Below are 288,358 nucleotides of genomic sequence, written 5' to 3'. Positions count from 1 at the left end.
AAGAAATTGGGTGAGTGTGTGTGTAGACTGTATTTATGTTTTGTCTGAGTGTAGATTCCGTATTTTGACGATCCAGCGGCTGTATATTTTAAGCGGCAGTACATTGGCGTGCCGTCCACACAAATACAGCTCGACCCCAGTAAACAGCGTTATTTATTTTAGGATTGTCTGAACTCCTTGTTCACGGCCCAACACATTACAGGGCTGGTCGACACACACGCACACAAACACAGGTCCAACCCCTGACTCAGCCCCCTATCAGAGTGCGTCTATAGAGTCTCTAGCTAGCGAGAGCTCTATGGGTCTTTCTGATAGAGACGCAAAACGCAGACATGCTCCTGGGGTTTTTTAACATTGTCGATTACATATAGGCCATCCATTTTCTTTTCTTGCTCCCTTTGGTGAGGATGTGTTCACAGTGAGAGAGAACCAGTCGCCAGGGCTTGACACACACACGCTGTCACACACACGTTGTCACACACGCTGTCATGCTTCCTCACCCAGTCGACTGAATAGCTTCAATTCAACTGAAGCAGCTTAATGCTCATCCAAGACAAGATAGAGGAAAAAGAGGCCACTCCCTTTTAAAAACATGTCCTGACATAAAAACAACGTAATCTTTACATTCCAGATTCACTGCCGTTTTCTCTGTTGGTTAATGTCTGGGCTTGATGCCAAAGCAGATGCAAATTGCCTTTATGCTCTGTAAACCTAACCTACTAAAGTGGCAGGCGAAGAAACAAGAGAATACTAGAAACAGTAGTATCCTTCTATACTTTAGGAAAAGGAGTTCCTATAGCTGCAATATCAGGATTGTTGTAAGAGGACAGATTCAATTCCAATTTAGTTTAAAACAGCTCAAAATGTATATTTTATTTCAGCAGAAAGAAACAGCAAGTGAACTGACATTACCTCAGTATATTATAAGTGCATGACCACATTGCACACAGTATCTAACAATTGAAAGAAAGAAAACCCTCTACCCAAAACCCTCTGCAATAAAGCAGATAACATTCACTCTCCCTTTACAAATAAAAAAGGCCTTTCTTACGCTCCTTCTAAGAAATCGTAAGAATAAAAAAACCTAACCAAAAGGTTTTCTTTTTAATAAAAAATCAATTTGGGGTCTAACCAATACCAGCTGTGGAGGAAGAAGAGAGAGATGGAGGTTGTGATTGAATCAAAGCAGTTCCAGAATGCTCTGCAACACAAAAGGATGTGATTTTAACACCTGTCATCGCATGATTGGTAAAGAAAAGGGCTCAGGAGGCCCCTGTTCTCTCTATAGGCGTCCTTATCAGTCCCTGCAGGGAGGTCCCATTAACCTGCACCTTGGTGGCTAACCGTGTCGCTAACCACGCTTAGATTAGCACACACACAGGGACAACATACACTGAGTCTGAGAGAGACGACTTAGTAAACAACAAAGCAGAAATGCTTCAAATGAGGTCAGTGAAGCCTCTGGAATAACATGAAAATGATCTATGGATTAGGACTGATGAAGGAAAGACAAAAGGGTGAAATTAAATGGGTAAAATCTGTGTGGCTAAAAGTGAACATAAGGCTATGCACAAACGTAGACATTCAGGAACAGTAAAGGAAATACAAAATGTATAAGATCTTACCTTCATTGCAGAAGCGGCCCTTGTATTCTGTTTTGGAGCAGTCGCACATGGGTTCCCCATCCACCACGGTGCAGCTCCCACTGTTCTCGCACGGGTTCTCGGTACAGCGCCCCTCCGACTCCAGACGAACCCTCAAGCTGCTGAGGAGAACCGGTTCTGTGTTCCCGTACTTCAGATCTGAGATTGTTCCTCTGAAGGGTGGGGCATCACGTGCCGTGGGCAGCGTGAGTGCTGACGTACGGATGTCCAGCGGCACGCCACCCAGGAACAGATCGCTAACAATTTTCATGTGCTGGCGGCTACCTCCGGTGGGCCGCACCTCGTCCGCCTTGACCTGGCCGTCCAGCCCCAGCACCGTCCGCAGGCCGTAGCGGCTCAGTGTGGCAAAGTGCCAGCTGCTGTCGTTGACCCGCTTGTCGGACACCACGGCAGTCTCGGCGCAGTCGATGCTGAAGCGCAGCTGCAACTTGCCCTCCACGACCATCAGCTGCAGGAAGTCGCAGTAGCCACTGTCGTCGAAGTAGAGCAGCAGTGCCGTGGACACGTCTGTCTTGAACTGGAAGCTGAGGTCGCTACGTGTGCTGGCGTCCCAGCGGAGGTAGCGGGCCCACTGGCCGGGGGCCCCTGTGAACTCCAGGCTCAGACACACACCCAGGAAGGCCGAGAGCAGCAGCTGCAGCCTCGCAGACAAGCCCAGCACATCCATAGTCAACAAGGAGGAGGAAGAGGATGAATGAGTTTATATTCCTGAAAGCTTAGATAGCATTGGATGTGATTTAAAAGTCTTAGAGTAAGTATCCAATTCTAGAGGGAGTATCCACAGTTGTATCCAAAAGTGTACTCAGATATGTTTGACACTGCTGAGAGATTTAATACAAAATCAGCAGGGAGTTGGGTGGTAGTTGGGATAACAGTCGTAGGTAGGCTAAGTAACAGTCGTAGGCCATGCACATGAGTAAACTATCCAATCGCTGACAAGCTATGGACAGTAGATTTGCAGATGCCTTTCCTCCTAGTTAAAGAAAGGAGGAGGGAGAGAGAGGAAAAGGGGAGAAGAGTCTAAACTAGTTTCTCCTTCTGTTGCGAAGGAAAGTTTGACCTTTGTAATCCTTTAAAGTCCAAAGAGATTGCTATGGGTAATCATGGCGTAAGGTCCGATTGGACTTGCTCTTCTGGTTGTCAGGGTGATCGGGACGTCCTTCTTCATGTTGCCTGCTTGAATTTGTAGTTCACAGGGGAGCCTCTGGATCTCCTCAGTTCCATCACTGTCAGAAACAGGAAGCATAGGATTTACACACAGCACACACAACATTGATATTCAGACCATCTGAAAAAAAACGGTGGTTTTCAGACACAGATTGATATTTTACAACAGGTATTTTTTCCCCTCACTACTATTTCATCAAGAGGACCCATCTTTATTGATTCCACATTTGTCCAAAATGCTAGTGATGGTCATTCCGAGTCTTTTTGGTGAGCAGGATCATGTAGCTATGTTCAAGTAAAAAAAAAAAAAGTTTATTTGACTCCCAAACAGTTCTTCATTCAAAATGTTTGAGAATCGACCAAAAAAACATGAAGAAAATTGCAAATCTCTAATGTAAAGCCTAGTGATTAGTGCTTTTTGAGTTCGGTTCGGTTTTGGTTTGATTATAAACAAATATCAGTGTTTTTTAGACATTAAATGCACTATGCATTACAGATGTCGAATTTTAACTTGAACATTTTTTTTGTAGCAGATCATTTTCCTGATGCATCAGGAAATTCAAATGAGCCTCGGGAATGGCTAAGATTAGCAGTTAATTTTCTCTTCATGTGGGGGGCAATCGAGTCATTGGGATTAGGGCTGCTATCTTCAAATAATATTCTCTCTCGCACGCTCGCTCTCAAAAGATATAGGCCTAGGTCCCATTACTGCAACATTCAAATGTACAGAAATATCTGAAATGTAGCCATACACATCAACAACCGTCATTTTATATACCTTAATAACACAAGATAGATACTGGTCTCCACTAAGCTACGACATACAAAGGTTGAGTGTATCGTAAGGTTTACGAATGAACTGTCAAAATTGAGTTCAATCATGGCCCGGGGTGGGCTAGCGGCTAGGGTCGCTTCCTTCAGTGTGCACATAGTCCTATGGTGTCCACGTGGGTTTGATGATTTCGCCCCAAGCCCTTTTGGCACAAATAACACAGTCTCCCAAATGACTTGATGTAGTTACACATTTCAAATATGGACAGTCCAGGATTATTTAAACTCTTGATCTTGATAAGCTTAGAGGATGCATGGCTTCACCCAGGTGGGTGCTACAAGTTTGCTTCAGAGGAAGTTTACCAAGGAGTCTACAACAGAGGAGGGCAAGAGGTGACGTGACCTCGGACCATCTGACCATCATTTACCCCCTGCTCAACCCTTCAGCCGGGCTCAGTCGGACGAGATGTGGACTGCACAGGTGAGGAAGGTACGCATGGAGAGCGGATCGGACACAACGGCGTGACCTGTTGGACTTGCACCTGCCTCTGTGTATGACCGTGGAAGATTTTCCACCCATAACTGTCAATAGGCTAACAAATGTTTTGTTTTGTTGTTTTAAGGGCGTCTTTGAGATTATTACTATATTGAAAAGTGCTATAAAAATGTAATCTATTCATATTATTATTATATAACATTAATAATAAATGACCATACCAGACACTTTTGGATAACATAAATTGTGAACAAATACAATATTAACACATCAACATTAGTTTCCATTCATACAAAGTGTCAGGTAAATTGCCACAGTAGATTTGCAATGGTAAATGAGGGAATTATTTATTTATATTGTACAGAATGCGTGTTAAATAGATACATCGGACTATGTTGTTCCGATGACAATGTCAACCAGAGGGCGAACATATGGGGCGGCAGGTAGCCTGTGGTTAGAGCGATGGACTAGTAACCGAAAGGTTGCAAGATCGAATCCCTGAGCTGACAAGGTAAAAATCTGTCGTTCTGCCCCTGAACAAGGCAGTTAACCCACTGTTCCTAGGGCATCATTGAAAATAAGAATAACTGACTTGACAAGTTAAATAAAGGTTTAAAAAAATCTTGAATGACTTTGGTTACAAGCAGGACTGAGGGAGAGGTATAGTGATTGGGCTCACTCTTGCCAAAATAAGCTAAATGGGCTTAATATGCGGCAACCTTCCTGCCTGTGGGTCGACTCCCATTGTTAGGGCGGAGACATGAGCATCTTGTCATTATATACAGATCTCTGACTAAGGAAGCACAGCATAATATTTTAGGGAGCAGTATAGGTGACCAGTAATGGTTCCAATGGAGATCAGCTGTGCAGGTGAATTCAGCGCATATTAATGGTTTAACGAGACAACAATTGGCGGTAATCTAGTGCCATCATTGCAATAGGCCCCTTGTTATTTGATTATATTCCAATATTATTAACCAATATTATTAACCTATCAATAATCACATAATAATAGGTGTGAAAAACAATAATCTACTGTTTGTGTTGGCTAAATTGATGAGTTGATTTGATAACCAATCAACTTTCCTCCAGAGTCGATGATCGCCAACGTTTTATAGTTAGGCTATGTATAATTTGTAGAGGTGGGTAGAGTACTGAAAACCTGTATTTAAGTTAAAGTACTGTTACTTAGATTGTAATTTACTCAAGTTAAATTAGCCTCAAGTACACAAGTAAGAGTAACAAAGTATCCAGTAAGAAAACTACTCCAGTACTAGTTACACATTTAGTTTGTTTGTTTTTTTACAATTTATGGCAAACTGTGACAGCAAACAAAAAGGACAACAACTTGGTGTAATTGATTTGACGTGAATTTAATATTAAAGCCTGCCAGCACTATCTTGCAGATGTCCCCCAGCACAGGTACTCACCAATGAAGACTGACGTCAAACAAGGTACGTGGGCTGTACAATTTCAACTACGTTCATTCGATGTTGACTTAATATCAATGTGAACAATGTCATAAAAAGGTATATGGTACTTGAGACATTGGAAATTTTTTACAATTTCAATAGCATTAATGAAAAAGTATTTCACAATATCATATATATGCCATTTAGCAGACGCTTTTATCCAAAGCGACTTACAGTCATGTGTGCATACATTCTATGTATGGGTGGTCCCGGGGATCGAACCCACTACCCTGGCGTTACAAACGCCATGCTCTACCAACTGAGCTACAGAAGGACCACATCATTTCAAGTGCATGTGATGTTGAATGCATATTATACTGAACAAATATAAAAACGCAACATACAACAATTTCAAAGATTTTACTGAGTTAAAGTTCATATAAGGAAATCAGTCGATTTAAATAAATGCATTACACCCTAATCTATAGATTTCACGACTGGGAAAACAGATATCCATCTGCTGAACGCAAAGATACCTTAAAAAAAGGTAGGGGTGTGGATCAGAAAACCAGTCAGTATCTGGTGTGACCACTATTTGACTCATGCAGCGCGAGTTGATCAGGCTGTTGATTGTGGTCTGTGGCATGTTGTCCCACTCCTCTTAAATGGCTGTGCGAAGTTGCTGGATATTGGCGGGAACTGGAACACGCTGTTGTACACGTCAATCCAGAGCATTCCAAACATGCTCAACTGGTGACATGTCTGGTGAGTATGCATGCCATGGAAGAACTGGGACATTATCAGCTTCCAGGAATTGGGTACAGATCCTTGCGACATGGGGCCATACATTATCATGCTGAAACATGACAGCAGGTGAATGGCACGTCAATGAGCCTCAGGATCTCGTCATGGTATTTATGTGCTTTCAAATGCAATTGCGTTCATTGATAAATCTAGATAAGATAAATCTATGTAACTGAGGTGATTTGGTCAAATGTAACGGAGTAAAAAGTCAGTTACTTCCTTCAGAAATTACTTGAGTAAGAATACAAGTAAAATACTAGTTTCTCCGAAAAACTCAAAGGGCAGTAGTAGACCAGATTCAAACCCATGCCTGGTCTTGCACATGTGTGCCGTTCTCAGCGCTTGTACTGGCTGGACCACAAAGGCACTGATATAACCATGAATGTATGTCACCGATTGGTGACCTTGAACATATAATAAAACAATTGATGTAATAAATATGGATTTTCCTTAGCAAAAATGACATCTAACCCCTACAAATAGGGTCCATTTAATCCCCATAAGAATTCACACGAGACGAGCTTTAACCTGCAAGTAGCTTACACAGGCTACTTGAACTAACCCCAGTGGACCTGAAGTCTAAGTTATTGTAGCCTACAAACACCGCTTCCATTTGCCCCCTGGCGACAATTCTAATTATTTCTTGCTCACCAAGCAAGGAGTTTTTGTACGGAGTTCAATAAGAGTGTCGATTTTGGTTAACAAAAAAATGGAATGGCTTATTTGATGGAATAGATGTTTTGTAATGGTTAGGTTGTTAGGAGTATACTTGATATAACTAGAACAAGTGACATCCCGGCAACCTTTTGAAAAACGACTTTATATCGAAGTTGTGCCTGGTCGTCACTAGTTGCCATAAAGTCATAAACCTGCCTATTTCTACAATTTATCTTCTTAAAATGGGATTTTAAACCTTATCCTAAAGTTAGTTTAGAATTTGTGGCTGTGGAAAGCGTTGTGCCTGTTGTTCACATGCGTATCTGCCCTCTCGTTGGTTAGAATGGTTCAACCTGATCTTGCCTCCTCCTGACTGCCTTCCATTTTTGAAGATATGTATTTTCATTGTTATAGGGCCACTAGAGTATCTGGTCAATATAATCAAAGATTATGGATTTACTGACAAGAGACATGTCTCTCCGTACAAACAAAGGGAGTCGTTGTGTCACGCCCTAGCCATAGAGAGGTTTTTAATTCTCTATTTTGGTTAGGCTAGGGTGTGACATAGGGTGGCTCCCCAATGGTGGAACAAACTCCCTCACGACGCCAGGACAGCGGAGTCAATCACCACCTTCCGGAGACACCTGAAACCCCACCTCTTTAAGGAATACCTAGGATAGGATAAAGTAATCCTTCTCACCCCCCCCCCCTTAAAAGATTTAGATGCACTATTGTAAAGTGGCTGTTCCACTGGATGTCATAAGGTGAATGCACCAATTTGTAAGTCGCTCTGGATAAGAGCGTCTGCTAAATGACTTAAATGTAAATGTAAATGGTGGGCATTCTATGTTTATTTTCTATGTTTGGGATTTCTGTGTTTGGCCGGGTGTGGTTCTCAATCAGAGGCAACTGTCTATCGTTGTCTCTGATTGAGAACCATACTTAGGTAGCCTTTTCCCACCTGTGTGGTGTGGGTAGTTATTTTCTGTTTTGTGTGTTTTGCACCTGACAGAGCTGTTTCGGTTGTTCTTTTGTTGCTTGTTTAGTGTTCAGCTTTACCATTAAAATGATGAACACATACCACGCTGCGCTTTGGTCCTCACCTTCTTCCACCAACGGCCGTTACACGTTGTCCACACAGCAGCATGGTGGGCTGTCTGGCTGCCACCTATCTTTTATTTGGATTGGTGGATGTATCTCATTATTGTAATCCTTTTTTGAATATTCAATGAGAGTTGTTGACATCAAGCAACTGTATTAAATGGAGGGACCAGTACGAAGAAAGTATGAAAATGTATGCACTCACTACTGTAAGTGGCTCTGGATACGAGTGGCTGCTAAAGGACTAATGTTAAAAATAAAAAAAATTATATGCTACTAGCCTCATGCTATGAATATGCATGGCCAAGTGTTTTTTCTCAAAGATGCCGGGATGTCACATGTCCTACTTATATCAGTATACTCCTAACTTTAGCATTATGAAACTTCTATTTGATCCAATTAACCAAATAAACCATTCATTTTTTTTCACCATACAAAATCTCCTTTGGTGGGCGAAACAACCTGCTGAGCTGGGCCTCACTTCCTCTCTCTCTCTCTCTCTGATATAATGGATAATCTGTGGTTCTCTGTCTCCGGACAAGTAGGCACGCTAAACTATGTAGAATGTTGGCCTGTTGGAAACTACATCACACAGTTCGGACTTGATTTATGTGATTTATCTCTATAGAAACTGCAGTCAGAAAATGCGCATTGAGCTCCCTGAAAAAAAAAATGGAATTCAAATACCTGAAACGACATCCGTCAATTAGGCTAGTTGTTTGAAACCCCCAAAATAACAGACATTTCGGTTAATCGCTAAGCAAACGTAGGCTACCATGCATTATGTCCGATTTTGAAGATTGTGATATGCGTGTTCAAATAAGATATATTTTTTTACAAACTGCAAACATTTTCGTGGACCAGAATGAAACGCTCTCCTCACTTTTGTTTCCGTAGTAAGGATTCATCACCTTCAGAGAATGACTGTTACTTCTATGCAGATAATCGTTGTTTGAAGCTAAAAAAAAAAGCAGTTAAGTAGCACTATGCAAACCAGGGAGCCAAATAAACGGCTCTTTTACCGATGCAATTCTCGTTGTTCACCAAAAAGAGACTTACGTACGTTTGCAAACGAGCCATCACTAAAAACTGCTACGGACATGTGAAGACATGCCAATTTGGAAACACAGACAAATACTGTACTATTGAACCAGAACAAATAAAATAGCAGGATCTGTGTGCATAATTCATTGTATCTGATGTTAGAGATACAATTACCAGTCACCAAACCTAATTAAAAGTGGCAGGTTTTTTTCTCTCGGTAAAGGTCTAGGCCCTATCTATCATCTGCTAGGAAAATTAGCACCATTATTCTGCTGGCAGCCCCCGACTATCAATCAGGCCAGCAGAGATGGCCCTTATCTGATGGCCAGGGGAATGAACGGGGCTTTCTGCTGACTGCACCATACAGATGGACAGAGAGAAACCACAAAACAAAGGAAGGAGAGACACTAGAATACTAGAGACCTAAATACGCAGGGCCAGAGACAAGAGAGACCCCAATGCCTAAACAGGTACAATGTCTAGAGAGACCATGTGACCATGTGTTGGACAATTCTCTCCATTTCTCCCCAGTGAACTTATTCTTTGCGTCAAGATTGTTGCTAACATGTTTCCTAACCTAACTATCCGATTGTTAGTCCCATCAAACATTGAGTTTTGTAATATTAAACACAAGATTCAGGGTCTGGTTGATGTAATTTCTTTAGAAATGTTTGTGTTTCATTCTATCTCCAATCTGTTCTAGGCTAGTCTACTGAAAATGCATTTTTACGGGCCAGATTTCTGTATTTTGGGACTATATCAACAATTGACTAATTAAACAAATACCAAAACAATGGGGCGGAGTTCTCCTTTAATGAGATGTAACAGTTTATGCCAGGTCCTTTTAGGATTCATTCATGAGAGCTGTCCTCGCGGTAACAAAATACACACTAAGTTGACCCACATTTCCATCTATCTTGAGACACAGATAAGGTTCTCGATAACCATAGGCTTGCACTACTCCAAAATGCAGAGATAGAGAAACCAAAAAGACAGAGAAATTGAGATCGATGGACAGAGAGAGCAAGCGAGTGAGAGAACCACCCAGTTCAACACTGTCTCCACTGCTCCCCAACCCAAATAGAAGCCAGGGTGTACAGTGCGCCAGCGCTACTCTCAGACACACAGTCAAATCCCTGCTGACATATCAGCTTGATGTGTGTCATCGCTGGGATATACTGCTCTGTGACACTGTAGTGATGTAATGACAAGCCAGCGTCTGGCCATCAGCAGCCTGCCCCACGACCAGAGATATCTACAGTAGCCTACACTCACCAGGAACACACACATAGAAAGTTTGGCTTCTACCCAGTATGGTTTAGTATACCTATCCAGGCCAGTTAAACGCAGCTATAGTTCTCCCCCATGTTGAGAGGAACTTCAAGTATTACGATAACAATAAGCAGGGTTAAGTTCCACCGCCCCATACAGAGGGTAACCGAATAGGCATCTAACCTAATAGGCACCCTGTGTCCCTGCCAACAGTCTCAGCCCTCGGCTCGGTACCACAGGACAAAGGCCCCAGCAGTCAGCATGGGCCCACTGGACCGGAACACACTGGGCGGTGTGTGTGTGTGTGTGTGTGTGTGTGTGTGTGTGTGTGTGTGTGTGTGTGTGTGTGTGTGTGTGTGTGTGTGTGTGTGTGTGTGTGTGTGTGTGTGTGCGTGTGCGTGTGCGTGTGTGCGTGTGTGTGTTCTTTTGTTGCAGGTGGATGGGCAGGGGTTAAAAGGCTAAACTGCATGGACCATTGTTCCCATTGATAGGAGTCCGCCGCTCCTCACAGGGAAGACACACACAGGGACAAAAGCAGCCGGGGTTTGGCCTCCCATTAGAAAACAATAAGCGGAGGGATGGAAGGCAGGGGAGGGAATCTGAGAGAGCCATGTTAATAAGAGCAGTCTCTTCATTGGCCCTGACTGTCAAACAGACACACCTCACTGATGTGTCTAGTACCACTGCAGGTGCATTGAGTACACACACTGCCGTGGCTTCACACACACTCTGGATGCTGGAACAAAATGTCCTCTGTGGCAGTCAGCTGATATAACGGAAGAGGAGGATGCGTTCTCTCTCTCTATCTCACACACACACATTTTACTGTGAGACTCTCCAATTTCCCAGTCCTCCACCAAACATCTCGTCCTCCACGCAGACTTTACACACACACACCCTATAAACAGTGAGTCACCTATATCCCTGCTGCCAACCTACACACACAAATATACACACACCTTCGCTCCCCTGCAGTACACACACTTTCTCTCTCTCTCTTTGATATGGAGGGGGTACACAGTCCAGGAACGGTGTGTGGATGACATCACCACCAATACGGCAAGCCAGAACTAAACCAGTCATGTGTGTGGTATTGAGGGGGCGGGGGGGTATGAGAGAGCAAGAGAGAGACTAATAGAGGGGAGGATGTATTTTCTGGTGAACAGATACAGTCTAAATCATTATTGTCTAATGACTAATCTAAGAGCATTGGGGGAAAGCAAGGCTCCCCCTAAATTGTTCTCACCTATCCAATTTAGTTTCAGTGATGAGCAAAGGAAGGGATGGGGAGAAAGAAAGGAGGAGAGGGAGGATTTGTCTATTTGTACAGACTGGCTGGCACCGACTAAAAAACACACTTTACTCAATTGTGTCCGACATCAGCAATTACAATGAATAAGACCAGATACAGACCAAATAATACAAATACTATGTTCTGTTACATCATTATTATTAAGAAAGAATGGGATGAGAAAGTAGCGACGGAAAGAAGGGAAGGGGGAGAGAGGTAGGAAGGAAATGTATTTGTAACAGTATTTACACAGCCACACAGACAGGTACAGACAAACAGGCACAGCCTAAATAATCATTCATGCTACAGCATTGAGTGGGTGGAGGCAAAGTTCCCCACCATGTTGCTTACACCTATCCAATTTCGTCACACTTGTGATCTAACAAAATGGAGGGGGGGATCCATTTGTTAATATATCCCACCAGCTACAGACAGGCAGAGACATAGGTGCAGACTGGTGCACAGCCTGGGTAGAAGGGAAAAATTGACAGATTGGTCCATTTTAGAATATGATCAAACGGGCATGATTTCACCAGTTTCACCATAAAAAAGGGAGTATAGGGAGAAAAATACCCCCCCCCCCCCTAAGTATTCTAGTATTTCAGTGGGCACAAGTGGCCACAGCCAAACGGGCAGAGCCATGAGTCCAGCCCGGTGCCCAGCATGGGTAGAGAGAGTGGGCATTCAGCTCTCTGCAGGAAGAGAGACAGAGACACACCTCCTCTGGGTGACGGGGGACGGAAGGGAGGGGAGAGCCGTTCTGCTGCAGCACCTCTCTCCTGCATTACATCACCCCCACACTGCACACACACACACACACACACACACACACACACACACACACACACACACACACACACACACACACACACACACACATACACACACACACACACAGCTACATTCACACCCACCCACCCACCCACGCACACACAAACACTGGTAGCAATATACTGCTGCCACACACACACACACACACTGCAACGATGCTACCAACACTAAGCAATCAACCGAGGTCTGCATCCAAGAAAAACCCTGTTTGATTTATCTATCGTTCTAAACGATTAATAACACCCCGTCTCCTGCATTACATCACTCTACTGCAACACTTGCTCAGCCAAACACACACACACACACACACAGTTAATGCATATGGTGGGCCAGTCCTCACACCACAGAGAAAATCCCTGTTTAAATTAATCTAGTTGATCTTTATCTTCATTTATCTAATTCAAATAATCCTTAACCTGCATTACATCACTCTGCAGCAACACACACACACAGACACACACACACACAAACACACACACACACAACCAATACTAACCCATGTCTACATACATGTATAGACATACTATGAATAATAATGCTGGTGATATTCTTAATCATTTCACTACTCTACTTCTACCATACATCATTCTGTAGCAACATCTGCATAGTAGGGAAAGACTCAGCATGCACCCAGAAAACATATAGTAAACACCTTTAATTTGACAAAAGTAAAAACATATATTTTATATTTGTTATAAATGGTGAAATAGAAATTGTGTTTTTATTATAATTGTTAGTATGTTGCTTTACATTTACTATATAATCTCTTGCACCCTCAATTTTGTTTCGTCATTTGACACCTATGTGTAATTCGTCCTTGTGTGTGTGTGTGTGTGTGTGTGCGTGTGTGTAGTTTTACGCACACGCACACCAACAAGTATATGCACGCGCGCGCACACACACGCACACAACAAATAGGCCTATACAAAATGAATTAGATGAAATTGCAGGGCCTTTCTCAGAAGCATGAAATTACTGTGAGCTGTTGAACGTCGTTTTATTTAGGAAGACATGACGCAATTTCTACAACTGGAGATTATTTTTCCTCCCTCCGCATCTTTAATCACGCCCGTTAAATATTGTATTATTTGAACTACATTACACTTCGTGTGAAATAGGCCTACGCACTCAGACAAACATAATAGGACATTTTTCATCTGCGTCAAAAATATGTTATAATCATCATACAATTTTTTTTAAAACGTTGAAACACTGTTTTGTATTTATTTATATGGAAAATGGAGCATCCTCAATGATATTGTGAGTAGTAGCCTATTATGTGAGTAATATTGTGCCCCCTCTCCCGCCCATACGGATTAACGTTACCTTGAGAGCCCTTGGCCGTTTTCGGTTGATTTGTCAAAGCAGTTAATCGCCTGCCAACCAGCGCCCAGAAAGCAGGACAGCCAAATTAAACCACGCACCAACCACCGCCCGGCACCCCGCAGACAGTACAGCCAAATCACACAACCGCACAATAAACACATGAGCAGGGCAGGGAATGCGCATAGCACGACCGCATAGCCTACACCACTTAAATATTGAATTCATCTTTCTTGTGTCTTTCTGTGTTGGCCTAAATGGGAGAAATGTCGATTAGCCTAGGCCTACTTTCATGAAATTATTTAATAATACAAATATGTATTTTTATAGCGGCTATCATGTTTTATTTAACGAGCATCTAGGCCTAATAGTTGGGTGTAATAATATCCGTGGAAAACATTCACGTAAAACAAAAAAGTGTATATTTTGTGGGGGGGGGGGGACGGCATTTTATCTAGATAAAATATTGTTTATTTATTAAATGGTGAATCATGTTTTTTTTAATGTACAAATAAAATAATAACATTGATAGAATCTCTATTTCAACTATAATTTTATGGTAGTGCATTGGACTGCTGCTACCTTTTAGGCCTTGCTTGCTGTGTGAGAAAAGAGACGCATTTCACAGGGGTCACGCCCATTTCTGAGGCATTTCTGCCCGTTGAAAAAGCCTGATAAGGAGTTTTCCCTGCATTCTGATGTATTCACTAAGCCTATTACATTGTAAATCCCAAACATCGAACGTGTGCCACAATGATAAATTAACTTCAAACGTCACCAATTCTGCTGGCAAATTGCAGTAGATTGTATTACTATTTCATCACGACTGGCGAAGGTGCTGATCAGACCTTTATTGGAGAAAAATCATGAGGTCAAAACGTGACAATTTTAACCATTTTGTGATCTCTTACATGATTTTCCTACAGTAATTTATCTATTCCTGATTTAAGACAAAAACATGAAACTATAAATGGTGTTCAAATGCATGATTTAAAACAAAGATGCAGGGAGTTAATAGTGGCGTTATATTTCTACTGCAAAATTGTTGTCTGTTTTTGTGAGCTGTTAGATATTGATCATCTCAAATCCAACATGCATTCTTCTAAAATGTGAGAGATTGGCTGCATTACATGGTTCATTTCAAAGAAAAAAAATCCACCAGCGTGTTCATACATGTCAGATTTCATGGAGATCACCAGCACCCTAAAAACACCCCCCCTTGACGTTCTGCAGAGCTCACGAGCTCATTTGATTCCGTAGGGAACGAATTCTACCCGCCGTCTAAAAAAAACATCACGTTTCCTGCGTTATTTTTACAATCCAAATACAGACTCATATGATGATAAATATTTGACTCTAACGTGTTATATGTTTCCGGTTGTATGGTATGTTTTATCTGCTACAAATGAACAACCCATGACTGTGGGAAAAAAATGTCCATACGAAGAAAACAATGCTTTCTTCTCCACGATATTCTAAATTGAGATGGGTCTATTTCGTTAAAATGAGCATACACGAATTCATCTGTAAAATAATATAATTTTAGAGGGAAAGGGGGGGGGGTGCAAATGTCTGGTCTCCATCATGGTGTCTGCAGTGTAGGGGCAATCAATGGGAACATAGAAGGTCATGTCCCCATATCAAATTCAAAGCAGCATTCCCATGTCTGAATTGTCTTTTATCTCACAGTATCAAAACAGACAACATTGTCTGTCTTATTTTAGACATAACCCATCGGTTGTTTTCCCTGACTATGCAGAACCGGAATTTGAAATGAATTTGTTTACTCTGAACCGTCATTGACATTTAAAAATAGCCCCATGCACACTGGCGGTCGTAAGACACTGGACACCCCTGTATCCATTATTCAAAGCTACTTTTCGGGCGAGAACTAAATGCGTGGTTTGGAAGAGAGTCGTAGCCTAAGCAAGCATTTATTTAGCGTCATTTTTTCTTGTTATGATGCCTGTAATGCTCTGTGTTTTATAAAAAATTAATAATTCCGATTATAAATATTGCCTGTGGCCACGAGCTGAGCGATGTGACCGTAATTCTGGCATTCCCGCGGGGCTTGTCCATGCCTGTCACCCTGGCCTCGTTGGCCGGGGAATGGGCAGAGAATCACCCGAGCCGTCATGGCCGGAATGCCCCATTTGTAGGCCTACCCGTAAACCACCCTGCAGCAAAAGCGACCTTATTCGTCGATATCATTATGTTTCCAGTCAATTACTAGTATAGTGCAATGCTTAGTCTATGATTAGGTAGTATTGACCACATGTCGACGTTCTCAACGTCCCAACTTGTTCCAGACTGTCGACAGCCGAAACTACAAACATGTTCAAAATGTCTACTTTAACATCCCAGTTCCAATCCAAATGTGTTCCGAAGGAACGATTAGAACTATATTTTGGATGTTTGCTAGTCATGACAAGAGGAGCCCTTTGGCAAGTAGAAAATAGAGCACGACTGACCTTAGTTATGGGATAATATCCAATGCACAATAATCCGACATTAAACTCCGGTAATGTTTAAATCCAGGTTCGTAAAAAAAAAAAAAAACGATTAGAATGAATAAACACGGTGCCGATTAAAGCGAGACTTCTGACACAGTACCAGACGTTAAATCGGGGCTATTGGGCTGTTCTTTCCTCTGTCGCTCTCCAGTCGGTCTCCGCTACAGTGCATCACAAGAGCCGCGCGCTCGATCCGTGCGACTGGCGACCGATCTCGGGATGTTCACACTCACTTCGCACGGGTCCGCCCTCTCCTGGTCTCTCCTCAGCACCACCTCCGCGCGCGCCCCATTTAAAGGCGTAGTCTGGGAGAGACACAGCAGTGAAGGCATGATTTTCACAGAGCATGCCGTGGCGTGTATGTCTGGAATAGGCTATAGTTAAAAAAATCGGTAGAGACGGTAATATTTGCATAGCTGTGTTGCACAAACAGAGTAATGTGGAAAAGTTGCATAATTACTCATTTCTTCCTTAAATGACAATTATATGGTTTACAAAGTGATGCGCAAACCCAAAACGCACCTCCAGATAGGTCTACATAGCCTATTTGTATTAAAACATTGAACAATAAATGTTTTGTATAAAACTGAGACACTTGGATCAGACTGCCAGCGCCTGGCGCTGCGCTTTTTCATATTCCAGACACGTGGGTGGATCTCAATAGACTGTGGAAGATTTCTCTCCTGGCCCCTTTTTCCTTCAACTGATCTCATAGAACGGGACAGGTGAGTAAAATAATAATAGGCTACCTACCTCCATAGCCGGCCTCCGCCATATTACTTTCACCTATCCTGCCTGTATTTCAGTGCAGATCAGTGCTCTGACAATGTCTCATAAATGGATGAATGAAGTAATTCAGATTAAAATAATTGAATACATGTTAATTTCATTGAATTATATTGATGAAGTAGAGCAGAGTGAAAGCCACTTCAGACTACGGAGAGGCACGCTTTTAGCGTGAGGCAGGCCTACAACCTCAGAGCTGAACTCAAAAGAACACCACGTGGAGCAGGACCACGGAAAGCACAGGCCTTGTCACAATCGACAAGATAATAGCTATTCTAAAACGGAGAGTGACACAGACAAACATATTTTAAAAAAGGCCCAGTCACACACATTTCCAAGGCGGCAAAGGTCCGGATGGATAAGGTCATTTATCCGTTTGCGACTCCAAACGGTTCACAACCCTCTTGTTGGCGGAGAGAACATTTTGCGGTTTTAAATCGAATTTCCTGCAGTTCTATACGTTCTTCCATGTGGTATGTTTGTTTATATAATACCGGGGGTCGAAGCCTGGGTGAGTAAAAAAAAAATCTGTGGTCCAGTTGAGTATGGAGGTCATAGGCTAATACCAAGCACGAGTTCAGCATCTAGACCTACTCTTAGCCCAACCATAATATCTCGAACAACAGGTGTTAAACATGACATAGACCCATAGCCCAAATGATCCATCACAAACCTGGCGGATTATTTAATTGAACCTCGGCCCCAGCCATGGATCGAACTCTGCTGGCCGGCAGAGCAAAGCCGCTCCAAAGCTCCATGGTCATGATGGATGGATCTGCTGAGCGGCTGCGCCGGTTCACAAACACTCTCACAGTAAGCATGTTACCTTAGCAGCATCTCCCCTCTTTGGCAAATATTGTGCAGCATGGGGCCCAGGTACTGTATATTTGATTTTGTTGTCAATTAACCATTTCTTTATGGATTTTGATTAGTGCTTAATGTTATTGTCTTGGGGCCAAGAGTCAGCCTCCTGGCAGAGGGAACCAGGTTTTTGGCTAAAATGTTCATAATGGTGTTGCCCTTAAAGGTCATGAACATTCCAAATCATGTTTTTAATTCAATTGGATGATATTTGGATGAATCCAGATTTTTAAAAACTATGATGACCAAAGTATGAAAAATTACTGTTGCTTCTATATTGATCAAATTTGATCAGAAAGTTACAGGTCCCCACCCCCATGTTAAACAATTTGATTCAGGGGGCAGAATTATTAAGGGGATAGGATTGCTTCACCCTAACTCTAATGATAATATACCAATGGTAACATGATATTCTCTTACATAATTTAAATAGAGTACTGCCTTGTAACCAACATCAGAGAAGGCATGCTTGCAGAGGGATGTGGTTTATATACTGTAGTTAGATAGCTACTCTACTGGGTCCAAAATTTAACTGTAGGGCGTCAGCACATTTAATTAAAAGTTTACATCTATGGCAAAGACACTTATATGTCTACCCTTTCATCTGTGTCTGCTGTTAGCAAGTTACTGGCTAGCTTGGTCTTCAGCCAGCATGGAACAAAAGGGGGGAAAGGGTCACTCAAAACTCTGATACAGTTGTCATGTCAACACATCTATCAGTGCTGCTGTGAACTGCAAGAGTCATGCCAAAACAAGAGATTCATTTTTTTTAATTCAATGTTGTTTAGGTTGCTTTGCGTGTCACCAAATTTGCGTGACATGATTTTACTGCAACACAGCGTTTCAATGAGCTGTCAGTCAAGGCGAGCTCATGAATATAAGCTCCCCGTCCACTCAGCCTGTCTTTTCAAACTTCCTAGTATTTAGTCATGAAAGAAAAACATAATTTTTTAAAATGTTGAGCATTTCTATCACCTCAAAAATATTATGGATGATATTTTAATACCTCAAAAGGCTATTTTAAATGGGAATCAGAATGACTGGTCGAGACCACAGGACTAGTGGAAGCAACAATATTGCTCAGTATTTGCATAATTTATTTATACAGTCTTTTTTTGCTGATCTTTATCAAGGCTGCCAATAATTATGGACCTGCCTCTATATGTTTGGATATGTATTACCATATAGGCTCGGAGGGGGGTATTTGATTTGAAATTTTAGGACCCCTGTAGGTATCAAAAAAATAATAATATGATAAAATATTGAATTTGACCTTTACTTCTATAGCCCATAGAAACACATTGAATAACACATTGATAAATGGCAAAACAGTCAACAAATAAAACGAGGTATAAGGTTTTGAAGTGTCAGTCTTAATCTAGGAGATATAAGAAAGCTCAGAAAATATTTCGTTTTTTGGATTCAAATTTGACACCTTTTTTCTGTTGGCACAAAACTACCTCCATTCTTAAATATTTTTTTTCAACCAGTACCTTGTTACTTTTAGATGCTTATGGGGGTCGTAGAGCAAAACAGAGAACACCATTGTGTTCGTGTGAGAATTATCTTTCCATAGGGTAGATTTTTGTAGGCCAAACCATTCGGTCACAACAGACTTTTTAGTGACTAGACCGATTTTGGGGAATGTCTCATGGTCTGACAAACACTGCTGTAGCTCATACACCTTCCACCACAGATGCAGAAGGCCGCCTTTGGCATATGCGGTAGATTGAGACAGAGCTCATGCACCATATCTCTACTTTAAATTGATGGATTACGATGGGTATTTTTTTATTATGTTACTTAGATTGCTTGGGTGCATCAATAGACTTATTAAACAACACAATTTGGCCTACGTTTTTAAACCAAACCAATTCAATGTTCAATGATTGATAGTAATATGTTTCTTAAAATCAATTTAAAAACATCCCACGTGTCTGTGTGTGCGTGTGCATGTGTCTGGGTGGGTTAGAAGGTGGGTGGGTGTGTTCTGGCACAAAGGGACTGACCATGCCCATGCCTCCAGATTGTGTGGCCTTACTGCAGGACCCAGGGGGCGGCATGACACATTGCCCTCTACTTTTGCTTAGGGCTGTAATTTAAAAAATATATTTATTTATTTATTTAACCTTTATTTTATCAGGGAGTGATACTGAGACCAAGGTCCTTTTTACAGATGAGCCCCAAATTACATAAATTACAGAATATACACACATCAAAATATAACTACAATATACAAGTATAAATAACAAGGTGCACGAAAGCGAAAAGCTGATTTACCTAACTCAGTAGAGACCAAAGGAATTTCGAAAGTTAGCCATCCCTGAGACCGCGTGTGGTAACTTGTATGTTTAAGTTTGGCAAAGATGTTAGGTACAGTGTGACTATTTGTAAAAGTGCTTTTTAAATGAAAACATAGCAATGTATCAACCTATGTGACATCAAAGAGGGTCCACCAACTTTCTGGTAGAGATGGCAGTTATGAGTACTAAAATTGTCACCCATAATAAAGTGTAGTGTGCTATAATAAACTGCATCTAACAGCTTTAATGAAGTGGCAGCTGCGTTTAAATAGATGATGTCGCCATAGTCTAGGACTGATAGGAGCGTTGACTGAATAATCTGCATTCTACTACTTAGCTTAAAAGTATTAAATATTTTTTCCCCTCATCAATCTACACATAAGAGATTGATGTCTGCAAATAAAAAATAATAACGGAATATCACATTTACATAAGTACTCAGACCATTTACACCTTTGGCAGTGATTACAGCATCAAGTATTTTTGGGTATGACGCTACAAGCTTGGCACACCTGTAATTTGGGGAGTTTCACCCATTCTTCTCGAAAGATCCTCTCAAGCTCTGTCAGGTTGGATGGGGAGCATCGCCGCATATCTATTTTCAGGTCTCTCCAGAGATGTTCTATCGGGTTCAAGTCCGGGCTCTGGCTGGGCCACTCAAGGACATTCAGAGACTTGTCCCGGGTCGTTGTCCTGTTGGAAGGTTGAACCTTCGCTCCAGTCTGAGGTCCTGAGCAGGTTTTCATCAAGGATCTCTCTGTACTTTGCTCTGTTCATCTTTCCTTCGATCCTGACTAGTCTCCTAGTCCCTGCCACCGAAAAACATCCCCACAGCATGATGATGATGATGCCACCACTACCTTCACCATAGGGATGGTGCCAGGTTTCCTCCAGACGTGACGATTGGCATTCAGGCCTAAGAGTTCAATCTTAGTTTCATCAGACCAGAGAATCTTGTTTCTCATGGTTTGATAGTCCCTTTAGGTGCTTTTTGGCAAACTCCAAGCGGGCTGTCATGTGCCTGTCGTGGCTTCCATATGGCCACTGTACCATCAAGGCCTGATTGGTGGAGAACTGCAGAGATGGTTGTCCTTCTGAAAGGTTCTCTCATCTCCACAGAGGAACTCTAGAGCTCTGTCAGAGTGACCATCATGTTCTTGGTCACCTCCCTGACCAAGGCCCTTCTCCCTGATTGCTCAGTTTGGCAGCTCTAGGAAGAGTCTCGATGGTTCTAAACTTCTTCCATTTATTAAGAGTGATGGATGCCACTGTGTTCTTGAGGAACTTTAATGCTGCATACATTTTTTGGTACCCTTCCCCAGATCTGTGCCTCGACACAATCCTGTCTCGAAGCCCTACAGTCAATTCCTTTGACCTCGTGGCTTGGTTTTTGCTCTGACATGCACTGTAAACTGTGGGATCTTATATTGACAGGTGTGTGCCTTTCCAAATCATGTCCAATCAATTGAATTTACCACAGGTGGACTCCAATCAAGTTGTAGAAACATCTCAAGGATGATCAATGGAAACAGGACGAACCTGAGCTCAATTTCGAGTCTCATAGCAAAGTATCTGAATACTTATGTAAAAAAGGTAATTTGGTTTTGAATTTTTTTATACATTTGCTAACATTTCTAAAAACCTGTTTTTGCTTTGTATTTACTCGGTATTGTGTGTAGATTGATGAGGAAAATGTGTTATTTAATCCCTTTTAGAATAAGGCTGTAATGTATACAAAATGTCAAGGGGTCTGAATTCTTCCCGAATGCACTGTATCATTATTTTAGTTAGTTATTCGTTATTTATTTTTATGCACTTTAGAGAACAACGTACACTTAGTTTTACCTGCGTTCAATACACATTTCAGATCAACAATTGGTTGAGTGAAGCCAGGTGTGATAAGACAAAGGCAGAACAAATGGAAAATGAAAAGTGGATCGGCGGTGGCTAGAAAGCCAGTAACGTTGACTGCCGAACATCGCCCGAACAAGGAGAGGGACCGAATTCGGCAGTCAACGTTACTGGCTTTCTAGCCACCGCCGATCCACTTTTCATTTTCCATTTGTTCTGCCTTTGTCTTATCACACCTGGCTTCACTCAACCAATTACTTGTTTATTATTTAACCCTCTGTTCCCCATGTGTACGTGAGTGATTGTTTATTGTAATTCGATCCATGTTTGTGGGCTATCATTTGTTGCCTTGTATATTTGTATTTTTTTGAGTAAAGTATTTTGATTACTCATATCTGCTGTCCTACGCCTGACTCCCTACACCAGCTACACATAGGACCACTACAAATGTTTTTCTGTAATATCACAAAGGCAGACTGTAGTTTGAATAGAGGCTGGTCAACCGTGGGGGCAATAGCATACACAACAGTATCATCAGCATACAAGTTCAGGTTACAATTTTTCAATATAGGTAATTGTTACCAATTGTTACTCTAACTTCCATGACGCGCCCTCCTTTGGAAAATCTGATCATGACTCCATTTTGTTGCTCCCAGCTTATAAACAGAAACTAAAACAGGAAACGCCCGTGCTCAGGTCTGTTCAACGCTGGTCCGACCAATCTGATTCCACGCTTCAAGATTGCTTCGATCACATGGACTGGGATATGTTCAGGATAGCGTTGAACAACAACATTGATGTATACGCTGATTCGGTGAGCGAGTTTATTAGCAAGTGCATCGGTGATGTTGTACCAACAGCGACTATTAAAACCTTCCCCAACCAGAAACCGTGGATTGATGGCAGAATTCGTGCAAAACTGAAAGTGCGAAACACTGCTTTTAAATCAGGGCAAGGCGACTGGAAACATGCATGTATAGAGACAAAGTAGAGTCGCAATTCAACGGCTCAGACATGAGAGGAATGTGACAGGGTCTACAGTCAATCACGGACTACAAAAAGAAAACCAGCCCGCCGTGGACCCAGATGTCTTGCTCCCAGACAAACTAAACAACTTCTTTGCTCGCTTTGAGGACAATACAGTACCACCGACACGGCCCGTTAACAAAACCTACGGGCTCTCCTTCACTGCAGCTAACGCGAGTAAAACATTTAAACCTGTTAACCCTCGCAAGGCTGCCGGCCCAGACGGCATCACTAGCCGTGTCTTCAGAGCATGCGCAGACCAGCTGGCTGGTGTGTTTATGAACAAAATCAATCAATCCCTATCCCAGTCTGCTTTTCCCACATGCTTCAAGAGGGCCACCATTGTTCCTGTTCCCAAGAAAGCTAAGGTAACTGAGCTAAACGACTATCGCCTTGTAGCACTCACCTCTGTCATCATGAAGTGCTTAGTGAGACTAGTCAAGGATCATATCACCTCCACCCTACCTGACACCCTAGACCCACTCCAAATCGCAATCACACTGCCCTAACCCATTTGGACAAGAGGAATACCTATGTAAGAATGCTGTTCATTGGTTACAGCTCAGCATTTAACACCATAGTGCCCTCCAAACTTGTCATTAAACTCGAGACCCTGGGTCTCGACCCCGCCCTGTGCAACTGGATCCTGGACTTTCTGACAGGCCACCCCCAGGTGGTGAGGGTAGGTAACAACATCTCCACCCCGCTGATCCTCAACACTGGGGCCCCACAAGGGTGCGTTCTGAGCCCTCTCCTGTACTCCCTGTTCACCCATGACTACGTGGCCATGCACGCCTCCAACTCAATCATCAAGTTTGCAGACGACACTACAGTGGTAGGCTTGATTACAATCAACGACGAGAGGGCCTACAGTGAGAAGGTGAGAGCCCTCGGAGTGTGGTGTCAAGAAAACAACCTCACACTCAACATCAACAAAACAAAGGAGATGGTCGTGGACATTAGGAAACAGCAGAGGGAGCACCCCCCTATCCACATTGACGGGACAGTAGTGGAGAAGAGGGAAAGTTTTAAGTTCCTCGACGTACACATCATGGACAAACTGAAATGGTCCACCCACACAGACAGCGTGGTGAAGAATGCGCAACAGCGCCACTTCAACCTCAGGCGGCTGAAGAAATTTGGCTTGTCACCAAAAACACTCACAAACTTTTACAGATGTTCAATCGAGAGCATCCTGCAGGGCTGTATCACCGCCTGGTACAGAGAGTAGTGAGGTCTGCACAACGCATCACCGGGGGCAAACTACCTGCCCTTCAGGACACCGACAGCACCTGATGTCACAGGAAGGACAAAAAAGATCATCGACAACAACCACCCGAGCCACTGCCTGTTCACCCCGCTATCATCCAGAAGTCAAGGTCATTACAGGTGCATCAAAGCTGGGACCGAGAGACTGAATAACAGCTTCTATCTCAAGGTCATAAGACTGTTAAACAGCCATCACTTACATTGAGTGGCTGCTGCCAACATACTGAATACAATCTTTAGCCTCTTTAATAATAAAAAATTGGATGTAATAAATGTATCACTAGTCACTTTTAATAATGCCACTTTATGTCATATTTACGTATCCTACATTACTCATCTCATATGTATTATACTGTACTCTATACCGTCTACTGCACCCTGCCTAAGCCGTTCGGCCATGGCTCATCCATATATTTACATGTACATATTTTTATTCATTCCTTTACACTTGTGTGCAAGGTAATTGTGAAATTGTTAGATTACTAGTTAGATATTACTGTATGTTCTGAACTAGAAGCACAAGCATTTCGCTACACTCTCATTAACATCTGCTAAACATGTGTATGTGACCAATAACATTTGATTTGATTTGAGGAAACACTGAAATAGAAGTGAATTATAAACAGTATAGAAATCGTTTGACAGGTCAATGAAGAGGGCAGCACATTGTTGCCTTTTATTCGTATAGTGACGCACATCATTCATAACTAACATGCTGACCACACCGCTCGCAAAATACACTGCTCAAAAAAAAGGGAACACTAAAATAACACATCCTAGATCTGAATGAATGAAATATTCTTATTAAATACTTTTTTCTTTACATACTTGAATGTGCTGACAACAAAATCACACAAAAGTTATCAATGGAAATCAAATGTATCAACCCATGGAGGACTGGATTTGGAGTCACCCTCAAAATTAAAGTGGAAAACCACACTACAGGCTGATCCAACTTTGATGTAATGTCCTTAAAACAAGTCAAAAAGAGGCTCAGTAGTGTGTGTGGCCTCCACGTGCCTGTATGACGTCCCTACAACGCCTGGGCATGCTCCTGATGACGTGGAGGATGGTCTCCTGATGGTCTCCTCCCATTCCTGGACTAAAGCATCCGCCAACTCCTGGACAGTCTGTGGTGGATGGAGCGAGACATGATGTCCCAGATGTGCTCAATTGGATTCAGGTCTGGGGAACGGGCGGGCCAGTCCATAGCATCAATGCCTTCCTCTTGCAGAAACTGCTGACACACTTCGGCCACATGAGGTCTAGCATTGTCTTGCATTAGGAGGAACCCAGGGCCAACCGCACCAGCATATGGTCTCACAAGGGGTCTGGGGATCTCATCTCGGTACCTAATGGCAGTCAGGCTACCTCTAGTGAGCACATGGAGGGCTGTGTGCAACCCCCCCCCCCAAAGAAATGCCACCCCACACCATGACTGACCCACTGCCAAACCGGTCATGCTGGAGGATGTTGCAGGCAGCAGAACGTTCTCCACGGCGTCTCCAGACTCTGTCACGTCTGTCACGTGCTCAGTGTGAACCTGCTTTCATCTGTTAAGAGCACAGGGCGCCAGTGGCGAATTTGCCAATCTTGGTGATATCTGGCAAATGCCAAACGTCCTGCACGGTGTTGGGCTGTAAGCACAACCCTCACCTGTGGACATCGGGCCCTCATACCACCCTCATGGAGTCTTTCTGACCGTTTGAGCAGACACATGCACATGCTCTGGCAGTGCTCCTCCTGCTCCTCCTTGCACAAAGGCGGAGGTAGCGGTCCTGCTGCTGGGTTGTTGCCCTCCTACGGCCTCCTCCACGTCTCCTGATGTACTGGCCTGTCTCCTGGTAGCGCCTCCATGCTCTGGATACTACACTGACAGACACAGCAAACCTTCTTGCCACAGCTCGCATTGATGTGCCATCCGTCTCATGCTACCACTAGAGTGAAAGCACCACCAGCATTCAAAAGTGACCAAAACATCAGCCAGGAACCATAGGAACTGAGAAGTGGTCTGTGGTTACCACCTGCAGAACCACTCCTTTATTGGGGGTGTCTTGCTAATTGCCTATAATTTTCACCTGTTGTCTATTCCATTTGCACAACAGCATGTGAAATTTATTATCAATCAGTGTTGCTTCCTAAGTGGACAGTTTGATTTCACAGAAGTGTGATTGACTTGGAGTTACATTGTGTTGATTAAGTTTTCCCTTTATTTTTTGAGCAGTGTACATTTACACATACATATTATTAAATAATTGCACCCACAGTGCTTGCGTGCGTCTGCATAGACAGGCGTTAAAATATAACTTGGTTTCTGCATCTCCCATCTCCTCATTGGTTTTTAGGAGCATATACCCACGATGGTCCACACTCCTGTCCAGTCAGTTGTGGTAATGCACCTTAAAGTTGGTTGTCAACTGCCATATAAAGTCCAAAGAAGAAGAAGCCTGAAGGATGAGAGATTACTAGAAAACAAACTTTTACCCTTTTATCTGTGGATTAATTGTCATAGTAGAGGACCTTGTGCATTTCAGGTTAAATAACAACCCGATGTTTATATCACAGGGCAAATTACCTAGCAGCAGCAAGCTAGCTAGCTAAATTGCCATAAATGTTTAATGATTTTAGACCTGTCCCCAAATTAATATAGTTGGTTCAGAGTTTGTTTTGATATTTCAACCTGCGTGTCCTGATCGCGTCTGGTGTGGGGGGGACAAAATCAACATGTGTGCGATGGCAGACGCACGTGCGGTCTGGTCAGCATGTAAGGATGCAGCAGAGAAAGTGCTATGAGCTGGTATAAAACCTGACTGATTTACATTTAGAATACGTTTCATAGACAAGAAAGTTCATAGCTGAGAACTAATCAAGGATTCTAATATTTTAGTTAGGCAAGAAAGATTAGAAATAGGGCATTAATTATTTAAGTCAGGAGGGTCATTACCTTTGTGAAAGGGGAGTACATGGGCCGCCTTCCAAATCTTGGGGATAGTACCAGATATAATAATCAGGTTAAAAATATGGGTTAATGATTCAGCCATCAGGGTGGCAGAGAGCTGCAACAAAAATGGATCAAGCATATCAGCCCCAGTGGATTTTATTTACATTAATCTTAAGCAAGACATCTATCACATTATAGTAAATTGTTGAAATGAAAACAAAGTTGACAGGTCAACCGTAGAGTCATCTAGAGATTGGAAGAGGGAAGAGCAGTGTATTGACAGACCAGGGTCAATTAAATCAGTTTCTCTCAAATAAAAAGCCTGTCGAGATAAAATGATGATTAAAAGCATCACATCTCATTATTCTTTATTTTTTTAACCTTTATTTATCTAGGCAAGTCAGTTAAGAACAAATTCTTATTTACAATGACGGCCTACCCCAGCCAAACCCTAAAGACACTGGGCCAATTGTGTACCGCCCTATAGGGACTCCCAATCAAGAACAGTTGGGATGCAGCCTGGAATTGAACAAGGGTCTGTAGTAACACCTCTAGCACTTATATATGCAGTGCCTTAGACCGCTGCGCCACTCAGATGCCAATGTCAGGCAGAACTTCCTTAGGCAGGAAGATGCAGAATTTTTAAGCTTCATTGCATTTACTGTTTTCCAAAATGTAGAAGGATCACCAGCAGAGTCAGAGCTTAAAAAGTAGCTTGATTTAGCTTTCTTAAATCGAGATGGTGAATCTGTTTCTCCATGTCATGTAAAAACACTTGAGAATAAAACTTTTTTACATTTCTCTTCTTAATTAAACAAATTTAGTATGTTGCGGTTTCGTATCTCTTTACTCTATACTTTTCACATTTAGCCGTGTGGGGTTTGAGATCAATTGAGTCAGATTAAAATCAATGCATATACTCTTAAATTGATCTGAGGCCAGGGATAGCCAATCCAGATTCAAATACCCTAAAATGACCAACTCAAAGGACAGAAAAGGGATTAAACCATCAGATATAGCACCACTGACATCCACCATGGCAGGGGGGGGGGGGGGGGGGTAAATCCCAACAACAAATAAATAGGTATTCTGGTTTATGGACACATCTACAACCAGGAGCTAAAAATTCCAATAAATAAATATTTAAATATATTTTACATATATGGCCACTCCTCCCCCTTTCGGTAATCTGCCACAATTTACTTCAAAGTCTTTATCGGAGATAGAACCATTTAACCATGTTTCCAAAGGAATCAGAATGTCAGGACACAAGTCCTGTACCCACATGTCAATTGTGCCCATTTTTGAAGTCACACTTCGCACATTTAGTTAGGTGCATTAGCCCAAGCCCCTGAAGAGTTTTAAAGTCAGAGGAGGTATTCAGCTCATTCCCATAAGAGCTAACAGGCATAGGGTCATCTGCAGCTATTTGTTGAATGAGCTGAGACTTTGCCAATGTCCCTGGCTAACCACGTGACAGCAGAGCAGACAGAGCATTTGACAGACTTCCTTCAAGTTGCTGAATGCAGGAACTGGGAGAGCAGTGGTGGCAGAGCTCAGTCCACCTGGATGAAGCTCCTGCCAAAGGAGTGGAGCTGCTGCCGAGGACTGGAGTGGCTGCCATTCTGGGTGTGCACAGGAAACCTTGGTGTGGTCCTGTTGCCGGTTTGTGGCTGCCATGGGGGGAAGCAGTGTCCCAGGCCTTATCTGGGGAGGGCAGTAGGGAGGGTAACCAAAATTAGCCTGAGAGGGAGGATGTGGGGGGAATTGAATAGGATGTTGTTGAGGGCAGTGTGGCTGGCGAAACTCCAAACTCTCAGCATATGAGGGCTGATGTGATCTTTGTGGGCTATACTTGGCCTTGTCTCAGGAAGGTAAGTTGGTGGTTCAAGATATCCCTCTAGTGGTGTGGGGGCTGTCCTTTGGCAAAGTGGGTGGTGTTATATCCTTCCTGTTTGGCCCTGTCCGGGGGTATCATCGGATGGGGCCACAGTGTCTCCTGACCCCTCCTGTCTCAGCCTCCAGTATTTATGCTGCAGTAGTTTATGTGTTGGGGGGCTAGGGTCAATTTGTTATATCTGGAGTACTTCTCGGTGTCCTGTGTGAATTTAAGTATGCTCTCTCTAATTCTCTCTTTCTTTTTCTCTCTCGGAGGACCTGAGCCCTACGACCATGCCTCAGGACTACCTGACATGATGACTCCTTGCTGTCCCCAGTCCACCTGGCCGTGCTGCTGCTCCAGTTTCAACTGTTCTGCCTGCGGCTATGGAATCCTGACCTGTTCACCGGACGTGCAACCTGTCCCAGACCTATTATTTGACCATGCTGGTCATTTATGAACATTTTAACATCTTGGCCATGTTCTGCTATAATCTCCTCCCGGCACAGCCAGAAGAGGACTGGCCACCCCTCATAGCCTCGTTCCTCTCTAGGTTTTTTCCTAGGTTTTGGCCTTTCTAGGGAGTTTTTCCAAGCCAACGTGCTTCAACACCTGCATTGCTTGCTGTTTGGGGTTTTAGGCTGGGTTTCTGTACAACACTTTGAGATATCAGCTGATGTACGAAGGGCTATATAAATACATTTGATGTGGGCATTACCCTCAACAGTATTTTGTCAGACCCTATGGTAGTAGTCGGTGCTGTGTAGAGCTAGGATGAGTTGAGGTGGGCCGGGTCTGGTTGAGCTGTGCTGAGTCTGGTTGAACTGTGCTGTGATGGGTCGTGTAGAGCTGTGCTGAGGAGGGCCTGGTAACATGGGAGGGAAGTTGTAGGGGGAATTGAAGAGGGTGATGTGGAGGGCGATTCTCCAAACTCTGCGTGGGGCCTTTTTCACGGCGTACAGCTTGGGAATAGATCTCAGCCTCCAGTAAGTATGCTGCAATAGTTTGTGTGTGAGTTTTTCTCCTGTCTTATCTGGTGTCCTGTGTGAATTTAAGCTCTGTCTCTCTCCCTCTTGCCCTCCCTCCCATTTCAATTAGCTTTATTGGGATGATGTAACAATGTACATATTGCCAAATGCTTACTTTGGATATTTACAATATTAATATAATAAGAATCAAAATTGTCAACGGGATGACAATAACCTAGGGTCAAAATAAACAAACATTGAACAATAAGCATACAGTAGAGGACATGTGCAGGTTGATTGGTCTGTCAGACACTGTCCCTCATCTTATGGCAGGCAGCAATGTAGTGCGCTGCCAACCCACAGCTCTCTGCGTCCTCCCCCAACAGGACAGGTAGTCTATTCTCATCAGAGGTCTTTGAAACCTTGAATAAGGGTTTCAAATTTGGGGAAATTACACTCTCTAATTGTTTTATGTTTTTGACATTTTGTCAGGAAATGGAGCTCTGTCCCAGGTTCTGCTGTGGTGCAGTGGTTGCACAGTGTTTCCTGTGTCTACCCTTTTCGAGGTCAAGGTTGTAATCACTGAGCCTGTACTTTGTCAAAGTTTTTCTAAGGTTTTGATCAGTAACCACGGTCAAATAGTTAGCCACGGTGTACTGTCGATTTAGGACCCGATAGCACGGCATTTCGCTTTGTGCTTGTGTTTCCCAATAAGCAATGTAGTTTTGTTTTGATTGTGTTGTAATTTGTTTTATTCTGATTGATTGGATGTTCTGGTCTTGAGGCTTCAGTGTGTTATTAGAACAGGTTTGTGAACTCAGCCCCAGGACCAGCTGGATGATGGGACTATTTTCTTTGCTCAGCTCTTGGATTTGCAGGGCTTCGTAATGATATGACTGGGAGTCACTGTATCTTAGATGTTTCCAAAACTTAATTGCTCTTTTTTGAGTTTTTATTATTAGTGGATATTGACCTAATTCTGCCCTGCATGCATTGTTTGTAGTTTTCCTCTGGACATGTAGGAGAATCTTACAGAACTCTGCATGCAGGGTTTCAATGGGGTGTTTGTCCCATTTGATGAAATCTTGTTTTGACCCCACACCTCGCTGCCATAAAGTGCAATTGGTTCAATGACACATTCAATTCGTTTTAGCCAAATATGAATACGTATTTCAACTTGAATTTGTTTTTGAATGGCGTAGAATGCCTTGTGTGCTTTCTCTCTCAGTTCATTCACTGACTCATTAAGGTGTCCAGTTGAGCTTATTTTTAAACCTAAGTAATTGTGTGTGCAGTACTCTATATCTTTTGTACCAATTGAGAACTTTGGTCTAATTCTCTGAGATCTGGATCTTCTCTGGAAAATCATTATTTTAGTATTTTTGAGGTTTACTGCCGGGCCCAGGTCTGGCAGTACTGCTCTTGCAGGTCCAGGCTCAGGCTCTGCTGTAGGCCATGTGCTGTGGGTGACAGCAGGCATAGGTCATCTGCGAAGAGTAGGCCTTTAACCTCTGAATTGTGGAGACCAACACCAGGGGCTGAGGATTTTTCTAGAATAGTGGCCAATTTGTTGACGTAAATATTGAAGAGTGCATGGCTCAGATTGCAACCCTGGCAAAGGCCACGCCTCTGGTTAAAGAATTCTGTTATTTTCTTGCCAATTTTAATGCTGCACTTATTGCCAGTATACATTGATTTAATTATGTCATATGTTTTACCCCCTACGCCACTTTCAATAACTTTGTAGAACAGTCTTGTGTGCCAAATAGAATCAAATGCTTTTTGGAAGTTGATAAAGCAAGCGTATATTTTGGTATTATTTTGGGGGACATGTTTATCTATCAGGGTGTGTAGGTTGTAAATATGATCAGTCGTGTGATGTTTTGGTACAAATCCAATTTGGCTTTTACTCAAGACATTGTGCTTATTAAGGAAGTTTAGAACTCTTACATTTACAAGTGTCATGCAGGTGAAAGAGGACCCAAAAGCGACTTAACAGAAACAGAGTTTATTTAAGTCCAAACAGGGAATAACAGAAATCCTCTAGACTTGTAGAGGGGAAATAACTGGAGAAGCGGCCACAGACTGCAGGTCGCTTCGGGTAGGCGCAGGCCGTAGTCGACAGAGACACCTGCTCACACGCAGCATCTGATGAAGGCAAAAAACACGACAGGACAGGGCGATACACAATCACAGCAAAAACACGACAGGACAGGGCGAAACGCAATCACAGCATGGTGAATACAATACAAGGAACCGACGGGACAGGAACGGAACACAAAGGAATAAATAGGGACTCTAATCAGGGGAAAGGATCGGGAACAGGTGTGGGAAGACTAAATGATGATTAGGGGAATAGGAACAGCTGGGAGCAGGAACGGAACGATAGAGAGAGGAGAGAGAGGGAGGGGGAGAGAGAGGGATAGAAAAAGGGAACGAACCTAATAAGACCAGCAGGGGGAAACGAACAGAAGGAAAAGCAAAATGACAAGATGATATAAGACAAAACATGACAGAACCCCCACTCACCGAGCGCCTCCTGGCGCTCTCGAGGAGGAACACTGGCGGCAACGGAGGAAATCATAGATCAAACGGTCCAGCACGTCCCGAGAAAGAACCCAACTCCTCTCCTCAGGACCGTAACAAAAAAACGATAAAAAGGGAAACTAGGGTACTACTCTAAAAAAAAAAAATGAGAACTAGGGACAGACTGAGACACAGCAAGGGCAGGGACAAGAACAGGAGAGATGCGATGGCAGGGAACAGACTGAGACCCAGCAAGACCAGGAGCAGAAGCAGAAAAAAATTACCAGACTTCTTCTGCGCGCAGTCTGAACACGCAGCCACGAAACGGCGCGTGTCACGCTCCTGAGTCGGCCACCAAAAGCGCTGGCGAATAGACGCAAGAGTGCCTCGAACACCGGGATGACCAGCTAACTTGGCAGAGTGAGCCCACTGAAGAACAGCCAGACGAGTGGAAACAGGAACGAAAAGGAGGTTACTAGGACAAGCGCGCGGCGACGCAGTGTGCGTGAGTGCTTGCTTAACCTGTCTTTCAATTCCCCAGACTGTCAACCCGACAACACGCCCATAAGGAAGAATCCCCTCGAGATCAGTAGAAGCCACAGAAGAACTAAACAGACGGGATAAGGCATCAGGCTTGGTGTTCTTGCTACCCGGACGGTAAGAAATCACAAACTCGAAACGAGCGAAAAACAACGCCCAACGAGCTTGACGGGCATTAAGTCGTTTGGCAGAACGGATGTACTCAAGGTTCTTATGGTCTGTCCAAACGACAAAAGGAACGGTCGCCCCCTCCAACCACTGTCGCCATTCGCCTAGGGCTAAGCGGATGGCGAGCAGTTCACGGTTACCCACATCATAGTTGCGCTCAGATGGCGACAGGCGATGAGAAAAATAAGCGCAAGGATGAACCTTATCGTCAGACTGGAAGCGCTGGGATAGAATGGCTCCCACGCCTACCTCTGAAGCGTCAACCTCGACAATGAATTGTCTAGTGACGTCAGGAGTAACGAGGATAGGAGCGGACGTAAAACGTTCTTTTAGAAGATCAAAAGCTCCCTGGGCGGAACCGGACCACTTAAAACACGTCTTGACAGAAGTAAGAGCTGTGAGAGGGGCAGCAACTTGACCGAAATTACGAATGAAACGCCGATAGAAATTAGCGAAACCTAAAAAGCGCTGCAACTCGACACGTGACCTTGGAACGGGCCAATCACTGACAGCTTGGACCTTAGCGGAATCCATCTGAATGCCTTCAGCGGAAATAACGGAACCGAGAAAAGTAACGGAGGAGACATGAAAAGAGCACTTCTCAGCCTTTACGTAGAGACAATTCTCTAAAAGGCGCTGTAGAACACGTCGAACGTGCTGAACATGAATCTCGAGTGACGGAGAAAAAAATCAGGATATCGTCAAGATAGACAAAAACAAAAATGTTCAGCATGTCTCTCAGAACATCATTAACTAATGCCTGAAAAACAGCTGGCGCATTGGCGAGACCGAACGGCAGAACCCGGTACTCAAAATGCCCTAACGGAGTGTTAAACGCCGTTTTCCACTCGTCCCCCTCTCTGATGCGCACGAGATGGTAAGCGTTACGAAGGTCCAACTTAGTAAAGCACCTGGCTCCCTGCAGAATCTCGAAGGCTGATGACATAAGGGGAAGCGGATAACGATTCTTAACCGTTATGTCATTCAGCCCTCGATAATCCACGCAGGGGCGCAGAGTACCGTCCTTCTTCTTAACAAAAAGAACCCCGCCCCGGCCGGAGAAGAAGAAGGCACTATGGTACCGGCGTCAAGAGACACAGACAAATAATCCTCGAGAGCCTTACGTTCGGGAGCCGACAGAGAGTATAGTCTACCTCGAGGAGGAGTGGTCCCCGGAAGGAGATCAATACTACAATCATACGACCGGTGAGGAGGAAGGGAGTTGGCTCGGGACCGACTGAAGACCGTGCGCAGATCATGATATTCCTCCGGCACTCCTGTCAAATCGCCAGGTTCCTCCTGAGAAGTAGGGACAGAAGAAACGGGAGGGATGGCAGACATTAAACACTTCACATGACAAGAAACGTTCCAGGATAGGATAGAATTACTAGACCAATTAATAGAAGGATTATGACATACTAGCCAGGGATGACCCAAAACAACAGGTGTAAACGGTGAACGGAAAATCAAAAAAGAAATAGTCTCACTGTGGTTACCAGATACTGTGAGGGTTAAAGGTAGTGTCTCAAATTTGATACTGGGAAGATGACTACCATCTAAGGCAAACATGGGCGTAGGCTTGTCTAACGGTCTGAAAGGAATGTTATGTTTCCGAACCCATGCTTCGTCCATGAAACAACCCTCAGCCCCAGAGTCAATCAAGGCACTGCATGTAGCACCCGAACCGGTCCAGCGTAGATGGACCGACATAGTAGTACAAGATCTAGATGAAGAGACCTGAGTAGTAGCGCTCACCAGTAGCCCTCCGCTTACTGATGGGCTCTGGCCTCTTACTGGACATGAATTAACAAAATGTCCAGCAACTCCGCAATAGAGGCACAGGCGGTTGGTGATCCTCCGTTCCCTCTCCTTAGTCGAGATGCGAATCCCTCCCAGCTGCATGGGCTCAGTCTCAAAGCCAGAGGAGGGAGATGGTTGTGATGCGGAGCAGGGAAACACCGTTGATGCGAGCTCTCTTCCACGAGCCCGGTGACGAAGATCTACCCGTCGTTCTATGCGGATGGCGAGAGCAATCAAAGAGTCCACATCTGAAGGAACCTCCCGGGAGAGAATCTCATCCTTAACCACTGCGTGGAGTCCCTCCAGAAAACGAGCGAGCAGCGCCGGCTCGTTCCACTCACTAGAGGCAGCAAGAGTGCGAAACTCAATAGAATAATCCGTTATGGACCGTTCACCTTGGCATAATGAAGCCAGGGCCCTAGAAGCCTCCCTACCAAAAACTGAACGGTCAAAAACCCGAATCATCTCCTCTTTAAAGTTCTGGAACTTGTTAGAGCAATCAGCCCTTGCCTCCCAGATAGCTGTGCCCCATTCTCGAGCCCGGCCAGTAAGGAGTGAAATGACGTAAGCAACCCGAGCTCTCTCTCTAGAGTATGTGTTGGGTTGGAGAGAGAACACAATCTCACACTGCGTGAGAAAGGAGCGGCACTCAGTGGGCTGCCCGGAGTAGCAAGGTGGGTTATTAACCCTAGGTTCTGGAGACTCGGCAGGCCAGGAAGTAACAGGTGGCACGAGACGTAGACTCTGGAACTGTCCAGAGAGGTCGGAAACCTGAGCGGCCAGGTTCTCCACGGCATGGCGAGCAGCAGACAATTCCTGCTCGTGTCTGCCGAGCATAGCTCCCTGGATCTTGACGGCAGTGCAACGAGCGTCTGAAGTCGCTGGGTCCATTCCTTGGTCGGTTCCTTCTGTCATGCAGGTGAAAGAGGACCCAAAAGCGACTTAACAGAAACAGAGTTTATTTAAGTCCAAACAGGGAATAACAGAAATCCTCTAGACTTGTAGAGGGGAAATAACTGGAGAAGCGGCCACAGACTGCAGGTCGCTTCGGGTAGGCGCAGGCCGTAGTCGACAGAGACACCTGCTCACACGCAGCATCTGATGAAGGCAAAAAACACAACAGGACAGGGCGATACACAATCACAGCAAAAACACGACAGGACAGGGCGAAACGCAATCACAGCATGGTGAATACAATACAAGGAACCGACGGGACAGGAACGGAACACAAAGGAATAAATAGGGACTCTAATCAGGGGAAAGGATCGGGAACAGGTGTGGGAAGACTAAATGATGATTAGGGGAATAGGAACAGCTGGGAGCAGGAACGGAACGATAGAGAGAGGAGAGAGAGGGAGGGGGAGAGAGAGGGATAGAAAAAGGGAACGAACCTAATAAGACCAGCAGGGGGAAACGAACAGAAGGAAAAGCAAAATGACAAGATGATATAAGACAAAACATGACAACAAGACTACAGAAAACCTTCCCCAGGTTACTGTTCACACAAATGCCTATGTAATTGTTAGGGTCAAATTTGTCTCCGTTCTTAAAGAGGTTATCAGTCCTTGATTCCAGATGTCAGGGAAATAACCTACACTCAGGATAAAATTTAACAGTTTTAATATAGCCAATTGAAATTTTGCACTAGTGAGTTTGAGCATTTCATTTTGGATGCCATCTGGTCCGCATGTTTTTTTTTTAAATTTGAGGGCCTTTCTTATAGAGCTCCTGGTCAGTATTTTGGGAGTCCAATGGATTTTGATGATCCTTTACAGCTTTTTCTCATCCATTCAACTTCTCATGAATTTGGCATTGCTCTTTGTTTGTGTCAATTTGAACGGTGTTGTAGAGTGATTTAAAATGGGTTGTCCATATGTCACCATTTTGTATCGCTAATTCCTCGTTTCGATGTTTTTAGCAAAAAGAAAGAATAGCAGTCGAAATACAGTACCTACTAACTATTAAGTTCTTAAGAGTGAGATAATCAGGATAACAGCTAACATTTTTTATGTTATATATATATATATATAGACACACAGTGGGGAGAATAAGTATTTGATACAATGCCGATTTTGCAGGTTGTCCTACTTACAAAGCTTGTAGAGGTCTGTAATTTTTATCATAGAAAATTGCATTGTATGATTTTTAAGTAATTAATTTGCATTTCATTGCATGACATAAGTATTTGATACATCAGAAAAGCAGAACTTAATATTTGGTACAGAAAACTTTGTTTGCAATTACAGAGATCATACATTTCCTGTAGTTCTTGACCAGGTTTGCACACACTGCAGCAGGGATTTTGGCCCACACCTCCATACAGACCTTCTCCAGGTCCTTCAGGTTTCGATGCTGTCGCTGGGCAATACGGACTGATAAAGATTTTCTATTGGGTTCAGGCCTGGAGACTGGCTAGGCCACTCCAGGACCTTGAGATGCTTCTTACGGAGCCCCTCCTTAGTTGCCCTGGCTGTGTGTTTCGGGTCATTGTCATTTCTTGCCCCCCCCCCCCCCAGGAATACCTGGCTTGATAACTCCTTGCTGTCCCCAGTCCATCTAGTTGTGCTGCTGCTCCAGTTGCAGTTGTTCTGCCTGCCTTATAAATACATGTGGTTGATTTGATTGAAGAGATCAATGTATCTGTATGCAGCTCCTGAGAGAGAAGTGGTAGAGGGTGATGTGGGGGCCAGTGTTGCTGGCAGTTTTCCAGTCTTTGTGAGGCGTCACCGGATGCAGGTCTAAAGGAGTGTCTGATTTGTCTCAGTGTTGGTGTCTGCTGCTCCTGTGGGGTGAGGTGGACTGGCCAACAAGAGCAACATCCTTTAACGTCCTGGCGAAGGTGGGGTCTTTTGGCGGTAGATCAGCTTTAATATGGCAGATAAATTGTAGATTGCATCAATGTAATTGTCTGCATCATTTCCAATCCCCCATATATTATTTTGTAAATATATACAGTACCAGTCAAACGTTTGAACACAACTTTGGTTTTCTGAAAGTTGTATTGTGCAAAAAACAATGTTCTTTTAATTGTTCAGTTTAATACTACATATGCTGTTCGAGTAAATAGATTTCCCAATGTCGTAAATTTTACCCTCAATGCCGCTTTGGAGGGTTTTGTAATATAATCCATCATGCTTTATGGAATCAAAAGCATTCTTAAAATCCATAAAACATGCAAATACTTTCCCTCTGCTTCTCTGATGAACATGATGGTTTATTAGTGTGTGCATGTGTTCTGTTCTGTGTTTGGATAGAAAGCCAATTAATTTCTTTCTGGGAGCATTACAGTTGAAGTCAGAAGTTTACATACACTTAGGTTGGAGTCATTAAAACACATTTTTCAACCACTCCACACATTTCTTGTTAAAAACTATAGTTTTGGCAAGTCGGTTAGGACATGTAATTTGTGCATGACACAAGTAATTTCTCCAACAATTGTTTACAGACAGATTATTTCACTTATAATTCACTGTATCACAATTCCAGTGGGTCAGAAGTTTACATACACTAAGTTGACTGTGCCTTGAAACATCTTGGAAAAGTCCAGAAAATTATGTCATGGCCTTAGACACTTCAGATAGGCTAATTGACATAATTTGAGTCAATTGGAGGTGTACCTGTGGATGTATTTCAAGGCCTACCTTCAAACTCCGTGCCTCTTTGCTTGACATCATGGGAAAATCTAAATAAATCAGCCAAGACCTCAGAAAATAAATTGTATTGTAGTTCAGTCTGGTTCATCCTTAGGAGCAATTATGTGGATATATTGAAGCAACATCTCAAGACATCAGTCAGGAAGTTAAAGCTTGGTCGCAAATGGGTCATCCAAATGGACAATGACCCCAAGCATGCTTCCAAAGTTGTGGCAAAATGACTTAAGGACAACAAAGTCAAGGTATTGGAGTGGCCATCACAAAGCCCTGACCATAATTATATCCTCCTGATTCCTGCTTACAAGCAAAAATGAAAGCAGGAAGTACCAGTGACTATATCAATAAAAAAAGTGGTCAGATGTAGCAGATGCTAAACTACATGACTGTTTTGGTAGCACAAACTAGAATATGTTCCAGGATTCCTCCAATGGCATTGAGGAGTACACCATATATGCTTCAGGGGAGGAAGGTAGCCTAGTCGGTTACTGGCGTTGGACCAGTAACCTAAAGGTTGCTAGATCGAAATCCCCGAGCTGACAAGGTAAAAATGTGTCGTTCTGTCCCTGAACAAGGGAGTTAACCCACTGTTCCTAGGCCGTCATTGAAAATAAGAATTTGTTCTTGACTGGCTTGCCTAGTTAAATAAAGGTAAAATAAATAAATATCTCATTTAATTTATTCACAGACAAATTTATGTCAGGGAGGTTTTGGCTAAGTGTATTTGAAAGGAAATCATTCATTCAGTTTGTAATTTCTGGGCAGTGCAATGCTGTGTTGAAGTGTGTTGAGCTATCAGGGGCCCATCTGTATGTTTTATTTAGACTAATCAGTGTTCAGGGCTCTGTTTGTGTAGTCTTTGGGATGAGAAGTCTTTTCAACAAGACACTCATCTCGGCAGTGGTCAGAAAATGGTGTCTGTGGTGTGACATTAATGCACTAATGGAGGAGCCAAGTCTGAGATTGCATAGTTAACAACACTGGTCCCAAGAATCCTGCCATTAAAAATAATACAGGCCTAAGGCTTGTCAGAGATGCACTAACTCCTTTCCATTTTTGTTCAGGGCCATTTATATTACTAGTGATGGGACTCGGGTGTAAAGGAGGGATGTCCAAATATATGTCCATTACCCTCAGGGTTTACACACTCAGGTTCAGAACCGCTTCCATCACGTGGACTGGGACATGTTTCGTATTGCGTCAGATGGGAATATTGACGAATACGCTGATTCGGTGTGCGAGTTCATTAGAACGTGCGTCGAAGATGTCGTTCCCATAGCAACGATAAAAACATTCCCTAACCAGAAACCGTGGATTGATGGCAGCATTCGCGTGAAACTGAAAGCGCGAACCACTGCTTTTAATCAGGGCAAGGTGTCTGGCAACATGACTGAATACAAACAGTGCAGATATTCCCTCCGTAAGGCTATTAAACAAGCTAAGCGTCAGTACAGAGACAGAGTGGAATCTCAATTCAATGGCTCAGACACAAGAGGCATGTGGCAGGGTCTACAGTCAATCACGGACTACAAGATGAAATCCAGCCCAGTCACGGACCAGGATGTCTTGCTCCCAGGCAGACTAAATAACTTTTTTGCCCGCTTTGAGGACAATACAGTGCCACTGACACGGCCTGCAACGGAAACATGCGGTCTCTCCTTCACTGCAGCCGAGGTGAGTAAGACATTTAAACGTGTTAACCCTCGCAAGGCTGCAGGCCCAGACGGCATCCCCAGCCGCGCCCTCAGAGCATGCGCAGACCAGCTGGCCGGTGTGTTTACGGACATATTCAATCAATCCCTATACCAGTCTGCTGTTCCCACATGCTTCAAGAGGGCCACCATTGTTCCTGTTCCCAAGAAAGCTAAGGTAACTGAGCTAAACGACTACCGCCCCGTAGCACTCACTTCCGTCATCATGAAGTGCTTTGAGAGACTAGTCAAGGACCATATCACCTCCACCCTACCTGACACCCTAGACCCACTCCAATTTGCTTACCGCCCAAATAGGTCCACAGACGATGCAATCTCAACCACACTGCACACTGCCCTAACCCACCTGGACAAGAGGAATACCTATGTGAGAATGCTGTTCATCGACTACAGCTCGGCATTCAACACCATAGTACCCTCCAAGCTCGTCATCAAGCTCGAGACCCTGGGTCTCGACCCCGCCCTGTGCAACTGGGTACTGGACTTCCTGACAGGCCGCCCCCAGGTGGTGAGGGTAGGCAACAACATCTCCTCCCCGCTGATCCTCAACACGGGGCCCCACAAGGGTGCGTTCTGAGCCCTCTCCTGTACTCCCTGTTCACCCACGACTGCGTGGCCACGCACGCCTCCAACTCAATCATCAAGTTTGCGGACGACACAACAGTGGTAGGCTTGATTACCAACAACGACGAGACGGCCTACAGGGAGGAGGTGAGGGCCCTCGGAGTGTGGTGTCAGGAAAATAACCTCACACTCAACGTCAACAAAACTAAGGAGATGATTGTGGACTTCAGGAAACAGCAGAGGGAACACCCCCTATCCACATCGATGGAACAGTAGTGGAGAGGGTAGCTAGTTTTAAGTTCCTCGGCATACACATCACAGACAAACTGAATTGGTCCACTCACACTGACAGCGTCGTGAAGAAGGCGCAGCAGCGCCTATTCAACCTCAGGAGGCTGAAGAAATTCGGCTTGTCACCAAAAGCACTCACAAACTTCTACAGATGCACAATCGAGAGCATCCTGGCGGGCTGTATCACCGCCTGGTACGGCAACTGCTCCGCCCTCAACCGTAAGGCTCTCCAGAGGGTAGTGAGGACTGCACAACGCATCACCGGGGCAAACTACCTGCCCTCCAGGACACCTACACCACCCGTTGTTACAGGAAGGCCATAAAGATCATCAAGGACATCAACCACCCGAACCACTGCCTGTTCACCCCGCTATCATCCAGAAGGCGAGGTCAGTACAGGTGCATCAAAGCTGGGACCGAGAGACTGAAAAACAGCTTCTATCTCAAGGCCATCAGACTGTTAAACAGCCACCACTAACACTGAGTGGCTGCTGCCAACACACTGTCATTGACACTGACCCAACTCCAGCCATTTTAATAATGGGAATTGATGGGAAATGATGTAAATATATCACTAGCCACTTTAAACAATGCTACCTTATATAATGTTACTTACCCTACATTATTCATCTCATATGCATATGTATATACTGTACTCTACATCATCGACTGCATCCTTATGTAACACATGTATCACTAGCCACTTTAACTATGCCACTTTGTTTACTTTGTCTACACACTCATCTCATATGTATATACTGTACTCGATACCATCTACTGTATGCTGCTCTGTACCATCACTCATTCATATATCCTTATGTACATGTTCCTTATCCCCTTACACTGTGTATAAGACAGTAGTTTTGGAATTGTTAGTTAGATTACTTGTTGGTTATCACTGCATTGTCGGAACTAGAAGCACAAGCATTTCGCTACACTCGCATTAACATCTGCTAACCATGTGTATGTGACAAATAAAATTTGATTTGATTTGATTTGTTCTAGCATTAAACGTTAAAATCTCCATTAAAGCACATTTCCCTCAGCTTGAAACTGGTTGGTGTCTCTTTGGAGATCATCATGAAAATGATCCTCATTGTAAAATGAATCTGAGGGAGAAGCATACACCACACCTAGATATAAATAATTGTCACTAAGGACTGTGCCTTTGTTGAGTTTAAACCAAAATGTGGGTGCTACACTTTTTGATTTGGCTCAGTGAAAGGTCCTGTTTCTACCATATGATAATTCCTCCCGAGTCCCTGTCCTGTTTTATGTTTTAATGATGGAAGTAGAATTTCCCTATAGCCTGAAGGACATTGAGTACCTATATCACCACAAACACCATGTTTCTGGAAGTACTATTATGTCTTGACCTTTGGTGTTAAGAAAATCTGGGTTTGTGGCGTTAAGACCTAAGGTAAAACAACACCCGGGATGTTCCAAAAAAAAAAATAGTTCGTACATAGGAAATTAATACACAAGCAAATATAGAACAGGAGATTCCAAACATGTGCGTGTGTGTTTTCCAGCAGTTGATGTGGATGTGTGTAGTTGAAGCACCCGCACAATGGTTAGACTAAGCGTACCAACTTACTGTATGCCTATTCTAGGAGTTTGCACATCAGTTTTAGCAGTTGACGCACCTCTCAGGTGGCTGAAGGGTTTTATATGTCTCAGCCACACTGCTGCCCGTGCGTATGTGGGCTGGCAGTGAGGCTGTGATAGGTCTGGGCTGGTTTTACCATCCTCTTGGCCACTATTTTCCCTACCCCTAGAGTACATTCCAGTGCTGTGAAGTGTTGGGCTTAGCGGAGCTGTGTCTGGCACCGCTGGGCTGAGCTGGGCTGGTTCTGGCACCGCTGGGCTGGGCTGAGCTGGGTTGGTTCTGGCACAGCTGGGTTGATCTGGGCTGGGTCTAGTGCCGCTGGGCTCAGACATGTTGCTAGGGGCTGAAGATGTCTGGCTCTGCTGAGATGGGCTTCCTCTCTCCTTGAATAGCGGGAAGGTGGAGGGGCTCTGTTGCTGGGCTGGTATGATTGTGGAACTCCTTCAGGTCTTTGGCAAATATTACATACTCCCTCATGGTCCAGGTGTACATGAGCATACATGTGCTCACAATTCAGGCTCTGGTGATGAGAGTTGCTAACATTTGGTAGTGAGGCACAGTCCATGGAGATGTTTTGGTTGACATTGTGGATCATTTGCCAGAGGAGATCTTTCCTTGGTAGAAAGGCAAATATGATCATGTTTGTCCTTGGTAACAGGTTGTGTGCCTTTCTCTGCCAACTTTCTCACTTCCTCAGCCCCTCGTTCTTCTTTTGTGCGCAGTTTATTTGTCCCAGTATGTATGACAAGGTTGTCAGGATTTTCCGGTTTGGCTTGACAGCGGCAAGGTCACCCGTTATACAAGTCAGTATTAGATGTCCATCCATATCTCAGAATGTCGGGAGATGATGTGGAAACCGGCCACTAGGGGCAACTGTTACCTTCAAGTAGGCATCAGTTTTGCTAGGGCATTGTGGATGGGGATGATGGATGGGTTGTATACATCTGCCTCTGATTCTAAAGGTTCTAAGTTTGAATCCAGCGATACAAAGTTGTTGTTTTATATTTTGGTTGTAAGCCTATCCCAAACATTATCCCTTACCTCAACCATTCGGAGTTAATGCCTAAACTTAACCTTAAACACTTAAAAAAATGGACATTTGGAACAACTTCGAAATGTGACTTGAGAAACTTGGATGAATGTCTAATTTTGACATGAGACTATGAGAGCTAGTTGCTTGATAGAGCTGTTGTAGGGCACTGTCAGTAGTGCGATGCCAAAATGGAGCTGCTAATGAATAGTCCCCTACCTTCCAGATACTTTCCATTAGAGTCTATCAGAACTGCAGTTGGGAGGCAGAAGGGTTGAAGGCTGCACGGTGTTCAGGGGTATCTGGGCTTCCACCTGGTTGATGGTGCTCCTCTGTTGGTGGTATGGTCAGAAGTTGCTAACCGATGGCATTGATATCCCTCTCGCTCTGCTGCAGCTCCACCTATAACACACACAGCTCCTCTTGTTGGGCATCATTGGAGTGTGTCATTTGTTCAGTGTTCTCTATTAACTTCTGTCTTAATTGTTACTCTGAAGCACTGCTCTCCTCCTGGAAATGCCTCAACTCTTCCATCAGCATCTGGACAGTGTCACATTTTGGTTGTTTGCTCTCTCTGAATTCCATAATCTCCACTTCAAGTAGGCAGAGGCAGTTATGGATTCATTCATTTTTGGTGTGCACACAGCTGCTCCAGCTACAGGTGATGGAGGGAGTGAAGTACTGTGGACCTCCTGTTTTGATGCCCAGGTTTTGGGATGTGCATGGTGCAGTTAATCTCCACCTCATTTCCCTTCAGTCCCTTTCCTTACCCTCTCTTCTCTCCTAGTCTCTTCTCTCCTCACTGGAAATAGAAAATACTACTGTTAGCCTCTCTCTATCTCATATCGATTCCTGTGGTTAATTCATAAAGGTCTCAGCCAATGTTCTTCAATTATAGGCAGAAGCCTTCAGGCCAAGTGAATCAATCCAGAGCCCACAGGTTGGCTAGTGTAGTGTAGTGTACTGTCATGCACGTGCTCAGAGCACATTCAGTTAGACTGACTGACAGAGGCTGAATAGTGACTTTCAAACATACACGTATATACACACACATAACCTTAAAAATCATAAGATGGCTTCGGAGAAGAGGGCAGACCTTTTTCGATTGTGTTTTTTTTGTTAACTTATTTGCAACTTATTTTTTTAACCTATTTTGTACAAAATGTTAGGTCTCTTATGACCGAAAATAACTTCTAGACATCAGGACTGCGATTATTCACCACGGACTAGCCGAATACTCTTGTTCCTTTCACGACTCTGAAGAGCCCGACGCAAAGGATAAGCTGTTTCCTCGGGAACAGGCCCCGATCTCCGTGAAGAGGAGGTAGGGAAGGAACAGAATTCGCATGCGATTGAATAAACCCCCACTTCCCTCCACTCTGCTAGCAAATGTGCAATCTTTAGACAATAAAATCGACGAGTTATGCGGAAGATTAAACTACCAACAGAACATTAAAAACTGTAACATCTTATGCTTCACGGAGTCGATGCTGAACGACGACAATATCAACATACAGCTGGCTGGTTAATACGATGTATCGGCAGGATAGAACAACGGCGTCTGGTAAGACAAGGGGTGGCGGTCTATGTATTTTTGTAAACTACAGCTGTTGCACGATATCTAAGGAAGTCTCAAGCTATTGCCTGCCTGAGGTAGAGTATCTCATGATAAGCTGTAGACCACACTACCTACCGAGAGAGTTTTCATCTGTATTCTTTATAGATGTTTACATACCACCACAGTCAGAGGCTGGCATTAAGACAGCATTGAATGAGCTGTATTCCGCCATAAGCAAACAAGAAATCGCTCACCCAGAGGCAGCTCTCCTAGTAGCCGGGGACTTTAGTGCAGGGAAACTTAAATCCATTTTACCAAATGTCTATCAGCATGTTAAATGTGCAACCACAGGAAAAATAACTCAAGTTCTCTCTCGCCCTCCATTTGGCAAATCTGCCCATAATTCTATCCTTCTAATTCCTGTTTATAAGCAAAAATTAAAGCAGGAAGCACCCGTGACTAGATCAATAAAAAAGGGGTCAGATGAAGGAAATGCTAAACTACAGGAATGTTTTGCTAGCACAAACTGGAATATGTTACAGGATTCCTCCGATGGCATCGAGGAGTACACCATATCTGCTTCAGGGTTCAGTGGTTAGAGCATTGAGCCAGTAACCGAAAGGTTGCTAGATCGAATCCCCGAGCTGACAAGGTAAAAATTTGTCGTTCTGCCCCGGAACAAGGCTGTTAACCCACTGTTCTGTTTTTTATATATATTTTTAATTTACCCTTTATTTAACCAGGTAGGCTAGTTGAGAACAAGTTCTCATTTACAACTGCGACCTGGCCAAGATAAACAAAACAACAACACAGAGTTACTCATGGGATAAATCAACACAGTCGATAATACAGTAGTAAAATACTATATACAGTGTGTGAAAATGAGGTAAGAGAGGTAAGGCAATGAATAGGCCATGGAGGCGAAAGAATTACAATATACCAATTTAACACTGGAGTGATAGATGTGCAGAAGATGAATGTGCAAGTAGAGATAATGGGGTGCAAAGGAGCAAGATAAATAAATACAGTATGGGGATGAGGTAGTTGGATGGGCTATTTACAGATGGGCTATGTACAGGTGCAGTGATCTGTGAGCTGATCAGTTAGTGCTAAATACGGCTGCTAGAATCCTGACTAGAACCAAAAAATTTGATCATATTACTCCAGTGCTAGCCTCTCTACACTGGCTTCCTGTCAAAGCAAGGGCTGATTTCAAGGTTTTACTGCTAACCTACAAAGCATTACATGGGCTTGCTCCTACCTACCTCTCTGATTTGGTCCTGCCGTACATACCTACACGTACGCTACGGTCACAAGACGCAGGCCTCCTAATTGTCCCTAGAATTTCTAAGCAAACAGCTGGAGGCAGGGCTTTCTCCTATAGAGCTCCATTTTTATGGAACGGTCTGCCTACCCATGTCAGAGACGCAAACTCGGTCTCAACCTTTAAGTCTTTACTGAAGACTCATCTCTTCAGTGGTTCATATGATTGAGTGTAGTCTGGCCCAGGAGTGGGAAGGTGAACGGAAAGGCTCTGGAGCAACGAACCGCCCTTGCTGTCTCTGCCTGGCCGGTTCCCCTCTTTCCACTGGGATTCTCTGCCTCTAACCCTGTTACGGGGCTGAGTCACTGGCTTGCTGGGGCTCTCTCGTGCCGTCCCTGGGGGGGTGCGTCACCTGGGTGGGTTGATTCACTGTTGTGGTCGGCCTGTCTGGGTTCCCCCCTTGGGTTGTACCGTGTCGGAGATCTTTGTGGGCTATACTCGGCCTTGTCTCAGGATGGTAAGTTGGTGGTTGAAGATTTCCCTCTAGTGGTGTGGGGGCTGTGCTTTGGCAAAGTGGGTGGGGTTATATCCTTCCTGTTTGGCCCTGTCCGGCGGTGTCCTCGGATGGGGCCACAGTGTCTCCTGACCCCTCCTGTCTCAGCCTCCAGTATTTATGCTGCAGTAGTTTATGTGTCGGGGGGCTAGGGTCAGTTTGTTTATCTGGAGTACTTCTCCTGTCCTATTCAGGTGTCCTGTGTGAATCTAAGTGTGCGTTCTCTAATTCTCTCCTTCTCTCTTTCTTTCTCTCTCTCGGAGGACCTGAGCCCTAGGACCATGCCCCAGGACTACCTGACATGATGACTCCTTGCTGTCCCCAGTCCACCTGGCCATGCTGCTGCTCCAGTTTCAACTGGCCTGGGCCCTAGGACCATGTCCCAGGACTACCTGACATGAGGACTCCTTGCTGTCCCCAGTCCACCTGACCATGCTCCTGCTCCAGTTTCAACTGTTCTGCCTTACTATTATTCAACCATGCTGGTCATTTATGAACATTTGAACATCTTGGCCACGTTCTGTTATAATCTCCACCCGGCACAGCCAGAAGAGGACTGGCCACCCCACATATGCTCTCTCTAATTCTCTCTTTCTTTCTCTCTCTCGGAGGACCTGAGCCCTAGGACCGTGCCCCAGGACTACCTGACATGATGGCTCCTTGCTGTCCCCAGTCCACCTGACTGTGCTGCTGCTCCAGTTTCAACTGTTCTGCCTTATTATTATTTGACCATGCTGGTCATTTATGAACATTTGAACATCTTGGTCATGTTCTGTTATAATCTCTACCCGGCACAGCCAGAAGAGGACTGGCCACCCCACATAGCCCGGTTCCTCTCTAGGTTTCTTCCTAGGTTTTGGCCTTTCTAGGGAGTTTTTCCTAGCCACCGTGCTTTTACACCTGCATTGTTTGCTGTTTGGGGTTTTAGGCTGGGTTTCTGTACAGCACTTTGAGATATCAGCTGATGTACGAAGGGCTATATAAATAAATTTGATTTGATTTGATTTGATTTGATTTTGATTTGATCTGACAGCTGGTGCTTAAAGCTAGTGAGGGAGATATGAGTCTCCAGCTTCAGGGATTTTTGCAGTTCGTTCCAGTCATTGGCAGCAGAGAACTGGAAGGAGAGGCCAAAGGAGGAATTGGCTTTGGGGATGACCAGTGAGATATGCCTGCTGGAGCGTGTGCTATGGGTGGGTGCTGCTATGGTGACCAGTGAGCTGAAATAAGGTGGGGCTTTACCTAGCAAAGACTTGCAGATGACCTGGAGCCAGTGGGTTTGGCGACGAGTATGAAACGAGGGCCAGCCAACAAGAGCATACAGGTAGCATATGGTGCTTTGGTGACAAAACGGATGGCACTGTGATAGACTGCATCCAATTTGCTGAGTAGAGTGTTAGAGGCTATTTTGTAAATGACATTGCCAAAGTCGAGGATCAATAGGATGGTCAGTTTTACGAGGGTATGTTTGGCGGCATGAGTGAAGGATGCTTTGTTGCGAAATAGGTAGCCGATTCTAGATTTAATTTTGGATCGGATATGCTTAGTGTGAGTCTGGAAGGAGAGTTTACAGTCTAGCCAGACACCTAGGTAGTGTTTGTAGTTGTCCACATATTCTAAGACGGAACCGTCCAGAGTAGTGATGATGTATATCATTGATGTATACAGAGAGAGTCTGTCCTGAGAATTGAACCCCGTGGCACCCCCATAGAGACTGCCAGAGGTCCGGACAACAGGCCCTCTGATTTGACACACTGAACTCAGAAAAGTAGCTGGTGAACCAGGCGAGGTAGTCATTTGAGAAACCAAGGCTGTTGAGTCTGTTGATAAGAATGTGGTGATTGACAGAGTCGAAAGCCTTGGCCAGGTCAATGAATACGGCTGCACAGTAATGTCTCTTATCGATGGCAGTTATGATGTCATTTCAGATCTTGAGTGTGGCTGAGCTCTGAAACCAGATTGCATAGCGGAGAAGGTATGGTGGGATTCTAAATGGTCTGTAATCTGTTTGTTAACTTGGCTTTCAAAGGTCTTAGATATAAGTCTGTAGCAGTTTGGGTCTAGTGTCTCCCCATTTGAAGAGGGGGATGATCAAAGATTTCCAATCTTTGGGATTCTCAGACAATACGAAAGAGAGGTTGTACAGGCTAGTAATAGGGGTTGCAACAATTTCAGCAGATAATCTTAGAAATTGAGGGTCCAGATTGTCTAGCCTGGCTGATTTGTAGGGGTCCAGATTTTGCAGCTCTTTCAGAACATCAGCTCGCTGGATTTGGGTGAAGGAGAAATGGGGGAGGCTGGGCGAGTTAATGTGGGGGGTGCAGGGAAGTTGACTGGGGTAGGTGGTAGCCAGGTGGAAAGCATGGCCAGCCGTAGAAAAATGCTAATTGAAATTCTCAATTATAGTGGATTTATCGGTGGTGACAGTGTTTCCTAGCCTCAGAGCAGTGGGCAGCTGGGAGGAGTTTGTGCTACAGGATGCAAATTTCTGTTTGAAAAAGTTAGCCTTAGCTTTCTTAACTGCCTGTGTATATTGGTTCTTAACTTCCTTGAAAAGTATCACAGGGCTATTTGATGCTAATGCAGTAGGCCACAGGATGTTTTCGTGCTGGTCAAGAGCAGTCAGGTCTAGAGTGAACCAAGGGTTATATCTGTTCCTGGTTCTACATTTTTTGAATGGGGAATGCTTATTTAAGATGGTGAGGAACGCACTTTTAAAGAATAACCAGACATCCTCTACTGACGGGATGTTAAGGGAATTTTTATCAATAATGACTAATTATGTATACATTTCAATCAGGACTGACTAATCAGAATACTATTATGTTACTGTATATGTACTAATCTGAATACTATGTTACTGTATATGTATGAATTTTATTTCTTAATCCTAGTACTGAATATAATGTGTGTAAATATAATCAAGAATTAGAACAATGACTGTCTGTTCCTTGGTAGAAATGAATGAACTATATCTTCAGACTGGCTAGAATGCTTATCTACACAAGAAGACCTTGGCTCGGTCATAAATTATATGAAATTGGTAGGGAGACGATGTGGGAAGGCTTGAGATTCTGCCGTTGTACCAGGGTGGGAGAAGAGACGGGACAGTTTGAAAACTAATGACGTCATTTTCAGTTTATAACCTGTGGTAAACTGTATCGTGTTTAGTACTCTCGTGAATAAACTCTGCTGTTTGACTTTAAGACTGGGCTCTGTCCATTATTATAAAATAAGAGTCTTACAAATCCTTATGAATTGACAGAGTGTTTAATTTTAATTGGGTATTAAAACATAGAGCAATTTAATTCCTGCAACACGGGATGAGGTCAATATCATTCCAGGATACCTGGGCCAGGTCGATTAGAAAGGCCTGCTCGCTGAAGTGTTTTAGGGAGCGTTTGACAGTGATGAGGGGTGGTCGTTTGACCGCAGACCCATTACGGATGCAGGCAATGAGGCACTAATCCCTGAGATCTTGGTTGAAAACAGCAGAAGTGTATTTGGAGGGAAAGTTTGTTAGGATGATATCTATGAGGGTGCCCGTGTTTACGGATTTGGGATTGTACCTGGTAGGTTCCTTGATAATTTGTGTGAGATTGAGGGCATCAAACTTAGATTGTAGGATGGCCGGGGTGTTAATTAAGCATGTCCCAGTTTAGGTTGCCTAGCAGCACTAGCTCTGAAGATAGTGCTGGGGAGCAATCAATTCACATATGGTGTCCAGGGCACAGCTGGGGGCAGAAGGTGGTCTATAGCAAGCGGCAACGGTGAGAGATGGATTTTTAAAAGTTGAAGCTGGAATTGTTTGGGTAATAAGAATTTTTCTTAACTGACTTGCCTAGTTAAATAAAGGAAAAAAATTATATTTACATTTACATTTACATTTAAGTCATTTAGCAGACGCTCTTATCCAGAGCGACTTACAAATTGGTGCATTCACCTTATGACATCCAGTGGAACAACCACTTTACAATAGTGCATCTAAATATTTTAAGGGGGGAGGGGGTGAGAAGGATTACTTTATCCTATCCTAGGTATTCCTTAAAGAGGTGGGGTTTCAGGTGTCTCCGGAAGGTGGTGATTGACTCCGCTGTCCTGGCGTCGTGAGGGAGTTTGTTCCACCATTGGGGAGCCAGAGCAGCGAACAGTTTTGACTGAGCTGAGCGGGAACTGTACTTCCTCAGTGGTAGGGAGGCGAGCAGGCCAGAGGTGGATGAACGCAGTGCCCTTATTTGGGTGTAGGGCCTGATCAGAGCCTGGAGGTACTGAGGTGCCGTTCCCCTCACAGCTCCGTAGGCAAGCACCATGGTCTTGTAGCGGATGCGAGCTTCAACTGGAAGCCAGTGGAGAGAGCGGAGGAGCGGGGTGACGTGAGAGAACTTGGGAAGGTTGAACACTAGACGGGCTGCGGCGTTCTGGATGAGTTGTAGGGGTTTAATGGCACAGGCAGGGAGCCCAGCCAACAGCGAGTTGCAGTAATCCAGACGGGAGATGACAAGTGCCTGGATTAGGACCTGCGCCGCTTCCTGTGTGAGGCAGGGTCGTACTCTGCGGATGTTGTAGAGCATGAACCTACAGGAACGGGCCACCGCCTTGATGTTAGTTGAGAACGACAGTTTGTTGTCCAGGATCACGCCAAGGTTCTTAGCGCTCTGGGAGGAGGACACAATGGAGTTGTCAACCGTGATGGCGAGATCATGGAACGGGCAGTCCTTCCCCGGGAGGAAGAGCAGCTCCGTCTTGCCGAAGTTCAGCTTGAGGTGGTGATCCGTCATCCACACTGATATGTCTGCCAGACATGCAGAGATGCGATTCGCCACCTGGTCATCAGAAGGGGGAAAGGAGAAGATTAATTGTGTGTCGTCTGCATAGCAATGATAGGAGAGACCATGTGAGGTTATGACAGAGCCAAGTGACTTGGTGTATAGCGAGAATAGGAGAGGGCCTAGAACAGAGCCCTGGGGACACCAGTGGTGAGAGCGCGTGGTGAGGAGACAGATTCTCGCCACGCCACCTGGTAGGAGCGACCTGTCAGGTAGGACGCAATCCAAGCGTGGGCCGCGCCGGAGATGCCCAACTCGGAGAGGGTGGAGAGGAGGATCTGATGGTTCACAGTATCGAAGGCAGCCGATAGGTCTAGAAGGATGAGAGCAGAGGAGAGAGAGTTAGCTTTAGCGGTGCGGAGCGCCTCCGTGATACAGAGAAGAGCAGTCTCAGTTGAATGACTAGTCTTGAAACCTGACTGATTTGGATCAAGAAGGTCATTCTGAGAGAGATAGCGGGAGAGCTGACCAAGGACGGCACGTTCAAGAGTTTTGGAGAGAAAAGAAAGAAGGGATACTGGTCTGTAGTTGTTGACATCGGAGGGATCGAGTGTAGGTTTTTTCAGAAGGGGTGCAACTCTCGCTCTCTTGAAGACGGAAGGGACGTAGCCAGCGGTCAGGGATAAGTTGATGAGCGAGGTGAGGTAAGGGAGAAGGTCTCCGGAAATGGTCTGGAGAAGAGAGGAGGGGATAGGGTCGAGCGGGCAGGTTGTTGGGCGGCCGGCCGTCACAAGACGCGAGATTTCATCTGGAGAGAGAGGGGAGAAAGAGGTCAGAGCACAGGGTAGGGCAGTGTGAGCAGAACCAGCGGTGTTGTTTGACTTAGCAAACGAGGATCGGATGTCGTCGATCTTCTTTTCAAAATGGTTGACGAAGTCATCTGTAGAGAGGGAGGAGGGGGGAGGAGGATTCAGGAGGGAGGAGAATGTGGCAAAGAGCTTCCTAGGGTTAGAGGCAGATGCTTGGAATTTAGAGTGGTAGAAAGTGGCTTTAGCAGCAGAGACAGAGGAGGAAAATGTAGAGAGGAGGGAGTGAAAGGATGCCAGGTCTGCAGGGAGGCGAGTTTTCCTCCATTTCCGCTCGGCCTTCCGGAGCCCTGTTCTGTGAGCTCGCATTGAGTCGTCAAGCCACGGAGCGGGAGGGGAGGACCGAGCCGGCCTGGAAGATAGGGGACATAGAGAGTCAAAGGATGCAGAAAGGGAGGAGAGGAGGGTTGAGGAGGCAGAATCAGGAGATAGGTTGGAGAAGGTTTCAGCAGAGGGAAGAGATGATAGGATGGAAGAGGAGAGAGTAGCGGGGGAGAGAGAGCGAAGGTTGGGACGGCGCGATACCATCCGAGTAGGGGCAGTGTGGGAAGTGTTGGATGAGAGCGAGAGGGAAAAGGATACAAGGTAGTGGTCGGAGACTTGGAGGGAAGTTGCAATGAGGTTAGTGGAAGAACAGCATCTAGTAAAGATGAGGTCGAGCGTATTGCCTGCCTTGTGAGTAGGGGGGGAAGGTGAGAGGGTGAGGTCAAAAGAGGAGAGGAGTGGAAAGAAGGAGGCAGAGAGGAATGAGTCAAAGGTAGACGTGGGGAGGTTAAAGTCGCCCAGAACTGTGAGAGGTGACCCGTCCTCAGGAAAGGAGCTTATCAAGGCATCAAGCTCATTGATGAACTCTCCGAGGGGACCTGGAGGGCGATAAATGATAAGGATGTTAAGCTTGAAAGGGCTGGTAACTGTGACAGCATGAAATTCAAAGGAGGCGATAGACAGATGGGTAAGGGGAGAAAGAGAGAATGACCACATGGGAGAGATAAGGATCCCTATGCCACCACCCCGCTGACCAGAAGCTCTGAGGACCTATAAAAACATCAGTCATTGTCTTCATCAAGAAGTCCATCGTCCCCACAGTGACTGTATGTTCATACCCCAATCAGAAGCCATGGATTATAGGCAGCATCCTCACTGAGCTCAAGGCTGGAGCTACTGCTTTCAAGGAGAAGGACTTTAACCCAAAAGCTTATAAGAAATCCCGCTATGCCCTCCGAAGAACCATCAAACAGGCAAAGCGTCAATACAGGACTAAGATTGAATCATACTACACAGGCTCTGACGCTCGTCGGATGTGGCAGGGCTTGCAAACCATTAGACGACAAGGGGATGCACAGCCGAGAGCTGCCCAGTGAAACAAGCCTACCAGACGAGCTAAACTATTTCTATGCTCGCTTTGAGGCAAATAACACTGCATGAGAGCAGCTGTTTCGGACGACTGTGTGATCGCGCTCTCCGCAGCCGATGTGAGTAAAACCTTTAAACAGGTAAACATTCACAGACAGATTACCAGGACTGGTACTGCGAGCATGCACTGACCACCTGGCGAGTGTCTTCACTGACATTTCTAACCTCTCCCTGCCCGAGTCTGTAATACCAACATGTTTCAAGCAGACCACCATAGATCCTGTGCCCATGAACACATAAGGTAACCTCCCTAAACGACAACCGACCGTAGCAATCACGTCTGTAACCATGAGGTTCCTTGAAAGGCTGGTCATGGCTCACATCAACACCATCATCCCAGAAACCCTAGACCCACTCCAATTTGTATACCGCCCCAACAGATCTACAGATGACGCTATCTCAATTGCACTCCACTCTGCCCTTTCCCACCTGGAAAAAATGAACACCTCTGTGAGAATACTGATCATTGACTACAGCTCAGCGTTCAACACCATAGTGCCCTCAAAGCTCATCACTAAGCTAAGGATCCTGGGACTAAACACCTCCCTCTGCAACTGAATCTTGGACTTCCTGACGGGCCACCCCCAGGTGGTAAGGGTAGTACTTCACTGGTGCCAAGCTTCCTGCCATCCAGGATCTCTATACGAGGCGGTGTCCGAAGAAGTTCCTAAAAATTGTCAGACTCCAGCCACCCTAGTCATAGACTTTTCTCTGCTACCGCACGGCAATCGGTACCGGAGCCCCAAATTTAGGTCCAAGAGGCTTCTAAACAGCTTCTACCCCCAAGCCATAAGACTCCTGAACATTTAGTCAAATGGCTACCCAGACTATTTGCAGTGCCCCCCCCCACCCACTCTTTACACCGCTGCTACTCTCTGTTGTCAGATGTGCATAGTCACTTTAATAACTCTACCTACATGTACATACCTCCTCAAATATCTGGTACCCCTGCACATTGACTCTGTATCGGTACCCCCCTGTATATAGTCTCGCTATTGTTATTTTACTGCTGATCTTTAATTACTTGTTACTTTTATCTTTATTTTTTGAAACTGCATTGTTGGTTAGGGGCTCGTAAATAAGCATTTCACTATACGTTTGATTTGATTTGATCCCCACACACACACCTCCCCAAACTATCTCTATGACACATATGGAGTTTGATATTCCTGCCAAATTGCCCTGTGGTCCTTTTATACTGTGGCTGATTGAGTCAAAAAGACACAGAGGCTAAGGTTCTCTATCACTCACACACACACTCAGACTTCTGCACACGCTCACATACACACAAACACTTAAAGCTCACACATTACTTCCTTACAGGGAAAACTTGAGGCAGTTACTAAAAATAGCTACTCGTTTCTTCCAGTGAGACAGCGGGAATTCAGTGATGTGGTTTTGGTGCTTTTCAATTATTAGTGTAACGGCGCATTGGTAATAACAGTTGAAAGCAAAGCTCTCTGAATTCAAAGCAATTGTCATCATTCCTGTAGTTGGCATTATTATCATCATAGAGAACAAGTCCTCAGAAGAGTGCCTCAGTATGCAGGCCGCTGTGATCAAATCAAATGTATTTATATAGCCCTTCTTACAATCAGCAGATATCTCAAAGTGCTGTACAGAAACCCAGCCTAAAACCCCAAACAGCAAGCAATGCAGGTGTAGAAGCACGGTGGCTTGGGAAAACTCCCTAGAAAGGCCAAAACCTAGGAAGAAACCTAGAGAGGAACCAGGCTATGAGGGGTGGCCAGTCCTCTTCTGGCTGTGCCGGGTGGAGATCATAACAGAACATGGCCGAGATGTTCAAATGTTCATAAATGACCAGCATGGTCAAATAATAATAATCACAGTGGTTGTCGAGGGTGCAGCAAGTCAGCACCTCAGGTGTAAATGTCAGTTGGCTTTTCATAGCCGGTCATTAAGAGTATCTCTACCACTCCTGCTGTCTCTAGAGAGTTGAAAAAAGCATATCTGGGACAGGTAGCACGTCCGGTGAACAGGTCAGGATTCCATAGCCGCAGGCAGAACAGTTGAAACTGGAGCAGCAGCACGGCCAGGAGACATCATGCCAGGTTGTCCTGAGGCATGGTCCTAGGGCTCAGGTCCTCCGAGAGAAAGAGAGAATTAGAAAGAGCATACTGAAATTCACACAGGACACCGGATAAGACAGAAGAAGTACTCCAGATATAACAAACTGAACCTAGCCCCGCGACACAAACTACTGCAGCATAAATACTGGAGGCTGAGACAGGAGGGGTCAGGAGACACTGTGGCCCCATCCGATGATACCCCCAGACAGGGCCAAACAGGAAGGATATAACCCCACCCACTTTGCCAAAGCACAGCCCCCACACCACTAGAGGAATATCTTCAACCACCAATTTACCATCCTGATACAAGGCCGAGTATAGCCCACAAAGATCTCTGCCACGGCACAACCCAAGGGGGGGCGCCAACCTAGACAGGAAGATCATGTCAGTGACTCAACCCACTCAAGTGACGCACGCCTCCTAGGGAAGGCATGAAAGAGCACCAGTAAGCCAGTGACTCAGCCTCTGTAATAGGGTTATAGGCAGAGAATCCAAGTGGAGAGAGGGGAACCGTCCAGGCAGAGACAGCAAGGGCGGTTCGTTGCTCCAGAGCCTTTCCGTTCACCTTCACACTCCTGGGCCAGACTACACTCAATCATATGACCCACTGAAGTCTTCAGTAAAGACTTGAAGGTTGAGACCGAGTTTGCGTCTCTTACATGGGTAGGCAGACCATTCCATAAAAATGGAGCTCTATAGGAGAAAGCCCTGTCTCCAGTTGTTTGTTTAGAAATTCCAGGGACAATTAGAAGGCCTGCGTCTTGTGACCGTAGCGTACGTGTAGGTATGTACGGCAAGACCAAATCAGAGAGATAGGTAGGAGCAAGCCCATGTAATGCTTTGTAGGTTAGCAGTAAAACCTTGAGATCAGCCCTTGCCTTGACAGGAAGTCAGTGTAGGGAGGCAAACACTGGAGTAATATGATCATTTTTGGGGGTTCTAGGCAGGATTCTAGCAGCCGTATTTAGCACTAACTGAAGTTTATTTAGTGCTTTATCCGGGTGGCCGGAAAGTAGAGCATTGTAGTAGTCTAACCTAGAAGTAACAAAAACATGGATTCATTTTTCTGCATAATTTTTGGACAGAAAGTTTCAGATTTTTGCAATGTTAGGTAGACAAAAAAAAGCTGTCCCTTGAAACAGTCTTGATATGTTCGTCAAAAGAGAGATCAGGGTCCAGAGTAACGCCGAGGTCCTTCACAGTTTTATTTGAGACGACTGTACAAGCATCAATATTAATTGTCAGATTCAACAGAAGATCTCTTTGTTTCTTGGGACCTAGAACGAGCATCTCTGTTTTGTCCAAGTTTCAAAGTAGAAAGTTTGCAGCCATCCACTTCCTTATGTCTGAAATACAGGCTTCTAGTGAGGGCAATTTTGGGGCTTCACAATGTTTCATTGAAATGTACAGCTGTGTGTCATCCGCATAGCAGTGAAACATTATGTTTTCGAATGACATCCCCAAGAGGTAAAATATATAGTGAAAACAATAGTGGTCCTAAAATGGAACCTTGAGGAACACCAAAATGTACAGTTGATTTGTCAGAGGACAAACAATTCAAAGAGACAAACTGATATCTTTCCGACAGATAATATCTAAACCAGGCCAGAACTTGTCCATGTAGCCCAATTTGAGTTTCCAATCTCTCCAAAAGAATGTGGTGATCGATGGTATCAAAAGCAGCACTAAGGTCTAGGAGCACAAGGGCAGATGCAGAGCCTCGGTCTGATGTTATTAAAAGGTAATTTACCACCTTGACAAGTGCAGTCTCAGTGCTATGATGGGGTCTAAAACCAGACTGAAGCATTTTGTATACATTGTTCGTCTTCAGGAAGGCAGTGAGTTGATGCGCAATAGCTTTTTCAATATTCTTTTGAGAGGAATGGAAGATTCGATATAGGCCGATAGTTTTTCATATTTTCTGGGTCAAGGTTTTGCTTTTTCAAGAGACTCTTTATTTCTGCCACTTTTAGTGAGTTTGGTACACATCCGGTGGATAGAGAACCGTTTATTATGTTCAACATAGGAAGGCCAAGCACAGGAAGCAGCTCTTTCAGTAGTTTAGTTGGAATAGGGTCTAGTATGCAGCTTGACGTTTTAGAGGCCATGATTATTTTCATCATTGTGTCAAGAGATATAGTGCTAAAACACTTGGGTGTTGATCCTAGGTCCTGGCAGAATTGTGCAAACTCAGGACAACTGAGCTTTGAAGGAATACGCAGATTTAAAGAGGAGTCCGTAATTTGCTTTTTAATGATCATGATCTTTTCCTCAAAGAAGTTCATGAATTTATTACTGCTGAAGTGAAAGCCATCCTGACTTGGGGAATATTGCTTTTTAATTAGCTTTGCGACAGTATCAAAAATAAATGTTGGATTGTTCTTATTTTCCTCAATTAAGTTGGAAAAATAGGATGATCGAGCAGCAGTGAGGGCTCTTCGATACTGCACGGTACTCTCTTTCCAAGCTACTCGGAAGACTTCCAGGTTGGTGTGGTGCCATTTCCGTTCAGAGCTCGTTTCTTATGACAAATGTTTTTAGGGGTGCAACTGCATCTAGGGTATTGCGAAAGGTTAAATTGAGTTCCTCGGTTAGGTGGTTAACTGATTTTTGTCCTCTGACGTCCTTGGGTAGGCAGAGGGAGTCTGGAAGGGCATCAAGGAATCTGTGTTGTCTGGGAATTTATAGCACAACTTTTGATGCTCCCTGGTTGGGGGTCTGAGCAGATTATTTGTTGCAATTGCAAACGTGATAGTCCAGGATTATGAGGAAAAACATTAAGATCCACAACATTTATTCTATGGGACAAAACTAGGTCCAGAGTATTACTGTGACAGTGAGTAGGTCCAGAGACATGTTGGACAAAACCCACTGAGTCGATGATGGCTCCAAAAGCCTTTTGGAGTGGGTCTGTGGACTTTTCCATGTGAATATTAAAGTCACCAAAAATTTGAATATTATCTGCTACAAGGTCCGATAGGAATTCAGGGAACTTAATGATATGTGTGTGTGTAAGAAGTGTGCATGCGTACATATACGTATGTATGTTGAATTGATGTGTGTGTATTTGTGTGTGTGGTGAACAAGAAGATATGCAGAGGAAGATATGAATAAGATATGAAATGTTTATTTAGAAGGGTTAAGGAGAACGAGAAGACAATGAATTATCCTTCTAGAGGAGTGTGTGACAAACCAGGAGGTAGATTGGGAGAGATAAGGCAGACAGAAAGGAAGGAAGGCTTTTCCACAACAAGATTATAAGTAACAGTAGCTCTCACTCTCTGGCCTCCCTGTCAACCCCTCAGATAATTATTATAATTACGTGAACGCCATCTTCATAAACTCTGTGTTGCTTTATTCCTCAAAGCGGCCATTGCCTCTCTACCCAAGTGGAACCTCTTAACACTCCAGCCCGGTGCTCTCGGCTTTAAATAGCATCTGTAGCAGGACACGGAAATGACAGCAATGTACCAGGTAAAGCCATTTCTGAGGAGAACATTGAAGTGCATTGGGTTTCTAGTTGGATGTGTATGTACAATACTAACTCCCCCTCATGGCTTTCAATTCTCAAGAGACACAAGCCTCCTGGGTCCAGGTTTAAAACCCGTAAAGTTGTCATACACATTAAATCGCAAAAGAATGTCTAACTTCCACTTTAGATGTCAAAGTCATAGTTTGTTGATAGTTTGAGCACTTACAGATGATCTGTATGGGAGATTATCTCCAACAAGTGGGACAGAATATTTGGCCCATATTGTACACACAACTACAATTCAAAACACAACTGGCAGCTAGTTTCTGCTTTGATAGACGTTACTGTGACTTTGATAGACATAACTTCTGCCTTGACCTTTTTAAAGTAATTTGATGTGCATGTTCTCCAGTATCCTTTCTCATACAGTTACTGTGGTCAAGTTCCCAGCTTTCTGAAATACGAGCCACAGAAATATAAACAGAGAGAAACACCAAATGAGATAATTGTTTTTCATATTGTAGCGACCCGCACAGACAGCTGTGTGTTATGTGTTAGGCTAGGAGGTGGTTGTGTTGTACTGACCAGTACCCGGTGTTCGCGGGGTCCAACCTGTCAATCAACCTGCTATCTGCCAATCACGGGAATGCCTGGAATGTTCTGATGCCGGGCATCCTGGTGGTTGGTGGAGTGGCGTGGAGGGGGGTTGGGCAGGGGGGTGGAGCATTGGAAGTTAAGACCAGGTTCAGCTTTTGTTCTCTCTCTCTCTTACGTCTGGGCTTCACAAGAGAAGGTCACGATTGGCTTGTGTCATCTATTTGGCGTGTGCTACGGCCCAAACAGTAGCCTGTGTAAAGTTGGTGTAATAAACCGTCAATTCGTAAACTCAAGCCTCTGTCTGGACAATTGTTCCTTTATGATCTAGTCGGGTCATTACATTGGTGTCAGAAGTAAAAACGTTGATACAAGTTAGCCAGCTAGCTAGCTGACTTATGTGGCTAGCTACCGTAGGTGAGAACGGGGATGGAAAATGCTTCGAGGGAATCCGAAAGTGAAGGTGGAGGTAGGGGACGATTATGGCCAAGGAGCTGCATGTGAATGGACCTCGGGGGCTCTGTCTGAGGAGATCGCCAGGGCGTCGGAGCGCAGAGGCCGCTTGAGGGAGGACGTTAGAGCGATGGCGGCTGAAGCGGGCATGAGTGCTTCGTCGAATGTATTTCGCGCGGATTCTGGTGGGCGGACCGAAGTGGTGACGTCGACGCGGCGTGATGAGGAATCTGGGGCTCAGGATGTAAACAAACATGGCGGCGCCCAGTTCCCGGCTGCGTCCGTATCTGTTAAGACCCCGAAGTATTCCGGTAAGGCGGATTGGGAAGCTTTTCATGCTCAGTTTGAACTGTTAGCTCATTTTAGGGGTGGTCGGATGAAGAAAGGGCACTGCAGTTGGCTTTATGCCTCACGGATGAAGCTCTGGCCTGTTTGATATTGATTAGCCCTGAGGACAGGCATGATTATGGGGCTTTAGTGGGAGCACTGAGGAGGCGCTATGGACAGTGTGTACAGCCCGGGCTACTGCGCTCCGAACTGAGTAATAGACGCAGGCAGCCTGGAGAGCCTCTACGGGTGCTAGCTAATGACATTGAGAGCCTCTCTCGGCGGGCATATGCTCACATGCCCCCTCCGTGCAGAGCGAGCTAGCACGGGACCAGTTCATACAGGCGCTCTCTCCTACGGAGCTGCGCATACAGACCCAGCTGGCTCATCCTGAGTCATTGCAGACAGCCTTGGAGATGGCTTTGGAGAGGGAGCTGGTGTGGGCTGGGGCTTCAGCTGGGGCTTTGGTGGGGGTGCAGGGAGACACACCCTCTGTGCGAGCTGGGGGCAGAGCAGTCCGGAGCCGGAAAAGCCTGCTTGGGTGGCCGAAATGACAAAACTCATTCGTGCTGTGTCGCTACAGGCGGAACGAAACACACGCCCTGGTCCCAGGGTCTGCTGGGGTTGTGGCCAGCCAGGCCATCTGCGCCGAGTTTGCCCCATGTCCCCCAGAGCTCAGGGAAACGGCTCGGGGTCCGCATAGACCGGGTAGTGCGGACCCCTGGCTTTCTATCCCAACCACCATCATCTTCTGGAGGAGCCCACCGGCACAGACGGGAAGCAAGGCTCCACTTCCCCCAGAAGCAGACGAGGGCAAGCGGATGGAGCCTGTTGTTGTGGTGGGCCGGACCTGTGTTGGGGACTTTTGTCATGTCCCTGTCACTGTGGAGGGGGTGCCCTGCTCCGCCCTGGTGGACACTGGTTCCACAGTAACCCTGGTGAGGCCAGATATTGTGCCAGGTTGGACTCAGTGTGAGCCTACAACTGTGCAGCTCCGCACAGTCACAGGTGAGCTGGCACCCATGAAAGGGAAGGGAATAATGACTCTGACAGTAGGGGGCAGGACTGTGCGTCATCCTGTGTGGGTGGCGGCTGTGCAGGACCCTTGTATCCTGGGGTTGGACTTTCTTAGGAGCACAGGCTGCCAGTTAGACCTAAATAGGGGCACACTGAGCTTCCAGGGAGGGACGGAAGTCACCATGGCCCCCCTAATGTCACATTCACTCAACCCAACAAACCCTTTACTCCAACAGTTAAAGCAGCAGAGACTCATGGCTGCGCCCCCTCCCCCACAGCTGTGTGTGACTTTTCCCCAGTCCCCCTGTCACCTACAGCGGTGTGTTACATTCCCCCAGCTACCTCCATGACACAGCCCTCTGTGAGCCCGGGGTCGCATCCCCCAGCCCAGCTACCCCAGATGGGAGAGGAGAGGACACTGTCTGCAGTGAGGGAGATATGGGGGAGGAACTGTGTTGGTCTTGACCCTGAGCAGCAGGAACGGTTGTGGCAGTTGCTGTTTGAATTCAGAGACAGCTTTGCGTTGAGTGAGGAAGAGGTGGGTCAGACTCATCTGGTGCAGCATGAGATCGACACAGGTGATGCTCGACCCATCAAGATGCGTCCCCGCCGTATCCCGCTGGCACGCCAGGAGGCGGCAGACAAGGCTGTGTTGGAGATGCAGCGGGCAGACTTCATTGAGCCCTCAGACAGCCCCTGGGCGGCGCCAGTCGTCATGGTTCCGAAGAAGGGGGGCAAGCTGAGGTTCTGTGCGGACTACAGGCGGCTGAATGAGGTAACCAGGAAGGACTCATACCCCATACCACGTATCGATGAGTCGCTGGACCTGGTTAGGGGTCCTCCTGGTTCTCCTCACTAGACCTCCGCAGTGGCTACTGGCAGGTGCCCCTCTCCCCAGAGGCCAGAGCCAAAACTGCGTTCTCCACTAACAGAGGACACTGGCAGTTCAAGGTCCTGTGCTTTGGCCTGTGCAACGCTCCAGCTACTTTTGAGCGTTTGATGGACAGGGTGCTGGATGGCATCCCCCGACAGCAGTGTCTGGTATACCTCGATGACATCCTGGCCCATGGCAGCTCCTTCCAGTCAGCCCTGGGGCGCTACGGCGTGTGCTGGAGAGGGTGGCTGCCGCAGGTCTGAAGCTCCACCCCGAGAAGTGCCACTTCATGAGGAGAGAGGTGTCCTTCTTGGGCCACCGAGTGGGGAAGGAGGGGATCAGCACCATGGAGGACAAGGTAGGGGCTGTCAGAGACTGGCCCACCCCCACCGACCAGCGTCAGCTGAAGAGCTTCCTGGGCCTGGCCTCGTACTACAGGAGGTTTGTACGGGGCTTCTCAAGCGTTGCTGCTCCACTGAACCGCCTGCTGCCGAAGGACAAGGCTTTCACTTGGACAGTGGAGTGTGAGGAGGCGTTCAACACCCTCAAACGTGCACTGATCGAGGCCCCCGTGCTCGCCCCCTGACCTCACCTTGCCCTTTATCCTGGACACAGACGCGAGCAATGTGGGCATGGGTGGGGTGCTGGCCCAGGTGGGGCCAGAGGGGAGAGAGTGGTGGCGTACTTCAGCAAAACATTTGACAAACATGAGCGCCGCTACTGTGTCACCCGGCGGGAGCTCTTGGCTGTTGTGGCTTCCGTCAAACACTTCAAGTACTACCTGGGTGGTCTGCCCTTTACTGTAAGGACTGACCACTCTGCTCTCCAGTGGCTCATGTCTTTCAGAGAGCCAGAGGGGCAGGTGGCACGCTGGTTGGAGGAGCTTCAGCCGTATGACTTCACGGTGGTGCACAGGGCAGGGGCACGCCACTCCAACGCCGACGCCATGTCCCGTCGGCCCTGTACTGCAGACGGCTGCCGCCACTGTGAACGGAGAGAGGGACGGGAGAGAGAGCTGCGGGCAGAGGAGGGTGTCTGTGCCACAGTGTGTCGGGCGAGCGGGCCTGTCTGCTGTGAGCTGCAGACTGTCGACGTGGCTGAATGGCGGCAGCAGCAGGGACGGGACACAGACCTACAGCCAGTGCTACAGTGGGTAGAGGCGCAGGTGAGGCCACCATGGGAAGAGGTGACAGCGCTCTCACTCGCGACCAAAGGGTTGTGGTCGAAGTTTGAGAGACTGCGGCTGGCTGATGGCGTGCTACAGCGGGCATGGAAGGAGTCAGCTACGGGAGAGGAGAGGTGGCAGGTGGTGGTCCCAAAAGCATTGCGGGAGGCTGTGCTCCAGAGTACTCATGGGGGGGTGGGGACTGGACACTTTGGGGTCACAAAAACACTGCGCCGTCTCCGTCAGGGCTTCTACTGGGGGCAGCACAAGAGGGATGTGGAGGACTTTTGTCGCCGCTGTGACAACTGCACAGCGAGAAAGGGCCCCCCAGGCCGCTCTCATGCTCAGCTACAACAGTTCCCAGTGGGGGCTCCCATGGAGAGGGTGGGAGTGGATGTAGTTGGGCCGTTCCCCACCACAGACAGTGGAAACCGCTGGGTGCTCACGGCCATGGACTATTTCACAAAATGGCCCGAGGCCTATGCTCTGCCTGACCAGGAGGCAGAGACCATCGTCGACGCCCTGACAGCGGGGATGTTCAGCAGGTTTGGAGCTGCAGAGTCCATCCACAGCGACCAAGGCAGAAACTTTGAGTCCCGTGTGTTCGCCACCATGTGTGAGAGGCTGGGTATGCACAAGACCCGCACTACTCCTCTCCATCCTCAAAGTGATGGCCTTGTGGAGCGCTTCAACAAAACGCTTGGACAGCAGCTGGCCATCGTCTCTTCCAAACACCAGCGTGACTGGGACAAGCACCTGCCTATGGTCCTCATGGCATGCCGCTCCGCTGTCCAAGACTCCACTTCCTGCACGCCTGCCCTCCTCATGCTGGGGAGAGAGATCCGCACCCCTGCGGAGATGGCGTTTGGTCGGCCCCTGGATAGCCCTCATGTTCCTCCGGGGCCGGAGTATGCCCGGAGACTCCAGGACCGCCTGGAGACAGCCCACACCTTCGCCAGAGAGCAGCTGGTGAATGCAGGTGTGAGGCAGAAAAGGAACTATGACGTGCACACCCGGGGAAGGCACTTTGTGGCTGGGGAGCTGGTCTGGGTCTACAGCCCCCTAAGGAAAAAAGGCAGATGCCCCAAGTTGGACAGTCACTGGGTGGGACCCTGCAGTGTCCTGGAGAGGGTAGGGGAGGTTGTGTACCGGGTGCAGCTTCCTCCCAGGGGGAGAAAGGTGGCACTGCACCGGGACAGGTTAGCCCCATACAGAGGGGCCTCTTCTCCCCAAACCCCAGGAACCCCCACAATTCCCCTCTCTGGCAATGACATTCTCCAGGCACCCACCCTCAGGTGCCGCAGACAAGGCTCCAGACAGCCCACTCCCCCTGTCTCCCCCCCCCTGTGTCACCGCGTGGTTCCCCAGAGCCACGGACTGTATTACCCGTTCCCGCTTCCTTGTCACCCATATCCCTGCCTTCATCCCCTGGGTCCCAGAGGGGCACTCTGCGACCATCACGACCACGCAGGCAAAGGAGACCTCCGGGTCGCTTCAGAGACTTTGTTTGTTCCCTCGGGGACGAGGGACTTTGTGGTGGGGGGGGCTGTGTAGTGACCCGCACAGACAGCTGTGTGTTATGTGTTAGGCTAGGAGGTGGTTGTGTTGTACTGACCAGTACCCGGTGTTCGCGGGGTCCAACCTGTCAATCAACCTGCTATCTGCCAATCACGGGAATGCCTGGAATGTTCTGATGCCGGGCATCCTGGTGGTTGGTGGAGTGGCGTGGAGGGGGGTTGGGCAGGGGGGTGGAGCATTGGAAGTTAAGACCAGGTTCAGCTTTTGTTCTCTCTCTCTTACGTCTGGGCTTCACAAGAGAAGGTCACGATTGGCTTGTGTCATCTATTTGGCGTGTGCTACGGCCCAAACAGTAGCCTGTGTAAAGTTGGTGTAATAAACCGTCAATTCGTAAACTCAAGCCTCTGTCTGGACAATTGTTCCTTTATGATCTAGTCGGGTCATTACAATATAAACTTCTGCCCAGTCGGTAGCCATGCGCAAGTGAGCTCAGAGTTCGTGTCACGTGACGAAATGCCCCGTTGGCCAGAGTGCTTAAAAGGACTCGATAAGAATGAACATATCGAGCAAACAGACGGCACAAATGGTTAAAACTACAAGACCAAAATGACGTGAGGCCGCGGTCCACTCTTTGAAATGGTTAGAAACTTTGTACTGAGACCAGACGGCATGGAGCGGTGAAAATGGTTTAAACTCCACAGACCAGTCAACATACAGCGCGAGCCGAACGTTACAAAATGGTGAGACGCTCTGAAACGCTCAAAGACTAGACCAGAAGATTATCATTATTTGTTATATTATATTGTTTATTCCATGTGTAACTGTTGTTGTTTGTGTCGCACTGCTTTGCTTTATCTTGGCCAGGTCGCAGTTGTAAATGAGAACTTGTTCTCAACTAGCCTACCTGGTTAAATAAAGGTGAAATAATAAATACAAAACAAAATATTACTCATTAGCATGTCTTATTTTGCTATCATCCCCTATTTATGATTGACTTTCACTCGATTTCACTTAACTCCTTACATTCTCACATGTGAAATTCAATTTAATTGCATGAACTATGTGTATAGTGTGCTGTGATTCTACAGATTGGCATGGACCGAATTGACTATGAGATATCTGTTGCCAATCCCCATCACCTATTTCCTCCCCAAACAAATTGCTAAACACGCCCCTAAACGAAACACAAAAGGAAATGGGCATTTACCTTCAGGACGCTGTTCAATTGGGAACCTCTCCACGATGGACATCTGACTCCTCTCCGCTGATCGCCTGTGCTACGAAGACTCCGTTACACGTCTCTCACATAGCACTACTAAAGGAAATAGCTTATTTCTAACGTGTGAGTGGGACTCCAATTGTTGATCAGTATACACTAACCATTTTGTGTTGTTGTCCCCGTGTTTACAAGCCTCAAGGGACCTGCCCTTGCGGCTGTAGTCGCAGAGCGGAGAAGCTGCACCAAGATCTACGGTGAGGAGATATCAACATTACAACACAGCATCTACTCTGCGAGTGAAGTAATTGCTGCTGTTAGTTTTGCCCCAGGGCTCATAGTGATACTTGTAGTACTAACATCTAGCCTCCCTATATGTTTCTAACTGGGTAATTAGGCTAAATGTCACTCCACTCTAACGCACATTTAGACGGTAACAGAGAACATATCAACAAAAGTTTTTTAAGCAATTGTCACTTTTGTAAACTTCTAATAAATCACTTTTGATGTTACATTGCCTCTGTGGTTGTCGTTACCGTGGGATCTTGGAGCTCTGCTTTTGACAATTGCATACAAGGGCCTGGCCGTAAGAGCATTTAATGGGTGTAAAAGGGAAAGAGGCAAAAAGGAGTGCGGAAGTGAAGCCCCATTTAACTACAGTACACGGCGGCAAGCCACCGACTTTCATACTCTGCACACTCGTGTGTAGTCTTTTCACACACACACTCTTTCATCCTCGCAAATGTCAGGATTCTACAGTACACCTGGTGACACGTCAATGTCAGGATGACACGTCTCCTTGCGAAGTAGCTCTCCCTTTCTAATATCTGACAATGCTCTGTCCCTACAGCACATAGAACAGGAGGATAAATGATCTAGTACAGAACACACCATGGAGGAGATTATGTAGGGTAAGCTGATCACATAATACAGCTGGTAGATACCACTGGTCCTTAAATGTGGCTTTTCACTTGTTTATGCAAATTTGCCATGTATTCAAGTTTTCTGAGTGTGTGTGAGAGGGAAGGAGAGATTGTGAGAGTACAGTGTGTTGGTGAGGAAGAGCAAGAGAGCGCGCCAGTGCGTTGGTGTGCAAGAAAGGGTGTGTAATACAGGGTGAGGGGGAGGGAGAGGAGAACCGAACCAGAATCTCTCATGTGCTTGACTTGTAAAATTATGACAATTTTGAAAAGGTCAGACCATGTTCCAAAACGGTGCTCACAGCATGTCTTCACTTCACAGCAATAACAACTCCACGATCTTCAGCAAAAAAACAAACATCTCTGTACAAAAACAGAATAAGTTCAAACTGGGGGATCTTCCAAGAAATTTGATGCCTACTAATTATGAAAATGGTTACTACAGGTTCTTGTCTTGATCCTCGTTTGGAGTCTGCCTCGTTCTCTTTGCAGTCCGGTTTCATGTCCTTCTGAGAGAAAATATTGATTTTCCTCATCAGAAGAAACAGTAGGTAAAATGAAAGGAACTGACCCATTGTTTCCTGATGCAGAGAGAGGTCAATGTGTTACTATCCAAAGTGAGCCGGCCTTACTTTGAAGAGGATAAACACAGTAGCGGTGTATGGGTAAAATCTCTGGGGAAGCCAAGCCGGGGGAAAAAGCCATCATATTACAATCTACAGTATGTGTTGTGATAATTGCGTTGTTTGCTCTTTAACCTGTTAGTTCATGCCCTGCCACCGTGATATACTGTAAGAAGTAAGACAGTAAGAAGACAATGGCAGAATAAATTAAACCACAGCTTTGTTTCATCATAAAACTGGAGAGCAACATCTGTCCGGTGGAGTCTACAAAGCATATTGCATGTAACAAACAGTTACATGACCTACAGCTTGGTCAATCAAGTTAATGTTTTCAACATTTTCGGCGACTGAACTATTGATTTAGATCACCGGAGAGTTACTGCAAGTTGCAAAGAAAACAGGACTATTTCAACATGATCAAATCACCTATGCCAAGTCTAGTACAGTGACAAAAGAACATTTTATTCCAATCAAAATAAGTTATATCATGTGGCTGTCCATGGTACTGATTTCAGTGTGTGCATAAGTAGAACAAATATGCCGTCCGATGCCGTCCTCTCTTTCATGTTGCCGAAACGGTTTCACTCTGTCATAATTTGAGTATTTGTTGTCCTAGCATACTTGGCTAAAATACTTGCTTGCTAGCCTAACTTCCTTTCATGGGCAACAATTAGCCAGCTGGTTAACATCAACTAGGCAAGTCAGTTAAAAACAAATTCTTATTTAAAATGACAGCATATGCCGGCCAAACCCTAACCTGGGCGACGCTGGGCTAATTGTGCGCCACCCTATGGGACCATTCAGGATCTTAAAGACGAGACTTGCATCTACATACTGCTTAAAGCTAACCAGACTGAATAAATTACGTTTGTGAGTGATGTGACAACGGTGGTAACAGTTTGGTTTGTTATCAAAAATATTAAGTGTTTGTTCGTAAAGTGATTCACTTGGTTTCAGAATAGTAGCTCCTGCTTGTGACCAGCAAGTGAGGCGAAATCTCAGATGTGAGAAGATCATAGCCTGCATATATAGTTTGGCGGTCTCCAGGGGAAGGTCTTATAAACCTAAAGTTGGATAATCCAAAGTTGACCGTGTTAACCACCTTGCAAAATAAATTCCCCACCTTTTCTGGCCATGATGAGTTTATATTCCTAAAGTAGCCATGGCAACAAATGACCATGCGCATCTCTGACATAATTTAAGTTTCTACTCTATGCATCTGAAAAGGAGTGCAGTTCATAGCCTAACATACAGTAGAATTAACAAGAGAACAGACAGTTGATATTTTGCATTGATGTGTGTTGGCCACGACTGTAAGTAGGCCTACTGTAGTAACAGAAAAAAAAAAAAAAAACAAGAGTAGACAATGTTTCAGAATTTGCACGCAAAGCAGAGCATGTTTAGATTCGGGGAAAAAGTACAATGCAAAACATTATTGAATTCAAACAATCTGTTTGCAGTTCCACAACAACTGAAATGGTCAGATACAGCAAATGTCACTGCAAAAGGAAACCTTCTGCCAACACCCCCAAAGAAGTTAGTCATGGCTATTTCCTTTAGATATTGTCTTTGCCTAATTCAAAATTCTACAGCAAAAAAAGGGTGTTATTTTCACCATAAAAAGGTGAATGATGGGCATTTTTCAGGTGGAGTTATAATGCTTGTTCCCGCGTGCACATTTTTATGACAGGACTGATTTACATGCGTATGTATGGTGTGCAGCAAGCTTATAAAGCTCAATATTTTTTGTAGATATTTGGTGTGAAATTTACACAACGGTTATAAATGAGGCCCCAGATGGTTTGAAGTGGCCTACAATTTCCACTTCCATCATATGCAGTCTCATTTCATAATTTGTATGTTAAATCAAATAAAATGTATTTGTCACATACACATGGTTAGCAGATGTTAATGCGAGTGTAACGAAATGCTTGTGCTTCTAGTTCCGACAATGCAGTAATAACCAATTTCAAGTAATCTAACTAACAATTCCTAAACTACTGTCTTATAAACAGTGTAAGGGGATAAAGAATATGTACATAAGCATATATGAATGAGTGATGGTACAGAGCAGCATAGGCAAGATACAGTAGATGGTATCAAGTACAGTATATACATATAAGATGAGTATGTAAACAAAGTGGCATAGTTAAAGTGGCTAATGATACATGTATTACATAAGGATGCAGTCGATGATATAGAGTACAGTATATACGTATGCATATGAGATGAATAATGTAGGGTAAGTAACATTATATAAGGTAGCATTGTTTAAAGTGGCTAGTGATATATTTACATCATTCCCATCAATTCCCATTATTAAAGTGGCTGGAGTTGAGTCAGTGTCAGTGTGTTGGCAGCGGCCACTCAATGTTAGTGGTGGCTGTTTAACAGTCTGATGGCCTTGAGATAGAAGCTGTTTTTCAGTCTCTCGGTCCCAGCTTTGATGCACCTGTACTGACCTCGCCTTCTGGATGATAGCGGGGTGAACAGGCAGTGGCTCGGGTGGTTGATGTCCTTGATGATCTTTATGGCCTTCCTGTAACATTGGATGGTGTAGGTGTCCTGGAGGGCAGGTAGTTTGCCCCCGGTGATGCGTTGTGCAGACCTCACTACCCTCTGGAGAGCCTTACGGTTGAGGGCGGAGCAGTTGCCGTACCAGGCGGTGATACAGCCCGCCAGGATGCTCTCGATTGTGCATCTGTAGAAGTTTGTGAGTGCTTTTGGGCTTATACAGAGAAGTGCAGTGAGCTGTTACACACCATCAGGGAGAGGATTTTCGTGATTACTCACCTGCCCTCTCGCAGATACTTCGATCAGTACGGAAAAACAAGAACAAGACGTAATTCCTGAGGATAACGTTTTAAAACGGTCACAAACCCGTTCATTGAGGGCTTCATAGATCCTGCTCTCAAGAGAGACCTGCGGAAGTTAGTCAGGAAGAGGCCTCAGTCTACTCTGTTTAATGTGAGGAAGACATCAACTGATCATCAACTGTAACAATAAGGTTGTCAAGAGAAGGAAAGTGTTGTTTGACAAGACAGGGAGGGATTCTGTCATTGATGTACAGGAGAAATCAGCTGTCTCTTTGGAAGATGTTCTTATAGTGGTGGCCAAGCACAGTAAAGCCATGGAGAGCTTACAAACGCAATCTGGGGTCTTGCTCTGAACAAGGAGAAGACTGGCAATGACACAGGTTGGACACCTAGAGCCAAACCAAAGTTTACTGATAACGGTCAGCCCATTTGCTTCAAGTGTAAAGGGGTGGGACACATTTTTAAGCAGTGCACAAAGAAGAATATGTCAGTAAATGAGTCCACTACCACACAAGCTACTGGTGTGCAGGAAAACTAGCATCCGTGGTTGCAAAGAACTGGGCAATACAGGAAAAATCTGTAGGCTTACCCGACAGTACTTGTTGTCGTGACAAGTTTCTTGAGCACGCAGTGGGCAAATGTACAGTTGTAGTTCTCAAGATTTGGGGTGGGTTGCTGGTTACCAGGATCCAAGTCAGCACTATCCATGAGTCATTCTTCAGAGAACTCTTATTACGGGAACTTGAAGACATGCTTTCGGCAGCAGGATGGCTTCAGATAACTGCAGCTAATGGACATCCCTTTCCTAGGTTCCCTTGATTTAGATGTAGAGACCATGGGGACAACTTTACCCGGGTGTGGCTTCCTGGTAGTCAAAGAACATCAGCAGATGCAAACAACTAGTCCATGCCGAGTTTGAAACAACTTTATACAGAGAGTAAAGAGTCTTCAGGTCCCCGTGTGGCTGGTAAGGATACTATACATGTACCTGTGTCGTCTGTAGCCACAGTCTACGCAAGGGGACTTAAAACTCTCTCACATGAAATACAATTTTATTGTTCACATACACATATTTAGCAGATGTTAAAGTGGGTGTAGCAAAATGTTTGGGAGATGGCACTAGGATGCTGATGGAGTGAACTAACGCACCATTGCCAGGTGGTCTCGTGGTCGTTCCCACACTTGTGGGGTCAAAGAGTTACTTGTTTCCAGTTCAAGTTGTAGATTTCTGTCAGGAGGATGTGTGGTTGAACCCTAGGAGCTGACTTGGCATTCAGATTCAAATTGAGTGTGTTGACAGTGATCCATGTGAGGTGCAGTTCGAGCCTATCTCCGCCGACACAGAAGTGACTGACAGAAAAGGTCAAACATCTGACAGTGACTTTCAGTTGATATTGGACAGCCTACACATCAGTGGGACACAGGAAGAACAAGTAGCGCTATCTGACCAGTTACTCAGACGTGTTTGCTTTCCAGGATAAGGACCTGATAAAGTCAAACGTTAGATTAATTTGGTCAATGACACACCAGTAACACAGCCCTGCTGCCACATTCCTCCTACACAGTACAAAGTGGTTGGGGAGCACATCATCAAGCTTTTGAAGAAGCGTGTCATCCAGGCAAGCTCGAGCTCATACGCTTCCCCTGTGGTCCTACTCTGTAAGAGTGATGGGACTCTTCGTCTATGTGTTGACTATAGGCGACTGAACACAAAAACTAGACATGATGCTTTTCCTTTGCCACGCATCGACAAAAGTTTAGACAAGCTAAGTAACACACAATCTTGCCAATGGTTACCATCAGGTTGCAGTTCAAGAAAGTGACAGAAACAAGATAGCATTCACAACTCCTTTGGATTATGGGAGTGTCTTAGGATGTTGTTTGGGGTTTGTAAATGGGCCTGCTACGTTTCATCGACTCATTCAAGTTACTATGAGTGACCTAATCTTTCAGATACTGTTAGCATACTTGGATGTCATACTCATGTTCTCTCAGACGCTCCAGGACCACTTGGAGAGACTTGAGACAGTACTGAAGAGACAGGGTTGAAAGGAAAGCTTGAGGAGTACCATTTCCTTTAACAAGAAGTACGTTTCTTTGGGGATCAGATTTCAGCAGAGGGTATTGGAATAGACCAAAAGAAGATCACCTCCGTAAAACAGTGGCAAGTCCCCAGTATACTCAAAGATCTGAGGTCATTTCTTGGCTTCTGTAACTACTACAGGAGGCTCATTGATGGTTTTTACAAACTGGCTGGCCCTCTCCATGACCTAGTCAATATGTGTCTCAGAGAAGATATCTCTGCAAAAGCGAAAAGGTTGTTTGAAGGTTCATGGACATCTGAGTGGCAGGTTGCTTTTGAGCTGTTGAAAGAGAAAACTGACCACTTCTCCTGTGTTAGGTTACATTGATTTTACTTTACTCGTACATTTATTGCAAGTGGCCTAGGATTAGGTGCTGTTCTCTACCAGCAGCAAGGATATAGGAAGATAGTAATAGCATATGCCAGCAGGTGGCTCCGTAATGCTGAAAAGATTGACAGCACCAATTAAACCCTTCCTAGCTTCACAACCCATTAAAGTTGTTGCAGTGGATTTCACCATTCTTGAACCTGAGTCTGATGGTTGTGAGAAAGTGTCAGTGGTATCGGATGTTTTCACTTAAGTTCACTCAAGCATTTCCTACTTGTGACCAGAAAGCAGATACTACAGCCAAGGTCCTTCTTAATGAGTGGTTCATGAAGTATGGGGTGTCTAAGACAGAGAGAAATTTAGAGAATTAAGTCATCGCTGAGTTGTGCAAGCTTTATGGAGTCAACAAAACCTGCACATCCCCCATCACCCTTAATAGAACATTCCATGATCTCCTGTGCACACTGCCTCCAGAAAAGAAGCGCTGTTGGACTTAGCAATTACCAGAGTTGGTGTATGCCTACACTGTGATGCCCCATTCCACTGCTGGGTTCTCGGCGTACTACCTCTTTTACCTTCCTGTTGATGCTTTGTTAGGTCTCCACAATAAACATGACTGGTTGGTTGTTCACAAGGAGCATTTGAATGAGGCACATGCAAGAGCAAGAGAGTACACGGAACAAAAAGCAGCAGAGAGAGTTGAACCTCAAAGACAAAGTGTACTGTCCACTCATTGTGATGTGGGGCCAGCTGGTTTACTTACGCCACAGACCTTAGGGTAGAAACAAGATTCAGGATGCTTGGGGTCCCACCGTGTAGAGTTCATAGGGTTCATCTAAGGCTGTGTGTGAGACTCCATCCTGTCCCTGCTCCTAGGAGCCTTCTGCTCCTGAGTTTGTAGTTTTATAGGAAGTCTCTTATTGAAAGGAATACACACAGCCTGTGGGTAAACGTTGATAGGGAGCATGAAGATGTTACTGAGGAACAAGATGTTTCTGAGCCAGTTCATGCAGATGATTCTGTGAATGAACCAGCGGTTGAAGTGCCCGTTCCTGCACGCAGATTACCAGAGCTAATGCAAGGGGTAAATCAGCTTGTAATAATGCAGTTCCATTCAGTCCCAAAGTGTTGTACCAAGTTATAACCTGTCTGGGAACTGTGTTCTACAGAGAAACTAAGTGTAGTTAGAAACTTGTGCTAAGTCACATAGGACGGTGACTTTGTAGCAGGGGAGAATGCAGCCAGGTGGTAAAAGCATGTAGCTGTTGTCACGACTTGGCCCTTTTTGGATGTACATCGTGGCTACCCCCTCTCTCACTCTCTCTCCCACATCAGGTTTTACCACGATCATAAATACCTGGTAGAAACTGCAGTATTGAGGGAGAGTCTACGGAGAACAAAGAGCTTCTCTTGCCATTACACCTAATCCCCAAAATGGGAGAATTAAACAATATTAATATTTTTGAGAATGTGGGAGTGGGTATTTGAATAACAATCCTGTCAAAGTTGTTTAATTTGGTGACCTCATGAAAGACAGGAGACACACATTACTGTATCTCTGGTTGTGTACACTTTTCAATTATTAGATTTACATCTAGATGTTGGATAAAATAAGTAAATATGAAACTATTTGTGAAAGGATATAATGTGATGTTGGCCTTCTAAATGCACTATTGTTAAGTGACTGTCCCACTGGATGTCATAAGGTGAATGCACCAATTTGTAAGTCGCTCTGGATAAGAGCGTCTGCTAAATGACTTAAATGTAAATGTAAATGTAAATGAGATACTTATTAAGATGTAAAGTTTTATCTAGTCAGTGGCCACGCCCACGTGAGCATAGACTTGGTCAGCATCATGGAATGCCCCCTTCTTCCACAGAATATTAAACCCACTTCCTACAAAATGTACACCAGACTAGAAAACATACAGCTGACGATACAGGTGAAATGGTTATGAACTACAGCTCTATAGGCCACGGAGACCATACAGTGTGTAGCATTGGCTACACGGCTGGAAATGGTTAAACAATGACATAGGGGCGTAAATATATACATTGCAATTATTTTCGAATGAGCGGTCGTTCATGTGCAAAGGATGTGCATTTCAATTAACATAATTATCAACTGTGTGCAGTGAAACCATTTTGTCTTTCCCACTTTTTGTCTGTCCCCACCCCTTTCCATTGTCTACCAAGCCATCAAACCGGTTTAGTAACCAATAACTATATTGTTTGTTTATGTATTTCTATGATTTTAGTTAGTTAGTAAATAAATAATTAAGCAAAGTTGTATAGCTCTGATTCATTATGGAAACTAAAGGTTTGTGCAGATATCCAAGGGTTTGCGACATTCAGTAATGAGAAATGATGAGGTAATAATGATACATTAATAGAAGACTAATCGATAAGATATGAAAATATCTGAAGAGTCGATTCGGGAAATAGAGACGAAACATATTCCCGTGGTGCCCCGTCTTCATAGTTAAAGTTTACATTATTAGTTTAATCACGTAATAATAATTACACAGAGAATTGATTTGATAAAATAACAGTCTTCACATTTAATGATAGTCACACACGACACTGAATTCATTTATATACACTAGAAGGCACGGTTCCTTTAAGAGATCCATAAATAATGTGCGCAAGCGGTTATGGGATAGCGCTTATGCAGTGTGTAAGAGTGTGAGCAAGCAATTACACTGGAGAGCTGTTGAAATCCATTATGGGTCCAATGTTACTTTAGATGGATTGACATGAAGATGTTAGCTTCTTGCTAGCTGAATACCAGTGCTCTCCGAACTATGTGGAGTTGATGCTAACATTATTTGAAGCTGCTGTATGGGTGAGATGAGGATCTACTTTTCTATGTGTAGTTAGGGTATCACGTGGACAGTGTGTTTAAAGCAGAGCCACTACCGTTCATGCATTTTACTTATTGTACTCATTGTTTTTATGCACTTTACTAACATATTTAACTTGATTGTTATTTAGACTGAACTTCACTTCATGGTAACTTCACCTTGCAGTGATTTCCCTCCTACATTATCCTATTTTATATTTAAGCTTCGACAGAATAAACAGCCCCAAACTAGTTTGTGTCCCGTGCTTGGTTTACTTCGCCCGGCTACATTAATCTTTGGTAAAATATACAGGATCTTTGCTGGTGTGAGGGAGATAGATAGGGTAGACAGGATCCACTGTAGACAAACGGCTCACTTAGTCCAAACTGCTCCTTTACAAAAAACCTTATAAACACTCTTATGACTATGTAGCTGAGTGCTGTGAAGTGAAAACCTCTCACAAAAACACACACAGACTCGCTCTCCAAATGCATGCAACAATTTCAACAATTCTCCACTCGCCTCTCTCTTTAGACAATAGTCATGTGTGGATAGATATCATAAAGTGGGAGCTGTATTGATCCAGATGGAATTTCTGACACCATAGGCCTGCAGATCCCAGTAGGGCTGGTCAAAGCTATGATATGTCTGGGTGTCTGAGCCTGTGTATTTAACAGAAAGGAATACCCCACATTAATAATGGATGGAGAACGATGTGAGACAAGAATACTTAATTGAGGGCTGGATGGCGAGATGCCTGAGCTGGAGGAGGAGGGAGGAAGGAGAGTGCTCAAGTATCCTCTTTCGGTTAGTTTTCGCCCTGCAGACAGAGAGCGGGAGAGAGAGACAGAATATGGCAGACAAACAGAAAGAGAGAGAGAGAGGAGAGAGTGAGAGACACAGACAGACAGGTCCATTAGGATTTGTATTGCCCTCCACTGGCGTGTCCTCTGGGTGTAGAAACGGAGTGTGTTTGGCCACCAAAGTGCTATTGATCAGATCACAGTGTTATCTCTCCCGCTTGTGTGTATAAGTCATGGCTTCCTTGAGGGACCTATGGTATGTATGTGTGTCTGAAAAGCTGAGAGGTGCTGTGACCACCCACACACACACACCAGCAAAGTCAGTTTGACAAGCCAATGACCTGCTGTGTCAAGCCATTGAGCCTCTCTTATAATACAGAGTGCTTACTCAGCATGTTAGTTCACTCCTGTTCAAATCAATGTGTAAATACTACCAGTGTCATCCAGGACATTCAGGGAGAGTTTTCACTCAGTAGTGGAAAACGTACTAAATCGTCATACTTGATAAAAGTAAAGATATCTTAATAGAAAATGACTCCAGTGAAAAGTGAAAGTCACCCAGTAAAATACTACTTGAGTAAAAGTCTAAAAGTATTTGATTTGAAATATACTAAGGTTTCAAAAGAAAATGGAATTGCTCAAATATACTTTAGTATCAAAAGTATAAAACAATTAGAATTCCTTATATTAGGAAAACCAGACGGCACAATTATTACTTTGTTTTTATGACAGATAGCCAGGGGCACACACCAACACCCAGACAAAATTTACAAACGAAGCATTTGTGTTTGGCGAGTCTGCCAGGCAGTAGGGATGACCAGGTTGGTTTTCTTGCTAAGTGTGTAAATTGTACCATTTTCCTGTCAAAATGTAAAGAGCACTTTTGGGTGTCAGGGAAAATGTATGGAGTAAAGTACATTATTCTCTTTAGGAATGTAGTGAAGTAAAAGTTGGCAAAAATATAATTAGTAAATTAAAGTACAGATACACCCAAAAACTACTTAAAATCAAATCAAATTTTATTTGTCACATACACATGGTTAGCAGATGTTAATGCGAGTGTAGCGAAATGCTTCTAGTTCCGACAATGCAGTGATAACCAACAAGTAATCTAACTAACAATTCCAAAACTACTGTCTTATACACAGTGTAAGGGGATAAGGAATATGTACATAAGGATATATGAATGAGTGATGGTACAGAGCAGCATACAGTATATGGTATCGAGTACAGTATATACATATGAGATGAGTGTGTAGACAAAGTAAACAAAGTGGCATAGTTAAAGTGGCTAGTGATACATGTATTACATAAGGATGCAGTCGATGATGTAGAGTACAGTATATACATATGCATATGAGATGAACAATGTAGGGTAAGTAACATTATATAAGGTAGCATTGTTTAAAGTGGCTAGTGATATATTTACATCATTTCCCATCAATTCCCATTATTAAAATGGCTGGAGTTGGGTCAGTGTCAATGACAGTGTGTTGGCAGCAGCCACTCAATGTTAGTGGTGGCTGTTTAACAGTCTGATGGCCTTGAGATAGAAGCTGTTTTTCAGTCTCTCGGTCCCAGCTTTGATGCACCTGTACTGACCTCGCCTTCTGGATGATAGCGGGGTGAACAGGCAGTGGTTCGGGTGGTTGATGTCCTTGATTATCTTTATGGCCTTCCTGTAACATCGGGTGGTGTAGGTGTCCTGGAGGGCAGGTAGTTTGCCCCCGGTGATGCGTTGTGCAGTCCTCACTACCCTCTGGAGAGCCTTACGGTTGAGGGCGGAGCAGTTGCCGTACCAGGCGGTGTTACAGCCCGCCAGGATGCTCTCGATTGTGCATCTGTAGAAGTTTGTGAGTGCTTTTGGTGACAAGCCGAATTTCTTCAGCCTCCTGAGGTTGAATAGGCGCTGCTGCGCCTTCTTCACGACGCTGTCAGTGTGAGTGGACCAATTCAGTTTGTCTGTGATGTGTATGCCGAGGAACTTAAAACTAGCTACCCTCTCCACTACTGTTCCATCGATGTGGATAGGGGGGTGTACTTAAGTAGTACTTTAAATATTTTTTACTTCACACCACTGCTTTCACTGTCCATCAGATTCAGGACTCTTCAGACATTCACATTTTTTCAAGGGGAAATACAAACAAAACAACACACTGTACATTACACACATATTGTATGTACAAAAAGACAAAAAGGCTGTTGAAGAAAACATGTTGTTTAAATCTGAGCCTAGCAGAGAAGAGTTGTGAAAATGGGTGTTTATTACCAATACCTCTCTGCAAGTCAGAGTCACCCTTAAATCGATTCTGCTGTGAGTTTTGAATATACAGTATGGCATGTTTATACTGTTCATCGGTCTGTCAGATCTGAAGTGGAGTGAAGGGAAAGAGAGCTGGAAGGATCAATGAGGGATCATTTTCTCGTCTTCTCCATCAGTCACTCCCTCTGTAAGCTTTGTCTAGGCCTATTGATTGGGTATCGTGTGTCATGATCACTGCTATCCTTAATTTCCTACCAAGATAAACTGAAGGAGAGAGAGGGCGAGAGAGAGTTTGTGTATGTACAGTATGCGTGTGTGTGTGCACGTGCATGTGTCACAAAGTTCTGCGAGACTGGTGATTATATTTAGCCGTCAAATTGTTCAATAATGTGCCTAGAAGAGACAAAGACAGAATGCAACACATTACAAAGAATTTATCCTATTTTCCCACATATTTTATTTATTTTTCTACTCAAAGTCAAACGCAGCACGACGGCGTGGGGAAATGTGTCCATGTCACCAGCTAATTGCATCGTTGTCCATCCTATTAAGCAATGTGAAAGGTGAATGCAATTTGCCAGTCATTGGATCTCACAACGTTTTATGTAAGCCACTTGGGCTGTTGTTGATGCCAGTCCCACTCAAGCCAGCAGAAATACACTTACATAACCAAACGTGCCAGCACCAAGTTGTCACGCGCTAATAACTAGGCATGTCCCACTCGCTCCACATTTTTACAGAGAGGGCCCGGTTCTCTGTTATGACCTTGTTAAAAAAATATTCTAATCCTTCCTTCCTTTATCTGCAAAGTGAACAGGTGAAAGCAAATCCCCTGTAAAAGCATCAATCATACCACATTAACCTATCCTGTATGTAGGCGAGGAGAAGAGGCCTCTGTAGACTATTGAGGCACACCCCAGCAGTTTCCCCAGCAAGTCTCTCAGTGGCTTCCAGCACCAATGAAGGAGAGGAGACGACAAGTAGGGGAGGCACGCATAGACTACTGGAGACACCTCAGCTGTTTCCCCTCACTAGCCTCTCTGTGGTTTCTAGCACCGGTGAAGGAGATGAGACGACGCGTAGGTCTCTGTAGACTAATGAGACAGAGCCCAGCAGTTCCCCAGCTAGCCTTTCTGTGGCTTCCAGCTCCGGTATAGGAGACAAGGAGAGGATGTATCTGTAGACTATTGAGAGACACCCCAGCTGTACTGTTTCCATTAACTAGTGTTATGGCAGGTGGCAGCATCAACCGGATCAAGGGATGTGCTCTGCCAGGAAGCCTGGATAAGTCGACAGGTGTGAGCAATCAGGATGATTGGCATTCTGTGACCAGAGGACTCTCGACCTTCCAGTGTTTGTGGTTTTGTGTTAGCTAACCTCTTAGTTTAGGCAGTTTTATTTTTATATATATTTATTTTGGGTTCCACTTGAACAAATACTAATCTGCTTGGACTGCCCGACCATGCGAGTCATGACTGAGCTGGCCTTTAACCTTACCTGAAGGTAAGAGTGCTGTCAACACCTGGTCGAACAAGCTTACTTCTCAACTTTATGCACACATCAAACCAGGTCACAGACCATGTAGCTAGGCCTATGCACACATGACTGTAAGTCGCTTTGGATAAAAGCGTCTGCTAAATGGCATATATTATTATATTATTATTATATTACTAAGACGACTAGACATAAGTGCAGAAAAATCACTAGGCTAGTAAATGGTTTCGTAACACTAGCCTCTCTGTGGATTCCAGCACCAATGAAGAAGACAAGGAGGGGATATACAGTGCAGTCGGAAAGCATTCAGACCCTAGAGTTTTTCCAGATTGTTTCGTTACAGCCTTATTCTAAAACTGATTAAATAAAACATTTCCCTTATCAATCCACACACAAATACCACATAACAACTAAGCGAAAACAGGTATTTAGATTATTTTGCAAATCTATTACAATTAAAAAAACAGAAATACCTATTTACATAAGTATTCAGACCTTTTGCTATGAGCCTCAAAATTGAGTTCAGGTGCATCCTGCTTCCATTGATCGTCCTTGGACAAGATTTGTATAAACACCAACCTGTCTACATAAGGTCCCACAGTGCATGTCTGGGCAAAAACCAAGCCATGAGGTCGTAGGAATTGTCCGTAGAGCTCCGAGACAGGATTGTGTTGAGGCACAGATCTGGGGAAGGCTACCAAACCATTTCTGCAGCATTGAAGATCCCCAAGAACCATTCTTAAATGGAAGAAGTTTGGAACCACCAAGACTCTTCCAAGAGCTGGCCGCCCGGCCAAACTGAGCAATCGTTTTGCAGCACTCCACCAATGGCAAGACGTAAGCCACTCCTCAGTAAAAGGCACATCACAGCCTGCTTGGAGTTTGCCTAAAGGACTCAAGATTGGTGGGGTTATAGATGATCTGGTCTGATGAAACCAAGATTTAACTCTTTGGCCTGAATGCCAAGCGTCACGTCTGCAGGAAGCATTGTGGTGGCACATCACGTTGTGGGGATGTTTTTCAGCGGTAGCGAGACTAGTCAGGATCGAGGAAAAGATTAACGGAGCGAAGTACAGAGAGATCCTTGACGAAAACCTATTCCAGAGGACTCAGGATCTCAGACTGGGGTGAAGGTTCACCTTCCAACAGGACAACGACCCTAAGAACACAGCCAAGACAATGCAGCAGTGGTTTCGGGACAAATCTCTCAATGTCCTTGAGTGGCCCAGCCAGAGCTCGGACTTGAACCCAATCGAACTTCTGGAGAGACCTGAAAATAAGTGTGTAGCGAGGCTCTCAATCCAACGTAACAGAGCTTGAGAGGATCTGCACAGAATTATGGGAGAAACTCCCCAAATATAGGTACATGCCCAAGAAGATTTGAGGCTGTAATCACTGCCAAAGGTGCTTCATCAAAGTACTGAGTAAATGTGATATTTTTTTATATTTTTTTTATACATTTACAAAAATGTCTAAACCTGTTTTTGCTTTTTAATCAATTTTAGAATACGGCTATTATGTAACAACATTTTAGTCAAGGGGTCTGAATACTTTCTGAATGCACTGTAGACTGAGACACACCCCAGCTGTTTTCCTGTAGATTCCAGTTTAGATTAAGTAGAGGAGAGAGTGAGAGGATGCATCTGTAGACTATTGAGAAACACCCCTGTTTCCCCTAGCTAGCTCCCCTGTAGCCTCCGGATCCAATGAAGGAGACAAGGAAATTATGTATCTTTAAACTATTGAGACACACCCCAGCTGTTTTCCTGTAGATTCCAGTGTAGATTAAGTAGAGGAGAGAGTGAGAGGATGTATCTGTAGACTATTGAGACACACCCCAGCTGTTTTCCCTAGCTCGCCTCTCTGTGGCTTCCAGCACCGGTAAGGAGAGACTGTATCTGTAATCTATTGAGACACAACCCTGTTTCCTCTAGCTAGCTTCTCTGTGGCTTCCAGCTCGGGGGATGCTAATTACATTAAACACAGATAACGAGCCACTTTGATGATCGATTAGAGAGGAAGTAGGAGATATGGAGCAGCGGCGTGTAAAGTGAATCCTGACACCACCCACGAGAGAGAGCGAAAGCACTACTGCTGTTGCTCTGGATGTGAACTTGAGAAGAGAACATAAATATATCATTTTGATTCTATTTGATGGTGTGCAATACACAGCGGGAGTACAATAATGAGATTCTATGTGCTCTGTGGACATTCTGTGGTTATGTGAATAACCCATACCACTAACTAATAGATACATGTTTATTTATTTATTTCATTATTCCATCTGGAGGGAAAGATTGCAGAATCATGCAGATGTACAACATCTATCTGGATAATACGAAGCTGGGAATGATATTGTAGTGGAGAAGTTGGAGAGGAACACATTGAAGCTAATAATAGTGAGCAGATCACCAATTCAAAAGTGTTACATTCTCGTGTTAGTGCTGGACATTATGTCCATAGGGTCCTTTGGAAAAGTCTCTGGAGCCCTGAGGGAGAACAATATAGGTACCAGATACCTGTGTTTAATGTTTTAGACACACACACACACACACACACACACACACACACACACACACACACACACACACACACACACACACACACACACACACACACACACACACACACACACACACACACACACACACACACACACACACTGTTTCTAAGGCTACAGGAAAAACTATTTATTTTGTGATCCAGATTAAATCGTTTGACAGATATGGTTTAGCACTCTCATCCTCAATCCATCTCACTGTACAATGATGGGAATAGAAGAGTAGCCACCAGATGTCCACACTACAGAGGAAAACATTTGCTTTATCAACAGAATTGATGAGCAAGTACATGAGCTACTTATTTTATAATTTAGGATCCGTTTTCAAGTTAGGAGTGAGGTCGGGGTCAGGAGTAGGGATTTAGGAAAATAAAAATGTTTTTCCTGGATATGAAGCCTCATACTTCAGTCTTTTATATCACAGTCAGATATTGACACCCCAGAAGCGCTTGTAGGAAGTAAATGCTGTTCTGCTGCTGGCTCAAAGCAGCCATGTTGTTAATACTAATGTCATTTCATGCTATCAAATGAACTCGCTTCCAACTGATGCAGAAACACAGTACAAAAGCACCCTGATTTGTATTGCATTTCTGCCAGCTAGTAGCTGCTTTGATTTCGGTTTGGTGGTTTTGGTTTGTAATATCTCTGTCAAATGGCTTAACTGTATCACAGAGCCACCTAGTACATACAGTATACAGCAGAGCGATGTACGGTTTGTCAGAGTATTTATCGAATACATTTGTGTAGTCATTTCTGGGCAGGATAAATGGAATGATTAATTTGAGTCATTGTTTGGTCAGACCTGTGCTGACGCTACTGGGAAACACGTACACACACTCGCACAGACTTCCTCATACACACCCACTCTATCTGACCCAATGAAAAACAGACTGTCAGCTGTGAAATTGCTTAAACCAACCTCCACTTCCACGCATGCTTAGACAGGAAAGTCACTGAGGCACATTGACAGGCAGGCAGCAGTCCCCCCATCCCCCTCACACAGAGAGGTAGGGAAGGAAGGAAAACCCACTCTCTTCCTGATTGTGTTTCTCGCTCTAATCTGTGATAAGTCAATTCTGTTTGAAATTATATTTCTTGACAAGCTGCTTATAATACCACAGAATGAGATTAGATGAGGGATTGAGGCCTCGGGCCTCCAATCAGCTTGATTGCACTTTTATAATGCTTTGATATTCAGTGTAATATTATTAATTAGATCATGATTAGGGACAAGATACCCACTGGGCACAAACTGGTTGAATCAACGTTGTTTCAACGTAATCTGTCAACGTATTGTGATGTGAAATCAAGGTGGCAAATTCTTTTGAATTTGCAAAAAGTCATCAACGTGACAGTAAACTTGTTTTGAGGGTGAAATTTCAACCATAGAATTATGTCATCATGGTAAGCACTTTTCATCATAGACAAACCTTGTGTATGTTGAATTTGGACCTTTGAAACGTCAGATCTTCAATGTTATGTCCACTCTCAGAAAGAACTAATCGGTTGGAAAGCACCTCCTACTGGAGAGTTGATCTAAATCAAATCAAATTGATTTATTATAGCCCTTCGTACATCAGCTGATATCTCAAAGTGCTGTACAGAAACCCGGCCTAAAACCCCAAACAGCAAGCAATGCAGGTGTAGAAGCACGGTGGCTAGGAAAAACTCCCTAGAAAGGCCAAAACCTAGGAAGAAACCTAGAGAGGAACCAGGCTATGAGGGGTGGCCAGTCCTCTTCTGGCTGTGCCGGGTGGAGATTATAACAGAACATGGCCAAGATGTTCAAATGTTCATAAATCACCAGCATGGTCAAATAATAATAATCACAGTAGTTGTCGAGGGTGCAGCAAGTCAGCACGTCAGGAGTAAATGTCAGTTGGCTTTTCATAGCCGATCATTAAGAGTATCTCTACCACTCCTGCTGTCTCTAGAGAGTTGAAAACAGCATGTCTGGGACATGTAGCGCGTCCGGTGAACTGGTCAAGATTCCATAGCCACAGGCAGAACAGTTGAAACTGGAGCAGCAGCACGACCAGGTGGACTGGGGACAGCAAGGAGTCCTCATGCCAGGTTGTGCTGAGGAATGGTCCTAGGGCTCAGGTTCTCCGAGAGAGAGAAAGAAAGAGAGAATTAGAGAGGGCATACTTAAATTCACACAGGACACTGGATAAGACAGAAGTACTCCAGATATAACAAACACGTAAAATACTGCAGCATAAATACTGGAGGCTGAGACAGGAGGGGTCAGGAGACACTGTGGCCCCATCCGATGATACCCCCAGACAGGAAGGATATAACCCCACCCACTTTGCCAAAGGACAGCCCCCACACCACTATAGAGGGTTATCTTCAACCACCAATTTACCATCCTGATACAAGGCCGAGTATAGCCCACAAAGATCTCCGCCACGGCACAACCAAAGGGGGCGCCAACCCAGACAGTAAGATCACATCAGTGACTCAACCCACTCAAGTGACGCACCCCTCCTAGGGACGGCATGAAAGAGCACCAGTAAGCCAGTGACTCAGCCCCCGTAATAGGGTTATCTATCTACAGCTATTCATTTTGTTTCCCATCCAGGGTTTTAACCAAGCCCAGTTTAACTTTGATATTTGTCACTGACTACTACCAATGTGCTATTGTGAGAATAACTATTAAGAGATCTCTTAAGAACTAAACAGATTCACTGTTGCTATTGAAGTCATTCCAAAAGGGTAGTTTTAACAGAGCAAATGAAATGTAACCATACTATAAGTCATACATATAATCAATGGTACTGTATAGCAATTGCAAAGATATCAACAGCTATTATTTCAATTAAACCCAGAATTGAACAAAAAATACAGTATAGGCCAGCCTAAATCAGTGCCACAAAATATACACGGAGTGAACAAAACATTAAAAATATTGTGTTGCGCTTGCAACAAAGTGTCAAAAGCATTCCATAGGCATGCTGGCCCATGTTGACTCCAATGCTTCCCACAGTTGTGTCAAATTGGCATGATGTCCTTTGGGTTGTCGACCATTCTTGATACACACGGGAAACAGCTGAGCGTGACAGACCCAGCAGTGTTGCAGTTCTTGACACAAACCGGTGCACCTGGCACCTACTTCATACCCCGTTCAAAGGAACTTACTTCCACCCTCCAGCAGCAGGGCCTGCTGTGAGTATGGGGAAGTCTGTGTGTTTGTTTCTGCGTTTGTGTGCAAGTGTGTGTGGTCTCTAATGTTTCTCAGTACAGAAGGAATGAAATTGAAGCGTAAACCTAATGTGCTTTTCCATTAGCAGATTACAGGACGTCTTTCATGGTTGCCTTTTCACTTAAATCTGGGTCCGGGGCTTAAACCACTGTTACTGGTTGGATAGCCTCAAAATGTCAAAGGGTCACATAATGGCTTTCCTATAGAAACAGAGCATATAGGCCTATAGATCTAGAACGTAGAACACTTTCTTGATCTAGAACATAGGAAATACAACCTGTTCTATATTGGACAATTGGTTCAACGCGCTTCACTACACCCCAGATATAAATAAAACGTCATTGATGACTTCAGTGACTCAGAGGTCTGCATTCTCTGCAATAGGTTCTCCAATTCCCTCCACTTTATCAGAGATAATCCCAGCTACTCATTGTGTGCATCCCAAATGGCACCCTATTCCCTACATAGTGCACTACTTTTGACCAGACATATGAGCCCTGGTCCAAAGTAGTGCACTTTATAAGGCATAGGGTGCTTTTGAGATGAAACCAGTAGCTCTACGTGATTACAATGGACCACTTCCTGATACAAATCACATGCATTTGCCATCTGAATCCCCGGTAGAAAACTAGTTAACTATCAGAAATCAGCGACGTGAGGCCATCAGTCAATCAGGAGGCGAGGTCGACATCTGACACACTGACATGTAAACAGATTTCAATGATAGCTAGGGAGCAGAGTGGGCAACAACATTGAAAGGGAGAGAGAATGTGAGAGAGGGGGTAGTGGAGTGGGAGAAGAGAGGGGGATGGAGGGGGAGAAAGAAGAGAAATAAAAACATTTTTTACAGTGGTGCTCTGAGAGGGCGAGAGAATTGTACAGTGGAACTCAGAGAGAAAGGCACCATTACTGGGTAGATTAGTGTTGGCAGCACTGGGCGGGTCACAGTGACAGAGATGGATGGTTCTTGCCTGGCATCCAGACACACACACACACCCCCCCCCCCTACCTTCATGGGCCAGCATCATTAGGACAAGGGGAGAGAGATGAGGGGGTTGTCTGCCGGCTCCTACCCAGGGAGAGAGCATCCAGGCTGGGAGAGACATACAAACTGGGTGGGAAGGCTAATCAAATCAAGGCTAAGGGTGACAGACGGGTCAATACTGTGAGAGGTGTGAATTTCAGTCAAAACATACACTGCATGATGAAAAGTATGTGGACACCTGCTCGTTGAATATCTCATGCCAAAATCATGGCCATTAATATGGAGTTGGTCCCCCCCTTTTCTTCTATAACAGCCTCCACTCTTCTGGGAAGACTTTCCACTAGATGTTGGAACATTGCTGCGGGGACTTGCTTCCATTCAGCCACAAGAGCATTAGTGAGGTTGGGAACTGATGTTGGGCGATTAGGCTTGGCAAGCAGTCTGTGTTCCAAATCATCCCAAAGGTGTTTGATTGGGTTGACGTCAGGGCTCTGTGCAGGCCAGTCAAGTTCTTCTACACCGATCTTGACAAACCAGTTATTTATAGACCTCGCTTTGTGCGTGGAGGCATTGTCATGCTGAAATAGGAAAGGGCCTTCCCCAAACTGTTGCCACAAAGTTCGAATCACAGAATTGTCAAGAATGTCATTGTATATTGTAGAGTTAAGATTTCCCTTCACTGGAACTAAGGGGCTGAGCCCGAACCTTAAACAGCCCCAGACCATTATTCCTCTTCCACCAAACGTTACAGTTGGCACTATGCATTTGGGCAGGTAGCGTTCTCCTGGCATCCGCCAAACCCAGATTAATCCGTGGGACAGCCAGATGGTGAAGCGTGATTCATCATTCTAGAGAACGCCTTTACACTGCTCCAGTTCCAATGGTGGCGAGCTTTAAACCACTCCAGCTGACGCTTGGCATTGAACAGTTCTTGTGCTGATGCGCTTCTGTGAGCTTGTGTGGCCTACCACTTCCCGGCTGAGCTGTTGTTGCTCCTAGACGCTTCCACTTCACAATAACAGCACTTACAGTTGACCGGGGCAGCTCTAGCAGGGCAGACATTTGACAGACAGGTGTTACGTTTAAAGTCACCGAGCTCTTCGGTAAGGCCATTCTTCTGCCAATGTTTGTCTATGGAGATTGCATGGTTGTGTGCTCGATTTTATACACCTGTCAGCAAGGGTGTGGCAGAAATAGCTGAATCCACTAATTTGAAGGGGTGTCCACATACACTATATGTACACAAAAGTATGTTAAACATATTTCACATAACTACAGTATGCATTGTCTGCAGCAGATACTGTATTTACTAGAAATTACAGTCAGTGGTTGATAGTCAGCTAGGTCACCTGTGATACAAATCAGTATTTGTCGTCTATCCATGTCTGAGGACGTCAGGAGCTGATGTGAAAAATGGCAACTAGCTTCAAGTAGGTTTCGGTTTTGCTAGAGCATTTTGGAAAAGGATGGGTGTAAGCATCTGTCTCCAAAGATTGCAAGTTCGAATAGAGCGATAGTTGTTTTTGAGATTTTGTTTTAAGCCTATCCCAAACCTTAACTCCGAATGGTTTAGGTAAGGGTTAATGCCTAAACTTAACCCTAACATCAGAAATTCAAAGTTAATGCCTAAATTTAGCTGTAAACACTTTGATATTTGAAGTTTGAGAAACATTGGTGAAAGTCTAATTCTGACATGAGACTAATTGTGACAGTACCTAAATCCAATGGAGCAGTGATTGACTCAGTGATATAATTAAATAAAAACTATATCTCAAGTATGAATACAGTAAAGTACAAACAATAAAATAAATCAAATAAAACGTGTTTTTTAGACAACTGCAACCTTGAGGTGGGCTGATGAGTCGTCATCGGCCTCCACCCTTGCTTGTGGGAACAATGGACGAGCATTAGAGGAAAGTTTGACGATACATTTTCCATATTCCAGTCATCAACGTTTTCACTAACCCCTCAAGTGGCTGTAGGGTATAAATCCTGCACGATGTATACAAACATAACCACGACGAATTCCAACTCACCTGACTTGGCATTGAAAATCACCAGACATAGAATCTCATTAACTCCATCATAACCCTGCATTCGAAGAACAGGAAACTATTATCAATTTCTGCAAGTGCTAAATTTGTCAATTATGCAATTTGTGTGGATGTAACCCATACAGTAGTTTATAAGCACCCTTGACTCTTGCTGGGAGTGTGTGTGTTAGCAGAGATTGGTAGGCACAGGACTTGAAGCTGTAAATGAGTGTGACATGGGAATCAGCAGTTCCATTTCAGCCATGGTGGCCATAGTCACAGTGACTACACACACACGGAAGTCCGATGCACAGAGCCAACCTGTTGGAGTGATAAGTGAGTCTGGCAGGAAAGGACAGCAGGGACAAAGGATTCGGACTGTGTGTTTGCAGGCCAAAGCTAAAGGAAGTTACATTGGCTATAGCATAGTATAAGTGGCAAACAATATATAGGGCAGAGAGTGGGACAGGGAAGCGACAGCAGCGAAGTCCTGTACGGCAATACTTTAAGTTAAATGAGGTGGTGGTGAAATGCAAACTTGACGAGGCATTACAGTTGCAATGCTTAACCATCTGAAAGGGCGGCACCGTGAGACCTAAACAGTTGCTGACAGCAGTGCAGGCCCCCAACAGACAGACAGGCTCTTCACATGAAAGAAGTGTGAAAAGGGACAGAGTGAGAAAAATCACAGCGCTGATTACAGAAATAGAGGGTCGGCTTCAATACCCTGATGGCATATCTAGAACCAGGCTACAAGATGCCATGTCAAAAAACCGACTGCCTTGGATGGAGAAATTGTACAATGATTGCTCTGCAGGTACAAAAGCGCCAACTCTCAAACATGGCGCAACAGATTGATGGACGTCTATGAAAATGCTGTCATACATCACTGCAACACACCATCACATGTATTTATTTCTATTTAACCGGGCAAGTCAGTTAAGAACAAATTATTATTTACAATGACGGCCTAGGAACTGCCTTGTTCAGGGGCAGAACAACAGATTCTTACCTTGTCAGCTCAGGGATTCGATCGAGCAACCTTTCGGTTACTGGCCCAACACTCTAACCACTAGGCTACCTGCCGCCCCAATTGATGAGAAGTGGGACATGAAGTCCCATGAACTGACCACTGAACATGGAGAGGCTCACGGCAGAGAACCTAAAACTGGCATTAATTACCATCGTTGCTGAGTGGGTGGGGATCAACAGTAAGGTATATGGAACTGCAATACCATTATCTGCATTGTGAACTAACATGATTTAATTAAATCGTTTAAACAAATCAGAAAATTACAGTTGAAATGTTAAGACAATTTTGCATTGGTCATATCTCAAAAAAATGTATTTGGGGTTTCTTGGAGCCTTTGTTCAGGTTTCTTCTGTGCCCCTGCAATTGCAGAACGAGCATGAGGAAGTCTATTGCTGGTGGGTTAAGTTTCTCAAAACCAAGTGAAATCGCAAAAAAAAGTATTTGGTGACTATAACATGCCATTTACAGTGCATTCAGAATGTATTCACACCCCATTAATTTTTTCACATTTTGTTGAGTTACATCCTGAATTTAAAATTGATAAAGTTTTGTGCCACTGTCCTGCACACAATACTCCATAATTTCATGTTTTTAGATATTTTTTTAATTTTTTACAAATGAATTAAAAATGAAAAGCTGAAATGTCTTGAGTAAATAAGTATCCAAACCCTTTGTTATGGTAAGCCTAAATAAGTTCAGGAGTAATAATGTCACATATTAAATTGCATGGACTGTGTGCAATAAGTGTTAAGTAACCTCTACAGGATCGGTGTCCCTAAACCAGGACTTTCGTTGCTCAATATGCAATAATGTGACTAGAAAACATTGTATACAACAGCCAACTTTCCGGGACATAGACATGTCTTATATGGGCAGAAATCTTAGATTCTTGTTAATCTAACTGCAGTGTCCAATTTACAGTAGCAATTATAGAAAAAAATACCAGGCTATGGTTTGAGGAGAGTACACAACAACAAAACACTTACCACGGTAACTGGTTTGATACATTCACCTCTGAAGGTAAATAATGAACTTACATTCAGTAATCTTGCTCTGATTTATCATCATATAAAATGTATCATAGTTTTGTTTGATAAAATCTATTTTTATATTCAATTGTAGGAACTGGGTTCTACATTTTGACCCCATTGCTGTCTCAGGCTCTTTTACCAGGTCTAATGTGTTATATTCTCCTACATTAATTTCAAACCCAGATTCAACCACAAAGACCAGGGAGCTTTTCCAATGCCTTGCAAAGAAGTGCACCTATTGGTAGATGGGTAACAATTTTAAAAGCAGACATTGAATATCCCCTTGAGCATGGTAAAGTTATTAATAACACTTTGGATAGTGTAGCAATACACTTAGTCACTACAAAGATACAGGTGTTCTTCCTAATTCAGTTGCCGGAGAGGAAATCGCTCAGGGATTTCACCATGAGGACAACAGTGACTTTAAAAAAGTTAGACTGTCATCAGCAAGAATTAGGGAGGTTTTTAGGATAAAAAGAAACGGAATAAAGCTAAGCACAGGCAAAATCCTAGTTCAGTCTCCTTTCCAACAGATACAGAGACAAATTCACCTTTCAGCAGGAAAATAACCTAAAACACAAGGCCAAATATACACAGGAGTTGCTTACCAAGATAACATTGAATGTTCCTGAGTTGCCTGGTTATAGTTTTGACGTAAATCGGCTTGAAAATCTATGGAGACTTGTATAAATGGCTTTTTAACAATGATCAACAATCAATTTGACAGAACGTTAAGAATTGTTTCAAGCTTAATGAGCCAATATTGTACAATCAGGTGTACAAAGCTCTTAGAGACGTATCCAGAAAGACTCAGAGATGTAAGGTGATTATAACATGTATTAACTCAGTTGCTGTACAAAATACAGATTTTGTAAATATACATAACTGCCTCCCCACAGCATTGTCCAAATTGTTTAGTTGGTGTTTTTAATGACAAGAATCCCCCCAAAATACAATGCATTGCAGAACAGACAATGAAGCTAAAACAGAGAGAGAGCAGTGTGTGTGTTCAATTGGGATTATTTCCATTCCCCATGCAAACTCATTATGAGTGAACAATAACTCCTCTCTCCTCCACACCTCCAACAACAGCAACAAATAGGATAAATAAAATAATTCACAGAATAATCAACAAACTAAAACATATTCGAAGATGACAAAAAATGTAAATCCGTATAATAAAATGATAGCAATACCAATGCTAAACATACAGTCTTGGAACTGTATGTTGACAATGGTTAAGGTAAAATTAGATTACAGTAAATTTAATAATTTGCTCGAGAAACCAGTGGTTACAAAAAGCTGGACAGTAACAGTAATGTTCTGAGGAGATAGAGAGATAGAAGAGGGAGAGAGGGGTAGAAGAGAGAGTGAGGTGAAGAAAGAGGGAGAGTGGAATTGTTGCAGAATCAAGGGGGAAGAGGAGATAAACAGAGAAAATCAGAGGAAAGTAAATGTGGAAAACAGTTCATCCATTTCTGAACAAAAATATGACACTTCATTCTGCATCACTGCACATTTACAGTACATACAGTAGTGAGGTAACATGAATAAATACAAACTGTTGTTGCCATTTATGTACAGTGAGTGGCTTTGACCATATTTCACTGGGCACAGATGTCAGTTCAACATCAAATTTTGATCTTCAATTGATTGAGTTGTCACCTAATGTGAACTAAATGTGCCAATAATTAACGCCCTTTTGTGGGGGAAAACTCATTCTGATTAGCAAGGCCTGGCTCACCCATTGCTGCGCCCCTGCCCAGTTATGTGAAATCCATAGATGAGGGTCTAATGAATTCATTTCAATTGACCAATTTCCTTATATGAACTGTAACTCAGTAAAATCTTTGAAATTGTTGCATGTTGCGTTTATATTTTTGCATTTTACCTCTGTCTATCCATCGGTTTATACAGTGGTTAAACTGTCTCCGTGCATTTGGAGAGGATTGCCTGACTGTGCGTGTGTGTGTGTGTCAACTGTGTGTATGTTTGTGTGTATGCATTTGTGTCAAGTTTTGTTGGTGTCTTCATGACTCTGCATCCCAAAGGCCCTATTTGTGTACGCCGTAGTGTGATGTGTGTACACTAAGTGTGTGTGCATGCGTATGCCCATAAGTGTGTATGTGTCCGTCTGTCTGCCTGTGTGTGTGTCTTTATGCGTGTCTGTGTCGTTGCCTCTTTTTTTCTGATCAGTGTGTGTAGTGTAGACAGCTGAGCAGTGAACCGACCCAGCCTCCTAGCGTTGAGCCCTTGACCCACAGGAACAGTTCGTACAGGCTGATTTGCCAAAGGGTCAGAGACTCCGACATGGTGATCTGGAGACGCCGTGCCCTCGACTGCGCCTTGCTCCGCTTGTGCCTGACAGGAAACAAGGTGTGATGTAAACTTAGGAACCAGCAAGTTATGGGGGAGATGAAGGGGGAGATGAAGAAAGGGGGAGAGAGAGAGAGAGGGGTGGAGAGTGAGAGCGAGGGAGAGCGCAAAAGAGAGAGAATTAGAAAGAGGGAGGGATGGATAGGGACAGAAAGAAAGAGGACAAAATCGAATATGGATGGTGGTGAGATCGCTGGGAGGGGTTGAATGGAGCTGAAGGTTGGGACTACTAGCAACAAATAATAGCAAGATAACTAGTGTAAAACATACTGTGTCCGTAAAACGTATATGGGTTAAGAACATTTGTGAAAGACCACAGTTTTAAAGATATGGCAAATAGAAATCAAACTGGATGGATGGGAGAGGTTGAAGGGAGAGGAAGGACAGGAGTAAAATCAAACAAAATAGAACTATAGTAAAATAGACTTTGTCCATAAAATGAAAATAGTATGTATAAACTAGAAGTAGAGGCCTACGCATTGTTGTTCACTAGTTTATTCCAATTAGGGGAGGGGTGGTAGGGTTAGAAAGTAATAAAGGAAAATATATTTAAAAAAAAGATATGTATATACACTATCGTTCAAAAGTTGAGTCACTTAGAAATGTCCTTGTTAAGAAAAGCACATTTTGTGTCCATTAAAATAACATCAAATTGATCAGAAATACAGTGTAGATATTGTTAATGTACAACGCCGTGTATTACTCCCTTCACAGAACAGCGCAATCTGTCCCTAACCAAAATAGGAGTGGGAGGCCCCGGTGCACAACTGAGCAAGATGCTGGCAAAACAACACAGACACCGGACAGAGGAACTCTGCCTAGAAGGCCAGCATCCCGGAGTCGCATCTTCACTGTTAATGTTGAGACAGGTGTTTTGTGGGTACTATTTAATGCAGCTGCCAGTCGAGAACTTGAGGCGACTGTTTCTCAAACTAGACACTAATGAACTTGTCCTATTGCTCAGTTGTGCACCTGGGCCTCACACTCCTCTATCTATTCTGGTTCGAGCCAGTTTGCACTGTTCTGTGAAGGGAGTAGTACACAGCGTTGTACGAGATCTTCAGTTTCTTGGCAATTTCTCGCATGGAATAGCCTTCATTTCTCAGAACAAGAATAGATTTACGAATTTCAGAAGAAAGCACTTTGTTTCTAGCCATTTTGAGCCTGTAATCACACAGTTGAAGTCGGAGGTTTACATACACTTAGGTTGGAGTCATTAAAACACATTTTTCAACCACTCCACAAATTTCTTGTTAACAAACTAGTTTTAGCAAGTAGGTTAGGACATCTACTTTGTGCATGATACAAGTAATTTTTCCAACAATTTTTAACAGACAGATTACTTCACTGTATCACAATTCCAGTGGGTCAGAAGTTTAAATGCACTAAGTTTACTGTGCCTTTAAACAGCTTGGAGAATTCCAAAAACGAAAAAAATGGCTTTAGAAGTTTCTGATACGCTAATTGACATCATTTGAGTCAATTGGAGGTGTACCTGTGAATGTATTTCAAGGCCTACCTTCAAACTCAGTGCCTCTTTGCTTGACATGGGAATATCAAAATAAATCAAGCCAAGACCTCCAGTCTGGTACATCCTGAAGGTACCACGTTCATCTGTACAAACAATAGTACGCAAGTATAAACACCATGGGACCACGCAGCCGTCATACCGCTCAGGAAGGAGACGCGTTATGTCTCCTAGAGATGAAAGTACTTTGATGCGTAAAGTGCAAATCAATCCCAGAACAACAGCAAAGGACCTTGTGAAGATGCTGGAGGAAACAGGTACAAAAGTATCCATATCCACAGTAAAATTAGTCTCATATTGACATAACCTGAAAGGAAGGAAGAAGCCACTGCTCCAAAGACTACGGTTTGCAACTGCACATGGGGACAAAGGTCGTACTTTTTTGGAGAAGTGTCCTCTGGTCTGATGAAACAAAAATAGAACTGTTTGGCCATAATGACCATCATTATGTTTGGAAGAACACCATCCCAACCATGAAGCACAGGATTGGCAGTATCATGTTGTGGGGGTGCTTTGCTGCAGGATGGACTGGTGCACTTAACAAAAGAGATGGAATCATGAGGATGGAAAATGATGTGGATATATTGAAGCAACATCTCAAGACATCAGTCAGAAAGTTAAAGCTTGGTCGCAAATGGGTCTTCCAATTGGACAATGACCACAAGCATACTTCCAAAGTTATGGCTTAAGGACAACCAAATCAAGGTATACGAGTGGCCATCACAAAGCCCTGACCTCAATCCTATAGTAAAAGCATTCGCAAGCAAGGATGCCTACAAACCTGACTCAGTTACACCAGCTCTGTCAGGAGGAATGGGCCAAAATGCCCCAAACTTATTGTGGGAAGCTTGTGGAAGGCTACCTGAAATGTTTGACCCAAGTGAAACAATTGAAAGGCAAGCAAGGTTAGCTAGCCAGCTATTTGTCGTCCTTAACGTAGGTGACTCTGCTAGCTAGCCAACAGCTAGCCAACGCTAGCCAACGTCTTCTGTATAGAACTCAACTACCCGGTCGCATTCACAGGTTGTATCACTTTTTCACTTCATTTCATTACAGTACAACGGTTTGATTTGTTTGATCGTAGCTAGCTACTTAGCTAGCTACATAGCCGTCTTTGTATCAAAGATAATTGTGTAGTCTAGAGCGATTTTCTAGGTTCGCTAGCCATCTATTGTCGTTCTTTTAACGCAACGTAACGTAAACAACACTGCTAGCTAGCCTGCTAGCCCCGAATAGCAACACTGCAGAAACTATTACACTCAACGGAACGACTTGATTAGTGTAGTGTCAACAACGCACCCACTGCCAGCTGGCCTACTTCAGCAGTACTGTATCATTTTAATCATTTTAGTCAATAAGATTCTTGCTATGTAGCTTAACTTTCTGAACATTCGAGACGTGTAGTCCACTTGTCATTCCAATCTCCTTTGCATTAGCGTAGCCTCTTCTGTAGCCTGTCAACTATGTGTCTGTTTATCCCTGTTCTCTCCTCTCTGCACAGACCATACAAACGCTCCACACCGCGTGGCCGCGGCCACCCTACTCTGGTGGTCCCAGCGCGCACGACCCACGTGGAGTTCCAGGTCTCCGGTAGCCTCTGGAACTGCCAATCTGCGGTCAACAAGGCAGAGTTCATCTCAGCCTATGCCTCCCTCCAGTCCCTCGACTTCTTGGCACTGACGGAAACATGGATCACCACAGACAACACTGCTACTCCTACTGCTCTCTCTTCGTCCGCCCACGTGTTCTCGCACACCCCGAGAGCGTCTGGTCAGCGGGGTGGTGGCACCGGGATCCTCATCTCTCCCAAGTGGTCATTCTCTCTTTCTCCCCTTACCCATCTGTCTATCGCCTCCTTTGAATTCCATGCTGTCACAGTTACTAGCCCTTTCAAGCTTAACATCCTTATCATTTATCGCCCTCCAGGTTCCCTCGGAGAGTTCATCAATGAGCTTGATGCCTTGATAAGCTCCTTTCCTGAGGACGGCTCACCTCTCACAGTTCTGGGCGACTTTAACCTCCCCACGTCTACCTTTGACTCTTTCCTCTCTGCCTCCTTCTTTCCACTCCTCTCCTCTTTTGACCTCACCCTCTCACCTTCCCCCCCTACTCACAAGGCAGGCAATACGCTCGACCTCATCTTTACTAGATGCTGTTCTTCCACTAACCTCACTGCAACTCCCCTCCAAGTCTCCGACCACTGCCTTGTATCCTTTTCCCTCTCGCTCTCATCCAACACCTCCCACACTGCCCCTACTCGGATGGTATCGCGCCGTCCCAACCTTCGCTCTCTCTCCCCCGCTACTCTCTCCTCTTCCATCCTATCATCTCTTCCCTCCGCTCAAACCTTCTCCCACCTATCTCCTGATTCTGCCTCCTCAACCCTCCTCTCCTCCCTTTCTGCATCCTTTGACTCTCTATGTCCCCTATCCTCCAGGCCGGCTCGGTCCTCCCCTCCCGCCCCGTGGCTCGACGACTCATTGCGAGCTCACAGAACAGGGCTCCGGGCAGCCGAGCGGAAATGGAGGAAAACTCGCCTCCCTGCGGACCTGGCATCCTTTCACTCCCTCCTCTCTACATTTTCCTCCTCTGTCTCTGCTGCTAAAGCCACTTTCTACCACGCTAAATTCCAAGCATCTGCCTCTAACCCTAGGAAGCTCTTTGCCACCTTCTCCTCCCTCCTGAATCCTCCGCCCCCTCCCCCCTCCTCCCTCTCTGCAGATGACTTCGTCAACCATTTTGAAAAGAAGGTCGACGACATCCGATCCTCGTTTGCTAAGTCAAACGACACCGCTGGTTCTGCTCACACTGCCCTACCCTGTGCTCTGACCTCTTTCTCCCCTCTCTCTCCAGATGAAATCTCGCGTCTTGTGACGGCCGGCCGCCCAACAACCTGCCCGCTTGACCCTATCCCCTCCTCTCTTCTCCAGACCATTTCCGGAGACCTTCTCCCTTACCTCACCTCGCTCATCAACTCATCCCTGACCGTTGGCTACGTCCCTTCCGTCTTCAAGAGAGCGAGAGTTGCACCCCTTCTGAAAAAACCTACACTCGATCCCTCCGATGTCAACAATTACAGACCAGTATCCCTTCTTTCTTTTCTCTCCAAAACTCTTGAACGTGCCGTCCTTGGCCAGCTCTCCCGCTATCTCTCTCTGAATGACCTTCTTGATCCAAATCAGTCAGGTTTTAAGACTAGTCATTCAACTGAGACTGCTCTCCTCTGTATCACGGAGGCGCTCCGCACTGCTAAAGCTAACTCTCTCTCCTCTGCTCTCATCCTTCTAGATCTATCAGCTGCCTTCGATACTGTGAACCATCAGATCCTCCTCTCCACCCTCTCCGAGTTGGGCATCTCCGGCGCGGCCCACGCTTGGATTGCGTCCTACCTGACAGGTCGCTCCTACCAGGTGGCGTGGCGAGAATCTGTCTCCTCACCACGCGCTCTCACCACTGGTGTCCCCAGGGCTCTGTTCTTGGCCCTCTCCTATTCTCGCTATTCACCAAGTCACTTGGCTCTGTCATAACCTCACATGGTCTCTCTTATCATTGCTATGCAGATGACACACAATTAATCTTCTCCTTTCCCCCTTCTGATGACCAGGTGGCGAATCGCATCTCTGCATGTCTGGCAGACATATCAGTGTGGATGACGGATCACCACCTCAAGCTGAACCTCGGCAAGACGGAGCTGCTCTTCCTCCCGGGAAGGACTGCCCGTTCCATGATCTCGCCATCACGGTCGACAACTCCATTGTGTCCTCCTCCCAGAGCGCCAAGAACCTTGGCGTGATCCTGGACAACACCCTGTCGTTCTCTACTAACATCAAGGCGGTGGCCCGTTCCTGTAGGTTCATGCTCTACAACATCCGCAGAGTACGACCCTGCCTCACACAGGAAGCGGCGCAGGTCCTAATCCAGGCACTTGTCATCTCCCGTCTGGATTACTGCAACTCGCTGTTGGCTGGGCTCCCTGCCTGTGCCATTAAACCCCTTCAACTCATCCAGAACGCCGCAGCCCGTCTGGTGTTCAACCTTCCCAAGTTCTCTCACGTCACCCCGCTCCTCCGTTCTCTCCACTGGCTTCCAGTTGAAGCTCGCATCCGCTACAAGACCATGGTGCTTGCCTACGGAGCTGTGAGGGGAACGGCACCTCAGTACCTCCAGGCTCTGATCAGGCCCTACACCCAAACAAGGGCACTGCGTTCATCCACCTCTGGCCTGCTCGCCTCCCTACCACTGAGGAAGTACAGCTCCCGCTCAGCCCAGTCAAAACTGTTCGCTGCCCTGGCCCCCCAATGGTGGAACAAACTCCCTCACGACGCCAGGACAGCGGAGTCAATCACCACCTTCCGGAGACACCTGAAACCCCACCTCTTTAAGGAATACCTAGGATAGGTTAAGTAATCCCTCTCACCCCACCCCCCCTAAGTTTTAGATGCACTATTGTTAAGTGACTGTCCCACTGGATGTCATAAGGTGAATGCACCAATTTGTAAGTCGCTCTGGATAAGAGCGTCTGCTAAATGACTTAAATGTAATGATGTAATGCAATGCTACCAAATACTAATTGAATGTATGTAAAATTATGACCCACTGGGAATGTGATGAAAGAAATAAAAGCTTAAATAAATCATTCTCTCTACTAGTATTCTGCCATTTCACATTTTTAAAATAAAGTGGTGATTCTAACTGACCTAAGACAGGGAATTTTACTAGGATTAAATGTCAGGAATTGTGAAAAACTGAGTTTAAATGTAGTTGGCTGAGGAATATGTAAACTTCCGACTTCAATTGTGTATTTGAAAAATATATATATGGGGGATTGGAAGTGATGCAGACAATTACAATGTTGGAATCTACAATGTATCTGCAATATTAAAGCTGATCTACCTCCTAAAAAAGAAAAGAAATATGATGAGACAACGCAGTAACAGTGGAATACTGGGACTCACCAGGAATCCCAGTGTTGCGTTAGTCACTGCATAACACCATGGTGAGATTGTAACATGACTGACTACTGAATGCTTTAGAAGGATCATCCTCCGCCACACTGTAGTGTTGTCACAGCACAGACTGGGGAGACATCGACTTTGCTGTACCAGACAGCTCTCTCTGGTGTGTGCGGCCTGCCCTGTGGTAGGACAATGTGCTCTCCTTGAGGAAAGAGTTGAAGGGACATAGTGTCTAAGCAATCATTCCTCCTCTCCCAACAAATTACACAGCACAGTGAAAGCCATCGCAAAGTCTCTCTCGTTAGATTCGTTTTCTTTCAAATACTTTGAGTGTCCGATTGAATCTGCCTGGAGGGCCAGAGCAAATGGGCAGTTTGCACTTTCGCCACTATTTTTGAGCCAGGCAAGCTCAATTAAGCCCAATATTCCCCATATAATTCCCTGTAGATCTGCATTTTGTGTTCTACTACTGCTTAGATTTAATAGAGAGCTGCTGGAGCAAAACACTGAATTTCACATCTCACTGCCTCCCCCTCTTCTCCATTGCACCTCTTTTCCTCATCTATCCTCCCTTCTCTCCTCCTTTTTTCCACTCTCCTTGCTCCTCCTTTCCACCCTTCTCATACTTCATCTCCTCTCCTCCACCCCTCTCATCCCCTTTTTTCCCCCCGGAGGCATCCAGCACCCTCCCCTCTGTCCTAATGATTTTTCTCAGAGACAATCATGGAGTTGTTCATTACAATGGTAAGACTGAATCAATATGGCCACTGCTGACTGCCACTGAAAGTACAATATAATCACAGCATTCAGCCAGCCAATTACACACACAGACATTCAGAGAGGAGCTGTGAGGGAGGAAGGAAGAGAGTGAGGAGGGGGAAGGACCGCAAGTAAGAAATGTTTACATTTTCCTAAAGCTTAAATAATGATTACTGAAACTGATGTGATACAAATGTGTGTGTCAAAGCATGTGTCTGTGTTGCTGGTCTAAGGGGATGCACATAGATTAGTGGTGCGTGTGGTGGACAGAGCAGCAGGACTGTCACAGAGTGACTGGAACCCTCTGGTCTGCAGGGTTAGGGCTAGGGGTTAGAGGTCAGGGTCTCCCGGGCTACATCCCTGGTGCAGCATCGGGACATGGAGGAGAAGCAGGCTCTGGTCTGCAGGAATAGGGTTAGGGGTTAGAGGTCAGGGTCTACCTGGCTAGAGCCCTGGTACAGCATCGGGACATGTTGATGAAGGAGGAGGAGGCGGCTCTGGTCTGCAGAGTGGTCTCAATGCCTCTGAGAAGATCGTTGGTCTTCAGTAGCAGCAGCATCTGACGGGGCACGCGGTTCAGCAGGTCACTGATCTGGGGGAGGTAGAGAGCTGCGTTCGACCTGATCTCCACGTCCTGAGAGAGAGACGCACACAGACATGAGAAATAACAGAAAATAAAATTAACAATATTCAAAGCACATAAATTCTTGTTAAAAACAACAGATTGATAATTTGTCAGACATTGATCAGGAGATGGAATTGAAGAGGTAGAACAACCCAGACAAGAAGACCACATTAGTGACAACTCACTTGAGTTGAGTCACTGACGTGATCTTCCTGTCTGGGTTGGTGCCCCCCCTTGGGTTGTCTCGTGATGGAGATCTTTGTGGGCTATACTCGGCCTTGTCTCAGGATGGTAAATTGGTGGTTGAAGATATTCCTCGAGTGGTGTGGAGGCTGTCCTTTGGCAAATTAGGTGGGGTTATATCCTTCCTGTCTGGCCCTGTCCGGGGGTATCATCGGATGGGGCCACAGTGTCTCCTGACCCCTCCTGTCTCAGCCTCCAGTATTTATGCTGCAGTAGTTTATGTGTCAGGGGGCTAGGGTTAGTCTGTTATATCTGGAGTATTTCTCCTGTCCTATCCGGTGTCTTGTGTGAATTTAAGTATGCCCTCTCTAATTCTCTCTTTCGCTCTGTCACTCTCTGAGGACCTAGGACCATGCCTCAAGACTACCAGGCTTGATGACTCCTTGCTGTCCCCAGTCCACCTGGCCAGTTTCAACTGTTCTGCCTGTGATTATTATTATTTGACCATGCTGGTCATTTATGAACATTTGAACATCTTGGCCATGTTCTGTTATAATCTCCACCCGGCACAGATGGAAGAGGACTGGCCACCCCTCATAGCCTGGTTCCTCAAAAGGTTTCTTCCTAGGTTTTGGCCTTTCTAGGGAGTTTTGCCTAGCCACCGTGCTTCTACACCTGCATTGCTTGCTGTTTGGGGTTTTAGGCTGGGTTTCTGTACAGGACTTTGAGATATCTGCTGATGTAAGAAGGCTATATAAATACATTTGATTTGATTTGAACAAGATGTCTCTCTCTCTCTCTAAAGTGTGAAGTCAGCTGTGATTCCTTGGTCCAGCCTCTCTGTCTCTCAGAGTCAGTCAGTATGAGCAGTCAGTCAGCGTGCGTCCCAGAGGATGTGTGTTTGTTGACAGAGCTTAGAGAGATAACAGACTGACTGGCTGGTTGGAGTCTTTCTGCTGACTCATTTAATACAGTCTTCCCGTCTCTGTAACAGCAACACAGATACACCGTTCACACCGCTAGAAATGCTATTGACTTACTTCCAAAAACCTTTTTACCCAAAGTTTGCTAAGAGTCGGTAGCAAGCTGATTAGTTGGCTGTTAAAACCAGTAAAGGGTGCTCTGCCATTACTTTGGCTTCCGTCCAGGTCGAAGGAGAGGGATGGAGGGAGAGGGAGTGTTAAAGGAAAGGAAGGGTAGACAGACTGTCTGATCTGTAGACGGTTTCATTCCAGGATCAAAGCAGCCAGTCTGGTCTCTTGTCATCAGTAGTTCAGTATGCCAGACAGAAGTAGAGAACATTTAGTCTGAACCAGCTACACTTATCTCGCCTTTTAAGGGGGAAAAAAGAACTGAATATACCTGACAAAATATTTAGACTGTAGTGTTTGTCCATACAATGCGATTTCTCGGCAAACAAATGAACCCTTTCACACGTACCATCACACGGGTGTGATCATTCTACAGTCGTCCCTAAAGCGTACGATCACACCCGTGTGTTTAGAACACTCATTTGGAATGCTCATTTAGAACAGCAGTTTCGAATGATGCAACAATCAGCGTTTGAGCTGGCCACACTTTTTTTCAGAAACTATTTACACAAACACAGTCCTTACAAAGTTATGTCCAGAATGTCAGCAGTTTATTTTTGGATGCATTGTTCAGATATTCACAGAAGTAAATATAGCATAACACAATCATCCTAACCGTAAAAATGTAGGCTACATTTGTCCTAGCGCTGAGGAAAGATTGACCCAACACAAGCAGTCATATTTTCTAACTCTCGGCTGACATAAACTACAATATGAATTAGCTAATAGCAATTACTATACTATAATTAATCACATCACGGGTGAGCTCACCATTGATCGAAATAACTAGGTAAAACACTTTATAGAAATCGAAAGTAATCCGACGATTAGTTTCAGCGCGCAGCCATGCATTTTTTCCTCACAGAAACCGAAGATAATAAGAGAAGACAGATGAGTTTGGTCTGTTTGTAGTATGCATGTTGAAGGGGTGTGTCATCTAACATCGTCCACATCCCACCATTAATTTCCCGAAGTCCTCAAAAAATTTGTGAACTCTTACTCACCTCATTTTGTTATAACATCTTTGGTCAAACAGACGTGAATCCCAGAATGCATTGTATGTCAACAAACATGGCTACACAGCTGGAATTAACTTAACTCATCATAATCAGTACAACCTTCAAAAAAGTATTTTACACACATACTATGTGCCCATTACAATCTGTGCAAGAATCGGAATGCATGAGTTGTCACCTAGAATTGAAAACGTGAATAAAATCGTAAATACACAAATAATTACCACACAAAACATTTTCTGATAGTGATTTATTGATACAAGTGGCGCGTGCCGGCAGTCAACCACGTAACCTCCCACTTTGCGCCATTCAGTGTTGTTGTTTATGTATGTAGCTAGTGAGCTAAGCTGTAGCATTAACAATGTCTTTCAAAAGGAGACAACTCACAAATGTGGAAATTCTGGAGATTTTTTAAAATTCTGACAATGAGTCTGAGTATGAAAGTCAGGAATCAGATTCTGACAGTGATAGTGAGGAGCTGCCCCTCAACCTTGTAGCCATTGAGAACCCTGAATCTGAATTTCCCTTGCCAACTGAGGAAGTACCAGGTCCCTTTGAAGATGCTGGTGGTGATGGAGGCAGACCGACAGTGGATGAAGTACAGGAGTTCTGTGGTAGCTGGAAGGCCACCAGTCATTTCACCCCACCTGGCCCTGCTGTCTACTTTGACGAGTCCCAGTCTGGAGTGCAACGCCCCTTGCCATTTCCAACTGAGGCAGAGTGCTTCAAGTTGTTTCTGACAGAGGAGCTGGTGGGAGAGATAGTTGAGGAGACCAATCGCTATGCCTCAGAGCTACAGGAGAAGAGAGAGCCAGGAGGGGGAAACTCGCTAAATGGGTGACAACCACAATTAGTGAAATGTATACCTTCCTGGTGACAGTCCTTCTCATGGGAATAGTAAAGAAGAACTCCCTAAGAGAATACTGGAGCACAGATCCTGTTTGCAACTCCCTTCTTTGCCTCCCTCTTTTCCCAAGATCGCTTCCTAGTTCTGCTGCGATGCCTGCATTTTGTCAACAATGCTACTGCCATCCTAAGTGACCCGTTATACAAAATAAGAAATGTTCTTATCAGCCTGACATCAGCATTTGGTCGGGTCTTTGTGCCATACAAGGACCTATGCATTGATGAGTCCCTGATGTTATGGAAAGGTAGGCTGGCGTTCCGTCAATATATTCCTTCCAAAAGGCACAGGTTTGGAGTCAAGTTCTTTGTCATGTGCGACGTGAAGACAGGATTTGTCCAGGATATTATAGTTTACACAGGGTCCACCACTGACATCAAACATTATGAGGGGCTTGGGGTGTCAGGGTCCGTGGTGATGACCATGCTGGCTCCTCATCTCGGCAAGGGACACACTTTGTACGTGGACAATTGGTACAGCAGTCCCACACTCTTCCAGCATCTGCTCTCCAACAGCACAGGGGCCTGTGGCACAGTCAGGTCGAACCGGAAGGGGATGCCGGCATTCGGATGCGGGAAGATGCAGAGAGGGGAGGTGGAATTCCAGGAGAACAGTCAACAGCTGGCAGTAAAGTGGCATGACAAGCGAGACGTCCATGTCCTCTCCACTGTCCATACAGCAACCATGTCGGCCACAGGGAAGGTGGACCACCTGACCGGAGAGAGAACGATCAAACCAGATTGTGTGCTTGATTATAACCTCAAAATGGGGGCCGTGGATAAGGCAGACATGATAAACAGCTTTGTGGAATGCACACGGAAAACGAACAAGTGGTATAAGAAGATATTTTTCCATCTGAACGACACTGCTGTCCTCAACGGCAACATAGTTCACCGCCAACTAACAGGTGAGATGATTACTGAACAAGGTATTTTTGTAATTGGATGTACAGTTCACATACAAATCCACTGCCTCATCATCCTCTAACTTTCCTCATCCTCTCCACTCCCTCATAGGTAAAGTAATTACCTACCAAAAATACAGAGAGAACCTCATGAGAGCGCTGCTGGAGGAGCACCACACCCCTCGGCGCCCATCCACTGGGGGTCGTCCTGCTGTAGACAATCCCCTACGCCTCACTGCACGATATTTTCCCTGCAAAGTCCCTCAAACTGCTTCTCAAGGTAGTCGCACATGGAGGCATTACAAAGTCTGCCTGTCTGGCGCCAGGAGAAGTAAGCAGAGGAAGATGACAAAATACATGTATCTGGCTTGTGATACACCTCTATGTATTTCACCATGCTTTGAGGAGTATCACATGCTCAAGCATTATTTAGCACATCTGCAGCAATAGGTGACTGACTGACCTGACATGTGACTTGACAGGTGACCAGCCATGATACTATGCCTTAGAGATGGGGGTGGAAATGCAGTTGTTCAGTCACTGCATGGATATTAAATATGGGTTATGCATATTCAGTTTTTTGTCCTCTAGTAAAACAAGTTGTTGAACCAACTACCAGTACTGCAATAAAATAGATGAATATTACATATTGGCATATGTGTTTTCTTGCTGTGTTTTCATCCAGTACAACTGTTAAGGAGTGTATGTTAGCATACAAAAGCTGTCCTCATTCTTCAGCTCCAAAGATGTCCAGCTCCAGTTATGATATAGGCAAATAATGTTTCTGGTTTCTGAAAGTACAGAATAAAGAGGAATTATTAATTAGAATACAATATAAGGATATAGCAATAAAACAATACTACAAAGAAGTAACATAATAAACACTGGTATAAAAAAATTGTTTATTGCATTGACAAAATCACAGATTTGAGTTATAACAGTAAGAAACTAACTTTTGAGCTCCACAAGGGGGCAAGGCAGGGCAGAACAGAGCTATGCAGAATAGACCAAATAAACAAACCATGGTCATATTTTTTATTTATTTAACTAGGCAAGTAATTTAAGAACAAATTATTATTTACAATGATGGCCTACACCGGCCAAACTCTGACAACGCTGGGCCAATTGTGCGCTGCACTATGGGACTCCCAATCACAGCCAGTTGTGATACAGCCTGGATTTGAACCAGAGTGTCTGTAGTGCCATAGACCGCTGCGCCACTTGGGAGTCATAAGGCCAGGGTAGCTTCAAAATACAACACAAGCTAATAGTTTTCTGACGCAACTAGCATTGTTTTACAGAGCTAATAGAATAATGTAGCTAGGTAAGCATGATTGACAATAACACCATAAAGGTTATAAAATGTGTAACGTTACCTCACGTGTCCGCAGTTAAGGAATATATTATGATCTACAGCGATAGCAGAAACGGCATACAGAAACTATTATTATAACTATTATAACGTAATAAGGCACTTACTTTGATGGAAACGCAGCCTGGATTTGAACCAGGGAGTCTGAAATGACACCTCTAGTACTGATGTGCTGTGCCTTTGATCGCTGCACCACTTGAGTCATAAGGCCATGGAAGCTTCAAAATGCAACACAAGATAATACTTCTCTGACGCATTTAGCATTGTTTTACAGAGCTAATAGAATAATGTGGCTACATAAGCACGATTGACTATAACACCATAAAGTTTATAAAATGAGTAACATTACCTCACGTGTCCGCGGTGATAAAGAATATACACAAATATATTATGCTCCATACATACAGTATGCTACAATAGAAATGTGGAATAGAAAATGTGAACACGTGTGCAGATCCTGTTCTGACGGGAGATGAGCAAATGTCTGCAGACGTGAACTGCACAAACAATTGGGAAGTGCTTGGGGAATTTTGTCCGTGTCAGAAATGTCCCAAAAATGTAATTATCCGCAAAAGTAAAAATTACCATTTTTATGTGAATGAATGAGGAGGCGGGACACACCTAAATTCAAACTGTTTTTAGAAAATAAAAACTTGTTTGAAAATAATTTGAAATTGAAGTTAAAACAACCTATACATTTAAACAGGCTGCGTGCTTTAGTTTGAGGGCAGCGCGGATAAAATTGAAACAAAGATGATTGTGGGAACTGTCCTGTTAGATTTCAGTGCAGCCTTAGATTCTATTGATCATAACACACATTTTTTTTTTCAACAACAGGTTATGGCTTTTCAACCTCTGCCATATTGTGGACTCATAGCCATCTATCTAATATAACAGAGGGTTTTCTTTAATGGAGGCTTCTCTAATGTCAAACATGTTAAATGTGGTGTACCGCAGGGTAGCTCTACTGGTCCTCTACTCTTTTCTGTTTTTACCAATGACCTGCCACTGGCAATCAACAAAGCATGCGTGTCTATGTATGTTGTTGAGTCAAGCCGATATGCATCAGCAACCACAGCTAGTGAAATAACTGCAACCCTAAAGAGAGAGTTGTAGTCAGTTTTAGAATAGGTGGCTAGTAATAAACTAGTTCTGAACATCTCCAAAACTAAGAGCATTGTATTTGGTACAAGTTGTAGACCTCAGCTAAATTTGATAATGTATAATGTGGTGGTTGAGGAAGTTGAGGGCACTAAATTACTTGGTATTACCTTGGATTGAAAACTATCATAGTTAAAACATATTGATTCAATGGTTGTGAAGCGTATCTGTAAAAAAAAGAGATGCTCTGCTTTTTTGACACAACACTCAAAGTAAGTCCTGCAGGTTCTAGTTTTATATTATCTTAATTATTGGCTAGTCATATGGGCAGGTGCTGCAAATATGGACCTAGAAAAACTCTAGCTGACCCAGAACAGAGGCAGGTCTCGTTCTTCACTGTAATCGGAGGGCTAATATTCAGTCTTTGGACAATAAAGTAGACAAGCTCGGGGCGAGGATCTCCTTCAAGAAAGACATCAGGGACTGTAACATACTCTGTTTCATTGAATCATGGCTCTCTCTGGATATACCGTCCCGTCCATCCAAGAGATCCACAGACTATGAAATCGGCATCGTACTGCACACTACCCTATCCCATCTGGACAAGAGGAATATCTACAGTGCCTTCAGAAAGTATTCAAACCCCCTTTCCCACAGTTAAATTACAGCCTTATTCTAAAATGGATTTAAATGTTTTTCCCCCTCATCAATCTACACACAATACCCCATGACAAAGCAAAAACAAGTTTATAGATATTTAATACATTTGCAAAGATTAACAAATTAAATAGCACATGTACATAAGTATTCAGACACTTTACTCAGTACTTTGATGAAGCAACTTTGGCAGCGATTACAGCCTCGAGTCTTCTTAGTTATGACGCTACAAGCTTGGCACATCCGTATTTGGGGAGTTTATCCCATTCTTCACTGCAGATCTGGCCATCGAGACTTATCGCCTAAAACACTCAAACTTTTACAGATGCACAATCGAGAGCGTCCTGTCGGGCTGTATCACCGCCTGGTATTGCAACTGCTCCACCCACAACCGCAAGGCTCTCCAGAGGGTGGTGAGGTCTGCAAACTACCTGCCTTCCAGGACGCCTACAGCACCCGATATCACAGGAAGGCCAAAAAGATCATCAAGGACAACAACCATCCGAACCACTGCCTGTTCACTCCACTATCATCCAAAAGGCGAGGTCAATACAGGTGCATCAAAGCTGGGACCGAGAGGTTGAAAGACAGCTTCTACCGCAAGGCCATCAAACTGTTAAACAGCCATCACTAACAGAGTGGTTGCGTCAACATACTGACTCAACTCTCTGGCCACTAATACAATAACGGCACTTTAATAACGTTTACATATCCTACATTACTCATCGCATATGTATTTACTGTTTTCTATACCTTCTACTGCATCTTGACTATGCCACACGGCCATCGCACATCCATATATTTATATGTACATATTCTTATTCATCCCTTTACATTTGTGTGTATAAGGTAGTTGTTGTGAATTTGTTGGATTACTTTTGAGATATTACTGCACTTCCGTCTGGCCACTCTGCCATAAAGGCCTAGTTGGAGTGCTGCATAGATGGTGGTCCTTCTGGAAGGTTCTCCCATCTTCACAGAGGAATTCTGGAGCTGTCAGTAACCATTGGGTTCTTGGTCACCTCCCTGACCAAGGCCCTTCTCCCCCCGATTACTCAGTTTGGCCAGGTGGCCAGCTCTAGGAAGAGTCTTGGTGGTTCAAAACGTTTTCCATTTAAGAATGATGACCAGTGTACTTGGGGACCTTCAATGCTGCAGAAGGTTTTTGGTCCCTTTCCCAGAGCTGTGCCTTGACACAATCCTTTCTCGGAGCTCTGCAGACAATTCCTTTGACCTCATGGCTAAGTTTTGTGTGTATGTACTGACATGTAGGCCATGTGACATTTTAAATTGATGTAGTTCTGTCCTTGAGCTGTTGTTGTTTATTAATGTTCAGAATTATTTAATGGTTCATGTTTTGTGTGGACCTCAGGAAAAGTATCTGCTTCTATCACAACAGCTATTAGCGATGCTAATAAAATACCAAATACCTCTACCCTTTCATCCTTTTCCCTATGCCTTCATCCTTTTCCCTATGCCATAGCTATGCCTTCATCCTTTTCCCTATGCCATAGCTATGCCTTCATCCTTTTCCCTATGCCTTCATCCTTTTCCCTATGCCTTCATCCTTTTCCCTATGCCTTCATCCTTTTCCCTATGCCTTCATCCTTTTCCCTATGCCTTCATCCTTCTCCCTATGCCTATCCCCCCTGTTAGAAGAGCAACTCTGATCCTGCTACTGTAAGACATACCTGCTACAGTAAATCAGTCATCTTTAAGTGATACAGTATTTTGATATTTCAAAAAAGAGAAACAAAGAGGCAGAGATGGGCAGAGAGAGCTGAGACAGAGAGAGCATACTGTACCTATAAACCAAACAAACAACTGTTTTCCTCCTCAACATGGGCTACACACAAGACATACAGTGAGAATTCAAAACATGAAGAACACCTTCTCTTTCCATGACAAACACTGACCAGGTGAGTCCAGGTGAAAGCTCTGATCCCTTATTGATGTCACTTGTTAAATCCATTTCAAATCAGTGTAAATGAAGGTGGGGAGACAGTTGTTAGAAGGATTTTTAAGCCTTGAGACAATTGTGTATGTGTGCCATTCAGCAGGTGAATAGGCAAGCCCAGAAATGTAAGTGCCTTTGAATGGGGTCTGGCCAGGCGAACCAGTTTGTGTGAAGAACTGCAACACTGCTGGGTTTTTCACGCTCAATAGTACCCGTGTGTATCTTTTCACTCTGGCATTTAGGTTAGTATTGTGGAGTAACTACAATGTTGTTGATCCTTCCTCAGTTCTATCACAGCCATTAAACGATGTAACTGTTTTAAAGTCACCATTGGCCTCAAGGTGAAATCCCTGGGCGGGTTCCTTCCTCTCCGGCAACTGAGTTAGGAAGGACGCCTGTATCTTTGTAGTGACTGGTTGTATTGATACACCATCCATAACATGTAATTAATAAATACTTAAGAGTTATTTCAGCTTTAACATTTTTGGAAAAATGTCGAAAAACATAATTCCACTATGAAATTGGGTATTGTGTGCAGCACAGTTACAAAAAAATCAAAATTTAATCAATTTTAAATTCAGCCTATAACAAATAAATGTGGAAAAATTCATGGGGTGTGAAAACTTTCTGAAGGCACTGTAAATGGCATGTTACAGTCACCAGACACTTTTTTTTTGCAATTTCACTTGATTTTGAGAATCTTACCACACCAGCAATAGACTTCCTTCCTATTCCTTCCTATATATAAATATAAATATATATATAAATATATATATATATATATAAATATATAAATATATATATAAATAAATAAATATAAATAAATATATATATAAATATAAATAAATAAATAAATAAATATATATATATTTTACAGAATTGATTTGAATAATAATAAAATAAAAAACAATTGAAAACATAAGTGACAAAATCTCAAAGAAAATGTGGGCTGTAACAACAAAATGTGGAAAAAGTCGAGGGGTGCAAATACTTTCTGAAGGCACTGTGCATTTGTCAGGAAATTGCAGCACTGTAAAACAAGTATTTATTGTTTTCCTTTCAGAGACTACCATCTTCCTTTTTCATCTTTCATTCCCCCACTTAGGGTTCTGGTCAAAAGTGTACTACGAGGGAATATATAGGGTGGCATGGAGGCCATTTTCCCTCCTCTTCAACAACCTGCCATGCTAATAGCCATCCATCAACTATATGACTTAGAGAGGGAGAGCCTGGGAAACATGTCAAACCGGCGTTTATTTGACTTTGTTTATCCCCATAAGCCCCTTAAAAAGGAGGAGGAAAGGAGGAGGGGTGGAAGGCTTAAGGGCCTAAATTAAGTGGCTTCAATTCCTACTGCTACTGTCCTGTTGTGTGCGGGACTCACATAGGTTCCAGAAACAACGGCAGAATAGTCCAGATTATATAAATGCACACACATTTTAATGGAAGGAAAGTGGGCAATCAGAAATGAAAGACTGAACCCAGTCACCCCCTCATCCTTCTTCTACCCCCTAGCTAACCCACAACCTTCACGCCTGACACTAAACTGCTTTGATCCTGGCGAGAAGCGTGTCAACAACAAAGAGAGCCAAGTGATGGAAGATGCTTAAGTAGACTAAATGAGAACTTACTGGGATCCAAATAAACAGATCTATCAACCCCTGCCCATGTGCTCCTTGGCCTAGAGTTCATCCAGTGTGTGGTTGTGTATGTGTGTATGCATATACGTAACATAATCCTGTCAAGCGGAATCACGTAACAGCCTTGTAACAGTTAACGGAAATGAAAATAAACAACATTTGGTGCCATCAATAGTCTGGGCCGATGTCTTATCTGTCCTGGATGCGTAGTTTGGTGATACTCCCCATCCCTCAAACCTGTGATACGAGTCTGGCCCGACACACTAAACCACGCTCGGACTAAACACTTACTGACTCACGCATTACAACTACGCATTGGTAGATTTATATGCACACAGTCTCCTTACTGGACGATTTATATGCACGCCATCTACTTATTGGTAGATTTACAACGCGCATTACAACGTCAGTCACACAAATACAGAGCGCCTTGTGTGTGTGTGTGTGTGTGTGTGTGTGTGTGTGTGTGTGTGTGTGTGTGTGTGTGTGTGTGTGTGTGTGTGTGTGTGTGTGTGTGTGTGTGTGTGTGTGGGCATAGATCTGTTTGGTAGGGTGAAATACTGCCTGCAGCTAGCCCATTACTCCTCCAGTGTGTGTGTGTGTGTGTTTATGAGCGAGAGCGCCGTTCAGTCAGTCCCTCAGATTTATTCTTCTGTATTCCCCATTACTATTGTTGTGTTAGTGAGTATGCAGTGTATGTGTGTGCTCTGTGTGTGCTCTGTGTGTGCTCTGTGTGTGTGTGTGTGTGTGTGTGTGTGTGTGTGTGTGTGTGTGTGTGTGTGTGTGTGTGTGTGTGTGTGTGTGTGTGTGTGTGTGTGAGTAATAGCTATAGGGTGATTCTCAATTCTTCCCCCGATTCCTTGTGTTCTCTGTCCTCAAAACATCAGAGGGAAATGAAAAGAGCATTTACTGGCACGATCTAACGTGTGTAGCGCATTTTGGAATTCAGTACATGGATTAAAGCTGCAGGGTCTGGTCTTTCACTTAGCTCTGTCTGGTCTAGGAGTCACAGCTACTTTCCTATTTCACAATAAACTCAATTTCAGATAACAGACGCTGGGCAAACACCTACTGCTGATGCCACTGTGTGTGTGTAAGAGAGTTAGGCATTGGGAGGATGAGGTGTGTTTCCTCAGCTAAGCACACTCCCGCATCCCCCTCAGAAGTCAAGAGAGTGTGTCTGTCTGTCTGTCTGCCTGCGTGTGTGTCTGTCTGCCTGCGTGCGTGTCTGTCTGTCTGTCTGCCTGCGTGCGTGTCTGTCTGTCTGCCTGCCTGCGTGCGTGTCTGTCTGTCTGCCTGCGTGCCTGTCTGTCTGTCTGCCTGCGTGTCTGTCTGTCTGCCTGCCTGCGTGTCTGTCTGTCTGCCTGCCTGCGTGTCTGTCTGTCTGCCTGCCTGCGTGTCTGTCTGTCTGCCTGCCTGCGTGTCTGTCTGTCTGCCTGCCTGCGTGTCTGTCTGTCTGCCTGCCTGCGTGTCTGTCTGTCTGCCTGCCTGCGTGTCTGTCTGTCTGCCTGCCTGCGTGTCTGTCTGTCTGCCTGCCTGCGTGTCTGTCTGTCTGCCTGCCTGCGTGTCTGTCTGTCTGCCTGCCTGCGTGTCTGTCTGTCTGTCTGCCTGCCTGCGTGTCTGTCTGTCTGTCTGCCTGCGTGTCTGTCTGTCTGTCTGCCTGCGTGTCTGTCTGTCTGTCTGCCTGCGTGTCTGTCTGTCTGTCTGCCTGCGTGTCTGTCTGTCTGTCTGCCTGCGTGTCTGTCTGTCTGTCTGCCTGCGTGTCTGTCTGTCTGTCTGCCTGCCTGCCTGCGTGTCTGTCTGTCTGTCTGCCTGCCTGCGTGTCTGTCTGCCTGCCTGCGTGTCTGTCTGTCTGCCTGCCTGCGTGTCTGTCTGTCTGCCTGCCTGTCTGTCTGTCTGCCTGCCTGTCTGTCTGTCTGCCTGCCTGCGTGTCTGTCTGTCTGCCTGCCTGCCTGCGTGTCTGTCTGTCTGCCTGCCTGCCTGCCTGCGTGTCTGTCTGTCTGCCTGCCTGTCTGTCTGTCTGCCTGCCTGTCTGTCTGTCTGCCTGCCTGCGTGTCTGTCTGCCTGCCTGCGTGTCTGTCTGCCTGCCTGCGTGTCTGTCTGCCTGCGTGCGTGCCTGTCTGCCTGCGTGTCTGTCTGCCTGCGTGTCTGTCTGCGTGCGTGCGTGCCTGTCTGCGTGCGTGCGTGCCTGTCTGCCTGCGTGCGTGTCTGTCTGCGTGCGTGTCTGTCTGCCTGCGTGCGTGTCTGTCTGCCTGCGTGCGTGCCTGTCTGCCTGCGTGCGTGTCTGTCTGCCTGCGTGCCTGTCTGTCTGCCTGCGTGCCTGTCTGTCTGCCTGCGTGCCTGTCTGTCTGCCTGCGTGCCTGTCTGTCTGCCTGCGTGCCTGTCTGTCTGCCTGCGTGCCAGTCTGTCTGCCTGCGTGCCAGTCTGTCTGCCTGCGTGCCAGTCTGTCTGCCTGCGTGCCAGTCTGTCTGCCTGCGTGCCAGTCTGTCTGCCTGCGTGCCAGTCTGTCTGCCTGCGTGCCTGTCTGTCTGCCTGCGTGTCTGTCTGTCTGTCTGCCTGCGTGTCTGGCTGTCTGTCTGCCTGCGTGTCTGGCTGTCTGTCTGCCTGCGTGTCTGGCTGTCTGTCTGCCTGCGTGTCTGGCTGTCTGTCTGCCTGCGTGTCTGGCTGTCTGTCTGCCTGCGTGTCTGGCTGTCTGTCTGCCTGCGTGTCTGGCTGTCTGTCTGCCTGCGTGTCTGGCTGTCTGTCTGCCTGCGTGTCTGGCTGTCTGTCTGCCTGCGTGTCTGGCTGTCTGTCTGCCTGCGTGTCTGGCTGTCTGTCTGCCTGCGTGTCTGGCTGTCTGCCTGCCTGCGTGTCTGGCTGTCTGCCTGCCTGCGTGTCTGGCTGTCTGCCTGCCTGCGTGTCTGGCTGTCTGCCTGCCTGCGTGTCTGGCTGTCTGCCTGCCTGCGTGTCTGTCTGCGTGTCTGTCTGCCTGCGTGTCTGGCTGGCTGCCTGCGTGCGTGTCTGTCTGCGTGTCTGTCTGCCTGCCTGCGTGTCTGTCTGCCTGCCTGCGTGTCTGTCTGCCTGCCTGCGTGTCTGTCTGCCTGCCTGCGTGTCTGCCTGCCTGCCTGCGTGTCTGCCTGCCTGCCTGCGTGTCTGCCTGTCTGCCTGCGTGTCTGTCTGTCTGCCTGCGTGTCTGTCTGTCTGCCTGCGTGTCTGTCTGTCTGCCTGCGTGTCTGTCTGTCTGCCTGCGTGTCTGTCTGTCTGCCTGCGTGTCTGGCTGTCTGCCTGCCTGCGTGTCTGGCTGTCTGTCTGTCTGCCTGCGTGTCTGGCTGTCTGTCTGTCTGCCTGCGTGTCTGTCTGTCTGCGTGCGTGTCTGTCTGTCTGCCTGCGTGTCTGTCTGTCTGCCTGCGTGTCTGTCTGTCTGCCTGCGTGTCTGTCTGTCTGCGTGTCTGTCTGTCTGTCTGCCTGTCTGTCTGTCTGCCTGCGTGTCTGTCTGCCTGCGTGTCTGTCTGCCTGCGTGTCTGTCTGCGTGTCTGTCTGTCTGTCTGTCTGCCTGCGTGCCTGTCTGTCTGCCTGCGTGCCTGTCTGTCTGTCTGCCTGCGTGCCTGTCTGCCTGCGTGCCTGTCTGTCTGCCTGCGTGCCTGTCTGTCTGCCTGCGTGCCTGTCTGTCTGCCTGCGTGCCTGTCTGTCTGCCTGCGTGCCAGTCTGTCTGCCTGCGTGCCTGTCTGTCTGCCTGCGTGCCAGTCTGTCTGCCTGCGTGCCAGTCTGTCTGCCTGCGTGCCTGTCTGTCTGCCTGCGTGTCTGTCTGTCTGTCTGCGTGTCTGTCTGTCTGTCTGCCTGCGTGTCTGTCTGTCTGCCTGCGTGTCTGGCTGTCTGTCTGCCTGCGTGTCTGGCTGTCTGTCTGCCTGCGTGTCTGGCTGTCTGTCTGCCTGCGTGTCTGGCTGTCTGTCTGCCTGCGTGTCTGGCTGTCTGTCTGCCTGCGTGTCTGGCTGTCTGTCTGCCTGCGTGTCTGGCTGTCTGTCTGCCTGCGTGTCTGGCTGTCTGTCTGCCTGCGTGTCTGGCTGTCTGTCTGCCTGCGTGTCTGGCTGTCTGCCTGCCTGCGTGTCTGGCTGTCTGCCTGCCTGCGTGTCTGGCTGTCTGCCTGCCTGCGTGTCTGGCTGTCTGCCTGCCTGCGTGTCTGGCTGTCTGCCTGCCTGCGTGTCTGTCTGCGTGTCTGTCTGCCTGCGTGTCTGGCTGGCTGCCTGCGTGCGTGTCTGTCTGCGTGTCTGTCTGCCTGCCTGCGTGTCTGTCTGCCTGCCTGCGTGTCTGTCTGCCTGCCTGCGTGTCTGTCTGCCTGCCTGCGTGTCTGTCTGCCTGCGTGTCTGCCTGCCTGCGTGTCTGCCTGCCTGCCTGCGTGTCTGTCTGTCTGCCTGCGTGTCTGTCTGTCTGCCTGCGTGTCTGTCTGTCTGCCTGCGTGTCTGTCTGTCTGCCTGCGTGTCTGTCTGTCTGCCTGCGTGTCTGTCTGTCTGCCTGCGTGTCTGGCTGTCTGCCTGCCTGCGTGTCTGGCTGTCTGTCTGTCTGCCTGCGTGTCTGTCTGTCTGCCTGCGTGTCTGTCTGCCTGCCTGCGTGTCTGTCTGTCTGCCTGCGTGTCTGTCTGTCTGCCTGCGTGTCTGTCTGTCTGCCTGCGTGTCTGTCTGTCTGCCTGCGTGTCTGTCTGTCTGCCTGCGTGTCTGTCTGTCTGCCTGCGTGTCTGTCTGTCTGCCTGCGTGTCTGTCTGTCTGCCTGCGTGTCTGTCTGTCTGCCTGCGTGTCTGTCTGTCTGCCTGCGTGTCTGTCTGTCTGCCTGCGTGTCTGTCTGTCTGCCTGCGTGTCTGTCTGTCTGCCTGCGTGTCTGTCTGTCTGCCTGCGTGTCTGTCTGTCTGCCTGCGTGTCTGTCTGTCTGCCTGCGTGTCTGTCTGTCTGCCTGCGTGTCTGTCTGTCTGCCTGCGTGTCTGTCTGTCTGCCTGCGTGTCTGTCTGTCTGCCTGCGTGTCTGTCTGCCTGCGTGCGTGTCTGCCTTCGTGTCTGTCTGCCTGCGTGCGTGTCTGTCTGCCTGCGTGCGTGTCTGTCTGCCTGCGTGTCTGTCTGCCTGCGTGCGTGTCTGTCTGCCTGCGTGCGTGTCTGTCTGCCTGCGTGCGTGTCTGTCTGCCTGCGTGCGTGTCTGTCTGCCTGCGTGCGTGTCTGTCTGCCTGCGTGCGTGTCTGTCTGCCTGCGTGCGTGTCTGTCTGCCTGCGTGCGTGTCTGTCTGCCTGCGTGCGTGTCTGTCTGCCTGCGTGCGTGTCTGTCTGCCTGCGTGTCTGTCTGTCTGTCTGCCTGCGTGTCTGTCTGTCTGTCTGCCTGCGTGTCTGTCTGTCTGTCTGCCTGCGTGTCTGTCTGTCTGTCTGCCTGCGTGTCTGTCTGTCTGCCTGCGTGTCTGTCTGTCTGCCTGCGTGTCTGTCTGTCTGCCTGTCTGTCTGTCTGTCTGCCTGTCTGTCTGTCTGTCTGCCTGTCTGTCTGTCTGCCTGTCTGTCTGTCTGCCTGTCTGTCTGTCTGTCTGCCTGCGTGTCTGTCTGTCTGTCTGCCTGCGTGTCTGTCTGTCTGCCTGCGTGTCTGTCTGTCTGTCTGCGTGTCTGTCTGTCTGTCTGCCTGTCTGTCTGTCTGCGTGTCTGTCTGTCTGTCTGCCTGTCTGTCTGTCTGCCTGCGTGCGTGTCTGTCTGCCTGCGTGTCTGTCTGCCTGCGTGTCTGTCTGTCTGTCTGTCTGCGTGTCTGTCTGTCTGTCTGTCTGCGTGTCTGTCTGTCTGTCTGCCTGCGTGTCTGTCTGTCTGTCTGCCTGCGTGTCTGTCTGTCTGCCTGCGTGTCTGCCTGTCTGTCTGCCTGCGTGTCTGCCTGTCTGTCTGTCTGCCTGTCTGTCTGTCTGTCTGCCTGTCTGTCTGTCTGTCTGTCTGCCTGCGTGTCTGTCTGTCTGCCTGCGTGTCTGTCTGTCTGCCTGCGTGTCTGTCTGTCTGCCTGCGTGTCTGTCTGTCTGCCTGCGTGTCTGTCTGTCTGCCTGCGTGTCTGTCTGTCTGCCTGCGTGTCTGTCTGTCTGCCTGCGTGTCTGTCTGTCTGCCTGCGTGTCTGTCTGTCTGCCTGCGTGTCTGTCTGTCTGCCTGCGTGTCTGTCTGTCTGCCTGCGTGTCTGTCTGTCTGCCTGCGTGTCTGTCTGCCTGCGTGTCTGTCTGTCTGCGTGCGTGTCTGTCTGCCTGCGTGTCTGTCTGCCTGCGTGTCTGTCTGCCTGCGTGTCTGCCTGCGTGTCTGTCTGTCTGCCTGCGTGTCTGTCTGTCTGTCTGCGTGTCTGTCTGTCTGTCTGCGTGTCTGTCTGTCTGTCTGCGTGTCTGTCTGTCTGTCTGCGTGTCTGTCTGTCTGTCTGCGTGTCTGTCTGTCTGTCTGCGTGCCTGTCTGTCTGTCTGCGTGCCTGTCTGTCTGTCTGCGTGCCTGTCTGTCTGCCTGCGTGCCTGTCTGTCTGCCTGCGTGCCTGTCTGTCTGCCTGCGTGCCAGTCTGTCTGCCTGCGTGCCAGTCTGTCTGCCTGCGTGCCAGTCTGTCTGCCTGCGTGCCAGTCTGTCTGCCTGCGTGCCAGTCTGTCTGCCTGCGTGCCTGTCTGCGTGCCTGGCTGTCTGTCTGCCTGCGTGCCTGGCTGTCTGTCTGCCTGCGTGTCTGGCTGTCTGTCTGCCTGCGTGTCTGGCTGTCTGTCTGCCTGCGTGTCTGGCTGTCTGTCTGGCTGTCTGTCTGCCTGCGTGTCTGGCTGTCTGTCTGCCTGCGTGTCTGGCTGTCTGTCTGCCTGCGTGTCTGGCTGTCTGTCTGTCTGCCTGCGTGTCTGTCTGCCTGCGTGTCTGCCTGCCTGCGTGTCTGGCTGTCTGTCTGTCTGCCTGCGTGTCTGTCTGCCTGCGTGTCTGTCTGCCTGCGTGTCTGCCTGCCTGCGTGTCTGGCTGTCTGCCTGCCTGCGTGTCTGGCTGGCTGCCTGCGTGCGTGTCTGTCTGCGTGTCTGTCTGCCTGCCTGCGTGTCTGTCTGCCTGCCTGCGTGTCTGTCTGCCTGCGTGTCTGTCTGTCTGCCTGCGTGTCTGTCTGCCTGCGTGTCTGTCTGTCTGCCTGCGTGTCTGTCTGTCTGCCTGCGTGTCTGTCTGTCTGCCTGCGTGTCTGTCTGTCTGCCTGCGTGTCTGTCTGTCTGCCTGCGTGTCTGTCTGTCTGCCTGCGTGTCTGTCTGTCTGCCTGCGTGTCTGTCTGTCTGCCTGCGTGTCTGTCTGTCTGCCTGCGTGTCTGTCTGTCTGCCTGCGTGTCTGTCTGTCTGCCTGCGTGTCTGTCTGCCTGCGTGTCTGTCTGCCTGCGTGTCTGTCTGCCTGCGTGTCTGTCTGCCTGCGTGTCTGTCTGTCTGCCTGCGTGTCTGTCTGTCTGCCTGCGTGTCTGTCTGTCTGCCTGCGTGTCTGTCTGTCTGCCTGCGTGTCTGTCTGTCTGCCTGCGTGTCTGTCTGTCTGCCTGCGTGTCTGTCTGTCTGCGTGTCTGTCTGCCTGCCTGCGTGTCTGTCTGTCTGCCTGCCTGCGTGTCTGTCTGCCTGCCTGCGTGTCTGTCTGTCTGCCTGCGTGTCTGTCTGTCTGCCTGCGTGTCTGTCTGTCTGCCTGCGTGTCTGTCTGTCTGCCTGCGTGTCTGTCTGTCTGCCTGCGTGTCTGTCTGTCTGCCTGCGTGTCTGTCTGTCTGCCTGCGTGTCTGTCTGCCTGCGTGTCTGTCTGCCTGCGTGTCTGCCTGCGTGTCTGTCTGTCTGCCTGCGTGTCTGTCTGTCTGCCTGCGTGTCTGTCTGCCTGCCTGCGTGTCTGTCTGTCTGCCTGCGTGTCTGTCTGTCTGCCTGCGTGTCTGTCTGCCTGCCTGCGTGTCTGTCTGCCTGCCTGCGTGTCTGTCTGCCTGCCTGCGCGTCTGTCTGTATGCCTGCCTGCGTGCGCGTCTGTCTGTCTGTCTGCCTGCGTGTCTGTCTGTCTGCGTGCCTGCGTGTCTGTCTGTCTGCGTGCCTGCGTGCCTGTCTGTCTGTCTGCGTGCCTGTCTGTCTGCGTGCCTGCGTGTCTGTCTGTCTGTCTGCGTGTCTGTCTGTCTGTCTGCGTGTCTGTCTGTCTGCCTGCGTGTCTGTCTGTCTGCCTGCGTGTCTGTCTGTCTGCCTGCGTGTCTGTCTGTCTGCCTGCGTGTCTGTCTGTCTGCCTGCGTGTCTGTCTGTCTGCCTGCGTGTCTGTCTGTCTGCCTGCGTGTCTGTCTGCCTGCGTGTCTGTCTGCCTGCGTGTCTGTCTGCCTGCGCGTCTGTCTGTCTGCCTGCTGTCTGTGTCTGTCTGCCTGCGTGTCTGTCTGCCTGCGTGTCTGTCTGCCTGCGTGTCTGTCTGCCTGCGTGTCTGTCTGTCTGCCTGCGTGTCTGTCTGTCTGCCTGCGTGTCTGTCTGTCTGCCTGCGTGTCTGTCTGTCTGCCTGCGTGTCTGTCTGTCTGCCTGCGTGTCTGTCTGTCTGCCTGCGTGTCTGTCTGTCTGCCTGCGTGTCTGTCTGTCTGCCTGCGTGTCTGTCTGTCTGCCTGCGTGTCTGTCTGTCTGCCTGCGTGTCTGTCTGTCTGCCTGCGTGTCTGTCTGCCTGCGTGTCTGTCTGCCTGCGTGTCTGTCTGCCTGCGTGTCTGTCTGCCTGCGTGTCTGTCTGCCTGCGTGTCTGCCTGCCTGCGTGTCTGCCTGCCTGCGTGTCTGCCTGCCTGCGTGTCTGCCTGCCTGCGTGTCTGTCTGCCTGCGTGTCTGTCTGCCTGCGTGTCTGTCTGCCTGCGTGTCTGTCTGCCTGCGTGTCTGTCTGCCTGCGTGTCTGTCTGCCTGCGTGTCTGTCTGCCTGCGTGTCTGTCTGCCTGCGTGTCTGTCTGCCTGCGTGTCTGTCTGCCTGCGTGTCTGTCTGCCTGCGTGTCTGTCTGCCTGCGTGTCTGTCTGCCTGCGTGTCTGTCTGCCTGCGTGCGTGTCTGTCTGTCTGCGTGTCTGTCTGTCTGCCTGCGCGTCTGTCTGTCTGCCTGCGCGTCTGTCTGTCTGCCTGCGCGTCTGTCTGTCTGCCTGCGCGTCTGTCTGTCTGCCTGCCTGCGCGTCTGTCTGTCTGTCTGCCTGCGCGTCTGCCTGTCTGCCTGCCTGCGTGCGCGTCTGCCTGTCTGCGCGTCTGCCTGTCTGCCTGCCTGCGCGTCTGCCTGCCTGCGCGTCTGCCTGCCTGCGTGCGCGTCTGTCTGCCTGCCTGCGTGCGCGTCTGTCTGCCTGCCTGCCTGCGCGTCTGTCTGTCTGCCTGCGTGTCTGTCTGTCTGCCTGCGTGTCTGTCTGTCTGCCTGCGTGTCTGTCTGTCTGCCTGCGTGTCTGTCTGTCTGCCTGCGTGTCTGTCTGTCTGCCTGCGTGTCTGTCTGTCTGCCTGCGTGTCTGTCTGTCTGCCTGCGTGTCTGTCTGTCTGCCTGCGTGTCTGTCTGTCTGCGTGCCTGCGTGTCTGTCTGTCTGTCTGCGTGCCTGCGTGTCTGTCTGTCTGTCTGCGTGCCTGCGTGTCTGTCTGTCTGTCTGCGTGTCTGTCTGTCTGCGTGCCTCGTGTCTGTCTGTCTGCGTGCCTGCGTGTCTGTCTGTCTGTCTGCGTGCCTGCGTGTCTGTCTGTCTGTCTGCGTGCCTGCGTGTCTGTCTGTCTGTCTGCGTGCCTGCGTGTCTGTCTGTCTGTCTGCGTGCCTGCGTGTCTGTCTGTCTGTCTGCGTGCCTGCGTGTCTGTCTGTCTGTCTGCCTGCGTGTCTGTCTGTCTGTCTGCCTGCGTGTCTGTCTGTCTGTCTGCCTGCGTGTCTGTCTGTCTGTCTGCCTGCGTGTCTGTCTGTCTGTCTGCCTGCGTGTCTGTCTGTCTGTCTGCCTGCGTGTCTGTCTGTCTGTCTGCCTGCGTGTCTGTCTGTCTGTCTGCCTGCGTGTCTGTCTGTCTGCCTGCGTGTCTGTCTGTCTGCCTGCGTGTCTGTCTGCCTGCCTGCGTGTCTGTCTGCCTGCCTGCGTGTCTGTCTGCCTGCGTGTCTGTCTGCCTGCGTGTCTGTCTGCCTGCGTGTCTGTCTGCCTGCGTGTCTGTCTGCCTGCGTGTCTGTCTGCCTGCGTGTCTGTCTGCCTGCGTGTCTGTCTGCCTGCGTGTCTGTCTGCCTGCGTGTCTGTCTGTCTGCGTGCGTGTCTGTCTGTCTGCGTGCGTGTCTGTCTGTCTGCGTGCGTGTCTGTCTGTCTGCGTGCGTGTCTGTCTGTCTGTCTGTCTGTCTGTGTGCGTGTCTGTCTGTCTGTCTGCGTGCGTGTCTGTCTGTCTGCCTGCGTGTCTGCCTGCGTGCGTGTCTGTCTGCCTGCGTGCGTGTCTGTCTGCCTGCGCGTCTGTCTGTCTGCCTGCGCGTCTGCCTGTCTGCCTGCCTGCGCGTCTGCCTGTCTGCCTGCCTGCGTGCGCGTCTGTCTGTCTGTCTGCCTGCGCGTCTGCCTGTCTGCCTGCCTGCGCGTCTGCCTGTCTGCCTGCCTGCGCGTCTGCCTGTCTGCCTGCCTGCGCGTCTGCCTGTCTGCCTGCCTGCGCGTCTGCCTGTCTGCCTGCGTGCGCGTCTGTCTGTCTGTCTGTCTGCCTGCGCGTCTGTCTGTCTGCCTGCGCGTCTGTCTGTCTGCCTGCGCGTCTGTCTGTCTGCCTGCGCGTCTGTCTGCCTGCCTGCGCCTGTCTGTCTGTCTGCCTGCCTGCGCCTGTCTGTCTGCCTGTCTGCCTGCCTGCGCGTCTGCCTGTCTGCCTGCGTGCGCGTCTGTCTGTCTGTCTGCCTGCGCGTCTGTCTGTCTGCGCGTCTGTCTGTCTGCCTGCCTGTCTGTCTGCCTGCGCGTCTGTCTGTCTGCCTGCCTGCGCGTCTGTCTGTCTGCCTGCCTGCGCGTCTGTCTGTCTGCCTGCCTGCGCGTCTGTCTGTCTGTCTGCCTGCCTGCGCGTCTGTCTGTCTGCCTGCCTGCGTGCGCGTCTGTCTGTCTGCCTGCCTGCGCGTCTGTCTGTCTGCCTGCGTGCGCGTCTGTCTGTCTGCCTGCGTGCGCGTCTGTCTGTCTGCCTGCGTGCGCGTCTGTCTGTCTGCCTGCGTGCGCGTCTGTCTGTCTGCCTGCGTGCCTGCGCGTCTGTCTGTCTGCCTGCGTGCCTGCGCGTCTGTCTGTCTGCCTGCGTGCCTGCGCGTCTGTCTGTCTGCCTGCGTGCCTGCGCGTCTGTCTGTCTGTCTGCCTGCGTGCCTGCGCGTCTGTCTGTCTGCCTGCCTGCGCGTCTGTCTGTCTGTCTGCGCGTCTGCCTGCCTGCCTGCGCGTCTGCCTGCCTGCCTGCGCGTCTGCCTGCCTGCCTGCGCGTCTGCCTGCCTGCCTGCGCGTCTGCCTGCCTGCCTGCGCGTCTGCCTGCCTGCCTGCGCGTCTGCCTGCCTGCCTGCGCGTCTGCCTGCCTGCCTGCGCGTCTGCCTGCGCGTCTGCCTGCCTGCCTGCGCGTCTGCCTGCCTGCCTGCGCGTCTGCCTGCCTGCCTGCCTGCGCGTCTGCCTGCCTGCCTGCCTGCGCGTCTGCCTGCCTGCCTGCGCGTCTGCCTGCCTGCCTGCACGTCTGCCTGCCTGCCTGCACGTCTGTCTGTCTGCCTGCCTGCCTGCGCGTCTGCCTGCCTGCCTGCCTGCCTGCGCGTCTGCCTGCCTGCCTGCCTGCCTGCGCGCCTGCCTGCCTGCCTGCGCGTCTGCCTGCCTGCCTGCCTGCCTGCGCGTCTGCCTGCCTGCGTGCGCGTCTGCCTGCCTGCCTGCGTGCGCGTCTGCCTGCCTGCCTGCGTGCGCGTCTGCCTGCCTGCCTGCGTGCGCGTCTGCCTGCCTGCCTGCGTGCGCGTCTGCCTGCCTGCCTGCGTGCGCGTCTGCCTGCCTGCCTGCCTGCCTGCGTGCGCGTCTGCCTGCCTGCCTGCCTGCCTGCGCGTCTGCCTGCCTGCCTGCCTGCCTGCGTGCGCGTCTGCCTGCCTGCCTGCCTGCCTGCGTGCGCGTCTGCCTGCCTGCCTGCCTGCCTGCGTGCGCGTCTGCCTGCCTGCCTGCCTGCCTGCGTGCGCGTCTGCCTGCCTGCCTGCGTGCGCGTCTGCCTGCCTGCCTGCGTGCGCGTCTGCCTGCCTGCCTGCGTGCGCGTCTGCCTGCCTGCCTGCGTGCGCGTCTGCCTGCCTGCCTGCGTGCGCGTCTGCCTGCCTGCCTGCGTGCGCGTCTGCCTGCCTGCCTGCGTGCGCGTCTGCCTGCCTGCCTGCGTGCGCGTCTGCCTGCCTGCCTGCGTGCGCGTCTGCCTGCCTGCCTGCGTGCGCGTCTGCCTGCCTGCCTGCCTGCGTGCGCGTCTGCCTGCCTGCCTGCGTGCGCGTCTGCCTGCCTGCCTGCGTGCGCGTCTGCCTGCCTGCCTGCGTGCGCGTCTGTGCCTGCCTGCGTGCGCGTCTGCCTGCGTGCGCGTCTGCCTGCCTGCCTGCTGCCTGCCTGCCTGCGTGCGCGTCTGCCTGCCTGCCTGCGTGCGCGTCTGCCTGCCTGCCTGCGTGCGCGTCTGCCTGCCTGCCTGCGTGCTCGTCTGCCTGCCTGCCTGCGTGCGCGTCTGCCTGCCTGCCTGCGTGCGCGTCTGCCTGCCTGCGCGTCTGCCTGCCTGCCTGCCTGCGCGCCTGTCAGTCAGCCTGCCTGCCTGCGCGCCTGTCAGTCAGCCTGCCTGCCTGCGCGCCTGTCAGTCAGTCAGCCTGCCTGCCTGCGTCTGTCTGAGGCAGGGGAACAGACAGGTACAGGAGGGTTACACACAAAGAACAGAACATTATAAACACAGGATGACTTCGAAATGTAATCAAGTCAAGCAAGGTCTATATAATTATGGGATATTCCAAATCAAAATGCTATTGTCATGGGAACCTAAGTGGCACTCAGTAGAACGCAATCATCTCAGAACTTTTGGTGGCAACATGGATGATAATTATCATAACGCTGTATACATCTCTGGCTTTGGAACGAACACACACACACACACACACACACACACACACACACACACACACACACACACACACACACACACACACACACACACACACACACACACACACACACACACACACACACACACACACACACACACACACACACGTTCCATGGTAAGCCCGGTAGAAGATAGAAAGGACATGCTTTGTGGACTAGACAAGCAACACAGTGACATTTGAAAGGATTTGACTGACAGACCGATTTCATGTGTTCCCAACAATTACCTAACAGAATGAACGTGCTTTTCTCTTTCTTCAATCTCTGTCTGTTCTCCCTTCATCTCTCCTTTATCTCTCTTTTACTCTTTGTATTGCTGCTGTCGAGAGTCTTTCTTTCGCTTCTCTCCATTCTCTCCCTTTCATTGCTTTACTCTTACACCCCCTACTCTTTCTCTTAGTCTCTCCCTTCTGTCAGTCTCCCCCCATCTCTTACCCCCCTTCTCCCTCTCCCTCCCTCTCTCTCGCTCTCTCTCTGCTGGCAGCGGTGATTGCTGCTTCCTATTCAGACTCAAAGCTAGCATTTTTTCATGCCACAATAAATGTAAATTGCGTTCATTCCAATTCCCTGCTAACGTTCCCATTTTTGTTCTGTTTGGGAGCCTAACAAACCAACTGGAAGGCGCACTACATTGCCTCAGAGACACGTGTGTGTGTGTGTGTGTGTGTGTGTGTGTGTGTGTGTGTGTGTGTGTGTGTGTGTGTGTGTGTGTGTGTGTCATCAGCTTTCACCAAGTATTTACACAAGGATTTCTATAGAGTTCTTAGTGATTGGAAAAGAACAAGCCATACAAGGAATGACAAGGAAACGTGTAACTTTAGGAATTGCATAATGATCTTAACCAGGAGGGGATTGAATGTCTCATCTAGGCACCAGTCTTTCCATATCATTGCCAAAGAGACTGCGATTCCCGAAAGGCCAATGTTCAATATGCAGCTGGATTTACAGCGCAGTTGTTCATTGGTTGTTGGAAAAACACTAATATTTTCCATGTGGCGCCTCTAAAATAGAATTAGAATTATAACAAAGTCAAAAAATTATGTTTAGCTGTTATCTAGGCAAGTTATTGTATTTTGAGGCTTAAGATCAAAGCAGAGAGGTTTTGTGGTTGGAATTGCAGTATGCACTTACATTTAGTTTAAGAATTTAGACTTGAGCAATAAACTTTTGACAGACTGGCTTTGTCAGGACAAACAAGGATACCAACGTGTTCTGTGACGGAAAAAAACGTTTGGATAATTGTTGTGATTGGAGGATAGTGATTGGAGGATAGCTGTGAGGGTTATCGAATCAGGATCAACTCCCCTGTTCTCCATGAGGTCATTAATAATTGAATGTTCATATTTGAAGGTGGCAGAAAGGCCAGTCTCTATTGCAATGACAAGGAGTGGCAAGAAGTAGAATGTTAGCTAAAGAGACTGGCACTCAGGCTAGAATGTCTCTGCTGTCACCAAGAAGCTTGATTTTGACATCTAGCCTCTTAGCTTGCAAGTTTGCAAAGCTGGAGCCCTGCGCTGGATATCATTTATTTGACACATCTTACATTTCTTATAATTAGCACACACCCCCAACCAGAAAAAAAGTAATGTATATATACTCATATATTTATACACAAATGTATACATTTGAAGTCTGAGTCGAAGTTTACATGCACTTAAGTTGGAGTCATTAAAACTAGTTTTTCAACCACTCCACAAATTTCTTGTTAATTAACAAACTATAGTTTTTGGCAAGTCGGTCAGGACATCTAATTTGTGCATGACACAAGTCAATTTTCCAACAATTGTTTACAGACAGATTATGTAACTTCTAATTCACTGTATCACAATTCTAGGGGGTCAGAAGTTTACATACAAAGTTGGCTGTGCCTTTGAACAACTTGGAAAATTCCAAGTTGATGTCAATTAGCTTAACAGAAGCTTCTAAAGCCATGACATCATTTGAATCAATTGGAGGTGTACATGTGGATGTATTTCGAGGCCTACCTTCAAACTCAAAGCCTCTTTGTTTGACATCATGGGACATAACCTATCGACAAAACCTGAAAGGCCGCTCAGCAAGGAAGAAGCCACTGCTCCAAAACCGCAATAAAAAAAGCCAGACTACAGTTTGCAACTGCACATGGAGCAAAGATCGTACTTATATACACTGCTCAAAAAAATAAAGTTAACACTAAAATAACACATCCTGCATCTGAATGAATGAAATATTCTTATTAAATACTTTTTTCTTTACATACTTGAATGTGCTGACAACAAATCACACAAATTATCAATGGAAATCAAATTTATCAACCCATGGAAGTCTGGATTTGGAGTCAAACTCAAAATGAAAGTGGAAAACCACACTACAGGCTGATCCAACTTTGATGTAATGTCCTTAAAACAAGTCCAAATGAGGCTCAGTAGTGTGTGTGGCCTCCACGTGCCTGTATGACCTCCCTACAATGCCTGGACATGATCCTGATGAGGTGGCGGATGGTCTCCTGAGGGATCTCCTCCCAGACCTGGACAGTCTGTGGTGGCGTTGGTGGATGGAGCGAGACATGATGTCCCAGATGTGCTCAATTGGATTCAGGTCTGGGGAACGGGCGGGCCAGTCCATAGCATCAATGCCTTCCTCTTGTAGGAACTGCTGACACACTCCAGCCACATGAGGTCTAGCATTGTCTTGCATTAGGAGGAACCCAGGGCCAACCGCACCAGCATATGGTCTCCCAAGGGGTCTGAGGATCTCATCTCGGTACCTAATGGCAGTCAGGCTACCTCTAGTGAGCACATGGAGGGCTGTGCGGCCCCCCAAAGAAATGCCGCAGAACGTTCTCCACTGCGTTTCCAGACTCTGTCACGTCTGTCACGTGCTCAGTGTGAACCTGCTTTCATCTGTGAAGAGCACAGGGCGCCAGTGGTGAATTTGCCGATCTTGGTGTTCTCTGGCAAATGCCAAACGTTCTGCACGGTGTAAGCACAACCGCCACCTGTGGACATCGGGCCCTCATACCACCCTCATGGAGCGGCAGGGTAGCCTAGTGGTTAGAGCATTGGACTAGTAACCGAAAGGTTGCAAGTTCAAATCCCCGAGCTGACAAGGTACAACATCTGTCGTTCTGCCCTTGAACAGGCAGTTAACCCACTGTTCCTAGGCCGTCACTGAAAATAAGAATTTGTTCTTAACTGACTTGCCTAGTAAAATAAAGGTTAAAAAAATTAAATGGAGTCAGTTTCTGACCTTTTGAGCAGACACATGCACATGTGTGGCCTGCTGGTGGTCATTTTGCAGGGCTCTGGCAGTGCTCCTCCTGCTCCTCCTTGCACAAAGGCGGAGGTAGCGGTCCTGCGGCTGGGTTGTTGCCCTTCTACGGCCTCCTCCACGTCTCCTGATATACTGGCCTGTCTCCTGGTAGCGCCTCCATGCTCTGGACACTACGCTGACAGACACAGCAAACCTTCTTGCCACAGCTCGCATTGATGTGCCATCCTGGATGAGCTGCACTACCTGAGCCACTTGTGTGGGGGTTGTAGACTCAGTCTCATGCTACTACTGGAGTGAAAGCAGTGCCAGCATTCAAAAGTGACCAAAACATCAGCCAGGAAGCATAGGAACTGAAAAATGGTCTGTGGTCACCACCTGCAGAACCACTACTTTATTGGGGGTGTCTTGCCAATTGCCTATAATTTCCACCTGTTGTCTATTCCATTTTCACAACAGCATGTGACATTTATTGTCAATCAGTGTTGCTTCCTAAGTGGACAGCTGGATTTCACAGAAGTGTGATTGACTTGGAGTTACATTGTGTTGTTTAAGTGTTCCCTTTATTTTTTTGAGCAGTGTATATATATATATTATATTCACACACACACACACACACACACACACACACACACACACACACACACACACACACACACACACACACACACACACACACACACACACACACACACACACACACACACACACACACACACACACACACACACACACACACACACACACACACACACACACACACACACACACACACACACCTTCTTTAATCAGTACAACAACCGTGCTAACATAATTGCAAAAGCATTTTCTAATGATCAATTAGGCTTTTAAAATGATAAACTTGGAATAGCTAACACAGCGTGCCATTGGTTGCTGATAATGGGCCCCTGTACGGCTATGTAGATATTCCATTAAAAATCAGCCATTTCCAGCTACAATGGTCATTTACAGCATTAACAATGTCTACACAGTATTTCTGATAAATTTGATGTTATTGGGGTGGGGGGCGCTAGAGAGCGTGCTTTGCTTGAGCTCCACTCAATTCTGAAACAAATTCATATTTATCTGAACAGCTCACAACCTATAACTTCAAATGTTGTCTGGCAATATGACAAATGTAAAAATCCCCATTCTGTAGTTATTTATTTATCTTGCTCCTTTGCACCCCGGTATCTCTACTTGCACATTCATCTTATGCACATTCTACCATTCCAGTGTTTAATTGCTATATTGTAATTACTCCACCACAATGGCCTATTTATTGCCTTTACCTCTCTTATCCTTTTATGGATCCCTTCACGCGCCAATCCCTTTAGCGGGATTGATTTGACAACATCCAGTGAAATGGCAGCGCGCCAAATTCAAACTACAGGAATATCAATATTCAACATTCACAAAAATATATGTGTAATACATCAAAATAAAGCTTAACTTCTTGTTAATCCAGCCGCTGTGTCAGATTTCGAAAAGGCAAAAAGACAGTGCCCCACATACAAACAAATGAAAATAATTTTTCAACAAGGCAGGTGCGACACAAAAGTCAGAAATAGCCATATAATAAATGCCTTACCTTATCTTCTTTTTGCAATCTCAAATGTCTCATTGACACAATGAATGGTCGTTTTGTTCGATAAATTCCTTCTTTATATCCCCAAAAGTTATTTGGCGCGTTTGATTCAGAAATACACTGGTTCCAACTCGCCCAACATGACTACAAAGTATCTAATAAGTTACCTGTAAACTTAGTCCAAACATTTCAAACAACGTTCCTAATCCAACCTCAGGTATCCTAAAATGTAAATAATCAAATTTAAGACCGAATAAACAGTTCCTAATACCAGAAAAACAACTTCAATCGCATTCCAGTTCACACGCACTAAAACAGTAGAGTCCACCTGGAGTGACACTTACAAAGAACAGCCCTACTTCTTAATTTCTCAAAAGAAAAACGAACACTCTAAAGACTGTTGACATCTAGTGGAAGCCATAGAAACTGCAACCAGGTTCCTCATAAATAGGGCTTCCCATAGAAACCATTGGTAAACACAATGACCTCAAAAATGTTTTTCCCTGGATGGATTGTGCTCGGGGTTTCGCCTGCCAAATCAGTTCTGTTATAATCACAGACTGAACGGTTTTAGAAACTTCAGTGTTTTCTATCCAAATCTACTAATTATATGCATATCCTAGCTTCTGGGCCTGAGTAGCAGGCAGTTTACGTTGGGCAGGCTTTTCATCCGGACGTGAAAATACTGCCCCCTATCCCAGAGAGGTTATCCTACCTCATTCGCACATGCTGTATATAGATTTTTCTACTGTATTATTGATTGTATGATTGTTTATTCCATGTGTAACTCTGTTGTATGTGTCAAACTACTTTGCTTCATCTTCGCCAGGTCGCAGTTGCAAATGACAACTTGTTCTCAACTAGCCTACCTGGTTAAATACAGGTGAAAAAAATAAATACAAATTCTAGCCAGATCTTACTTTGGAGGTGAGGAACCAACGGAAAGAGTATGATGAGTTACGCAAGAAACACAGGGCGGTCAACATCTGATTTGGATTCCTCTTCCCAGGCAGGTGACAGTCGAGGGATCAACACGTACGCTTGACAACCTAAAAGAGGCCAATCTGTTCTTGTCAAGCAAGATCCCTGGCTGAGGATAAATACAGGCCAGGAATGTGTTTGAATTCCTTTTCCATTCCTTTTGTTTAACCATCTTTGATTTCCGATCCTATTGGCCGGTATATTATTGTGGTCAATTTATAGGGACCCAACTTCGATGATCCATTATTTTTTCAAAGGGTATTTAAGGCCATACCAAATATCTCGGATACAAGTGTTATTGTTGGACGTGACTTTAACTGTACGTTAGATCCTCTTTTAGATAAACAACTATCAAGGTCACTTCAACAATCAAATGCCAGTGTCTGTCTAAATACATTGATGACAAATCTTAACATTGTCGATATTTGGAGACAGACGCACCCAACAGATTGGGATTATTCTTTATTTTCGTCAGTTCATAAATCATATTCCAGAAGATTCCAAACTAATTTCAGCAACTGCATCAGTTACCCATCACCCTATTCTAATTAAGGACCACTCTCCTCTGTCCATTGTGTTGAAACTCGACAATAAGTCTACAGGTCGGCGACCGTGGCGCTTAGACGCATGCTTGTTGAAAGATGAGACTTTTTGTCAGTATTTGAAGGAGCAGATTGCCTTTTTCCTCGGCCGCTAACGACACAGCGGATGTTGATGACTCCACCCTTTGGGAATCTCTAAAGGCTGTGATTCGAGGTTAGATTTATTATACATCAGAGAGGATGAAACGCGCCAATACAAGGGTGAGAGAAATGAAAGAGAGTTAGGGGAACAGGAGAACGTTTTTAGGACAAATTCCTCGAATGCGGTCCTTGAGAAGATCACCAAGTTGAAATATGAATACAATACCATCCTTTCGAAACGGTTGGGCTCTTAAAGTTATTTTGAACTGGGTGACAAACCACAGAAATTATTAGCAAGACAGCTAAGGCATGTACAGGCATCTAGAGCTATTCACAAAATAAAAGACAAGGGTAAAATAGTAACAGATCCGCAGGAAATTAATAAATGCTTTGCGTGGTTTTACTCAGAGCTATACCAATCAAAATGCGATGCTACTGATCCACAAACTATGGAACACTTTCTCACTGAATGTGAACTTACTTCCTAAACTAGACAGGGAGGCAGCTGCTGCACTCAATAACTTTAGAGGAATTAACACAGAGACAGCACAATTTCCAAACAGCAAGGCCCCTGGGCCTGATGGATATGTAATAGAATTCTATAAGAAGTACTGTGCCAGTCTAACTCCACTTATGTTTAAACATTCCAAAGAAAATGCCAAACTCTCGCAAACACTGTATGAGGCTACAATAGCACTAATCTTGAAAAGAGATAGAGGTTCCATGGAGATGTCGTCTTACCGCCCAGTGTCATTACTCCCCATAGAAAATAAGGTGTTGACAAAGATATTGGCAAACCGATTGAAAAAATATATTTCCAACATCATACATCCTGACCAGACAGGTTTTATCCCGGGCCGACATATATACTACAATTTGAGACGCCTTTTCAACGTAATGTATCATGATCATAAAGTTGAGGCAGTGGAAATAGCTCTTGACCCAGAGAAGGCATTTGATCAGATTGAGTGAAAGTTTTTGATATCTGTTCTGGTCATTTTGGTATGGGAAGTCATTCAGGCTGTTCAAGGGCTGCCGACAGGGGTGCCCTATTTTGCCTGCACTCTTCGCTATAGCCATGGAACCTCTTGCTACTCTCATTCGTGCATGTGCCAATATAGCTCCGGTTAAAATCAAAGACATGCAGCACAAAATGTCCCTATTTGCAGACAATGTGCTTTTGTTTTTAATCCAAGCTAAAAACTTCTATTCCCCCACTTCTTGGATATAGGGGGCGCTCTTTTAATTTATGGATAAAAAACGTTCCCGCTTTAAACAAGACATTTTGTCACAAAAAGATGCTCGACTATGCATATAATTGACAGCTTTGGAAAGAAAACACTGACCTTTCCAAAACTGCAAAGATATTGTCTGCGAGTGCCACAGAACTAATGCTACAGGCGAAACCAAGATGAAATTTCATACAGGAAGTGTCCCAGATTTTGAATGTGCTGTCTTCCAATGTCTCCTTATATGGCTGTGTATGGGTCACGAATGAGCTTAGACTTTGTCGTTTCCCCAAGGCGTCGACAGCATTGTGACGTATTTGTAGGCAAATCATTGGAAGATTGACCTTAAGAGACTACATCTACCAGGTGGCCGCTTGGTGTCCTCCGTTGCAATTATTGCGTAATCTCCAGCTGCGTGTATTTTTCGTTTGCTTCGAGGAGAAACACAGCTGCCACGAATGATTTATCATCGAATAGATATGTGAAAAACACCTTGAGGATTGATTCTAAACAACGTTTGCCATGTTTGTCGATATTATGGAGTTAATTTGGTAAAAATTTTGGCGGTGTAGAGACTGCATTTTCTGATTTTCTTCTTAGCCAAACGTGATGAACAAAACGGAGCGATTTCTCCTACACAAGTAATTTTTTTGGAAAAACTGAACATTTGCTATCTAATGAGTCTCCTCATTGAAAACATCCGAAGTTCTTCAAAGGTAAATTATTTTATTTGAATGCTTTTCTTGTTTTTGTGAAAATGTTGCCTGCTGAATGCTAGGCTTAATGCTATGCTAGCTATCAATACTCTTACATAAATGCTTGTGTAGCTATGGTTGAAAAGCATATTTTGAAAATCTGAGATGACAGTGTTGTTAACAAAAGGCTAAGCTTGTGAGCCAATATATTTATTTAATTTCATTTGCGATTTTCATGAATAGTTAACGTTGCGTTATGGTAATGAGCTTGAGGCTATGATTACGCTCCCGGATACGGGATTGCTCGACGCTTGAAAAATAGATTCGGCTCCTGCTCTGGCTACAAGATGAACTGGCAGCAAAGCAAATTGATGCCAATATCACGGCCTGTGGATATGCAATTTCTGCAATCTACCCCATTTAGAACAGTGATGGACAAGTTCACAAGCCTTGGCATTGTTGTGACAAGAGAACTTGATCAGCTATTGAAAGTGAATAGGAACAAACATTTATCAGCTTAAACAAAATATAGATTTTTGGAAAACTCTGCCTCTCCTTGGTTGGTCGTATAAACACTATTAAAATGGTTGTCCTACCCAGGTTTCTTTACCTCTTCCAATGTCTACCCAATTTCATACCACAAAGCTATTTTAAGAAACTGGATTCAATAGTAATTCCATTTTTATGGGATAACAAGGCAGCCAGAATTTGAAATGAGCATTTGTGCAAGTACAAGAATAGAGGGGGGCTTTGGCCTTCCTCACTATAAACTCTATTATTGGGCTGCTAATCTGAACAGTGTGTCTTTCTGGAGGAAAAGTTTACCTGGGATACGACATAATTATATGCCTTCATGGCTTTTGATTGAGCAGGCCTCCTGTCAACGTTCCTCACTCCCTGCACTTGGTAATAGTCCAGCATATGTGGAAAAAAGCCACGTATGACTCTAATCCCGTCATTTGTCATATGCTTAGGATCTGGAAACAGATGAGGTATTTTCTTAACATACCCACTGTTTACATAGACTGCCCAATTTGCCTGAATCATTCTTTCCCCCCTGCATTGGATGAAATGGTGTTTTCACAGTGGAGGGAGAATGGGCTCACAGCAATTGGTAACTTATACATTGATGGTCAGTTAGCTTCATTTCAAATATTACAGGATAAGTTTAACATGCCAACAACAAATCTTTTCAGATACCTCCAAATCAGGAATTTCTTAAGGACACATTTCCCACAGTATGGCATTAAGCCAAATAATCCTACATAATTAGATAGCCTGATCCTTGTCAAACCCCATTCAAAAGGGTCGGTCTCTAGACTGTATGATGTGCTAGGCCCACATAGAGGTATCCACAGACACTATTAAAAGGGTTTGGGAACAAGAACTTGGTTCATATAAAGCTCAGATGAGGACTGGGTAGAGGCTTTCAGAAATATAAACCATAGTTCAGGGAATGCCAGACACAACCTTGTACAGTTTAAGGTGATACACAGGTTACATTACTCAAATGTGAAACTGCATAAAATATTTCCGGACACCTTACCACTGTGTGAGAGGTGCAATCAGGGTGAGGGGACGTTGACCCACTTATTCTGGACATGTCCTAAGTTACATGTTCTATTACTTATCTAAAGCCTTCAATAGGGTTATAGCCCCAGATCCATTGATCGCTCTGTTTGGTAGGTACATAGAGCCAGGGCCATAGGGAGAGATCAAACCGAGAGAGTCTGTCCTTATGACTGCTGGCCCTGTCCAGTCTCACAATCTCGTCACCCTGCTCTAGCCCATTTCTTCCTCTCTTTTTTCTCCCCCTTTCATTTATCCACCCTCAATCTCCACTCCTCTCCTACCTCTCCTATTATCGATCCTCCCTTTCTCTCTGCCCCTTTCTCTCTCTCCCTCCCTTCGTCTGATGAAAGCTCTCTCTCCATCAGTCTCTCCCTGCCTCTGTAATTATGCGCCCCACTCAGCCTGGTAGAAAAGCCACAGCACTGAAACCAGGCTTATTACTGACACACACACACATTTTGTGGCTATAACAGAGCTCTTATCAGTTCTCTCTCAGATAGGAAGGCTCAATTGAAGTAGTGAATAACTACTATGTCCTAACGTTCAACATGTTGCGCTTTCAGATGGGATCTGATGTTAAATGCACAACTATACACTCCAGCTAGGTAAGCGGACCTCTTCCCTCATCCTTCGCTTCCTCTTCTTCTCTCCTCATCATTGCTCTCCTTGGGGCTGCAGGTAGCCTAGTGGTTAGAGCGTTGGGCCCCTGACCAAGGCAGTTAACCCACTGTTCCTAGGCTGTCATTGTAAATCAGAATTTGTTCTTAACTGACTTGCCTAGTTAATAAATAAAGGTGAAATATATATTTTTTAATTCTCTCCTCTCTCCAGAGTGTACAGTGCGCTACACCAGGGGTTCTCAAAGTAGGTCAGAGGAAGGTACTGCAGGGTATCCGCAGCCAGATCAAAATATTATATATATGCAAAGCTGTCATCAAGTTCAAGGGTGGCTAAATATATTTGGATTTGTTTAACACTTTTTTGGTTACTACATGATTCCATGTGTTATTTCATAGTTGTGATGTCTACACTGTTATTCTACAATGTAGAAAATAGTAAAAAATAGAAAAGAAAAAACTTGAATGAGTAGGTGTCCAAACTTTTGATTGGTACTGTAATATTACATTTCACATGTTTATGAGTATTACTAACATATTAACCACATGTTGGCCAAGGAATCTGTGTAATAAGTTTAGAGGGTGTAATTTGTTCAACCTTTCTTTCAAATTAGTCTGAGATCCCCAAGGATTGGAAAGCTGCTGCAGTCATCCCCCTCTTCAAAGGGTGAGACACCCTGGACCCAAATTGTTACAGACCTACATCCATCCTGCCCTGCCTATCTAAGGTCTTCGAAAGCCAAGTCAACAAACAGGTCACTGACCATCTCGAATCCCACCGTGCCTTCTCCGCTGTGCAATCTGGTTTCCGAGCCGGTCACGGGTGCACCTCAGCCACGCTCAAGGTACTAAACGATATCATAACCACCATCGATAAAAGACAGTACTGTGTAGCAGTCTTCATCGACCTCGCCAAGGCTTTAGACTCTGTCAATCACCATATTCTTATCGGAAGACTCAGTAGCCTCGGTTTTTCTAATGACTGCCTTGCCTGGTTCACCAACTACTTTGCAGACAAAGTTCAGTGTGTCAAATCGGAGGGCATGCTGTCCGGTCCTCTGGGAGTTTTATGGGGGTGCCACAGGGTTCAATTCTCGGGCTGACTATTTTCTCTGTATATATCAATGATGTTGCTCTTGCTGCGGGCGATTCCCTGATCCACCTCTACGCAGATGACACCATTCTGTATACTTCCGGCCCGTGCTTGGACACTGTGCTATCTAACCTCCAACTGCTCTTAAACGCTAGTAAAACCAAATGCATGCTTTTCAACCGTTCGCTGCCTGCACCCGCACGCCCGACTAGCATCACCACCCTGGATGGTTCCGACCTAGAATATGTGGACATCTATAAGTACCTAGGTGTCTGGCTAGACTGTAAACTCTCCTTCCAGACTCATATCAAACATCTCCAATCTAAAATCAAATCTAGAGTCGGTTGCACAAAGTTTCTATTCCGCAACAAAGCCGCCTTCACTCACGCCGCCAAACTTACCCTATTAAAACTGACTATCCTACCGATCCTCGACTTCAGCGATGTCATATACAAAATAGCTTCCAATACTGCACTCAGCAAACTGGATGCAGTTTATCACAGTGCCATCCGTTTTGTTACTAAAGCACCTTATACCACCCACCACTGCGACCTGTATGCTCTAGTCGGCTGGCCCTCGCTACATATTCGTCACCAGACCCACTGGCTCCAGGTCATCTACAAGTCCATGCTAGGTAAAGCTCCGCCTTATCTCAGTTCACTGGTCACGATGGCAACACCCACCCGTAGCACGCGCTCCAGCAGGTGTATCTCATTGATCATCCCTAAAGCCAACACCTCATTTGGCCGCCTTTCGTTCCAGTTCTCTGCTGCCTGTGACTGGAATGAATTGCAAAAATGGCTGAAGTTGGAGACTTATCTCCCTCACCAACTTCAAACATCTGCAATCTGAGCAGCTAACCGATCGCTGCAGTTGTACATAGTCTATCGGTAAATAGCCCACCCAATTTTACCTACCTCATCCCCATTCTGTTTATATTTATTTACTTTTCTGCTCTTTTGCACACCAATTTCTCTACCTGTACATGACCATCTGATCATTTATCACTCCAGTGTTAATCTGCAAAATTGTAATTACTCGCCTACCTCCTCATGCCTTTTGCACACAATGTATATAGACTTTTTTTTCCTACTGTGTTATTGACTTGTTAATTGTTTACTCCATGTGTAACTGTTGTCTGTTCACACTGCTATGCTTTATCTTGGCCAGGTCACAGTTGCAAATGAGAACTTGTTCTCAACTAGCCTACCTGGTTAAATAAAGGTGAAAAAATACAAATAATAATATTACAATGTGATATTATTCATCTAGAATGTATGTTCTTAAACCTGGGCACCATGGGTCTGCGAAGCTCACATGGATATTGGTATCCACAGTAAACTTTTCTCCAACAGTCATCCATATTACAACTCAATACTTCTTATGCACTGTAATGTAAGCTTTAAAACTGTAAAGTTCTCTCTGCCTCGTGGCAAAACATGTAGAATTGCAGGATATTAGCTTTAAAGCTGCAAGAAACCCGACAAGAAGTTGCCCCAATCCCTCCTGCTTGATTAGGCAACTTTTGCACATTTGTTGATGTCTTGAGTGAGGGAAGTGCTGTAAATTAAGAGGACTCAATGTATTTTGAAAGATGAGTTGCTCCGGGTTATAATAAATACAGCTTTGATGTCATACAAGCCAAACTCCTGTGAGTCCAAACGTGTCACATTTCCATATTGTAAAACACGTGTCAACGTTTAGGATCACCATGTTTGATGTGGAGTTACAAGATGACATGGCGTCATAACCCGGGTTGCTCTGTACAGAATGAGCCAACGGTTGTCTATTGTGGAGCGCGCACCTGAATGCACGCATGACTCTTTTCTATGCACACCAACATTATGATCGGTTTCGAACTGCCCTATGAAAGCCTAACACTAAGATTGTATTTTATAAGTTCGCTCGTCATGTCAACCATCTTTGCCTCTCTGTCAACATACAAGGATTAGCAGATTCATTTGCTAATGTAAAAAGGCTTTTCAGTAAAATAATAGAACATTGTTGGCTAAATATTTTGCTGATACGGTATCAAAAAGCTAAACAAAGTTGATGCTAAAACCAACTGTGACCCAAAGCTAACAGACACCCTCTTAAATGTATTAATTTAAAGACAACGGGCACATTGATGGGCAGATTGATGTGAACAGCATGAATTCATCAGTATGGTAATGAGAGCACCAGACAGACAGGACAGAGAGACAGACAGGATAGAGAGAGGTGAGAGATAGAGTGACCTCTAACTGTATTTGAAACAACACTCTAGTCAACTGCCACTCAAACTCCTCCGACCCACACAAATCATCACTGATCTTTAACACGGACAACACAGACAGTGGTAGTGTTCCGGCCCCATTTAGAAAGTAGACAACTTAACCAGAGGCTGTTGGGCCATCTGACAATTCTGGCAAATGCCAGACGGGCTGGACAATTGTTTTGTTGTGTGGGCTTGTCGCAATTTGCAAAATGTTATTTTTTTTACATAAATATAAAACATTGAATAAGGTGGCCAGAGGCACATGGGCCTGTTAAGTAAAAAAAATTACATGTTTTTGCACAATTTCTTTGTTATACTAATCTTTAATGAGCCTTTGGCTGATCAGAGGACAACGGCAGGCCCTCCCAACCAAGATGGGCCGGCCCGGTATTCTGAGCTCACACAAAAACGTGGCATTAGCAGACACCTGCTCCAACGCTGTCATCAGTTAGACAGCCAAGGTCATGGATCGTAAAAAACGGAAAGGGTGCCTATAAAGGTAGAGCACATTCTACATTGTCACCTCACTCAAAACGTCCTATTTTTTGGGCGGCTAAAACCATGATTTAGTCTAACAGTAAAGTGCATTATCCTCATGATTCCTGTAATGAAAGTGTCTGCCCTGCCCTGACCTGTGCCCTTGCTGGGGCCTGCTGCTGTGATGAACGAGCCACTCTCTCTCCAGCCACTCTCTTCCCCCCCGCCCCCCCCCTCCCATCCAATCGAGAGAAGAATTGTCTGATCGTATAACATTTCAAAATGCAATTGAGGGAAAAACAAAGCTTTGGAAACGTCGCCCCTTCATTCCTGTCGAAGTATACGTTTTTTCTCAACACTCAATATTCAGCTCGAGAGCAACTATTTTACAACCAACATATTTCATATAGCTTTGAGATATGGAGGTCTATAGGTCTCATGGGTAGTAGCTTACAACTCCAACTTTTTTTTTTAGGTCTTTACATTTACTGTTGAATGCATGGACACCAGAAGTGAGTATTATAGTCAGAGTTAGCGATCTAGTTAATGTGCTTTGAGTTTTCACTTCCTCAGCTGTTGAACCCCAAATTACTTAGCCTATGATACTAGTTAGTGCACATAAAGATGTACGCAATTCATGTATTTTCAAAATAAAAAAGCTGGAGTCCTATTTTGACAGTAAAATATAGCAACTATATCGTCTAATTGACAACCCAAAACTCATGACAATCACTGGATTAGGTTGCACATCAACATATCTTGAATTGTGTATTCCTGCTTGGACGTGTTAGATAAAACAACATAATTCTTGAATACCTCAGTAGTGTGTTTATTATACTTATGAATTACTTGATAAGATTACTATTTGGGGTCGCCATATGTAAAAGTAAGTGGCACCAGTGACAACAGGGGAACATGTTAGTCTGTAGCCCTGTAATAGTAATTAACACAAGGTGTTGATTCAAGGGAAATATCTGAGTTGAGTTTGCGGCACAAGCAGTAATGTGGGCTTGTTTTGAAACTGTAAAAAGTAATGCAGTTTTCAGACAGTAGGCCCTGTAATGTGCATACTGAAAAACCACCATCAAATGGTCTCTTCCTCCCCTCTCCCTATCTCTCCCTCCTTTCTCTCCCACTCCCACTCCATAACTCCATCTCTCCCTCCCTTTCACAGGGCCTATTATCGTGTGGCTCCAATGCAATGTCCTTATCGCCTCTTTCTTATGCTAATGAGCCGGCGGCTCCCTTTCTGCCCGTGTCAGAGCTGTATGTTGCCAACCTGACTTTATAATTACACTTAATTACACCAGAGCAGACTACTGACAAACATCCCCTTGTAGTCTGACTGGAAGAGGGGCTGGAGGGTGTGTGTGAGAAAGCAAGCGAGCGAGTCAAAACAGAACACAATGTGGTGTCATAAATGTGCTCTCCTTGGAGGTTGCGATTGTACATGCTGGGTATCTGCCGGCCTAAGAGCTTCTAGTTTGTTGTGTTCTGATAAACAGTATTATAGCAAATAGCTTTGCTATCATAATTATTATGCATGTACTATTCTGGCAGTACATACTAGTGTGTTACCCGTCCCTGTGTTGCATAACAAAGTCCCCATCACTCCACAGATGGCACTCTACCACCCATAGACACACTCCTACTTGGTCCCGGTCCCACACATATGCATGCATGAACGCACACAGAAACACATACACAAAAAAATGCGTATGCGTTTACCTCTGTGTGACGAGTGTGTATGCCAGCATGTGCGTGTGTACAGAGCTTCGGACTGTGTGTGTCTACACCGCCTCGTGTGTGTGTGTGTGTGTGTGTGTGTGTGTGTGTGTGTGTGTGTGTGTGTGTGTGTGTGTGTGTGTGTGTGTGTGTGTGTGTGTGTGTGTGTGTGTGAGCGCGAGTGAGAATGGGTACCTCAGAGTGTGTGACGGGGGTGTTGCCGATGCCAGCATTGACAGAGGTCCAGGAGCGTGCAGTGAGGACACAGGCGAAGAGGGGATAGAGGTCCCCCGCACCCAGGCGTCGGCTGTACCTCTCGATCCCATTCAGGTCCCCCTTAATCAGGGACTGCCACAGACGACAATAGCTTAGCCGGAAGTCTGGCAGCAGGATCTGGAGGGAAAAGAAAGTACAGGGGCTTAAAAATGCACCAGTAGTCCAGTTCTCACTGAGTCTATCTAAAACAGTGAGACTTAAAATTCAACTCTAAAAACAGTACCTGTGAAATGAAAAGTATTCATGACTGAGTGTGTGCGCGAGCGAGCAAGAGAGTGAAAGATAAGACACAATCATTCTGATGCATTAAGGCGACTATTACTCTATTCGTGAGAGAGAATATATATATATATATATATATATATATATATATATGATAATGTGTGAGTATGTGTGTGTACGTGCATGTGTGTACAAATGCACGACAAGAGCGTCCTGATGCATTAACCAAGCTCTCCTCCTCGCTGTATTTACAGCGTAAAAAGCTCAGCCAATCCCCATCAAAGGAACACTTGCTCATTAGCATACCAATGAAGCACAGCAGCACTTTGAGACTACCACATGATTAACACACACACACACACACACACACACACACACACACACACACACACACACACACACACACACACACACACACACACACACCATTAACATGAAGGCAGCGTGTAACATGGAAAAATTGCCCCCAATAGAAATAACACACAAGCGGAGAATTAACATTCTGTCCAAAGCCAGGCTCAGATCTCAACTCATTACTGCTAAATTGGTTCCATTATGGTCAAAGGAAGGAAGAGAGGAGGAGAGTGGGTTCTCTTTCTATTTCACTCTCACGCTCTCTTTCTTGTTCATCCTTTCATAAGCCAGCATCAGAGGAGCATATTCATCACCAAATGATCTTCATGATTGCACTTACAACCACTACATCTACCATCCTGGGCTGACAGAGGCCCAGGGATTTGTATGCATGGCGCACCTGTGTGTGTGTGTGTGTGTGTGTGTGTGTGTGTGTGTGTGTGTGTGTGTGTGTGTGTGTGTGTGTGTGTGTGTGTGTGTGTGTGTGTGTGTGTGTGTGTGTGTGTGTGTGTGTGTGTGTGTGTCTGTCAAACATGCTGCTGTATTTGTCTGATGGTGAAGCACATCTTTCCAGTTTATTGAAAAGCTTTCAGTCTGCTCTAGCGTGAATGTATGTCAGTGCCGGTTGGTGCCGTTTAAGATGAGGGAGGATGTTTTTTTTTTTTTGTGAGCACGGCCTTATTTCTATTACAACATATAGGATGACTGTCATTCATATTCCATTCATCCAGCTCTCAATGTCGAAAGGTTTAGGCTACTTGCTACATGATACTCAAATTTTCCCCATAACCATCATGAAGTTGCTACAACCTAGCGTACGAATAAAAATGTACAACATAGATGCACAAATGTGCGTAATCAAGGTGTGAGACAGTGACACATTCAATGCCGCCTTGCACACTCTTGCCAGCACCTAGCTGATCTAGTGTGTAATCTTTAGTACAACAGTTGCAAACGAGAGTTTCTATTGGACAAATTCAGGTACATTCATCCCCGTTTGCTTCCGTTTCAGAAACGTTTTTCAACAGAATCAGCGGAATGAATACATCCCTATCCCAAAAACACAATTAACTCATGGCAGCCACATAAAAATGATCACTATGTTCATTACATAATTCCTTCTCGCATCTAGGCGCTCTCATCCTCTCACCTTTTCCCTTCGTACTACATTGCACAAGATAACAGCTGTCTGACCAGGTAAAAAAAAAACTTCATTGCATAAACGCTAACTGCTACACACAGCCTACATCATTGTTACCATATTAGCTAACGTTATTGTCAGCATAGCTACTGGGGCCCTGGTGGCAATAAATTAATCAAACCAAAAGCTTACCTAGACTTGGAAGACTTCCAATGTGTAATCATTGGAAAATAAAACCGAGGACCTATGATCAAGATTATCCTACCAATGGGACATTACAACAGACTGGAATATGCTCTGGGATTTTATTTATTTCACCTTTATTTAACCAGGTAGGCCAGTTGAGAACAAGTTCTCATTTACAACTGTGACCTTGCCAAAATAAAGCAAAGCAGTGCGACAAAACACAGTATTACCCATGGCATAAACAAATGTACAGTCAATAACACAATAGAACAATCTGTATACAGTATGTGCAAATGAAGCAAGGAGGTAAGGCATTGAGGAGAATACCACCTCAGTCATCGGCTTCATCAATAAGTGTATTGACGACTTCGTCCCCAGTGACCGTACGTACATATCCCAACCAGAAGCCATGGATTACAGGCAAATTCCGAAATCGAGCTAAAGGCTAGAGCTGCCGCTTTCAAGGAGCGGGACACTAATCCGGAAGCTGAAAAGAAATCCCGCTATGCCCTCAGACGAACCATCAAACATGCAAAGCGTCAATACAGGATTAAGATTAAATCCTACTACACTGGCTCTGACGCTCATCGTTTGTGGCAGGGCTTGAAAACTATTACGGACTAGAAAGGGAAACCCAGATGCGAGCTGCCAACCGACGCACGCCTACCAGATGAGCTTAATGCCTTTTATGCTCGCTTCAAGGCAAGCAACACTGAAGCATGCATGAGAGCACCAGGTGTTCTGGACAACTGTGTGATGACGCTCTTGGTAACTGATGTGAGCAAGACCTTTAAAATAGGTCAACATTCACAAAGCAGACGGATAACCAGCACGTGTACTCAACAAAACCTTTAGACAGGTCAATATTTACAAAACCACGGGGCCAGATGGATTACCAGGACGTGTACTCAAAGCATGCGTGGATCAACTGGCAAGTGTCTTCACTGACATTTTCAACCTCTCCCTGACGGAGTTTGTAATACCAACATGTTGCAAGCAGACCACCATAGTCCCGGTGCCCAAGGAAGCGAAGGTAACCTGCACTGTTGGTTAAGGGCTTGTAAGTATGCATTTCACGGTAAGGTCTACATGTTGTATTTGGCACGTGACATAGTTTGATTTGTTAGCCATAGCCAGCTAGCTAACATAATATCCCTCCCTGTTTAAGTAGGCTAAACTAGCTAGCTCCATTTGCTTTCCTCCATTTTTGAAGAGTTTCATTTGTTCAAAACTGTAACTACTCACCACATTTTATGCACTGCAATGCTAGATAGATGTAGCTTATGCTCTCAGTGCTGGATTAATTCTCTGATCCTTTGATTGGGTGGACAACATAACATGTCAGTTCATCCTGCAAGAGCTCTGACTGGTTGGAGGGCATCCGCCAGAAGTTGTCATAATTACTGTGCAAGTCTATGGAAGGGGGTGAGAACAATGAGCCTCCTAGGTTTTACATTGACTTCAATGTACCCAGAGGAGAATGGAAAATATCTGTCCTCTGGCTTCACCATGGTGATATCCCAGAGAGTATTGTTGAGACTACTGTACACCTTCATTGTAAAACAGTGTGTTTTGATGAATGATTTGGTGACGTGAATATAAATTAGTATAGTTTTATCTGAGGATAACTTTTGTTTCACTACTTTACTTTTATGAAATTCACTGAGGATGGTCCTCCCCTTCCTCCTCTGAGGAGCCTCCACTGGTCAGTGTGTGTGAGCACGATCATGACTGTGCTACTCTCTACTTGAGTGTGTGGGTAAAAATGAGGTGTAATGTGTGATTAATGCTGTTTTTCCAGGTTCCTCCATCGGCCTGGCTAGAACCTCAAATGCCTCATCTGATAGAGGGCCTGATCCTGTTACAAAATATACACCCGAACACCCCCCCCCCCATCTTACCTGATACAGGCCGTGGTCCAGTAAGACAATCTCAGTCTTCTTGGTGCTGGGACACCTCCTCACCAACACATTGCCTGGGTGGGGGTCACAGTGTACGAAGCCATGCACAAATATCATCTCACTGTACATCTTCCCCAAGTTCTGAGAAATCTGGAGAGAGGGAGGGAGAGATAAGTGTGGTGCAAGAGATGGCGTGCTTGTGTGTGTGCTTCCATTCTACAATACAGTATAGCTACCCTAAAATCATCAGCATGATCTAAAACACACTCACACATCTGTATATGTATGCTGGGCTGGTATAAATTGGGCATTTCACTTTATTTGTACTCAGCATCTTAACAGTTCTATAGTATACAAGGAGAGAACAGAATATACAAAGCCAGACAGGTTTATAAATCCTACACAATCATTCCATTCGTTTTCGGTTCAGTTGTGATATGGATCTACACACAGCAATGCAATCTTGAAAAAGCAGGGAGGACACAGCAGACTGCAGCAATGTCACTTTTACAATGAAGCTGCACAGTTTGTCCTACAACCAAATACATAGCCAAATATGCACCCACACACAGGTGTCTGTTTGAGGCAATCAGTCCAGGGGGCCGCGTGTGTGTGCGTGTTTGATGCGGAGATGAATCACAGCATGTTGAGTCACTGTGTCGTGATGTGTGTGTGACAGTCTCACAGAGGAGAAGCAGGGCACAGTGTGTGTCAATCGAAAATCACCAGACAAAACATTCAACAAGAAAAGACAATCACTTCCATCTCTGACTCAGTGTGTCAAAAGCTTTATTATTGGAGAGAAGGCGGATGAGAATGTGTTTGTGTGTGTATGTTAAACATAAAAAAGTACACAATTTCACCCACTTTACCCAGCCATAGGAACCCCATGAAGTGGTCCTTGTCTTTGGGCTGGGCTAAGTCGACTAATGTCAGAACCCCCACAAGGCCTCAAGCAGCCTGGGCATTTCCTGACCAGTTTTCGTTTGTTTGTATTGTGAATAATGACACATCTTCAGGATGCAGCTCATACGGAGTGCATTACCATCACCCTCACGCAGACATTGTGTTCTCTCTCCCCCTTTCCTAGCCACTGTGCTTCTACATCTGCATTGCTTGCTCTTCAACGTTTCAGGCTGGGTATCTGTATAGCACTTTGTAACAACTGCTGTTGTAAAATGGGCTTTAGAAACTAAATGGGCTTGATTGATTTGATGGGAACAAGGGCAGACATTGGCATTTGACACCTGCAACCCTCCAGTTGCCAGTTCACTTCGACAGATTTCTCCCATCAGACCTTCTAACTGCTAGGCTATCTGCTGCACCTACCAGAATTTTGACTTTGATACCAAGTTAAATATCACGATACTTTGTGTTGTTTTTCTATTACAAAAGTGTGATTTGAGAGTGAAAACCTGACAAAAAAAACACCATCTGAAATTAAGCCCACAACAATGCTTATACACTGAGTGTATGGAACATCTGCTCGTTCCATGACAGAGACTGATCAGGTGAATCCAGGTGAAAGCTATGATCCCTTATTGATGTCACTTGTTAAATCCACTTCAAGTCAGCGTAGATGAAGGAGGAGACAGGTTAGAGAAGGATTTTTAAGCCTTGAAACAATTGAGATATGGATTTTGTATGTGCGCCATTCAGAGGGTGAATGGACAAGACAAAATATTTAGTGCCTTTGAACTGGCCATGGTGGTAGGTGCCAGGCGCACAGGTTCGTGTCAAGAACTGCAAAGCTGCTGGGTTTTTCATACTCAATAGTTTCACCGTGTGTATCAAGAATTGTTCACCACCCAAAGGACATCCAGTCTACTTGACAACTGTGGGAAGCATTGGAGTCAACATTGGCCAGCGTCCATGTGGAACACGTTTTGACACCTTGTCGAGTCCATGCCCAATTCCTGGTACTCCCTCTACATATGGTGGCAGACGGCAGGTAGAGGTGAGGGGAGTGGTTATTGAGGGGAGATATCTTGCAGCCCGCTGGCTCCACCCCTGAGCCTTATATGGACTTCCTGCCCCACAAGGCAAGCCTGTGGATCATTAAGCCAGGGAACAGTGGAGGATAAGAGGAAGCGGCCTGCAAAAAGGGGCAGAGAATGGAGAGAAACTTGATTTATGAAGAGTGGTAGAAGAGAGAACAATATCTGTGAGATTATCCTTTGTAACCTGGATTGTCAGATTGGCTGTTTTAGGATTACCCCTGGAGAACGGAACGGACAATAATGTACAAAAATCCCTAATAAACTTCTCATTTGCATCATATTTGTGCTACTGGTGCATGTTTTGTTATTGAACTTGGTGACATGGAAACCCCACACCCTTAAGTCTGCTACAACACGTTATTGTTATTCACTGTGTATTTATTCCTTGTGTCACTTTCTTTAACTCTGCATGGTTGAAAAAGGAGTAGGCATTTCGCTGTCAGTCGACACCTGTTTACAAAGCATGTGACAAATAACATTTGATACCTCTTTCAAGGTCTGGCAAAAATCTAAACGAATGCCCACTGGTTTTTGGGAACGCCTTTCCATTAGTGGATTTCCAAAATGTGTGACACATTTGATAGAAGAACTGAACAAATTGTAATAACGGACCGTTTGTCATGTTATCGTATCAAAAAAGCACCAACGTTTTGGTACACATGCCCCTACTCATTAAAGAAAGAGGGGGAGGGAGAGAAGAGAGGCAGCAGCATCTACAAATATTTGTAATTGATTAAAGGGCATGTCCATGGAGCACAAAATGAGTTTACAGAGCAGTGCCAAGAGTCCCCTCTGTTCACCTTACTTGCCCTCTCTCCTTCTCTGTAAAACACTTATTTTCCCATCATGCCAGAGTGGGAGAGAGAGAATATGAGGTGTCTGAGCTGACAAGTGTCATGTCATTGGGCAGAATACGAAAGAGAGATAAGGGCATTCCTGTCAGCACAGTGTTATCCCTGCTCCTCTCAGCTTCAGGGAAATATGCAAAAATATTTGTTTGATCGAATCATTAAGCTTAGGCCTGCTCACCAAACAGATGTCCTGGCCATACAGTGCATTCGGGAAGTATTCAGACACCTTTACTTTTTCCTAATTTATTTACATTACAACCCAATTCTAAAATTGATTCAGGAGCATAAAAATAATATTAAAAAAAGATTTACAAACAATACCCCATAATGACAAAGCAAAAACAGTGTTAGAAACGTTTGCAAAAAACCCCCATCATATCACATTTTGAAAAGTATTCAGACCATTATTTAGAAATTTGTTGAAGAACCTTAGACAGCGATCTCTGCAGATGTCTAACAGACAAAATGAGAAGAAAAAAAATCCAGAAAATCACATTGTAGGATTTTTAATGAATTTATTTGCAAATGATGGTGGAAAATAAGTATTTAGTCAATGACCTCTCATTGCCAACAAAGGTTATATAACAAAGTATTGAGATAAACTTTTGTTATTAACCAAATACTTATTTTCCCCCATCATTTGCAAATAAATTCATTAAAAATCCTACAATGTGATTTTCTGGATTTTTTTTCCTCATTTTGTCTGTCATAGTTGAAGTATACCTATGATGAAAATTACAGGCCTCATCTTTTTAAGTGGGAGAACTTGCACAATTGGTGGCTGACTAAATACTTTTTTGCCCCACTGTATCTATTGCAATATATGAGGCAATTGAGCAATTTGGATTTGTTATCTGTAATGCTTATGATAAATTAGGCCTTGTTGCATATAGGTAAATGTGCACATTTTTTCAGTGTTCTAAAAATAGCATCCGGTTTACAGATTGTAGGCCTGCCTAAGACGAGTGCAAAGCAACTGGCAAAGTACTGCTCCATTTCAGCTATTATGGGCAAGGTAGCAGAGAAGGTGCTGCTTGTATCCAAGACCTTTGAATTGTTGAACCCATCTTAATGTTATGTAATTTGCGGATTCAAATAAAGTATTTCAAATGTGTGTGTCAAACACTTACACCATATTGACTAAGCAGCACGACACAACCCCAGGTATCTCTGTTCTTTCTCAGAGGGGGATGAAAGAAAAAAAAATTGATAAAAAGGGGGGATTCTTTCTCAGGGATCCCCCAGGACAGCTCTTTTTATCATCAGTCTAAAAATAGTAACATCACAGGAGAGAAAGACTGGGGGAAGGACGTCAGTGGCAGCCAGTGAGTCTCTCAATCGCTCTCACACAGATAGACTGTGGGTCATATCACAGCAGACCCAAGAAACAGACACACACACAGCTGTCGTCCTGCAGAGAGCTGAAAAACTACAGACACAGGACAGGTTCAGACACGCACTCAAACACACAGAGTTAAACAGTGGCCCCTGTGTGTACGTCTGTGCTGTACAAGACACCATGCTGCTAGGGTCCCTCTGATACACCATTCAACCTGTCTGGAGAGCCTTGCATATAATTAATCACACACACACACACAGTTAATAAGAACACAGACAGCAAACAAAAGAGCTGATAAGGAATAGGCATCTACTAATGGCCATTAATTAGAACTCCATTTTTCATTGGGGAGAGAGAGGGAAGTCTCACATGCACAAAGATAATCCAAATCTCATATCACAGTAGACCCAAGAAATAGACATACACGTAATGTTTTTCTATCTTCGTGGAGACTTAAATGTAACCCTATTCCTAAACCTAACCTCTACGCTTAAAATAGCCCATGTCATCATGGGGACGTAGGAAATTTTCCCATCGTGGACCATTTTCCTTGTTTTTACTATCCTTGTGGGGAATTTGGGGGATTTTAGGTCTCCACAAGGATAGAACCAACCCACCTTTTCTCGCCCCTGCCCCTCACAGTAACTCAAGTGGCTGATAATATGCTAAGAGGCTAACTAAGTCAGTAGGAGGGAACCCAGAGGGAGAATTAGCAGTGTAAAATCGCAATCATGTCCTTCTTTAAGGCTGACACACTGTAGCATGCTGGGGGAAATCCCATAGCAAATGTTAACACAGTCTATTAGATGCTAGTCATCAAGGCATTTAGCATGTTTCTGGCAATACTAATGGCAAATCAATAATTGGCATGCTTGACTCAATATTTGGGTGCTGGAGTCAATAAAAACTGGTAAAGGAAAACCTGCACCCAGAAAAACTATTTACACTTTACATGTTCTTTGGCAGCAAACTGCTGTGTTTCTGATGGTGCAACATGGATCAGAAGACTCTTTAAGCTAATGAAAGGCTAAATCAAATGGTCTTGTCCTGTTTCTAAAAACAAAATTGGAAAGCGTGTCACTTAAAGTCAACATGCATAATACATTACTACTTGTTGTAAGCATAATACTATTTTGGGGGGGGGGATTTCCTGCAATCAGCCCATACAAAAGCATTGAATAACAGATTCAATACATGGAACAACAGATAGTCCCCCCCAAAAACATCAAGGAAGTGAAGTTTGTTCTGAAGTGTCGGTGTCTTATATCTGAGATACTGAGAAAGACCCCTAGCTCTGTCACCATAGCTGCGGAAGCAGGACATCGGCGTATGCAGTGATTTGAGACACACAGAAAAATAATAATTAATTGACAGATTTTTAGATTTTTTTATTATGCTAATTAGATTTCCACGGGGCGCAGACATCGACTCTAGGGGGTTATGGTAGACTTAGCGATATGACGTAGATATAGAAAGTAAATAGCATAGTGGGTCTGTTTCCGCAACAATAAGCCAGCAGCGTGAAGCCAACCCTGAGTTAACCCATGCAGATGTGTAGATACTGTGTGACCATGCGAGAGCGCAGATACTGTGTGTGTGACCATGTGAGAGCGCAGGTACTGTGTGTGTGACCGTGTGAGAGACTCTGCTTGTTGTTCTATCCTTGTATGTAGAAATGTCACAGATATATATTTATTTTTAATTACAAAGCCTTTTCACTAAGATCTATTTTTGTGTTCATTTTTAAATGAATACTCTCGCATGTAATCAAATAATAACGTCCGTTGGAATATTCAAATAACCGTGCCCATCTCTAGTTGTAAGAGAGCTTTCAGCGTGTCCACTCGAAGGCTTGTGTGTACCAGGTGTTTGTGCGCAGGTTTGTGCGTCAGTATGTCTGCATGCATGAGTTCCCCTATACCAAAGCTGAAGAACATACGCACATCAAGGTACTTTTTTGGAGGTGCTGGTATTAGAGGTGAACTCATGAAAAATAAAAAAGGAAAACGCCACACACATTAATATCCCAGGTGGGGGTGGAAGGTCCTCTATATAGGGGCCGTAATCAGTGACATCCCCATCCTGTTTCAGGTTACAGGAAGTGATGACACTGAGCACTCCTCCTATATATAGGACCTTCCACCCACTCCTGGGATATGAATGCCTGATGAAGCAGCCAGGTCACCCGTGATACAAGTCAGTATTGGACGTCCATCCATGTATGAGGACGTCAGGAGATGACATGAAAACCGGCCTCTAGGGGCAACAATGAGTGCTGTTACCTTCAAGTAGGTTATGATTTTGCTAAAGCGTTACTGACGGGGATGGCGGATGGGTGTAAGCATCTGCCTCTGATTCCAAAGGTTACAAGTTCGAATAGGTCAGTTAGGATCACCACTTTATTTTAAGAATGTGAAATGTCAGAATAATAGTAGAGATTGATTTATTTCTGCTTTTGTTTCTTTCATCACATTTCCAGTGGGTCAGAAGTTTACATACACTGAATTAGTACTTGGTAGCATTGCCTTTCAATTGTTTCACTTGGGTCAAACATTTCAGGTAGCCTTCCACAAGCTTCCCACAATAAGTTTGGGGCATTTCTCCTGAGCTGGTGTAACTGAGTCAGGTTTGTAGGCCTCCTTGCTCACACATGCTTTTTCAGTTCTGCCCACAAATCTTCTATGGGATTGAGGTCAGGGCTGTGTGATGGCCACTCCAGTACCTTGATTTTATTGTCCTTAAGCCATTTTGCCACAACTTTGGAAGTATGCTTGGGGTCATTGTTCATTTGCGACCAAGCTTTAACTTCCAGACTGATGTATTAAAATGCTGCTTTAATATATACACATACTTTCCCTTCTTCATGATGCCATCTATTTGTGAATAGCACCAGTCCCTCCGGCAGCAAAGCACTCCCACAACATGATGCTGCCACCCCCGTGCTTCATGGTTGGGATGGTATTCTTCGGCTTGCAAGCCTCCTCCTTTTTCCTCCAAACATAACAATGGTCATTATGGCCCAACAGTTACATTATTGTTTCATCAGAACAGAGGACATTGCAAACCGTAGTCTGGATTTTTTATGGCAGTTTTGGAGCCGTGGCTTTCTTGCCGAGCAGCCTTTCAGGTTATGTTGATATAAGTCTTGTTTTACTGTGGATATACAGTGCCTTGCGAAAGTATTTGGCCCCCTTGAACTTTGCGACCTTTTGCCACATTTCAGGCTTCAAACAAAGATATAAAACTATTTCTTTGTGAAGAATCAACAAGTGGGACACAATCATGAAGTGGAACGACATTTATTGGATATTTCAAACTTTTTTAACAAATCAAAAACTGAAAAATTGGGCGTGCAAAATTATTCAGCCCCCTTAAGTTAATACTTTGTAGTGCCACCTTTTGCTGCGATTACAGCTGTAAGTCGCTTGGGGTATGTCTATCAGTTTTGCACATCGAGAGACGGACATTTTTTCCCATTCCTCCTTGCAAAACAGCTCGAGCTCAGTGAGGTTGGATGGAGAGCATTTGTAAACAGCAGTTTTCAGTTGGCTCCATCCATCTTCTCATCAATTTTAACCATCTTCCCTGTCCCTGCTGAAGAAAAGCAGGCCCAAACCATGCCGCTGCCACCACCATGTTTGACAGTGGGGATGTTGTGTTCAGGGTGATGAGCTGTGTTGCTTTTACGCCAAACATAACGTTTTGCATTGTTGCCAAAAGTTCAATTTTGGTTTCATCTGACCTGAGCACCTTCTTCCACATGTTTGGTGTGTCTCCCAGGTGGCTTGTGGCAAACTTTAAACGACACTTTTTATGGACATCTTTAAGAAATGGCTTTCTTCTTGCCACTCTTCCATAAAGGCCAGATTTGTGCAATATACGACTGATTGTTGTCCTATGGACAGAGTCTCCCACCATAGCTGTAGATCTCTGCAGTTCATCCAGAGTGATCATGGGCCTCTTGGCTGCATCTCTGATCAGTCTTCTCCTTGTATAAGCTGAAAGTTTAGAGGGACGGCCAGGTCTTGGTAGATTTGCAGTGGTCTGATACTCCCTCCATTTCAATATTATTGCTTGCACAGTGCTCCTTGGGATGTTCAAAGCTTGGGAAATCATTTTGTATCCAAATCCGGCTTTAAACTTCTTCATAACAGTATCTCGGACCTGCCTGGTGTGTTCCTTGTTCTTCATGATGCTCTCTGCGCTTTTAACGGACCTCTGAGACTATGACAGTGCAGGTGCATTTATACGGAGACTTGATTACACACAGGTGGATTGTATTTATCATCATTAGTCATTTAGGTCAACATTGGATCATTCAGAGATCCTCACTGAACTTCTGGAGAGAGTTTGCTGCACTGAAAGTAAAGGGGCTGAATAATTTTGCACGCCCAATTTTTCAGTTTTTGATTTGTTAAAAAAGTTTGAAATATCCAATAAATGTCGTTCCACTTCATGATTGTGTCCCACTTGTTGATTCTTCACAAATAAATACAGTTTCATATCTTTATGTTTGAAGCCTGAAATGTGGCAAAAGGTCGCAAAGTTCGAGGGGGGCGAATACTTTCGCAAGGCACTGTAGATACTTTTGTACCTGTTTCCGCCAGCATCTTCACAAGGTCTTTTGCTGTTGTTCTGGGATTGATATGCACTTTTCGCACCAACGTATGTTCATCTCTAGGAGAGAGAACACTTTCCTGAGCAGTATGATGGCTGTGTGGTGTTTATACTTGCGTACTATTTTTTGTACAGATGAGCGTGGTACCATCAGGCGTTTGGAAATTGCTCCCAAGGATGAACCAGACTTGTGGAGGTCTACAATTTTTTTCTGAGGTCTTGGCTGATTTCTTTTGATTTCCCCATGATGTCAAGCAAAGAGGCACTGAGTTTGAAGGTAGGCCTTGACTCAAATGATGTCAGTTAGCCTATCAGAAGCTTCTAAAGCGATGACATCATTTTCTGGAATTTTCCAAGCTGTCAACTTAGTGTGTAAACTTCTGACCCACTGGAATTGTGATACAGTGAATCATAAGTGAAATAATCTGTCTGTAAACAATTGTTGGAAAAATTACTTGTGTCATGCACAAAGTATATGTCCTTACCGACTTGCCAAAACTATAGTTTGTTAAGAAATTTGGGCAGTGGTTGAAAAACGAGTTAATGACTCCAACCTAAGTGTATGTAAACTTCCGACTTCAACTGTACATGCTCTCTCAGTCATCTCTCCCAGTGAGGGGAAACCAGCAGCTGATAAGTGAGGTGCCTGATTGAATAGCCAGCCAAAGGCTTCCAGGACGTTAAATATGAATAATGTTTGAATAGCTAAGACCCAGTATACATCCACAGGCAAACCACACGCAGAGCTCAGCTTTCACATATGAATCATATGTAATTCTAACTTTTGAATGGTGGTCAAGTTGACATGGGGCATTGTGATGTCATGACTGGTAGTCATGCGCGCATGGCATGCAGACACATTGACACACAAACCCCTGAGACTCATCGAGACTGCGAGTCGACAAGCTGAAAGAAATTAAGTGCCTCCATTGCAACTCATTGAATTACTATGGTTTAATTACTATGGTTGCATCCCAAATGGCAGCGTATCCCCTATATAGTGGACTACTTTTGACCACAGCCATTTGGGGCAGAGCCTATTGCTATGGGTACAGTGCTGTGACGTGGGTCATTTAGGTTTAATGGCGCTCTCTTAGAAGAATTCAGTAGCATACCTTTACGCCCTCTTCTCTAGGCTGGTTATCTAACGCTGTCAAAGCACCAATGACTTACCACTCCAGCAGGCATACAGTACAGCTACGCCAAAGTATCCACTTAACGTGGTGTGTCAAGGCACTGGCAATGGTTTGGGTTAGCTGAGTTTTGTAACATAGTGACCATGCTAACGCTAACACAGGCATAGTGTAGCACAGGTCTGTAGCACAGGGCTAACATACCCATAGTTTAAAATAAAATACATACTGCTTAAAGAGATAGTCAATTGAGAAGACATCCCACAGTCAGAAACACAGCCATGGCTTGACACGGTTTCCTCAAAGACAGTGTAGTGTGTCTGATGAAACAATATAGCAGATGCAAGTTGTTGTGCCTCCAGACACTCCTAATCTGTGTTGTCTGTAATCTCTACTCCTCTCATGGGATTACAAGTCTGGATTGTCATATTCTCTCTCCAAATCCCAGTTTATAAACACACAATCCCCAGTTTATTCCGTCTTAACATCTGCACTGTGCTTGTCATTTAGAAAGAGGAGACCATTGTTTCTATCAAATCATTACAAAGACTCTGCACGGCACTTGGTTGAAAATTGGAAAACTGCAGATGGCTACTGCCTCGCAAGCAACCCACATAAAGACAGTTTACTTTAAATCCGGATAGATAGAGAATTATCTGACGTCATAAAAAGTGTATATCTTTGTCTCCATGCACGCAAAGACACACTGTACGGGGCCACAGTAGCGGCGGGCCCGGCCATTAGCTGATAGTGAGCGTTATTAGACATAATAAATGAGTCTGTCCGGCCAGGTGAGAATGGATAGAATTATTAACTGGCCCTGGCATCTGTGTGTGTGTGTGTGTGTGTGTGTGTGTGTGTGTGTGTGTGTGTGTGTGTGTGTGTGTGTGTGTGTGTGTGTGTGTGTGTGTGTGTGTGTGTGTGTGTGTGTGTGTGTGTGTGTGTGTGTGTGTGGGCAGGCATGTGTGCGCGAGTCGCCGCCGTGTGTGTAATCAAAAGATTAATGATGGACCAAATAGACTTTTCTCTGGACTCGACCCCGACGTGCACGGCATGGATAAACAGATTTACCTTTTCATTTTTCCAACCACAGAGATGATTTGGGAGACAAAAGTTTGCCGAATATATCCAAGACATATATTACGCTGTTAAGAATGCTGATGATGCAGAGTTTTGCATAATCTGTGTGTACTATGTGTATTTGTGCACGCACTTCTGTTTATTGTATAATGATCTATGCAGAGGAAAGTGAACAGATGAGCAGTTCTCTCTCCTCCTCTTGTGTAGGTTAATACCACTAACAGTTGGGGAAACAGCATTTTACAGAGTTAAGTGTCCTCCTCTCAATCTCACTCACTCAGCCAGGCTCTCGGAGTTGCTAGCATAATGTAGCGTAGCCTGGCTAGCCACTGCCTGATGAACCCTCTCGACAGGGTGCTCTCTCTCATTGTCACAACTCTCTCATTTTCCATCCCCCTTTTTCCTTCTATCGCCATCTCCTTCTCGGTGTTTCGCAATTTAATTGTCTAAACTTTCTCTCTCACAACATTTCTCCCATCTAGTTCTCCTTTCTCATTATCTTGCTGTCCTCTTTTGCAACCTCTCATGGGTTCTCGCCCCAACCCTTTAAACAAGTCGTGTTACAAATAAACAACTATTTGCTCCCATTTGTGCTTATATTTAAAAGCAGCACTGAACATGAACTTCGCACAGAACCCCAATGATTCTAGATCCAAACACTACATCTGCACCCAGCCTCTTGCCCAGTCCCTACTCCAGACCCTCCTATTCTTCTTCATATCATTGGAGAGTGTGGCTGACAGCAATAGTGTTTATGTCATAGTAATAATGAGTGTGTCATCAGGCATAGAGTCACCATACACACTCATCACTCACTGTCTACACACTACGAGAGAGAGAGAATTAAATGATACAGACCTCGAGACATTAATCATACTGATCTTTCACACTGACGGTATCCCTGGGCCTCCTACACACACTATGGGGCACATTAGAACACAACATCACTGGCGTGTGTGTGTGATCAGTATGATTCATGCCTGGGAGTCTATCTTCTTTGTATGTGTGTGTTGATGATCAGTCGAATAATATTTGTGTAATCTATGCTCTCAATCATACTCTCTCCTTCCCTATCTGGCTTTTATTGATCAAACTATAAAGAGCTGGAGGAAGATACAGTCTGATAAGTGTGAGTCAATGAGCACCACTTCAGAGTTACGGGTATCTCTCCAGATGCATGCATATATGTGCACACACACACACACACACACACACACACACACACACACACACACACACACACACACACACACACACACACACACACACACACACACACACACACACACACACACACACACACACACACACACACACACACACACAGCTGTGTGACTAACAGTATTCATAAGTGCATCAATAACAACAGTAACGTGTCTGAGTGTCTACCAGATGGAGCACAGCATCACAGCAGGCAGGCAGAATCACTCCTCACCCCTCAGGAGAGCGGGGTTCTTCTATCCATGTGGAGACCTAAAATCCCCTATAGTCCCCACAAGGATAGTAAAACAAGGAAAATTCTCCCTCATTTAGGGTTAGGGTAAGTGTTAGTGGAAATAAGATTTTGAATAGAAATACATTTTTAGGGGCCAATGATGATAGAATAACAAAATGTGTGTGTCTGCATACGTGTGTGTGCGCTTTGCCTGGATTTAGAAGAGGCCTATGGCACGTCAAGGGATCTGCGGCCTACTCTTCCTGATGGGTTAAATGGAAACAGAAATCTGGACACTGACAGAAGGTCTATAACCTCACACACAGCCTCAATATTAACTCCTGAAGAATTAAGCATTTCTTGCATCTTGAGAAAACGAGAATGCACAGGAAGATACCGTCTTGTCAAGGTGCCACCTTCATCAGCATCCTAAAAGTTGATAGTATTTCAAACCACATAAAATTGTGACTCGTTTCAGGAAACTAGGCCCATGTCGCACATACCTACGTCACAGGAGAGCCGTTTGAACGTTAAATAATAATAATTTATTTTGCTAGCCATGTATACAAACGGGTAAGGTACCCGAGACCTGAAAATAGCTGTGCAATACACGTGTGCCAATCTTGTAGCGTCATACCCAAGAAGACTCGAGGCTGTAATCGGTGCCAAAGGTGGTTCATCCAAGTACTGAGTAAAGGGTCTGAATACTTATGTAAATGTGATATTTAAAAACGTGATTTGTCATTATGAGAAATTGTGTGTTGATTGATGAGATAAATAAAGAGTGTAATCCATTTTAGAATAAGGCTGTAACATAACAAAATGTGGAAAAAGTGAAGGTGTCACCATCTCTGCTCCCTCACTCTCTGTTCTTTCGCTCTACTGTAGTCTCTCCTCCTTGCAATTTCTTACCCTGTTTTCACTTGTCTCTCCCTCTCTCTTTTCTCCCCCTTTCCCCCTCCCCCTCCCCCTCGCTCCCATCCTCTCTGTTGCTGTAAAGCAAGGCATGAAATTAACTGTTATGAAGAGTAATGGCTGTATTTTGAGGCTGTAGGTGCAGCACTGAAATATACATCTGAAAGAATGTGTGCATATGGGTGTGTGAGTGCAAGTGTTTGTGTGTGTCCATGTGTACATGTTGAGGGCACATTGAGGCGTTATTGATTTGGATACATAAAAAGTAAGCAAAACGTTTCATTTTAATAGAGATGTATAAAACTAAATCAGCAGATCATCAGCCAAATAATCAGCATGTGTGAACTGGAATGGAGCTTTAACCCTGTCCACACACACCCGGAAACACACCCACCCACACACACTGAAACACACACTGAAACACACCCACACACTGAAACACATCCACACACACACACACACTGAAACACATCCACACACACACACTCACTGAAACACACCCACACACACTGAAACACACCCACACACACTGAAACACACCCACACACACTGAAACACCCCCACACACACTGAAACACCCCCCACTGAAACACACACACCCCTCGGAAACACACACACCCCTCGGAAAACACACACACCCCTCGGAAACACACACAACCCCCGCACACACTGAAACCCCCGGAAACACACCCCCCTGGAAACACACACCCCCGGAAACACACACACACACCCCCGGAAACACACACACACACACCCCGAAACACACACACACACACCCCCGGAAAACACACACACACACCCCGGAAAACACACACACACACACACCCCGGAAAAACACACACACACACACCCCCGAAACACACACACACCCCCGGAAACACACACACACACCCCGGAAACACACACACACACACCCCGGAAACACACACACACACACCCCGGAAACACACACACACACACACACACACACACACACACACACACCCCCGGAAACACACACACACACCCACACCCCCGGAAACACACACACACACCCCCGGAAACACACACACACACCCCCGGAAACACACACACACACCCACCCCGGAAACACACACACACACACCCCGGAAACACACACACACACACCCCCGGAAAACACACACACACACCCCCGAAACACACACACACACCCCCCGGAAACACACACACACACCCCCGGAAACACACACACACACCCCGGAAACACACACACACACCCCCGGAAACACACACACACACCCCCGGAAACACACACACACACCCCCGAAACACACACACACACCCCCGGAAACACACACACACACACACACACACACACACACACACACACCCCCGGAAACACACACACACACCCACACCCCCCGGAAACACACACACACACCCCGGAAACACACACACACACCCCCGGAAACACACACACACCCCCCCGGAAACACACACACACCCCCGGAAACACACACACACCCCCCCGGAAAACACACACACACACCCCCGGAAACACACACACACACCCCCCCGGAAACACACACACACACCCCCGGAAACACACACACACACCCCCGGAAACACACACACACACCCCCCGGAAACACACACACACACCCCCCCGGAAACACACACACACCCCCGGAAACACACACACCCCCGGAAACACACCCACAGCGGAACATGCTGTTGCAATGTAATATACTGGCAGGGCTCTATGCTGACTTTTTTTTTACAAGGAGCACGCGTGCGCCAAATAAATTTAGGTGCACAATATTTTAGGTAATAAAGCTTGAATCCTTAAATTTCCCCGGCACACTGGTGCTCTCAAGTTAAAATTCCAGGTCGCACACCAAAATATTTACGCGCATATGCGATTAAAATGGTTACACTCTCGAGCCCTGACTGGCAGCCGTGGCTTGGGTGAGCAGAGGGCAGCAGTCATGTACACGTCTCCTCTTTTTCCTGTCTCTTTCTTCCTCTGTCTATCATTCTTTCCCAGACATTTCAAAAAAACAAAGAGTGGGGAGAGGAAGAGAACGACCTAAAGAGAGACGGAAAGAAAGAGATGGAAGAAAGAGAGAGAGCAAGAGTGAGATGGAAATAAAGATAATTATTGTTTCCTATCAGGAAGACATCACACAGTAACAGAAAAACAATAAGAGCAGAGCGGCAATCTCCCAGCCAAATACCTCAGTGATAACGCACACTTTATTATCAATCAATAAACCATTAGTGTCTCTCTGCTGATTTTGTCAAAAGCCCACACAAGCAACATCCCTGACACACACACACGCACAGACAGGTGCGTATAAGCATGCATAACGATCAACACAAACAGACAGAGGAGTCAACACACGTTAACAGATGTCAAAAGTGCACGCACAAACCCTCCCAAGTGCATCCCTCCCCCAGACACGCACACACACACACACACACACACGTCTGACTGTACGGTATTTATCAAACCAGTCTCCTATGATTCCAGCCACGCCTCCCCAGTATTAGCCAGCTCTCCGCAGACTCCCATGGCTTTTGTGTTCCACTATTGTGCCTAGGTGTAATGATCGGTATCGCACCCCTGCCAATATGTGCTGCCCAGGCCTGAATGTAGCCGGCAGCAGAGTTAAACAGTACTCCGTCAGACACGGAGCTCCTGCCACGACAATAGGCGGCAAACGAGAATAAATGTAATCCATCTGCAGAGAACAGTCTTTTATATGAAAAAGAGATTTCTTTAATTCCCTCTTCATCTGGTGATGGGGGGGGGATAGATGGTGGGAGGGAGGAAGAAAAGGATGGCGGTATAAGACGTCAGCCTAGGAAGCTTCATTTGTTCTCTCTCCCTGCACTGTTTCTTTCTCTGAAGTAGTTTGACAACGGTATGCATTGACGATAGTAAATAGTCAAGTCTGGCCTTTTACTGTGGGCCTCACTCACGTTCCCAAAATGAGGACGAAAATGCAGGGAAATACACAGAAGTAAGGATTAGCTCACGATATGGCTCATATTCGATATGCACCAAACAGAAGAAAACAGACAAACAGGGAGGGACTACATGGATTTGCCCAATAACAAACGCTCATTTTCGCTGTTCGTCCCCCAAAAAAATGCTGCTCCGGTGTGACTTAATGAATGCGGCCATGGTGTCGTACCTCATTGACGTCGATGCTGTGTCTCCTCATATAGTCTCTGTCGTTGACCTGGCCTCCCTCGGCAAAGTCCATGGTCAGGATCCGCCTGGTAGACAGGTCCCAGTGGATCTTAGGTACCTGAGAGAGGGAGAGGGATGGAGGAAGGGAGGATGTTTCACAATTGCATGACAACATGATCGCAACTGTTAGAGGAGTTGCTATTGTTTTCCTCCACACCTCCCCAAAACACAAACACACAGTCATCATATCTCTCTGCGAACATTCACTATTACACTGATCGATAGTAGCTCCTCTTAATCAATCATGCTCTCTGGACAGTTACACCAAGCCACATTCAACCGAAGCTAAAAGAAGAATAGGGAAATAGACAGTAGACAAATAGACGACAAGGAAAAATATAGTAACAACGTGTGTGTGTGTGTGTGTGTGTGTGTACCTTGAGCCAGGGGAAGTGTGCGAGCATGACCGCCACCTTCTCAGCGTTGCGTCCCTCGTTGAGAAAGTCTAGCTCTACAGGCATGTTCTTCTTAGCCTCCTCCACCAGCCACATGAAGGCAAATTCTGGGAACAGCCAGTGGACCATGTTCAGCAGGACCTAGAGGGGGAACACGCATGTACGCACGATACATATATATGCACATAGACATGCACACACAAATACACACGAGAGACAGTATGAGAGAGACAGAGAGACAAAGAGACAGAGACAAATAGTCATATCTTGGAAAACCAAAGTTCCAACGCCAGAGAGAAAACAGAAAGAGAGAATTGCAAAAATCGCTGAAGTTGGAGACTTTTATCTCCCTCACCAACTTCAAATATCAGCTATCCGAGCAGCTAACCGATCGCTGCAGCTGTACATAGTCTATAGGAAAATAGCCCACCCATTTTCACCTACCTCATTCCCATACTGTTTTTATACTGTTTTTATTTATTTATTTTTCTGCTCTTTTGCACACCAATATCTCTACCTGTACATGACCATCTGATCATTTATCACTCCAGTGTTAATCTGCAAAATTGTGTTATTCGCCTACCTCCTCATGCCTTTTGCACACATTGTATATAGACTGCCCATTTTTTCTACTGTGTTATTGACTTGTTAATTGTTTATTCCATGTGTAACTCTGTGTTGTCTGTTCACACTGCTATGCTTTATCTTGGCCAGGTCGCAGTTGCAAATGAGAACTTGTTCTCAACTAGCCTACCTGGTTAAATAGAGGAGAAAAAAAATAAAAAATAGGGAGACCGAGAGAAAGACATTATGGAGAGACCATTGATCGAGGTAATATGTCAGAAGATACGTCGACGGTTATTGAACACAGAGAGACAGGCTTTACCTCCATGACCACGATGTCCGTGGAGCTCTGTGTCTGGACCTTGGGGTGTTGGACCTTCACAGCCACCGTCCTACCATCATGCAACACTGCCTTGTGGACCTGGGCCAGCGACGCCGCGCCCTGGGGTTTCACGTCGAAGGAGATGAACAGATCAGAGAGCTGAGGGAGGGAGAGAGAGAGCGAGAGATAGTTAGAGAGGAGCAGCGCCCCTGGGATGTGTGTTTTTGTGTGCATGCATCCATCTGTGTTTGTGTATGCGTGTCTGTGTGCACGTATGTATGTGTGTGTGTTGTGTATAGTTGAGCCCCTTATCAATCAGTGAGTCAGGGCTTTTCTGCATGACTGGCCTTTTCTAATGGAGCCGCAGGAACAACAGCCACCAGGCTGTGTTACAGGCTGTATCCCTCTCTCCCCACTTCTTATGAGCAAGAAATACAATGACATCTCTCTACAATTCTGTTCCATTACGTCCTCCATCCGCCTCTCTCACACAAGGCTGGCCTACTGGCTTCCTGATTATCCCGCTCTTTTTTCTCTCTCTCTCCATCTGTCAATTCAACTTAAGTCAAAGGGTTTTATTGGAATGGAAAACATATGTTTAAACAATAAATAGAAGTAAAACAAACAAACAATCCGAAATGAACAGTGAATCCTGCACTCTCTAAAATGGTGGCCCACTGAAAGTCAAGGAGGAGCCAAGGTGAGCCTCTGCCAAACTCTGGCCCCCCTAGGTATGTATGGAACAGGACCGTAGACAGACAGACAGAACAAACATGGGCACAGTTTCACCAAGCTGCACTGTCAATGACACCCAGCCCACATCACACCCGGCAATTCACTCACAGAGCCCTTCACATCAAAGACAGCACACTGGGCACTGCAGCAAAAAAAACACAGCCCAATGACCCCAAACTACAGACGCATACATACAATACACATATTCATACGAGCAGACACACACACCACACAAACACACACACGAACATACAAACAGCACCAATACCTTGTGACATCCAGTGAGAGTTGGATGATATATAACAAGTCTAGAGGTGTGTTGGTGTTGGGCTGGCTATCTGGGATTCTGCCCTGTGTGCCAGTCATCACAGGTGTGTGTATGTGTGTCAGTCAGGATGGCGACAGGAGTGGACACAGCCAGCCAAACATGCGGTGAGCGGGCATAAAACAGGCAGCGGAGCGGGCAGAGACAGACACGGGCGAGAGGCCAGGGTCTGTTTCTGCCCTGCGGTGCCAGGTGAGCTGTGCCACCTGTGCCAGGTGACAGGTGGCAATGCCAGGGGGAAAAAAGTGGGCACTCCTGGCACGCCTGAGTCCGACGAGTCACCTTCTCCCATACAGATGGGGGAAACCCATCGATATACACGACCGTTCAAATGTCTGGAGTCACTTAGAAATCTGCTCGTTTTTGAAAGAAAAGCAGTGTCCATTAACATAACCTAAAAGTGATCAGAAACAGAAACCTCACGTCCTCAACTGGTAGCTTCATTAAATACAGTGAGGGAAAAAAGTATTTGATCCCCTGCTGATTTTTCGTCACTGACAAAGAAATGAAGTCTATAATTTTAATAGGTTTGTTTGAACAGTGAGAGACAGAAAACCAGCAACAAATATCCTGAAAAACGCATGTAAAAAATGTTATACGTTGATTTGCATTTTAATGAGAGAAATAAGTATTTTACCCCCTCTCAATCAGAAAGATTTCTGGCTCCCACATGTCTTTCATACAGCTGAGACGAGCTGAGATTCAGAACACACTCTTAAAGGGAGTGCTCCTAATCTCATCTGGTTACCTGTATAAAAGACACCTGTCCACAGAAGCAATCAATCAATCAGATTCCAAACTCTCCACCATGGCCAAGACCAAAGAGCTCTCCAAGGATGTCAGGGACAAGATTGTAGACCTACACAAGGCTGGAATGGGCTACAAGACCCAGCTTGGTGAGAAAGCAGCTTGGTGAGAAAGTGACAACAGTTGGTGCGATTGTACGCAAATGGAAGAAACACAAAATAACTGTCAATCAAATCTAATTTTATTTGTCACACACATGGTTAGCAGATGTTAGTGCGAGTGTAGCGAAATGCTTGTGCTTCTAGTTCTGACAATGCAGTAATAACCAACAAGTAATCTAGCTAACAATTCCAAAACTACTACCTTATAGACACAAGTGTAAGGGGATAAAGAATATGTACATAAAGATATATGAATGAGTGATGGTACAGAGCGGCATAGGCAAGATACAGTAGATGGTATTGAGTGCAGTATATACATATGAGATGAGTATGTAAACAAAGGGGCATAGTTAAAGTGGCTAGTGATACATGTATTACATAAGGATGCAGTAGATGATATAGAGTACAGTATATACGTATACATATGAGATGAATAATGTAGGGAACATTATATTAGGTAGGATTGCTTAAAGTGGCTAGTGATATATTTCACATAATTTCCCATCAATTCCCATTATTAAAGTGGCTGGAGTTGAGTCAGTGTGTTGGCAGCAGCCACTCAATGTTAGTGGTGGCTGTTTAACAGTCTGATGGTCTTGAGATAGAAGCTGTTTTTCAGTCTCTCGGTCCCAGCTTTGATGCACCTGTACTGACCTCGCCTTCTGGATGATAGCGGGGTGGTTGCTGTCCTTGATGATCTTTATGGCCTTCCTGTGACATCGGGTGGTGTAGGTGTCCTGGAGGGCAGGTAGTTTGCCCCGGGTGATGCGTTGTGCAGACCTCACTACCCTCTGGAGAGCCTTATGGTTGTGGGCGGAGCAGTTGCCGTACCAGGCGGTGATACAGCCCGCCAGCATGCTCTCGATTTTGCATCTGTAGAAGTTTGTGAGTGCTTTTGGTGACAAGCCGAATTTCTTCAGCCTCCTGAGGTTGAAGAGGCGCTGCTGCGCCTTCTTCACGATGCTGTCTGTGTGAGTGGACCAATTCAGTTTGTCTGTGATGTGTACACCGAGGAACTTAAAACGTACTACCCTCTCCACTACTGTTCCATCGACGTGGATAGGGGGATGTTCCCTCTGCTGTTTCCCGAATTCCACAATCATCTCCTTAGTTTTGTTGACGTTGAGTGTGAGGTTATTTTCCTGACACCACACTCCGAGGGCCCTCACCTCCTCTCTGTAGGCCGTCTCGTCGTTGTTGGTAATCAAGCCTACCACTGTTGTGTCGTCCGCAAACTTGATGACTGAGTTGGAGGCGTGAATGGCCACGCAGTCGTGGGTAAACAGGGAGTACAGGAGGGCTCAGAACGCACCCTTGTGGGGCCCCAGTGTTGAGGATCAGCGGGGTGGAGATGTTGTTGCCTACCCTCACCACCTGGGGGCGGCCCGTCAGGAAGTCCAGTACCCAGTTGCACAGGACGGGGTCGAGACCCAGGGTCTCGAGCTTGATGACGAGCTTGGAGGGCACTATGGTGTTAAATGCCGAGCTGTAGTCGATGAACAGCATTCTCACATAGGTATTCCTCTTGTCCAGATGGGTTAGGGCAGTGTGCAGTTTGGTTGAGATTGCATCGTCTGTGGACCTATTTGGGCGGTAAGCGAATTGGAGTGAGTCTAGGGTGTCAGGTAGGGTGGAGGTGATATGGTCCTTGACTAGTCTCTCAAAGCACTTCATGATGACGGAAGTGAGTGCTACGGGGCGGTAGTCATTTAGCTCAGTTACCTTAGCTTTCTTGGTAACAGGAACAATTGTGGCCTTCTTGAAGCATGTGGGAACAACAGACTGGGATAGGGATTGATTGAATATGTCCGTAAACACACCAGCCAGCTGGTCTGCGCATGCTCTGAGGGCGCGGCTGGGGGATGCCGTCTGGGCCTGCAGCCTTGCGAGGGTTGACACGTTTAAATGTTTTCCACACGTCGGCTGCAGTGAAGGAGAGTCCGCATGTTTTAGTTGCGGGCAGTGTCAGTGGCACTGTATTATCCTCAAAGTGGTCAAAAAAGTTATTTAGTCTGCCTGGGAGCAAGACATCCTGGTCCGTGACGGTGCTGGTTCTCTTTTTGTAATCCGTGATTGACTGTAGACCCTGCCACATACCTCTTGTGTCTGAGCCCTAGAATTGAGATTCTACTTTGTCTATACTGACGCTTAGCTTGTTTGATTGCCTTGCGGAGGGAATAGTTACACTGTTTGTATTCGGTCATGTTTCCAGTCACCTTGCACTGATTAAAAGCAGTGGTTCGCGCTTTCAGTTTCACGCGAATGCTGGCATCAATCCACGGTTTCTGGTTAGGGAATGTTTTAATCGTTGCTATGGGAACGACATCTTCAACGCACGTTCTAATGAACTCGCACACCGAATCAGCGTATTTGTCAATGTTGTCGTCTGACGCAATACGGAACATATCCCAGTACTCGTGATGGAAGCAGTCTTGGAGTGTGGAATCAGATTGGTCGGACCAGCGTTGAACAGACCTCAGCACGGGAGCTTCTTGTTTTAGTTTCTGTCTGTAGGCAGGGATCAACAAAATGGAGTCGTGGTAAGCTTTTCCAAAAGGAGGGCGGGGCAGGGCCTTATATGCGTCGCGGAAGTTGGAATAGCAATGATCCAAGGTTTTTCCAGCCCTGGTTGCGCAATCGATATGCTGATAAAATTTAGGGAGTCTTGTTTTCAGATTAGCCTTGTTAAAATCCCCAGCTACAATGAATGCAGCCTCCGGATATATGGATTCCAGTTTGCAAAGAGTCAAATAAAGTTCGTTCAGAGCCATCGATGTGCCTTGGTAGATAATGCGGTCTACATTTGATTGTGAGGAATTCTAAATCAGGTGAACAGAAGGACTTGAGTTCCTGTATGTTGTTTTCGCCACACCACATCACGTTAACCATAAAGCATACGCCCCCGCCCCTCTTCTTACCAGAAAGATGTTTGTTGCTGTCGGCGCGATGCGTGGAGAAACCAGCTGGCTGCACAGTCTCCGATAGAGTCTCTCCAGTGAGCCATGTTTCTGTGAAGCAAAGAACGTTACAGTCTCTGATGTCACTCTGGAATGCTACCCTTGCTCGGATTTCATCAACCTTGTTGTCACGAGACTGGACATTGGCGAGGAGAATGCTAGGGAGTGGTGCACGATGTGCCCATCTCCAGAGTCTGACCAGAAAACCGCTTTGTTTTCCCCTTTTTCGAAGTCGTTTTTTGGGGTCACCGGCTGGGATCCATTCCGTTGTCCTGGGTGAAAGGCAGAACACAGGGTCCGCTTCACGAAAGTCATATTCTTGGTCGTACTGATGGTGAGTTGACGCTGCTCTTATGTTCAGTAGTTCTTCTCGACTGTATGTAATGAATCTTAAGATGACCTGGGGTACCAATGTCAGAAATAACACGTAAAAAAAACTGCACAGTTTCCTAGGAACGCGAAGCGAGGCGGCCATCTCTCTGTCTCCCTCAGCCTGGGGCTCCATGCAAGATGGAGTTGCAATGATCATGAGAACGGTGAGGAATCAGCCCAGAACTACACGGGAGGATCGCGTCAATGATCTCAAGGCAGCTGGGACCATAGTCACCAGGAAAACCATTGGTAACACACTTCGCCGTGAAGGACTGAAATCCTGCAGCGCCCGCAAGGTCCCCCTGCTCAAGAAAGCACATATACATGCCAGTCTGAAGTTTGCCAATGAACATCTGAATGATTCGTAGGACAACTGGATGAAAGTGTTGTGGTCAGATGAGACCAAAATGGAGCTATTTGGCATCAACTCAACGTGTTTGGAGGAGGAGGAATGCTGCCTATGACCCCAAGAACACCATCCCCAACGTCAAACATGGAGGTGGAAACATTATGCTTTGGGGGTCTTTTCTGCTAAGAGGACAGGACAACTTCACCGCATCAAAGGGATGAAGGACAGGGCCATGTACCATCAAATCTTGGGTGAGAACCTCCTTCCCTCAGCCAGGGCATCGGAAATGGGTCGTGGATGGGTATTCCAGCATGACAATGACCCAAAACACACAGCCAAGGCAACAAAGGAGTGGCTCAAGAAGAAGCACATTAAGGTCCTGGAGTGGCCTAGCCAGTCTCCAGACCTTAATCCCATAGAAAATCTGTGGAGGGAGCTGAAGTTTCGAGTTGCCAAACGCCAGCCTCGAAACCTTAATGACTTGGAGAAGATCTGCAAAGAGGAGTGGGACAAAATCCCTCCTGAGATGTGTGCAAACCTAGTGGCCAACTACAAGAAACGTCTGACCTTTGTGATTGCCAACAAGGGTTTTGCCACCAAGTACTAAGTCATGGTTTGCAGAGGGGTCAAATTCTTATTTCCTTCATTAAAATGCAAATCAATTTATAACATTTTTGAGATGCGTTTTTCTGGATTTTTTTGTTGTTATTCTGTCTCTCACTGTTCAAATAAACCTACCATTAAAATTATAGACTGATCATTTCTTCGTCAATGGGCAAACGTACAAAATCACCAGGGGATTAAATACTTTTTCCCCCTCACTGTAGTAGCCGCAAAACACCACTATCAACGTCAACAGTGAAGAGGTGACTCCGGGATGTTGGCCTTCTAGGCAGAGTTGCAAAGAAAAAGCCATATCTCAGACTGGCCAGTAAAAAGTAAAAAGATTAAGGTGGGCAAAATAACCCAGACACTTGACAGATTTGAAAAAATAACGTTTTGAGGTGTTTGGATCACAAAGAAGAGCATTCGTGAGACGCAGAAAAAATGAAAAGATGCTGGAGGAGTGCTTGACGCCACCTGTTAAACATGGTGGAGGCAATGTGATGGTCTGGGGGTGCTTTGGTGCTGGTAAAGTGGGAGATTTGTACAGATTTGTACAGGGTAAAAGGGACCTTGAAGTAGGAAGATTTATCACTCCATTTTGCAACGCCGTGCCATACCCTGTGGGCGGCGCTTAATTGGAGCCAATTTCCTCCTACAACAGGACAATGACCCAAAGCACAGCTCCAAACTATGCAATAACTATTTAGGGAAGAAGCAGTCAGCTGGTATTCTGTCTATAATGGAGTCGCCAGCATGGTAACCGGATCTCAACCCTATTGAGCTATTGTGGGAGAAGCTTGACCGTATGGTATGTAAGAAGTGCCCATCAAGCCAATCAAACTTGTGGGAGGTGCTTCAGGAAGCATGGGCATCAGATTCCCTCTTCAAATTGACAACAGAATGCTGAAGGTCTGCAAGGCTGTAACTGCTGCAAATGGAGGATTCTTTGACGAAAGGACACAATTATACACAATTATAATTATCATTATTTATAACCTTCTCAATATTTCCTACTCATGCATGTTTTCATGGAAGACAAGGACATTTCTAAGTGACCCCAACCTTTTGAAAGGTAGTTTACCACACACACGGATGAACAAGACTTGAGAAGGTCTACAATTTTTGGCCGATTTCTTTTGATTTTCCCATGATGTCAAGCAGAGGCACTGAGTTTGAAGGTAGGCATTGAAGTACATCCACAGGTACACCTCCAGTTGACGCAAATTATGTCAATTAGCCTATCAGAAGCTTATAAAGCCATGACATTTTCTGGAATTTTCCAAGCTGTTTAAAGGCACATTCAACTTAGTGTATGTATACTTCTGACCCACTGGAACTGTGATACAGTGAATTAGAAGTGAAATTATCTGTCTGTAAACAATTGTTGGAATAAATGTATTGTGCCATGCACAAAGTAGATGTCCTGACCGACTTGCCAAAACTATAGTTTGTTGACAAGAAATTTGTGGAGTGGTTCAATTTGTAAGTCGCTCTGGATAAGAGCGTCTGCTAAATGACTTAAATGTAAATGTAAATTACTTCAAATGTACCTTCTGACCTGCTTAACTGCAGTTGGGGAAAACCCATGACTAAACACAACCAATAGAAAGTGTGCGCGCACACACACACTCCACAGGAATTTGGCACACACGTGGAAACACATAGCTAGAACAAAGGACGAGCGCACACAGTACTGCTCCAGTACATGGATAAGAGCTAGGCTATATACCACGACTATTTATCAGGCATCTGGTAGCCTAACACTCCTCCCCTCGGGTAGCCGAGCCCATATTTATATTATAAATCTCTTCCAATAACAGTACTGATCTTTCCTCAAGTCTAGTAATGGGTATTCCCTCCTTCATTAATATCACTGATCACCAAACTGGGGGTTACCTGTTCTCCTCTTCCTTCCCCTCTCCCTTCCTCCTCCCTCCCTCCCTTCCCTCAGCTGCAGTAGCAGTTGGATCAGTAATTAGCGAAGGGGTTGCGAAGGTTAAGCAGCGACAGTCCTCTGGGACCGGACTCATTACAGTATGCATACAGCCTGCCTGCCTGCGTGTCACATTAAATACACTCCCCACTGAGGCACTCTATTGTGCTGTAATAGCCTGTGTGATAGCCTGTTAACATAACAAGGTGTCACAGGCAATATGCTCCCCCACCGCAACACAGCTATAGGCCTAATGATGGTCGGTGGGATAGTGTGGTAACATAACAAGGTGTCACAGGCAATATGCTTCCCCACACAAAACAATTTATGGTTGGCTATGTATGGGGGTGTATTCACATGTAATATGCTCCCCCCAGGAACAACACTGTATTGTAAAAGTTTATAGTATCATACTAGTAAAGGATACTTATTCAATAAGGTGGCATATGCAATATGGTCCCGACATATACAGGTGTACCATCTTAAATCACTCTGTTGCAAAGAATTTCCCTGCAACTGCAAACTTGTCATGTATTCAAGGTTTTAAAAAGGCTTCTAAAGTTCGCAAGTGCCACTTTATGATTTCAGACTTGACCAAATGAAAACGGCATCAACCTCTACAAAAAATGTAAATGTATTATAATCCACGAAATAATTAACATGTCCTGTTGCAGCAGGATGATTCTCCTGATTTGAGAAACTGGTCAAATTAGGAGAAAACATCTGTATGCTGCGTGCATCACAATGACTGGGACAGTTGACACATAGGAGTATGTCACGTGTCACAATCAAATGATAAGATCCCTACAAAAATATGTAATCTATCTATAAAGACCACAGCAATGTCAACACAACACCACTTATCTTCTCATTTTTTCCCTCTCCTCTCTCTCGCTCCATTCTTTTCTCCTTTTTCCGCAGCGTCCCCCACGCCTGTCTGCATAGCTGACCCGTCCTGTCCTTTTATGAAATTATCGGATAATCTGCGTATTTTTCGCGGCTGCCCTGCGGCGGGCGGCAGACAGCAGAGCAGTTTATCTAAAACCTCAGATGACTGGGAAGGCAGATCTGTGGGGCAGCTGCGATTGGCCAGATAACGCCCGCCTGACCCCTGACCCTAACCCTCAGACCGATGGCCAATGGGAAGGCCGCCGGCGGCCATGACTGTTAGCGACGCGATATCATCTCAATCAGACTGAGAAGTTAAACAATAGAGAAAAGGGAGGAGAAGTCGGATGGGAGGGAGGGTAAGAGAGAGGTAGAGAGCAGGCCTAGAGATGAATCTCTAGAGAAAGAGGCTTTGGGTCAAGACCCATAACACATACCCGAAGACCAATACAATCATTCAGCAACACAAAACACAGTAGGCCAGTCACCCACACATGCCAACCACACAACCATCATGTCTTTGAAAGCACTTCACTGACTTCACACTCTGCAGTAAATGAAATGTCCATTATCTGTAGAAGCTGCTGTCCTGCTGGGTTATAAATATGGATGCCTGAAGGTGAAGAGCTGTATCTGTTTAAGGTGTCTATACGTCTGAGTGTTCCCTCTTACACCACAGGCTCTCCCCTCTCCTTTCAACAGCTTCCTCGCTCGCTCTTCTCTCTCTCTCTGTGTATATAGTATCTCTTTGTCTCCCTCTCCCCTCTATAAGCGGCTGAATTACCCTCTGTAGGCGGATTGAACATTAACATTTTTATAGTAAAGTGTAGTTTCAATTATTATTTTAAAAAATTCTCCCCCCTATTGGCAAAACTGTCTTTTTCCCCTTCCAGGGCCACATTACTGTGGACCTCTTTTTGAAATTGGTGATGTTATCTTAATCATTGAAATAGAACAATTATAGTGTTCTACATGAAGCAGGCTGCTGTTGCTCTCTTCCACTGGAAATAGTTTTTGGTTTTCTGAGGCTATGCATTTAAATGGACACATGGCCAAATCTAATAATTCCATATTGGGGGCAAAAATAAAATAAATAAAATCACTTTATTCATTCTCAAGGCTAGAGCAAAGAAAAAAATATGGAATTAGATTTAAAAAAAATAAATAATAGTGTGCACTGGTGTTGCTTAAGAAGTCGGCCTAGCTGATAATGTGTGTCCGTTTAATTAAATTGCAGTTAGTACGGTAAACATTGTTAGTCTAGTTTCGACCAATCCAATTATTCTAATAACTAGCTGTGAATGACATCACCATTCAGAGACTGAAATTCTCTGGCTATACCGACACGACTGGTGCCCAAATTGATGACGTGATTCGCGCAGCTGAGGGTCGGGTGGAGACAAATGGTTGAGTCCTTCCCAGCTAGTTAGCTGGCAACAGCATGGCACTAGTTAAAAGGTATATAAAAAAGCCATGTTTATTTCAATGGGAGAGGGAGAAATAACTTTAAGTGTTGGTCACCATCTGGATATCACTGTGACATGCCAATTAGTTAGGGAACGGATCTTTTTATATACCTTTTAACTAGCGCCATGCTGTTGCCAGCTAACTAGCTAACTAGCTGGGAAGGATCCATCACAGGTTTAAGGGAAACAACAAAATGTCGGTACATAGGTGCCTTATATCGGATGAAAGCTTAAATTCTTGTTAGTATAACTGCACTGTCCAATTAACAGTAGCTATTACTGCAAAAAAAGCCATGCTATCGTTTGAGGAAAGCTCCTAACAACAAAACACTTTTTTCACAGTGATCGGTTTGATAAATTCACCTCTGAAGGTGAAATGTGTTCTTACATTCTGAAATCTTGCTCTGATTTATCATCAAAATGGTTCCAGAGATAACATGAAGTGTCGTTTTGTTAGATAAAATCCTTTTTCATATCCTAAAAAATGTCCATATAGCATGCACGATTGATTTTGTATTTCCACTTGCTCAATTTGAAAAGAAAGGAATCTGAAAATCTCACCCTAAACGTTGTTGTTTCAACCAGTCAAATCGCATTCATATGTATTCATCAGAGATCTTAGAACGTAACGAGACTTCACTATATCATTAGGGGTGTAGTATATCCTATAGAACACCATATTTGGTCAGAGAGCGACGCATTCATGGCACGCCGATGACACAGCGTTCTTCACTTGAACGGCTAACTTTGTCAAATAAGCATCAAATCGGGGTCAAAAAAATCTAGCTAGATAGCCAATGAGCTGGGCTTTATGCGAGTATCCGGAAACCACGTATCTGTCGTAAAATGTAGCTACTAACCTTGTAAGACAGCATGCCTTTTCATTTTGGACAAAAATTATAAGAATATTCAGTTATGAAAACTGGTTGTTTTGCAAATGTTGAACTTATAATATGGCTACTAATACTGGAGAAGCTAAAACAAAGTTCAAGTATACAGATTTTACCATTTTTTTGCAGACAAATATATAAATGTAATATGAATGCAAATGTCTCCTTCATGATTTGCCCAAATGTACCTGAGTGACTTCAAGCTAAATGTCATATATCAAGTTATCCGTCTGAAACTTTGTACACACACTGCTGCCATCTTGTGGACACCATCGGAATTACAACCAGAGTGATGGCTGGAACAGGACCTTTCTGCTGCATTTCAAAGATGGCGTAAGAGAAAAAAAGTGTATTTATTTATTTGTATTTACTTCTACCAGATCTATTGTGTTATATTCTCCTACATTCAATTCACATTTCAACAAACTTCAAAGTGTTTCCTTTCAAATGGTACCAAGAATATGCATATCCTTGCTTCAGGTCCTGAGCTACAGTCAGTTCGATTTGGGTATATCATTTAGGTGAAAATTGAAAAAAGGGGGTTGTCCCTATAAACGTTACGACAAGCCAGTGCAACGGTGTTGTATTGAGATGCTTGCCGACATGAGTTGCTTCCCACCGGGCAACAGTTGCTGTATCAAGTCGTCGGTAGTAGTTAATGAGTCCAATTTGTTCCATCCCACTTCATTTGATTTGGAGTAGGATAGCAGCCTACATGATAAATAGCTTGTAATAGTGGTAGTAACCATCTGGATGTCACTGTGATACAGCAGAACGTTACACTGCACAATTGGGAGAGTTTGCACTGCAAGCTGGCAACATGGGGCACAGTGACCCTCACTCTCTCTTGCCAAGCACTGCTGTCCAGCAGTAAGGATAAGTAGCTAGATAGTGTATCCAATATCAGGCCAAGGTGACCGCTAAAGTACAAATATTGTAAAAATGTACAATTACTCAAAAACGGAATGATTCAGAAAACTCTTCCAAGTCCCAACTTCGGCACACAAGAATAAACTAGCTAGATGGGAATGGCTCATCAGGACGACTGATTGGCTGAACCAAATCCGTTCGTCTCCACTCGACTCTCAGCTGCGCGACACGTGCGGCCTATAGGGAGTTAACCCAATAGCGTCACCTTGAAAAGCAGAACCATTTTACTGACTGGGTTTGAAAATGAAAGTGTTTGAAAACGAGGTCAGGTCAACCTCAAATTGCACATCTCTCTGTCACCGTAACCTTCCCTTTCGGTTTTTCTATTTTTTTCCCCTCCCTCCTTCCTCTCTGCAGGTGGCCAGTGTAACCACAGGCCTGGGAGAAAGAATGACAGACTGTTCTGCAGCTCCAGCCTTTTTATCCGGGACCTTTCGGCTCAGAGGATAAAACGGGGACAAAAGCACTTAGCTGCCGGCCTCGCTATCTCCTGTACTGACATTATACAGTACAGGGGTCTCTCTCTCTTCCATCCACATCCTTCTCTTTCTCTCTCTCCCTCTCTCCTTCCCCCACTATCTTCATTTCCTCTCTTCTCCCTCGCTCTCATGCTGCGCCTTATCTGAAGGAAATCTTTGGACCATGGACCCTGCAGAGCACAAATCCCAGAGGGGGGTTGCGTTGACCCCTAGGCACCTGCTGAGATCAAGCCTCAGGGTTACAGCCTACACCACACACACACACAAGTATACATACACAATGCAGAAACACATTCATTAATTCATAAGCACAGGTACACACTGAAGGATACACAGTGCCTTCAGAGAGTATTCACACAGATTTTGTTGTGTTACAAAGTGGGATTTAGAATGGATCTTTTTTTTAAATCGACGATCTACACAACATACTCATATCAAATTTTTGAGTCAATACAATCAATACAGTCAATACAATCACCTTGGCAGGTGTGATTACAGCTGTGAATCTTGGAAAGTCTAAGGGCTTTGCACACCTGGATTGGAAAATATTTGCCCATTATAATTTTTTACATTCAAGCTCTCAAGTTGGTTGTTGATCATTGCTAGACAGCCAATTTCAAATATTGCCGTAGATGTAAGTCAAAGCTCAGCCAGTCATTCAATTTCATCTTGGTAAGTAACTCGAGTATATATATTTAGACTTGCATTTTAGGTTATTGTCCTGCTGAAAGGTGGATTTTTCTTCCAGTGTCTGTTGGAAGGCAAATTGAAACAGGTTTTCCTCTTTGCCTGTGCTTAGCTGTATTCCTTTTCTTTCTATCCTGAAAAACTTGCAAAAGACAAGCATACCCAGAACATGATTCAGCCATCAGTATGCTTAAAAATATAAAGAGTAGTACTGAGAGATGTGTTGTGTTGGATTTGCTTCAAACATAATGCTTTGTATTCAGGATTATTCTTTGACACATTTTTTGCAATATTATACTGAATCAAATAGAAATTCAAAATCTTCAAAGATTTTACTGAGTTACCGTTCATAAGTGAATCAGTGAATTTAAATAAAATGAATTAGGTCCTGATCTATGGATTTCACATGACTGGGCACTGGTGCAGCCATGGCCTGGAAGGCCCACCCATGAGTTGCTGAGGGTGGACACTCACTTGGCAGCCAGGTCCAGCCAATCAGAATGAGTTTCCACAAAAAAGGGCTTTATTACCGACAGAAATACCTCCTCAGCAACTCCTTCAGACGATTCCACAGGTGAAGGTCAAAAACACATATGAATACATTAGCACCACGTTATGACCTAATGTACAGTCCAAATACAGAAAATGGTAACACATAGTTTGTGTATGTGTGAGTGTGACCATACTAGCCTGTTTACTAGACTTGGGCAGTATACCGTATATACCATATACCGGGGCACTTGGAAATAGCCACGGAATGTAGCTACTTTTTTTTGTTACACTTAAGTAAATACCTGCAGTCAACTTGTATAACACTTTAGGAGATAAAGCAGTACACACACACACAGAAGGATATACGCATGCATGGAGAAACACTGGTACACAACAACGTTAAACACCTGTCACCTGGAACATTTTCTTCCTCTCTGAACACAACGACTCGATCTGATCCTGTTTTGTACTCTCTAGTAGGTCAACCCTGTCAAATTACATCCCTAAATCATCATAATGTATAGGAAAAGAACAGTTTTTTTTGTTGCTTTGGTAGAGGAGAGGGATTAGAATGACTCCGAATTTGATCCAGAAACTCTTGGATGGGATTTCTGGAGGCAGCAACATGGCGCCCAGCTCTAAGGAAGGAAGGTAGGTCTCTCTCCATCTTATGCGGGCAGGGAGAGACTACAGAGTGTACCAGTGGCCAGAGCTATGATGACTGGTCAAAGACTAGTCCTATCCTACCAGCCTGCTGCTCCACTAGCCCCAGGCCGCGCACATACACACACGCACGCACACACACACCAGCTGTGATCCAAAGTGACATTTGAACAGGAAAATTCTTTAGGAGCAAGCGTTTCATCTGGGCATGTTTAAACAGGCAAATTAACTTCGATCCTTGCCCTCCAGGCTATGGACCCATTACATATTTTCTCTGGCTCTCCCTCCATCCTGGACATAAGTTTTTTTTTATAAGTACACATTTTTCCCAGCATTGCTGTTTGAATTTTCGTTTGTAGAGGAGGTTCCATATTAAAACAGATTGTGTTCATATCGCAAACGTTACACTAATTGAATATACATATATAAAGCTTTTTAACGCTGCAGTCCTAGGGACCATCTCAAATAAACCCGGATATGTAGACTACTCAATAAGAGTTATTTTGGGAGTGCAGGTCTGGCTACTATATGTGGGTGAAGGACAGGTTTGGGCAAGGCTGGGTCAGCGTCCCAAATGGCACCCTATTCCCCATGGGCCCTGGTAAAAAAAAAAGTGCACTAAAATAGGGAACAGCCTGCCATTTGGGACTCATCCCGAAATGATTGTTCCAGCTTTAACAGGGGCCTGTGAGTAGCTCTTTAGTGGGTCTGCTGATAGTACATCTATCAGACAGAGAGCTCTCAGGGAAACGTATTACTAAAGCTATACGCCTACCTGCCGGGGGGACAACAGGAGCAGAAAATGATGTTTCCATTCTATGCCCTGGGATTGGACACGTTTGGAATATCACACAAACACAACAATTTTGGCACTTGGCACACAAAGGAATACATTAGCACGGTGTTGTGACATGATGTACAGTCCGAATACAGGAAATGCCAACACAGCTTGTGTATGTGTGCATGTGAGGTTACTAGTCTGTGTACCACATATACAGGGGGACTTGGAAATAGCCACAGAATGGTTTTCCAATACCATCTAACTGTTTTGTCTTCTTCTATAAATTACAATATTTGTAGCTACTTTTATAAGTAAATACCTGCAGTCAACATGTGCAATACGTTAGGAGATAACGTATTTCACTGGTCACCCTTTTCATTATGAAGCTTAGCGGTAGTCCTCAGTCACGTTGTTTAGTTTACAAGCACACAACGACGAGAGACCGGAGCCTTGTGAGTCACTCACTCACTGTTGTGCAGCATGCACCAGGTGATCTAGTAACCGTATGGAATTAACAACTAAATGTTTACCAGCTAGACATCTTATAACTATCATGTTAACTGTCTGAAATGTGCCAAATGCTCTGCAGTTGTTCATTTGGTTTGCTAGCTCAGTAGCTAGCTAGCTAGCTAAGTGGTAGGCTTCTCTCAAAATCAAGCTTCCCTTGTACCAGCAGAAAATCCCCTACTGGATTAAGAGACATGCTGTATAAAATCCTTTGAGGCTCACTTGGTAGAGCAAGTGAGCCAGGTTTGAGGGTCCATTTGCTATGGGATTTTTCATATACTTGTTATCATTGCTAACATTTGTGACTCGTTTCAGGAAACTAGGCATATATCGCACGTCACTACTTCACAGGAGAGTCATTTGAACAAAAGCTTTAAAAAAAATAATCTAAATTAGGTTTTTGGGGGGCAGAAATGCCTTCTGGAACATGGGAACTTTCATGTGCCTTAATAAAAGTTGTATGCCATCTGTAAATATGAATACAATTGTTAAAATTACGACCCTAGTTGGTTTAGCCACAAACAAAGTCAGCAACCTTCACACTTGGCTGACACAATGAGTGGACTGGACATGCTGAGAGATGAGTTCAGATTGGTCTGCTATGCAAGCTTCTGTCTGTTGGAGCTGGTCATGTGTAGGTAATCCTGACTAATACTGTGTGTGTGAAATATATATATATATATAAGATAGTAATAGAACTTCATAAGTGTTGCTCTCCACTTTCTGGAGGACAGAGTTTTGAAATCAGTGGAATTAGAATGTGATAGCTAAGAATATGGAGAAAACACCTGTCTACGGATTACATCTTCAAACTATGTGCAACCATGGCATCAGTGACAGAGTGAGAAGCGTCTGTCCATGTATACGGGTAAGATAGTGTAGCTGGCTACACTTTCATATATTACACATTTCTAATTTGGTCAGAAAGTAGTTTCCATTTCAAGTTAAAAAGTACTGTTAGCTAGCTAGCTAACATTGGCTGGCTCGCTATCTAATGTTACGTGTATGATCTGTGTAGTAAAATTATTTGTATCACAGAGCCATGAGTTGGGACTATGGTTCATTGTTTAGCTACATGTCTAAACAAAAAACTCCACTATGCAAGTAACCATTTCAATAGAATGTTAACCAGCTCTGCTAGGGAGAGTATTTATGCTGTAATAGTTTGTGTTGGGGTCTAGGGTCAGTCTATTAGGATTATTTCTCTTGTCTTACCCAGTGTCCTGTGTGAATTTAAGTATGCTCCCTCTAATTACCCCCCCCCTCTCTGAGGACCTGAGCCCTGACTTCCTGCTGTCCTCAGTCCACCTGGTCGTGCTGCTGCTCCAATTTCAACTGTTCTGCATGTAGCTATAGAACCCTGATCTGTTTACCGGACGTGCTACCTTGTCCCAGACCTGCTGTTTTCTACTCTCTTTCTCTACCAAACCTGCAGCCATGGTCTCGAACTCTGAATGAACTCAATGCTCAGCTATAAAGCCAAATGACATTTAATCCTGAGGTGCTGACCTGTTGCATCCTCTACAACCACTGTGATTATTACTATTTCACCCTGCTGGTCATCACTGAACATTTGAACATCTTGGCCATGTTCTGCTATGATCTCCCCCGGCACAGCCAGAAGAGGACTGGCTACCTCTCAGAGCCTGGTTCCTCTCTAGGTTTCTTCCTAGGTTCCTGCCTTTCTAGGGAGTTTTTCCTTCTAAATCTGCAATGCTTGCGGTTTGGGCTTTTAGGCTGGGTTTCTGTATAGCACGTTGTGACATTGGCTGATGTAAAAAGGGCTTCATAAATACATTTTATTTATTGATGTCACTGCAAAAAACAGTCTCTCTTTTGAAAACTACCGTTCAAAAGTTTGGGGTCACTGAAATGTCCTTGTTTTTGAAAGAAAAGCTAATTTTTTGTACATTAAAATAACATCAAATTGATTAGAAATACAGTGTAGATATTGTTAATGTTGTAAATGGCTATCGTAGCTCGAAACAGCAGATTTTATCATGGAATATCTACATAGGCGTACAGAGGCCCATTGTCAGCAACCATCACTCCTGTGTTCCAATGGATTAGCTAACACAACGTGCCAGGTTTATCATAATTTTAAAAGGCTAATTGATCATTAGAAACCCCTTTTGCAATTATGTTAGCACAGCTGAAAACTGTTTTTCTGATTAAAGAAGCAATAAAAACTGGCCTTCAGACGAGCTGAGTATCTGGAGCATCAGCATTTGTGGGTTCGATTACAGGCTCAAAATGGCCAGAAACAAATAACTTCCTTCTGAAACTCATCCGTCTATTCTTGTTCTGAGAAGTGAAGGCTATTCCATGCGAGACATTGCCAAGAAACTGAAGATCTCGTACAATGCTGTGTACTACTCCCATCACAGAACAGCACAAACTGGCCCGAACCAGAATAGAAAGAGTGGGAGGCCACGGTGCACACCTGAGCAAGAGACAAGTACATTAGAGTGTCTAGTTTGAGAAACAGACACCTCATAAGTCCTCAAAATGGCACCTTCATTAAATAGTACCTGCAAAACACCAGTCTCAACGACAACAGTGAAGAGGCGACTCCGGGATGCTGGCCTTCTAGACAAAATTCATCTGTCCAGTGTGTGTGTTCTTTTGCCCATCTTAATATTTTCTTCTTATTGGCCAGTCTGAGATATTTTATTTTACCTTTATTTAACTAGGCAAGTCAGTTAAGAACAAATTCTTATTTTCAATGACGTCCTAGGAACAGTGGGTTAACTGCCTGTTCAAGGGCAGAACGACAGATTTGTACCTTTGTCAGCTGCGGTCATGAGGTATGCGGTCAGATGTAGGGCTGGCTCAGGGAAGAGGACGCCCCTGCCTTGCATAGTCCCGTGGGACATCTTAATTGGGCATGGGACACAAGCTAAGGCTTTATCAATCTTTAGCTGGCCACCTTTGATGAGGGTGTTTAGTGATTAAAGGCCGAAACACCCACAGACTCGAAGGCACACTACTGAGGATGTGTCCCAAAATTGACATCTTAGCCCAGACTAAGAAATACACCTCCCATGCCACTCTGTCAACATCACGGCAAATCTCATGCGAGTGCATTCCATCTGTTGTCACAATGGACAGTTTTTAACATCTCGTCCCGTGTTTTATGATTCTTTGCAACTCTGCCTAGAAGGCCAGCATCCCGGAGTCACCTCTTCACTGTTGACATTGAGACTGGTGTTTTGTGGGTACTATTTCATGAAGCTGCCTGTTGTGCTCTCCAGTGGTAGTACCAACATTTTCAAAGGCCATTTTCTCAAAAGTGAGGCTACATGTTCATCAACTTACAAAGCAGAATTACTGTTCCATTGTTCCTCAACTGTAGTGTATGATCTACCATTTTATTTTAGCTCCAAGTCTACTTTTATCCAATGTAAGAATGTAAAAAATAATAATTTCAGATTTAGCTACATAAGACAGACTCGGGCCAGTGGGTCACATTTGGATTACAGAGGCTCAGTGGGGTTTGAAAATAGCTCCTCTTGTGTTCGGTGACGGTATTACTGGATATCCCAGGATGGCATAAGGTCAGTTTGAAGGTATGACAATCTGGATACTTCCCAAGCCTACTGTGTACTGTATTGTACCAACACACTCAACAGTCACCAATTCACAGCACCCAAACATTATATACCAAAGCAATCTGTTTTCCCTACGGCATCGCCGGTTGCAATCATTGGAAGTTAAATAAGGCCTAGCAGTGTCAACACATCCAAGCAGTGGAATATTTCTCTTATAGTGGCCTGACTGCTGTAGCCTGGTGGCTTTGTCACTTTAACATGGCCGATAGAGGTAATGACTAGTTTTAGCAACAAAACACACAGACAAAACAGCACAACCAAACAGCAGAGTGTGTTTCACAGCCACTGATGCAATGTCCTGTTCGCTGCTGCTGACACTAATAGTGGTGAACATTGTTGCTTATTTCACAAGGTGTAATTTAAAAAATGCTGTAATCTTATTTCTCTCTCTTCCCTTCTTTCTCATTCTCGTCAGCATTTACAGATGAGCGGAGTACCAGGCCACTTTGGGAACGGATGCTACATGAGCTGGAGTCTCTCTCTCGATCTGTCAGCATGTGTTTTAAAGGGGATACGAAATCCGATTCTAAGGGGTAATGAAAGGGTGTATGTTGTAATTTAGAAACTTCCGGATGAAATTGCAGTGCTGTACAGAACACAGCAGGCAGACAATCAGTTTTTTTTCACTCTCTGAGAGGCAGAGATCCATGCCGGGTGCATGTTATGCAGATAGCCATCTGAGAACAATGTCTTTGATTGGTAAACAATGTCTTTGATTGGTAGAATTTGAACACACATTCCTGTTAAATATACTGTCGTGTTGAATGACACTGAATAAAGCACTGTGAGGTCTCTAGCCTATAGTAAGAACCCTACATTCATTCATAAATTATTCAACCAACTATAAAATAATGAATAACAGTCAACGTACAACATACAATTGTGTGTTGCATACGCCATAAGTCGATTGATAAATTTAGCATTTTTATCACTAAAACGTTGAAGGGTGAGTGTAGTCTTCAGAGTCACCTTTAACCTCCATATTCCCATTCAGGATGTTTAACACAAGAACCTCTGGGCCTCAATGGAACCCTTCAAGCTAAAGAGCAGTTATTCTGACAGCAACATTCTAACAGTAATTGATACATTTCATATACGTTATGGCAAAAATAATAATTTGGTTGTGTTTATGAAGGCCTTGGGTAACAGAAAACAATTTTGTATTTCATTTCCAATAAACGAATGAAAATGCTATTGTGTTATGATACAGTAGGCGATATGTAAAAACAAAACGCGCCAAAAATGCAAGTGTTCAATAAATGTTATTTGTGGAGTGTCTTTGTTACAACTATGAAACAGCAAGCACATGCGTCAGAACACAGTAACAGCTTATTTTTATAACGACAAAAAAAAATGTTTAAAAAATAAAAATACTCCAACCACCAAGCCAGTGAGAAGACATGCAGTCAAATGATGAAAACATCAGTAGCCTAAACATCATAAGTGCCAAGTGGCCTTGATAAACAGGGAAACTCTGTGCAAAAGCAATAAAAGCCTTAAAATTAATGCAAGTCATCAGTTGGATATAATTGAACTGTTATCCTTGTCCTAACAGTTGACACAATTTGACATACAGCATTGTGTCTATGGTGACATTGCTCCCCATGCCAATGTAAGGTTCCACAAGCCTCATCACCACATTCTTGCGCCTACTGCCCGATGTGGATATTTTCCCAGATACTAAAAGCCGTTATGTACAATTACCCACGCTCTCCCTGTGTAGCCGACTCCATGTATACCAGAGTAGACAGACAAGAACGCTTAGATTCGGTGAACTGATATAGGGTACCTACCATTTTAAGATTAGAACTATGATTAGAATGGATCAATAGAATGGCCCGCCCTGTTCTTCATTCACAGTTGGTGATTACATAATTATGCATAGTTTGCTTCCCCTAGCTCATGAACTCACCCCTTCTCCCCATCATACTTTCCTTCATTTATTTTATATGTTGTGTGTGAATTTAGTTTCGGTGTAGTTTAGGTTCAGTTGTCGGGGTGATTATGAGCTGGGCACTGCACTTTCAACTGTCTGAAGTAGAGGTCGACCGATTATGATTTTTTAACTCCGATACCAATTATTGGAGGATCAAAAAAAGCCGATACCGGTTAAATCGGCCAATTTTTTAAAATGTATTTGTAATAATGACAAATACAAAAATATTGACTTAACACTTATTTTAACTTAATATAATACATCAATAAAAATCAATTTAGCCTCAAATAAATAATGAAACATGTTCAATTTGGTTTAAATAATGCAAAAACAAAGTGTTGGAGAAGAAAATAAAAGTGCAATATGTGCCATGTAAAAAAGCTAACGTTTAAGTTCCTTGCTCAGAACATGAGAACATATGAAAGCTGGTGGTTCCTTTTAACACGAGACTTCAATATTCCAAGGTAAGAGGTTTTAGGTTGTAGTTATTATAGGAATTATGGGACTATTTCCCTCTATACCATTTGTATTGGTATATACTGTTGGGAGGGGCAACGAGGAAAACCATTCAATAAAATTACATGACTTCCTAAAACTGATTATAACCCTAGTTCTGTTTGGCAGTATTATATAGCCTTAAAAAAATGACAAAAATGTCGGAGTAATACATTTTTTAAAATTATGAGCAGTCAAAATGGCCGGTTTTCGTGTTAAGCCGGAAGGCAGAGACAGTGGCAGAGAGGGATGGCAGACAGAGAGAGGAGTCCGAGTCCCAGGCCCCACCATACATCATGATCACAGACCTGTCAAAACTTACTGGGACCTGTAATGATCGCTACTAGCGCCACTCCACTCTGACCTAAAACTCCATTCACAACTTCTATTGTCTGACCTGCTTAGAAAGTTAAGACAAGAGAGACGGTCCATCAGAACAATAATGGTGGATGGTTGCTCTAGGAGGCATTTGGGTTCAAATAAATCAATAACTAACCATATTGGTTCATTCAAAACAGTGACCTACTGTCAAGATATCATGCTGAACATTTAAACATTGTGAACAATGAACATGTAAAAGCAAAAAGGTCTTCACCCTCCTAGGCCAGGGGTGAGCAAACATTTGGCTCGAGGGCCACATCAGAATTTCGAAATTCAACAGAGGGCCACGTTTTTTTTTTTACCGAATTGTTTGTCAAAATTCATTTCTACATACTACAATTTCTCCAGCCCACTGGACGTAGCTTGCCCAGCCCTGCCGTGAACTATACAGTGAATTCGGAAAGTAATCAGACCCCTTGACTTTTCCACATTTTGTTACGTTAGAGCCTTATTCTAAAACATATTAAACTGTTTTTCCCCTTATCAATCTACACACAATACTCAATGGCAAAGCGAGAACAGGTTTAGACATTTTAGCAAACTTATTAAAAAATGTAAAACAGAAATACCTAGTTTACGTAGGTATTCAAGACCCTTTGCCATGAGACACGAAATTGAGCTCAAGTGCATCCTTTTTCCATGGATCATCCTTGAGATGTTTCTACAACTTGATTAGAGTCAACCTGTGGTAAATTCAATTGATTGGATATGATGTGGAAAGGCACACACTTGTCTATACAATGTCCTACCGTTGACAGTGCATGTCAGAGCAAAAACCAAGCCATGAAGTCAACAGAATTGTCTGTAGAGCTCCGAGACAGGATTGTTTCGAGGCACAGATCTGAGGAAGGGTACCAAAACATTTCTGTAGCATTGAAGGTCCCTAAGAACACAGTGGCCTGAATAATTCTTAAATGGAAGAAGTTTGGAACCACCAAGACTCTTCCTAGAGCTAGCCGTCTGGCCAAACTGAGAAATCGGGGGAGAAGGGCCTTGGTCGGGGAGGTGACCAAGAACCCGATGGTCACTCTGACAGAGGTACAGAGTTCTTCAGTGGAGATGGGAGAACCTTCCAGAAGGACAACCATCTCTACAGCACTCCAATCATTTATGGTAGAGTGGCCAGACTGAAGCCAAAGATGAACACAGCAAAGAGAGATACCCTTGATGAAAACCTGCTCAAGCGCACTCAGGATCTCAGACTGGGGTGAAGGTTCACTATCCAATAGACCAACGATCCTAAACTCACAGCCAATACAACACAGGAGTGGCTTCGGGACAAGTCTATGAATTTTCTTGAGTGGCACAGCCAGAGCCCTGACTCGCACCCGATCTAACCTTTTTGGAGAGACCTGAAAATAGCTGTGCAGCGACGCTTCCCATCCAACCTGACAGAGCTTGAGGGGATCTGCAGAAAAGAATGGGAGAAACTCCCTAAATACAGGTGTGCCAAGCATGTAGCGTTATACCCAAGAAGACTCAAGAATGTAGTCGCTGCCTGTACAGAGTAAAGGGCCTGATTACTTATGTAAATGTAATATCAGTTTAAATTTGTAATGCATTTGCAGAAATGTCCAAAAACCTTGCTTTGTCATTATGGGGTATTGTGTGTAGATTGATGAGGGAAAACATTTTTAAAACCCTTTTAAAAATAGGTCTGTAACGTAACAAAATGTGGAAAAAGTCAAGGGGTCTGAACACTTTCCGAATGAACTGTACATCATATAGCTCGATAGAATCAAAAGCTTCACTACATATTCACATACTTGCTACTGTTCCCTATACATTCATTCCTGTCATTTACAGTCCATTAGTTCCTGGCTACAGTCCTCCAGACTTAATGATGTTCCTATTCTGTAGTGGGGGAACCCAGTGAGCCTGAGTAGAACAGCATGGTAATGTGAATGTGAGTCTCATAAGCGTGAGCACTGTGCAGATGGAGAGATACAAGTCTGCCGCAGGGAATAGAGGAATGATGATGATGATGATGGAGGGGAGAGCGAGAGAGCGAGAGACAGACAGAGAGATCGACAGAAAGAGAGAGAGATAGATAGATAAGAGTTATGGGGAGGAGAAGAGAAAGAGCAAAAGAGAGAAAGTGACAGTGTCTTTATGGTACTACTATGTTAATCTCTTAATATGGAGAGAACAGAGCCAAGAAGCACCCCCTCTGCTTTTCAATCCCCTCTCTACATGTGCCTCAGCGGTACCGTTCTGAAAGCAGTTCGAAAAAACATTCCAGAGCTATTATCGGAACAATCTAACGCAGTCACGTTCTCAAACGGTTACCTGAAAATTCTCAAGCTGCTAAATTCCTATCCAGTCATATTCTAAAAATCTGTTACCGGTATATTCTAAAGCAGTCACGTTCTAAAAGCTGTTACAATCTCAAACAGCTGGATTCTTGACAACCCCATAGTGCTTGCTGATAGGCCGAGGAGTGTCTGAGCCATACCAGCGCCACCATAAAAATCATCTCTGCCTTGTACCTCAGGCATAGAGTACCATATGCACAATATCATGGCCTCAGAAGCTGTATTGCTTTATCGACACAGAGGGAGATTGTAAAGCACTTATTCCACAGTAGTAACGGGTACATTGGAAAGCAGCTACATTCTCAAGCTCTCCCTGTGCATTGGAGAGGCCTGTTCAACGTGACAGAGGCTACACCCAACAGCAGACAGGAACTCTGCACGTTCAACGGTCTCTCTACGATCAACTCTAAAATAGTTCCAACACAATGGCGCTGAGATCACTCCGGAGATGAATTTTCTCCTATATGAATGTATTTTTTTGTATAACATTAACAAGTCTTGTAGCGCTATTGTCCCGCCAACCCCTCTTTTACACTACTGCTACTCTCTGTTCATCATATATGCATAGTCACTTTAACCATATCTACATGTACATACTACCTCAATCAGCCCGACTAACCGGTGCCTGTATGTAGACGCGCTACTGTATATAGCCTGTCTTTTTACTATTGTTTTATTTCTTTACTTAACCGTTGTTCACCTAACACCTTTTTTTGCACTATTGGTTAGGGGCTGTAAGTAAGCATTTCACTGTAAGGTATTCGGCACACGTGACAAATAAACTTTAATTTGATGTCCTTTGTCAGGCCAAACATGTTTATCACTAAAAAGCTCGCATCGGTTCCCAAGCTTCCTATATATTTGTTCAGAGTGATGAACGAGACTGGAGAGTATTATAACGCAACGTGAGACGAGCAGGCTACCTTTAAACATAGGGTGAATAATGACAATAAAGTATTGACTTTTCGGGTGCTCAGATTGCTTTGAAATCAGACATGAATGCTGTCGGTGCCTTGGAGTGTTCTATTCCTGTACTGCCTCAGAAAAAGATGTGTGAAGGGCTAACGTTCATGTTTGAGTGTTAGGTCAGGAGTGAGACTATCAGGTTCAAACTAATCATTAAATCATGCGATTATGAATTATATAACTACATACAGTATGTGGGACTGATACAATGATTATGGGGACTACACATGAGAACAGTATCGATGGAAACGACTTAATTATGTAAATATGCCAAACTGTGATAAAGTCCTGGTAAAACCACATGTATTGCCAGAGTGGAACATCTAGGAATCCTTAATAAGTTGTAGATCTTACCCTCAACAGCCTAGGGAGCAATCTGCCCACGTGCTTGGGGCACCACACCTTGGCCATAGAATAAGGCTCACCATTTATGTTAATTTCACTGATTATCAAATATGCAAATGTAGTTTAATTTGGTGAAACGGCATATAGCAGAGCCATGCTTTTAGTTTGGCGAAACGGCATATAGCAGAGCCGTGCTTTTAGTTTGGCGAAACGGCATATAGCAGAGCCATGCTTATAGTATGGTGAAACAGCATAGCAGAGCCATGCTTTTAGTTTGGTGAAACAGCATAGCAGAGCCATGCTTTTAGTTTGGTGAAACGGCATAGCAGAGCCATGCTTTTTTAGTCTTTTCACTAGAGAGGAGAGCTGACAGCTTGTGGAGCCAACAGTAAGCACCAGTCCAGATACACACAGTGGGACTGCATATGTCACCACAAATGGTACTAGGGGGGAAAATAAACCAAATGGAAAAAGTGCAAAAACGGAAGGAAAAAAAGAACGCTCTCCTCTCAAAGAGCCAACTGGTTTACTGTATTCATCAACACTGCTTCTTCTCAAGCTGTTCCATGACACACACTGTGACAGACTGTTGAGTGTGCAGAGAGAATATTCATTTCTAAACTCTAACGAAGGACTGTTTGTTCGATTATACATTTTTTAGCATAAAACTTCAATCAAATGCAGTGTATTTGGAAAGCATTCAGACTGTGTCCCTTTTGCCACATTACAGGTTTATTCTAAAATGGATTACACACTTTAACCCCGTCAATCTATACAAAATACCCCATAATAACATAGCAAAAACAGTTTTTTAGAAATGTATGCTAATTTCTTTAAAATAAAAACAGAAATACGTTATTTACATAAGTATTCAGACACTTTGCTATGAGACTCGAAATTGAGCTAAGATGCATCCTGCTTCCATTGATCATCCTTGAGATGTTTCTACAACTTGGAGTCCACCTGTGGTAAATTCAATTGATTGGATATTATTTGTAAAAGGCACACACCTGTCTATATAAGGTCCACAGTGCATGTCAGAGCAAAAACCAAGCCCTAAGGTCAAAGGAATTATCCGTAGAGCTCCGAGGTACAGGGAAGGGTACTTAAAAATGCTTGCCGCATTGAAGGTCCCCAAGAACACAGTGGCCTAAATAATTTTTAAACGGAAGCAGTTTGGAACCACCAAGACTCTTCCTAGAGCTGGCTGCCCAGCCAAACTGAACAATCGGGGGAGAAGTACCTTGGTCAGGGAGGTGACCAAGAACCCAATGGTCACTCTGTGGAGATGGGAGAACCTTCCAGAATGACAACCATCTCTGCAGCACTCCACTAATCAAGCATTTATGGCAAAGCCAGACGGAAGCCACTCCCCAGTAAAAGGCACATGACAGCTCACTTGGAGTTTGATAAAATAAGGAACCTTAAGGACTCAGACCATGAGAAACAAGATTCTCTGGTCTACGATTGAATGCCAAGCCTCAATGCCAGGAGAAAAACTGGTACCACCCCTACAGTGAAGCATGGTGGTGGCAGAATCATGCTGTGGATATGTTTTTCAGTGGCAGGGACTGGGAGACTAGTCAGGATTGAGGGTAAGATTAACCGAGCAAAGAACAGATAAATATTTGATGAAAATCTGCTCCAGAGCACTCAGGACCTCAAGACTGGGGCAAAGGCTCTCCTTCCAACAAGACAACGACCCGAAGCACACAGCAAAGACAACGCAGGAGTGGCTTCGGGACAAGTCTCTGTATGTCCTTGAGTGGCCCAGCCAGAGCCTGGAATTGAACCCAATTGAACCGCTCTGGAGAGACCTGAAAATAGCTGTGCAGCCACGCGACCCATCCAACCTGACAGAGCTTGAGAGGATCTGCAGAGAATAATGGGAGAAACTCCTTAAATACAGGTGTGCCAAGCATATAGCGTTATACCTAAGAAGACTCAAGAATGTAGTCACTGCCAAAGATTGCTTCAACAAAGTAAAGGATCTGAATAGTTATGTAAAACGGGATTTCAGTTTATTTGTAATAAATTAGAAAATTCTAATAACCTGTTTTTTTGTCATTATGGGGTATTGTGTGTAGATTCATGAGGAAAAACGCTATTTAATCAACTTTAGAATAAGGCTGTAACATAAAAATTTCAGCCACACCCGTTGCTGACACGTGTATAAAATCGAGCACACAGCCATGGACAGATATTGGCAGTAGAATGGCCTTACTGAAGATCTCAGTGACTTTCAACGTGGCACCGTCATAGGATGCCACCTTTCCAACAAGTCAGTTCATCAAATTTCTGCCCTGCTAGAACTGCCCCGGTCAACTGTTCGTCGGGAGCTCCATAAAATGGGTTTCCATAGCCGAGCATCCGCACACAAGCCTAAGATCACCATATGCAATGCCAAGCATCGGCTGGAGTGATGTAAAGTCAGCTGCCTTTGGACTCTGGAGCAGTGGATACGTGTTCTCTGGAGTGATGAAGCACGCTTCAACATCTGGCAGTCTGATGGACGAATCTGGATTTGGCAGATGCCAGGAGAACGCTACCTGCCAAAACGCATAGTGAAAAATGTAAAGTTTGGTGGAGGAGGAATAATGGTCTGGGGCTGTTTTTCATGGTTCGGGCTAGGCCCCTTAGTTATAGAGCTGCAAAACCTGGACCCGTACAAATCAGCTGGGCTTGACAATCTGGACCCTCTATTTCTGAAACTATCTGCTGCCATTGTCGCAACCCCTATTACCAGCCTGTTCAACCTCTTTCATATCGTCTGAGATCCTCAAGGATTGGAAAGCTGCCGCAGTCATCCCCCTCTTCAAAGGGGGAGACATCCTGGACCCAACTGTTATAGACCTATATCCATCCTGCCCTGCCTATCTAAGGTCTTCGAAAGCCAAGTCAACAAACAGGTCACTGACCATCTCGAATCCCACCGTACCTTCTCCGCTGTGCAATCTGGTTTCCGAGCCGGTCACGGGTGCACCTCAGCCACACTCAAGGTACGAAACGATATCATAACCGCCATCGATAAAAGACAGTACTGTGCAGCCGTCTTCATCGACCTCGCCAAGGCTTTCGACTCTGTCAATCACCATATTCTTATCGGCAGACTCAATAGCCTCGGTTTTTCGGATGACTGCCTTGCCTGGTTCACCAATTACTTTGCAGACAGAGTTCAGTGTGTCAAATCGGAGGGCATGCTGTCCGGTCCTCTGGCAGTCTCTATGGGTTCAATTCTCAGGCCGACTCTTTTCTCTGTATATATCAATGATGTTGCTCTTGCTGCGGGCGATTCCCTGATCCACCTCTACGCAGACGACACCATTCTATATACTTTCGGCCCGTCATTGGACACTGTGCTATCTAACCTCCAAACGAGCTTCAATGCCATACAGCACTCCTTCCGTGGCCTCCAACTGCTCTTAAACGCGAGTAAAACCAAATGCATGCTTTTCAACCGATCGCTGCCTGCACCCGCATGCCCGACTAGCATCACCACCCTGGATGGTTCCGACCTTGAATATGTGGACATCTATAAGTACCTAGGTGTCTGGCTAGACTGCAAACTCTCCTTCCAGACTCACATCAAACATATATATAGATAGAGAGATATATATATATATATAGATATATAGATAGAGATATATATATATAGATATATAGATAGAGATATATATATATATAGATATATAGATAGATATATATATATATATATAGATATATAGATAGATATATATATATATATATATAGAGATAGAGATAGAGATATATATATAGATAGAGATAGAGATATATATATAGATAGAGATAGATAGATATATATATATAGATAGATATATATATAGATAGATAGATATATAGAGATAGATATATAGATATATAGAGATAGATATATATAGATATATAGAGATAGATATATATAGATATATAGAGATAGATATATATAGATAGATATAGAGATAGATATATATAGAGATATAGAGATAGATATATATAGAGATAGAGATAGAGATATATAGAGATAGAGATAGAGATATATAGAGATAGAGATAGAGATATATAGAGATAGAGATATATATAGATAGAGATAGAGATATATATAGATAGAGATAGAGATAGAGATATATATAGATAGAGATAGAGATAGAGATATATATAGATAGAGATAGAGATATATATATAGAGATAGAGATAGAGATATATATAGATAGAGATAGAGATATATATAGATAGAGATAGATATATATATAGATAGAGATAGATATATATATAGATAGAGATAGATATATAGAGATAGAGATAGATATATAGAGATAGAGATATATATAGAGATAGAGATATATATAGATAGAGATATATATAGAGATAGAGATATATATAATAGATAGAGATATATAATAGATAGAGATATATATATAGAGATATATAGAAATAGATAGAGATAGAGATATATATATAGATAGAGATAGAGATATATATAGATAGAGATAGAGATATATAGAGATATATATAGATAGAGATAGAGATATATAGATAGAGATAGAGATATAGAGATAGAGATATATAGAGATAGAGATATATAGAGATAGAGATATATAGAGATAGAGATATATAGAGATAGAGATATATAGAGATAGAGATATATAGAGATATATATAGAGATAGAGATATATAGAGATAGAGATAGAGATAGAGATATATAGAGATAGAGATAGAGATATATATATATATATATATATATATATAGTGAAGGAGAATATGAACGCTACAGCATACAATGACACTGTAGACGATTCTGTGCTTCTGACTTTGTTGCAACAGTTTTAGGGAAGGCCCTGTCCTATTTCAGCATAACAATGCCCCCGTGCACAAAGCGAGATCCACACAGAAATTGCTTGTTGAGATCGGTGTGGAGGAACTTGACTGGCCTGTACAGAGCCCTGACCTCAACCCTATCGAACACCTTCGGAATGAATTGGAACGCCGACTGAGAGCCAGGCCTAATTGCCCAACATCAGTGCCTCCCATTACTAATACTCGTGGCTGAATAGAAGCAAGTCCCCGCAGCAATGTTCCAACATCTAGTGGAAAGCCTTGTCAGAAGAGTAGAGGCTGTTATGGTAGCAAAGTGGGGGACCAACTCCATATTAATGCCCATGATTTTGGAATGAGATGCTACATGAGGTGTCTACATACTTTTGGTCATCTAGTGTATATGTTTTGTCTTTCAATAAGTGTTGTTGTTTAAAGTCTGGATAGGGAAATTTTAGTTAAGTGCTGCCCTTCTACTCAATAGCCTACTTAATCATTGCTTTGAACTGCTGAATGCTCGGTACTTGTGACTGAAGTATTGGAACATGGACTTGGACTGGTTTCAGGTCAATTCATGATAACTTTGTAATACTTGGTGGCAGTGTCTGTTGGGGGGGGGGTATTTTTCTTCACCTCTTCCAGGCAATCAGCAATTAGTGTTAGCACTTCAATCAAGCGCCGGTGTTGCCGCCCGAAACAAAGACGTTCTGCCAAGTTGGTCTGCTGAGTTATTTGAGGAAGGCTTCACACGACTCTCCTCATTTTGCTCTTTTGTAGCTTGGTCAAGTATGTGTGCGATTTCAATCTTTTTTTCACTCCTCTCCCAGTGGCTGAAACCCTTCTCATCTAGTCTACCCTGCACTTCCTCGGTCTTTGTCATCCTAAAGTCCCTAGACTTTCTGGCCCCTTCGAAGACATGGATTACCCCAGAGAACACTACACTGCTACTCCAGCTGCTCTCTCATCATGTCATCTCATAGTCCAAGAGCATATGGTTGTCGTAGTGGTGGCACAGGGCTACTCATTTCTCTTTTTTCCCCACTCTCTCACCTGTCCATCTCCTCATTTGAATTCCATGCTGTCACTGTCACTTATCCACTCAAGCTTAACATTGGTTGTCAAATATCACCCACCAGGTGCCCTTGGGGAGTTCTTCAATGAGCTTGACACCTTGATAAGCTTATTTCCCGACGATGGCAACAACTCATCTTACGGGGCGACGTCAACCTCCTTATGCCTGACTTAAACTAATTTCTTTGCCTCTTTTGACCACACCCTTTTCCCAGTCCCCTCCCACTTACAAGGCAGGCAATACACTTGACCTCATCTACACTAGAGGCTGTTCCTGTTTGCTTACTAATCTCACCGCAACACCCCCAGGTCTCTGATCACAAATGTGTTTATTTTTTTCTCACTCTCTCCTACAACCCTACCCACTAAGCCCCCACCCAGATGGTCATGTGACGTTGCAATCAGCTCTCCCTTCTGCTAAATCCTTCTCCCTCCTGTGTCCTGACTGCCTCTTTGACCCTACTCTCCTCCCTTTCCGCCTACTTTGACTTCCACTGTCCCCTTTCCTTCTACACGGCTCAAACTTCCCCTCCCGCTCCGTGGCTGAATGACTCACTGCGTGCACATAGAAAATGAAAGATAACTAAACTTCCGTTGGACATATCAACCTTCCACTCCCCATCCACATTCTCTTCTTCTGTATCTGCTGCTAAAGCCACCTCCTATCACTAAATTCCAAGCCTCTGCCTCAGACACCAGGAAAGTATTTTCCACCATCTCCTCCCTCAATTTCTGTGGACGACTTTGTCATCCACTTTGAAAAAAAGTTCCATCCACTCCTCATTCACTTAGCCTACGGAGTCCACTGGTCCCACTCACACAGAACTACCTTACGCCTTGACCACTTTCTTCCCTCTCTCTAGAGATGACTAGTGATGTCCAGCCGCCCGACAACCTGCCCACTCAACCCCATCCCCTCTTCCAGAATATCTTTGGAGACTTTCTCCCATTCCTCACCTACCTCATCAACTCATTCCTGACCCATATGATTATTATATTTTTTTGGCTGAGAAAACTACAAAGCGGTGAGGGGGAACTGCCCCTCCCTACTGTCAGACTATGCTCAACCTCTACACCTCAACCAGAGTACTCCATTCTGACACCACTGGTCTCTTGTCCGTCCCACGCCTACAGGAGGTTAGCTCCCGCTCGGCCCATTCAAAGCACTTCTCTGTCCTGGCACCCAATGGTGCCCCAGATGCTAGAAAATCTACCAAAAACGTCTAAAATCCTACCTCTTCAAAGAATATCTTAAGGACAAAACCACTATAATTGACCGTGTTAAATAACACTTACATATGATAATATGTTTTGTGAACAAGTGTTACATTTTGTCGTTATAATAAGGTTGGTAGCAACATGTGAAACTATAAAACCCACAATGCAACGCTCTCTATGGGCTTGCTGGCTCGCTAGTTATCAAATGTAGCTACACACAATAATAGCGAAGTCAATATCAGAACGTGAAATAATAGTTAGTGCAGTTTGTTTAGGTGATTTTACAGCTATCAATTTAGGATCCTACGATCTCACCCTGTTCAACCTGCAGAGTTTGACATTCGCTGCGGCACCATGCAATGGTGCATTGCATGGTGCCGCAGCGAACGGGCTAAAGAGGCAGACAAATAGGAAACGTGTTAGAAGAGTGCCTTTATCGCAGTGCTACGTCATACCAGCCAAATTTCTGTCTGCTTTAACAGCAATAGCTCAGATACACATGAAAACATGATATGACCCAGGGAATCGATAGAACATTGCTCAGAGATGCACAAAAACAGCATAACTTTCAAAATGGGTGAATCTTTACTTTAAATAAGACAGTCTTAGTCTTTTTTACGCGCATTTGTCTTTTCTTACTAGTACACTGACTTGAGGAAAATATTTATTGCTAAGACTGCGATAGCGCGTGTAGACTAAGTCGCTCTGGAAAAGAGTTACTAAAATGTAAATGTAAAATATGTAGGTAGGGGTTGTATAGGATAGTGTGTGGTGTAGGATGGGGTTGTTCTAGGCTATGGCAGGTCACTTGCTAACGCCCAGCGTTTGGCAGTGAGAAAGAGGATGATGAGTCACAAGAGGAAGAGCCCAAAGAGCCCATATGGAGACAGGAAGGACAGGGTGAGCATGCCCTCTTTGTGGCCGTGGGTAGATGGAGGCGGTGTGTGTTGGGTGGAACAGAAGCCATCTTGTCACACTCATATAGCCCTACACAACAAGACAACACACTGCTGCCAAGCACACTGACATGTGTTGGTGATATTTTGGAATCCAATCCTTATAAAGCATGTTCTTCTCTTTTATCCAAGGCTGAGGGCTGGCACCGTTCAGGCAGTGTTAAATGATGTGACCGGACACAGATGGACACAGATAGGGAGGGGGGAAGGGGGCGGGGGGGGTCCTATCTTATTAGATAGCATTGTGTGTTTATAATGGTCTTCACAGTTGATGCATCACCTCTGGATGTCCAGTCCACATAAAATCATTAAAGTGACGATAGAAGTTTTAAATATACTTCTGAAAGTAGCACTTAAGCCAAAAAGGGTCCAGGAAAATGTTGCAATTGTCTACAACGTCATCTGTTTTGTATGATATGTAACGTCCTGAGGATTGTATATATGTTTCCAATTCGTACAATATGTTACGAGTTTGTAAGTGCTTAAGATCCCGTTCAATCTCTTGAAGACTAAAACAGCAAGACACACGCCATTAGGGAGACGATGCTCAGCTGGCTGCAAGTTTCAAGTTCTGTTACATGTATGGGGAGAGTGGGGTTAGTTGAGCCACCGCTTGTTTCGAAGAAACCAGACACAAAATTAATCACATGAGCAAATATTTAGGAAGACTCCATTCATTTCATGGAGTCTGTGAAGGAAGAAACCACATGGAAAAAGTGGTAAGCAAGTTAGGTCCAAAAAAGGATTTTCACAAATTCTATTTAATTTGTGTAATAGGTTTCATGATGCTTGCATCCAAACCAAACCAAAGATTGTTTTATACATCAGTTTGGGTCTCTATAAGCTAAAATATGAAGTCGGAAACCAAGCATGAAAGTTCATCCTTAGCTGTCTTAGTGTAATATAGTCAAAATGTTTGCCATGTGGTAAGTTGAGCCAATGGTCACCATAGCACATAGAAATTATTATTAGTAGTTAGTCTTGTTGAAGGTCGAGAGCCGCGCGTCCTCCGAAACATAACCCAACAAAGCCACACTGCTTCTTGACAAAATGCCCACTTAACCCAGCCGTATCAATGTGTCGGAGGAAACACGGTACACCTGGCGACCGTGTCAGTGTGCACTGCAACTGGCCCGCTACAGGAGTCGCTAGTGAGCGATGGGACAAGGACATCCCTGCCGGCCAAAGCTTCCCCTAAACCAGACGACGCTGGGCCAATTGTGCGCCACCCCATGGGTCTTCCGGTCGCGGCCAGCTGTGACGGAGCCTGGACTTGAACCCAGAATCTCGAGTGGCACAGCTATCACTGCGATGCAGCACCTTAGACCGCTGCACCACTCGGGAGGCCCTTTGGTATTCAGTAGAGGTCGATCGATTATGATTTTTCAACGCCGATGCCGATTACTGGTGGACCAAAAAAAGCGGACGATTTTTTCTTAATTTATTTGTAATAATGACAATTACAACAATACTGAATGAACACTTATTTTAACTTAATATAATACATCAATAAAATCAATTTAGCTTCAAGTAAATAATGAAACATGTTCAATTTGGTTTAAATAATGCAAAAACAAAGTGTTGGTGAAGAAAGTAAAAGTGCAATATGTGCTATGTAAGAAAGCTATATGGAAGCTGGTGGTTCCTTTTAACATGAGTCTTCAATATTCCCAGGTAAGAAGTTTTAGGTTGAAGTTATTATAGGAATTATGGGACTATTTCCCTCTATACCATTTGTATTTCATTAACCTTTGACTATTCAATGTTGTTCTTATAGGAACGTTAGTATTGCCAGTGTAACAGTATAGCTTTCTTCCCCCTCCTCGCTCCTCCCTGGGCTCGAACCAGCAACACAACAGCCACCATCGAAGCAGCATTACCCATGCAGAGCAAGGGGATCAACTACTAGAAGGCTCAGAGCGAGTGACGTTTGAAACGCTATTAGCGCACGCTAACTAGCTAGCCATTTCACTTTGGTTACACCAGCCTCATCTCGGGAGTTGATAGGCTTGAAGTCAAACAGCGCAATGCTTGACGCACAACGTAGAGCTGCTGGCAAAATGCACGAAAGTGCTGTTTGAATGTATGTAGATAATTAGATACTTGTATGCTCAGTCATATTATATGCAACGCAGGACACGCTAGATAATATCTAGTAATAACTACACATGGTTGATGATAACTAGTGATTATGATAGATTGTTTTTTATAAGATACGTTTATTGCTAGCTAAACAACTTACCTTGGCTTACTGCATTTGCGTAACAGGCAATCTCCTTGTGGAGTGCAACGAGAGGGAGGCAGGTCGTTATTGCGTTGGACTTGTTAACTGTAAGGTTGCAAGTTTGGATCCCCAGAGCTGAAAAGGTGAAAATCTGTCGTTCTGCCCCTGAACAAGGCAGTTAACCCACCGTTCCTAGGGAGCAATTGAAAATAAGAATGTGTTCTTAACTGACTTGCCTAGTTAAAAAAGGTATAAAAAAATATATATAAAAAATATTTTTAAAAATAATAATAATTGGCGCCCAAAAATACCGATTTCCAATTGTTATGAAAACTAGAAAATCGGCCCTAATTAAATCAGCCATTCCGATTAATCGGTCAACCTCTAGTATTCAGACTTACCTTAGTAAGGCGCTCTGCAGGTGTCACTCAGAATATATTTCATTCAACCGATGAAATCCCTCCCACTTGGAGTTTTCATTCAAAGGGGGTTTCACTACATTTATCTTAAGCCAGCTCTTTAAATATGGTGAACTTTGGTTATAATTTTGTCAACAGAAAAGGTTCATAATATAGAGATCAATGAAATAAAGCCATCTATGCACATTTGTCTCCGTTTCAGCACCAATTGGTAGATAAAAAAACTGATCTTGTAGATTACTTAGGCACATTTTAGGGTTAGGAAAGTATGTATGAATCATTAAAAAAAAGTTGAGAGCTTTACTCATGACATACTGTATATTGAAGAATAATAAATAGTGGGTCGATTCATCCTGAAAGTTGCCATATTCAAGTTCAATCCATGAAATATTGGAAGATGAAAAAAAAAGGTGTACAATAGGGGTTTAACAATAGTCCTATAAATCTACCCTAATTCTCACTAATCATGGAACTGTTGACAACGGTAACATGACAACAGTAAAACATTAACTCGGCAGGGTCAGCCCTACCGACGCCTACAGCTTGGGTCTCCAAATTTCATCCAGGCAAATTATAAAAAGGGCCCACAATTACAATTCTGAATAACATGACAGCTATTTCTAGCCTATTTCACTACGCAATACATCACATTGATATTATTTTCAGTTTGCTTCCATATGGCTGGTTTCACATACAGGCATCATAAGGAAAAATGACCTTAAAACATTGGCTGTGCGCATTTACAATCCCCTTCTCCAAACGGATTACTCATTGACCTAGCTCTTATCAATAGATCTTATCAAGTTGTAAATTACAGTGCACGGACAATGGTGTTATTTCTAATCAGAAAAAAAATATGTAAATGCTTTTTCCACCTTGAAACGGGTGAGATTTGCTAGACCTTATTCATCGTTTCCTCGCACGTAAAGGTGGTGGCATTATTGGGGGGAATTAAGTCAAGGTCAGAATACGGCGTATCTGTATACACACCTCATCCACACCATTTATTTGAGCACCCATGAATAGTGGGTGAATAGCATGCTATTCTCAAGCTTAAGTTCAAGGTCAGAATACGAAGAGAGAGAAAAGCTCATAAAAAAGGAAATTATGTTCCATTTACGCACGCTCAACTCCAATCTGGACCTAGGCCAATATGCAAAGTATTTTTGTAATGTGTAATGCAATATGAACTCAAGATGGAGCATTTTTATTGTTACAGAGCAGACATCATCATGCCCCGTATATACAAACACAAAACAGGAAGGGGTCTATCCCCTCTTGAGGTTCTTGAGAGAGCAGCCAAGGACTTGAGAGAAGGGAAGAGGTCCATTCAAGCAGCAATCAAGAGATGAAAAAAAGAATGGACTGAATGACACAGAAGGGGTGACAATAAAAAAGTAAACATCTGCCTGTACAAAAGAGAGGCCATGATAGCAGGGCACACACGGGGTCTGAGCTTCCTAAACCTATCAAGAATCTCAGAGAGAAGTTTCATGGGCTTTAGTAGCCTCAAATTATGAGAACTTGCCTATGAATTGGCACATTGAAACAACATCCCTGTCCCAGACAACTGGTCAAGGAATGGAAGAATAAGAGATATTGAACAGAGATGTACACTGAGGGTACAAAACATTAGGAACACCTGCTCTGTCAATGGCATAGACAGAACAGATTAATCCAAGTGAGCGCTGTGATCCATTTGTCAGGATTTGGCCAGGGTTGTTCCGGTTTTTGGTCACTAGATGCCCCCATTGTGCCTTTTGACCTTTTGTTTTCCCTTGATCCCCATTATTATTTGCACCTGTGCCTCGTTTCCCCTGATTGTATTTAAACCCTTTGTTTTCCTCAGTCCTTTGGTCTGTGTTTGTATGTTAGCACCCAGCCCTAGTTCTCTGTGAACTCTTGTTGATCCCGGTGGACTCTCTTGTGGAATTCTGTTTTTTGTTCTTGTTTGTTTGTTTTTGAGTATTTTTTGAGGCTTTTTGTGCTATACCTTCCACCTTGTGGATTTACCTTTTTGTCTTGGAGGATTACCTTTGTTCTTGTGGAATTCCTTTTTAGGTTGTGGAGTTACATGTTTTCCTGAAGAACTTCACTTTTTACTTCATTAAATACACCGTCTCAAGTACTGCTGTGTCTGCCTCATCTTCTGGGTTTTGCCAACTATTCGTGGCTCAGTTGGTTAAGTGACTGTTTCTCACTCCGGAGACCCGGGTTCGTAACCGGGTCCTGACACCATTATTGATGAATCTTGTTAAATCCACTTCAATAGGTGTAGATGAAGGGGAGGAGACGGGGTTAAAGAAGGATGCTTAAACCTTGAGACGTGGGTTGTGGATGTGTGCTATTCAAAGGGTGAATGGGCAAGACAAAATTATTCAGTGAATTTGAACGCGGTATGGTAATAGGTGCCAGGCACACCGGTTTCAGTGTGTCGAGAACTGCAACGTTGCTGGGTTTTTCACACTCAACAGTTTCCCGCGAATATCAAGAATGGGCCCATCACCCAATGGACATTCAGACAACTTGACACAACCGTGGAAAGCATTGGAGTCAACATGGGCCAGCATCCCTGTAGAACATTTGACACCTTGTAGAATCCATGCCCCTACGAAATGAGGCTGTTCTGAGGGGAGAGGGGGGTGCAACTCAATATAAGGAAGGTATTCCTAATGTTTTCTACACTCAGTGTAAATCTGAAGGGATGCATACATTTACGATATACAATATACCACACCCCCATTCCATGAATCAACCAGCACCATCACCCACTGTCCCAAAGCCAGCTCAACTTACCCTGTCCCTATTCTCCACTTACCCCATACCCGGGAAAGTTGTGCCAAAATATGTTTTCAAAACTGTCATGTTTACATGAATTCTGATTATTTCCAGGGATACACAACATCCTGAAATATACTGAATGTGCAAGACATTAAAAACCATCTTCCTAATATCGAGTTGTGTGATTGAAGTGGATTTAACAAGTGACATAAATAAGGGGTTGATCTTATCAAGCATTCAACTGGTCAGTCGATGTCATGGAAAGAGCAGGTTTTCTTAATGTTTCGTACACAGTGCATATGTAGACATCTTTGTTGTTAGAAAGAATAGTAGATTTCCCTTGACGCAGTGATGCTGAATGTAAAATGCACAATAGAGGTAGTAATATAGATCAGAAAAAGAAACAAGTGAAATGCGAGAGAAGAGAAAGAAGAAAAGAAACACGAAAACGCCATGTCTTATATACAGGTCAGTTCAGTACCATTATTCCAATGTAGAGGGTGCTGGAGGGATTGAGGAAGGAATGTACATGTAAACGGGGTAAAAGTGGCAGAATAAATACCAAATGGTCATAATAATCGTATTAAACAATATAGCAGCAACAAATGGTAATATTAAATCACTATAATCAAACAACTATGGCAGCAGCATACAGTGCCTTCAGAAAGTATTCATACCCCTTCACATATTACACATTTTGTAGTGTTACAGCCTGAATTCAAAATTGATTCAATTGATTTGGTTTTCCCACCCATCTTACCACATTACCCCATAATGACAAAGTGAAAACATGTTTAGACATTTTTTCAAATGGATTGAAAATTAAATAAAGTAATCTAATTTACATAACTATTCACACCTGTGAGTAATACATTGTAGCAGCACCTTTGGCAGAGATTACAGCTGAGAGACTTTTTAGGTAGGTCTCATAAGAGCTTGCCACACCTGTATTGCCTAACATTTACCCATTATTCTTTTCAAAATTCTTCAAAGCTCTGTCAAATTAGTTGCTGATCATTGCTAGAGAACCATTTTCAGGTCTTGCCATAGATTTTCAACTAGATGCAAGTCAAAACTGTAGCTCAGCCACTCAGGAACATTCATTGTCTTCTTGGTAAGCAACTCCAGTGTAGATTTGGCCTTGTGTTTTAGGTTATTGTCCTGTTGAAAGGTGAATTAATCTCCCAGTGTCTGGTGGAAAGCAGACTGAACCAGGTTTTCCTCAAGGATTCTACCTGTGCTTAGCTCCATTCAGTTTATTTTTTATCCTGAAAAACTCCCCGGTCCTAAACGATTAAACATACCCATAATATGATGCAGCAACCACTATGCTTGAAAATATGGAGAGTGGTACTCCATAATGTGTCGTATTGGATTTACCCCCCAAAATGTGCCTTGTTGCAAACAGGATGCATGGTTTGGAATTTTTTTTATTCTGTACCAGCGTCTTTTTTTTCACTCTGTCAAATAGGTTAATGTTTGGGGGACAGAGATAAGGTAGTCATTTAAAAAAAATACTGTTATTGTCCATGCAAATTATGTGACCTCCTGAACTTATTTAGGATGTCATAACAAAGGGGTTGAATACTTATTGACATTACTTAAGACATTACAGCTTTTAATTAATTTGTAAAAATAAAAATAAAAATCCACTTTGACATGAGGTATTGTGTGTAGGACAATGACAAAAAAAATCTAAATGTAATCAATTTTAGATTTGACAAAAAAAAAGTCAAGGGGTGTGAATACGTTCCGAAGTCACTACGTGGTGCTCCTCCCTCTATCATACTTCACCCCTCCTTCTCCATAAGTCCCATGATGTGTGTGTGCGTGTATGTGAGAGACACTGATTAATGTGGTTCACTCAGTCAGTAAAGAGGTTGTGCATGAGGGAGCAGCGGCAAAACACAAACACACACTAAACAAACTAATCGAAAAACAAACACTCCTGCCAGCCACTGAACGCTCCCTTCCTGCCACAGCAGCCTATTTTGAGCCAACTTGAAGCCTGAACAATTCCTAATTCAAGCACACATCTTTCGTATTAATCTAAAATTCATAAAAACAAGGACTTTTACAGCCCAAATAATAAAAGTATAATTTCTCCAAGAGGCACACCTTCTTCAAGGATGCTACAGTAAAGGGTGCAGGTCTTAAAAGTCTGCTAGAGCGAGACGTGCTCTGGCTTTTAACAAAAAAGGAGGGTCAAATGTTGTATTTTGGTGGTGCATTTGGTAAATCTATAGGATTAAAAAGAAACACACAGAGAGACTGAGAGAGAAGGAGTTAAAAATTCTGCCCCAAGTCTGCTCTCAGGAAGTGATGTCTTAAGCAGTAAACCTGCATGAAACACATTGTAGGCCCTCTGAACATAATAACTTTGGCCTTGTCCACGACCATGTGACAGAGTTCAGGCCTTAGCACATCAATGGTATAGTATAATTACAAAATGTCGCTGGTATGTTTTAGTCCCTTATTGTCGTTGTGATACCTGACACTCATATTGTGTGTGGCGCAAATACCACACACAGTGCGTGTGTCGGGACTATCAGAGGCAACACATTGATAATTCCCTACCCTGTATTTAGAGAGAAGGTATTTACACATATTCAGGAGCAGGAAATGTGTGTGGATGTCACGCCTTGCTGCTCGTACAACCTTAATCTCTTTCCGAGGCACTGAATGATGATGATGTACCGGGAAACATCTAGAATAGGCCGGCCAATGAATGCCTTCTCACACAAATAGCCTACCCTGATTTGACTTCATAAACCGGCTGGAAACAAAGACAAAAGTAATATCTGCCGCAGCAGACCTGCAACACACACACACACACGAGAGTAATCTGTAAAAAGAGTTCTGAAACTTTTCTAACCATATGAGGAACAACAGACGACTGACAAAGAAATGTTGAGGTAGTTTTCTAATTACCAATAATAAAATCATTTATAATAAAGTAGACAGCTGTTGAAACTTTAAATTCACAATGAACATGTCTGGCATTTATTGACAACTGAACAAAGTTAAATCAATCAATCAAATGTATTTATAAAGCCCTTCTTACATCAGCTGACGTCAAAGTGCTATACAGAAACCCAGCCTAAAACCCCCAAAAGCAAGCAATGCAGGTTTAGAAGCACGGTGGCTAGGAAAAACTCCCTAGAAAGGCCAAAACCTAGGAAGAAACTTAGAGAGGAACCAGGCAATGAGGGGTGGCCAGTCCTCTTCTTGCTGTTCCGGGTGGAGATTATAACAGAACATGGCCAAGATGTTCAAATGTTCATAGATAATAATAATCACAGTGGTTGTCGAGGGTGCAACAGGTCAGCACCTCAGGATTAAGGAAGCAGAAATCTGTCAGACATGATAAACTTAAATTCCTCCTCTGACTCACATACTGTAGCTAATATGTGTTTAATGAAAATCTCAGGACAAATGAAGTTAAGCCTGGTACCTTTAATGTTAAGCAGAAGTCTGCTTAAGTGTTTAGTACAGTGCCTCTGGCTGGATGATTTCATCACAGGATCAATGTTAGAGCGTTGGACTAGTAACCAAAAGGTTGCAAGATCGAATCCCTGAGCTGACAAGGTACAAATATGTCGTTCTGCCCCTAAACAAGGCAGTTAACTCACTGTTCCTAGGCCGTCATTGAAAATAAGAATAAGATCAGGTCCAGGATCAGTGTTTTGCTGTAAGAGAGAAACAACCTGTCTGTCTTCCTCCAAGCTACACCTCTCTGTACTATCAATAATTCCTGATCTAAATAGAGCCGGGGGACGTGGGAAACAGCTTTGGCTTTTCAACTGAACAACTCTGTCATAAACAGAGAGAGGAGACAGAGATGGAGGAGTAGAAAAGAGAGGAGAGACTGAGGGATAATTTGGCTGCTGCAGTGAACCCAACTAACCATGACAGGACCATCTAACATGCGCACACACACTAAGATCAGAAAGTGACAGAGGGACCAAGGAAAGTCGTGCCCAAATAACAGAACAATTACCTCGTCTCAGACACAGTCTAAAAGACTGTCATAACAAAACAGACACAAGACCCATCTACAGTATAACCAAAACACTTCTGGAACCAACAGTCCTTATTTAGAACCAATGTGCTTTCAGAACCAAGGGCCTGATTTACCAAGCTTTTCACCAGACAATCTTCCCACTTGTTTAGTTCACAGTGGGATTAAATGCTCAAAAAAGCTGAAAAACTCCACTGTCCCCATATTCACAATCAATAAACATACAAACACATCTACTCCAGGATCTACCCCCCCCCCCCACCCAGGCCTACCTCCTTCCCCAGTTCTTCTCTGATGACCTGCTGAATCTCCTCCATAGAACTCTGTGGTGCTCTGCTGTGCAGGACTTTGAGGGTGGAGGTGTACTCCTCAGGTAGGAGGTAGTCAAGGGCTCCCAGGTGTTGACCCACCTTGATGAAGGTGCCTCTGTTGGCGCAGCACAGGTTACGCAGTCTCTCAGCTGACCGACGGTGCACCTGCAGGGGGGAGGGAGAACACGTCATTGTAATAATGGTTGACTACTCATCATCGTCCTCCATTTCATTGTCATCGTTGTAATCATCAACATCATGGCCATGAGTCAAGGTCATCATAGTCAACGTCGTCATTGTTAGCGGCAGTGTCATGAACGCCATCATCGTTATCAAAACAGACTCAGTTTTGTACCAACAGGGCATGAAAATAGATGGCAAATACAAAAACACACACACGTTCAGCATTCTCTCTCAAGCACATTGTTGCATCTGAAGGGCCGTTAAGTGTAATGTGATTCCATGCCGTGTGTGAACCAGCTGGTGGAGTTGATAATGTCGCTCTCCTGGGACCTGTGCAAATAAAGGGGCGTGAAATGAGCTCCCTTTAGCCCTTTACCCCTGCCAAAAACACACAGGCTCTTCCTGCAACCCCCTGTACCCCTCTGTAACCCCCTTAACCGTCAGGGGACCACTCCACATCAGCACCGTCTGGGAACAGAGGCTCACTTCATTATATGACTTCTCCTTTAGCCAGTCAGATGTGGCTATATGGATGCCAGCTAGCATTAGATATCAACCACTGTAGCACTAGCCATCAGCTAGCATCAGCTACCATTGGCAATCATCTACCATTGGCAATCATCTACTAGTCATCAATTAGCATCAGCCTTTCCATCTGCTAGCATCAGCCATCCTATTGTAACGGAGTTAAGAACATACAATAAGCTCACTCAAGTTTCCAGTTTTAATAGTCATATGCACAGGATACACATGGTATACGAAATTATCACTTGCCGGTTCCCTCTCGACATTGCAACAACGATAAGAAATTTTAAACAAAAAAACTCCAAAGCTAGCTTGCAATGTCAGATGGAGCCATCCAAGAAGTTCCTTTTGGGTAGCTCAACCCGTTGAAACGCTGTTAAGGCGTATGGTCTGGCGCCGACAGAGATGGCCGCCTCGCTTCGCGTTCCTAGGAAACTTTCTATTTCTTACATGGTTTCCCCAGGAAATCTTAGGTTTTATTACATAGTCGGAGGAACTATAAGAGCAATGGCAACTCACCAACATTACGACCAGGAATAGAACTTTCCCGAAGTGGATCCAATGTTTGGTCCACCACCCAGGACAAAGGATCGGATACCAGCCGGCAACCCAAAACAACGGCGCCGCAGAAGGGGTAGACTGAGAGGTCTTTCTTGTCAGGCCCCGTAGGCGTGCACACTGTGCACCGCTCCCGAGCATACTAATCGCCAATGCCCAGTCTCTTGACAACAAGGTAGACAAAATCAAAGCAAGGGTTGCCTTCTAGAGAGACAGAGACTAACATTCTGTTTCACGGAAACATGGCTCACTCGAGGGACGCTATCGGAGTCGGTACAGCCACCTGGTTTCTTCACGCATCGAGGCGCCAGAATCAAGTATCTCTCTGGTAAGAAGGGCGAGGGGGGGGGCTTATGATTAACGAGACGCGGTGTGATCACAACAACAAACAGGAACTCAAGTCCTTTTGTTCACCTGACATAGAATTCCTTACAATAAAATGCCAACCGCATTTTCTGCCAAGAGAATTCTCTTTGTTTATAATCACAGTTGTGTATATTCCCCCCCCAAGCAGACACCGACGGCCCTGAAAGAACTTAATTTGACTATGTAAACTGGGAACCACATATCCTGAGACTGCATTTATTGTAGCTGGGGATTTGAACAAGGCTAATCTGAAAATAAGGCTCCCTAAATTTTACCAGCATATCGATTGCGCGACCCGGGCTGGCAAAACCCTGGATCATTGTTATTCTAACTTCCGCGGCGCATATAAAGCCTTCCCCCCCATCTTTCGGAAAAGCTGACCACGACTTAATTTTATTGCTGCCAGCCTATAGACATACTAAAACAGGAAGCACCCGTGCTCAGGTCTGTGCAACGCTGGTCCAACCAATCGGATTCCACGCGTCAAGATTGCTTCTATCACGTAGACTGGGATATGTTCCGCATAGCGTCGAAACAACAACATTGATGAACACGCTGATTCGGGGAGTGAGTTCATTAGCAAGTGCATCGGTGATGTTGTACCCACAGCGTCTATTAAAACATTCTCCAACCAGAAACCGTGGATTGGTGCCAGCATTCATTCAGGGCAAGGTGACCAGAAACATGACCGAATACAAACAGTGTAGCTATTCCCTCCAAGGCAATCAAACAAGCTAAGCGTCAGTATAGAGACAAAGTAGAGTTGCAATTCAACGGCTCAGACACGAGAGGTAGGTGGCAGGGTCTACAGTGAATCACAGACTACAAAAGAAAAACCAGCCGTGTCGCGGACCAGGTCTTGCTCCCAGACAAACTAAACAATTCCTTTGCTCGTTTTGAGGAAAACACAGTGCAACTGACACGGCCCGCTACCAAAACCTGCGGGCTCTCCTTCACTGCAGCCAACTTGAGTAAAAGATTTAAACGTGTTAACCCTCGCAAGGCTGCAGGCCCAGACGGCATTCCCGGCCGCATCCTCAGAGCATGTGCAGACCAGCTGGCTGGTTATACAATCAATCCTTATCCCAGTCTGCTGTTCCCACATGCTTCAAGAGGGCCACCATTGTTCCTGTTCCCAAGAAAGTGAAGGTAACTGAGCTAAATGACTATCGCCCCGCACCGCCCTGCAGCACTCCCGTCATCATGAAGTATTTTGAGAGACTAGTCAAGGACCATATCACCTCCACCCTACCTGACACCCTAGACCCACTCCAATTTGCTTACCACCCCAATGGGTCCAGACGACACAATCACAATGATACTGCCCTAACCCATCTGGACAAGAGGAATACCCATGTAAGAATGCTGTTCATAGACTACAGCTCAGCATTTAACACCATAGCACCCTCCAAACTTGTCATTAAGCTCGAGACCCTGGGTCTCGACTTCCTGACGGGCCGCCCCCAGGTGGTCAACTGAACTCAACTGAATGACTTGATTAGTGTAGTGTTAGCTAGCTACATAGTTGTCTTTGCTGTCTTCGTATCCAAGATAATTGTGTAGTTTAGAGCGTGTAGTCTTAGAGTGATTATCTTAATTTACTGAGGTTAGCTAGCCAGCTATTTGTCGTCCTTAACGTAGGAGACACTGCTAGCTAGCCAACAGCTAGCCAACGTCTACTGAATAGAACTTCCGCACTCAACAACCCGGTCGCATTCCGCTTCGCTCCACAGGTAGTATCACATTTTTCATTTCATTTCATTACAGCACAACGGTTTGATTTGTTTGATCGTAGCTAGCTACATAGCTAGCTACATAGCCGTCTGTGTATCAAAGATAATTGTGTAGTCTAGAGCGATTTTCTAGGTTAGCTAGCCAGCTATTGTCGTTCTTTTACGCGAAGTAACATAATCAACACTGCTAGCTAGCCAGCTAGCCCCCGAATAGCAGCACTGTAGAAACTATTACACTCAACGGAACGACTTGATTAGTGTAGTGTCAACAACGCAGCCACTGCCAGCTAGCCTACAAAGTCAACGCAGCCACTGCCAGCTAGCCTACTTCAGCAGTACTATATCATTTGAATCATTTTAGTCAATAAGATTCTTGCTACGTAAGCTTAACTTTCTGAACATTCGAGACGTGTAGTCCACTTGTCATTCCAATCTCCTTGCATTAGCGTAGCCTCTTCTGTAGCCTGTCAACTATGTGTCTGTCTATCCCTGTTCTCTCCTCTCTGCACAGACCATACAAACGCTCCACACCGCGTGGCCGCGGCCACCCTAATCTGGTGGTCCCAGCGCGCATGACCCACGTGGAGTTCCAAGTCTCCGGTAGCCTCTGGAACTGCCGATCTGCGGCCAACAAGGCAGAGTTCATCTCAGCCTATGCCTCCCTCCAGTCCCTCGACTTCTTGGCACTGACAGAAACATGGATCACCACAGATAACACTGCTACTCCTACTGCTCTCTCTTCGTCCGCCCACGTGTTCTCGCACACCCCGAGAGCTTCTGGTCAGCGGGGTGGTGGCACCGGGATCCTCATCTCTCCCAAGTGGTCATTCTCTCTTTCTCCCCTTACCCATCTGTCTATCGCCTCCTTTGAATTTCATGCTGTCACAGTTACCAGCCCTTTCAAGCTTAACATCCTTATCATTTATCGCCCTCCAGGTCCCCTCGGAGAGTTCATCAATGAGCTTGATGCCTTGATAAGCTCCTTTCCTGAGGACGGCTCACCTCTCACAGTTCTGGGCGACTTTTTCCCCACGTCTACCTTTGACTCATTCCTCTCTGCCTCCTTCTTTCCACTCCTCTCCTCTTTTGACCTCACCCTCTCACCTTCCCCCCCCTACTCACAAGGCAGGCAATACGCTCGACCTCATCTTTACTAGATGCTGTTCTTCCACTAACCTCATTGCAACTCCCCTCCAAATCTCCGACCACTACCTTGTATCCTTTTCCCTCTCGCTCTCATCCAACACTTCCCACACTGCCCCTACTCGGATGGTATCGCGCCGTCCCAACCTTCGCTCTCTCTCCCCCGCTACTCTCTCCTCTTCCATCCTATCATCTCTTCCCTCTGCTCAAACCTTCTCCAACCTATCTCCTGATTCTGCCTCCTCAACCCTCCTCTCCTCCCTTTCTGCATCCTTTGACTCTCTATGTCCCCTATCTTCCAGGCCGGCTCGGTCCTCCCCTCCCGCTCCGTGGCTCGACGACTCATTGCGAGCTCACAGAACAGGGCTCCGGGCAGCCGAGCGGAAATGGAGGAAAACTCTCCTCCCTGCAGACCTGGCATCCTTTCACTCCCTCTACATTTTCCTCCTCTGTCTCTGCTGCTAAAGCCACTTTCTACCACTCTAAATTCCAAGCATCTGCCTCTAACCCTAGGAAGCTCTTTGCCACCTTCTCCTCCCTCCTGAATCCTCCTCCCCCCCCCCCCCTCCTCCCTCTCTGCAGATGACTTCGTCAACCATTTTGAAAAGAAGGTCGACGACATCCGATCCTCGTTTGCTAAGTCAAACGACACCGCTGGTTCTGCTCACACTGCCCTACCCTGTGCTCTGACCTCTTTCTCCCCTCTCTCTCCAGATGAAATCTCGCGTCTTGTGACGGCCGGCCGCCCAACAACCTGCCCGCTCGACCCTATCCCCTCCTCTCTTCTCCAGACCATTTCCGGAGACCTTCTCCCTTACCTCACCTCGCTCATCAACTTATCCCTGACCGCTGGTTACGTCCCTTCCGTCTTCAAGAGAGCGAGAGTTGCACCCCTTCTGAAAAAACCTACACTCGATCCCTCCAATGTCAACAACTACAGACCAGTATCCCTTCTTTCTTTTCTCTCCAAAACTCTTGAACGTGCCGTCCTTGGTCAGCTCTCCCGCTATCTCTCTCAGAATGACCTTCTTGATCCAAATCAGTCAGGTTTCAAGAGTAGTCATTCAGCTGAGACTGCTCTTCTCTGTATCACGGAGGCGCTCCGCACCGCTAAAGCTAACTCTCTCTCCTCTGCTCTCATCCTTCTAGACCTATCGGCTGCCTTCGATACTGTGAACCATCAGATCCTCCTCTCCACCCTCTCCGAATTGGGCATCTCCGGCGCGGCCCACGCTTGGATTGCGTCCTACCTGACAGGTCGCTCCTACCAGGTGGCGTGGCGAGAATCTGTCTCCTCACCACGCGCTCTCACCACTGGTGTCCCCCAGGGCTCTGTTCTAGGCCCTCTCCTATTCTCGCTATACACAAAGTCACTTGGCTCTGTCATAACCTCACATGGTCTCTCCTATCATTGCTATGCAGACAACACACAATTAATCTTCTCCTTTCCCCCTTCTGATGACCAGGTGGCGAATCGCATCTCTGCATGTCTGGCAGACATATCAGTGTGGATGACGGATCACCACCTCAAGCTGAACTTCGGCAAGACGGAGCTGCTCTTCCTCCCGGGGAAGGACTGCCCGTTCCATTATCTCGCCATCACGGTTGACAATTCCATTGTGTCCTCCTCCCAGAGCGCTAAGAACCTTGGCGTGATCCTGGACAACACCCTGTCGTTCTCAACTAACATCAAGGCGGTGGCCCGTTCCTGTAGGTTCATGCTCTACAACATCCGCAGAGTACGACCCTGCCTCACACAGGAAGCGGCGCAGGTCCTAATCCAGGCACTTGTCATCTCCCGTCTGGATTACTGCAACTCGCTGTTGGCTGGGCTCCCTGCCTGTGCCATTAAACCCCTACAACTCATCCAGAACGCCGCAGCCCGTCTAGTGTTCAACCTTCCCAAGTTCTCTCACGTCACCCCGCTCCTCCGCTCTCTCCACTGGCTTCCAGTTGAAGCTCGCATCCGCTACAAGACCATGGTGCTTGCCTACGGAGCTGTGAGGGGAACGGCACCTCAGTACCTCCAGGCTCTGATCAGGCCCTACACCCAAATAAGGGCACTGCGTTCATCCACCTCTGGCATGCTCGCCTCCCTACCACTGAGGAAGTACAGTTCCCGCTCAGCCCAGTCAAAACTGTTCGCTGCTCTGGCTCCCCAATGGTGGAACAAACTCCCTCACGACGCCAGGACAGCGGAGTCAATCACCACCTTCCGGAGACACCTGAAACCCTACCTCTTTAAGGAATACCTAGGATAGGATAAAGTAATCCTTCTCACCCCCCCCCTTAAAATATTTAGATGCACTATTGTAAAGTGGCTGTTCCACTGGATGTCATAAGGTGAATGCACCAATTTGTAAGTCGCTCTGGATAAGAGCGTCTGCTAAATGACTTAAATGTAATTTAATGTAAATGTGGTGAGGGTAGGTAACAACATCTCCAACCTCCTGATCCTAAACACTGGTGCCCCACAAGGGTGCGTTCTCAGCCCTCTCCTGTAATCCCTGTTCACCCATGACTGCGTGGCCATGCCTGCTTCCAACTCAATCATCAAGTTTGCAGACGACACTACGGTGGTAGGCTTGATTTCCAACGACAGCGAGACGTCCTACAGGGAGGAGGGGAGGGCCCTCGGCGTTTGTTGACACTGAATGTCAACAAAACAAAGGAGATGATAATGGACTTCAGGAAACAGCAGAGTGAGCAGCCCCCTATCCACATCGACAGGACAGTAGTGGAGAAGGTGGAAAGTTTTAAGTTCCTCAGCATACACATCACAGACAAACTGAAATGGTCCACCCACACAGAGAGTGGAGAAGGCACAGTAGCACCTCTTCAACCTCAGGAGGCTGATGAAATTTGGCTTGTCACCAAAAACACTTTTACAGATGCACAATCGAGAGCATCCTGTTGGGCTGTATCACCGCCTGGTACCGCAACTGCTCCGCCCACAACCGTAAGACTCTCCAGAGGGTAGTGAGGTCTGCACAACGCATCACCGGGGCCAAACTACCTGCCCTCCAGGACACCTACACCACCCGATGTCACAGGTAGACCAAAAAGATCAAGGACAACAAACAACCACCCGAGCCACTGCCTGTTCACCCCGCTATCATCCAGAAGGTGAGGTCAGTACAAGTGCATCAAAGCTGGGACCGAGAGACAGAAAAACAGCTTCTATCTCAAGGCCATCAGACTGTTAAACAGCCATTACTAACATTGAGTGGCTGCAGCCCACATACTGACTCAACTCCAGCCACTTTAATAATGGAAAAATGTATGTAATAAATGTATCACGAGCCACTTTAAGCAATGCCACTTTATATAATGTTTACATAACCTACATTACTCATATGTATATTCTGTACTCTATACCATTTACTGCATCTTGCCTATGCCGTTCAGGCATCGCTCATTCATATATTTCTATGTACATATTCTTATTAATTCCTTTACACTTGTGTGTGTTTATAAGGTAGTTGTGAAATTGTTAGGTTAGATTACTTAGATATTACTGCATGGTCGGAACTAGAAGCACAAGCATTTCGCTACTCGCATTAACATCTGCTAACCATGTGTATGTGACAAATACAATTTGATTTGAGAAGATCACTGGTTTGTAGCCCAGTATGGGGTGGTCGAGCAGTGGAGGAAGTTAAACTGTTAGCAGCACATTAACGTCAGTGACACTAGAACTGGCTAAAGTGGACATGTATGCAGTGTGCTCCATTTCTACATGCAGTCGAGCTTCCCTGGTTTCCAGTGTTTCAGTCGTTTGTTGAGGAATGAACATGCTCAAGGCACACGGACAAAAACACAACCACACACTTTAACCCTGCATCATTTAAGCATAATCCTCTCACAATAGGGTGGGTGGGAGATTGGATGGTTGTCCGGTGGGCATTTTAGTAAGTGAGTGAGTGAGCCGGGCCAGATCCACTATAGGCAGCAGCCTCTCCTCTCTCCAACTCCCAGATAATAATTGTTTTATTTTTTAGGGGGTAGATCCGTTTTAATATTGCAGATAGATTGTGGCTTCCATCAATGTAAGGGACACCTATTAATTGAATTGCATTCCAGGTGACTACCCTGTGAAGCTGGTTGAGAGAAAGCCAAGAGTGTGCAAAGCTGTCATCAAGGCAAAGGGTGGCTACTTTGAAGAATCTCAAATATGAAATAAACATTTTGATTTATGTAAAAAAAAAAAATTACATGTGTCAAAATAAAGAAAAATCCTTGAATGAATAAGTGTGGACAGTTTGCAGCTAAATCTGCAGAGCTGGGATGGTTGTATCCCCCATATATATAACATTATACTGGTTGCAAGAATTTTGGAAAATAATTTCAAAGTTTTTAATCTGCCGCTGTTTTGTGTATCAGTTCAAAAACCATGTGCCATGGAATCGGAACAATTAAAAACCTCTTCCACAAGAATTGTGCAATCTTTATGGCACAGCTTTCAATTTTCCGGCCCTTAAATTAAACTGGTACTTTTGATTTATCATAATTTCCTTTAATGCATGCCCGACAAACAAGTTCCTTACTTTCTCCCCCTTCCACTTACCTCGCCATTTTTGCAGTAATGCTGCAATTAGTTGTAATTTTGAGTAGAGCAGACATTTCCATATATTTTTGTTAGCTACGTGTGTGACAACTTCAACAGCCCTATTTAGGATATCATTTACAAATATTATACCTTTTTCAAAAAAATCAATATTAGTTTAACCATAATATTTGTTGTAATATTTGTTGTCTTTTCCAGGGGATTAACTTGAATTTGCAACCAACTTTATATGGCTTGCTTTAAAAATAGCAATATTTGAGAGATTATTTCATTTTAAAATACCTGAATGTGCGCTTGTAATCTGAATAAAAGGGTAAAAGGCCATTCTTGAACATCTTACTAAAGCCTTTAGTGAGAGATCTAACACTAACATTTAAACAATTTCTGCCCTATTCATTATATAAATAGGCCCATTAAATTGTGTCTGGCTTGCCAGGTGTAGGCAAGGCCATAATGTTGATCAGGGTGATTTCTCCACAAATAGACAGGTATTTTCCTTTCCATGGTGGCAATATCTTATCTTTGTTTGCTAACCTTCTATTGAAATGTGTTGGAATGAGATAATTTCTTTCTTCCAGAATATAAGTAGATATAAGTATGTTCACTTCACCGTTAGACCATTTTATTGGTCAACTCCACGGTAATGTAAAAGTTGTATATTTCTGTGATCCAATACGTAATATAGTACCATAATTTGGTTGTAATCGAGAAAGGATCTTGACCATCCATGAGGCTGTGGAGGGATTCTAATTGTGGATTTAAATGAAAAGATGAATAACGACATGTTTTTAAGCCCAGGATTTCTATGCCCTTGATACTATTGTTGGATCTGATTTTAATAGCGAATATTTCAATGGCCATAATAAATAGATATGCTGATAGTGGACAACCTTGTTTTATGCCTCTTGGCAGTTTATTACTCTCTGAGAAGTAGTCATTATTTACCAGTTTATACCTAGGGTTACTATACATAACTTTAACCCATTGTATAAGTGATTCTCCAAAATTGAAATATTCCAGGCATTTATATATAAATTCCAGTCGTACATTAAACCTTTTCAAGTCAGCTATGAATACAAGGCCTGGTTTCCCAGATTTTTGTTTCCAGTTTTCAGTAATAATGAAATCAGACCTTGTTCAGTATTGGATAATCTACCATTTTTAGAGGAGTGGTTTTAAAAAATGCCTCTGAGTACATCAAAAAAGGTTTGGTATGCCACCCAGCCCTGGAGTTTTCCTGGGACTTAAAGGCTTTCATTGCGTCAACAAGTTCCTCTGCTGTAATTTGGTCTTCGTATGAGTCTTTCTGTATAGTTCCCAAATAATTACACAGTCAGGCCATGAGGAGACCATTCACTTCCCCGTGGAGCCAAACCAAACATGGGCTGTTTCACCCCATCACACTCCACACACACTCTGAGTGAGCTACTGAGGAAACAGGGGAAGGAGAGAAGAGAAGAGAGGAGGATTTTTTTTTAAGTGTGTGAAAGGGGATGATTTGAAAAGAGGAGTTGGTGATAGTATGGAACAGGGCCTGAAGGAGAAAGGAGGGAAGGAAACATTGTCAATAAAAAGAAGGGGTACATGAGGAGGGAGATCGGATAGGGGAAGAGGGAAAATGAGATAGAGGAAGGAGGTTGAATTTTTCTCCACTGGTTTATCCTCTAGGGAAAAACCGTGCCACCTGTCAGCCCTCCAGCCTTACCCTGGCACCACACACACAAACCCCCTCTCAGTCTCTCTCTCGCCTTCTCCATCTCCCCTCTCCTATTTCAGTCACTGCAGTTAATTATCTTCCCCATTGGTGGCAGTGTAACAGAATGCCATCATCATGGCGTTGTAGATTTGTATGGGGCGTGAAGACAGCGCCGCTCAGGGAGCCAAGGCTATGGCCCACTCTCAAAACACATCCTCAACATGCTATGCAGACACACATACCCACACACAGAAAGTGTCCCCATGCTCCTGCTTCCGAGCTATACCGATCGCCAGCCCCCTCACTCCCTCTCTCCATTTATCTATCTCTTTACCCCTCTACCTCCATTTCTCTCTCCCCCCCAGCTTCTCACTCTAAGTTATGCCCAGCCCCCTCACTTCCTCTCTTCTTCCCTCCATTTTTTTCTCTAGCCCACTCCATCCATTTCAGTCTCCCTCTTTCCCTCAACTAACCCCAGCCCCCTCACTCCCTCTTTATCCCTACATTTTGCTCCCCATTTCTCTCCCCTCGCAGCCCCCCCCCTCGCAGCTATTCTCGCAGCTCTCTCTACCCTCGCAGCTCTCCCTCCCCCTCGCAGCTCTCCCTCCCCCTCGCAGCTCTCCCTCCCACCCTCGCAGCTCTCCCTCCCCCCTCGCAGCTATTCTCGCAGCTCTCCCCCCTCGCAGCTATGCTCGCAGCTGCTCGCAGCTCTCCCCCCTCGCAGCTATGCTCGCAGCTATGCTCGCAGCTCTCCCCCCCTCGCAGCTATGCTCGCAGCTCCCCCCCCTCGCAGCTATGCTCGCAGCTCCCCCCTCGCAGCTATGCTCGCAGCTCCCCCCCCCCCAGCTATGCTCGCAGCTCTCCCCCCAGCTATGCTCGCAGCTCTCCCTCCCCCTCGCAGCTCCCACCCCCCCGCAGCTATGCTCGCAGCTCTCCCTCCCCTCGCAGCTCCCTCCCCCTCGCAGCTATGCTCGCAGCTATCTCCCCCAATCGCAGCTATTCTCGCAGCTCTCTCCCTCGCCACTATTCTCGCGGCTCTCTCCCTCGCCACTATTCTCGCGGCTCTCTCCCTCGCCACTATTCTCGCGGCTCTCTCCCTCGCCACTATTCTCGCGGCTCTCTCCCTCGCAGCTATTCTCGCGGCTCTCTCCCTCGCAGCTATTCTCGCGGCTCTCTCCCTCGCAGCTATTCTCACGGCTCTCTCCCTCGCAGCTATTCTCACGGCTCTCTCCCTCGCAGCTATTCTCACGGCTCTCTCCCTCGCAGCTATTCTCACGGCTCTCTCCCTCGCAGCTATTCTCACGGCTCTCTCCCTCGCAGCTATTCTCACGGCTCTCTCCCTCGCAGCTATTCTCACGGCTCTCTCCCTCGCAGCTATTCTCACGGCTCTCTCCCTCGCAGCTATTCTCACGGCTCTCTCCCTCGCAGCTATTCTCACGGCTCTCTCCCTCGCAGCTATTCTCACGGCTCTCTCCCTCGCAGCTATTCTCACGGCTCTCTCCCTCGCAGCTATTCTCACGGCTCTCTCCCTCGCAGCTATTCTCACGGCTCTCTCCCTCGCAGCTATTCTCACGGCTCTCTCCCTCGCAGCTATTCTCACGGCTCTCTCCCCTCGCAGCTATTCTCACGGCTCTCTCCCCTCGCAGCTATTCTCGCAGCCCTGCCCCCCTCGCAGCTATTCTCGCAGCCCTCCCCCTCGCAGCTATTCTCGCAGCTCTCCCCCCCTCGCAGCTCTCCCCCTTGCAGCTCTCTCCCCCTCGCAGCTATGCTCGCAGCTCTCTCCCCCTCGCAGCTATGCTCGCAGCTCTCTCCCCCTCGTAGCTATTCTCGCAGCTCTCCCCCTTGCAGCTCTCCCCCTCGCAGCTATGCTCGCAGCTCTCCCCCTCGCAGCTCTCCCCTACCTCGCAGCTATTCTTGCAGCTCTCCCCCTCGCAGCTATTCTCGCAGCTTTCTCCCCCCCTCGCAGCTATTCTCGCAGCCCTCCCCCTCGCAGCTATGCTCGCAGCTCTCCCCTACCTCGCAGCTATTCTTGCAGCTCTCTCCCGCCTCGCAGCTATGCTCGCAGCTCTCTCTCCCCTCGCAGCTATTCTCAGCTCTCTCCCTCTCCCAATAGCAGAGCTGTGTGTGCGACAGGGATGATAACTGCAGACATTAATGACATTAGCACACACACACCTTTAGAGGAGCAGTGCAAAAACACTGTCAGGATTCTACAGGGTCATTATCAATGTTCATCACAGCCAGAGCACTAACATGAGCCACAAGGGGTTACCACAGACCCAACACACACAACTTAGACAGCCAGAGAAGTACACACGTGCACTGTGTCTACTACTAAGGCTGGATCATGTTGTTGTATTGTTCAATGTTTTAATTAAGTAAATGTTCTGATTGTTGCTGCCTTCTTGGCCAGGTCTCCCCTTGAAAGAGACTGGGTCTCAACAGGCTTTTCTTGGATAAATGAAGGTTAAATAAATGTTAAAAAATGATAAATGCTCACACCAACTGAAGAGACCCTAAACCGGGACCTGGAGTCATCTATACAGCAGTTTAAAACCCTGCTCTGTCATGTTACATTGAAGACCTCCGAGCTCTCCCTAGTCCCGCTCTGTCGTTAGCCCACCACAACACTCATCTAAAGTGATGTTTAAATCTGTCTCGCGCTGCCTGTGGCCCCCGAGGCAAGATGGCTAATCAATGATGTCTAATGCAGTCTTTCTATGTCAAACAGACCAGGAGCCAAGCCGGTGTGGATTAATGCTCCAGAGCTTCAATATAATATGTGTGTCACACAATGGGAGAATGGTGTGTGTGTAATTTGTTTAATGATTTAACCAAAACACACAAGTGCTTTTGACTCTTTTATTGATCAAACTCCCAAAGCCTTGACAAAAAAGTCCACAAATGTTTTATTTTGTGACTACTAATGTGTGGGAGCATGAGTGAACATTTAAATAGAGGCCTAGTCCACTTCCTCATTCTTTGTACTGGAGTGGCCAGTACAGAGATATAGGATATTTGATTCTGAGAAAGTGAATTCTTGGGATTTCATAACATTCATAACACCATCTCAATTTGCACTTGTCGAAGTGGAGTCCTGCAGTACTTTTTGGACAAATACTTTGACATCTTTTTATATTTTGAGAAAATAAAATGAAAGTTCTGAGTAGCTTCCCCGCAAACTGACACAGAACAGTTGCAAGTAGAAAACCAACAGGGTGGTAGTGCTCTTCAAGCTGTTGCTTTGTCCTGCTCTGGACTTCACTGAAAATGAAAAGAGCATCTCTGTGTGACTCCATTAATATAAAACAGCTAAATCTGTGACTTATTTCTGGATTCAAGAGGCAGACAGAGGAGGGACAGGGGGTCAAAGGGAGAAAGGGTGGGGGACAAGAGGGGACACCATACAGATAAGAATGGGGTCTGTGGAGAAGATTTGGGGCCCCTGGTGGAGTCACGGTATACTGCTGTCTGGTACTACAGTATAGGGCCATGAGGCCCCTGGTGGAGCCATGCCATAATGCTGTCTGGTACTACAGTATAGGGCCATGAGGCCCCTGTTGGTGCCATGCTATAATGGTGTCTGGTACTACAGTATAGGGCCATGACGCCCCTGGTGGGAGTCATGACATAATGTATGTAGTTCTGTCTTTGAGCTGTTCTTGTCTATTGATGTTCTGTATTATGTCATGTTTCATGTTTTGTGTTGACCCCAGGAAGAGTAGCTGCAGCTTTCGCAACAGCTAATGGGGATCCTAATAAAATACCAAAATAGCAATAATGCTGGGTGGTACTCCAGTATAGGGCCATGAGGCTATACAATAAGTGCATTTAAATCCGTTGGTTCTTCAAACCGCAGCCCCTTGATCCCCACAGCAACACTCAGATGGTCACTAGGAACCACTACCATACCCACGTACTCTCTGAATGAGATGCTTGCTAATCCAAGCCAGCAGTGTGTGAGTGAAGGAATGAGCGAGAGGAAGTGAAGGCTCGGCTACCTGTCGTGTGTGGCGACAGGTAGCCTAGCAGTTAAGCGTGTTGGGCCAGTAACCGAAAGGTTGCTGGTTCCAATCCCGAGCTGACTAGGTGAAAAATATGTTGGTGTGCCCTTGAGCAAGGCAATTAACCATAATTGCTCCTGTAAATCGCTCTGGATAAGAGTGTCTGCTAAATGACTCAAATGTAATGTAAATGTCTGAAGTTTAGCTGTGTTGGCTAGATGTAAGGTGTGGTCAGATAAAGAGGATAAGAGGTCAGAGGAGCCAGCACTAACAACTTGACTGGTGTTCATACACTATAACAGAGAGGAGACACACAGTCACAGACAAACACACATCTATTCATCATATCACACACAAACACAGTCAAAGACTCAGGATTTTCCCTTCGTTTGTATTGGCTTTGAAGATCAATGACCTACAATTGAAAGAGAGCGCTGAGACACAGGCCCCTCTCAGTGTTGCCATTAATTACACAACAGGCTCAATAGCCGACAAGCCGTTCCTTTCAGTTAGGGGTTTAGGTGGAGGCTGCTCCTCTATGTCTGTGTCTTGGATCCTCAAGAAATAACCAGTGGGACCAAGTGGGAACTTCAGTATCGATGACTGATGGTTTAAACAAGACAAGGAATGTGTTCTCTTGTCTTCTCATTTGGGTTTTAAAAATCACCCCTCTTACATCGTAAAGTGCTTTGAGGACCGATACATTACTATCATGAGGACTTGTAACCAGGAGGCATTGCATTGACGGCCACTGTTTGACAATTCCTTACAGGCGATGCGTCGGGTGACATTTAAACGACACATCCTATTAAAGAGACAGCGGATGAAGGATGGATGACAATACAGGATGTAGTGTATCAGTAGTGCTGCTGTCTGATGACAATGTAAGAGTGTCGACTGTACTTAATGATGTCACGTCCTCCTAATGAGGAGAGACTAATGGACTTTCTCGTCGAGTGTCTATAGGGTCTGACAGAGACGGAGACAAAGAGTGAGAGAGAGACAGGCCAGAACGAGAGGCAGAGGCAGAGACCGAGGCCAAGACCGAGATGCAGAGAGGCATTGAAAGAGAGGCATAGAAAGAGAGAGGCAGAGAGAAACAGTGAGAGGGAGAGACAGAAACAGGCATAGAAAGAGTCAGAGAGAGAGCTCAGGAAGAACTGAGAAGGTTATACCGCTCATCTGCGCTCTCCCTCTCCCTTTCTCATCCTCCCATCTCCCTCTCTACGCACTACAACCTTCGCTCTTCCTCAGTCTCGCAAAGTTGTTCTCCCTTTCTTTCCCACCGTATGTTGCTCTACCTTATCATGGCTTCTTTAGTCTAGTGAACCTGGCAGGCATTAGGACCACTCGGCCTGTACCAGGGAGGTAGACATACTTGTAGACCGTCAGCCGTGTGCAGGTGCAGAGCCTGAATACCTGTCCTCGCTCATTTAAACAGCAGGATGTCTCTGGGTCCACTTGCTATAGACGTCCTCTCTCTTTGTCTGCTGCAAGCTTAGGTAAGACTGTGTGTGTGTGTGTGTGTGTGTGTGTGTGTGTGTGTGTGTGTGTGTGTGTGTGTGTGTGTTCCCATGTGCATACATCCCCAAGTTTGTATAGGTGTAGATGGCCCTGTGGGGGCCTGTAATTAAAGGGTTGACTCTGGGGCCTGGTTCAATCTGCCTTGGGTCCAACAACCAGCCTTCAGATACCATTAGGCACTGATGGTAAATAATTTACTAGGAATCCTGCTTCTTTGTGCTGCAGACTACTAGGGTCCGGCAGCGTAACATGGGCAGATAGTAGATTAATAATGGCACAATGCCAGACCTCAACTGTATGGAGATACAGTGTAGGATAAACATGTGAATATTTAGGCTATATGTGTCTGTGCATGCACATAATATAGCCTAAATATTCACAAGGACAAAAACCTTATTTAAACATGAAACAATATGCTTAGGGCCTAGCATAGAAATTCTATGGGGAGTCCTACATAGGAGCTTGGAGGGTTGGTCTCACCCCTCCGTTCAGACAAGAGCAGCTCTGGGCTTGTATGGGTTGGGGCTAGAGCAGTAATTGATTTTTTGCTGCCACACACACACACACACGTTACATGACTGTGATTAGTATGAACAGGGCTTATTTATTATTGGACGCTGTGTGTGGTCTGTGTGTGTGTGTGTGTGTGTGTGGTGTGGTCTGTGGTGAGAGAGATTAGTGGAGAATGAACAAGGTCTATTCATTATTAGGATGCTGATGATTTGCTCGTTACTCAGCTCACAGCAGACCATCTAGTAAAATTGCCGGCCAAACTGACAAAGAAAAAAAAAACCCTTGCAAAATAATGTTTTTTATTAATTGATGGAAATACCAGTCGATGGAAATAAATATTTGACCGTCATGCTTATCGGTCTATAGGAACATTTGCATAATTTAAAATGAAATTGTCCTGGTTGTATTTTTGTTAGTCATCATGCATCTTATTTATCCAACAACTACACGTGCACAGCATACAGACTATTTGAGTGGGATTTCACCTGCTGCTCCTCAGCTGGGTGAAGCTGGAGTAAAACATGTGCATTATGAAGACCATTCATTCACTGAGCAACAATTCTAAATGCAATTGCGTGTTACAAACTGTTTTGGTGAATGACTAATAAAAAAGGAGCTATTTTTATTTCTCAACTGGTAATTGAAGTGTTCCTCCCCATTCAAGTGCAGGCAACAGGCTGTCAGCGCGTCACCCACCACTTTACAACGTGAGCTGCAGGAAGTATGCATTTTGAAAATATACTTAATTGTTTGAAACCTGTATGTTTTACCTCATATCATGAGGCATGTCTCACCTTGGTTTAAAAAATGTCTATAGACAAAATCTGACTATGGAAACGTGGAGGCAATTATTTTATAAAGATTTCATAGGTGGCACACACAATTTATCATCTTACCATTTCTACTGTTCTGGGTGCCAGTTCTGATTTTCATTTGCTCGTTTTTGTGGAACAGAACAAATGATTGTCACGTGGTTGATCATAAAAAAATCTTTATTTAAAAAAATATCACACGGTGGCTGTTTTGTCTTGTATTTACAGTTGAAGCTGGAAGCTAAAATTAAAACACGTTTTTCAACCACTCCACAAATTTTTTGTTAACAAACTATAGTTTTGGCAAGTCGGTCAAGACATCTACTTTGTGCATGACACAAGTAATTTTTCCGACAATTGTTTACAAACAAATGATTTCACTAATAATTCACTGGATCACAATTCCAGTGGGTCAGAAGTTTGTATACACTAAGTTGACTGTGCCTTTAAACAGAGTGGAAAAATCCAGAAAATGATCTCATGGCTTGTACCTGTGGATGTATTTCAAGGCCTACCTTCAAACTCAGTGCCTCTCTGCTTGACATCATGGGCAAATCAAGAGAAATCAGCCAAGACCTCAGATAATAATAAAAATAAATTGTAGACGAGTCTGGTTCATCCTTGGGAGCAATTTCCAAACCCCTGAAGGTACCACGCTCATCTGTACAAACAATAGTACGCAAGTACAAACATGGCACCAGGGCGCGTCATACCACTCAGGAAAAAGAGATGTTCTGTCTCCTAGAGATGAACGTAATTTGGTGTGAAAAGTGCAAATCAATCCCAGAACAGCAGCAAAATACCTTGTGAAGATGCTGGAGGAAACCAGTACAAAAGTATCTATATCCACAGTAAAACTAGTCCTTAATCGACATAACCTGAAAGGCCGCTCAGCAAGGAAGAAGCCACTGCTCCAAAACCGCCATAAAAAAGCCAGACTACGGTTTGCATGTGCACATGGGGACAAAGACCGTACGTTTTGGAGAAATGTCCTCTGGTCTGATGAAACAAAAATAGAACTGTTTGGCCATAATGACCATCATTATGTCTGGAGGAAAAGGGGTGGTTTGCAAGCCGAAGCACAAGGGTGGCAGCATCATGTTGTGGGGGTGCTTGCTGCAGGAGGGACTGGTGCACTTCACAAAATAGATGGCATCATGAGGAAGTAAAACTGGATATATTGAAGCAACATCAAGACATCAGTCAGGAAGTTAAAGCTTGGTCGCAAATGGGTCTTCCAAATGGACAATGGCCCCAATCATACTTCCAAAGTTGTGGCAAAATGGCTTAAGGACAACAAATTCAAGGTATTGGTGTGGCCATCACAAAGCCCTGACCTCAGTCCTATAGAAAATGTGTGAACAGAACTGAAAAAGTGTCTGCGAGCAAGGAGGCCTACAAACCTGACTCAGTGGGAAGCTTGTGGAGGGCTACCCAAAACATTTGACCCAAGTTAAACAATTTAAAGGTAATGCTACCAAATACTAATTGAGTGTATGTAAAACTTCTGACCCACTGGCAATGTGATGAACAAAATAAAATCTTAAATAAATAATTCGCTCTATTATTATTCTGATATTTCACATTCTTAAAATAGTGGTGATCCTAACTGACCTAAGACAGGGAATTTTTACCAGGATTAAATGTCAGGAATTGTGAAAAACTGAGTTTAAATGTATGACTAAGGTGTATGTAAACTTCCTATTTTAACGAACTGTTGACAGCCAGTCGCGGCACCATGTTTATATTGGAGAAGGCGACGCATTTAAGTTGATCATGTTGTGAGATGGAAGTTATTTTCTGTTGGTTGTGAGCAAACTTGTCAAACAAAAATGTAGGATATATACACTGAACAAAAATGCCACATCCAACAATTAAGGATTTTACTAAATTTACAGTTCATATAAGGAAAGCAGTCTATTTAAATAAATAAATCAATTAGGGCCTAATCTATGGATTTCACATGACTGGGCAGGAGTGCAGCCATGGGTGGGGTTATGCCCACCCACTTGGGAGCCAGGTTGACCCACTGGGGAGCCAGGCCGAGCCTATCAGAATGAGTTTTCCCCACAAAAAGGGAATTATTACAGACAGAAATACCCCGGATGTGGAGGTCCTGTGTCGGCGTAGACGTACTGACAAATTCTCTAAAGCGACATTGGGTTATGGTAGAGAAATTAACATTAAATTCTCTGGCAACAGCTCTGGTGGACATTCCTGCAGTCAGCATTCCATTTGTACGCTCCATAAAAACATCTTGTATAACAATACTACACATTTTAGAGTGGCCTTTTATTGTTCCCAGCACAAGGTCCACCTGCGTAATGATCATGCTGTTTAATCATCATCTTGATATGCCACAGGTGGATGGATTATCTTGGCAAAGGAGACATGTTCACTAACAGGGATGTAAACAAATTTGTGACAGACCGGCTCCATCTTACATAGCTAAATTGGAAATTGTGTTTTTTACATTGGATAAAAGTAAAGACTCAGCACTACAAAATGATATATCATACACTAGTTGAGGAACAATGGGAAAGCAATTCTGCTTTGAAAGTTGATAAACTTGTAACCTCACTTTTGTGAAAATGGCCTTTGAATGTTTTGGTACTACTACTGGAGAGCTCTTCTTTGTCTACACCCATTCAGTATCGTTCACACACTCGAAAAGCCTTAGCCCCACATTTTTAAGTATTCACATGTGAGGCCATGTGCTTACCAGAGTGAGTACAGTAGTGTCCTCAACAAAGATTAAGACTAAAGGCTGGTTTATACGACGTCTGTCGACATGTCTGTTTACAGTTGTCGCAGTGACATCATGAACATTCTATTGTCGTCCGACATCAAACTTGGCAGACTAATTCATTTACTATATGTCAATATAGCAAACCAGGCAATTACAAGTAATGTTGTAAACCATCAATCAAATTCATTTATAAAACCGTTTTTACATCAGCAGATGTCAACGTGCAATACAGAAACCCAGCCTAAAACCCCAAACAGCAAGCAATGCAGATGTAGATGCACGGTGGCTAGGAAAAACTCCCTAGAAAAAGGCAGGAACTTAGGAAGAAACCTAGAGAGGAACCAGGCTCTGAGGGGTGGCCAGTCCTATTCTGGCTGTATCTGGTGGAGATAAGAGTAGACTCAGATTGTTCTTCAAGATGTTCAAACGTTCATAGATGACCTGCAGAGTCAAATAATAAATCGCAGTGGTTGTAGAGGGTGCAACAGGTCAGCACCTCAGGAGTAAAGTGTCAGTTGGCTTTTCGTAACCGAGCAGTCAGAGGTCGAGACAGCAGGTGCGGTAGAGAGAAAGAGAAAAGTTATGGTTCGTTTTTAGCTAGCTGTAAAAAAAAAAAAATCAATATTTATGTTCAAATGCCTCTCCTGTGAAGTAGTGGCCCGCGACATACACCTAGTTTCCTGAAACGAGTCACATTTGTGCACAACATTTTAGAGAAATATTTTTTTTGCACGTATGAAAGAATTCTGGGATCTTTTATTTCAACTCATGAAATATGAGACCAACACTTTACATATGTTTGTTCAGTATATTTGTTGTCTTAAATGGGAAGGTGTTACAAGCTTTGGTTTTTCCATATTATACTTCAAGGTTGGACGTTAGCACGTAGGGCTCACCTTTTGGGTGTCACCTTGTTAGTCAGTCTGTATTACACTTGTGGTGGTCGGTCATCTCGTTAGATGGTGCTATTTAAGAATGGCTGGACCAGAGCTCCAGTTGTCTTGAGAGATGTAGAGGATCAATATCTTTAGTTGGCTCTCCCTATTTGAGTTCCAGACAAACAATATATTATCTTTCCCCGTTTTACTCCACTTTTTTGTTTGCTTCCGGTCTAATTTAGTGGGCCTTCATGGTGGGTGACTTATGGCCAAGTTGTTGTTGCTAGTCAACTTTCAGTGGACACACCCATGCGTCACTCCGAACTCCTCCTAAAACCCCACCTGTTTAGGCTTTGGTTGTTAGTTCTATTTGAGCAACAATTTTTGGTTTTGTTGCTGGGAACTTAATCACATTTTCAACTCTACCGATCATTTTGTCCCAAAATGTTGCATTAAATATCTAAATGTGCCTACACCCATCTTGGCTTCTGCGTTCTAGACAATAGCTGGCAGATACAGTGCAGGTAGGCTGTGCAGGCTAGTCTACATTACGAGTAGAGAATATTTTTTATTTGTCAAACGGCAGCCAAGCATCGATCACCATGTCACCAAAATAAGACCCTTGATTTATTGGAAAGGAGCATCAAGCTCATCAATGTGCACTATCACCACCCTGTGAAGTGCGTCATCATATATTTCATCTGTAGCCTAATAAACGGCATGGTTTTCCCGAGTCGTAGCGGGAGAACCACACATCATATCATCGCGTGACTTCAAGTTTGCCTCGATATGGTTATTATGTCAATACTTGCGCCTAAAGAAGTTTCCACTGTCCTTTCTCGCATTATTAATATTACCAACACAGAAAGGACCCCACCATGTCGATCGAACAAATTGTCTGTTGGCCTTTACACAATTGTAACGAAACTTACTGTTTCCTTCACAGATGTCAGGGATTTCTTTTTATACATCGACTTTACTCGTCATATGAAATGCAATGGCTTTTTTCTTACTGTGATGGGTAGAAAAATACAAATAGCTATGAATACATTACTGAATGTCAGATGTTAAAAACAAAGAGAGGAGGGAGAGAGAGAAGAAAGGAACAGTAGTGATTTTGCTGGGAGCGTCAGCTAATTTCATGCTCTGCATTTTATTGTCACGCATCAGTAATTCCAGCGTTGCTTCCAGACGCACACACTTGAACGGGTCTACCATAAGCCATTGGGTGGGGCGCGCACACACACACACACACACTGAAACAGGCCTATCATGAGCAATCGTATAGGGTCACACACACACACACACACACACACACACACACACACACAGAGAGAGAGAGAAGCCTCTAGTGTTTCAACATCCTCACTCTATCCATCACGTGTGTCTGTGTAGCCTCTGCTAGGCCTATGGCTTGATACATGCTAAAGAAAATAGCAGAAAGAGATGGAAAGATGAGATAACTGCGAGAGAGGTAAATTGCAGAAAGCTGTTAAGAGCAGTAGATTGCAGAAAGGGAGAGGGGGATACCTAGTCAGTTGTACAACTGAATGCATTCAACTGAAATGCGTCGTCCACATTTAACCCAACCCCTCTGAATCAGAGAGGTGCGGGGTGCTGCCATAATTGAAAGAGAGAGGAAAGGTCTTCTTGTCTTTCTTTCCCCCCTCAGTGACAAAGAGTCACAGGGGCCTCCTCAGTACTCTCCAAGGTCCCCTAGTGCTTAGCCTGTCACTGTGATGCGCAATGACAATCATATGGATATAGAATATAATCGTCACCATAAGGGCCATTTCACCAAGTCTAACAGCTAGTTGAAATACATCCATCTTCACTTTCTCCTCGACTCTCTTCTCCTCAACAAAAGTCAAACAAGGTAAAATATTGTAATATAGACCTATCCGTGTCATGAGTCAGAGAAATGTTGTCTCCTGTGCAAGCTCATTTAACCTACCTAGTCATGTTAGTCCAGAGGTGGTTGGCTTTAATATTTGCATTAGGTAAGGATTTCAACTTTTCCCCAGAAAGTATATTTATATTATTAGTATAAACTCTATCATATTTAAAAGGAGTTGGATATATAGACTCCAAACCATAAGAAATAACAATACACTGCATTCTTGGAGACTTTCAAAAAAAATGCAACAGAGCACATTAGTGTATAACCTAATACATTTAAGATACGAAAACACACAACCCATCAAAGTCATTAAATTTGAACAATTTTACTTTCGTTCTTTACGACGTGTATTAAACCGCTGTAAGAGTGCCGATGATATAAACGCCATTTTGCAATATGTAAATGTAAACAGAGCTGAGGTATTGTTAAGGGCTACCCCTTGGTCCTAGATAACTCTCCTATCGGAAAGATGCTTCGTCCATCATTAAATAGTGTTTACCACGAGCTACATCAATTACATCATCGATCAACAGGAAAATCTTCAGAAGGGCTGCTCACAAACACTAAATTATTGCGGGGAAATCACCTCCATTTTCCACAAGTGCACCAACAAAGGAAGTTGTCAGAACTAATTCAGCGAGCTAATGAATGTACTCTTAATGCAACCTGAAAAGCCCCTGCAAAGTCCTTACACACCTGCAATACACTTTCCTCGAAACATCCCCCATGGGACAATAAAAACATGCCATGTCATTTAGGCCTATTCATTGATGATGCCCTTACAATATCTGCCCCGAGTCTTTGCTGAAACTATCAGTAGACCATATCAGTAGACCATATCATAGACCAAGTACACACCACACTATTGTGTGTGTGTCAGTTGGACTAGAAGTCCATATATCATTGAGGAAGCTTTTCCTGTTCCTAGATATATGGCCGCCAACGTTCGTAGAGTAAACCGCAAAAAAAATATATGCAAATGAACTCACCCTGCGAGCAGAGCGAGTTCCTGCCGAATCCCTTCACTGCTGCAGGCTTCAGGCACACACACACTCACAAACACATACCCCCACACAGAACCCCTAGTCCCCACTGACAGATTAACACCACAATGGTTCCGGGAACGTTCTAAAGGAAAGTGTCAGAGCTCCGACGCTCCATTGTCTGAGGCAGTAATTAAAGCGTCCCGATTCTGACAGTTATCAAGCAGATGTCACCATCCTCCCCATTCCCATCCCCAGCCCAGGGCCAGGCAGGGAGAGAGAGAGAGAGATGAGGTAAGTCACCGTCCTCCCCATTCCCATCCCCAGCCCAGGGCCAGGCAGGGAGAGAGAGATGAGGTAAGTCACCGTCCTCCCCATTCCCATCCCCAGCCCAGGGCCAGGCAGGGAGAGAGAGAGAGAGAGAGATGAGGTAAGTCACCGTCCTCCCCATTCCCATCCCCAGCCCAGGGCCAGGCAGGGAGAGAGAGATGAGGTAAGTCACCGTCCTCCCCATTCCCATCCCCAGCCCAGGGCCAGGCAGGGAGAGAGAGATGAGGTAAGTCACCGTCCTCCCCATTCCCATCCCCAGCCCAGGGCCAGGCAGGGAGAGAGAGAGAGATTAGGTAAGTCACCGTCCTCCCCATTTCCATCCCCAGCCCAGGGCCAGGCAGGGAGAGAGAGATGAGGTAAGTCACCGTCCTCCCCATTCCCATCCCCAGCCCAGGGCCAGGCGGGGAGAGAGAGATGAGGTAAGTCACCGTCCTCCCCATTCCCATCCCCAGCCCAGGGCCAGGCAGGGAGAGAGAGATGAGGTAAGTCACCGTCCTCCCCATTTCCATCCCCAGCCCAGGGCCAGGCGGGGAGAGAGAGATGAGGTAAGTCACCGTCCTCCCCATTCCCATCCCCAGCCCAGGGCCAGGCAGGGAGAGAGAGATGAGGTAAGTCACCGTCCTCCCCATTTCCATCCCCAGCCCAGGGCCAGGCAGGGAGAGAGAGAGATGAGGTAAGTCACCGTCCTCCCCATTCCCATCCCCAGCCCAGGGCCAGGCAGGGAGAGAGAGAGATGAGGTAAGTCACCGTCCTCCCCATTTCCATCCCCAGCCCAGGGCCAGGCGGGGAGAGAGAGATGAGGTAAGTCACCGTCCTCCCCATTCCCATCCCCAGCCCAGGGCCAGGCAGGGAGAGAGAGATGAGGTAAGTCACCGTCCTCCCCATTTCCATCCCCAGCCCAGGGCCAGGCAGGGAGAGAGAGATGAGGTAAGTCACCGTCCTCCCCATTTCCATCCCCAGCCCAGGGCCAGGCAGGAGAGAGAGAGATGAGGTAAGTCACCGTCCTCCCCATTTCCATCCCCAGCCCAGGGCCAGGCAGGGAGAGAGAGAGATGAGGTAAGTCACCGTCCTCCCCATTCCCATCCCCAGCCCAGGGCCAGGCAGGGAGAGAGAGAGATGAGGTAAGTCACCGTCCTCCCCATTTCCATCCCCAGCCCAGGGCCAGGCAGGGAGAGAGAGAGATGAGGTAAGTCACCGTCCTCCCCATTCCCATCCCCAGCCCAGGGCCAGGCAGGGAGAGAGAGAGATGAGGTAAGTCACCGTCCTCCCCATTCCCATCCCCAGCCCAGGGCCAGGCAGGGAGAGAGAGAGATGAGGTAAGTCACCGTCCTCCCCATTCCCATCCCCAGCCCAGGGCCAGGCAGGGAGAGAGAGAGATGAGGTAAGTCACCGTCCTCCCCATTTCCATCCCCAGCCCAGGGCCAGGCAGGGAGAGAGAGAGATGAGGTAAGAATGATACAGTCATGATGCGTCCCAAATGGCACCCATAGGGCTCTGGTCAAAAGTAGTGCATTTTATTAAGGGTGCCATTTCAGACACAAAGTCTGGTTCCAGGAAAATATCCTCTACTCGCCATGCTAAGATCTGGACAAAAAAAGCAGTCTGATGGAAAGCACATTTAAAAATTCCTAGTTACTTAAAAAGCGTTTACAAATGTAAATTGTGTGCGCGATTCTGCAACCTTCTAAAATGCCCTACAGCTTGTTTGTTCACACATGGTTTGAATGTAATTGTATGGCAGCCTTTCATTTCTGTACCAAAACGTGCCAGAGAAGACGACAGATTCTAACTCTCGCTCTCCATTTCTCCAACAGAGACACGGGGTAGTATACTGTAGCTAGTGACAGAAGAGTTGGTTGTTAATTCTTGTTCTTTCTAATAGACTACAATGGCTGAATTTAGCTTTTAAGACTTAAAACATCTAAAAATGTGAAAAGAAATGGGTAAACTAACAGACACACACATAACACTCTTATGCCATTATAATAATAATAATAATAATAACATCCTGGGAAGGAGAACATCCCAACACCATAACTCCCGGGCAGCTCACACAGTGCTAATGTTTCCGCTTCATCTACCTCTAATGTATGGACCGATTAGCCACTATAGCCAGAGGGAGAACTGGCCTGGTTACTACAGAGCAGTGAAACACTGGAAATATATACTATAAAATATTCTTCATATATATTCATATAGAGGAAATGTTCATCCCTCTCCAATGTTGACCGACTGCGGCAGTCTTTACGTTCTATAGTGTCTGATATAGCGTCGGGTAGCAGTCAAATTTCCCCTTTGGGGAGCAATAAAATAGAATTGTGCTAGTGTAATTGGAAAAGTCATTGTCTGAACCAGGTATGTAAGCTGGATGGTTATAAAATGGCTACTCTACTACCATCTACAAGTCTCTTGTTCTCTAGTCAACACATAATGTGTACACGTGGAGAGAAGAAAAACAGCCTTCTATTACATGGCATCATTTCTATCTTCTCTCAGTTTCTCACTCAAATCCAAGGCTCCTCAGGGACAGAGGCCCAGGTCAGGGTCCCCTCCAGATGGACATGGGGCTGAGAGAGGCTCCCTGTCCCCAGAGACATGACTACTGAGTGGGCCTCTTCAACTCTGTGTGTATTCATTTTGAGACCATCTTTATCCCGTGGAAAGAATTACATCAGAATGATGTTAGACATAAAATCTCCCTCCATACAGACTCTAGTCTGGCTCCAAATGTACAGTGCTTAATTCACCACTAACTCCAATCAAACTCCTTTTATTGGCCTGTTTACGTTAATGGATCGACTCAGGGCTCTGCCATAAGTGCTGGCAAATGTAAGCGTCAGTCTTGTAATGGTTATGGTGGAAGTGGTGGCCTGGACTACATGTGCTAAAAGCATTTTAATTAGCCTTCCACTAGCCTATTAATCAACGGCGCTAGAGTTATAAAATCAATTATATATTGATAATGAAATGAACAATGTCACTCAAAAACTAGGCCTAAGACAGACACACAGACAGACTGCTTCTGTTCAGGATGCCACTGCCCGTGGTAGTGGTGGAGGGAGAAAAATAATAATAAAATAAAAACTAAAATGACAACATTTGTGTGTTGCTGGAACTGGGCTCGTCAGCGCTGCTCTGAACGGCGCCGGGATGCCAATGATAACGCTCCAATTGCCCCCCGCCTCCCCTCCCGTCCGAGGATCCCTCAACCTTGTTGGGGGAAACAGCATGGCTAAGAGGACTTGAAGGTCGTGAGTTATGTATTCCCAAATTTATATCCATCCCTCACAACAACAGTTTAGAGCTGCCTTGCCTGCTGCACAATGACAGCACAGGCTTATCAAAGCAGATGCTGAGAGCAGTCTCGCTCCTCTCTCTCAGACTGAAGGACTGTGGTCAGTGCTGCTCTCTAGTGGTGAAGGGTGCAAACAGCATGATTAATGTTGCTATACTCTAGTCTACTGCATGAGTACTCGAGTACTATTTGAGAAGGTCTAGTCACACCAATTTCCTAGCTGGCAAAGGTACAGATGACTATTGTCGTTTGTCAGTGTAGTAACAAACCACCACATCGCCACCCATTCGACCCCAAACTGTTCACAGAGAGAAACCTTTGCAGTATCAAAGCTCATTTTCAGCAGTTCTACACATTTTGCCATGGGGCAGAGAGAACATTTTGCACTTTTAAAACTAATTTCCTGTATTTCTACCAGATAAGTGTTATTATGCTGTTTCAACTACTAAAATAACCAATTTACAAATAGTCTTGTGTCGTTAGCCTGATTCTAGAGCGTGATAATGGACATTGCTTAGTGACTTTTGGGCACCTCCTTTCCACTACATCTCCCTAATGAACTGAACCGTACTGAAGCCACTTCTTCCGTCCCCAATCTCTCTCCAGCCTGAAGGAGGCGCGCACACACACAATTTTGGAGAACAGGGCCAATGCACAGTAAATGACAATTACACTTACCCTCGGAGTCTGCCAGCCTGCTCTCCCATCTAATGTTTCTCATTAATATCTGTAGCGGAAAAGCCAATAGGGCAAATAACACACTCTCCAATACTCAGAGGGCTAAGCCAATCAATTAGACTAAAGCCACTTCTTCACCCAAACGGCCTAATGAATGAACAACGTAATGCAAAGTCAATGGGATCATAGCTTTTATTTAACTAAAGGAGAAAACACCTTTCACTCAGAATAAAGTAATTGATGGTTACTTCTAGAAGGGCAGTCAACTGAACAACCTACCAGCTCAATTATTCATAAAATATTGAAATTGATGTCTGATCACCTTGAGTTTTTGTGAATCTCAGTCAATAAATTGCAGGTGCTGCCACATCAAGGATTACGGCCTTGATTGTATTGATTCAATTGTATTTAGAATGGACTAGGGCTCATATTGTTTAACGCAAGGTTTTTCATCTTTGACATCTCTTGGCGAAAAAAGAAGTTGCAAAATCAGCACTACCTTAATGGGCCAATCCAACTCACACACCTTCAAAATCAGACAGCACCTCTCCACCAATACACTGATGAACACACTACTACAGTACCTGCCTTGCACCTCTGTATAACCCACTCAATCAGGTATGACTTCCTTTGATGCTTGGAAACTCGGTCCCTTAGAGAAGTCAATGAGCTGTTTAATATGAACCCAATTGGCAACACACTACTATAGCCAAACACCTGCTTCTCTCATATAGAAAAACCCACCCAATCAGCGGTGACTTCCTTTGATTCCAGCCTCTGTCTGAGAGCACTGTGCTGAGCAAACATCCCACTGTGTGTTCATATGACTGGCGCATTTCACAGATACTCACCAACTGTGTCATTACCTCAATAGAGAAAAGGAACGGTTTACCATCGAACCATCTAAACTTGCTTTTTCCATTTCAGAACCTCACTCAAGATCGCTTTCCTTTCAGAGGCCGTGTTTGTTGTAATGGGGAGGGGGGGGTTAGAGAGTTACAGTTTTCAGCAGAGGAGGAACTGAGTGTCTGTTTGCCCTGAGGAGAGGGTGTTGTGTGTTGAATTAGCTTGAAACCCGCTGCAGATGTGTGGAGTGAACCGGGGCTTTTTGAAAAAGCTACCTTCAAAATGGCCGCCCTCAAAATAGAAAATCAGTCTTGTTTATGTGGCTGCCTTTTCGCTGCGCAGCTGAGAAAAACACAGGAATCAGCTCCGTTTGTCCCCTCTCTGTGACATCGGTTTCTGTTTTTTCTCTCCTCCCCTCTCATTCGCCGGTACGGCCCCTTTTTTAAACAGCGCTGATTTTGTAAAGACAAGCGTAACAATGAAACATCTGTGTGACTTCTGGCACGCTCGCTAGCCGCCATTTCCTGGTACCCAGGGTGCATTTCTCATCTCTCGGCATGCTAATCAAGCACTGCTTCTCTCTGCCGCTCTCCCGTCGTCTCCCATCAACATCACTCTGTCTGATAGCGTTAAAGCTACACGCACAGAGTCATTTTTACATCTGCCTAGAATGGAATGCAATAGAACAATAGACCCAAACCTCGCCATGCATATTAACCCTGGAAGACCCACAGTTGTAAAAAGACTATGTGTCCTAAAATTGCATCATGTTCCGGTCCTAAACAACAACAAAAGAAATCAAACATTAGTGCAGCTCCTTAGACCCAGATTTCTCTTACTGGTATTTGTTGTGTGTCGGTATGTTTATTGTGGTATCAGAAGCATCTGAAACATTAAAGACCTGTCCACTTGTCTGAGACCACGCTTTCCCCCCACCCTAAAAAAAAAAACATATTTTGTAAGCCATCCATGCAAGTACATGACAGTATATTGTTCCTTTCTGATGCTTTTGACTAATTCCAATATAATTTTTGAATGCTCTTTTTCCATTTCAGTGTTACCCTTCATCTATTGCACCATCAACGTCCGGGTGTGTGACAGATCCTTTCAAAATTCAAACCATATATGCAACGTTGCCTGAAAATTGTCTTACAAACTTGAAATCCAAAAAACAGACCATTTATCAAATCAGAAACAAAACTAAAAAAAATAAAAAATAAAAATAAATCTAAATTCGCTGAAGTTGGAGACTTATCTCCCTCATCAACTTCAAACATCTGCTATCTGAGCAGCTAACCGATCGCTGCAGCTGTACATAGTCTATCGGTAAATAGCCCACCCAATTTTACCTACCTCATCCCCATACTGTTTATATTTATTTACTTTTCTGCTCTTTTGCACACCAATTTCTCTACCTGTACATGACCATCTGATCATTCATCACTCCAGTGTTAATCTGCAAAATTGTAATTATTCATCTACCTCCTCATGCCTTTTGCACACAATGTATATATACTTATTTTCCCTACTGTGTTATTGACTTGTTAATTGTTTATTCCATGTGTAACTCTGTTGTCTGTTCTTCACACTGCTATGCTTGATCTTGGCCAGGTCGCAGTTGCAAATGAGAACTTGTTCTCAACTAGCCTACCTGGTTAAATAAAGGTGAAATAAAAAAATATATTTAAAACATTGCGCACCAGCGACTCCCGTGGCGGGCCGGGCGCAGTGCACGCTAACCAGATCGCCAGGTGCACGGTGTTCCCTCCGACACATTGGTGCGGCTGGCTTCCGGGTTGGATGCGTGCTGTGTTAAGAAGCAGTGCGGCTTGGTTGGGTTGTGTTTCGGAGGACGCATGGCTTTTGACCTTAGTCTCGCCCGAGCCTGTACGGGAGTTGTAGCGATGGGAAAAGATAGTAACTACTAACAATTGGATACCACGAAATTGGAGAGAAAAGGTATAAAAAAAAGTATAGCTTAAAAGATCTGGAGCCAAAGTAACAGTTCCACATTGTACGGCCTACCACGTTGTTCTGAACAAGTCTGTATCTCTGCTATGAGCACTGTGACTGAGGTGGATGGTTCTTTCCCTGATGCACACCAAACTCTTCCCTAACAGACGGCACTATTAACCCCCTTTATCCGAACACAGCTCCAACCCCCCATATATATATATATATATATATATATCCCTTCGCTATAGTAGCCAGTATCCCTATGCATTATTCATGAGGGCTAAGTAAGCTACATTTAATTTGCCAATCAGCTGCTGGCGTTGCGGGTAATGAGATGCTAATAGCTCAGGAGCCTGTATTCCCTGAGCCAAAGGCCCTCCAAGTGCCTGGGAGAGACAGAGACGAAGAGTGAAAGTGTTGAGGATTGCATAATCTCATACACTGATAACACTATCTGCATCAGCCAGCTCGCAGCTTTGTTGTTGCCTTGTCCTCTCCTCAGAGTTCTGTTGGTGTGTGAACTATTCTTCTTCTACTTGGTCTTCTAATCAGCAGAGTCAGCGAGGGACCGGGACGTGGTCTGTGGTGGGCCGTGATGAGTCAATGTTTGAATGTGGAGACTGCAAAGTGGTGTGTTTTATTGTTGTTGTTTGTTGAGAGTTGGCTATGCCGGAGACACGTTGAGTGAAACTCCATTCGTCCAAGGCTCGCGTGAAAGACAGCTGAACAAATGTCCTTGGCTGGTAAATTTAAATTGTATCAATGTCTATGGCTGGTAAATATAAATTGTATCAACGCAGAGATGGGAGGACTTTCCGTGGATTGTTTCTCGAAAGGCTGCACCTAAGGTCAACTGACTCATTAAGAATTTGGCAGCAGATTTATGTTACATTATACAACACACACACACAATAGGCCTAGTTCATCTCGAACCTGATTACATTATGGAGAAAAAGGCTTTCCCCAGACACACCTCATTATCACCTTGACAAAAGGCAGCCAGCAGAGTGAGTGTGTAAGTGCTATGAGGCCCTCATATCCACCATTGCCATCATGCCCTCTCAACAGAACCAGTGAGATGCTGTTTCAGCAGCCCAGCAATAATGACTTCCCACATCTCAGCACTTTACATTCACAAACTGATTAATTACCCCCCATTAGCCATATTGGGGTAGATGCTTATTTACACACACACACACACACACACACACACACACGGAAACACACGTACACACACACTTTAATATAGGCATGCATACACAAACCTCTCCCCCACACAGCCTGTGTGTAATTGGCTATTTACCCTGTGGGAGGCAGCAGGTAAAGAGAGAGAAGGTCAGCCTGTGGGCAGTGTCGTATTCATACACTCCCTCTTTGATTGATATTCACTATTGATTTCCACTTACGGGCTCTTAGAGGCCCCTGACTGCCCATCGTAGGCCTTGCTGTGTGATTTATAAAATGTACAGACACGCTACATCACAGGCTAAACTACCCTCTACAGGGGCTTTGTTGTCTCAGGTTGACCCACTCACACAACTAAAAGAAGCCGACACACACAAGCAGTAGATACAGTGCATGCACACACACACAGCATGAGAAAGGGTATCTAGTACAATAGTGTCCAGTGTCTGTGCAACTTGCTGAAAATATAGAGAAATGGGTCCATTTGGTCCTGGTTAATATAAAGCCTGAAGGTTAAAAGAAAAACAGATTGTACCCAAACTGTCTTACTGAACATCACTCCAGGTAATCTGGTCCAAAAGACAAGCAACAACAGGTTCTCTCTCAAATTTGTAAAGAAAAATGAAAAAAATATTTAAAAAATAGTATTGCAACCTTGAGGGTTTAAAAGGGTAATTAATTCATTTGTCCTGCATGCTCTGTTTTAAAGGGGTGGGAATTGGCGGGAGAAAGATGGGGGTAGAAGTCGAATGTAGGCAGTTTCCTCCTTTTCACCCATTCATTATTGATTGGGGAAAAACGCGATAGTTTCATATCACAATTTTTCAACAATATTATATCGATTAAAAAAAAAATGTTGCTAGATAGCCTTAGCTATTGCTAGTTGGCTGTACATGTGCCAAAAATATGGTATTTTTCCTCCTATGGCTTGTTCTCCTTAATCTTTTTAAACAGTGAGCCAAGTTTGTTTTCAGCACTTTTACTTCCACAACCTTTTCCTTAAGCTCCCTCGTCTCTCTGCAGTAGACATAGTGCCCTCAGACAGTATCAAACCCCCTTGTCTTATTACCCATTTTGTTTTGTTACAGTGTGAATTCAAAAGGACGCCTGTAACTGTACTGACTGCGTGTATTGATACGCCATCCAAAGCCTAATTAATAACTTTACCATGGTCAAAGGGATATTCAGCGTCTTTTTAAATTTTTTACACATCTACCAAATCGGTGCCCTTCTGAGCGAGGCGTTGAAAAACATCCCTCATCTTTGTGGTTGAATCTGTGCTTGAAATTCACGACTGAGGGATCTTACAGATCATTTATATGTGTGGGCCACAGAGTTGGGGTAGACATAAAAAAATAAATGTTTAACCACTATTGTTGAACATGGAATGAGTCCTTGTAACTTAAGCGATTTGAAAGATATTTTAACTCCTGAACTTATTCAGGCTTGCCATAACAAACGGGTTGAATACTTTTTAATTTAAAGACATTTCAGCTTTAATTTAATATTTTTCAAAAAATTCTCTCAAAAAAAAATCCACTTTCATATTATGGGGTATAGTGTGTAGATCAGTGACACAAAATAATAATTTAATACATTTTTAATTCCAGGCAGTAAAAACAAAAATGTCTAAAAAGGGGTGTGAATACTTTCTGAAAGCAATATGTTTGTAACGTCAATTTACACATTATCGAATCGCAATACATATCGTATCAGCACCTAAGTACTGTGATAATATCGTATCTTGAGGTCCCTTGCAATTCCCAGCCCTACCTTTCATCCACCATTTTACTCCAGACTGTCCGAAAACCACACCATTCCATTCAAAGCGCACTACTTTAGGGAATAGGGTGTCATTTGAGACGGAACGACTGAAAGCCTGACACAATGAAGCTCTGACCCTAACTCTCATTTTATTACCACCTCCACCAAATCCACCTCCATTCCACCTCACCTAAAATGTGAATAAAAGTTATTGAAAGCCTAAGTGATAGATGAGGGCTTTCAGAATGGGTCCGTGCTAATGGTAATCAGGATGGGAGAGCTACAGTACTGTAGAGTCTGACCTTGGCCTCGTCTCGCTCTACCAGCCTGTTATACAGTCATTAATCACATCACAACTTCGGCGGCCATCTTATGAACTCTTCCCAGACTAATAGACAAGATTATCACTTACATCACTTCATACAGCACAAAAGTTTGATTGTGTGTGCAGAGCAGGAGTGTGTGTGGGAAGAGTGTGTGTACATGCGTGTGTGTAAGGAAGTGTGACTCGCTCTCTCTCACTTTCTCCCTTTCCCCATCTCTTACTCAGAGTTGATCAGATTGGAAGCTGGGAAATTCTCATACTTGGACCAGCCCACTCATTCACACACTACTTGAAAACACTACTTTAGACAGGCGCTGCTTGTAAGTTAAGGAGAATGCTTGAAGGAAGAGAGCAACAGAGCTGGATGAGTATAAGGAGGATCCAGTCATGCAGATTGATAGCGGGATCTACTGGGGTTGTAGACTAGAGTCTGTATCTGCGGTCATTGAACTGGAGGACTGAAGCATTATTAAAAAGTGCATCAACCCAGTTATACCAGGATACTATAATCATCTACATCAACCCAGTTATACCAGGAGACTATAATCATCTACGTTATACCAGGAGACTATAATCATCTACGTTATACCAGGAGACTATAATAATCTACATTATACCAGGAGACTATAATAATCTACATTATACCAGGAGACTATAATAATATACATTATACCAGGAGACTATAATAATATACATGACCCCAGTTATACCAGGAGACAATAATCTACATTATACCAGGAGACTATAATTATTTGTATCAACCCAGGTGTACCAGGAGACTATAATAATCTATCAACCCAGTTGTACCAGGAGACTATAATAATCTATGGTATACCAGGAGACTATAATTATCTGTATCAACTCCGGTGTACCAGGAGACTATAATAATGTACATCACCCCAGTTATACCAGGAGACTATAATAATCTACATCAATCCAGTTATACCAGGAGACTATAATAATCTACATCAATCCAGTTATACCAGGAGACTATAATAATGTACATCAACCCAGTTATACCAGGAGACTATAATAATCTACATTATACCAGGAGACTATAACAATCTACAGTGCCTTGCGAAAGTATTCGGCCCCATTGAACTTTGCGACCTTTTGCCGCATTTCAGGCTTCAAACAAAGATATAAAACTGTATTTTTTTGTGAAGAATCAACAACAAGTGGGACACATTCATGAAGTGGACCGACATTTATTGGATATTTCAAACTTTTTTAACAAATCAAAAACTGAAAAATTGGGCGTGCAAAATTATTCAGCCCCCTTAAGTTAATACTTTGTAGCGCCACCTTTTGCTGTGATTATAGCTGTAAGTCGCTTGGGGTATCAGTTTTGCACATCGAAAGACTGACATTTTTTCCCATTCCTCCTTGCAAAACAGCTCGAGCTCAGTGAGGTTGGATGGAGAGCATATGTGAACAGCAGTTTTCAGTTCTTTCCACAGATTCTCGATTGGATTCAGGTCTGGACTTCGACTTGGCCATTCTAACACGTGGATATGTTTATTTTTGAACCATTCCATTGTAGATTTTGCGTTATGTTTTGGATCATTGTCTTGTTGGAAGACAAATCTCCGTCCCAGTCTCAGGTCTTTTGCAGACTCCATCAGGTTTTCTTCCAGAATGGTCCTGTATTTGGCTCCATCCATCTTCCCATCAATTTTAACCATCTTCCCTGTCCCTGCTGAAGAAAAGCAGGCCCAAACCATGATGCTGCCACCACCATGTTTGACAGTGGGGATGTGTGTTCAGGGTGATGAGCTGTGTTGCTTTTACGCCAAACATAACGTTTTGCATTGTTGCCAAAAACTTCAATTTTGGTTTCATCTGACCAGAGCACCTTCTTCCACATGTTTGGTGTGTCTCCCAGGTGACTTGTGGCAAACTTTAAACAACACTTTTTATGGATATCTTTAATGGCTTTCTTCTTGCCACTCTTCCATAAAGGCCAGATTTGTGCAATATACAACTGATTGTTGTCCTATGGACAGAGTCTCCCACCTCAGCTGTAGATCTCTGCAGTTCATCCAGTGATCCTGGGCCTCTTGGCTGCATCTCTGATCAGTATTCTCCTTGTATGAGCTGAAAGTTTAGAGGGACGGCCAGGTCTTGGAATATCTTTTTGTATCCACATCCAGCTTTAAACTTCTTCACAACAGTATCTCGGACCTGCCTGGTGTGTTCCTTGTTCTTCATGATGCTCTCTGTGCTTTTAACGGACCTCTGAGACTATCACAGTGCAGGTGCATTTATACGGAGACTTGATTACACACAGGTGGATTGTATTTATCATCACTAGTCATTTAGGTCAACATTGGATCATTCAGAGATCCTCACTGAACTTCTGGAGAGAGTTTGCTGAACTGAAAGTAAAGGGGCTGAATAATTTTGCATGCCCAATTTTTCAGTTTTTGATTTGTTAAAAAAGTTTGAAATATCCAATAAATGTCGTTCCACTTCATGATTGTGTCCCACTTGTTGATTCTTCACAAAAAAATACAGTTTTATATCTTTATGTTTGAAGCCTGAAATGTGGCAAAAGGTCGCAAAGTTCAAGGGGGCCGAATACTTTCGCAAGGCACTGTATATCAACCCAGGTGTACCAGGAGACTGTCACGCCTTGGTATTAGTACTTTGTGTTTTCTTTATTTATTTGGTCAGGCCAGGGTGTGACATGGGTTTATTTTGGTGTGTTTTTGTATTAGGGTTTAGTAGGTATTGGGATTGTGGTTGAGTGGGGTTGTCTAGCATAGTCTATGGCTGCCTGAGGCGGTTCTCAATCAGAGTCAGGTGATTCTCGTTGTCTCTGATCGTGAACCATATTTAGGTAGCCTGGGTTTCACTGTGTGTTTGTGGGTGATTGTTCCGGTCTCTGTGTTTGTTGTCACAAGATAACCTATACAGCCTTTCGCGTTTCGTTTGCTGTTTTGTATATTTTGTCATTTCATGTACCGTTCATTTTTCATTAAAGAACATGAGTAACCACCACCCGCATTTTGGTCCGACTCTCAACAGACAAACGCCGTTACAGAATCACCCACCACACCCGTACCAAGCAGCGTGGTGACAGGCAGCGACAGCAGAAGCAGCGAAAGGAGGAATGGACATGGGAAGACGTTTTGGATGGCAAGGGTTGTTACACTTGGGAGGAGATACTGGCTGGAAGAGATCGCCTCCCATGGGAACAGGTGGAGGCACTTAGGAGAGCAGAGGCAGCCGGAGAGAGGAGCCGACGTTGAGAGGAAACACTGTTGGCAAGGAAACCCGAAAGTCAGCCCCAAAAATTTATTTGGGGGGGGGGGGGGCTCAGGGAGTGTGGGGCAGAGTCAGAGTTCAGACCTGAGCCAACTCCCCCTGTTTATCGTGAGGAGCACCGATCACAGGACTTCTGGACTTGGGAGGAGATATTGGACGGAAAAGGAACCTGGGCACAGCCTGGTGAATATCGACGCCCCAAAGAAGAACTGGAGGCTGAGAAAGTGGAGGCGCTGGTATGAAGAGGCAGCACGGCGACGCGGATGGAAGCCTGAGAGTCAGACCCAAAAATGTATTGGGTGGGGGCTCATAAGGAGTATGGCTACGCCAGTTAGGAGATCTGCGCAAACTTCCTGTGCTTACCGGGGGGCTAAAGAGACCGGGCAGGCACCGTGTTATGCTATGGAGCGCAGTGTCTCCAGTGCGGGTGCATAGCCCGGTGCGGTACATACCAGCTCTTCGTATTGGCCGGGCTTGAGTGGGCATCGAGCCAGGTAAGGTTGGGCAGGCTCGGTGCTCAAGAGCTCCAGTGCGCCTACACGGTCCGGTCTATCCAGTGCCACCTCCACACACAAGTCCTCCGGTGGCAGCTCCCCACACCAGGCTTCCTGTGCGTGTCCTCTGTCCAGTACAACCAGTTCCAGCAACACGCCTTCAGTGCGCATCGCATGTTCAGCGCTGCCAGAGCCTTCCTCCTCTGCAGCGCTGCTGAAGTCTCCTGCCTGCATGGAGCTGCCAGCCTGCGTGGAGCAGCAAGAGCTGCCAGCCTGCGTGGAGCAGCAAGAGCTGCCAGCCTGCGTGGAGCAGCCAGAGCTGCCAGCCTGCGTGGAGCAGCCAGAGCTGCCAGCCTGCGTGGAGCTGCATGGAGCAGCCAGAGCTGCATGGAGCAGCCAGAGCTGCATGGAGCAGCCAGAGCTGCATGGAGCAGCCAGAGCTGCATGGAGCAGCCAGAGCTGCCAGTCTGCAGGGAGCTGCTAGTCTGCAGGGAGCTGCTAGTCAGCCAGACCCTTCCAGGTCCGCCAGGTCCGCCAGACCCTTCCAGATCCGCCAGGTCCGCCAGACCCTTCCAGATCCGCCAGGTCAGCCAGACCCTTCCAGATCCGCCAGGTCAGCCAGACCCTTCCAGATCCGCCAGACCCTGCCAGTTCCGCCAGACCCTGCCAGATCCGCCAGACCCTTCCAGATCCGCCAGGTCAGCCAGACCCTTCCAGATCCGCCAGGTCAGCCAGACCCTTCCAGATCCGCCAGACCCTTCCAGATCCGCCAGATCCGCCAGACCCTTCCAGATCCGCCAGGTCCGCCAGACCCTTCCAGATCCGCCAGACCCTTCCAGATCCGCCAGGTCCGCCAGACCCTTCCAGATCCGCCAGGTCAGCCAGACCCTTCCAGATCCGCCAGACCCTGCCAGTTCCGCCAGACCCTGCCAGATCCGCCAGACCCTGCCAGATCCGCCAGACCCTGCCAGATCCGCCAGGTCAGCCAGACCCTTCCAGATCCGCCAGGTCAGCCAGACCCTTCCAGATCCGCCAGGTCAGCCAGACCCTTCCAGATCCGCCAGATCCGCCAGACCCTTCCAGATCCGCCAGACCCTTCCAGATCCGCCAGACCCTTCCAGATCCGCCAGACCCTTCCAGATCCGCCAGACCCTTCCAGATCCGCCAGACCCTTCCAGATCCGCCAGACCCTTCCAGATCCGCCAGACCCTGCCATATCCGCCAGACCCTGCCAGATCCGCCAGACCCTGCCAGATCCGCCAGGTCAGCCAGACCCTTCCAGATCCGCCAGATCCGCCAGACCCTTCCAGATCCGCCAGATCCGCCAGACCCTTCCAGATCCGCCAGACCCTTCCAGATCCGCCAGACCCTTCCAGATCCGCCAGATCCGCCAGACCCGCCAGACCCGCCAGATCCGCCAGACCCTTCCAGATCCGCCAGACCCTTCCAGATCCGCCAGACCCTTCCAGGTCAGCCAGACCCTTCCAGGTCAGCCAGACCCTTCCAGGTCAGCCAGACCCTTCCAGGTCAGCCAGACCCGCCAGGTCAGCCAGATCCGCCAGGTCAGCCAGACCCTTCCAGATCCGCCAGGTCAGCCAGACCCTTCCAGATCCGCCAGGTCAGCCAGACCCTTCCAGATCCGCCAGGTCAGCCAGACCCTTCCAGATCCGCCAGGTCAGCCAGACCCTTCCAGATCCGCCAGACCCTTCCAGATCCGCCAGGTCAGCCAGACCCTTCCAGATCCGCCAGGTCAGCCAGACCCTTCCAGATCCGCCAGGTCAGCCAGACCCTTCCAGATCCGCCAGGTCAGCCAGACCCTTCCAGATCCGCCAGTCAGCCAGACCCTTCCAGATCCGCCAGTCAGCCAGACCCTTCCAGATCCGCCAGTCAGCCAGACTCTTCCGGAGCCAACTACCTGCCCAAGCTGCCCCTCAGTGCCGAGCTGCCCCTCAGTGCCGAGCTGCCCCTCAGTGCCGAGCTGCCCCTCAGTGCCGAGCTGCCCCTCAGTGCCGAGCTGCCCCTCAGTGCCGAGCTGCCCCTCAGTGCCGAGCTGCCCCTCAGTCCAGCGGGGTCCTTGGTGAGGGTTATTAGGCCTAGGTCGGCGGCGAGGGTCGCCAATCAAAGGACGCGGTACAGGGGGACTAAGACTTGGTTGGTGTACCAGGAGACTGTAATAATCTACATTATACCAGGAGACTATAATAATGTACATCAACCCAGGTGTACCAGGAGACTATAATAATCTACATAAACCCAGTAATACCAGGAGACTATAATAATCTACATCAACCCAGTTATACCAGGAGACTATAATAATCCACATTATACCAGGAGACTATAATAATCTATATCAACCGAGATGTACCAGGAGACTAATGATCTACATCACCCCATTTATACCAGGACACTATAATAATCTGGTCGAAACCCCAATGTTAAGATATAGCTAATGCACCCTTTCTTTCCTTATGTCATTCTTCGAAATTAATCACCATTACCTTTTAATTTCAGCACCATGGACAGTGGTGACTGACATTTCTGAATTATCGTTCTCTCACTAACTCATAAACAATCCCAAAACTGCACTCTTACTCTGTCACACAGCCGCCAGTGTGTAGCAGTAGTGTGTAAGGAAGCAGGTACCTCTTCTGTTTAGTACCGCTTGTGTAGCTCTCCTCCCAGAGAACAGCAGCTGGTTACCCACTCATCCCTGAACTATAGCAGGTCACACACACAGCATGGGCCCTGAGACACACACACAGCAGGCAAGTTAGACAGATGAGCACTGTGCTGAGGGTAGGGGTTTGCTGCTCTCCTCTCTCACTCTGACACCCTGCTCTTCCCTTTAGAGAAACAGAGAGTGACTGCCACAACTTACAGAGAGACAGAGACCATTGTAGCAAGCAGCCAGGTACAGTAGGTGTGAGATGATGCAGGGGGGAGGCTGTTACAGCAGGGTTTGAGGAAGTGTCATTTCCCCCCTACAGCGGAAGATGTGCCGCCTACAGCTAGAGGTGTACCGCCTACAGCTAGAGGTGTACCGCCTACAGCTAGAGGTGTACCCCCATCCTCCTACAGCTAGAGATGTACCCCCCATCCTCCTACAGCTAGAGATGTACCCCCCATCCTCCTACAGCTAGAGATGTACCCCCCATCCTCCTACAGCTAGAGATGTACCCCCATATCCTCCTTCAGCTAGAGATGTACCCCCTATCCTCCTACAGCTAGATATGTACCCCCCCTATCCTCCTACAGCTAGATATGTACCCCCTATCCTCCTACAGCTAGATATGTACCCCCTATCCTCCTACAGCTAGATATGTACCCCCTATCCTCCTACAGCTAGATATGTACCCCCTATCCTCCTACAGCTAGATATGTACACCCCTATCCTCCTACAGCTAGATATGTACCCCCATACAGCTAGATATGTACCCCCATACAGCTAGATATACCCCCCATCCTCATACAGCTAGATATGTACCCCCCATCCTCATACAGCTAGATATGTACCCCCCATCCTCATACAGCTAGATATGTACCCCTATTCTCATACAGCTAGATATGTACCCCCTATTCTCCTACAGCTATACATGTACCCCCTATCCTCCTACAGCTAGATATGTACCCCCTATCCTCCTACAGCTAGATATGTACCCCCTATCCTCCTACAGCTAGATATGTACCCCCCTATATCCCTACAGCTAGATATGTACCCCCTCATCCTCCTACAGCTCGATATGTACCCACATCCTCCTACAGCTACATGTACCCCCCATCCTCATACAGCTAGATATGTACCCCCCCATCCTCATACAGCTAGATATGTACCACCCCCATCCTCATACAGCTAGATATGTACCCCCCTATCCTCCTACAGCTAGATATGTACCCCCTATAGCTAGATATGTACCCCCTATAGCTAGATATGTACCCCCCCCATCCTACAGCCAGATATGTACCCCACCCATAGATTATTATAATCTACATCAACCCAGTTATACCAGGAGACTATAATAATCTGGTCTAAACCCCTATGTTAAGAAGATATAACTAATGCACCCTTTCTTTCCTTATGTCATTCTTCAAAATGAATCACCATTACCTTTTAATTTCAGCACCATGGACAGCGGTGACTGACATTTCTGAATTATCGTTCTTTCTCACTAACTCATAAACAATCCCTAATCTGCACTCTTACTCTCAGTCACACAGCCGCCAGTGTGTAGCAGCAGTGTGTAAGGGAGCAGGGGCATTTGGGTTTGTTTAGTACCTCTTGTGTAGCTCTCCTCCCAGAGAACAGCAGCTGGTTACCCACTCATCCCTGAACTACAGCAGGTCACACACACAGCATGGGCCCTGAGACGCACACACAGCAGGCAAGTTAGGCGGCTAGGCACTGTGCTGAGGGTAGGGGGTTGCTGCTCTCCTCTCGCACTCTGACACCTTGTTCTTCCCTTTAGAGAAACAGAGAGCGACTGCCACAACTTACAGAGAGACAGAGAGAGACCATTGTAGCAAGCAGCCAGGTACAGTAGGTGTGAGATGATGCAGGGGGAGGCTGTTACAGCAGGGGTTGAGGAAGTGTCATTTCCCCCCTACAGCTAGAGATGTACCCCCCCCACGGCTAGAGATGTACCCCCCACGGCTAGAGATGTACCCCCACGGCTAGAGATGTACCCCCCCACGGCTAGAGATGTACCCCCCACGGCTAGAGATGTACCCCCCACGGCTAGAGATGTACCCCCCACGGCTAGAGATGTACCCCCCCTACGGCTAGAGATGTACCCCCTACGGCTAGAGATGTACCCCCCACGGCTAGAGATGTACCCCCCACGGCTAGAGATGTACCCCCCCACGGCTAGAGATGTACCCCCCACGGCTAGAGATGTACCCCCCACGGCTAGAGATGTACCCCCACGGCTAGAGATGTACCCCTACGGCTAGAGATGTACCCCCTACGGCTAGAGATGTACCCCCTACGGCTAGAGATGTACCCCCCGGCTAGAGATGTACCCCCCTACGGCTAGAGATGTACCCCCTACGGCTAGAGATGTACCCCCCTACGGCTAGAGATGTACCCCCTACGGCTAGAGATGTACCCCCTACGGCTAGAGATGTACCCCCTACGGCTAGAGATGTACCCCCTACGGCTAGAGATGTACCCCCTACGGCTAGAGATGTACCCCCTACGGCTAGAGATGTACCCCCCCTACGGCTAGAGATGTACCCCCTACGGCTAGAGATGTACCCCCCACGGCTAGAGATGTACCCCCACGGCTAGAGATGTACCCCCCACGGCTAGAGATGTACCCCCCACGGCTAGAGATGTACCCCCCACGGCTAGAGATGTACCCCCCACGGCTAGAGATGTACCCCCCACGGCTAGAGATGTACCCCCCACGGCTAGAGATGTACCCCCCACGGCTAGAGATGTACCCCCCACGGCTAGAGATGTACCCCCCACGGCTAGAGATGTACCCCCCCACGGCTAGAGATGTACCCCCCACGGCTAGAGATGTACCCCCACGGCTAGAGATGTACCCCCCACGGCTAGAGATGTACCCCCCTACGGCTAGAGATGTACCCCCTACGGCTAGAGATGTACCCCCTACGGCTAGAGATACCCCCTACGGCCCCCCACGGCTAGAGATGTACCCCCTACGGCTAGAGATGTACCCCCTACGGCTAGAGATGTACCCCCTACGGCTAGAGATGTACCCCCCACGGCTAGAGATGTACCCCCTACGGCTAGAGATGTACCCCCTACGAGCTAGAGATGTACCCCCTACGGCTAGAGATGTACCCCCTACGGCTAGAGATGTACCCCCCATCCTCCTACAGCTAGAGATGTACCCCTTACGGCTAGAGATGTACCCCCATCCTCCTACAGCTAGATATGTACCCCCACCCCCATAGCTAGATATGTACCCCCCCGTCCTCCTACAGCTAGATATGTACCCCCCATCCTCCTACAGCTAGATATGGACCCCCCATCCTCCTACAGCTAGAGATGTACCCCCATCCTCCTACAGCTGGAGATGTACCCCCTACGGCCAGAGATGTACCCCCCCCCATCCTCTTACAGCTAGAGATTTACCCCCCATCCTCCTACAGCTAGAGATTTACCCCCCATCCTCCTACAGCTAGAGATGTACCCCTACGGCTAGAGATGTACCCCCCATCCTCCTACAGCTAGAGATTTACCCCCCCATCCTCCTACACAGAGACAGAGACAGAGACAGAGAGATCACAGCAGCACCCCTGGAGGTGATGAATAACGAAGTAAGGCTGTAGTGCTACGCTGTTCTCAGAGTTGTTACTGTTGTCGTCGTCACGGTAACACCAGGTATCCCGCATCGTAATCACAACTGCCCAGATTGCCGATATCCTACTGCTCTGACCTGGTTGTGCGTGTGTGTGTGTGTGTGTGTGTGTGTGTGTGTGTGTGTGTGTGTGTGTGTAACACTGCTCCCCACAGCCTCTGATCTATAAAAGGGGCTAAAGTGAAATTGGGAGGGAGAGTACAGATGGTCAGACACTCTCCAGACACATTGGGAAAAGATTTCAGTATAGAGGCGATACTTAGCCTCGCCAATAAAGACTTTGGTTTATGCCTGAAAGCAGTAGCGGTTTAAAAATCTGTGTCTCTGACAGACACGACACTCAACGGATTGATAGCATTTCCCAGGCGGCCATTTTTAGATAAGCGGAAGATAACAGCAGTCACTTCACGTCTCATCTCTAGCGAGTCCACTAATTGAAAATTCTGTAATTTGTTGTTTATATATTATTTGTGTATTTGAGAGACATTCTACTGCACTGTTGGAACTAGCAACATAAGCATTTCGCTGCACCTGCTACAACACCAGCAAATCTGTGTACGCAAACAATACACCTTGAATGAATGTTTTGATTTACTGTTACCAATTCAATTCCTTGTTCCTAAACTGCTGACTAAGGCTGCTGTGGAAGAAATTCATTATTGATTTAAAAATGTTGCCTTCTCTCCCTGTCTGTCTCTCCTTTCTTCCCATCCCTCCCCCCACCTCCTCCTCCTCTGTTTTCTGTCTCAGTTTTTCCTCTACTGCAAGTGACAAATATAGCCATTTCTCTGGTTCACACCACTGACTATTGACTTGTGAGCAGTGAAAAAGCCCCAGCTGAGGGAGTCGAGGGAGGGAATAGAAATCCAACAGCAGGTTTCACTACTCTGTCTGCTCAGCCTCCTCTCGTCATACCCGATGGTGCACACGCACGTCAAAAGTTTGGACACACCTACTTATTCCAGGGTTCAGAATAATTTGATGAAGACATCAAAACTATGATGACATATTTGCCTTGATACCAGCTTAATGGAGGTAGACACATGGAATGCATTTCAATTAACAGGTGTGCCTTGTTAAAAGTTAATTTGTGGAATTTCTTTCCTTCTTAATGCGTTTGAGTATACTGAAGCTAGCCGTATTTGGTAAAAGACCAAGTCCATATGGCAAGAACAACTCAAATAAGGAAAGAGAAACGACAGTCCATTATTAGATGAAGAAACATTTCCACACCAATAAGAAGAAGAGACTTGCTTGGCCAGGAAACACGAGCAATGGATATGAGACCGGTGGAAATCTGTAATTTGGTCTGATGAGTCCAAATTGAGATTTTGGGTTCCAACAGTTGTGTCTTTGAGACGCAGAGTAGGTGAACGGTGAATGATATGCTTAAGTGTGGTTCCCACCGTGAAGCATGGAGGTGGTGGTGTGATGGTGCTTTGCTGGTGACACCGTCGGTAATTTATTTAGAATTCAAAGCACACTTAACCAGCATGGCTTCCACAGCATTCTGCAGCGATACGCCATCCCATCTGCTTTGTGCTTAGTGGGACTATCATTTATTTTTCAACAGGACAATGACCCAACACACCAACAGGCTGTGTAAGGGCTATTTGACCAAGGAGAGTGATGAGTGCTGCATCAGATGACTTGGCCTCAACAACCACCCGACCGCAAACCAAACATCAAAGGCTACCTTTGAACATAGATGAATCTGTGGCTTCCTTATTAAACCCTGACTGCTGTAACCTCATTTAGGACTTTTCTTACCAAATGTATTTTCTTTCACCTTGCAGGTCTGTTTACCAGTCCATGAGAATAATTTAAATGGCCTTTGTGGCATGTTTGTCTCTCTGTGTGATGCGTATGTACAGCACCAGTCAAAAGTTCGGGCATACCTACTCATTCAAGGGTTTTTCTTCATTTGTACTATTTTCTACATTGTACAATAATAGTGGAGACTTCAATGGTTTGGGATGAGTTGGACCGCAGAGTGAAGGAAAAGCAGCCAACAAGTGCTCAGCATGTGTGGGAACTCCTTCAAGACGGTTGGAAAAGCATTCCATGTGAAGCTGGTTGAGAGAATGCCAAGAGTGTGCAAAGCTGTCATCAACGCAAAAGGGTGGCTACTTTGAAGAATCTAAAATATATTTTGATTTGTTTAACACCTTTGTGGTTTTTACATGATTCCATGTGTGTCATTTCATAATGTTGATATCTTCACTATTATTCTACAATGTATAAATAGTCCAAATAAAGAAAAACCCTTGAATCAGTAGGTGTGTCCAGACTGGTACTGTACGTACGCTTTCTCACACACACACACACACACACACACACGCCACAAAGGCCATTTAAATTATTCTCATCAACTGAAAAGCAGACCTGCGAACTACGAAGTAAAGTGAACGAAAATATACTTTTTTTGGTAAGGAAATGTCCCATGCCAAGGTGGAGTCCTAAATGAGTTTACAGCAGTCGGGGAAACCAGAGAAACCAGAGATCTATGTTCAAAGACAGCCTTTGATGTTTGTTGGCCTAATAACTACCTATAGTTTGTATCAAACCAGTGCATCCACCCCCTTGACACTGACTAACAATCCCTGCCTTTCCCATCCCCACTCAACTGTAACAATCCATACATGCATGTGGAATAAATACTCCCCTTAGAGCCCCAAGCATTTCCTCTTCAAGCCACATAGTTAGGAGGAAAAACTCCTGGCCCTTATGAGACATCAAACAAGCACACCCCCTACCCCTCACCCCCACTAGACACACACACACCTTCCCCAATGAACACTAATAATCCCAAGCTAGTGCATCCGTGAGGCCCAAAACATTCCCTTGGCTGTCTGTATAAGGTCTTAATTGTCAATGAATGGCCCTCAGTGATCCAGACAACCTTTGATGAGGCCTGCCAGAGAGAGTCAGAGTGGCTGGCTCGGTAAGTGGCTGTTGACGAAACCTCTTCAACAAGAGCACTGAGCAGCTGGCCCCTGCGCCACAGATAGGCAAGGGGAGAGAGGGATAGAGAAAAGAGAGCGAGCGAGTGAGCTAACTGTGTGGAACAAAGCTCATTACCAGAGCATTCACATGGACCGGTTAGTACCGAACGTACAGCACCTGGGAATCACAACATCTGAGTCAATGACACACTAGAGCTAACAACACCTGGACAACACCCCACTACAGCTAAGGCAACACACAATAGCAACACAATGTCTGGAACAGTACACACAACAATCTACAAGTTACAAAATCTTCTAATGACACAAGCTCAATACCTGAGCCACTACATCTGCATATGGTTTAGCTGAGGCCTAGGCTACACAATTTAATGTCCAATCTATTTTTATGTGACTGACCATGAAATCCACAGGATAAAGACAAACACAAGGCAATCAGTCTTTAATCTATATATAGAGTACACACGTCAGCATTAACATAGATTATTACTATCGGTTTATAATTTTACAAACGCCTACACCGTCTTGTTACTATGGCTTTCTGGCAAATATGACAATTGAGTTTCCGGCAAGTAAGAGTTCATCCACCTCTGGCCTGCTCGCCTCCCTACCACTGAGGAAGTACAGTTCCCGCTCAGCTCAGTCAAAACTGTTCGCTGCTCTGGCTCCCCAATGGTGGAACAAACTCCCTCACGACACCAGGACAGCGGAGTCAATCACCACCTTCCGGAGACACCTGAAACCCCACCTCTTTAAGGAATACCTAGGATAGGATAAAGTAATCCTTCTCACCCCCCTTAAAATATTTAGATGCACTATTGTAAAGTGGTTGTTCCACTGGATGTCATAAGGTGAATGCACCAATTTGTAAGTCGCTCTGGATAAGAGCGTCTGCTAAATGACTTAAATGTAAATGTAAATGTAAGAGGCTGCGACCGTCACAGACAAACTTTTTTTGTGTCCCTGCGACAAGGAAAATGACCATTGCAACAACAGTCGACAAACATTCGAAAGGAGTATAAATTAAATGTGGTTTTGACCAAAGACTAAATCGCATTCCATTTGCCTACAGACATGTCGTTAGACAAAGTATAAACCTTCCTTAAAACAGAGGAACGAACAGCATAATGAAGGTAAAAAGGCACAAGGCCACACACACACACTCCCTCACCGCCATGGCTTCATCATAATCAGGCAGCAGACCGCCTCTCTGGATTAAATCACAGCCCTGCATTAATTCTAATCAGAGTGTGTAGCCAGCCTTGACCAGAGGGCCCAGAGGGTGCATGTGTGGGTCCCTATCCCTCTGTATACACACACACCCTGGCCGAGGCAGTCATGTTGAACCACGCTCTTCAGGGTTCATCGCACTCCTCAAGTGGCACACAAACACACACAGCAGCACAGGTGAGATACTTTGACCTTTCCGGGTGTGGGTCGGCTGAGTGTTGCCGTCTGAGCTGGGCTTTGGCGTTTTTAAAGGGGAACTGGAAATGGCACAAATCATGGTTATCCGGTATTTACACTTAACTTCAAACTTGTTTGTTTTCCCTAATGGTTTATTCGAAGGTGTGCTTGGTAACAAATAATAAATTACATATGACAGCATGATGAGGGTATCTGTGTGTGTGAGCACCTATGAGCCCCTGCAGTGAGAATAAGAGGCACAGCCTGTGCAGGGTAAAATACCTATTTGCTACTGAATTATGAAAGGTCAGAACATCTTTGAAGATTTAAAAACTGCATTCTGATGCCTGCATAGGGAGAGAGAAAAGAGAGAGTTAGGATGAGAAATTGAGGGAGAGGAGAGAGACAGACACATTATGGGATACATGGGATGACTGAGTCGGTGTGACAATAGGAGAAACAGTGTGTGAAAAGAAGTGTGCAGTTGTGTGTGTGAGAGAGAGAGAGAGTAGAAGAACAGAGGTCTTGTATGGGTCAGGTATCTGGAGATGCAGAGCTAAAGTGTTTACACCGTGGCTGTCACGTTAGCCCTTTAAGCACTAGCTTTTATCCCCCTCCGCTTCTACACACTCACACTGAATTCACAAGCCTCCGCAACCATCCTCCTTTTCAAAATAAACCCCCTTTCATACTCTAGCCAGGGTAATTTCACCATTTGCAAAAAAAGGAAGAATCTGTTGAAAGGAATTATAAGAATCTGAGCGGCGTCGAGTTCAGCTTCAGAAGAGCCTTTATGAGGTGGATCAATGCGGCAGAAACTAGGTAGAAGTCAGCTCTGCGTTGTCTTTACTCAGAAAAAAAAGAACAAATATTCTCTCAAAGAAACCGAATTCATACAAAGTATCGAAGGTCAACTCTCCACGACCCATCAGCATCACCTGCTCCTGTGTCTCGCTCTCAAACAAAGCACAGATCACAGCAGAGGGGTGGGCTACAGTGGCGGAATTAGTGTAGTATATCAAGAGGTTTCTGGTAGCAGGGAATAAAAGCTGCATCATGAACTCTTCAAGGCCCACGTCAGTTCACAACAATACTCTCACAACGTACAGAGAGCTCCAAAAGTATTGGTACAGTGACAAAATGTTGTTTTGGCTCTGTACTCCAGTACTTCATACAACTATGGATGTTAATGTGCTGACAGTCAGTTTTAAATTGAGGGTCATAAATGTCATAAATATCGAGTGAAATGTTTGGAAATTACAGCAGTCTCCCCCCCCTTTTTAGGGGACCAAAAGTATAGGAACAAATTCTCTTGCGTATTAAAGTAGTAAAAAGTGTTGTATTTGGTCCCATATTCCTCATAAGCAATGATTACATCAAGCTTGCGACTACAAACTTGTTGGATGCATTTGCTGTTTGTTTTGGTTGTGTTTCAGATTATTTTGTGCCCAATAGAAATGAATGGTAAACAATGTATTGTGTCATTCTGGAGTCACTTTTATTGTAAATAAGAATGTTTAACACTTCTACATTAAATGTGGATGCTACCATGATTACGGATAGTCCGGATTGAATCATAGACCCCCCCCCCCAAAAAAAAAAATGCTAACCTCCCCTGTTGAGGTTAGCATGTCTTGGGAGTATGATATGTGCGTCTAACTTTCTCACTCATCATTATTCACGATTCATTCAGGACTATCCGTAATCATGTAAGCATCCACATTAATGTAGAAGTGGATGAAAATATGCTGAAATTAAAGCTGACAGTCTGCTCTTTAACCTCAGTCATTGTATAATTCCAATGTATCGTCAGACGCATGTAATTTCAGTTTTTATGGTTGACTCAGTTTGCTGATTAAGTTGTCTTTCTCTCTCTCCCCCGGCTGCTTGCCGATTCCCACACCAAGCCATGCCCCGTCACTCAAGGAGAGAGCAGTTGCTCGACCCGAGTTACAAGCACTTCCTTGCCTTTTCATTCTGCAGTCTGCATGGTCAGATAGATGCAAAAGATGTTGATGACATACTGCTTTCCACAAGCATTCCATAATTAAACTATTAGTTTGTGTATCTTACCGGCTGCTAGTTTGTCTTTTCTTTGCAGGTTGTGGCTCAAATAAATCTTGTTAGCTGCTAATGTTTATCGCTAGTAAACTGGCTATTACAATTGAATGACGCTGGAGGGGATGACTGCTGTTTTACAGGCTCCTAACTAGAGGTCGACCGATTATGATTTTTCAATGCCGATACAGATTATTGGAGGACCAAAAAAAAGCCGATACCGGTAAAAAAAAAAAAAATGTAAGACCAATTTTTATGTATAGATTTGTAAGTCGCTCTGGATAAGAGCGTCTGCTAAATGACTTAAATGTAATGTAATGTAATGTAATGTAATAATGACAATTACAACAATACTGAATGAACACTTATTTTAACTTAATATAGATTTTATTTATGTATTTAGTCTCAAATGAATGAAACATGTTCAATTTGGTTTAAATAATGCCAAAACAAAGTGTTGGAGAAGAAAGTAAAATTGCAATGTGTGCCATGTTAAAAAGCACATTTTTCAGTTCCTTGCTCAGAACATGAGAACATATGAAAGCTGGTGGTTCCATTTAACATGAGTCTTCAATATTCCCTGTTAAGAAGTTATAGGTTGTAGTTATTATATATTTCTCTCTATACCATTTGTATTTCATATACCTTTGACTATTGGATGTTCTTATAGACACTATAGTATTGCCAGCCTAGTCTCGGGAGTTGATAGTTTACGACTTCAAGCCTATGCTGTGCTTCAAGCATTGCAAAGAGCTGCTGGCAAACGCAGGAAAGTGCTGTTTGAATGAATGCTTACGAGCCTGTTGCTGCCTACCACCGCTCAGTCAGACTGCTCTTTCAAATCATAGACTTAATTATAATACAATAAACACACAGATATGAGCCTTACGTCATTAATATTGTCAAAACCGGAAAGTATCAATTCAAAACCAAAATGTTTATTCTTTCAGTGAAATACGGAACCTTCAAAATATTGCTGCTACATTGCACAACCTTCAATGTTATGTCATAATTATGTAAAATTCTGACAAATTAATTACAGTCTTCGTTGGGAAGAAATGGTCAGGCGACCCAAACTGTTGCATATACCCTGACTGCTTGCATAGAACGCAAGAGAAGTGACACAATTTCCCTAGTTAATATTGCCTGCTAACATGAATTTATTTTAACTAAACATGCAGGTTTAAAAAAATATACTTGTGTATTGATTTTAAAGAAAGGTATTGATGTTTATGGTTAGGTACATTTGTGCAAAGATTGTGCTTTTTTTCACGAATGCGCTTTTGTTAAATCATCACCTGCTTGGCTGTGATTCGTTGATAAATTAACATTGAATATATGCAAAGCAAAACAAGCTAGTTAACCTAGTAATATCGTCAACCATGTGCAGTTAACTAGTGATTATGTTAAGATTGTTTTTTTTATAAGATAAGTTTAATGCTAGCTAGCAACTTACCTTGGCTCCTTGCTGCACTCACGTAACAGGTGGTCAGCCTGCCACGCAGTCTCCTCGTGGATTGCAAAGTAAATCGGCATCCAAAAATGCTGATAACAGATTGTTATGAAAACTCGAAAATCGGCCCTAATTAAAATAGGCCATACCGATTAATCGGTCGACCTCTACAACTGTGCCAATTTTTTTTTGCGTTATTTTTAAACTTATTTTGTACATAATGTTGCTGCTACAGTAGTCTCAAAAATAACTTCTGGACATCAGAACAGCAATTACTCACCAATATTTTTTCTTTAACGAGTCCGATGCAAAAGACATACTACTTTCAAAACCAGGCCCAAATCCCCATCATTTTTTTGAAGAAAAGATGCAGAAAGAGGTTGGACTGCCTTCTGCAAATTCTACCATCCGTACGAATGGCCAACGTGCAATCATTGGAAAATAAAATGGATACTCTACGATTAAAACTATCCTACCAACGGGACATTAAATACTCTTATGTTTCACCGAAACGTGGCTGAACGACGATACGGATAATACAGAGCTGGCTGGGTTTTCTATGCATCGGCAGGACAGAACAGCTACGTCTGGTAAGACGAGGGGCAGGGGTGGGTGTCTATTTGTCAATAACAGCTGGTGCGCGATGTCTAATATTAAAGAAGTCTCGAGGTATTGCTCGCCTGAGGTAGAGTACCTCATGACAAGCTGTAGACCACACTATCTATCAAGAGAGTTCTCATCTATATTATTCGCAGCCGTCTATTTACCACCACAAATTGATGCTGGCAGTAAGACTGCACTCAAACAACTGTATAAAGCCATAAGCAAACAAGAAAAAGCTCATCAAGAAGTGGCGCTCCTAGTGGCCGGGGACTTTAATGCAAGCAAACTTAACTATGTTTTGCCTACTTTAACCAGCATATCACATGTGTACCCAGAGAAGAAAAAAAAATACATTTAAAATTGAATGTTAAAAAAAGAAAAAAACTCTAGAACACCTTTACTCCACACACTGAGCTTTCCCTAGCCCTCCATTTGGAAAATCTGACCATAATTCTATCTTCCGTATTCCTGCTTACAAGGAAGAACTAAAGCAGGCAGTACCAGTGACTCGCTCAATACGGAAGTGGTCAGATGAGGGATGCTATGGTCATGACTCCCCTGTGAGGATCCAACGATCAGTTTAAAATAGATTAATGTCTACTGGGCCCTCTCACCCACAGAAGGGAGGAATTGGTGTGGGGGTTTTATGACCTCACACCAATCGTAAATTGCATGCAGCAGACGATTCCTTTGGTCTCTAGTATTGGTGATTGGAATCTGTTACAGAAGATTTTGCCACCCAAACACTTAACTTAAACTTAAAAAGGGAACACTGGGACAATATTTTCAACATCCGAATGTGGGGAATGATGAGATATGACTATTTTGTGATGTCATTAAGTTAATATTTTTTTTATCCCACTTTTTAAAAAAAGAGCTTTCACACCATGTAAAGTTTACATCCTTTATGTTGTATATGAAATAAAGGATGAAGAGAATATTTTTGTGAAGATAAAGGAATATGAATTTAGTTAACAAGAAATAGTTATGATACTTTGCAAGTAACTAGCCATGCCCTAGGGAGCTCAGAGAGCGTGCCAGGATGACAGAAACACCCCTTTTTACCCAAGTGTGTAAAAGATTGAGTTAAACTCTTGCGACGAGCAAACCCGTATCCGGGAGCATAATCATAGCCTCAAATGCATTAGCATAACGCAACGGACATAAATACCCCTAGAAACTTTTCCAATTCATGAAAATCGCAAATGAAATAAATATTCAAACACAAGCTTAGCCTTTTGTTAACAACACTGTCATCTCAGATTTTCAAAATATGCGTTACAGCCAACGCTAGACAGGCATTTGTGTAAGTTCATCATTGCATAATGCTATGCTAGGCTCTGCTGGCAGCAGGCAACATTTTCACAAAAATAAGAAAATTAAATAATTTACCTTTGAAGAACTTCAGATGCTTTCACTCAGGAGACTCCCAGTTAGATAGCAAATGTTCATTTTTTTCAAAAATATTATTTTTGTAGGAGAAATAGCTCCCGTTTCTTCATCATGCATGGCTGAGAAATCGACCGGAAAATGCTACAACTATAACGCCAAACTTTTCTAAATTTGCTCCATAATATCGACAGAAACACGGCAAACGTTGTTTAGAATCCATCCTCAAGGTGTTTTTAACATATATATTCGATAATATATCCGTCGAGGCAATTGGTTTCTCATAAGAAGCGATTGGAAAAATGGCTACCTCAGTATTTTACGTAAGGTTTTCTGCAGGAGACACCATGTGACCACATGCTATATATGGTCCTTTACAGCCTTTCTTCAATGGAAATGCCTATAAAGACGTCACAATGCTGTAGACACCTTGGGGAATACGTGGAAAACGTAAGCTCATTCACAGCCATATAAGGAGTCATTGGCATGAGGCGGTTTCAAAAAATGCAGCAGTTCCTGGTTGGATTTTTATCTGGGTTTCGCCTGTAAAATCAGTTGTGGCACTCAGACAATATATTTTCAGTTTTGGAAACGTCAGAGTGTCTTCTTTCCAAAGCTGTCAATTATATGTATAGTCGAGCATCTTTTCGTGACAAAATATCTTGTTTAAAACGGGAACGTTTTTCATCCAAAAATTAGCAATCAGTGTTACGGTTGTTCACAGTACTAGATACACAACGAAGGAAGACCTTCAACACGTAAATACATGCATTACTACTTAGCCAAATGGGAGGCAGTTCAGGGCAAGGTATTAGGATTACTGTGAGCGTAGTTCCTAAATGTATCCAAGTGTTGTGTCTCTCTTTTATAACAAGTGTCATTCCGCAAGGGACCTTTCCATCGTATTAAGATAATAATCAATAACCTATACCGTGTGTGTGTGTGTGTATCCTGTATTATCATTTTGTTTGAAAATAATCAAATCAATGTGTGGTACGGAATGATCAGTAAGACTCGGGTTTGTGCAGATTCAAGAAGTCTGCGATGTTCAGAATTTGATATGAGGTAATGATTAATAAGTGACTTCGAGATATATAGATCATATATTTTAGAGTGATTCCTGGTGCCCCAAATTCCTAATGAGTTAATTGTTACAAGATTAATGAATGTAATGTCACGACACTACGCTAGAGAATTGTTTTGATAGCATAGAATGGAATATGTTCTGGGATTCATCCCATGGCATTGAGGAGTATACCATATCAGTCACCAGATTCATCAATAAGTGCATCGACGACATTGTCCCCACAGTGAGCGTACGTACATATCCCAACAAGAAGCAATGGATTACAGACAACATCCGCACTGACCTGTAGCTGCCGCTTTCTAGGAGCGGGACACTGATCCGGACGCTTATAAGAAATCCCGCAAAGCCCTCAGATGAACCATCACAGACAAAGCATCAATACAGGACTAAAATTGAGGCTCGTCAGATGTGGCAGGGCTTGCGAACTATTACGGACAACAAAATGGAAACCCAGCCACGAGCTGCACAGTGACGTGACCCTACCAGATGAGCTAAATGCCCATTATGCTCACTTCGGGGCAAGCAACACAAGCAGCACCAGCTTTTCCATACCAACTGTGATCACGCTCTCGGTAGCAGATGAACACAAAACCTTTAGACAGGTCAATATTTATAAAGCCACAGGGCCAGATGGATTACCAGGACGTGTACTCAAAGCATGTGTGGATCAACTGGCAAGTGTCTTCACTGACATTTTCAACCTCTCCCTGACTGAGTCTGTAACACCTACATGTTGTTTCAAGCAAACCACCATAGTCCCTGTGCCCAAGGGGGCGAAGGTAACCTGCCTAAATGATCACTGCCCTGTAGCGCTCCCATCGGTAGCCATGAAGTGCTTTGAAAGGCTGGTCATCCATCATCCAGGAAACACTAGACCAACACAAATTCGCTTACCTCCCCAACAGATCCATAGATGACAGAATCTTAAGTGCACTCCACACTGCCCTTTCCCACCTGGACAAAAGGAACACCTATGTGAGAATGCTATTTATTGACTACAGCTCAGCATTCAACCCCAGCGCCCACAAAGCACATCACTAAGCTAAGGACCCTGGGACTAAACACCGCCATCTGCATCTGGATCCTGAACTTACTGACGGGCCACTTCCAGGTGGTAAGGGTAGGCAATAACTTGTCTGCCACGCTGATCCTCAACATTGGGGCCCCTCAGGGGTGGGTGCTTAGCCCCCTCCTGTACTCCCTGTTCACTCACGACTGGGAGTCCAAACACAACTCCAGCATTAAGCATTAAGTTTGCTGACGACGCAACAGTGGTAGGCCTGATAACTGACAATGATGTGACAGCCTATAGGGAGCAGGTCAGAGACCTGGCAGTGTGGTGCTAGGAAAACAACCTCTCCCTCAATGGGAGCAAGACAAAGGAGCTGATCGTAGACTACAGGAAAACATTGACGGGGCTGTCGTGGAGCGGGTCGAGAGTTTTAAATTCCTTGGTGTCCACATCACCAATGTACGATCAAGGTCCAAACAAACTAAGAAAGTCATGAAGGCACGACAACACCTTTTCCCCCTCAGGAGACTGAAAGGATTTGGCATGGGTCCCCAGAACCTCAAAATGTTCTACAGCTGCACCATCGAGAGGATCCTGACCATTGAATCACCGCCTGGAATGGCAACTGCTCGGCCTCCGACCGCAAGGCACTTCAGAGGGTAGCGCGTACGGCCAAGTACATCACCGGGGCCATGCTTCCTGCCATCCAGGACCTATATTATTCTTCTACCCCCAAGAAGGAGTTCTGAACAATTAAACAAATGGCCAGCCGGACTATTTACATTGACGACCCCCCTTTGTTTTTACACTGCTGCTACTCGTTGTTTATTATGTATGCATCGTCACTTTACCTACTGTACAAATGACCTCAACTTGCCTGTACTCCTGCACATTGACTGGGTACCAGTACCCCCTGTACATAGCCTTGTTATTTAATTGTTACTTTAAATTGATTTACTTTAGTTTATTTAGTAAATATTTTCTTAACTCTATTTCTTGAACTGCATTGTTGGCAAAGAGCTTGTAAAGGAAGTAAGAATTTCATAGTAAGGTCTACTACACCTGTTGTATTCGGCGCATGTGACAAATAAAAACATTTGATTTGAATTTAGCTAGCTTGCTAAATGTACTTAAGAGTCAGAGCAAACATAGGTATCTAATACAGCACGGTACCAGTGCTGGTATATGCATGTTGTTTGTGTAATGGTATCTTATAAAGAGAGGAATAGGCAATGCATGAATATTTTAGCTAGCTAGAGTGTACTCAGACCGCTTCACATTTTCCACTACAGCCTTATTCTTAAATGGATTTGGCATTCAGGCCAAAGAATTCAATCTTGGTTTCATCAGACCAGAGAGTTGTCTGTAATGTCCAGAGAGTCCTTTAGGTGCCTATTGGCAAACTCCAAGTGGGCTGGCATGTGCCTTTTACTGGAGGAGTGGCTTCTGTCTGGCCACTCCACCATAAAAGGCCTGATTGGTGGAGTGCTGCAGAGATGGTTGTCCTTCTGGAAGTTCACCTCCCTGACCAAGGCCATTCTCTGCCAATTGGGCTGTTTGGCCAGCTCTAGGAGGAGACTTGGTGGTTCCAAACTTCCATTTAAGAATGATGGAGGCCATTGTGATCTTGTGGCCCTTCAATGCTGCATACATGTTTTGGTACCCTTCCCCAGATCCGTGCATCGACACAATCCTGTCTTGGAGGTCTAAGGACAATTCCTTCGACCTCATGGCTTGGTTTTGGCTCTGACATGCACGATCTGTGCTGTGGGACCTTATATAGACAGGTGTGTGCATTTCCAGATCATGTTCAAATCAATTTTATTTACCACAAAGGGACTCCAAATCAAGTTGTAGAAACATCTCAAGGATGATCAATGGAAGCAGGATGCACGCGAGCTCAAGTCTCATAGCAAAGGGTCTGAATACAGACCATACATTCCATTTCCATGACTCCAACAATTCACCAATTTACTAGGCCTAGGTGTTTTGCCCATACCATGCAGCTCTGCATGGCAGTGTGGAAGAGGAAACAAAAGTACAGGAAATTCAGAAAATTACAAATGTGCTGAAAATGATTTGTTTGAAGTTGGACTGAACAGTATAAAACAAATCAGAATGGAGAAAACCACATAGAAATCACTTAAAACGTATGTGTTTCAACCCACTAATTAGCACTAATTATTTTAATTTTTTTAAACATAAAATACCATCAAAAATATGAAACATTTCACACAATGATATTTTGGCCATATAGCCAAGCCCTAGCCTTACCTGGGATTTGAGCGCCCAGTATTCTTCTGATCCATACTCCACATGTTTCAGAGATGTCATGTAGTCATAGCTGATCACGGCAGTCTACAGGGAAAACAGTCAAAAATACATATTTGTTCATTAATGTGCTTGCATGGTTGTGTACCAACAGTGGATTCAGCCCAAAATATGGGTGGTTGTGGTTATTGATCTTAGCTGCAGCCTGTCCAAAAGGAGATCAGAGACTGATGTGTTTGTGTCACGATGTAAGTCAATAAGTCATTTTAATCTAAGTTTAGTTGAACCAAACTGCAGGCTTCGTGCAAATTCTTGCCTACGGCGTATCTTTCCCTATAAAATGACATGTGTATTATATTTGTTGTTGTTGCCGTTTTGTTGAGCTGGGTTTAATTTAAAATAGTCACACCCACCAGCATGGCATTGTTAATTAAAATCAGAAACACCTGCAAAGTTTGCAAGTCGCGACTGAGCGGCGCAATAGCTAAGATGGTGGATAAATGTTCACTCAAGTCATTTACCATTGAAAAAAAATGGTAATTTCCTGTCTACTTACTGGAGTGGGTCTCCCATAAACACCACTGCAATAGCAGCTGGGTAGGGCTGTCCAAGACACATTTTTATTTCATCTTGGTCTACTCGAGGTCGTCCGTTCTTTCAACCAATCAATTGGTGTACATTTTTAAACGTGTATTTGTCCCTACACTACCGGTCAAAAGTTTAAGAACACCTACTCATTCAGGGGTTTTACTATATTTTTAGATTATCTACATTGTAGAATAGTGGAGACATCAAAACTATATAATAACACATGGAATCATGTAGTAACCAAAAAAGTGTTAAATCAAAATATATTTTATATACACATTTTGATCGAAGCAATCTTGAAGCGTGGAATCAGATTAACGCTGGTCCGACCAAACAGACCTGAGCACGGGTGTTTCCTGTTTTAGTTTCTGTCTATAGGCTGGCAGCAACAAAATGGAGTAGTGGTCAGATTTGCCAAAAGGAGGGCAGAGGAGGGCTTTGTATGAGTCGCGGAAGTTAGAGTAACAATGATCCAGAATTTTGCCAGCACGGGTCACGAATTCGATATGCTGATCAAATTTAGGGAGACTTGTTTTCAGATTAGCCTTGTTAAAATCCCCAGCTACAATAAATGCAGCCTCAGGATATCTGGTTTCCAGTTTACACAATGACCCAACACACATCCAGGCTGTGTAAGGGCTATTTTACCAAGAAGGAGAGTAATGGAGAGCTGCATTAGATGACCTGGCCTCCACAATCACCTGACCTCAGCCCAATTTAGATGGTTTGGGATGAGTTTGACAGCAGAGTGAAGGAAAAGCAGCCAACAAGTACTCAGCATATCTGGGAACTCATTCAAGACTGTTGGAAAAGCATTCCAGGTGAAGCTGGTTGAGAGAATGCCAAGAGTGTGCAAAGCCGTCATCTAGGCAAAGGGTGGCCATTTGAAGAATTTCAATTATATTTTGATTAACACTTTTTTGGTTACTACATGATTCCATGTGTTATTTCATAATGTTGATGTCTTATTCACTATTACACTATTATTCTACAATGTAAGTAATTTCTATTGCCATTTCCAGCTATGTCAAAATAGCCTACATAAAGCCAACAAATAAAAACATTGCAGCCTGCAGGTAGAAAATATCCTGATAAAAATGGAAGAATTGCATGTGACATGATTGCATTTTGGAACCCCACTCCCCCCGAAGATGAATGGTTTTGACCACGCTCCACTGCTTTCATTGGTGCAGCTAGTAGAAATCACAAGTGTCTATCCTTTAATGGAAAGGCACACGGTGAAAGACTTTTATTTGTTTATCTAGTTTGTGCTGTTCCATCAAGTATTAGTGTTTTGTGTCCGATGCGCTCAGGGTGTTTTTGCAGATCATCTGCAGCCTGCATCATGGGCGAGGTCATCGTAGCCTGTCATGTCAGGTCGCCTATCTGTGAGAACCATGTTATCCATATTACCAAAGCTTCATCTTCTTCCTTCTATTTCTAGGGCAGATTCGTGGTCGCAATTTATGAAAGATGGCATCACTTTGGAGATACTGGTTTCCCATATTCATCTGTGGCAAAGTTTTCCCTACATGTTAGCATGCTAGCTAGCTACACTAACAGCTGTCAGTGCCCTACTTGTTATTTACCCACTCCATGTGGCCCCCAGCAAACATTTTGAGGCAGGGCTTTCTCCTATAGAGCTCCATTTTTATGGAATGGTCTGCCAACCCATGTGAGAGACGCAGACTCGGTCTCAACCTGTAAGTCTTTACTGAAGACTCAGCTCTTCAGTGATTTGATTGAGTGTAGTCTGGCCCAGGAGTGTGAAGGTGAACGGAAAGGCTCTGGAGCAACGAACCACCCTTGCTGTCTCGTCGGTTCCCCTCTCTCCACTGGGATTCTCTGCCTCTAACCCTATTACAGGGGCTGAGTCACTGGCTTACTGGTGCTCTTTCATGCCATCCCTAGGAGGGGTGCGTCACTTGAGTGGGTTGAGTCACTGATGTGTTCTTACTGTCTGGGTTGGCGCCCCCCTTTGGTTGTGCCGTGGCAGAGATCTTTGTGGGCTATACTCGGCCTTGTCTCAGGATGGTAAGTTGGTGGTTGAAGATAACCCTCTAGTGGTGTGGGGGCTGTCCTTTGGCAAAGTGGGTGGGGTTATATCCTTCCTGTCTGGCCCTGTCTGGGGGCATCATCGGATGGGGCCACAGTGTCTCCTGACCCCTCCTGTCTCAGCCTCCAGTATTTATGCTGGAGTATTTTATGTGTTGGGGGGCTAGGGTCAGTTTGTTATATCTGGAGTACTTATCCTGTCTTATCCAGTGTCCTGTGTGAATTTAAGCATGCCCTCTCTAATTTTCTCTTTCTTTCTCTCTCTCGGAGAACCTGAGCCCTAGGACCATGCCTCAGCACAACCTGGCATGAGGACTCCTTGCTGTCCCCAGTCCACCTGGTTGTGCTGCTGCTCCAGTTTCAACTGTTCTGCCTTTGGCTATGGAATCCTGACCTGTTCACCGGACGCGCTATATGTCCCAGACATGCTGTTTTCAACTCTCTAGAAACAGCAGGAGTGGTAGAGATACTCTTAATGATCGGCTATGAAAAGCCAACTGACATTTACTCCTGACGTGCTGACTTGCTGCACCCTCGACAACTACTGCGATTATTATTATTTGACCATGCTGGTGATTTATGAACATTTCAACATCGTGGCCATGTTCTGTTATAATCTCCACCTGGCACAGCCAGAAGAGGACTGGCCACCCCCTCACAGCCTGGTTCCTCTAGGTTTCTTCCTAGGTTTTGTCCTTTCTAGGGAGGTTTTCCTAGCCACCGTGATTCTACACCTGCATTGCTTGCTGTTTGTGGTTTTAGGCTGGGTTTCTGTACAGCACTTTGAGATATCTGCTGATGTACGAAGGGCTTTATAAATACATTTGGAAATCACCCCAAAAGTTCCCATCCCAATTTGTGAATATGCATTAGCAGCCCGCGTCATTCTTTGGAGGTGGAACCTAAAGGACAATTTCTCATATAGGATTGGAATTTAGTTGAATTAGGGGCGACATTGCCCTCTGGTGGGGGCATGTAAAGTAGCTCTCTGTAGCCCTGGAGGTCCATCCATCTGTAATAAGCACAACACATGGTGTGGTGCATTGGCCAATTCATTAGGTGGGTTGTACAACTTCGGCTTTAGCTTGCTTATATAGAGCGGGTACTACCAGTTTGCTGAAATGGGCAAAGATCGTAACATGGTTTGAAAACTTTCATGAGGTGCAGAAACCCTCTACACTTCTCAACCATGGAGAAAGGGAGCATATCCGGTTTATCAACACAACCCGATGCTGGCACGAAGACTGCACTCAATGAGCTATATAGGGCATTAAGCAAACAAGAAAATGCTCATCCAGAGGCAGCGCTCCTAGTGGCTGGAGATCTTAATGCAGGAAAAATGAAATCAGTCTTACCTCATTTCTACCAGCATGCCACCTGTGCAGCGAGAGGTGAAAACCTCTGGATGGCCTTTACTCCATACACAGAAACACAAAGCTCTCCCTTGCCCTCCAATTGGCAAATTTAACGTAACTCTATCCTCCTGATTCCTGCATTCAAGCAAAAACAGGAAGTGAATGCTAAGCTACAGGACTGTTTCGTTAGCACAGACTGAAATATGTTCTGAGATTCATTTGATGGCATTGAGGAGTTCATAACATTTTTTTTTAAACCTTATTTACCTAGGTACTTTCACTGAGAACACATTCTCATTTCCAGCAATGGCCTGGGGAATAGTTACGGGGGATGAATGAGCCAATTGGAAGCTGGGGATGATTAGGTGACCATGATGGTATAAGGGCTACATTGGGAATTTAGCCAGGACACTGGGGTTAACACTCCTACCCTTACAATAAGTGATCTTTAGTGACCACAGTCAGGTCACCCATTTAACTTTCCATCAGAAACATGGCACCCAACAAAGGGCATTGGGAAAAGAGTGCCTCCTACTGGCCCTCAACACCTCTTCCAGCAGTATCTGGTCTCCCATCCAGGGACTAACACTGTTCAACAGCAGAGGCAAGCCAGCAGTGGGATGCAGGGTGGTATGCTGGTGGTTTACGACAGTCAGCCAGCAGCAGAACACTAAATCAGTAGGCTGAAAATATTCTCAAATATATCCTCAAAAAGAATCAGTGATTTTTTTTCCAAATAAAATATTACCTAAGTATTCATTTACATTACATTACATTTAAGTCATTTAGCAGACGCTCTTATCCAGAGCGACTTACAAATTGGTGCATTCACCTTATGACATCCAGTGGGACAGTCACTTAACAATAGTGCATCTAAAACTTAGGGGGGGTGGGGTGAGAGGGATTACTTAACCTATCCTAGGTATTCCTTAAAGAGGTGGGGTTTCAGGTGTCTCCGGAAGGTGGTGATTGACTCCGCTGTCCTGGCGTCGTGAGGGAGTTTGTTCCACCATTGGGGGGCCAGGGCAGCGAACAGTTTTGACTGGGCTGAGCGGGAGCTGTACTTCCTCAGTGGTAGGGAGGCGAGCAGGCCAGAGGTGGATGAACGCAGTGCCCTTGTTTGGGTGTAGGGCCTGATCAGAGCCTGGAGGTACTGAGGTGCCGTTCCCCTCACAGCTCCGTAGGCAAGCACCATGGTCTTGTAGCGGATGCGAGCTTCAACTGGAAGCCAGTGGAGAGAACGGAGGAGCGGGGTGACGTGAGAGAACTTGGGAAGGTTGAACACCAGACGGGCTGCGGCGTTCTGGATGAGTTGAAGGGGTTTAATGGCACAGGCAGGGAGCCCAGCCAACAGCGAGTTGCAGTAATCCAGACGGGAGATGACAAGTGCCTGGATTAGGACCTGCGCCGCTTCCTGTGTGAGGCAGGGTCGTACTCTGCGGATGTTGTAGAGCATGAACCTACAGGAACGGGCCACCGCCTTGATGTTAGTTGAGAACGACAGGGTGTTGTCCAGGATCACGCCAAGGTTCTTGGCGCTCTGGGAGGAGGACACAATGGAGTTGTCAACCGTGATGGCGAGATCATGGAACGGGCAGTCCTTCCCCGGGAGACCCTTTACTTAGTACTTTGTTGAAGCACCTTTGGCAGCGATTACGCCTAGAGTCTTATTGGGTATGACACAGCTTGGCACACCTGTATTTGGAGAGTTTCTCCCATTCTTCTCTGCAGATCCCCTCAAGCTCTGGATGGGGAGTGTTGTGGAACACAGTGGACTAACCAGAGATGTTAGATTGGGTCCGGGTAACTCAATGACATTCCGAGTTTTGTCCCGATGCCACTCCTGCGTTGTCTTGGCTGTGTGCTTAAGGTTGTTGTCCTGTTGGAAGGTGAACCTTCGCCCAGTTTGGGGTCCTGAGCGCTCTGGAGCAGGTTATCAAGGAGCTCTCTGTACTTTGCTCCATTCATCTTTCCTTCTATCCTTACTAGTCCCACAGCAACATCCCCAGCCGCGCCCTCAGAGCATGCGCAGACCAGCTGGCCGGTGTGTTTACGGACATATTCAATCAATCCCTATACCAGTCTGCTGTTCCCACATGCTTCAAGAGGGCCACCATTGTTCCTGTTCCCAAGAAAGCTAAGGTAACTGAGCTAAACGACTACCGCCCCGTAGCACTCACTTCCGTCATCATGAAGTGCTTTGAGAGACTAGTCAAGGACCATATCACCTCCACCTTACCTGACACCCTAGACCCACTCCAATCTGCTTACCGCCCAAACAGGTCCACAGACGATGCAATCTCAACCACACTACACACCGCCCTAACCCATCTGGACAAGAGGAATACCTATGTGAGAATGCTGTTTATCGACTACAGCTCGGCATTCAACACCATAGTACCCTCCAAGCTCGTCATCAAGCTCGATACCCTGGGTCTCGACCCCGCCCTGTTCAACTGGGTACTGGACTTCCTGACGGGCCGCCCCCAGGTGGTGAGGGTAGGCAACAACATCTCCACCCCGCTGATCCTCAACACTGGGGCCCCACAAGGGTGCGTTCTGAGCCCTCTCCTGTACTCCCTGTACACCACGCCTCCAACTCAATCGGACGACAACAGTGGTAGGCTTGATTACCAACAACAATGAGACGGCCTACTGGGAGGAGGTGAGGACCCTCGGAGTGTGGTGTCAGGAAAATAACCTCACACTCAACGTCAAAAAAACTAAGGAGATGATTGTGGACTTCAGGAAACAGCAGAGGGAACACCCCCCTATCCACGTCGATGGAACAGTAGTGGAGAGGGTAGCAAGTTAAGTTCCTCGGCATACACACAAGACAAACTGAATTGGTCCACTCACACAGACAGCATCGTGAAGAAGGAGCAGCAGTGCCTCTTCAACCTCAGGAGGCTGAAGAAATTCGGCTTGTCACCAAAAGCACACAAACTTCTACAGATGCACAATCGAGAGCATCCTGGCGGGCTGTATCACCGCCTGGTACGGCAACTGCTCCGCCCACAACCGTAAGGCTCTCCAGAGGGTAGTGAGGTCTGCACAACGCATCACTGGAGGCAAACTACCTGCCATCCAGGACACCTACACCACCCAATGTTACAGGAAGGCCATAAAGATCAAGGACAACAACCACCCGAGCCACTGCCTGTTCACCCCGCTATCATCCAGAAGGCGAGGTCAGTACAGGTGCATCAAAGCTGGGACCGAGAGACTGAAACAGCGTCTATCTCAAGGCCATCAGACTGTTAAACAGCCACCACTAACATTGAGTGGCTGCTGCCAACACACTGACACTGACTCAACTCCAGCCACTTTAATAATGGAAATTTATGGGAAATTATGTAAAATATATCACTAGCCACTTTAAACAATGCTACCTAATATAATGTTACATACCCTACATTATTCATCTCATATGCATACGTATATACTGAACTCTATATCATCGACTGCATCCTTATGTAATACATGCATCACTAGCTACTAACTATGCCACTTTGTTTACATACTCATCTCATATGTATATACTGTACTCGATACCATCTACTGTATCTTGCCTATGCCATCACTCATTCATATATCTTTATGTACATATTCTTTATCCCCTTACACTGTGTATAAGACAGCAGTTTTGAAATTGTTAGTTAGATTACTTGTTGGTTATAATTGCATTGTCGGAACTAGAAGCACAAGCATTTCGCTACACTCGCATTAACATCTGCTAACCATGTTAATGTGACAAATAAAAATTGATTTGATTTGAGCATGATGCTGCCACCACGCATTACCTTAGGGAGGGTGCAAGGTTTCCTCCAGAAGTGAGGCTTCGCATTCAGCCCAAAGAGTTCAATCTTGGTTTCATTAGACCAACAAATCTTGTTTCTCATGGTCTGAGAGTCTTTAGGTGCCTATTGGCAAACTCCAAGCGGGCTGTCATGTGCCTTTTACTGAGGAGTGACTTCCATCTGGCCACTCTACCAAAACAGCCTGATTGTTGGAGTGCTGCAGAGATGGTTGTCCTTCTGGAAGTTTCTCCCATCGCCACAGAGGAACTCTGGAGCTCGGTCAGAATGACCATCGGGTTCTTGGTCACCTCCCTGACCTTCCTTCTCCCCCAATTGCTCAGTTTAGCAGGGCGGCCAGCTCTAGAAAGTCTGGGTGGTTCTAATCTTCATCGATTTAAGAATGATGGAGGCCACTGTGTTCTTGGGGACCTAAGATGCTGCAGAAATTGTTTGGTACACTTCTCCCAATCTGTGCCTCGACACAATCCTGTCTCGGAGCTCTACGGGCAATTCCTTCAACCTCATGGCTTGGTTTTTGCTCTGACATGCCCTGTCAACTGTGAGACCTTATATAGACAGGTGTGTGCCTTTCCAAATCATGTCCAATCAATTGAATTTAAAGTTGGACTCCAATCAAGTCAAAGAAACATCTCAAGGACGATCAATGGCAACAGGATGCACCAGAGTTCAATTGAGTCTCAAAACAAAGGGTCTGAAAACTTCTGTAAATAAAGGAATTTCTGCATTTCATTTTTTTTTTCAATTTTGTGGAATCCAAGTGGTAGTTACGGTCTTGTCCCGTCGCTGCAACTCCCATACAGACTCAGGAGAGGTGAAGGTCGATTGTCTCCCGGTCGCGGCCGGCTGTGACAGAGCCTGGACTCGAACCAGGATCTCTAGTGGCACAGCTAGCATTGCAGTACCTTAGGCCCCTGTGCCACTCGAGAGGCCGCCTGTTTTTCTATTTTTTATACATTTGCAAACATTTAGGAAAAACCTGTTTTCGCTTTGTCATTATGGGGTATTGTGTGTAGATTGATGAGGAAAATTGTGCGCTTAATCAATTTTAGGAAAAGGCTGCAATGTAACAAAATGTGGGGAAAAAAGGCAAACGGTCTGAATATTTTCCAAATGCACTGTATTATTTTTGAGCAGTGGCGAAATAGTCTCTGTTCATCCCCATTGTCATATACTTGGAAGCCAAATTGTTCCCAAACTGGAGATTTAAACAATGGAGAATGCCATTGGCTTATCGACTCCACCACTCACCATTGTACAGAACTAGTTCCCGGCTGCTCTTCACAAAAGGAGCATTTGAAATGAGCCAATTAAGATTGGAATTTAATTGCTTGTGGTTATGTACTGACCGTAGCTGCGGCCCGCCCGAAGCGGACCAGACTGATGTCATTGAGGTCCAGTTGTTTGCTGTTGTAGAGGTAGAAGCCTGACGACGCCACCACTGCAGTTGCAACAGACGTCACTTTCAGCAGCCGGCCAGCCATTGGAGGCACTGGGGGAGCGAGGAAAATATGGTCCAACAATATTACACTCTGGTATACTCAACTAATAAAGAAATACAGTTGATGAAGTACACACTGAACAAAAGTATAAATGCAACATGTAAAGTGTTGGTCCCATGAGCTGAAATAAAAAGAACCCAGAAATGTTCCTAATATACAAAAAAACAAATTTGTTTTACATCCCTGTTAGTGAGCATTTATCCTTTGCCAAGATAATCCAGCCACCTGACAGTTGTGGCATATCAAGAAGCTGATTAAACAGCATGATCAATACATAGGTGCCCCTTGTGCTTGGGACAATAAAAGGCCTCTCTAAAATGTGTGTTGTCACACAACGTAACAGAAGTCTCAACTTGAGGGAGAGTGCAATTGGCATGGTGACTGCAGGAATGTTCACCAAAGCGGTTGCCAAAGAACTGAATGTTAATTTCTTTACCATAAGCTGCCTCCAACATCATTTCGGGAAAATTTGTCAGTTTGTCCAACCGGCCTCACAGCCGCAGACCACGTGTAATTGCATCGTGTGGGCTAGCGGTTTGCGGATTATCAACGTTGTGAACAGAGTGCCCCATGGTGACGGTGGGGTTATGGTATGGGCAGGCAAAAGCTACAGACAACGAACACAATTGCATTTTGTCAATGGAAATTTGAACACACAGAAATACCGTGATGAGATTCTGAGGCCCATTTTATGCATCCGTTTTCCCAGTCATGTCAAATCCATAGATTAATTAATTTTTCAATTGACTGATTCTCATATGAACTGTAACTCAATATAATATTTGAAATTGTTGCATTTATATTTTTGTTCAGTATTTACTGTATATAAACCATATCCAAACTCTTTGCACTTTCAATCGTTCAACTAATAAACAAATAGCGTGTACAAAAGTTTCAAACACTAAAGGGTACTTTCATGTAAAGTAGCTTTTAAAAAGACTCGGTGGGGAGAGATGAAAACAGGATGCAAAGTGGTGTTTCTAAATATATAATACTCAAGTATTTAACTACTGTTGCTTGAAGAGGACAGTCTTCAATACAGTCACTGAATGTAGCAGCTACTGCATTTAAATCAGATTTCTTTAACAACTCCAGTGCAATAGTCACCACTGTCATACTTAGAATGAGCACACACAGGCTGGCATTGAGTGACATATGGAAGACACACAAGCATAACGACAGGCTTATGTTGTGCACGCACATTTTAAATACTTTATTTGAATCCATTACTCAAATTTATATATTTTTTAAAGGATCCAAAACATTCCAAATGTCCCTGTATGCATAGCAGTCAAGGGTACAAAAAGCACCACCTTCTCCAAACAGCTACGGGTGCCCACAAAAGATGAAACAGAGCAGCCCTAGTCTTTGGTAGCCCCGCAATCTGGAGGACACACACTGTAAGCCAATGTACGTGTCCAAATATCGGTGCAACCAGCTTGCACCTACACCAGAGGCTGTCCAAGCGTGTCACAAGGGGCTGGTATTTATAAGAAACTTGTCGACAAAGACCTGCTCCATGCAGCCATCAAATGAGCAGCCACTTCAAAAATGAACACCTCCCTCTGGCATATTTGGCAAACAGGAAAACACATCATCAGCAACATCAAACCATCCTCTTAACCACAAGAATATTTATAAATGTGTGCTGTTGGTGTGACTACCCATCTCAACTCGCTGTCCATCAGGTCGACAAGGCAGTCATGTCTAACAATGTACAAAACACTGTATGAACAGTAACCATTCACAACAAGGGAAACAAACTCCATTGCATTTGACTCATGAATAACACAAAATGGGTCATGGTTTGCAGGGTACAAGAGTGCTAGGTTATATTTTGTTGGTTGAAATTGCATTCTCAGCTTAACAGTAGAGTTGAGAATGTCCTCGCCAATGGCAGCATTCTGGAACAGTACATGGAATGGGAGACAGAAGTGTCAGCAGTGTGGAGCAGCAAGTTTCCCCTGCATACTTAGGCCAGTGTTGCCATAGCTGCATCCGTCTGATACCGAGGAGTGTTTTCCTTGATGTAGGAGGAGATGTTTCGGCATGGGTGACAAAAGCCTCCACAACACAGGGGTCTGCCACAACTGCATCAGAGGCAGTCACTGGCTCAGTTTGCGTATCAGTCCATGCCCATCGGAGCTCCGGTTGCACGGGTCCGGCCAGTCTGACCAGACTCCAAAGGCAGCAGCACAAGTGTCCAATTGGTGTTCCTCCTGAAGCCCAGGAAGTTGTCCTCATTGTCAGTGGCACATTCCACTTCTGTTGGTCCAGGAGGAGGGAGGCTCTGGCTAAGTCTCAAACTGGCGCATCATTTCTGTTGAGCATGTTCAACAGGTGAGTCAGTCTGGTAGCAGTGTAACGTCATGTGTGGTGTGTGTGTTTAAGCATAGCCACTTTCACCACTTGAATGATTTTGTTAATAAATTTCACTCAGAACCTACTTGGTATAAGCACGTTGACAAGCAGATGTTGAATCTTTGCTAGGCCACCTCTCGCACAGCGTCTAGCTTCATGACCACAGGCAGAGGGGAAATGTCAATCATTTCAAGTCTGGTTGAATACTCATGGACAAGCTAGCAACATTTAACTTACATTCATGATAGCTGTATGTTTCACGCAGCGAGAACACTAGTGTTGGGTCTTATCAGTTCATGCTTTGAGACAGCAATTCCAGTTTTTATGCAGAAAACATGCTCATTCATGCAGTCTGTCTGTATATGCCTTTTGTTTGAGAGAGAATGCCTGTATCTAACAGCCGTGGTAGTATGTGGGCGATCAAGCATTTCATGAACACTTTACAGACAAAGGGAAAGAGGGAATTGTCTCTCCATGTATACAGAACAAAAATATAAATGCAACATGTTTCGTGTTGGTCCCATTTTTAAAAAAGCGCATTTCTTTTCTTGTGCACATTTCTCCTTTGCCAAGATAATCCATCCACCGGACATGTATGGCATAACAAGAATCTGATAAAACAGCATGATCGTTACAGGTGCACCTTGTGCTGGGGACAATAAAAGGCCAGTTGTGTCACAACCAAATGCCACAGATATCTCAAGTTGAGGTAGAGTGCAATTGGCATGCGGACTGCAGGAATGTCCAACAGAGCTGTTGCCAGAGAATGTAATGTTCATTTCTCTACCATAACCCAACTCCAATGTCACTTTAGAGAAATTGGCAGTACGTCCAACTGGCCCCGTAACCGCAGGCCACGTTGTAACAACGCCAGCCCAGGAACTCCACACTCAGCTTCTTCCCCTGCGGGATCACACTTCCCTTCTATGAACTGTAATTCAGTCAAATCTTTGAAATCGTTGCGTTTATATTATTGTTCAGTATAGATGGATCATCTGGAACATTGAATGTTTTTTAGTATTCCGTGGATAAGAGCACCCAGACGTGAGTCGGGTACCTTTCCATTAATCAGACAGGCATTTGAAGATATGCATGAGGGCATGGGAGGACTGGGGCCGTGTGGCCTTTAAAAAAAACTCATAAGTGACACCATCAGATTCACTTGCCTTGTTTGGTAGGGAAATCAACACATTATCTACCTCCTCAAGGGTGAAATTGCATGTCTCTGGGAAATAGGCTGGTTTTACCATTTCAATTGCTTCAAACCAAGGGGGTGTGGTCAGCAGAACTCTTGGCGTTTGTCATTATATTAGTTCTGTACAGTTTCAACAGTGAAACATCCATGCAGCATCTGCATACCAATCATTGATCTGAAATCAGTTTCATGCCGATATTCATTTTAATCTTAGTTTTAAGTATCCTACACTGTTGTTTCATGTTGATGTAAAGTGAGCGAGTTTTAGAGCAGATGGTTGTCAAACAGTAACATTACACGATGCTGTAATATTTTGGCTTCTGTAGAATACAGAATGTGATCTTGCAAATATAGACTCTGCTTTGATCTAACTTCATTAAAACGATCACCATTAGCCTGAGTAGCCTGTTCTCCACGCATATAAAGTATAGAATATACACATGCGCAGAAGCTACATTTCGATTGATTTTTCTGATCCGCAGCCACTCTGTAATAAAACATTGCATGCTTCTATGAAATTGCATTTGCGAAGTGACAGCCTACAGTTGGGCAGAGCTGTTTTTAGAATTTCACCAAATAGGGGAAAATATGTTAGCCATTTAAAATGTTATTTTACGCGACAGAAGACATTAGCAGAATCTATTTTCATACCACACAAATGACCGAAATGACTAGCTACTTCTTGAATGAAAATTAATAGCCCAGGCCAATGAGAAATATATATATAATATATATATTAGTTCAATCTACAGTGGGGAGAACAAGTATTTGATAACCTGCGAAATCAGCAGTGTTTCCTACTTACAAAGCATGTAGAGGTCTGTAATATTTATCATAGGTACACTTCAACTGTGAGAGACGGAATCTTTTAAAAAATCCAGAAAAATCCAAATTGTATGATTTTTAAGTAATTCATTTGCATTTTATTGCGTGACATAAGTATTTGATACATCAGAAGAGCAGAACTTAATATTTGGTACAGAAACCTGTTTGCAATTACAGAGATCATATGTTTCCTGTAGTTCTTGACCAGGTTTGCACACACTGCAGCAGGGATTTTGGCCCACTCCTCCATACAGACCTTCTCCAGATCCTTCAGGTTTCTGGGCTGTCGCTGGGCAATACGGACTTTCAACTCCCTCCAAAGATTTTCTATTGGGTTCAGGTCTGGAGACTGGCTTGGCCACTCCAGGACCTTGAGATGCTTATTACGGAGCCACTCCTTAGTTGCCCTGGCTGTGTGTTTCGGGTCGTTGTCATGCTGGAAGACCCAGCCACGACCCCATCTTCAACGCTCTTACTGAGGGAAGGAGGTTGTTGGCCAAGATCTAGCAATACATGGCCCCATCCATCCTCCCCTCAAAACGTTGCAGTCGTCCTGTCCCCTTTGCAGTAAAGCATCCCCAAAGAATGATGTTTCCACCTCCATGCTTCACGGTTGGGATGGTGTTCTTGGGGTTGTACTCATCCTTCTTCTTCCTCCAAACACGGCGAGTGGAGTTTAGACCAAAAAGCTCTATTTTTGTCTCATCAGACCACATGACCTTCTCCCATTCCTCCTCTGGATCATCCAGATGATCATTGGCAAACTTCAGACCGGCTTGGACATGCGCTGGCTTGAGCAGGGGGACCTTGCGTGCGCTGCAGGATTTTAATCCATGATGGCGTAGAGTGTTACTAATGGTTCTTTGAGACTGTGGTCCCAGCTCTCTTCAGGTCATTGACCAGGTCCTGCCGTGTAGTTCTGGGCTGATCCCTCACCTTCCTCATGATCATGCCCCAAGAGGTGAGATCTTGCATGGAGCCCAGGACCGAGGGTGATTGACCGTCATCTTGAACTTCTTCCATTTTCTAATAAATGCGCCAACAGTTGTTACCTTCTCACCAAGCTGCTTGCCCATTGTCCTGTAGCCCATCCCAGCCTTGTGCAGGTCTACAATTTTAGCTCTGATGTCCTTACACAGCTCTCTTGTCTTGGCCATTGTGGAGAGGTTAGAGAGGTTAGGTTAGAGCAAATTCGTAACATAATACAAATTGCAATTCGTAACATACAAAATGGATGACGGACATCCACAAATTAATACATACCATACGAAACGTAGCATATCATACTAAATGGAGTGGCTCCCCCACCTCTCTAAAAACAAGTCTCTCACCGTTGCCGCCTGCTATAGACCACCCTCTGCCCCCAGCTGTGCTCTGGACACCATATGTGAACTGATTGCCCCCCATCTATCTTCAGAGCTCGTGCTGCTAGGCGACCTAAACTGGAACATGCTTAACACCCCAGCCATCCTACAATCTAAACTTGATGCCCTCAATCTCACTCAAATTATCAATGAACCTACCAGGTACCCCCCCAAAGCCTTAAACACAGGCACCCTCATAGATATCATCCTAACCAACTTCCCCTCTAAATACACCTCTGCTGTCTTCAACCAAGATCTCAGCGATCACTGCCTCATTGCCTGCATCCGTAATGGGTCAGCGGTCAAACGACCTCCACTCATCACTGTAAAACGCTCCCTGAAACACTTCAGCGAGCAGGCCTTTCTAATCGACCTGGCCGGGGTATCCTGGAAGGATATTGATCTCATCCCGTCAGTAGAGGATGCCTGGATATTTTTAAAAAATGCCTTCCTAACCATCTAAATAAACATGCCCCATTCAAGAAATTTAGAACCAGGAACAGATATAGCCCTTGGTTCTCCCGAGACCTGACTGCCCTTAACCAACACAAAAACATCCTATGGCGTTCTGCATTAGCATCGAACAGCCCCCGTGATATGCAGCTATTCAGGGAAGCTAGAAACCGTTATAAACAGGCAGTTAGAAAAGCCAAGGCTAGCTTTTTCAAGCAGAAATTTGCTTCCTGCAACACTAACTCAAAAAAGTTCTGGGACACTGTAAAGTCCATGGAGAATAAGAACACCTCCTCCCAGCTGCCCACTGCACTGAAGATAGGAAACACTGTCACCACTGATAAATCCACCATAATTGAGAATTTCAATAAGCATTTTTCTACGGCTGGCCATGCTTTCCACCTGGCTACTCCTACCCCGGTCAACAGCACTGCACCCCCAACAGCAACTCGCCCAAGCCTTCCCCATTTCTCCTTCTTCCAAATCCATTCTGCTGATGTTCTGAAAGAGCTGAAAATCTGGACCCCTACAAATCAGCCGGGCTAGACAATCTGGACCCTTTCTTTCTTAGAATTATCTGCCGAAATTGTTGCCACCCCTATACTAGCCTGTTCAACCTCTCTTTCGTGTCGTCTGAGATTCCCAAAGATTGGAAAGCAGCTGCGGTCATCCCCCTCTTCAAAGGGGGGGACACTCCTGACCCAAACTGCTACAGACCTAGATCTATCCTACCATGCCTTTCTAAGGTCTTCGAAAGCCAAGTCAACAAACAGATTACCGACCATTTCGAATCTAACCATACCTTCTCTGCTATGCAATCTGGTTTCAGAGCTGGTCATGGGTGCACCTCAGCCACGCTCAAGGTCCTAAACGATATCTTAACCGCCATCGATAAGAAACATTACTGTGCAGCCGTATTCATTGATCTGGCCAAGGATTTCAATTCTGTCAACCACCACATCCTCATCGGCAGACTCGACAGCCTTGGTTTCTCAAATGATTGCCTCGCCTGGTTCACCAACTACTTCTCTGATAGAGTTCAGTGTGTCAAATCGGAGGGTCTGCTGTCCGGACCTCTGGCAGTCTCTATGGGGGTGCCACAGGGTTCAATTCTTGGACCGACTCTCTTCTCTGTATACATCAATGAGGTCGCTCTTGCTGCTGGTGAGTCCCTGATCCACCTCTACGCAGACGACACCATTCTGTATACTTCCGGCCCTTCTTTGGACACTGTTAACAACCTTCCAGGCAAGCTTCAATGCCATACAACTCTCCTTCCGTGGCCTCCAATTGCTCTTAAATACAAGTAAAACTAAATCCATGCTCTTCAACCGATCGCTACCTGCACCTACCCGCCTGTCCAACATCACTACTCTGGACGGCTCTGACTTAGAATATGTGGACAACTACAAATACTTAGGTGTCTGGTTAGACTGTAAACTCTCCTTCCAGACCCATATCAAACATCTCCAATCCAAAGTTAAATCTAGAATTGGCTTCCTATTTCGCAACAAAGCATCCTTCACTCATGCTGCCAAACATACCCTTGTAAAACTGACCATCCTACCAATCCTCGACTTTGGCGATGTCATTTACAAAATAGCCTCCAATACCCTACTCAACAAATTGGATGCAGTCTATCACAGTGCAATCCGTTTTGTCACCAAAGCCTCATATACTACCCACCATTGCGACCTGTACGCTCTCGTTGGCTGGCCCTCGCTTCATACTTGTCGCCAAACCCACTGGCTCCATGTCATCTACAAGACCCTGCTAGGTATAGTCCCCCCTTATCTCAGCTCGCTGGTCACCATAGCATCTCCCACCTGTAGCACACGCTCCAGCAGGTATATCTCTCTGGTCACCCCCAAAACCAATTCTTTCTTTGGCCGCCTCTCCTTCCAGTTCTCTGCTGCCAGTGACTGGAACGAACTACAAAAATCTCTGAAACTGGAAACACTTATCTCCCTCACTAGCTTTAAGCAACAACTGTCAGAGCATCTTACAGATTACTGCACCTGTACATAGCCCACCTATAATTTAGCCCAAACAACTCTCTCTTTCCCAACTGTATTTAATTGATTTATTTTGCTCCTTTGCACCCCATTATTTTTATGTCTACTTTGCACATTCTTCCATTGCAAAACTACCATTCCAGTGTTTTACTTGCTATATTGTATTTACTTTGCCACCATGGCCTTTTTTGCCTTTACCTCCCTTCTCACCTCATTTGCTCACATTGTATATAGACTTGTTTATACTGTATTATTGACTGTATGTTTGTTTTACTCCATGTGTAACTCTGTGTAGTTGTATCTGTCGAACTGCTTTGCTTTATCTTGGCCAGGTCGCAATTGTAAATGAGAACTTGTTCTCAACTTGCCTACCTGGTTAAATAAAGGTGAAATAAAAAATAAAAAATTTACATACAGAATAATACAAAATGCTCTGAGACCAGGCTGGTGAGGCAGAGGCAGGCTGTAATGCAGTAAGCAAAGCAAGAGCGAAAACAAGCAGACAGAGAGGCTATCCAGGCATTTGATTTGGACAGTAAAGCAACACATACACAGCAACAACAACAAAAATATCCGTGCAATCAAACATTAAAAATGTAAAAAAGTGATGTCTTGGTTTATATCGGTAATTGTTCGTTTTTATCTCGAGTTGATAGTTTTCCAACCTTTTTTTTACCACTAGCTACATCACTGGTCACAGTCACGCAGAAAATGACTGCAGCACCAACCTGAGCCACAGCTATATACTCTATCGACTACATCAATGAACATTTCAATACTTCCAGTATCGGTTTCTGTGTAATATAATGGAACAGTGGCTGTGGTGAGACGCAGAGTATGGCATTCACTTATGCAAGACGTTTTGTAACATGCGTTAGAGAACAAGACAGCTAGCACTGTTCTAACAAACATATACGTGAGGTGAAACAATATAATTCATAACTAGCTATCGGATACCTGAAAACCAGTACTTTGTATGTCGGTAGATGTTTTACCTTAATCACAGCCAAACGTACAGCCGTGCTGTCATTCAACCGGTTTCTCGCTTCGACCTCTCAACCCGTCACTTGTTTATAGTTTCGATTCAACTAAAGCCCATATGCATTATGGGAGTTGAAGTCTTGAGTTCTGTACAACAGCTAGATTTATATGAATTTAACTATGTTTATTGTTGTAATTATGTGAAATACATTTTGGGGGGTTTAATGCACTAGTATTTGCAAATCACTTCTGTTATTTTTCACAAAAGCTCATAGATATTTTTTTCAGATAAACCGGTCAGGACTAAAAATAAGCACATCGTGCGAATACGTCAAAAGCAAGCGACGTGTTCATTTCCCATTTCCTAGACAAATTCAAAGCACTTACTGTATACGTCATAATAAAATGATGATCTATACTGCATATAATTAAAAAAACAAGCTCAACGTTTATATAAAACTGTTTATCGTAATAACTTCACTGATAATGAACATTCAACACAGTAGTTAGATTGATGAACTTGGTGCAACTCAATAAAAGACGATTATGTCAACTAATAATATGTATTGTTCATCAGGCATTATCAAGGAAAAGTTCCACACATTTCCCCAACATTTTGGTAAGCTTTACTGAGCTGTTATGCGGATGTGGAAATGTAAACTTTAGGTGTGATTAGGCCTTACTTGAAGCTGTATCCAAATATGCTATTTTGGTATAGAGGCTTCCTGAATGGTACATTGGCAGGTGATTATAGCCTACCTACATTTATCAAAACCATTTTGTTTAGGGCTGCTGATAAGGTGTGTGTGCAGCATGGACAAAAAAGAAACCAACACACCTTCGTGCAAGTGCACATACACACATCCACACACACATCCAGTACACACAGAGGTTAGATATTCCCCTCTCTCATTCTCACATACACACCTCTCTCTCTCTCTCTCTCTCTCTCTCTCTCTCTCTCTCTCTCTCTCTCTCTCTCTCTCTCTCTCTCTCTCTCTCTCTCTCTCTCTCTCTCTCTCACACACACACACACACACACACACACACAGACACACAGACACACACACACACAAGTGGGAGAGAGAGCGAGAGAGAGAGAGAGAGACATAGATAAAGAGAGAGAGAGCACAGTTAAGAACAATAACTAACACACACTTTTCCTGTATGCCCTACTTTTCATGCTGAGTAATAGCAATGTCTTGAAAGTCCCTCTTTTCATCTCCCATGTGCATAAATACTAAACATGCCTTCTTCACTATTACCCTGCCTTCAAGTTCCAATCTCTTTGTAGGATTTTTCAAAACCTTTTCATGCTTTTTATCCTATTGACTGTACAATTAGGCCGTAAGCACACAATTTCCCTTTTTTTACCCTGCTGTTAAATGAAACTGAAGATGAAGTAACAAAATCATTACAGAATTTATCTTAATTGCTTGGGGTATTGTGCGGGGACGTGGGTGAGTGTTTTGTTGAGTGTGGCTTCTTTTCTTGCACCCAGTCGCTGCTCAGCAGGAGGTGGCCTGTAGCTGAGGCGTACTGCAGAGGATTACACACATAGATATTCACTGGGGATTTACACAACCTTTACTATGCAGTTGGTTTCCTAACAATCTGTATCAGGCCCTCTTCAACTCAACTGAGACCATTTAAAAAAAACATCTTTAACACAAAACAACCAACGCATTACACAAAACAAAAACACAAATACATGGGGACATTTTCTTCCTGGTAAATTATATGCTATTTCATGGCCATGTTATTATTTTATGTGCCATTAAGGAAACACAATAATCATTCCGATATCTTTTGGGAGTTTTTATTATTTGTCCCCAGCCTTTTTCTAACATGATTTAATCCACTGTTGTTTTTATCAACATATTCATCCATTCTGTGAACATGGGCTCATGAGAGCTTTTCCAATGTTTCAGGACCAGCCTTTAAACTGATACAATACCTAAAACATCATATTTTAAATCCCCCTTGTTTCAGACTTGTTACTCAACAGACAGCCATGGTGACCAAGGTACAATCCAATGCCATCTCCCATGCACTGTCATTTTTTGTCCCATAGGGGGTGCACATCTGGGCATTCCCACAGTGCATGAAGGAGAGTTCCTTTTGCCCCTTCATATCGCCAACACACATCATCCTGCGATAAACCCATCCTATGTAACCTTTGAATTGAAAAACTTTAAATTGTATACTTTTTTCCTTGGGTTGTCTGACATCTTGCCAAATATTTGAAATAATATACATCCGTGTCTTCTTACAGTATGTAGCTCACATTCTAAATCCCTTTGCCACACAATTCTCAAGTTTTCATAGGAATATATATTTTTTTACCTTTAACAGCATTTTGCAAAATAAAGAATCTGATTGTACAGAGCGTGGTAGAGAAAATAAATATAGCATATAATTTATTGCCTTTTTCATAATGGCACCACCTAGTGTTGACACACAGCTTTTCATTTGCATTATTCTCCATAGGTCAATATCACAAAGGTTATATTTATTCCCCATTTCTTCTTCAACGTCTCCCAAAGTATGAACCTTTCTCTTACCCATTTTTTCCCCACATTATTGACAGTTTCCCCACACAAATAGCAGGATTATATCATACAGAAGCATATTGTATCTTTGTCTATGTGGAGACTCTTTGATCCTTTTATGTATTGACAACCACACTGCCCTAGAATGGCATAGAATT

At 44.9% G+C, this 288,358-nt stretch overlaps 2 protein-coding genes across 17 annotated transcripts in view; both read right to left on the bottom strand.

Annotated features, from left to right (window-relative positions):
* The window catches only part of nrxn3a (neurexin 3a), a 488,613-nt gene extending 472,052 nt beyond the window's left edge, over nt 1-16,561 (bottom strand). For all 16 annotated transcript variants that reach the window (XM_046308247.1, XM_046308250.1, XM_046308262.1 and 13 more), the window contains exons 1-2: nt 16,305-16,561; nt 1,626-2,890 (exon numbers count right to left, since the gene is read on the bottom strand). In XM_046308247.1, the coding sequence (XP_046164203.1) occupies nt 1,626-2,331 (706 nt within the window). In that variant the 5' untranslated portion in view covers nt 2,332-2,890; nt 16,305-16,561. The remainder of the gene's footprint in view (nt 1-1,625; nt 2,891-16,304) is intronic.
* Nucleotides 16,562-93,105: 76,544 nt separating this feature from the next.
* adck1 (aarF domain containing kinase 1) lies at nt 93,106-285,773 on the bottom strand. Its single transcript, XM_046308384.1, has 11 exons — nt 285,663-285,773; nt 276,302-276,444; nt 267,140-267,223; nt 208,249-208,452; nt 164,458-164,616; nt 163,554-163,712; nt 163,118-163,234; nt 146,587-146,736; nt 142,702-142,899; nt 102,345-102,538; nt 93,106-94,647 (listed from the first exon to the last, which is right to left on the bottom strand). Exons 2-11 carry the CDS (start codon nt 276,434-276,436, stop codon nt 94,479-94,481), a joined length of 1,569 nt encoding a protein of 522 aa, XP_046164340.1. The 5' UTR covers nt 276,437-276,444; nt 285,663-285,773; the 3' UTR covers nt 93,106-94,478.
* Between the last annotated feature and the right edge of the window lie 2,585 nt (nt 285,774-288,358).

Source organism: Oncorhynchus gorbuscha, linkage group LG17, assembly GCF_021184085.1.
Source record: "Oncorhynchus gorbuscha isolate QuinsamMale2020 ecotype Even-year linkage group LG17, OgorEven_v1.0, whole genome shotgun sequence".
Lineage (NCBI taxonomy): Eukaryota > Metazoa > Chordata > Actinopteri > Salmoniformes > Salmonidae > Oncorhynchus > Oncorhynchus gorbuscha.
Note: the sequence above shows the minus strand (reverse complement) of the source record. Positions and strands in the feature narration are given on the sequence as shown.

Coding starts and splice junctions, on each gene's coding strand:
- adck1 (XM_046308384.1), bottom strand. CDS start 276,436: ATGGCTGGCCGGCTGCTGAAAGTGACGTCTGTTGCAACTGCAGTGGTG. Junction 142,900..146,586: donor TGGACCACGGCCTGTATCAG/GTAAGATGGGGG, acceptor TTTTCCCTCCAG/ATCCTGCTGCCAGACTTCCG. Junction 102,539..142,701: donor CCCCCGTCACACACTCTGAG/GTACCCATTCTC, acceptor TCTCTCTCTCAG/GACGTGGAGATCAGGTCGAA.